General features: G+C 40.7%; 2 long non-coding RNA genes across 2 annotated transcripts; both read right to left on the reverse strand.

Annotated features, from left to right (window-relative positions):
• Nucleotides 1–24611: 24611 nt before the first annotated feature.
• Nucleotides 24612–26282, reverse strand: LOC123845317 (uncharacterized). The gene is made up of 3 exons (XR_006791020.1): nt 26179–26282; nt 25528–25669; nt 24612–24662 (listed from the first exon to the last, which is right to left on the reverse strand). It is a non-coding gene; the product is annotated as an uncharacterized LOC123845317 (long non-coding RNA).
• Nucleotides 26283–80344: 54062 nt separating this feature from the next.
• On the reverse strand, nt 80345–221335 carry LOC123845318 (uncharacterized). Its single transcript, XR_010412075.1, has 6 exons — nt 220952–221335; nt 213307–213444; nt 128425–128528; nt 122759–122817; nt 91225–91322; nt 80345–81814 (listed from the first exon to the last, which is right to left on the reverse strand). It is a non-coding gene; the product is annotated as an uncharacterized LOC123845318 (long non-coding RNA).
• Nucleotides 221336–273247: the final 51912 nt, after the last annotated feature.

Below are 273247 nucleotides of genomic sequence, written 5' to 3' on the forward strand. Positions count from 1 at the left end.
CTCCCTCTCCTTCTGCCCCTCCCGATCGTGCGCTCTCTTGCTCTCTCTCTCAAATAAATAAATAAATCTTAAAAAAAAAAAAAAAGAGGTGCGGCTTCCCAGTTCTGTCCCACATGCTGTGCTCCTCAAAATAAATCAAGTACACTTGCCACATTAATTGGTTCACAGAGAATTTGAGTGATATGCCGTTCTTTTCTATTTTTCTTCCTCCTCCTAACATACTAAAATTAACTTGCTCTATGGTGGGACCCAAACTCTTTTCATTGTGTGTTACCTTGTGACCACCACCCACCATCACTGCAGCCTCTTGCCTGTTACAGTGAACAACTTTGTGTGGCGTGAATACTCCAGCAAACAACCGTTTTCTTCAGATGTTGAGTAGAAGCACATCTTACAGTCTTGCCTCACCTTACTTTCCTGACTTTTGAAACCCTTAAGAATGAATATGGGTTTAGAAGAAGGAGCTTAAAGGGCACCTGGGTGGCTCGTCAGTTAAACATCTGACTCTTGATTTCACCTCAGGTCATCTCAGGATTTGGGGATCCAGCCCGGCACTGAGCCCCATGTGGAGCTCTGCACTGAGCATGGAGCTTTTTTCTATTACAAAGTTTCTATTACATTTTGTCAGGGAACCGATTCCAACTCTCACTAAATGGAGTTGAAATTGAACAGCCATACCCCTGCCTGGCTTCCTGAGGTATCCATTTGTTCTGGGTCTAGAATGGAGACTCTCAGAGGAAAAAATTCTTGCTCTGTTTCAATTCTGTGGAGGAGAAGACCAACGCCTCTTCCCTGTACTACCACCTCTGCCCAGTCCCATTCCAGCTCATTCTTTTAAACAATGAGGAGTGAATAATCAGACTGGACAGAGAGTGGGCCATTCTTCAGCCCAGGTGTTCTGGTAATATCATCATCTCTCTAGTTCAGGCATCTTAATTTTTCTGTGCCATGGACCTCTTTGGCAGCCTGCAAAAAACTATAAACCCCTCCTCAGGATATTGTTTTCAAATACAAAACTAAGATGCATAAATGTCAAAGGAAACTCATTGAAATAAATATCAAATCACGAAAGAAATGTGATATAAGACTATATGTGTCTTTATTAACACGTTAAATAACAAGATCTGGTTGTGGGTCTAATAACTGTTATAATCTCCATATAGTCATGAGCACAAATGTTATTTCTAGACAGCTGCAACCACTGTAATGTGGTAGAAAAGTATTGTGATTTCTACTGATAACAGCCATCAGTCCTGATAATATAATCCTATTGTGATTTCTTTCCTACATTCATAATGGAAGGAAATGCTAAATTCTAGTTAGAAGTTAGTGAAAATGAAGATATAACTCCCCATTTATATTCAGGGGCCTGTGATTTCTACTCAAGACCCCCTTGGTCTCTGCAAACAAGGTTAAGAATCCATTGTCCTTCCTGACACAGACCTAGCCCTTCCATCCTGCACCTCCTCATCCCCTTCTTAAGGCAGAGCTCAGGAGTGGGTTTGCTCCGGTGGACCAGCTGTCTCTCTTCCCTATACCTTGTTTCAAGAACATCTAGGCAGGAAAGTCTCAGATTGCAGATTTAGGTGAAGAGGAAGCAAATGGAATTTTCTACAGGCATACCTCATTTTATCCTGCTGCTCTCTGTTGCGCTTCACAGATACTACAGTGTTTTCTGTTTGATTTTTGTTTTACAAATTGAACAACACCTGCATCAAGCAGGTCTATCGGTGCCGTTTTTCCAACAGTGTTTTTTTTTCACTTCATGTTTCTGTGTCACATTTTGTGAATTCCTATAAAATTTCAAACTATTCCATTATTATTATATTTGTTATGGTGATCTGTGATTGGGGACTTCTGATGTCACTATTGTATAGAAACTCTTTTATACAGCATATCATTGGGCTTTGCTTTTCCATGACTCTGTACAGGAACTTATCTTTAATAAATACAGATGTCGTATTCACATTTACGTGTAAGACAGATATGTTTGGTCTCAATTCTGTCGATGTGTTTTAAGGTTATAAGCCCTGTTCCCATTTCCTCTCAAAGTGGTATGTATTTGCTATGATTTGTAGGTTTGTGATTTTACTCCAGAAAATTTGGAGGTTTGTTATCTCTTTATATTTCTTCTAGTGATGATACTACAATTTGGGATTATGTCCTCAAGCCTCTATTTCTTGAGTTATGATCTTTAACCATAGAGGACAGGAGATTTGTACACTGATGCTACCTTGTCTTCTACTCCTTACCCTCCTCAATCCCTAGTCTTCTAATGGTTACATTACACCTTTGAGAAATACAGTGAGATGGTGATTATTTGATTCTCCACTTTTAGCAGGATATGTAAGAGCCCCTGTTCTGAAAAATGAAGAAATTTACTTTTTTAACTATCTTCATCCCTCTCTTCCCCACGAGTTCGAAATTTGAAATAACTTATATTTTTATTTCTACATTACTATTCCCTCAATAGTTTAACCTTAATCTGTATTAATTTAGAACAATTTTCACCAAGTCCCCTACTTTCGGAAGTTCTCTATTGACCGTTTAGGTGTCTGAAATTTTTCACTTTCATTTTAAAGGACTCATGGCTGCTAGTTTCTAGACTGTTTTTCATGTGTAAAATGTCCATTTCTAGTCTTAATTGGAATAACCTCTGGCTTTTAATAAAATTCTCGATAGAGTTTTCTTTCCCTTCTAACCCTACAGCATTATTCCACTGACTTACAGTGCAGGATTTTGCTGTGGTTTTGATGCTAGTCAGATTTTTAATAAGTGGCTTGTTTTTTTTGAGGAGGGGGGCAGTGCCTTATCAATGGATTCTCTCTTTGTCATTGAAGTATAGTCACTTTACCAGGCAGTGCCTTGGTGTTTATAATTGTCTATCTCGAGACACACTGTGAATCCAGTTTTTCATCTATTTCATGATTTTTTATATCATAGCTTTGAATTTTTTAATGTTTTATTTATGAAGTTATCTTCCTAAGTGGCGCTAAGATAGTGCCTGTTAGATCTTCACATAAATTCCATCTTTGTTCTTTTTCTTTTACTCATTTCTTGTCACTTGTGTTTCTCTTCTCAGTTGCGTCCTCCATGATCTTGACTGTGGTTTCAGGGGTATCCTTTTTGCTGCTATTAACATGACTTTCAGTTATGGAATCTCCCCCTTCTTTTTGGTTCCTGAATTCTGTCAGCTCGATTTTCATCCCCTTCCATTGTCTTATTTCTCCTTCAAGACCTTGTATCCATGTTTTTGAACTGTAGGTCAGCAGGTCATTTTTCTTTCATTTCTTTGGTTTCCTGGGGTTGTGTAGATTCCTAATTGCCATCCACTTCATGATGTAATTTGTATACTTTATATTCTGCATCTTGGTTTTGTTTTTCATTTTTCTTTACTTTTCTTTATTTTTTTTGGCAGTGTCTAGCAAGGACTATATCTAATTTTTTCTCCCTATTACTTTGAATGTTGACTGTTTATTCCAGTGGTCAGCTCTTTGTTGATGTATCATGTAAGTGAAAAGAGGACAGCTGGAGTGAATTCATAGCTTTGGCTTTAGTCTAAAGTCTCTTCCTCACAAGTGTGCCTTTGCTCTAGGCCAGTGAGATGCTCTCGATTTGAAATCAGAGTATATAGATCTGAATTCTGGTGCCCACTCTTCTTAGCTTTCTACAAAGTTTTAGAAACTTTGTCAGGTCACTTCAACTCCCCGAGCCTCATGCTCTACATTTTTGAAATCTGTGTAACAATAACACTTAATCACAGAGTTCCATTGAGGATTAAAAGAGATCATTCATGTAAAGCACTTAGTACAGTACCTGGCACATGGGAAGTGCTTAGTAGTAATTATTATTATTAAAGCAAAGCCTCATTTGGCAGTCTCTGGTGCAAAGATTTAATTTAACATTACATCCCTTTAGCAGACTAAACTTGTCAATGGCAAGACTGATGGCCATCTACTATTTCTGCTTTGCTCTGCCACACCATGTATCAGTTTCCAGTGGCTGCTATACCAAATTACCACCAACTTAGTGGCTTGAAACAACACAGAATTATTATCTTATAGTTCTGGAGGTCAGAAGTCCATATGGGTTTCACTGGGCTAAAACAAAGCTATTTGTGGGGCTGTCTTCCTTTCTGGAGGGAGGATTGACTTCCTGCCTTTCCAGCTGCCAGAAGCTGCCTACACTCCTTTACTTGTGGCCTCCTTCCATCTTCAAAGTCAGCAATGCTTTCTTGCTGGTTCTGACTCTTCTGCCTCCCTCTTCCCCATTTAAGGACTTTCTGACTATTTTCCTGCCTGTGTAATACAGGATAATTTCCCCACATAGACATCAGCTGATTAGCAACCTTAATTCCATTTGTTACCATAATTTCCCCTTGCCTTGTAATCTAACATATTCACAGGTTCCAAGGATTAGGACATGGACACCAAAAGCCTGCTTTCCACAAAAACAGCATATCTGTTTTCTCAATCAGCCCAACCTCTCCCTCTTGCCTACAGTGTCACACTGGGTTGTTCCAGAAACCATCCACAAACCTAGACCTGCATACCAAGTGAAGGGCCACTGATTCTTGTCCTTTTTCTTTTGGGCTCAAGTTCTGCAGAGCATGGATCTACTCTGTTTTCTCCTTTGACTGGCTTGTTTTTCAAGTGTCCAGGGTGCTACCTTTCATAGCCTTGAGGTTGTGATTACTTTCTAGCTTGGTTGATGATGGAGTTGGCTGCTTTTGTTATTCGATTTGTTTTCAGTTTATTTCAGGAAGGGCAGATAGATGAGCCTGTGGTCTGTCACCTTTACCAAATATATCCAACTACATTTTTTAATTAAGATAATCCTCTTGTCCCCACACATGCACAGCCTCCCCCATGATCAACAACCCCCACCAGAGTGGTATGTCTGTTACAATTGATGAACCAACATTAGCACGTCATCATCACCCAAAGTCCAGAGTTTACATTACAGTTCACCACTGGTATTGTGCATTCTATAGGTTCAAGCAAATTTATAACATTTTTCATCATTAGAGATTCATACAGAGTGTTTTTCAAAATGCTCAGTGCTTCACCTCCCTCCTCCATCACCAATTCCTGGCAACCACTGATCTTTTTACTGTCTCCATAGTTTTGCCTTTTTCCAGAATGTCATATAGTTGGAGTCATGCAGTCCCGAAGCCTTTTCAGATTGGCTTCTTTCACTTAGTAATATCCATTTAAAGTTCCTCCATGTCTTATCATGGCTTGATAACTCTTCTTTTAAAATCCTGAATAATATTCCATTGTCTGGATATACCACGGTTTATATATCCATTCACCCACTATAGGACATCTTGGTTGCTTCTGGGTTTGGGCAACTGTGAATAAAGCTGCTCTAAATATCCCTGTGCAGGTTTTTGCATGGACATAAATTTTCAATCTTTTGGGTAAATATCAAGGAGCACAATTGCTAGATTATGCAATAACAATATGTTCAATTTTGTGAAAACTACCACATTACCCTCCAAAGCAGCTGTACTGTTTTGCATTCCCACCAGCAATGAATGAATGTTCCTGTTGCTCCAAAGCCTTGTCCGCCTTTGGCTCTGTCAGTGGATGTGGGTCATTTTAAGAGGTGTGCAGTGGTATCTCATTGTTGCTTTAATCTGCACTTCCTTGATGACACAAGATTGCGGAGCATTTTTTCTTATGTTTGCCAGCCATCTCTGAATCTTCTGTTTTTAATCAGGTTGTTTTCTTATTGATGAATTTTCAGAGTTCTTTGTATATATTTTGGATAACTGTCTTTTATCAGATGTGTTTTTTGCAAATATTTTCTTCAGTCTGTGACTTTTACTCTTAGTCTCTTGATAGTCTCTGATTTTTTTATGTCATTTGTATCAAAAATTTCTTAAAGGGTCTACATGTAGAAGGTACTTTCCTACCTTCTAATTCTAAGACAGACTTTTCTCTAACATGATACTGTCTTTTCATCACCCAAAGTCCAGAGTTTACATTACAGTTCACCACTGGTATTCTGCATTTCAAGAGGTTCAATATCAGATTCAAGAAATTAGATATCAAACCTCAAAGTGCCACATGATCTGAAAGCTCCCCACTCAATTGCATATTTTATAAACTGCAACTACATATTTTTTAACATATTTTTCCTATTTTTTGCTGTTTTTACTTTCTGGAAAGAAGGAGTGGTAGTTTAATTGAATTTTATGTACACATATTATGATCCTATAAATAATTGTAACCACTCCTTTTGGACTGGTATGTTAATTGCTAAGACATTTCATATGTTGGAATTTGGAAGGATTTCAGAAATTGCCCCCAGCTCCTCTAAACACTTACTGCATTTACAGATCTGGTAAAAGTAATTCCCTTAATGTCAAATATCTTGTACTCAAAAACTTACAAGAATCCAAAGCAAACGTGTGTTTGGGAAGTAAATTATCCCCTAAATAGGTGACCCTGAAGCCTTACGAACTAACTGTGCCTTCCTCGCTTATTAATAAGCATCATTTCCAAGCAACCAAGATGTATTGAGTTGGGAGTCCCTAAGTGCAAGAGGGTCCAGAAATAGCTTTGACTTCTCCTTTTTTTAATTTACCTTGGGGGGCTATGGGGAATGAGCAATCCTTTAGTCTGTCAATATCCCCAGCAACAGCACCACAGGAAAAGAGGATGGGGAGGGGAGGAGTGAGGTGATGGGGGAGGCTCGGCCGAGAAGATGGAATATCTATTTGACACAGAAGAAGGTCCTCAGAACTCTGCAGAGCTAAAATGTCAAAAGCAGCCACTGAAAAAGGACTGAGTCATCAGAATTTTGACATTGACAAGGCTACACTACGTACAATATGTGTGACTTCTAATACCCACCAACTGTTATACTATGGACTAAGACATTTTCTGTTTCTGTCCTTAGTCTTTGGTAAATTTAATTGTTTTGTTTTGTTGCTATTTCTCTTCTCTATTTTCCTTTAATCCTTTCATTCAACAAATATACACTGGTATACACTATGTCTTTAAAACTGTGTTATCTTGGGCGCCTGGGTGGCTCAGTTGGTTAAGCGACTGCCTTCGGCTCAGGTCATGATCCTGGAGTCCCTGGATCGAGTCCCGCATCGGGCTCCCTGCTCGGCGGGGAGCCTGCTTCTCCCTCTCCCACTCCCCCCTGCTTGTGTTCCCTCTCTCGCTGTGTCTTTCTCTGTCAAATAAATAAATAAAATCTTTAAAAAAAAAAAAAACTGTGTTATCTTGGGGTGGCTGGGTGGCTCAGTTGGTTAAGCGACTGCCTTCGGCTCAGGTCATGATCCTGGAGTCCCTGGATCTAGTCCTGCATCGGGCTCCCTGCTCCGCAGGGAGTCTGCTTCTCCGTCTGACCCTCCCCCTTCTCATGTGCTCTCTCATTCTCTCTCTCTCAAATAAATAAATAAAACCTTTAAAAAAAAAACTGTGTTATCTTGATTTGCTCATAAAGTAATTTTTTCTTACCTAATTTTGAGGGTTATTCGGGAGATCAAATGAAATAATGCCTTAAAGGTACTGCAAAAAAGTAGAAAATAATACAAATACATGTTATTTCTCTTAGCCAAAATAACAAAATTGATGTAATATAATATATAGTGCAGATCCTAGTATAGTATCACTTAATTATAATTTTATAACAAAGCAAACATATCATATGCACAAAATGCAGAACCATATCTTCTTTGCAGAAGGTTTTCTTTGAATTTCAACAAACATTATCATTTTTAACTGAAAAGACTAGATGCCACTGTTTTCATGCCCTCATCTTATTTAGCAATGTTTTTAGGCAGGATTCAACCTCTGGCAAGGTCATTGCTAAACTGAGCATGAACTTCTGAATGGAAGGAAAGTTCTCATGATTTCAGTATGAAAACACGCTATTAGAAAAATAATACAATGCGGTGCCATGGAAATACTGTTAGGTTCAAGCATGTATCTACCATGAAGGACCTATGTGTTCTTGGTCAACCTATGCATCCCATCTATGTCTATTTACACATTTGTAAAATACAGAGAAAAAATAGCTACCACTAAGGTCAAAAATAATTTATGGGAAAATGTTGTGTATTTGTGTAATTACACATAGAACATGCCTATATATGTATTTTATTGGCTTGAGGAAAAAGGAGGAAAACCAGGGACCTTATAGACAGCATTGTCCAAAATGGCGGCCAGTTGGCCACGTATGGTTATTAGCTCTTGAAACGTGGTGAGTGCAATGAGGAGACAAAATCTTCAATTCTCCTTAATTTTAATTTAAAAACCTGAAGCAGTGTAAAATATGCTTCCATTAAACAGAACTTCATTGGTAAGTTAGGACTACATTTCATGCCAGCCACTGAAAATTTAGCATCTGGATTAAGATGTGCTGTAAGCAGAGGACATGTACTAGAATTTGAAAACTTAGGACATAAATTGTAAAATATCTCATTAGTAATTCTTATAGTGATTGCACTTTGTATTAGTCTGAAATAATGGCCACCCAAATATATCAGGTCCTGAACCCTGGAACTTGTACCTTATTTAGAAAAAGGGTTTTTACAGATGTGCTTAAAGACTTCTAGATAAGGAGACTAGGTGGGACTATCCAGGTGGGCCATAAATGCAATTGCATATTTCCTTATCAGTGAGTATGGGGAGATTTGGTTATACACAGATAGAATTCAATATGACCATGAGGGCAGAGATTGGAGTGATGAGGCCACTGGCCAATGAATGCCAGCAGCCACCAGAAGCTAGATGAACAAGTTATCCCCTAGAGCCCTTGGAAGGAGTGTGGCCTTACTGAAATCTTGATTTGGACTCAATGAAATTAATTTCAGACTCTGGCCTCCAGCTCCGCGAGAGAATAAATTTCTATTGTTTTAATTCACTAACTTTGTGGCAATTTGTTATAACAGCACCAGGGAACTAATATTTGTACTGAAATTATGAGATTTGGGTCATATTCAGTTAATTGTAATACATCAAAATTAATTTCACCCATCTTTTTTTTAAATGTGGCTTCTTGAAAATATAAATTTATTTATGTAGCTTTCGTTAAATTTCTACTGGACAGTGCTGTCCTTGACCATGGTTTTCTATAGGATATAGGAATCATAGTCCTGTTACCTCTTCACTGGTTGAAAATCCCTGAGCATCTAAAGAGAAAAAGAGGTGCCTGGGTGGCTCAGTTGGTTAAGTGTTCAACTCTTAATTTCAGCTAAGGTCATGATCTCAGGGTCATGAGATTGAGGCCCAGGTCAGGCTCTACGCTTAAGATTAAGATTCTCTCCCTTTCCCTCTGCCCCTCCCCCCCACTCATGTGCTCATGTGTCCTCTTTCTCTGCCTCTCTCTGTCTCTCTAAAAAAAGAAAATCATAAATAAAGAGAAAATGTATCCATCCAGGAAAGGACTCCCAACAGCTTCAGTTCTGTGTGCTCAGATCCATTCACTGCCACCCTAACATTTTCTCATCAATGTTTGTGGAAATAAAGATATAAGCCAGCATGTAGTCAAAATTAAGTTTTTCCTGTAGTGTATCTATTTATCCATTATTTTGAATAAAACTTTCCATGTAAATATAAGCATCCTAAAGAAAGAGATTTCTTTCTTTCTTCCTCTTATACCCCAATGCTCAAAATTCTGCTTTTCAGCACAGAGTGCAAAGGGTACAGAGTATGTCGTTCCTTCTCTGGTTTGTCTAACAAGCACTGTTTCACAGGCATCCACATTGCCTTTGAAGATAGGAAACCCAAATATACGCACAAAAATGGGACCCAACATATCCCAAAAGCCCTTACTAATTTATACTCCTACACACACTTCATAGGCAGAGACCACTTCACCAAGCACTTAAAATGTATTATTGGAATTTGCACAGTGCTTTTCTTCTTCAAAATGGCTTACAAATGTAAACTTGAGTTTTTGCTTCCTTTATCAACCACCATATGATGCTGAGATCGGGGACCCAAGTGAGAGGTGGGGAGGGCTAATTCATGGTGCTGGTCTCGTGTTTCTTGGCCTTACCATTATGCAAGCCAGCCGATGGAATAACAGTAATTATGGCACACACTGTAATGAGGGAATTTGGTACAAATAATCTCCAGCGTTACTCTATGAACATGATCCTACAGAAGACCTGCAAATAGGAAAAGTCTGATTTCCTGGGGCCTGAACATGATAAGCCCATCACAGACGGACAGGGCCCTGTCCGCCCCTACTCTGCTGAGCTCCTCCTGGAAGGCAGTGTGTATGCACTTGTCTGATGCCCTCAATCTCTGGAAGAGGAAAAGGGGACCAGAGAAAGGCAGTGTCTTTTCAGCTTCCTGGAAGACCCACTGGATATGGAAAATTATCCTTGCTGCTTTTGAAAGGGATTGCAGGTCTATTCTGCAGCCCCGCCAGATGAGGCTTCTGCCATGTGTCTGCTGATTCTGGTAGTAACAGTGCCATCCTCACTCATGACATGTCATGTCTCCTCCAGATGCGGGTCCCCTTTCTCGTCCCTCCCTTCAAATCTTAACTCCCATCTGCTTTCTGAACCTATGTACTGCCTCTTTTGAAACATGCTCTCCTTGCCCTTTCCTGAGCTGCTCTCCCAGTGGTCCCAATTGCTTTTCACCTTGGTATCACAATGGGTTATTTACAGACCATTCAACCGTGCACCTGTTTCTCCCCCCTCACCCCAACCCCTGCAGCATCCCCTCCTAAACTACTTTTCATGGTGTTGAACTGGATATTCATTTTCTTAAAGTCAACCCCTAATCATGTTCCCCCCTAATTATGTTCATTAGAGGGTCTCTAGTCCATTAGGAATGAAGTTCACACACCAGAATCTGGCAGTCAATGCCCTCCATCCCCTGACCACACTCCACACTCCAGCTCCTCTGACCTCAGCTCCCTTTTGCGTACCAGGCATTCCAGTTAAGCACGGCTTCTCATTCTTTTCCGAGCTTCTCCTTCTCTCTTGTGCCTCCATGGACATGTCTACAGTATTCCTGCTTTTGTCATGTCTTACCCTTCTGACATCTCCACCTTGCCAGCAATTTTTACCCATCTTCAACGTCCAGCATGAACTACCGTTCTCTATGAGGCCATCCATGGTCCCTTCTATTGAAACTAAACCCTCGTACTTCTATGTTTCCTCTACTTTCTATTTTTTTAAGGATTTTTTTTCATTTATTTATTTGACAGAATGAGAGAGCAGGAGAGCATTAACAGTGGAAGAGGGAGAGGGAGAAACAGGCCCTCCGCCAAGCAGGGAGCCCGATGCCAGGCTCAATCCCAGGACCCTGGGACCATGACCTGAGCTAAAGGCAGTCGCTTAACCAACTGAGCCACCCAGGCAACACTCCTCCACTTTCTTAAGAAGCTCACCACATTGTATGCTATGGCATCACCTTATTGGCGCTCACCTCCCCAGCAGAGAAGGAAATCCATACAACTCAGGACTACATTTTCTTTCTTCATCCCTTCATTCTCCATGGTGCCCGGCAGAGGCCAGGTGCCCACCAGGGTGGACAGAGTGACAGACTGAGCCTATGTCATGCTGGGTTTATGAATAAGAGCAAGAACACAGTTACAGTTGGATTGAAACTTCTTGGGGGTGAAAGGTGCATGGCAGAGAGAAGACGGCAAAACGTTGTTTCCTGAGCTGGAGCCAGGCCAGAGCAGTGGGGTTAACAGCAGGGCTCTTAGGCAAAGTGCTTGACCACATAGAATCATTAAGGCTCCTTTGTTCCCTTCCTGCTGGAAACCCCTACAAGAGGGATTTGCTTTGAGAGAAGGAGTTCTGTGCCCAGGATTATTCTTTCCCTCTAAACCCCAGGGGTAGGATGCTGGTAATTACATTTGGATCTATTCAGTGTAATTACACAATAATCCACAGCCACCTATAAATCCTCTGTCATTACATGGCATTGTCCTGGGAAACTCCACTAGGTTTCCTTGTTGTGTAATGATAGCGGTGCCCCAGGGCAAAGATTACCGGCACTAATATCTTCTAGCATCACACTTAGGGCTCAGTGGTGGGACACGTTCCAGGTATAGAAACCTAAACAGAATACTTTAGCTTGGAAAGAGGCCTCGATTTGTGAAGTTTGGGGCAAAAAAGGAGCTTCTCCTCTCTACCTCAAGGAGGTGGGGTGAGGCTATCAGAACCCTTGACCTCCCTGGTTTCACAAATCTAGATGGAAAGAATTAAAGTACGCTATCTACCCCGATTTCTCTATAAAGAATGCAGTGGAGAACACCAGCAAAATACACCACAGCCCTAACTCATCTTGGCATGAAAACAAGAAATAAAGAACCAAGTTAGTGGTTTGCTTGCTTTCCTTTCTCACTATATTATGTAAAGCTCTGAGGAGCATTTTTTTTTTTCTCACCTTTATATCTCCCTCGTCTCCAAGTGCCTAAAACAGGAACTTTTTCATATAACACCCAATAAATAATAGGTAAAGAAAGAAATAGAAGATGGATAAAGGGGAAAGAAGTAGGATATAAGGTAAAATGGGGAAGGGCAGACAGAGGGAGAAGGAAGGAAGGAGGGAAGAAAATATGGAAGGAAGGAAAGAAGGGAGAGAAGGAGGGAGAGAGGCCAGCAGGGAGGGAAGAAGGAGGGAGGAATGAAGAAACAAGGGCTTGAGGGAAAACATCCCATGCTTATTTTGCTTCCATGGTTTTTCCTTATTTTTAAAAAGAGTAATCTGGCCAAGTACATACTGGAGGAGAGAATAAAGTCCAAAGTACAAGTTAAGACCAAATTAAGATACTATGAATCTAAGATAGAGCTGGTTTGGGCCAGATGACAACAGGGTTGAAATAGGGAATATGCCAGAGAAAACACAACTAATTTGGAGAGAGCAGAATTAGATTTCAAGCTTGGCAGACTCCAGGATGCAGGAAATCAAAGGGAAGCTGATTTTTGTTTGAGGTTTTCTAATTGAGGTTAGGTACTTTATTTCAGTGATGACAATGTGAGGTCCAAATAGAAAAGTCTAGAGGGTTTTTGAAGATAAGAGAATTCTTTGGGGGGGAGACATTTGGACTAAAGACACAGACTTAGGGGTCATCTACATGAGATGATGTGTGTTTTCCAAGGATAAACCATGTAAAAGAGGGAAGAAAACACTTCAGTATAAACTGGACATCAGGAATTCCCTATACTAGGGCGAGACTAACTTATTAGTCATTTTACCAGGACTAGAAAAATGTATATAAAAGACAATTAATATATTTAATGAGTAAGTGGATGATGCAATGGAGAATAGCCAATTATGAGAATATAAAAGAAGTTCTAGAAAGACAAAGATTCCATCTTTATTTAAGACTCTCTTGAGAAGTTTACTAAAATCCCAGATTCCTGGTTCACATCCCAAAGTTCTTGATTCAGCAAGGCTGAAGCAAGCTCCAGGTATCTAATCCTGAAACAAGCATCCCAGGTGATTCTGGAACAGAAGATTCACAGACCTCTCTTGGAGAAGTGTTTCATTTCACCACCCCCACCAATTGATTTTTAGGGGTGTCAAGAGTACTGTGCTGAGAAAGATAACATGACAATGAATCTCATGAGTACACAACGGTTACTAGGAGGCAGACAGAATGAATAACAGGCATAGACCTTCTGCACACTTGAGGGTACTTGAGCCTTTTATCCACTCCTCCTGGACTATGGGTAGGCTATGGAGCTCAGAAGATCCCTGAGTCCTGAGGTCTTCACTGAACATCCAAGACCATGAGCTCTTTGTCCAAGGCTGACCGTGGTAGAGTTGGTGTTGTGGACGTTTGGGGAAGTGTTGGGGCTCCATTGATTGGCCAGTTCCATATTTGTTAATCAGCCAGCGAATCTAAGCAGCCAGGGGAATGGCAAGTTAAGGAAGTGGTGTGGAGGTGATAAAAGAGTTGTGAAAAAAAAATTATTTTCTGTAATTTATAAAGGAAAACCTCACCGCTTTTTTTTAAATCTCAAACTGTGGTTTTAACTTTATTTCCTATTAATGCTAAAATTAATTGGTAGAAACATTAGGCTAGAGCCCATGGATCATTTGGCTCAACTCCTTGAGTGTTAAGACAAGGAAAACAAGGCCTGTGAAGGGCAAGTGGCAGATAGTCAGTGGCTGGTTCTAGATTAGAACTCACATCTCCCAACTTCTAAGCCATTATTTTGGTTTGTATTTTTAGCTGAAGGATATTGGCAATGATGAATTAGATTTCAAATGTTAAAAATGTTACTGTCTTGTCAAATAACACATCTGTAAGGACATACTACAGTAGTTATCTCTAGGAAGAGAAAACAGGATGAATTCCATTTTGTTCCTTCATGGATTGCCTACATTTTCAAGAGGAGTACATAATATTTAATAGTCGCACATTGTTTTCCTTTTTATATAAAGCTCTTCTGGAATATTGTTAAGTGGCAAAACAGATGATGGGTACACGGGGGTTATTCCACAATTCTCTGTATTTTATAGAGGATACTGGTGATTCTAGAGTATCGCAGTCTTAGAATTGGGAGAGATTTCAGAATTGCCCCACGTACCTCGTTTTACAGGTGAAATCACTATGGTCCAGACAGATGGAGTGACTTAACCTCACTGAAACCTATAAATAACAAAACAAAAATCTAGGTCTTCTGCATCATAAATTAAATGAGGCTATGCTTGAAAACTTATGTGGCTCTAGCTCTTCCAATTTTGAAGCACTGGCAAGGTGTGTTTACCTCCTTGGTCCCTGACGTCGCTAGAGAATGGGTTTCCAGGGGTTTCCAGGAATTTCACGAGTGCGCCCCTGGTCTCCCCAGCACGTTGCTTCGGTTTTGTTTTAGTCTAAGAAACTGAAGAAGGGCTCCACCCCTGACTGTTGGTTGGACGACAATCACCTGCCTGAGGACTTTGCCGCAGTTAGACCCAACGGGGCCATGACCACGATGCAGGCCCTGAGCACGCGGTCCCTGAGGGAGGCTCCCAGCAACCCTCGGGTTACCTGCACCTATTGGTTCCCCGCCATAAAGCCTTCCCAGTAGGAGAAAACGCTCCCTTTCTCTGCCCACTGACCCTAACTGCTGAGGACTTAGCAGAAGTGTCCGTTGAAGGGATGGTGTGAACCAAGTGCAGTCACGGTAGTGGCAGTCAGAGTCACGAGCAATGCCGGCAACGATTCCTTAGGTAGTTTCTCGCTTCAACAGTCTAGATGTTTTATAATATTAGCAATTGAACTGGAATCAGAACCAAGTCTTGGAATGTCATCAGGTTTCTGTTTTTCTTCCGAGACCTTGGGCAGGGGTACCTCAGATCTTTCAAGTATGTCCTGGTTTTAGGTCTGTGGCATGTCTGTGTTGACAATCGTAGGAATATAAAGGACTAGCATTCTGTGCATTTCCTGGCTGCAGGCATGTCACACGCAAAGTCTGTAATAAGGACATTACCATATGGACTCAGCATGTCACTGTTCATTATGAAAAAAATTGAAAATAAAACTACCATCCTAGGGGCGCCTGGGTGGCTCAGTTTGTTAAGTGTCCAACTTTTAATTTCAGCTCAGGTCGTGATTTTAGGGTCGTGGGATTGAATCTCACATCTGGCTCCAGGCTCAGTGGGGAGTCTGCTTGAGATTCTCCCTCTCCCTCTGTCCCTCCCCAGCATGCTCTCTCCCTCTCTTACTTTCTCTCTCTCTCTCAAAAATAAATCAATAAATCTATAAATCTTAAAAAAAACACACAAAAAACTACCATCCTATGCCTGTGGGTGGGCCAGGTATGAACCCGATACATTTGATCAAGAAAAAAAAACTTAGTGCTATTTGAGTTTGTGTATTTCTCAACTACATAAAACTTTTGGAACTACAAATGTAAAATTGCTAAAAAATAGACCAACTTAGCTTTTGGCTATTTATGTTAAAAAAGAAAAAGAAAATTTGTTTGACTCCCACTTTTTTTTTTTTAATAAACAAAGCAAGGAGCAAACCCTTTCAGGAAAAAAAAAAATCAACATCATTGAACAATCTGTAAATGGCACATGGCAGGTGCAGACACAATCTTAGTCTCCTTTCATCTGCACGGTAATCAATACTTTGCAGTTTACAATTCAGCAAACGGATACTCAAAACCATTTAAAATAGAAGAGAGATCAGAGTGTAAACCAGTGTCTTTCGATTCTTATTTGACAAGTCTTTCCTTCTTTTAACCACACTCCTTCTGAGGTGAGCATTCCCTGCAAGGGAGACAAGTACAGGTCCTTTTTATCCTTTATGACATGAATCAGTGTGCACTGGGGGGCAGGTAATCTGATCATTGCCATGGTCTCTTTCCATTACCTGCATCTGCTAAGCCAACGACAGGCTTTCCCAGTTAGGAGGAAGGGACCTTGATACACATGGGAACTACATGGAGATTTTAAAGAGCTGGGACCAAGTTGTGCCCTGTGGGGATAACCATGTTAGAACAATTTACAATTTATTTACGCTTCTAACTCACTTTACATTATTCAGTGGTTTTCACAGGAAGGGGTAATATTACCATATGACAGGGAAGATGAGCAAACAATAGGGACACCAGTCTTTGGCAGTGGGGAGGGGTTCCCAGGACTTTAGACTCTTGGTGCTAAAACCAGAACAGTCGGGGCAGGTGAGGTGAGCTGATCCGTCTGGGGAACGGTGACACAGGAAGGTCACATTTCTCATCCCAGCTCACACAGCAAATTAGTGACTGATGGGACTAGGACCCAGAGCTCCTAGTAACTGGTTCTGGGCCTTTCCAACTCAACCACAGAGACTGTTAGATTACTAAAGCACACAGTTTGACCCATCCTGTGATCTCGTGTGCTTAGGGAGGGTAGATGGCATCCTGGCAGGCAAAAAGCAGCGATACGCTATTCCGTTCTAATCCATTCTCTGCATCCTGACTCACTTTAAGCAAAGAAACTCTGACCCTCAGCCATGACAAGTGGCAGGTCACTTCATGCCAACCAGAGGCTCACTGGCCCGTCTTCATTGGCCCCTCTTGAGCTGTCACCCAGGTAAACGCCCCAGGCCCACGCAAGTCCACACACAAAAGATTCCGCCATAGCAACATTTATCTTGTACATGTTCCATTTATCTTGGACAAAAAGCTTCAGCCCCAAACTATCTTAAGTGATCTCAAAAAGACAGTGATAAGTACCTTCCCCCGTCATTATCGCTCCATTTTATCACAGTGGCGATGGCAGTAATCGTGGCTGTAACCCCATCAAGCCCACTTAACATGGCTCATTTTCCAAAGCCACTCAATGCCTTGTGACAGTCTGGCCAGGCGGTATGAAAGGCTCACTTAACCCCGGCGATCTGAGGAAGACTCTGAGTGGGGAAAGAAGGCCGGGCAGTCAGAGGCGAGAGGGTGAAAGAAGGGAAGGGATAAAAAAAGACCATTGATTTTATGACAAGGGGCAGAGCCACTGTCAAAACCGAGCAGCACAAACTGAAGGAATGTTTCAGGTAAACGCTGTTTGCAAGCGAAATCCCTCAGAAGTTGGGATGCACCAGCTTCTGCTTATTGTTGCTTATGTTTATCCTTTTGTTTTTAAATATACGTGTTTGTTCTTACTGCGGAAAGAGGAATCTAAAAATAGAACCTCTATGAGGAATCGTTAAAGACAGCCCATAACGGTTTCAGTAAGGCAGTGCTTATGACGCTGCAGTGGCCGGCCTGGAAGGGGGTACGTGGAGCCCATGCAAGCCACCTGTCATTCACACAGGAGGTTGCCTAACACACTGCTGCTTCTGCAGTCCCACAACCTGTCTGCCGTTTACTTAGCAGGTGTTGAAATTGTTACCAAAGTACCAAAGTACACTGGTTTCTACAGCCCTGGGTGTGGACGAGGGCCAGGGATGAATAAATAACAACTGGAAGACAAAAATCAATAACACTCTCTCTTCTACAACTCTTGCTTGCTCAGAGCATGACAAGGAGCTGCTGTGGCCAGAGCGCACTCAGACTAAAAACACAGGCATAGTCACAGTGATAACAGTTCTTAAGACAGCAGACTCAAAAGCCTGAGTACCTGGTTCAAAACCCACTCCTGCCATTTCCTGACCATGTGACCTTAGGTGAAGATTTTATCTCTCTATGCTTCGATTTCTTTGTCAGCAAAATGGGAATAATAGACCTTATTTTGTAATGCTGTATGAAATTTAAATAATTTATGTAGAGTGTTCAGCACGGTACCTAGTCTCTAGTAAATTCTATATAAAGGTGCTTGTGATTACAATTAGTCCACATAACATACATTTTTAGCTTGATTTTCTGAACATAGTTAATTAATTTTCTTCTTATCCACTTCAAAATGTAAGCCTTGCCATAAAATGATGGATGGGCACCAAGTCAAAAAAAGAAAAAAGAATATTTGATCCTGTATTTGTGTTCAGGCACCATTACCTATGGGACTTATGATCTTGATAAATCATGGTCACCATATTTAATACCAAAGACAATACTACATGATGCTTAGAAGTTCAAGGTTTGGAGACATATTAACCTGGTTTCGAATATTCTTTCCACCACCTTCTAATGATGTGATATTTTATATACTCATAGCACCAGAATGGGACTACCTATCTTTCAGATTTCAAGTTAGATATCATTTCTTCCAGAAGTCTTCCCTGAACCCCTATTACACATTCTCATTGCCCCATGTACTTACCCCTTGTAATAGTTATTAGAATTACTATGAAATAACTATGTAATTAATCTCCATCTTTTCTAATAAACCACAAGGTCCAAGAAGGCGAGAGATTTGCTTATTTTTTTTATGCCAGAATCCCCCTAGTTGGCACATGCTAGGTGACAATTATTCAATGAATAAAGGACTTTGCATAGAAGAGTGATGTGACCTGAATCACCTTTCCAGAGGATCACACTGGCTGCTGTTTGAAAAGGAATTATACGAGGACAAGGGTGGAAGCAGAGAAACTGGTTAGGAAATTATGGCAATAATTTCAGTTAGAGATCTTGACAGCTTGGGCAGAAATGGTAGCAATGCACATGGTGAGAAGTGGTTGACTCTGGATACATTTGCTAGTGAATTTGATGTTGGGTGTAAAAGAAAGGAAAGAGCCAAGGATGATTCCAGGGTTTGGGGTCTGGGCAGCTGGAAGGCTGGAGTGCCACTATTTTTGACAAGGAAATCTACAGAGGAGCAGATTTATTGCAGAAGTTCATTTTTGGAACATGCTAAGTGGTAGTGCCTAATAAACACCCTAATGGGCATGTCCAGCAAACCATCACAAGCTTAAGTCTGTAGATTAAAGAGGAGAGGTCTGGAGATAGAGGATTCATATGCAAAGTCACAAAAATGGGTGAGATCACCAACAAAAGAGAAGAGGGACAAGGAACAAGGATGAGGACTCATCCAATGTTAGAAGTCAGGAGATAATGAGGAACAAAGGATAATGTGAAGGCGTGGTTAATGAGGGAAGGTGAGTGCATGCTAGAAACCATCAAAGAAGCTGGAGCGATGAACCATGTCAAATAATAAGAGAACTAAGGGTTTCCATGCATTTTGCCAACAGGAAAATCATTGGAAACCTTAGCAAGGGCTATTTTAGAGGGGCCTGGTCAGGGCAAATGCCTGCTATAAGTGGATTTAAAAGAGAATGAGAAGTCCTCAGAGGAAATGTAATCCAAAACTACCAGGAGAGACCATTTTACACTCAGTGGAATAGCTAAAAATCAAAGAGACTGCTCATAATAAACATTGGTGAGGATGTGGAGCAAATGGAACTCTCAAACATTCCTGGTTGGAATGTGAAATGTTAGAAGTATGCTGAAGAAGTGTTTGGCAGTTTCTTCAAAGTAAAATATGTGCTAACCATAACACCCAACACATCCACTCCAAGATATGTGTCCAAATTAATGGAAACATATATCTACTCAAAGACCTGTACACAAATCCTCTTCATAAGAGCCAAAACCTGGGGAAAAAACTAAAATATCCATCAACAGGAGAATGGATATTCAAATTATGGTGCTGTCCTATAATGTTAGCTCCTCAGCAATAGCAAAGAATGAGCACTTAACAGACGAATGAATCTTAAAGACATAATGTTGAGCAAAAGAAATCATACTGAAAACAAATAATTCCTACATGATTTCATGAAGACATGAAGTCCAAAAACAAACTACATAGAGATAGAAGTTCACGTGGGGAGGAAGCTCATTGATGAGAAAAGTGCAGGAGGAGATTTTCTGGGGTGGTGCTTATGCTCTGTATCTTGTTGTGGGTACCAGTTACATGTGGGTAAGCCCTTGTCACAACTCACTGAACTGTACTCTTGAGAGCTGTGCATTTCGTTGAATGTTCATTAAATCTCAATTTTATTTTTTTAAAGATTATTTATATGAGAGAGAGAGCGCGCAGAGGTGGGGGGGCGCAGAGGTCAAGAGAGAATCTCAAGCAGACTCCCTGCTGAGCACAAAGCCTGACTCACGGCTCGATTTCATGACCCTGAGATCATGACCTGAGCCAAAACCAAGAGTGGGACACTTAACTGACTGAGCCACCCAGGTGCTCCTAAATCTCAATTAAAAAAAAAAAAGACAATCAGAGGAGAAGACTAGGAATCACTGAATTATCCCCAAGTCTTCAAATGGGAAGAGGATTGAGAAAGAGGGTCAAATGAACTGGATAATATTTGGAGGGTCAATTGAAGTTAAAGTTGTTTTTTTTCCTAGTTTTTAAAATGAGAAGAATAGCATCATATTTGTATAAATGATCCAACAGAGAGAAAAAAATAAATGATGATGCGCAAGATTATGACACTAACCTTTCTGAGTTGTCATTAGGATAAAATTAGATAATGAGACGGAAGCACCTAACACAGTACTTGGAATGTAGTCAGGACTCAATATACCATAGCTAAAATGATTATTATTGCCATACAGTGGTTGTGGACTCTGCTTCCACTCTCATTGTGGCACACATGATGATCTTTTGTACTTGGGCCTTTGGGGCTCTATGCTTTCTCCAGCAGCACCTCACCACTAGGTGGATACCCCCACTATCTGGTCAACCCTGCTCATGTGAGGGCCACTCTGTCGGCAGGTCTGAAATTTGCATTGCCCTCTTCTCCTTCTTATTCTAACTATAATTTGCAATGTGCTCTGATCACCAAGCCGTTATAATTGAATCTATCATAGGAGGGTGAGTAGGCTAAGAGAGGACTCATTTGCGCCATTTTGACTGATCCTTCCTCCTGACTCACTTGGCCACATCAATTTCTACCTGTTCTTCAAGTATCCAGGCAGATTTTACTTTCCCAGAGAAGCCTTCCCTGACCACTGAAGACTAGATTACCTAACTCTACAGCTCAGGAATTGTTCAGCTACAAGCAATAGAAAGCCAGCTAGAACTAGCTTTCAAAAAGGGTGTTGGGTAGATACTGATCCACTAATCATGACATTCCAGAGGAGAATCTGGACACATGTGGCTACATCCAAGAGTTCAACAGATGTCTCAGGAATCTATCTCCCCACCTTTCCCCAGCTGCTCCCCCAATCTCTGGACTCTGATCTCCACTGTGTTGCTTCATTCTCAGGCAGTCTCTTTCAAAATGTTGATGAAGATGACCAGGTCGTCATTAGGAGCTACAAATCTATTGACAAGAACCTTCTTTTTCCTTTATTGACAAGAACCTTAATTCTAGTATGGGTCCCAAGGGAAACTATTTGGTTGGTGTGTTCATCCAGTGTCCCTTAGGAAGTAGAGTGTGCTCTGAATGACCGTATGCCTAGACATAAGATCAGGGGGTGGTGTAAGCAGCAGCTACGTGTCATTGACTAGGAACAGGAGATTCATTCTGGGCAGGTTAAGACATAGGTTCTCCATGGTGTCCCTCCAATATACTCCCAAAGCACCTTAAATGAGCTTTGTCTTAACACTTCAGAGTGACTGCTATTATTACTTTGTGCTAAGTACTACACTGAGAATGTTACAAACAGCGTTTGAAATAATCTTCACAGAAGTTCTATGAAGTAGGTATTAGGTCAATTTTATAGACAAGGAAATTAAAGCTCAAAAAAGCTGTGAGACACCAAAGGTCAAACAACTTGAAAGAAGTGGACCTATAGACAAAAGGCCAATCCTGGAGCTTTTAGTGGTTCTGGAGCCCTTCTCACCATGCATTCCTGATCACTTTGATAGGTATCTGTCCCCTAGGGTTCCCCATGGAAATATAATCATTTGGTATTTCTTCCAGCTGTTTATAGTATCTATGCCCCAGAATACTAACTTTCCCCAATTTTTTACTCCCTTCCCCACAGTCTGTGCTAACTGTGGCATTTCAAGTTGGTTCACTGTGGGTCATGCCTTTTCCAATGTCTCTAGGAGCCATATCGATAGCAAGTGTACACTATTTCCTTAGGTCCTTGGCAGGATGCTAAATCCTGTGTGTCAGGAAAGAGCTCCCAGGTCAATAAGTTCTTCTTTCTAGCATTATCTGTCCTGGCATTCTGGATCTATCACCCTGAGCATCTAGTCCCAGGCATACCATGAGTGTCTGTTGGCTCAGTGACATAGTTGATTGGAAGCGTAGTTCATTGTTACTGGGTGGCAAGGCCTTCCTTTGAAAGGGGTGTCTTGAGTCTTGAGGTCCATCATACTTCACAGATCTCTCAGTCTGCTAGAGCAGTTTTTATAAACTCGGGTACATTGTATGTGACCATTAATTAGTTAATACATTCTTCCCTTTCCTAAACAGAAAAAGGGGTTTAAACGTTTGTATTCACATGGAATATACAACATTATGCATTTAGAATTTTCCTCCAGCTATATTAACTCTTCCTCCTTCTGTGCTAATATAGCTTAAAACACCTGAAATGTGGATATTTCATGGACAAACACATTGATCCACATTGACAATTATGTCGATAGTGCTGGACAAGCAAATGCTGGCCAGAACAGTAGAGACCTCGGGAAGGCATGCAAACACATTCTTTCACAGGAAGATTCAGGGACCAAATATGTCTGTAAAATCTGTGGTGGTCCAGTGGGCAGAGCTGTGCCAGGACATCATCTTCAAAGACAGATTATTGCATTTTGCACTTCCTACCACAAGGAATGAAGTAGAATTCTTTCAGGTCCTAGGGAAGCATGTTCCACACTTAGGATCATGGCTTTGACCCACATACAGAGAGATGAAAAAAGCTGTCAGTTCTGAGTGAGGCCTGGAGTAGGAGAAGGCTCTTCAGAAAGTCCAGGGTGGTATTAACTGTCTTGCCACTTGGACCATGCTTCTGTGGTTCCAGAAGTATCAGTGATGGGAAAAGATGTCAAGTGCGGTTTGTGGGAGAATTGCATTGCAGCATCCTCGAATGCTGGATGTCACCATCTGTTGAAAAGAATCATATATATATATATATATATATATATATATATATATATATATATATATATATATATATATAATTCTTATCATGCTTCTCAGCCCTGGTTGAGCTGAGGTCTGACCATGAGACACCAGGTGACTCTGCGGCTGGATCTTCCCATCATGAGTTGTATCCTGTCAGACTCAGCAGACCATGATGTCAGTGGATGAAACAGCAGTCCACTGTGGGATGGAAGGGGCACCTCTGAAATTGGGAGTGGGTAGGACCAGGGGGCAAGAGCAAGCTGCATAAGCAGACAGCCTGGACTTCCACTGGTAATCACCATAGTTGTACCAGCCCACCTTCCTCAGCTTCCATCTCCAGTTCTGTGGGGATTCCTGAAGGAGGAAGAAAAAGTCCAAGCTTGGTTTATAAAAGGACCCATCTGGTGACTGGATCAAACCTGAAAATGGACTACAAGCACCGTGCAGCCTCACTCGGGTTGGCAAGAGAAAATCCTCTTAGCAAGGGAATATTGAACAGTGCACCTGTTCACACATTTGGGCTGAAAGAGAGTGACCCCATGTTCAAATCTGAAGGATTCACGGGCAGTGGTGAATGACTGACCAGATGGAAAGAGGCCAGGGAGGAAACAGACTGGCATTTTGAGGACAGAGAAACCTTGGGTAGACATACATAAGAAAATAATGGAGTAGGTATAAAATGTTATCTTTCAAACATTTGTCAACATCTACCAGAGAGCATCCACCACAGAAGCAGCACATAACCGAGTTCACCAAATGACTGCATGTGAAGAGCACGTGAGCAATATGAACACAGGGACAGAGATGGGGGTGATACATGGGCTCAACAGCACAAATTCCTACTCAGAAAGGCTGATCTAGCTCCTGCTGCTGCTGAAGGCTCAAACTCACAGCGACAGAGACCCACACTCAACCCCCAGGATGGCACTATTTCTCCAAGGTACCATTTGGCCACGTGATGACAAGTAGACTTCACTGGGTCCCGGATATACTAAAAGGCCAACAGTTCCTCCTCACAGGGACCCTTCTTTCCTGTATCGGTTTGCCCTTTTTGTTCACAGAGCCTCAGCCTGCACCCCTCTCTTACAGAGTGTCCAAGCGCGGGACCCATTCCACAGTGTACTTGGTGAGGGCGCAAGAATGTGGGATGCAATGGTCATATTACATACCGTACCACCGGAAGCAGCTGGTCTCGTAGAATGCTGGAATGGCCTACTGAGGCACGGTTGTAGCTCCAGCTCCAGCAGAGAGGCTATAATTTTGAGCAAGGGTTGGCAAATCCAGCCTGCCACCTGTTTTTGTAAATAAAAGTTGTATTGGAACACTGCCATCCTTATTCGCTCACATATTGTCTATGGCTGCTTTCGCACGACAAGGGCAGACTTGAGTTGTTCTCACTGAAACCATATGGTCCACAAATTCTAAAATAATTACTATCTGCTCTTTACAGAAAAAGTTCGCCAACCCCTGTTCTCAAGGATATACTGCCATCAGCCAGGACACAGTATATTCTGTGTCCCCAGTGGGAAGAATATGTAGTTCCAGGAACCAAGGAGTTGAAGCATGAGTGGTCTCCCTGTCACATCTAATGATTTACTGGACTTTGTGTTTCATATCCCTGAAACTCTGGGTTTTGGTCCTGGTCCTCAAAATGGCACATTTTTTAGGGGACACAACCTGAACCCCACTAAATTATAAACCAAAGTGCTACCCTATAGAAAAGTGTATCTGAGTGGCATAGGGAATGGAATGTCACAGACAGAGAGATGAATAATCCAAATTACTCACTAAAAAGTGGACCCGATACCCCCATCACCCTGGAAGGAATGTGGTCAAAAGCCCCTCCTGGTTCTGCCTCAATTGTGGACATGGGCTTCAAAGTCATGACTTTCACAGAGAAATCTACATCCAGTAACGGAGCAAAGCAATGGTATAAGTAATAGCCATTTGGGTCTGATGTAGCTAATGGTGTGCTGGAGACGGGCGCATTTCTTCCCCCCTCCCTACTTAGTGACATCAAGTTGAGAGCTTGAACTCAGGCCTGATAGGGGAATTTACATAATGTAAATTGGCCAACACTACAAATCAGGACTTTTTTTTCCTCCAGACAGCCATTATTAAATATTTATCAGCACAACCCTGTTGAGTAATACTCACCCCACAAGTCACTGCCAGAGTGGTTGAGGCTTGGTTGGGCCAGAGTCCTGCCCAACTCTGCTTCATCCCCCTTCCTTTCAAAGTATTGATCCCTAATAAACAAGCTAAATTCCATCTTGTGTTTGCTTCCAGAGGACCCAGCCTGCAACATAAGATTTTATAGTATAAATAGTACTATTATTAATCTTGGCATACACACAGTACTTGCCATTGTTAAAAGACTCTGTATTTATTTTAAGTGATATTATATATAACAGAGCTCTGAGCCAGGCTTCTGAACACCTCAATGATAGAATTTTAATTCTTGACACCCTGAGAAAACCAAATGGTAAACAAAGAATAGCTAAGTTTAAGACAAGAAATCTTGTGTTATTTCTGAAGGGCACATTCATATGAAAATAGGGGTATTAGAACCAAATATCACAGGGAGACTGTTACGGCACAATTAAAGACTCATGATTAGCATTTTCATTTGAAATAGTCTGATGGAAATTCTCCCAGTATTGTGACTCAATCACCTCCACATATAAAAAGAGCTGCAACAAGGCCTTCTTAACCATATTTTGAGATCTTAAAATATTAATGTAATTATTTGCTCACATGACCCACAAAACATTCAATAAAATATTGGATAAAAATTTCCCAACTAACCTTAAGCCTGAAAGTATCCTCTTTCGTGGGTACAGTCAGTAATTCTTGATGATTTGGTGGGGGACCAGGAATGTAGATGTATGCATGCCAAAAGGAGCCAGTCCCAATCTAGATATGGCCTAGCAAATTAAGGGGGGAAAAATGCAGGTGCAAGACCTTAGGCCCAAAACATGACAAAGGTGTGTCCCTAAGTCCTAGATTAATGCTGTAGCACTAACACACACACACACACACACACACGCACAAGCATTGTCTCAAGGATCCTTCTAGATGTTTCCCCCAGAACATGTGTTATTACTTTATGTGTTTTCTGTGGCTTTCCCATTTTAGGGAATGTACCATAACTCCTCACCCATACTCTTGAACATGGTATTTTGACTCATCTCTGGCTTTCTAAAATGCCCTTGCCCTCCTAAAATGGATACCACTTTCCCCTTGATGCCCATCCCAGAAATATGGGTCCATCCCTACCCCTGCCCAGGATTTAGATGTTAGCTTTGGGCAGCAGATAGAGGCCAGCTTCATCCACTTCCAGAGCCAGATCCTGAAACCATGGTCTGACAGGCTCTTCTAGCCCTCCCACAGCCCTCTTTACTATCCTAGCTCTCCAGAGGGAAGTAACCAGAAAGTCACTAACTCTTGATGTCTTTGGGGAACAGGAATGATGGCAGCACTCCTGGAACAAGAGAGAAAGTTATATTTGTAACAAGTTGTGGAATTGTACCCATCAGAATTACAGTATGGCTGATTCTTAGGATGAAACTGTCATAGTGACGATCAGACCCTATTCCCCAAAGGGCTGTTCCCAGTAGGGGAAGCCATGTGTCAATGCAGTGCCTTTGAAGGTGTGGCTTGGAGTTGGAAAAGTGGACAGGAAGGCACAGTTTCGACGAGACGGTGGGGGTGGAGGAATGGGAGAGAGAATAGGGAGAGAAAGAAAGCTTTTGGAGGAAGACGATATGTTTAAGGAGAAATATAAAGGAATATTTCTGTTTTCTGCACTGTGGAGTGACCTGCATGACACTTTTACAGAGATCTAGAGTAAAAATTTATATTATTCTTCAAGGTTTCTGGAGGCAGATTATCGTTTCCTTAAATGTTGCTAGGAGGCAGTTAGGCATATATAGGATATATAGAGAAAAATAGGGCACCTGGGTGGCTCAGTTGGTTAAGCGACTGCCTTCGCTCAGGTCATGATCCTGGAGTCCCAGGATCGAGTCCTGCATCCATCAGGCTCCCTGCTCAGCAGGGGGTTCTGCTTCTCCCTCTGACCCTCCTCCCTCTCATGCTCTCTGTCTCTCATTCTCTCTCTCGCAAATAAATAAAATCTTAAAATATATATATATATATATATATATATATATATATATATATATATATATATATATATATATATAGCCTACATCTACTTCTTCCCCCTTGACAATATATATTTCAACGACATCAGCTGGAGTCGAAAGCCAAGTAGACGAAGATCCAGCCCACACACGGAGGGCGCTCAGTGACTTCAAAATGCTTTACATTTTAATGAGATGGTACATTGCATATACAAAGCTGGCCCTTGTGTCTGACTCATAATCAGGGCCCAATAAGGGTTTATCCCCTTTTCCCTACCCTTCTCTTTTTCAAATGGCAAATATTAGAATGTGACTTTTTTCAACCAACAGTTCATCAAAATTTCTTAGCTGGGAAACTAGAAATCACACAGAAAAAGAAACAAAAAGGCTACGATGTCAGTCCTGAAGCATTAACCACCCACTGGCTTCCAGCCCATCAGGCACAGTGAGGGATCAGTGTGTCCTAAAACCCGAAAACCCTTTGCTTATGCTGATCCTAGGAGACATCCCAAGGATACCGCCTTCAATTTCTCATTAGCGATCTCGATCTTTTACTCCGTATCTTTTACTTTTCTTACGTTCTCATTTCTCTCTTCCACCTTCCTTAGGCACCCGGCGCCACTACCCCTACTTCTTGGGGAATTATAGGAACTACTCTTATTTATTTACATCTTAGAGTAGGGATGACAATGGGTCATCATCCCACTTGTCAACTATGATCAATTCATGTGGCTGCCTAAAGACTGCCTCAGAATCCCTCTCGACACAGAACTGCGCAGGGTGTGGGGGTGTATGCTGTGATCAGTCGGTGCATTAGTGATGGCTATGATGGGTTAGGAGCTCAAGCGGTACCATTGTGCAGCTTATGTGTCAAATCTGCCTTTGTGTAATTTTAAGTCAATATTTAGCCATTATCCCAACTTCACCAGAATACTTGCATTTAAAAAAATTTTATTATCACATATTTTAAATATCTACCAAAACAAAAGAATAATGAACTTTATTAATCCATGACCCACATCCATCACATATCAATACGTGGCCAGCCATCTTTAAGTTATACATCCAACTACCACCTCCCCCTACCTCAGGATTATTTTGAAATAAATACCAGAAATTAGAGTATTTCATCTGACAATATTTCAGTATATATCTCTAAAGAGACAAGAACTCTTTTAATACTTGCATTGTTCATTTCCTCTTAATGAAGAAATGAAAGATTTCTCCAAGGGCGCCTGGGTGGCTCAGTTGGTTAAGCGACTGCCTTCGGCTCAGGTCATGATCCTGGAGTCCCGGGATCGAGTCCCGCATCGGGCTCCCTGCTCGGCGGGGAGTCTGCTTCTCCCTCTGACCCTCCTCCCTCTCATGCTCTCTGTCTCTCATTCTCTCTCTCGCAAATAAATAAATAAAATCTTTAAAAAAAAAAAAAAAGAAAGAAAGATTTCTCCGAAGTAGAAACTGTTAGGAAATATGTGCCCTCCTCGGGATTACCAAAATCACATAGTATAAGACTTGCCTGCCATTTTCAAGAATGGCTATTTGAGAAGTGCCCTTACTGTGTTCAGTTGGAAAGGAGATTTTTGCTTGATGTTTCTGAATGGGCAGAATCTGTCAGCACAAGCAAAGGCAGAAGCACAGGTAAATGATCGTCGAGCAAGAGGAAATGAGAGACACGATGTGAACGAAGCTCCTCCAAGCACAGCTAAGAAAGAGCAACCAACATGGCTCCAATTTCATTAAGATAAAAACCAAATTGGCCACTGGCCAACAAAAATGATGAAGCTGGATGGGAGGTTGTTTCGATGAAGGAATGGTTCAATATTAGACAAACTATCCGATAGAGAGCCTTATAGATTCTGCTTTTTAATTCTGTACAGTACCAAGAAAATTTGAGGACAGTCAGGAAAACTAACCGTGGACTCCATTTCCTCAGAGGAGCTAAGCCCAAGAGGGTGAATTTTAGTCACCAGAAACTGGAGTCAGGTTTATGTGTAACTAACTAATCTTCCCATTCTTGGTGAAGCCGTGATAAGCGAGCAAATGCCCCACAGTAGACCATGTGACCGTGATGATTTGAAAGGGCCATTTAAACAAGCCCAAACCGCAAGATCAACGGTTTCTCTCAACCCACTGCTCTTTTTTCTTCTATAACCACAGTCTACATTATAATCTCAGCCCCCAGTAAAATAAAATGTCTTTTATGGGCAAACGTCTGTGCTTGCTCTCTGCAACCCCTCCTTATTTCTACCTGAGTACAAGAACCAGAACAGCATGAGCCCCTCTGTTGTTCACCTTTGAGCCTCTGAGACTCCACTGCCCTATCCAGGGCCTCCTCATTTCCAGTGTATTTCAATTTACTCAAGCTGCTCATTTGAGCTGTTTTATTCCCTCTCCCCAGATGTATGCCCATCCATGAAATGTCTATGAATAATACTTTGGTTTCATAAAGCACATTAAATAAGCCCCTGCATGAGTTTGCATCACTTATTCCCCACTCCCTTAGAAAGTGGCTTATGCAAAGCAAGCTGGCTGGCTGTTAATAAACGAACGGCAGGCAGCGAAGCAACATCAAGTCCATTGTTCAGCGTGAGCCCCTTCACTTTACACTGGGCAAAGCTGGCTCATCTCGGTGAAGGAACTCTCTGCTTGCTGATCTCTCTTACATGCACATTCTTAATCTGTTTGGGCTGCTACAACAAAATGCCATATTCTGAGTGACTTAGGAGTGACAAAAATTTATTTCTCACAGTCTGGAGACTAGGAAGTCCAAAATGCAGCTGCGGGCAGATGTGGTGTCGGGTGAGAGCCCACTTCCGGGTTCAGAGATGGCTCTTTCTTCACAGAGTCTTCCCGAGACACAAAAGGCAAGGGAGCTTTCTGGGGTCTCTCTTATAAAGTCACTCATACCATTCATAAGGGATCTACCCTCATGACTAAATCACCTCCCAAAAGCTTCCACCTCCTAATACCATCACACTGGGGATGAGGATTCCAACATGTATTTGAGGGGGTACACATATAACACACGTCTTGACTATGCATTACCATATGCTTTAGGCTTAACACATAGTTTTCTACAAGTGTGTTATGATGAAGCCATGACATAAACATAAGTTCTCATTACTGCTTGCATTATAGCTCTGCTACAATCTACTTTACTAGAACAATCATAAAATTACTTATTCTCCCAATCATCAGGTAAAATGGAGAATATTTTTCCTGTGCACAAAACAAACACACATCAGATTTTATAATAACTTTGAAAAATATTTTATTGGTATTTTTATGTGATGCTTCTGTACTTTCCTTTATGCATCACCTCTTCTATAATACAGAAGTAGTCCCTCAATGATTGGAGTTTCATTGTTGCAAATAAAAGAGAAACCTCTTCAATCACCTCTTCCCTCTTACAGAGGAAGTAATTGCCTACAAGGACTCACAGACGGGGTCAAAGGAGACTGTCATGGTGAAAATGTCAAAGTCGCCTCACCTGAACCACACTGGGAGGAGGCCAAGTGTAGGGGTGGTCTCACCTGCTGCCCTGTGGCTTCACGCGGTTCTGGAGAGCTGTGTGTGCAGTCTTTGAGGCACCTGCAGAAAAACTAAAACTAAGTAACAGTTTACAGAAATAAATAACTAAACATAAAAAAGACCACTGAGTTTATATTAATTATGTATTTAAATTTCAAGACCTCATACAGAGGACAATATGACCAGCAGAGCTGCCTTACCATGGGCTGGAAAGATTGCCTCCCAAGTGGTGAGAACCCAAGTGCTGAACACATTTAATCAAAGCCAGATGCTTTACTGTCTTCTTGATTGCATTGTTTCTGACACACACACACACACACACACACAAATCTGCTCCATTTATCATTGATTCTTTGTATGTAATGGGACTTTGCCTCCAGAAGCTTTTATCATTTTTTTTTAATCATTGGTTTATTATTGTGTTTCATGTCTTTTGTGCTTAGGGTTCATTAAACTTCTTTGATCTGTGGGATTATGTGTTTCAACAAGTTTGAAAAATTGGGGGCCATTATTTCTTCAAAGATTTTTCTCCCATACCCCCTTCTCCAAGAACTCTATATAGGTATATATGAGGTCTCTATGACTTTTCCAAAACTCACTAATGTTCCTTTAATTGTATATTTGGGTCTTTTTCTGTGCTTAATTTTGGAAAGTTTTCACTGCAATATTGCTACATTCATTGATATTTTCTTCTACAGTGTTTGATCTATTGTTAGTCCTTTCCAGTATGTATAAATAATCTTAGACATTATGGTTTCAGTTCTAAGGATTGACTTGGGTTTTTAAAAATATCTACTGTTTTTACTTAATATTATGAATATAAAGAATGAAGTTATAATAATTGTTTTAGTATAAGTCTCTGCTAATTTTAACATTTGTGTCAGTTCTGCATTGGTTTTGATTAATTCTTCTCCCTACTATAGATTGTATTTTCCTTCCTTTTCAACATGCCTAGTAATTTTTGATTGGATGCCATACATCATGAGCTTTATCTTCTTAGATGCTGGATATTTTTGTTTTCCTATGAACATTCTTAACTTTTGCTCTGAAATTTAATTAAGTTACTTGGATGCAATTAAATCTTTTGGGGTCTTGTTTCTACGATTTCTTAAACAGTTCTATATTGCGATTAATCTAGGAATAATTATTTTGTACTATCAAGGCAATATTTCTCTGTGTATTTTAACAATGCTTCATGAATCATGTGGTTTTCTAGTCTTATTAATGAGATCAGGAACACTTCTTGAACCCATGTCACTCCAGGCATGTTACCCCTAGTTCTTTCAGGTGATGCTTTTCCCAACCTGCCATAGTTTCCTCACACACATATGTTGATTAGTACTCAGGTGAATATTCAAGGTGACCCTGTGTGGATCTCTAAAGTTCTCTATCTGTATAGCTCTCTCTTCTCTAGTATTCTTTTTTTTTTTCTAGTATTCTTTCCTATGAATTCTAGCTACTTCATCTTCCTAGTCCTTCAACAATGTTTCCTCAACTCAGAGAGTCCATCTATCTCCAACTTTGGTTCTCCTCCCTTGTGCCATGATGCAGGAACTCTTTCCATACAATAACATGAGGCAATCACAGGTAACTCCATTTGTTTGCCTGATGTCCAGTGTTTGAATACAATTGTTTCATATGTTCCATCCATTTCAGTTGTTTTATATAGGAGGGTAAATATAGTCCCTATTATTCTATCTTGTTTTGAAGTGTAAGTATGATTGCCATTTTAATGTTTATCTCTAAAAACAAAACAAAACAAAACAAAAAAAATGCAGTTTGGAGACTAAATAGTTTAAGTCTAGAGAGCTTAAAGAATGAGGGTGAAACAAAGTCAACAATGGGAGGCAGTGAGGAGTTTAGGTAAAGGCAGAGAGTAGGGGATCGGAGCAGGCAAGAAGATCTTAGATACTAGTAGTGACTCATGAAGGAAGGGAATAGGAAGGGAATATAAGAACTATAAACATAGATTTCCCTAGGTTTGATTCACATGGAAATTTTCAGGATATGCAATTAAATTTGAATTATTTAAAAATTATTTTTTGTCAAACTATGTCTTCTGTTTTGATTTATTTTAAACTGATTTGATTAGATTTGTTTAAATACTATGCCATGAACAAACTAGGCAACTAGCTTTTATGCAGATTATACTGTCACGGACTTCAAAAGTCTATATTTTTCCATGTGCTTTTCCTTCTCTTTGGAATGTGATTCTACCTTGACCTTACTAAACTCTTTACATACTTGTACATTCAGCAGAAGCGTCATGTCCCCTGTGAAGTCTGCCCCCTCTGCCACCCAAGCTAAGCCTGCTTCTCTCCCTTCTCTGCTCCTTTAGGTCTTTTCTCAAGTATACACAAATTCTAACACATTCATTATCAAATGGCACTTAAGTGTTTACCTACTATTTTCCTCAGCAGACTGAAGCATATGAAAGGCGGGAACCACATCTCAATCACTTTTGATAGAGTTTCTCAGTGCTTGCATAAAATTATATATACTCCTTTCCTATTTCTCCTTCTACTGTATATTGAAATATTCCTCATCTGATGGATATGTGATTTATACTTTACTTTTTATCCCAGACTTAATCCTGCAAAAAGCTGCAATTGTCATCTGGTATAGTCTTATAAGCCTATTAAAATAATGAATTGCTTTTACCAATTTGGCTTTACCTGAACCATGTGCCTTATTACATGGTTCCAAACCTGGCTGTGCATCATCTCCCATTCCAGATACAGAAAATCAAAATTTCAGAAGAGTGATTCCCAGGAATATCTATTTTTAAATGCTCACCAGAGTGAGTCTGGTCATTGACAGATATCTGTCTTTATTCCTAATTTAATGTGCTAAGATCTGGGATTACCTTTCTGGACTGAAGCATTGTGGGAGAGTTGGTTGCCCAGGGACTAGTTAAATTTGAAGATTTACAATAGAACCAAGATGGTAAAGGACAAAACATCTGGATGGAGATGTAAAAATTAATATAGACACATACACACCTCTATTTCCTATCTAGGCTGGTGAGTATAGTTAGTAAATATGTATGTATTTATTGAAAGAGATAAACAACTGGATGGTAGGTGCCCTTGCCATTTAAATAAGTGAGCCTATTAAGAATAAATTATGCATGGTCACTTTCCTTTTTTTTTTTTTTCCTGTCCCTCTTTTGCCATTTTCTAGGAATCACAGCCCATGATTTGGTTGTAATAAAATGTGACTGCTTGGGAAATGTTCACAGAGTTGCCATTCATTTGCATGCTACTGCCATTTCAGCCCAGGGCATTCTCTCCTTCTTCCTGGTTCTCCCTCATCTCCCCGCCAACCCCCCTTGCAGAGCACTGATGAGATGTGACAACAGAAAACACAAGTGCATTTCCTTGAGATTTACCAACATCCAGAAGGAAAGCTCAGAGGAAAAGGAACAATAGAAAAGGGGACTTGTGGAGGGAAGACAGTTCCTAAGCCTATCATTTGCAAATGTCAGCTCCATTCTCAGGGAGCTCTGGAGACTGTTAAGCAAACCTGTTTCTAATGAATACAACAAGAGCCATTTGAATCCTCTAGACTTGAACCAGTCACATTTAACACATCACCCAGTCTATCTTCCATTATCCTCAGAGGCAGCCTGGGCCTCACAGCATCTTTTCAATTTCAGCTTCAAATGGCCCACGCTATGGACTTCAACAGGATTCAGTAGGTAAATGATGTGAGAGGGTTAATACACTTTTCCCACAATATTATATAATTGCTATGTACTTTATAGTATTATGTACTGTAATATTATATAATTACTTTACTCATCCCATTCTCTTAACACATTGAATTTCAGTGATCAATTAATCTTCATTATTTATTAATACAGTCAGAGGAGCAGCATAGAAATGCGTAGAGCCAGTAGATTTTCTTCTCCACTCTCGCATTCATTACCTGAGTAAAACATATCCTCTCCAGGCCTGTTTCTACATCTATAAAAATGAAATGAAATTTCATCTTACCTTAAATGTTTGCTGAAAGAAAACAAGGCAAGGATGTATTTGAAAAGTATAAAGTAATATAAAAATGAGTTCATATAATTATTGATATAATTATTTCTAAATATCTAAAGCTGACTTTTTACTTCATTGAGTTCTTTGTTGAGTTACATTCCATAAAACGGAGAATATTCTATTCTCCAACGTTACTTGGTTGAGCATGTTCATCATTCCTTTAGTTGGCTGCTTCAATTCACAAATCATTCTTGTCATTCTGAATTCCCTTCCCTTTACCACCATATATCTGATCCTGAGGGGTCCATTGAGCAAGAATATTAAATAGGGCACAGTGCTGATAAGATTCTCCATCACCTTCTTCCAAGGACATTAATTCCACTGGATCCAGTTCTTATACACTTCTTCCTATGCAACTATTGGTCCCACTATGATCTTCCCCAAATATAGAAATTATAAGGGCGCCTGGGTGGCTCAGTTGGTTAAGCGACCGCCTTCGGCTCAGGTCATGATCCTGGAGTCCCTGGATCGAGTCCCGCATCGGGCTCCCTGCTCGGCAGGGAGTCTGCTTCTCCCTCTGACCCTCCCCCCCTCATGTGCTCTCTCTCATTCTCTCTCTCTCAAATAAATAAATAAAATCTTTATTAAAAAAAAAGAAATTATAACAAAAATTACAGACCAAAAAGTTAGTAACGAAGGGCTGATTTTCTTTAAATAAGGAAGGTACTGGCCCTGAGGAAGGATCTGTACTGTTTTGCATTTATGAAATTATTTACGTGTATTGATGATAATGCATTGTTTTATACTAGTCATTTAGCATAAATAAATAGGACATTATGCTACTCTATGTACTTCTTCAGACAAACGAATGTGCTAGATGTACTTCCCCACTGGTTGAGATTTCTTGAAGAACCACATGCCTCTCAATAGTCCTGATGCCCAAGGGTCACTTCATAGAATCTGATGTGATGATGTTCTTGTTTTAGCTACTTTCACACAAAACAAACAAACAAAAAAAACAGAAATCAAGGAAAGGGAGGGGGAGAGAGATGAGAAACAGGAGAATGAGAAGTATAAAAAGGAAGAGAAGAGAGAGGGAAAAAAGAAAAGGGGAAAGGATAAGGGAAGTAAGAAGAGGGTTGTAGGTAGCATATTGGTATATTTTGAGGTGAATATTCATTATAATATATGTTGAATGCAATAAGATTTTCTTTTTCTTCTTCCTTTGTCAATTCCCATTGGCAATACCTGGAATAGTGAATAATGAACATGTATCATAGATTGCAAATTCAACAGCAAATGGTAAGGGATGCAGAAAGGGAAGCACTTCATAAGATGAATACAAATGCCTTGTTAAAAATGAACTATAATAATGCTTTATGTTGAAAAATCACTTTTCAGCATTAAGGCATCTCCACATTTCATTTTATATAATGAAGAACATCAGCAGAATCATATTTACTATTTTTCTTGAGAAGTGGTTGGTACACCATTCATAATCTTGCACCAACTAAACTGGTCAAAACTTATTTCCACATAAGCCATATTCAACCCCATTTAGATCAATTTTGCACTTTCGTGAGATGATCAGAATTGGAAGGTTATCTGTGGTAGGAAGGTGTAGACAGAAAAGGGCCTGGATTCAGAGATACTCACTGAGGTACAGCAGATATGTGGGTGGGAGGAAGCCATTCATGAGGGAAAAACTGTGTACTCTGATACGCAGCAGAAAGTAGAATTCAGAAGGATGCCTTTGGTGATGGTTTGGACAAGTAGCTGTCATCAGGCAATTGAAACAGAAATAGTAGGGTGCCCAATCCAGCCAATGAGCAGGTAACAACAGGCAATACCGCAGACTGTGTTAGTAGGTTATACCTCTCTGGGCCCTACCAAAGTCTGATTTTCAGATATCACCAGAACAATTGGGGGGGCATGGTGAAGAAGAGACTGGCGGTGGGAGGAGGGATACAAAACTGGGAAAGCAAGGGAAGACTATTCCCAATAAGAAGGCAGAGACCAGGTTCCCAGGATTATGGTACAAATCCTAAATCATCAGAGCTGCAGAGCTGGCTTGATGCTAAATCACCTGAACATTGAACAAGAACTTCGTAAATTCCTACCATGGAAAGGGAGGGTTAGCCCACATACTGGGACAAGAAGAGTTTATGGGAAAAGATCAATGGGGTTAGGGAGGGTTATGGGCTCAAAGTATTGCTATCTTACCTCAATGTGTGCCTAGGGCCCCCAAATCATCTGGTTCTTTCTGTTGAGTTGTAATATCTAACTTTAATGTAAAATTCCCATGTTAAAACTTTGTAAAACACAGTATGGGCCAAGCAAAACATTTCCAAGGCCTGTCGGTTTTAAATCTCTGTGATCTAATACAGAATTTAGCACTTATTTATATTCAGTCCTAGAAAGTTATCTACTTTTTAGTGTATATTATTCTTTTTTGTCAATTAAATTTTAGGCCATAACTGTCATCTCATTACTGGTGATAGTTTTCATGGTACCCAATACTGTGCCAAATACTGACGGATCAGCTGATTGCATATGATTGCATATGATAGTATATAGCATGAAGATTAAAATACAAAAAGACATATTGGCATATTATGGAAGGGAGTAGAAAAATAATGACTTTGTCCTAACATCCCTTAGGAATTGAGAAAACATACTAGCAAGAAAGTCTCTATCAAAAAAAACAAAACAAAACAGAAACTAAAACTGAAGCATAAAAACAAACAAACAGGGGTACCTGGGTGGCTCAGTTGGTTAAGTGTCTGCCTTTGGCTCAGGTCATGATCGAGAGGTCCTGAGATCAAGCTCCATCGGGCTCCCTGCTCAGCGAGGAGTCTGCTTCTCTCTCCTCCGCCGCCCCTCCCCCCCATGGTCTCTCTCTCTCTCTCTCTTTCTCTCTCTCTCAAATAAATAAAATGTTTAAAAACAAACAAAAAACAGAAGTAAGCCAATTCATTGTTTTAGGAAAAGAAAGTGTGTTGAAACAAAATCTCCCAAAATAAACAACTTGACAAATAACCCTGCTGATCCTAGAGAAACATCTGTAGATGAGTCTCCAGCTACCTGGAAATAGGAGAGAAAAAAAGGAGAGAGAGAAGAAATGGAGAGGAGAGGAGAAGAAAGCAAAGAGAAAAAGAAAAAGGCACAGGAAACCAGCAAGAATGTTGGGGCAGAGGTTAAAAAGAGCAAATAGAAGTTTGAGAGAAGATGCCAATACACTCGACATGGTCCCAAGCAAGAAACAGTGGTGCTTTCCAATTCCACAAAATGATGTTGCAGAGCTGGCTCATACTGGCTGCTAAGAGCTGACTTCTGTCCCTTCCAGCTCCCCATTGAAAGACTTCACACTGGTAACTTGAAATAAGTGATGGTAGAAATGTTGACACCAGGGAAATCGGCAGGTGCTACGAATGAGAGCTTCTTTCACTCGTTAGACATTCCCCATTAGATCACTGTATCGATACATATAGAAATTCATGACTTCCTATCGTTCAGAAACAACAGCTGGAAACTTAGGCGTGTGGACAGTCAGCAGGTAGTGAAGAAGGGGCATAAGCAGCCACCACTCTGCTCTGGGAGAATCTCGCCCCCCCCCCCCACGCCTTCTTCCCCCTCCCCCCACTGCCGCTGTAGGGCTGACTCCCTGGCTGAGCTCACAGATGCCCAACTTTGTTCCCTTTGAAAACAGTGTTTCTTACCAGCATCTGGCAGCAATATTTGGGGCAGCATGGGCTGCCTAGACCCATGGTAAACTGTGGGTCAATTACTGGACCTCTCCCAACCACCCAGCCCAGACTATCACTACTCAGGTGCTGGGGATGGCCTGGGGGAAGGGATAAAATGAGAGACTGACAAGCCTACAGGGAAGAAAGTAGCTCTCTGGAAACTTCTGCTGGTCTATGAAATAATGGCTTTTCACTCAGCTGGGATCAATGTGGATCTGGCTCATTAAACAAAACCCCATATAAGAAAAGGTAAATTTGGTAACAAGTATTTATTTTAATAAAGAATTCACCATAGGATAACATTAAATAACTGGCTTCCCGAGTGCACTTACATAAAATCTTTTTAAGAGCACTGCCATTATAGAAAGTGAGCTAATATTTAAGCTGAATATACAATGACTCTTTAGGGGAAAGAGTGCTTTAACCACTGGGAATAATTGTGGGTCTGCTTTAAAATTTAGGAAGTCACTGGTTTCTATGGCTCTGCTATAATAATTTCTCTATTCTGCACTATGGTTGGCTCATCACAAAGAGTGCAGCTGAAGGAGATGGTAGCTGGAAGGGTAGGGATGGAAGGGGCTGAAAACAGACATGCTCCAGATTCTATTACCTTGTCAACACAAATGAAATATTATTTATAGATCAATTGAAATAGTCACTGAACACATTTACAACAACTCAGTAGCTTTCCAATTCCACAAAATATTAAAATTGGAATTCTATCAATGTATGGTCCTTAAAAATATTAAAGTTAGATCATCAGGGGGATATAAATCCTGTCAAGTTTTTAATGGATCAATTTTGTTCTGCTACCCATGAAACTCAGTTAAGCACATTGGCTTTTGTATTGTTGTTTGAAACTTAACCAGGTACTGCTAAACAACTGTAGTTTTGTCTCCAACGTGGAAAAACTGATGTAGTGGGAGGAGGCAGAGGGCCAGAGAAAAGAGAAGAAGGAAGAATTTATGGAGGACTCACTCTAGAGTGGGTCATAGTAGACAATTTTATGCAGGTTTTCTGTTGCATTCCCCCCCAGAAAACAACACAGACAAACCTCAAGACACTATATTATAACTGTTTTACAAATGTGCAAATTCAGAGAGGTGAATTTGGCTTGCCCAAATTCACAGAGATGGCTGTCCAGTGTCAGAGTTGGGATTTTGAGTCTATATGACTCAAAACCTATTATTTGGGGAGACATTATTGATGTGCCCCAAACAGTACACATTCATTTTACAAAATTAGGAAACAACAGAAATATTTAAAAGTAAATTAAAACATGGATTAATTATCTCATCTAGAGATGCTCCTGGTTTATTTATAGTTATTGCCTTTCAGGATTTTTCAATACATATTTTTTCTGTTTTATGATATTCTATTTTCCTTCTTATAGAAAGAATACATCTTTATTGTAGAAAATACAGAAAGTATAGAGAAGGTAAAAGTCATCTATTATTTGCTACAGTTCCTGGGCCAGGCACACAATAAGCTGATTAAGAAATGGTATATTTTCCTATTTATTGTTCTATATTTGAAATTATACTATATATGTATAGAATTCCATATCAATTTAATAGAGCGTGAGTATGCTTTGTAAAAGACTGCATAATTTTCCATTGTATGAATTTACCCTAATTTATAAAACCATTTCCTTTTTATTATAAAGTTGGGTCATTTTCAGTTGTTCAATAGTACAGCGATTATGTTGGCTTATAGCTCTGTAGCCCATCTTGAATCACTTTCTTAGGATAAATTTCTACAAGTGAATCATTAGGTTAAAGCACCTGAGACTTTTTTTTTTTTTTAAGTTCTTGATACATATTGGCCCAAATTGCTTTCCAAAGTGATTGTACCAATTTACAAACCCACCTGCAGAGCCCAAGACTGATTTTAGCTCTAACGGGGTTTTTATGTTGATCAAAATTTGTTCCCTCTTGCTTATTATTTCTAAGGACTCTGCTCTTTCCTTCTTAGCACTTAGCAAAATTTGTAGGTCCTTTTGCTTATTTGTTTAATGTAAGCCTATTTTATTAACTGTAACCCTGATGAAAACAGAAACTCTTTCTTTTTTTTTTTTTTTCCACATTTAAATAGCCAGTACTTAACCACTTAGGGCCTAACACAGAGGAAACAATGTCTGTGTTTGTTGGACAAATGGAGAAATTTGTTCAGTAGAGGATGATTTTTCTGAGTATTTAAACACCAGAATCATCCAGGCAAGATAACTCTGAAAGGATTATCTTTAATGATCATCCATTTTTTTAAAAATCATAACTGAAGGATTTGCTCTGGCATTCAGCGTGTGGTCAGGTCCCAGGCTCTGGAAAAGGAGACCATGATGTCACAGCAGCCCAACCCATGTGTGATAATGTACCTGGAGCTCTGCAGATAGCAGTGAGGTCCCACTGTGCTCTCATGGTGGGAAGTGAGGGCCACTGGTGGGGGTGCGGGGTGTAGCCTCGCCATTTACGCACAGGTTATGATGTTTCCATTAGGTAACCATTCCAGGTGAAGCCCGCTTGCTCTCTCTGAAGCCAGGCTCTTGCAGCTTGAAAAGAAACAACACTGTAAAATCATGAAAAAGTAACAATGACTTTTGCAACCAGAGCAAAAAATTAAACACAATTGTGGAAGCGAACTGTGTGTAACCATGTCACTTTCTCCCACAGACCTTTTCCTATCTATTCACTGGGGCAAGTTTCTCTCACCCCTGGGTGAAACTCTCGGCTGCTCAGTGAATTTCCTCGCGCTTTGTGATATTACTGATGGTCACATGAAGTGAACGTCAGCCAGGCAGACACTTTCAGTTCTGTGGTGACTTTCAGTTGCCAAATACAGTCTTGATTTAAAAATTTGAATGCCCACCCCACAGAAAACACAACACCCACTGAGTAGTCCTGGCCTCAGCTAGGACTTAAAGGAAGCCAGTATTCAAGCCCACTTCTCTCTCTCCTCCCAAAAACCTCTTCCCCACCTTTTTAGGTCTTGTTATCCATGTCCAGGGGGTGAGGCATGAGCACGGAGGAGAAAGCAGGGCAGACAATTTTACTCAGCTGTAACTGTGGTCATATGGCTCCAGGTTTTCTAGGTCCTGGCAGATGTGTGGAGCGGTCTTATTTCTCCTGCAGCAGCTTGGACGTTTGCTCAGAGCCTGCTCTGATGGGTCTGCCAATGGGTCCGATGGGTCTGCCTCCGATGAGGCAGAGTCCTGTGTTGCCCCCCACAGCCTGCTACTCCCCACAAGGACTCTCCCCAGCTTCCACTAACCTTCCAGGCAGTTTCCCAGGGCCAGACTTAAATGGCTCTAGCCAGTTGTTCCTGCTCTACCCCACCCATGACAGATTTCTGATTTATGAAAAACACTTACAAATCCTTTGTTCCTACAAGCGGGCCACAGTGCAGAAGCACGCCTCCTTTGCTTCCCCGAGTGTCGCAGATGCACCTGCTTCCCTCCTCAGACCCTGCGGGAGGTGGCAACAGTCCGTGTCCTTGGTAATCCCATGGAAGCTTCAGGCTCCTATGGCAGGCAGGAGACAGGCAGACCTTGCTTCTCCACCTGCTTCATTCCCCCAGGGAATGCATATTTCCTTCACTTCACTTTGGAGGGTAAATAGTGAGATAGAGCTCTTCATTAGTGAAGAACCCCAAGTTGCCAGGCACCTTAAGGCCACCCAAGAGATCCTGAAAGGGGTGGGAAGGGAGAGGATACTAAGCAGGGGAGGCGAGGTGCCGGCTTGGTGGCTGGAACTGAGGAAGTGTGCATGTCCAGTAGCAAATGTTCTACACAAGCTTAGTAGTCTGAGGACTGAGAGCCAGCTCTTTGGAGGAAAAATTAGGAAACCGTGTTGCCCTTTGAGAGAACTGTTTTCATGAAGGGGAGGGGCCAACATGAAGATGCATTTATGTATTTCTTTATCATTCTCTCCAAGTTCACACCTGATACAAAGTTTAGGCACAATGATAAGCAAGCAGGATGTCTGAAATGACTTGATTCAGTATGTTCAAGCCTGGTCTTGACTTCTTTTCTTTTTCCAAAAGCACATCCGTCGGATATAAGTGGCTTTCCTTTTCCATATGCAGCCAGCCACCACACTGCACGTTAGTGCATCCACACACTAATGGATGGGGGTCTCCAGAACCATCCGCTCGCCTACCTTTACACACCTGGCCAAAATGAGGCTGTGAACACACACAGTGGGACAGCCCCTTCATATCCCCTGTGCCTCTCTAATATCTACTGCGATCACCTCAGGATAAAATTATCCCTTCACCATCTGAGCTCTTTTTCTGTGCTCTGGTACGCTCATTTGCTTTTCATATGCATGTGTCTTATCTCCTGAAATAGAGTTAAGACCTATACACCTGAGGGACGGGTTTATCTTATGCTGTGTCTCCACACCAAGCTGTTCGGCCTTAATTGTTAACATTCCATTTCTCCCCATTTCCTACAGGGCAAAGGCAAAACCTCCGAGCATACCATTCAACTCCATTATGTTATAACTAGTTGTAACATAATTGGAGTTTTATGCATCAAAGCTTTGCACAGGCACAGATGGAAAGCAGACTCGTGGAATTCCCTCAGTAACCATGGTTTAGGCTTAGTTGCTCAATACAGAAATATTAAATATTAATTGTGTGCCAGACACCAGACGCGAAGGGGCTACCTTTAAGGAGCTGGCGTTGTGCGGCGTGCATTCATTCTCTGTTGCTGCTCTAACAAATTACCATGAACTCGGTGGCTTAAAACAATACAAAGTTATTATAGGGTTCTGGAGACCAGAAGTCTGAAATGGTTCTCACCAGGTTAAAACCAAGGTGAGAGTGGGGCTGTGTTCCTTCTGGAGATTCTAGGAGAGGATCTGTTTCCTTGCCTTTCCGGATTCTGGAGGCTGACTGCATTTCTTGGCGCATGGCGCCTTCCATCACCAAAGCCATCAAGGCCTTACCTGACCTTACCTTATGCCACTTCAACCTTCCCTCTATCATCACATTCCTTCTCTAAGCTTTCTTCCCCCATCCTCTACTGTTTCCCTCCCATCCTTGTGATTGCATTGGGTCCACTTGGATAATCCAGGATAGTCCCATTATTTTAAGATCAGTGGATTAATAACCTTAATCCCATCCGAATCCTTAATTCCCCAGGGACACGTCATGTAGCACATGCATAAGCTCTAGGGCTTGGTATGGGGACATCTTTAGGGAGCTATCATTCTACCTACTGTATTGATAGAGATAGTTTGCCATAAATGAGTAAAGTAATATATTTTTTTATAGAAGAGAAGCCCGTATAGAGGAAGTAGAGGACAGCAGGGAGACAAGGATTCTGTGACCACTTCTGCCTGGTAGAGGGCCAGATATTGCTCTAAAATGAGATGTCGTTGGAATTAGAGCCATAAAAATGGTATAGTTTTTCACCAGGCTAAAGAGATGAAATAATGCTAGAAGAAAGTAATTCTGAGCAAAGAGGACAGTGGGAGGGAAAAAAAATGCTTATTTATGAAACAGCACGACAAGTTAATGCAAATTGAGAGAATTTTAAATACATTGCAAGAGTACTGCATACAAAGATATAAAATTACAGAAGAGAGTAGGGCCATTTCATGGAAAGCCTTGCATGGTATACTAAGGATTTGGGACTTTATCTTGAAAATACTAACACTGGAGGGTTTTTAAGGAACAAATCAGGAGGATACGGTTTGTGTTTTTAGGACAATTACTCTAACCCCAGAGTAGGGCAGGACTACAGGTAAGGAATTGAGCTGTGTTTCCGTCAGGAAACAATGAGAGCCTGAACTGAGAGAGTTGCAGTGAGGGTGGAGAAAATAATTTGATGAAAAAATGATGAGTAGAATTTGCTAGACTTGGTGACTGATTGGGTTTATAGAGAGAAAGAGAGGAGAGTTTCCAGGATGACTCACAGGATTTGTTTTGAGTGACAGATATGATCCAGTGAAAAAGGATCATATGAAGAAGAGCATGTTTTGGGATAAAGATGGAGTTGTGTTCTATTTGGAATGTATTTATTTTAAGATACAGCTGACCCTCGAACAACAGGGGTTTTAACTGCACTGGTCCACTTAAATGTGGCTTTTTCTTGTCCAATAAATACAGTGCAGTACTGTAAATGTATTTTCTTTATGATTTTCTGAATACCATTTTCTTTTCTCTAGCTTACTTTATTGTAAGAATTCAGCACATAATACATGTAACATACAAAATACGTGTTAATCAACAGTTCATGTTATCAGTAAGGCTTCTGGTCAACAGTAGGCTATTAGTAGCTAAGCTTTGGGGGGAATCAAAGGTTATATGCAAATTTTTGACTGTGTGGAGGGTCAGCGCCCCTAACACCAGCATTGTTCAAGGGCCAACTGTACTTGCAAGAAATGGAATGATTTCCAGGGGGCAGTTAGTTTCTTGGTCAAGAAATAAAACAATGTGGGCTAGAAATTTAGATATAAGAGACATCATTGTATGGATGTTAGCTGAGGCTACGATAATGGTTGAGTATAAAGTGAGGAAAAAATCGACCAAGGACAGAACCCTGGGTACCGCTAATATTTATAGGATGAGAAGAATAAGAGAACCCAGCTCAGGAAACTAAGAGATACTGAGGAATTTGAGGAGAAAACTGAGAGAGAGAAAAAAACTGTCATGGAAGTCAAAGGAAGAGAGACTTTCAAGAAGAGAATGATCAATAGTGTCAAGTATCAGAGGAAGGTCAAGTAAGGAGATGATGATTAAAAGCCCATTGGACTTGGTGATTAGGAGGACAGGGCTGACCTTTGCTAGTATCATTGAAGAGATGGAACAGAAACCTAATTGCAGTGAGTTAAAGAATAAACTAGTGGTAAGCAAGTTAAGACTATACTTTCAATGTTATTAGCTTTGAAGGAAGAGTCGGCAATAATTAGAATCAAAAGGGGTTTATTTGTTTGGTTTTTCAGATAAAGACATAAGGATTTCAAATCGTCATTCCTTCATGAAATTCTTTACAACTGCTTCAGAAAGAATTGAGTGCTTCTATCTCTGAACTCCCATAAAATGGCACATGCCATTGAGAACTTCTCAATAACACAGACAATATCCTACTCTTTGTAATCTCATACCTGGTACATGGAAAGAGGTCAACAAACATTTTTAAATGAATGAGTGGAAGAAAGAAAGAAGGAGGGAAGGAAGGAAGGAAGGAAGGAAGGAAGGAAGGAAGGAAGGAAGGAAGGAAGGAAGGAAGAAAGGGAGGAAGGAAAGAAAGAAAGAAGGAAGGAGAAAACGAATGAATGAAAATGTTTCTAATGGCTGACCAATTTTTGGAACACAAAATTGCTCACATATGCTGGTTGAAAAATAGATTTCACTGATGTTGTTTTGTCACTGGACACCAAGAAATACGATGCTTAGGCAGTATTCAATATATTTCTTTATAACCAACAAACAATAACTGGCAGAACATTTCCCACCTTAGGGATTTAATTTTCATTACAACGCTCTCTTTATTGCTCACACTACCCTTTCTAATAAGTAACCTGAAGTAAAAGCATCCTGGAGAGATGATTCTTTAGAGAGAGTTTCACTTTGCTATACAATTCCTGCTGCCTGACCCCTACCAGCCTCAGGAGATGAATGGGGCTACTTTCTTTCCACATTAAGCCTAGCAAGAGAAGGGACTTGATGGGCACCCCTTGGAGAGCTCGGCATGCTTCCCCCAAAGATTGGGGTGGCTGATTTTTACCTCAGGAAGACTACAGATGAAAGAGATTCCTGCTTAGAGACAGAGGAAAGAGAAGTGGATGCACTGGAAACCAGGTGAGAGGGTGTGCTTTCTGGGTACAAGATGTGAACCCTTCAGAAGAGAGCTGGCCTAAACCAACTTTAAAAGGGGTCCCTACTCTGCAAATTAGTCCACCAGAGAGGCTCAGGGGCTAGGAACAGTGGAATTGGGGTGAATGGCCCCTGGGAAGCCACAGGAGAGGTACCTCCCATGCCAACGTAGCAGCAGGAACACTCTGGCTCCAGAGCACAGATGGGCAAGTATGAGTCTATGAAATAAGACAGTAGCAGTGGATGGTAGAGAAGTGATGGATTCAAGAGACCATGTTAGAGTAGTACAAGCAGAACTTGATGACCTATCAACTGGGGGACATACATGAGGAGAGCAAAGGATGACTATCGTCAGGTAACTTGTGATGTCATCCAGGAAGACAGGACACCCAGGAAGAGAAGGATTGGGAGGAGAGGAAATGAAAAATAAGCTCATTTGTAGATATGTTTTCATCTTTGATGTAGATTTAGTCATTAGTCATGAGTAGTTGGTATTCCAACTTGCAGCTAGACTTACTTATTTTTTTTTAATCATTGTGGTAAGAATACTTACCATGAGATCTATGCTCTTAACAAATTTTTAAGTGTACAACACAGTATTGTCAACTACAGGGACAGTGTTATGTTAGAGTAGATCTCCAGAGGTAGTAGATCTCTCATTATCTTGTATAACTGAAACTTTATACCAATGGAAAAACAATTCCCCATTAAGGCCCTAAAATTTCCATCCAGGAAAATCCTCTTCCTGACTTATAGACAGCTGCCTCTTTGCAGTATCCTCACATGGTAGAGAAAGGAAGCTCTGGTGTCTCTTCCTCTTCTTATAAGGGCACTAATCCCATTCTTAAGTGATCCACCCCTGTGATCTCATCACTTCCCAAAGGCTTTACCTCCTCATACCTTCACATCAGGGGTTAGAACTTCAACATATGCATTTAGGCAGAGACATCCAGCCCATTATAGTCTTCTCTTTCTTCCTTTCTTCCCAGGTTTCACCTATGGAAGTTGGGGAGGACTTTAGAAATCATCCTGGAAATGGCCATGGAGCTTGGGGAAGGACAACTGGCTACTGATCATCATTACCTCACCTCCATGACTTCCAATAAGATGTAATTCATGTCACCACTCCCTGTCATGTGTGCTCAGGTCCCCAGGACCACCCAACATAAACTCTCTTTTCCTGAATGTCAAGGTCGCTTTGAGGTCTACAGGCCCACTCTCAGATTTCCCAAACTCTTCCTGTGGGCTCGAGAACTCTATGAACATGTTCTGGGGAGGTAATATATAGCATGGTGACTACAGTTAACAATACTGTATTGTATATATTGCATACGTATTTATAATACTGTATTGTATATATTGTGATACACATACATAGTACTGTATTGTATATATATATATATATTTCAAATATATATTGTATATATTTGAAAGTTGCTAAGAGAGCAGATTTTTGAAGTTCTCACCACACATACACAGAATGTAACTTTGGGAAGTGATGGATGTGTCAACTAACCTCATTGTGATAATCATTTTGCAACATACACATATAGCAAATCACGCTAAATTTACACAATGTTAAATGCAAATTATATCTCATTAAAACTGGGGGAACAAAGAACTATGTTCCTTTTACTGTTTTCCTCACATGATACTACAGTAGATGAACTTTTCTAGGGGAAGAAAAAGTTTTCCTCAACCTTAGACCTTGACTGGGTCTGAAGATTAGACTGACTAAGACAGGTTAACAAAAGAAAATCATATGCATTTTTTTAAGATTTTGTTCATTTATTGGGGCACCTGGGTGGCTCAGTCAGTTAAGCATCTGCCGTTGGCTCAGGTAGTGATTCAAGGGTCCTGGGATCAAGTCCCGCATTGGGCTCCCTGCTCAGCAGGGAGCCTGCTTCCTCCTCTCCCCGCCCCACAGTTTGCACTCTCTCTTGCTAGCTCTCTAAATAAATAAATAAATAAATAAATAAATAAATCTTTAAAAAATATATTTTGTTCATTTATTTAGAAAGAGAGAGCAGGAGCAGAGGGAGGGGCAGAGGGAGAGGGAGAAAGAATCTCAAGCAGGCTCCACACTGAGCACAGAGTCCGACGTGAGGCTCGATCCCACAATCCCAAGATCATGACCTGAGCCAAAATCAAGAGTCAGACGCTTAACCAACTGAGCCACCCAGGCACCCCACACATTTATTTAAGTTTTCCATGACATGAGAACCTTCATAAGGAAACAAATACCCAAAGAAATGGTTAAGCCTGAGTGTTTTGAAGCTAGGTTTCATGACGAGTAGAAAGCCATGGAGAAATGTGATAGGGGCAAAAGTGAGTTAACTGTAGTCAACTGGGGGGCACTTAGCAAGACCTGTTCTTTCAGATCCCTGTGTCCCTTCCTCTTCAGGGAGAATGCTCCTTTCCTCTGAGTATAGGGTGGGCACCTCTCACATGAGGGTTTTAGGACCTGCGTCAGGGGAAGGTCAGACAAGTCTTTCTGCACATGCCATTTCTCAAATTCTTCAGCTGGAATTCTTCAATATGTGAAGGTGCCAGCTTTTACAGCAGCATGTCCCAAAGCCTGTCACCTTGTAAGGCCATCTTCATGCACAACTCCTAGATGCCTCTCCTCCTTTGTTGCTCTTTTGTTCTGGCAAAAAGCTGGCCTCCTACTTCTAGATCAGATATGCAGCCTCTCCCGCTACACCCTAGGAAATAAAGCACAGTTTTCTTCCAGTCTGAGATTCCCTTCACACTCTCCTGGATTTATATTTTCTGCCTACCCAAGCCCAGGGATTCTAAGCTGATAGGGGACACTGTGCAGGACCCATGTTCCCATCAACTTCCCTCTGTTCCACTGTCCTGTCTCCAGGTGAGACAAAACTTGTTTGGCCCATTCTTGGAAGAGTTTATATCTCCCTTCTAGGAGGAGGGGGGGCAAGGAGAGTAACCAGGTCTATACCCACGATTATGCCAAAACCTTGGCTCTTAATATTGAAAAATCTCTTTTCACTGAGGAATTGTGTCCACTGCTAAATCCACACGAGACTACTTGGACAAATCCAGAGGCCAACATTTGAGTTCTTGTTTTCTCCCTATTGTCCCTACCTGGAGAAAGATAATAGGGTGGGGATACCGTGGCCTACGATGGGGAAAGGAAAAGCTAGGGAAGAGCCCTTAGCTAAAAGTCCCAGAATTGGGTCTGCGATGCCACGGGAACATGGAGCATCATCCCTTTCGGTGCTACGGCAGCAAGTGGGCTTCAGGCTCTGATCTTGTTCTTGCAGGTTTTCATAGAAAGATCACATTCCCTAATGCCTAACCTGGTTAAATAAGGATCCTCTCTGCCTTATTAGAGTTTTCAGAATATCGATAGTTAAGTAACGAGGGATCACTGTGCCTCTGGGCCAGGACTGAAGACTAAATCACCCAGGTCTTTGGGTCTTAGGGATGTCTGGGTGAGCAACTCTCCCTACTGCCTCCTTCCCTGCTGTCCCATCCTTGAGAGTCACTTCAGAATATTTCAAATTATTTTTTAAATTGAATTAAGAAAACGGTTATACCATTTTCTTTTTTAAAACAACTCTCTGCCTCTCATGGTGTGGTACTGATGTTGTCAAGTCTCTCCTGGAAGGAGACCACAGAAAGACTGAGCCCCTCTCCTGCAACCTCTCCCTCCCACCCTCTCTCCCACTGAATTGTCAGGAAAATTCTCGGTGCCTCTCTCCAAAGGCACCTTAACAGCTGTGAACTCCTGACCTAATTGTTCTAATGGCATTCCCAAGCTCCCCTGCTCAAGGCCAGAGAAATCACAGCCCTTTGGACCTCCAGCCAGTAATTCATGGTATTTAGTCAAACTCCTTCCCCCCCCCACCTTCCCCCCCTTGTCCTCCCGCTCTCACTCTCTGCTCTCTCCTCACACCAGTCTGAAGCAGCTTGATCACCTGCCAACCAGTATTGATTTTTGCTTCCCAATCTCCAGGCTGGATAGAAGGAAAAGATTAAAAACAGTTTGTCAGTTTGAAGTTGAATAAGAATTCGGCACAAGGGACGTCTTAGAAATGTGAGCAAGTTGGGGGGAGCCTGGGAGGGTGGGCAGTCAAGGCCAAAGCAAGTCTTACGGGAGTTTAACCCTTTATCCCAACCAGTCCCAGAATTTTTTGGAGGGGATCAGGCTATAATCCTGCACACTCCCCTTTTCCTGCAGCTCCTGTGCTCAGATCCCTTCCTGATTTTCTCTTAGCTCTCAATATCAGCACGGATTTTATGAGGATTGTCCCAGGCCCTAGGACAGCACTCCCTTCAGCTCACCGATCCCGTGTACCTCCTGTGGGATCACTTGGCCCTTACCGGGAGTTAGCGTCTGCATGTCTGTGGCTCCTGGGTTGTGGGAGTCCCTGGCCCTGCCTCTGCACTCTGCCGGGGACTCTGTTAGTATTCATGGAGCAGGGTCTGTCGCTGTCCTTGTCAAGATAGAGTGGGGAGACCAGAGAAATTTGCCCTTCAAAAAAATGAGTATCGTTGACTCATGAAGGATCCTTTTGGTTTCTTTGTCAGCTATAGAGGTGACAAATGATTTACAAGCATCTGTGGAAAACCTGAAGGGCCAGAGCACAGAGAATCAGCATGTGGCGGAGTCACATCCAGGCCACTAAAATTACACTCACTCAAGAGCCAGGTTACCAGTCTGCCGAGAGCTCCAGGGCTACGCCAAAGCAGAGGGCCCCCTTCCCCTTCCTGTGAGGAGGACACTTGGAACCAGGTCAGACCTGATCTCGTGGCGACAGAAGCAGGAAGTAAGAGATTCCTGCACAATAGTGAGGATGAGGCCAGTCACACAAAACGTAGTTCATGGGCGGGTCCCAATTCCCTCTTTTCCTCCCCTTTTCATTTCTTCAGGATTTGGTATTCATGATTTGCTCAGTGTAGCATAACCAGACAGAAATTGGCCTTGTTAATGTTAAAGTCTGGTTGGTGGGCTGTTCGGTGGTTTTACCCACTTCGCACACTCCTATTTGGTCATCAATTATCCAATATATTCTACTTCGTCCAAGCTGTCTACGGATGTAGAGCATAGCGCGCCACATTCTGTAGGGCAGAATCCCACGAAGATAACATGAAGATAAGTGAAGAATGGTGAAGACCATGCTGAATATTTGGAATTCTACTAGAAATATTTAAGCAAATGAGTGATTCGGAGGAACCCCTGGTTCTTTCTCACCCCTCTTGCTACGGGAGGGTCCAGACACCCTCTGCTTGTCTAACACATTGCTTATCTCATGCCGTGGGTTTGACCATCTCGTTTTCTTTTTCAAGCTCATTATTACTCAAGTTTATCCTTTGCACATGTTCTAACTGTAATCTCGGAGTCCTGACTTTTTCACTCAGAAGCTGTTTTTTTCCCCAATATGTTTTTTTTTTTTTTTTTTTTAATTTTTTTATTCTTATGTTAATCCCCTTACATTACAACATTAGTTTTAGATGAAGTGTTCCATGATTCATTGTTTGTGCACAACACCCAGTGCTCCATGCAGAATGTGCCCTCCTAAATACCCACCACCAGGCTAACCCATCCTCCCACCCCCCTCCCCTCTAGAACCCTGTTTGTTTTTCAGAGTCCATCGTCTCTCATGGTTCGTCTACCCCTCCGATTTCCCCCGCTTCATTCTTCCCCTCCCGCTACCTTCTTCTTCTTCTTCTTTTTTTTTTTTTCTTAACATATATTGCATTATTTGTTTCAGAGGTACAGATCTGAGATTCAACAGTCTTGCACAATTCACAGCGCTTACCAGAGCACATACCCTCCCCAGTGTCTATCACCCAGTCCCCCCATCCCTCCCACCCCACCCCCCACTCCAACAACACTCAGTTTGTTTCCTGCGATTAAGAATTCCTCATATCAGTGAGATCATATGATACATGTCTTTCTCTGTTTGACTTATTTCACTCAACATAATACCCTCCAGTTCCATCCACGTCGTTGCAAATGGCAAGATCTCATTCCTTTTGATGGCTGCATAATATTCCATTGTATATATATACCACCTCTTCTTTATCCATTCATCTGTCGATGGACATCTTGGCTCTTTCCACAGTTTGGCTATTGTGGACATTGCTGCTATAAACATCGGGGTGCACGTAGCCCTTCGGATCCCTACTTTTGTATCTTTGGGGTAAATACCCAGTAGTGCAATTGCTGGATCATATGGTAGCTCTATTTTCAACTTTTTGAGGAACCTCCATACAGTTTTCCAGAGTGGCTGCACCAGCTTGCATTCCCACCAACAGTGTAGGAGGGTTCCCCTTTCTCCGCATCCCTGCCAACATCTGTCGTTTCCTGACTTGTTAATTTTAGCCATTCTGACTGGTGTGAGGTGATATCTCATTGAGGTTTTGATTTGGATTTCCCTGATGCCGAGCGATATTGAGCACTTTTTCATGTGTCTGTTGGCCATTTGGATGTCTTCTTTGGAAAAATGTCTGTTCATGTCTTCTGCCCATTTCTTAATTGGATTCTTTGTTCTTTGGGTGTTGAGTTTGATGAGTTCTTTATAGATTTTGGATACTAGCCCTTTATCTGATATGTCATTTGCAAATATCTTCTCCCATTCTGTCGGTTGTCTTTTGGTTTTGTTAACTGTTTCCTTTGCTTTGCAAAAGCTTCTTATCTTGATGAAGTCCCAATAGTTCATTTTTGCCCTTGCTTCCCTTGCCTTTGGCGATGTTTCTAGGAAGAAGTTGCTTCGGCTGAGGTCAAAGAGGTTGTTGCCTGTGTTCTCCTTTAGGATTTTGATGGACTCCTGTCTCACATTGAGGTCTTTCAACCATTTGGAGTCTATTTTTGTGTGTGGTGTAAGGAAGTGGTCCAGTTTCATTCTTCTGCATGTGTCTATCCAATTTTCCCAACACCATTTGTTGAAGAGACTGTCTTTGTTCCATTGGACATTCTTTCCCGCTTTGTCGAAGATTAGTTGACCATAGAGTTGAGGGTCCATTTCTGGGCTCTCTATTCTGTTCCATTGATCGATGTGTCTGTTTTTGTGCCAGTACCATGCTGTCTTGATGATGACAGCTTTGTAATAGAGCTTGAAGTCCGGAATTGTGATGCCACCGGCTTTGCTTTTCTTTTTCAATATTCCTCTGGCTATGCGGGGTCTTTTCTGGTTCCATACAAATTTTAGGATTATTTGTTCCATTTCTTTGAAAAAAGTGGATGGTATTTTGATGGGGATTGCATTGAATGTGTAGATTGCTCTAGGTAGCATTGACATCTTCACAATATTTGTTCTTCCAATCCATGAGCGTGGAACGTTTTTCCATTTCTTTGTGTCTTCCTCAATTTCTTTCATGAGTATTTTATAGTTTTCTGAGTACAGATCCTTTGTCTCTTTGGTTAGATTTATTCCTAGGTATCTTATGGTTTTGGGTGCAATTGTAAATGGGATCGACTCCTTAATTTCTCTTTCTTGTGTCTTGTTGTTGGTGTATAGGAATGCCACTGACTTCTGTGCATTGATTTTATATCCTGCCACTTTACTGAATTCCTGTATGAGTTCTAGCAGTTTTGGGGTGGAGTCTTTTGGGTTTTCCACATAAAGTATCATATCATCTGCAAAGAGTGAGAGTTTGACTTCTTCTTTGCCAATTTGGATGCCTTTGATTTCTTTTTGTTGTCTGATTGCTGTGGCTAGGACTTCCAATACTATGTTGAATAGCAGTGGTGATAGTGGACATCCCTGCCGCGTTCCTGACCTTAGGGGGAAAGCTCTCAGTTTTTCCCCATTGAGAATAATATTTGCTGTAGGTTTTTCATAGATGGCTTTTATGATATTGAGGTATGTACCCTCTATCCCTATACTCTGAAGAGTTTTGATCAAGAAAGGATGCTGTACTTTGTCAAAAGCTTTTTCGGCATCTATCGAGAGGATCATATGATTCTTGTTCTTTCCTTTGTTAATGTACTGTATCACATTGATTGATTTGCGGATGTTGAACCAACCTTGCAGCCCAGGGATAAATCCCACTTGGTCATGGTGAATAATCCTTTTAATGTACTGTTGGATCCTATTGGCTAGTATTTTGGTGAGAATTTTTGCATCCATGTTCATCAGGGATATTGGTCTGTAATTCTCCTTTTTGATGGGGTCTTTGTCTGGTTTGGGGATCAAGGTAATGCTGGCCTCATAAAATGAGTTTGGAAGTTTTCCTTCCGTTTCAATTTTCTGGAACAGTTTCAGAAGAATAGGTATTAATTCTTCTTGAAATGTTTGGTAGAATTCCCCTGGGAAGCCATCTGGCCCTGGGCTTTTGTTTTTTGGGAGATTTTTGATGACTGCTTCAATTTCCTTAGTGGTTATAGGTCTGTTCAGGTTTTCTATTTCATCCTGGTTCAGTTTTGGTAGTTGATACATCTCTAGGAATGCATCCATCTCTTCCAGGTTATCTAATTTGCTGGCATAGAGTTGCTCATAATATGTTCTTATAATTGTTTGTATTTCTTTGGTGTTGGTTGTGATCTCTCCTCTTTCATTCATGATTTTGTTGATTTGGGTCATTTCTCTTCTCTTTTTGATAAGTCTGGCCAGGGGTTTATCAATCTTGTTAATTCTTTCAAAGAACCAGCTCCTAGTTTCGTTGATCTGTTCTACTGTTCTTTTAGTTTCTATTTCATTGATTTCTGCTCTGATCTTTATGATTTCTCTTCTCCTGCTGGGTTTAGGCTTTATTTGCTGTTCTTTCTCCAGCTCCTTTAGGTGTAGGGTTAGGTTGTGTACTTGAGACCTTTCTTGTTTCTTGAGAAAGGCTTGTATTGCTATATACTTTCCTCTTAGGACTGCCTTTGCTGCATCCCAAAGATTTTGAACAGTTGTGTTTTCATTTTCATTAGTTTCCATGTATTTTTTTAATTCTTCTTTAATTTCCTGGTTGACCCATTCATTCTTCAGTAGGATGCTCTTTAGCCTCCATGTATTTGAGTTCTTTCCGACTTTCCTCTTGGGATTGAGTTCTAGTTTCAAAGCATTGTGGTCTGAAAATAGGCAGGGAATGATCCCAATCTTTTGGTACCGGTTGAGACCTGATTTATGACCTAGGATGTGGTCGATTCTGGAGAATGTTCCATGGGCAGTAGAGAAGAATGTGTATTCCGTTGCTTTGGGGTGGAATGTTCTGAATATGTCTGTGAAGTCCATTTGGTCCAGTGTGTCATTTAAAGTCTTTATTTCCTTGTTGATCTTTTGCTTAGATGATCTGTCCATTTCAGTGAGGGGGATGTTAAAGTCCCCCACTATTATTGTATTGTTGTTGATGTGTTTCTTTGCTTTTCTTATTAATTGCCTTATATAATTGGCTGCTCCCATGTTAGGGGCATAGATATTTACAATTGTTAGATCTTCTTGTTGGATAGATCCTTGAAGTAGGATATAGTGTCCTTCCTCATCTCTTATTACAGTCTTTGGTTTAAAATCTAATTTGTCTGATAGAAGGATTGCCACCCCAGCTTTCTTTTGGTGTCCATTAGCATGGTAAATGGTTTTCCACCCCCTCACTTTCAATCTGGGGGTGTCTTTGGGTCTAAAATGAGTCTCTTGCAGACAGCATATCGATGGATCTTGTTTTTTAATCCAGTCTGTTAGCCTGTGTCTTTTGATTGGGGCATTTAGCCCATTTACATTCAAGGTAACTATTGAAAGATAGGAATTTAGTGCCATTGTATTGCCTGTAAGGTGACTGTTACCATATATTGTCTGTGTTCCTTTCTGGTCTATGTTGCTTTTAGGGTCTCTCTTTGCTTAGAGGACCCCTTTCAAGATTTCCTGTAGGGCTGGTTTTGTGTTTGCAAATTCCTTTAGTTTTTTTTTGTCCTGGAAACTTTTTATCTCTCCTTCAATTTTCAATGACAGCCTAGCTGGATAGAGTATTCTTGGCTGCATATTTTTCTCATTTAGTGCTCTGAATATATCCTGCCAGTCCTTTCTGGCCTGCCAGGTCTCTGTGGATAGGTCTGTTGCCAATCTAATGTTTCTACCATTGTAGGTTACATATCTCTTCTCCCGAGCTGCTTTCAGGATTTTCTCTTTGTCTGTGAGACTTGTAAGTTTTACTATTAGATGTCGGGGAGTTGACCTATTTTTATTGATTTTGAGAGGGGTTCTCTGTGCTTCCTGGATTTTCATGCCTGTTTCTTTCCCCAAATTAGGGACGTTCTCTGCTATAATTTGCTCCATTATACCTTCTGCCCCCCTCTCTCTTTCTTCTTCTTCTGGGATCCCAATTATTCTAATGTTGTTTCGTCTTATGGTATCACTTATCTCTCGAATTCTGCCCTCATGATCCAGTAGTTGTTTATCTCTCTTTTTCTCAGCTTCTTTATTTTCCAGCATTTCATCTTCTATATTACTGATTCTCTCTTCTGCCTCATTTATTCTAGCAGTTAGTGCCCCCATTTTTGATTGCACCTCATTAATAGCCTTTTTGATTTCTACTTGGTTGGATTTTAGCTCTTTTACTTCTCCAGAAAGAGTTTCTCTAATAACTTCCATATTTTTTTCAAGCCCAGCTAGTATCTTTAAAGTGATGATTCTGAACTCTAGATCTGACATCGTACTAATGTCCGTATTGAGTAGGTCCCTGGCAGTCGGTACTGCCTCTTGTTCTTTTTGTTGAGGTGATTTTTTCCGTCTCGTCATTTTGTGCAGAGGAGAATAGATTAATGAGAGAACAAAATGCTAGCAGAGTAACCACGTCCCCAGAAAATATACTCTAAACAAATCAGAAAAGACCTGAAGCAGTGGGATAAGAAGGGGAAAGAGAGAAAAAAAAAAAAGAAAAAAAAAGAAAAAGATAAAGATAAAAACAACAACAAACAAAACAAAAGAACAACAACAAAAGAAAAACCAGAATGTGATCAAATATGATCTATATGGTATATAGATCAGTGCCACACACTAGATTTGGGGTGTGTTTTGGTCTTTTAGAAGAAAGTGTCTCCCAAAATTTTAAAGAAAGAAAAACTTATATATGTACAAAAATAAGGGTTGATATGATGAAGGGATGGAAAATGACTGTAAAAATGGAAATTATAAAAAATTTTATAAAAGGAATTGATAAGAAGTTGTTTGAAAAAAGAAAGAGGATTTAAAAAAAGAAAAAAGAAAAAGAAAAAAAAAGGGAGAGGATGTGATCAGGCAGGGGAATAGAGAACACCATATACTAGAGATTTAGGGTATATTTTAATCTGTTAGAAGAAACTATCTCAAAATTTTAAAGAGAGAACAACTTATATATATAAGCCAAAAATATGGGTAACTACTATGAAGGGATAGAATATGACTCTAAAAATGAAAAATAAAAATGTTTTTTTTAAAAAAAGGGATTGATAAGATGTTGTTTGAAAAAGGGAAAAAGAAAAATTCAAAAAGAAATAAAAAGACAAAAAGACAGTTAAAAAAAAAATTAACTTTAAAAGACTAAGGAATCATGGTAAAAAAGCCGTGAATTCTATGTGCAGTAGTCCCTTAGCGCTGGAGTTCTGCTGTTCTCATTGATCGGTAAACTTGGTCTTGGCTGGCTGTTCTCGCTGATCTTCTGGGGAGGGGCCTGTTGCCGTGGTTTCCAGATGTCTCTGCCGGAGGCGGAATTGCCCCGCCCTTGCCCCCTCCCGGCTAAGTCATCTGCTCGGGTTTGCTCTCCGGGGCTTTTGTTCCCTGCGAGCTTTCCGTACAGCTTTGGAGGCGGAGAGTGAAAATGGCGGCCTCCCAATCTCCGCCCCGGAGGAGCCGAGAACTCGGGCCCGCTCCTCAGTGAGCCCCCAGAGAAAAGCCGTCAGTCACTCCCGTCTCCCCGGTCTGCAGCTGCACTCCGTGCTCAACCGGCCTGTGACCACGCGTTTCTATCTCTGGCACCGGACCCGGTCTGGAGTCTCCAAACCCAGCAGATCCCTGCGGTGCACTCCCGCGCGGCTCCTCCCGGGGGAGGAAGGGGAGTCTCCCCGGATCTGCCGCTTGTGGGGTCCCTGCTGGAGGAGCAGGGGCCCGACTGGGCCGCGGATCACGGTTTATGGCCACCCCGAGCTGAGAGCCCGCGCCTGGGCTCCGCCTCTGCAGCCGGCTTCCCTGCTCCGTTACCTGGGAGCTCTGCCGCCCTCAGGCACCCCCGGTCCTTCTGTGACCCCGAGGGTCCTGAGACCACACTGTCCCGGAGGGTTCCACCCCCCGCTGAGCCACCAGAGTGACGTCCCTCGGCGGAGCTGACTTTTAAAAGTTCCGATTTTGTGCTCCGTGGTTCTATCACTTGCCAGAAGCGGCTGACGGAGGCCCCTCCCCCGCCGTCTATCCTCCCGAATATCGCCTCGGATTCACTTCTCCGCACGTCCTACCTTCCAGAAAGTGGTCGCTTTTCTGCTGAGACAGTTGTTGCTCTTCTTTTCTTCGATCTCCTGTTGAGTTTGTAGGTGTTGAGAATGGTTTGATCCCTATCCAGCTGAATTCCTGAGAGGAGACGAAATCCAGGTCTCCTACTCCTCCGCCATCTTGCTCCGCCCCCCCTGTTTTTTTCCCCAATATGTTCTTAAAACCACGGCATGTGGCTCTGTGATAATATAACTCCGTACCTCTTAGAGCCTGCTACTCTGTCTGTTTCTGTTTTGAAAGTGAGTTATTATTTGTATAATGAGCAACATATTCCCTGGCAAAGGGAATATGATTAAAAATCTCATTTGAAAAAAAAATGCCACTTGGCCCTGGAATAACTGCCTACATAAAAGTGATCTGAAAACATTCATCCTATCAGACAGGTTAAGTGGACATTGTGAAACCACTAACATTGCACCCTGAAATGCTCACCCACCCTTCTCCCCCAAAACAAATTATCACAAATTTCACAGCCTAACAGCAACACAAATTTGTTCTTTTTTTTCCCTAGATTTTATTTATTTATTTTGAGAGAGAGAGTGTGAGCAAGGGGGAAGGCGCAGAGTCAGAGGGAGAAGCAGACTCCCCGCTAAGTGGAGAACCGGACATGGGACTCGATCCCAGGACCCCGGAACCATGACCTGAGCCAAAGGCAGATACTTAACCGACTGAGCCACCCAGGCGCCCCACAAATTTATTCTTTTACAGTTCTGGAGGCCAGAGTCCAAAATCAGTTTCACTGAGCTGAAGTCAGCATGTGAGTAGGACTGGCTCCTTCTTCTGGCTCCATGGTGTAATCTGTCTCCTTGCCTCTCTAGCTTCTGGGGCCCTGGTCCCTTGGCTTCTGATCTCGTGTCACTCCAACCTCTTGCTTCCATCATCCCACCTCCTGACACTTAGTGGACCTTCCTGCCTCCCTCTGTAAGAACCTGTGTGATTACACGGTCCTACCCAGATAACCCTGGACAATTTCCCCACCTCCAGATCCTCAATTTAATCGCATCTACTAAAGCCCTGCTGTTATGCCAAGTAGCATTCACAGGTTTCAGGGATTAGGACACGACATTTGGGGGGTGTTGTCATTCAGCCCACACGTAGAGTAAATTTACTCAATAAAAGATAAACACGATAAAATAATTTAATTAATTAACAACTAAATGCAGTATGCATCCGGAACAAGGACAGTGAAAATTAAAAATAAAGAAAGCCTCCATGGCCACTACTTTTGTCGAAGGTGGACTTGAATTAGGAAAAGTCAACTAACTGATCTCTCTTACTCCATTTCATCCTCATATAATCTGTGTTCCAAAATGTAACTTCTGGAATGCAAAAACAGTCACATCTACCACCATGTGCCCTCCTTCCCCAAAGCTACTTGAAAAGTTCAACTGCCTCCAAACTCATTAGTAGTCCTTACAAGATCATTTATTACCCACGCTGAACCTCTTGTTCCTAGAAATTAGGGTGTAGTCTCTTATAAAATTCTCTCTTTGGAATATTCTTCTTCTACCTCATTACTTCTGAAGCCTCTTCTTCTCCATCAGATTGCAGCTTACATAACACATGCGCCCTCTTTCTTGCTCCATCCTATTCATTTTACCAAAAGGCAGGTCAAGTGCTCTGCCAAGTTAGCCTTTAGAACTCTCTGCTCCTCAAATACCTCTTATCACATCGTGTTGATTTTTGTGCTTACTGGGGTATTTTTCCTATTAGACCAGAAGTTATAGAACAGGTCCTGTATCTATCGTATTTTTTGTTGTATCACCAGAGCACGGCACCTAGCAGACATTTTAAACATATTTTTGAGTAGCAAAAACACAATAATGATTTGATCCCCAAAACAGCAATCTAATAATTTTCTTTTAAGGAATGTCTCTTTCTTGGAATCTGAACAATGGAAAAGAACACTCCCTAATAAAAACATGCTTCTATAATTATTAGCCACAGGTTGCAGACTGAATCAGCATGTAATTTTCCCATTATGTTTTCTTGATTACCCATGATGCTCACTCATTTCAGATATACACATATAATTTATATACGTAATTGTATATATATATGCGTGTGTGTGAATGTGTGTGTGTGTGTGTGTGTGTGTGTGTGTGTGTGTGGTCATCACGTCCTTCCTGGATGCCGGGGCCTGCCTTTCCACCTCTCCAAATCTGGAGGGACTTGAACTCTAAATACGTGTTCAATCCCATTCTAGTCTGTAGGTCCAGTTACACACTTAGAAAAGGAGATATTTAACAAATACCGCTCAGTCTGAAAAATTCTGTGTCAAATTTTCCATGCAGACAATCTGTCTCTGAATATGTTCTTGTGCCCCTGACAGTAGAGGTCTCAAATGTGTCAAACATCTTCTAGAACTGGGTTCCTGTCTTAATCATTATTTTGACCAGTTCCGTTTCCAGGTATTTGAACCACATTATTAAACCCCAATCTGTGGGCCTTCTACTAACGGTTGCCCTCTTTCCTTCTGGTGTCCTCTACTTTGGGCTCTTGGCATAATCAACTACTGTTCCAAAATTCCCCACCACCATCTCCATCTTGATAAAATGCCACTTGTACTTGGCACTGGACCTTCAGTCCAACTGTTTTCAAAGAGATGTCACATCTGCATTTGTGACTATTTCCTCCAACACCTAACCCACTCTAATGGCCCTTAAAGTTCTAGGTCCCAGGACTTCCAGGTCTGTCCAACTTACCTTATCTTCAATGAAGTGAACATTCCTACCTTGCGACATCAGTATTCAAAAATAGAAAAATAGTATGACTTTCAGCAAGGAGAAAAAAATATTATTTTCAAAAGATAGAAGTTATTTGCATTTTTTAAAATCTGAGGAAATCAAATAAAAAATTAAGACATTTATATGAGTTTAGTAAAATAGCTAGTTGCAAAACAATTATATAAAAATACAAAAATAAAAATCAATTAATAAATTTAATTTGAAATTGACCAAAGTAACAATAAAATAAAATACCTACAAGTACATTTAAAAGTTATATAAAAATGAAAAGAACTAATACTTCCCTGGAGAATATATGAAAAAAATTTGAATAACTGGAGCAACATTGCTATTCTTAGATGGCAAATCCCAATAAAGTTAAAATATCAATTATCCCCAAATTTATTTATAGACGTAATGTGATTACATTCAAAATCAAAGACATTTATTTAAAACTTGAAAAAAATATTTTAATTCCAGTTTTAAGTATACATAGGCTGGAACAGCTAGGAAATTTCAGAAGAAAATAAAGGTAAATTTTCATTGCTTGGAATTGCAACATATTATAAAGCCACAGTAACATAACCATTATAATACCAGTGTAAGATATAACATCTATGGGATAGAATTTCTTAAAAAGCAGTTGGCGTTCTAAAATAAGAGAAAAATATTGATTATTTAATTAATTAATTCTGGGAAAATTAGTTAATTATTTGGGAGACATAAATTTTACTTACTTCAACACCAAAGCAAAATTTGGCTAAACTATCTAGTACAATATATGAAAAAATGGAATTATGTATACTTAGTTTTCCAAAACATAAAGAAAAAGAGAAGAGGGGTGCCTGGGTGGCTCAGTTGGTTGAGTCTGACTCTTGATTCAGCTCAGGTCATGATCAGGGTTGTGAGATGGAGCCCCACACTATGCACTGGGCATGGAGTCTGCTTAAGATTCTCTCTCTCTCCCGGGCTGCCTGGGTGGCTCAGTCAGTTGAGAATCCAACTCTTGGTTTCTGCTCAGGTTGTGATCTCATTGGCTGTGGGACAGAGCCATGGCTCCCCGCTAAGCAGGGCATCTACTTGAAGATTCTCTCCCTCTGCCCCTCCCCTTACTCCTGTGTGCTCTCGTGCTCTCTCTTTCTAAAATAAATAAATAAATCTTTTTTAAAAAAGATTCTCTCTCCCTCTCCATCTGCCCCTTTGCCTGCTCGCTCCTCTCAAAAAAAAAAAAAAAGAGAAGAAACAAAAACCTAAATATATTTAAACTTCTGTACACCAAATTTAAAAATTTAAACTTCCGTAACAAAAAAGTACCAAAACAAAAACAAAAAAGCAAGTGTGAAAGTGGAGAAATAGTTTAACCTATATGAGAGAGAGTTAAGAACCTCATGACATAAAGACTAGCATCCCTAATATAAACACAGTTCCTAAATAATGAGAAAAGCAAGTACATAAAAAAGAATATGAATAAAGGCCTTGAAGAATGAATACACACATGAATGTGTATACATACACACTACAAAAAGCCAAAACCACGAATATGTAGTTAACTTCACAATACATTAAATATATACTATTTTTTAAGGAAAAAATAATAATATTTTACTTAGCAAATTGGTAAAGCTTGTTGTTTAGGGATGATCCCCATATGTGAATAGATTTGGGAAGAAAGTTACTCTAGTATGTTAGTTGAATTATAAATTAATACAAATTTTTTAAGAATTTTAAAATTATTTAAAAAAATCCTCAAAATTCTAAATAATCTTTGGCACAACAACTTCATATTTAATAATGTATCCTAATAAAATATATACATACACGGAAAAACTTAAATATTATACATTTCCATAGATAAAAATAACAAAATTTTACAAGCAACTACAGTGTTTGATAATTGGAAATTGGTTAATTCTATTATGTTGCATGCCGTATGTTACCACTAAAAATCCTGTTTCACAAGAATGTTTGATAAAATGAAGACAGTGAAAAAATATATTGATAGTATATTGTTGAATTACGTTGGGTTATAAAATAATCCTATAATTTATCCCAGTTTTCAAAATGTGTGTGTCTGTCTGTGTGTCTGTGTGTTTGTGACACTATAAACAAAAATGCTAACAAGGACTACTGCTTGGTAACATTATCAAGGAAGATTTTAAACTTTTCTCTATGATCTATATTTTCTGGATAAAAAGGTACAATTTTATAAGAAGAGAAAAAACAGTATTTTTAAATCCTAATTATTCAATACAAAGGACTTGTGGGGATAACTATTTAGAGTTCCCAGATTTGAAAGAAGAAAAACTGTGTTTCCAAGAAATATAGTTTTATTATTTTTTTTAATTCTCAAATCTCTTGTATTTATTTAAAGACACAAACCTTTTCCCAACTCGAACTGGGATGGTGATGCATATTGTGAAGAAAAATACAGTTCAGTGTTAATGGACCAAGAAATGCAGAAGAATCTTACCTAAGAGAAAAGCAGCTGGATTAAGATGCCATTTAGAACTGCTTGGCGAACTTTGAGAACCAATAAAGTAGTAAGGAATTATCACATCAGGAGGAGAGCAGAGACCCAAGAAGTTGTTATCACTTCTTTTCTGAGAGCTTTAGCCAATTCCAGAGGGAGTGCTAAGAGACTGAGTTGTGCTTTGGAAATCACTCAAGGCTACGGGGACATGAATTAGAGTCTGGGTCCCACCAAGGAAGAGGAATGTATCATAGTAACTACATCCTCCTCTTTGGATTGGGATCTGGAATGCCACCCCCAAGCATGAGAACAAACTGGCAAAAGGCCACTCCTCAGGGGACTGCAGCCCAGCTTCTAGCGGATTCAGTCTCTGAATTTGGATTAAGATTGGATTAAGAAAATTAATACTTCCAAACCCTAGCTGAAGTAAATTGAAATCTTCTCTGGAAGAATGTAAAAATATCTGATCTCAAGTTATTGCTACCAAGAATTGTATAAATATAATGCAAAGCATAAAATCAAAAGTAACCCACACACAAGAGGAAATCAGATATTCTAAATAAAAGCCAGCAGAAACTACAGATAAGAGAAGGCAGCCAACAGGATATGCCAATACTGAAGTTATCAGATACTGACTTTAAAATAAATATGCCTATCATTCTCATGGAAATAAAAAAGAAGATTGGGAATTTCAGTAGAGATCCAAAAATATTTTTAAAATGGAAATTCTAGAATTCAAAAAAAAACATATAATAGCCAATATTAAGAATGACTGCGTGGCTCAGTTGGTTGAGCATCTGACTCTTGATTTCGGCTCAAGTCATGATGGCAGGGTCATGAGATCAAGCCCCACATTGGGCCTTCCAGCTCAGCAGGGAGTCTGCTTAAGATTCTCTTTCTCGGGGCGCCTGGGTGGCTCAGTTGGTTAAGCGACTGCCTTTGGCTCAGGTCATGATCCTGGAGTCCCGGGATCGAGTCCCGCATCGGGCTCCCTGCTCAGCGGGGAGTCTGCTTCTCCCTCTGACCCTCCCTCCTCTCATGTGCTCTCTCTCATTCTCTCTCTCTCAAATAAATAAATAAATAAAAATCTTTAAAAAAAAAATTCTCTTTCTCTCTCTCCCTCTGCCCCTCCCTCCACTCTCTATCAAATAAAAAAATAAATCTTTTTTAAAAAGGTAGTGTGAACAGATGTATGCAAATAAATTTAAAATCTAGATCAAATGGAAACACTTATTTTTAAAAAGTGCAACTTACCAAAATTGACATGAGGGGAAAAAAAAAAAAAGAAAATCTAAAGAATCCTGAAAGTACTAATGAAATTAAATCTATTATGTAAAAAACTTTGCCAAAGAACTGTGTAGTCCCAGATGATTTATTTTACTGGTGAATTCTTACAAACATTTCAGCAAGAAATAACACCAATCTTACTCAAATTCTTTCAGACAATGAAAGAAAGAATATTCCTAAATCCATTTTATAAAATCAGAATAACTTTAATATCTAAATCTAAAAAGAACTTTATAAGAAAAGAAAACTACAGACCAATATTATTCAAGTGGATTAAAAATCATAATAACAATATTAGCAAAAATAACTCAGTGTGATATAAAAAGGAAAGTATATTACACAAATTTAGTTTATTTCAAAAATGTACGTTAGGTGAAACATTCAAAAATCATGCACTGTAATTCACATTAGCAGAATAAGAAAATTAACAAGATTATTTCAATAAAGGAAAAATCATTTGATAAAATTCAACATCTATTCATGGTTTTTAAAAATCTAGAAATAAAAAAGAAATTCCATAGTCTAATAAAGTATATCTGCAGAATAACATAAAGCAAGTATCACATTTAATTATGAAATGTGAAGCTTTCCCTTTTGATAAAGATATAGTCAATAATGCCTTCTAGGTCCACTTCTATTTGTCATTGTGTTGGAGAGTTTAACCAATTTAGTAAGACAAGAAAAATAAATAAAAGATATAAGGATTAAAAGGAAAGAAACAAAACTCATTTGCAGATTGTATAATTCCCTATAGAAAAAATCCAAATGAGAAATGACAGTGTAGTTAGCAAGGTTAGTGGATGCAGGGTCAATAAATAAAAATTAAGTGCATTTCTATATATAAAACATACCAGCAAAAAGAAAAAAAGAAAACTGATGTCATTTGTAGCTGTATCAAAAAGTATCAAGTCCCTATGAATAACTGTATGAAACTATGTAAGATATATGCACAGAAAACTATAAAATGTTACTGAGAGAAACAAAGATCTAAGTGAATGGACAATAAGGCATGCTCATAAATTCAAAGACTCAGTACACTGTTGTCTGAGGGTATCTTAGGGAACTAAGACTCTGCATATAGAGGGGTAAGGTACCTGGGTGGCTCAGTCAGCTAAGCGTCTGACTTTTAGATTTCAGCTCAGGTAATGATCTCAGGGTGGTAAGAATAAGCCTGCTTAAGATTCTCTCTCTCCCTCTCCCTCTGCCCCTCCCACCCCTGCTCATGCACACTCTCTCTCTCAACAAACAAAAACAAAAACAAACCAACAAAACTCCCCAAATTGACCTTTAATTTTTAAACAATTACAGTCAAAATCCCCAAAAGGGGTGTGTGTGTGTGTGTGTGTGTGTGTGTGTTTGTATCTAGTGAAACTTGCCCAAATAACTCTCAACCTAATATGGAAGTGCAAATGGCAAAGAATTCCTAAAACCCTGTGAAGGAAGAGTTACAACTTGAGAGAACTTGGTCTACCAGATATCAAGATGTTATGGATTTACAACAATTAAGATCATCTGAGAATGGACATTTAATTTATGACAAAGGTAACACTATAGATCAGTGGAGAACAGTAAATGTTTTTGGGTTTATTGAAATATCCATTTTTTAAAAAACGAAGTTGACTTCTACTGCAAAAACCAAATAAATAAAAATCAATTTCAGTTAGACTGTATGTCTAAGTGTATAAGGTAAATCAATAAAGCTTATAGAAGATACTCATGACCTTGCAGTGGAGAAAGGGGTCTTGAACAGAACATAAAAAACAGACACTAAAGGAAGAGATTGATAATTGGTGTATTTTAAAATTACAAACTTCTTTTCATCTACAAGCATCATAAGAGAATGCAAAGGTAAGACATGGGGTAGGGGGGAAAAATTCAACACATATAATGAGAAAGGGATAATATGTAGAATATATAAAGAGCTTCCATAAATTAATTAGCAGATAACAACTAAAAACCAAATACAAACATGAGCAATGTTTGATGGGTCCTTTAAAAAAGAGAATATTTAAATCGCTGAGTGTAATTAGTAACCAGATAAATTAAAATTAAAATCAAAATCAAATGCAACTACACACCTACCAAATTAGCTAAATCTTGTTTTAATGACAATATTGATTATTGGCTGAATTGTGGATTGAAAAACAGTCTCATGCCCTGCTGGTGAAAGTGTAAATTGGCACAGCCATTTAAAAAACAGTTTGGAATTATTAACTACAATTTAACATCCCCATACCCTCTGACGCAGAAATTCTACTCCCAGGTGTATAGCTAACAGAAATCCACGCACATATGCCTGAAGAGTCACATACAAAAATGCTCATAGCTACACAGCAACTCAAATGTGCATCAACAGTAAGAGGGGAAATAAATAAACTATTAAATAATCATACAATAGAATAAAATGTTGCAATGAAAATGAAGGAATTAGAGCTACACACAACAGAATGAATAAATCTCAAAACAGAATATTGTGCAAAAGGAGTCAGGTGAGGGATAAAAATGTATAGTGTGATTCTATTTTATATGAAATTCAAATAGCAGGCAAATTTAACTATATACTTATATTGCACACTCAGATGGCAGAACTTTAAGAAAAACAAGGGAATGATTACCATAAAAGTCAAAAGATTGGTTACCTTTCTGAGAAGAGAGGAGGTGGTTATTGAGAGCAGATTATAGCAGATCTTCAATACCGAGGTGCTGTGTTCTATTTCTTATCCTGGGTGATAGATACACAGTTCTTTGCTTTATGACAAATGAGGGAATTGTACATCTTTCAGTATACTTTTCTATATTATGTTATAAATTATAATTTTTAAGAATAGGATGAGGAAATGAAGAATTACTAGAACTTATTTTACATTTTCAAATATATTTATAAAATATTTACATGTTATTATCAGGGAAGATCTCTCTGCTAAGGCAGAATTTGAGCAAGGACGAGAAGAATGTAAGAGAGTGATGTTACATAGGTAGCTGGGGGAAAGGCTTTGCAGGCATAGGAAACAGGGTATGCAAAGGCCGTGAGGTGGGAACATATTTGGTTTGTTGGCAGAACAGTGGGGCTGGACTATGATGAGTGAGGAAGATAAAGGTAGGAGACAGGAGCATAGAGTTTTTCATGCATCGGAAGTGGATCACGTAGAGTCTTGTAGGACACCATAAAGAATTTTAATTTTATTCCGAGTCAGATGGAAAACCACTGGAGGGCTTTGAGCAGGGAAGTGAAGGGAACAAAATGGCATTTTAAGATCATTGTGGCCTCTGTGTGACAAATAGAGATGTAAGAAGGGAGACTAGCTGGGAGGCTATTGCAGTAGTCGGGTGAGAAATGGTGGTGGCTTTGGCCAGGAAGGAGTGGCAGCGGACACAGGGAGAAGTGGTCAAACTCTGGATACAATTCAAAGGTAGAGATGAAGGATCATCGGAACAAGGAATTCAAAGGGACAAAACGCCAGGATTTCTGGTCTGAGAAACTGGATGGAGTGTTGCCATTTACTGAGACAGGGAAATACATGAAATATTATCCTTCTCTGCTAGGGTGTAATGTACTATAAAGTCATTAAATGGAAGTATTTCCAATGAATAAATTAGAGCCTCTTGCAAGTTACTTTATTAAAAATAGTAGAGCCAGTGAGGAGTTGAATGGGCCCCATTTACTGGGGTTTCTAAAGCTGTAAACGCTCTGCAGTGTTTTGAAGTGATTAGTATGCTGTTTAATTTCTTAGAAACTCTAATGTGCAATCCTTTATTTCGGGGAGATGAATAATAAAACTTAGTTTTTGAAATAAAAAACAAAATGAGTTAAAAATTAATCGAAGTTTAGGCTACCTCTCAAAATACATATTTCCCCATCCACAGAGATCATGTGTTCTTGAATTTTCCTTATACTTTTCTGAAACACAGATGACTATCCAGGAAACTTGGATCTGGGGCTGAATAATTCACATTATCATACTTGAGTACAAATATTTATAGCCTGGGGTCTTTAGGAACATACTAAGTTCAAGGTATGAGGTTTCAGACATACGTGAATGGGGAAATTTAATGCATCAAAAGGATTAAGCTCATAATCTAGTGTAGTAAAGAGTTTGAGTTTGGACACCTGGGTGGCTCAGTTGGTTAAGCATCTGCCTTCAGCTCAGGTCATGATCCCAGGGTCCTTGGATCAAGTCCCATATCGGGCTCCTTGCTCAGCGGGGAGTCTGCTTCTTGCTCTGCCTGCCACTCCCCCTGCTTGTGAGCTCTCTCTCTCTCTGACAAATAAATAAATAAATAATCTCTTCTAAAAAAAAGAGTTTGAGCTTTGGAGGAAGGTAGTCATGAGTTCAAATCCTAGTTCTGCCACTTAAAGATGGTCTGACCTTGATCTGTCACCTTGCACCACAGCCTCCCCTTCTGAAGACTTGGGTCAGTCCCAGGGCCCTTCTTGGAGAGTGCTGTGAGCAGTAGGTAATATGATCTACATAAAGAACTTGGCAGAGTACCTGGCACATAATTTGAAATGCTCAATAAGTGTTAGGCGATACATTTGCCAGAAAACAGAGTAAAGATCCAACCCGCTCCAGGCAGAGCACCGGCCCATAGTGGGTAGGCAAGCCCAGTCTAGACTTCCTTCCAGTTGAATTTAACTGCTGGAAATAAAGACCTATAGACAATGTTTTGCTCTCACTTTTTCCTTAAAGGTAGATCAGCACATGTGTTTGAAGTCACATCATTTTGGAGGATTAGAAGAAAGAAATAGGTTGGTCTGGAATGATGATGACGCTCTGTGGCTTTGAAAATCACAGCTGTTACTCTTGCTGCAGCTAACACCAGAACCTTCTTCCCTGAATTAAATTAGTTTCATTTAACCCACATTTGGTTCCCCACCCATACAACAGGGAGTTCCAGTGGTTGACTGAAGCCCTGTATAAAGAGATGTATCTTATACCTTTGCCTAAAAATTATTATGTCAGCACCGTGCCTGAATGCCAGTTGAATTGAAATGTATGATTTCCTTAAGAACATGTGTTGACAGTTACTTTCCTCTTTGGTCTTCCCTCTTGGTTCCAAGAGCCCATAAAATCTTACAACCACACAAACCAAAATTATACAGGAGACACGTAGTTATGTTTGGCACAAACTATATTGTGTGTGAGTGGAACCTCACTTCTCCCTTCCAGGGACTCCCCACACTCTGCCCCTGGACATTGGTTCGGCCTCTCCTCTGGTTCAGCTATTGCTTCCCTCTTCGTTCCTCCTCTTACACACCTTCCTGGTCCAGGAGAGGCTGTTGGCCTCTCTCACTTGTTAAGGGGAACAGACAGGTTGCATCTATTCACTTAACAATTCCTATGACATATCACTGAAGTAAACTTAAGCTCTGGATTATAAAGCTTTCTGGCCCTTCAGTGATTTCCAAGGCCACTCAAGGAGCTTTGCTAATACAAGGAGGTATTTAACAGACAGCTCTCACTCAATTCAGCTTCTCCAGCTACACACGCCCAGCTGTTCCTGGAAAGAAAGACTCAGCTGTCTAATGCTACAGAGCCACTTCCTCCTTCTTTTTACACAGTGACATCCATCAATATTGACCCCTCCAAAGCATTGTCCCCAAACATTATTTAATGTGCATTAGGTGAGGTGGAAACGCCAAATATTTAGGGAAGCCATGTAAATGGCCGAAAGTCATTCACAGGACCCGCTAGGCTATCTTGACAGAAACAAGGACGCATCTTGGAACTTCTTGTATTAAAACCTCTTAATGGCTCCAGGACAAAAAAGAAGTGCCATAATTTGGAAGACAAAACCCTTTCTTTCTACTTCAATCGCCTTACTGCCTCATGTCCCTCACCCCCTCACCATGCACCTGCACCCACCCACACTGAATTGCTTGTGCCTTCTTCTCCTGGGTCTCCTTCTGGAAAGGTCTCTCTTTCTCTGCCTCATGAACACTCACTTGTCCTTTACGATTCAGCCTAATCATCCCTTCCTCTAAGAAACCTTCCCTGGCATAATACTGTCCTCCAAGGTTGGTATATTCGCCTGTACTCTGCTTCTCTACATCTGGCTAGAGTTGAAATTCCAAGCAGCTCGGTTCTAAACAATCTACTTTTCACAGACTCTTCAATGCCCAAATGTGCTCCTGAGAAGTTCCACGGAACCAGAGTTCTAGAAACCAGCTATTATTTTGGTTGGATACGCATAAGCAGTATCAATGTGAAGAAGCCAAGTTATGAATCTGATTTTTAAGAGAAACTTTAAAATAGATTTATGTCAATTATCATACATGTATATATTATATTGTATATATATAATTCTATATAAAGATATAACATATATACTATTTATTAATATCATAGTATTTTACATATTTTATACTTTAAAATTTTAGATTAAAGCACACCAAAAATATCTGATATGCTCTAATAGGAGCTCTCCACTTGGTTGGTTGGTTTTGCCACTGATGAGCAGATCCACATCTAAAGCTAATGGATAGGAGGCCATGTCAGCCATGTCACCCTTAAGAATTTTTAACCCCAGCTACCACAGCTCTCAAAATCTTGCAATCCCCAATGTAGGCCCTAGCAAAGCTGCTAATATTAAGCACATTGTTCTTTTTTTTTTAAGATTTTTTATTTTTTTATCTGAGACAGAGAGAGCGTGCGCACAGATGGGAAAGAGGAGCAGAGGGAGAAGGAGAAGCAGACCCCCGCAGTAAGCAGGGAGCCCAACGTGGGGTTTGATCCCAGGATCCTGGGATCATGACCTGAGCCAAAGGCAGACGCTTAACCGACTGAGCACCCAGGCACCCCTAGCACACTGCTCTTTTTATAATATTCTTCTAACAGTTACTAATGCTTGAGAAGAGTGTCTTGGGGGGAAGGGGTGCTGCACTTACATCATAGAGGGGATCTTGGATCTGGAGAGAAAAGAATTTTGAAATTCGGAATGGAGGGTGGACAGATGGCTTCATTTAAAGTCTGCCAAGATCCATTGGAGATCCGAGGAAAGTCACTTTTCCTCTAGGTACCCCAAGTTCTTCTCTATAAAACAGACTCTGTCTCCCATGTAAAAAGAAATTAAAGTACCCAGAGAAGGGAGATTTAGATTGAAAGTCGAACAGCTAATTTAGGAAGAAAAAAAAACAACAACAAGTTGAACCTATGGGAACAGTGGGTTGTGGAGAGATAACGCTAATTAGAAATTTCAGAACTCCCAAGGCCTCCCCACCTTCACAGCCATCAAAGTCTGTGCTCGCCCTGACCACACATGCCCACACGCCCCTCCACTGGGCCTGACTGTATGAGAAGATCTTCCCCATTTCAGTCTGTTGTGTGTTTGTGTGGTTAAGAGCTTTCACTGACTCTACCAGAGAAAAATACTTCTCTAAATACACACATGTGTCTGTTCAAATCCAGACCATCAGCAATGACAGCAGCAAGGAGAAACACAGACCCTCAGCGGCCCTGCTTGGAACACGGTTTAATTGTCATGCTGGTGTTCTGTAAACTGGTGGAGCTTTCAGACAGCTTTTCCCAATGCAAGCATGCTTACGGAGGTATTAATTTTTGGTAGACAACAGACTTAGTCCCCTCTTCCACTTTTTAAAAAATCAACAGCTGTAAATTTCTCTTTTTTAAAAAAGATTTTGGGGCTCCTGGGAGGCTCAGTCAGTTAAGCGTCTGCCTTCTGCTCAAGTCATGATCTCATGGCTGTGGGATCAAGCCCCACATCATTCCCTGCTCAGTGGGGAGGCTGCCCCTCTCCCAGCTTGTGTGCCCATGCTGTCTCTCTCTCTCTCTCTCTCTCTCTCTGAAATCTTTGATTTCATTTATTTGTTTTGGAGAGAGAGACAGAAAGAGCAGGGGAGGAGCAGAGGGGGAGAGAGGGAGGGGGACAGAACCCCAAGCAGATTCCATGTTAAGCACCAAGATGATTTGGGGCTTGATCCCACAACCCTGAGATCAAGACCTGAGCCCAAACCAAGAATCAGATACAGGCAGAGATGGAGGCTGTGCTCTTGTCAAGGGCTCCAGCAGGGCTGAGCAAACACCTCTGACAGGTTACAGTAAAACAGCCAGAACCCTTGAGGTAGGCATGCCCCAGGATGAACCCACCACATGTGACAATAACACCTCCCATCCAGTGAATGCATCTGACATGTGTACAGTTCAAACTATATTTCCCATAATTTATCTCACTTTGGGGAAACAATAACCTTGTAAATTAAACAAGAAATACACAATCTCCATTTTATCATCGAGGTTATGGAGGCTTAGAGATGTTAACTGCTCATGCTCCAAAGTTAGAAAGTGGCAGAACCAAGACTAAAATCCACATCTGCCTCTTGGATCATTCCAGATCCTAATTGGGTCCAGTCTTGAGGGACCCAAAAACAAAATCAAGACCCAGTTGAACAGATGATTTCCAGTGACTTGCCTTACCCTCCTACACTGACTGCTCCATATCAATGGAGTTGAGAGATTCTCTGTTGTTTGTCTGGTTTGTTTGTTTGGTGGGAGCCATCTCCTCAACCCTCTGTTGCATCTGACAGAGGGAACACAGGGCAGGTGCATGTTTGCTCAGGGCACTCTCGCCCTCTGCCTCCACCCATAAATCACAGAGCCTTTGAGAAGGCAGCCACGTCTGGGCTGAACACAGCAAGTGTTGAGCTGTAAGTAATAATTTATACCACAGAGTAATTTCAGACTGAAAGTGAAAAAGATTTCTCGACCCTCCCAACGTTGAAAGGGGACGTAAGTCATATAATTTTATGCCAGCAACACATGTATCATAGGAAGGGGGAAATATTCTTTCGACGACCCGAATGTTATGTGTTGTCATTAAAATATGTTTAGCCAAGGCTGTGGCTCAATTTGAAACCCATTTGAGGGTATGTGTCATACTTGGTCTCAGGCCGGACCTGAAGCCAATTTAGAGAGTGTGTGGTATGAGAAGTCTTCATGGTAGAGGTGTGAAATTTACAGTCAATAGAAAGTAATTTTCTGATTGGAACTTGGCCCAAACATTGCAATGGATACAGTGAGAATGCCATGGGGCCTGTAATATCCATCAGTGACAGATTCTGGGGTTTAAATTCTCTCTCCAGGCAAAGCCAGGGCAGACAAGATGCAAAAATGGATGAAAAACATAAAGAAGTTGTGTAAATTAATTAAGTTCTTCCCAACACCATCTCCTATATAAAACTTCTCCAAAAGTTGCCAGTAAGCCTTTGTTAATTATAATCTCGACAAGTAGATCTCCAAGTATGGTTTATATCCTTTATCATGCCCTCCTGCTTCCAAGCCCAGCAATTTGGGGACCTTTTATGTCTCATTTATGTCCACGTGTCCAAGTAGTCTACTTTTAGCCATGCAAGCTTGCTTAGGACCCAGCTATCAACAAAAGTCATCATGACCATTTCCAGAACTTCCACAGTTGTACCTTGGAGAGTTGGAAGAATTTCTCAGAATCCTGGAACTCCATCTCACCACACCCATATTTTTTATACCTTGAGATCCAGCTCAGGAGATCTGAAACTCATGAACAACTTAACAATCTAACACGTGCATATAGCCATACCAGACCATGGGCTGGTGCCTCAATATTTCACACATCCTCATGCTTGGGCTCTATCCAGGCCAGTATAGTGAGAAACTACATATAGTGACCCTGGGCATTAATTTTTTTTAAAACTCCCCAGACGATTCTAATGTGCAGACAAAATGAGAACCATCATCCTAATCATAAGCGTAACCCAAACTTCAAGGTATGTAAAAATCACCTGAGGATCTTATTTAAATGCAGATTTTGCTTCAGTTGTCTGGTCGAGATCAGAGATTCTGCATTTCTAACAAGCTCCTAGCTGAGGCTGATGCACCTGGTCCATGGATCATATTTTATGCATCAAAGTTCTAACCTATTCCTTCAAAACTTAGCTCAAATGAGCTTCTGTACTATAAAGATTTTCTGTAAAGATTTTCATGATATAAAGATTTTCTGTAAAGATTTTCTTCTGTATCTTCTGTAAAGATTATCATGATGTTCTCAGGAAGAATTAAGCACTGTGCTCCTTCCTCTGTGTTCTCATACATCAGTGACGGTCTTATATATGTCCTTTAATTGCTCATTTTCTTGCCTCCCTGCACAGACACATACCCCCAATACACCGTGAGCATCTTAGGGGCAAAAGCAATGACTTATTTATTCCTATTGTTACTTCCTATCACAGGTGTTTCAGAAAAGTTATAAAGGAAGAAAGAATGAGAGGGAGAGAATTTAATGACTTCCCTGTCTCTCTCAATCACTTCTAAGTATCTACCACAAAACAGAGCTGTGTTCATAATAGCTTAATTTCATATTGTAATTCTGCTGAATCTATTACTGAGTCTGTGTTTGCCAATTCAAGGAGCCTCTGATGCACAATTTGTCAGCAATGGAGAAGTGTTTCAGTTAGCTACTGCTGTGTAACGAACTATGGCAAAGTTCAGCTGCTAAAAACAAATAAAGAAGCATTTACTGCTCACACGTTATGGCCAGCTGGTTGGCAACAGGATTTAATAAAGAGGTTAACAAGTAGTCTTTTCTCTCGTAAGAGTATAGTACTTCAGTTACAATACTTAATCACTGGATTGATAATAAACTTCATTTTCTGTGGTGATGAGTCTACTGCCCTACTCTGCATCACATACCAGGCAATCAGAACTCTTTAGACAATTATTTCCTTCCTCAAGTTTGGTTTTTGAAGTACTTCTGCATTTTTTAATGTTATTTAATGAGGTTTATTATCTTATCCGTGTAAAAGAAATAGATACTTTTTAATCAAACTGATTGCAAATAATAACATAAATATATATATTCAGTTACGTTATGTTTTTATATGACAAGTCTCTGGAAAAGACCTCTGTGCTTAAAAATATTTCTTTCTAATCCTGCCAAAATGTCTAAAATTCTAAAAAGAATATCTAAAATTCCTTTAGTATTAAAATGCAAATATTACTTGGGAAGACTGATGTGTGATTTAATAACTGTCCATGAGTGGCTTAATTTGAGTTCATTAATACGATACATGTGGATGGAACCTTGAAGGAAAGAACCTCAAACAGGTACCTCTGGATTAGAATGGGAGGTCCCACACCCACCCCCTGAGAACAAGGCAAGACATGGAAAAGCTCCTTTGAGATGCAATCCAAAATCTCGAGGAAGCTGAGGGTCAGGGTGAGGCTCCCAGGCTGCTGAGGAGCAGATGGTCAGCTGAATGAGCCCAAGGAGAACAGAAGGGGTCTGTGATACGTTCCCAGCCTTTAACTACCACTTGCCTAGACCTCCTGCGTTATAGGAAGAATCCCTTTCCACTGGAAGTCTATTAGTTTTGCAATTATCCCAAAGCAAGAAGGCGCTTTGTGATATCTTGCACCTGGAGACCTAGAACGCATATTTATTTTATGGGCTTATTTCTCTCCTTTACCTCCTTCACCCTCCCTTTTTATCTTCTGATGCTTTTCTATCACTTCTTCTCTTACTCTTCCCCTGTGGGTTCTCCCTACCCCTTTCTTGCTCCCTCTTTTAGTCTCTCGTTGTTATAAAAGCAAGGCGATCTCCAGGGAAAAAAGAGAAAAACGGTGAAACAAGTGAGGCACAAACAGCTCCCTTAGAAGGGTCATAAGGAGTTTGAAGTGGAAATGTCATTGTTATTGTTTCACAAAAATAATAGGCCTACACTGCTTGCACCAGACATGGATTTTACTTCGCTGGAACGGGAAATGGTGAAACGCTCCTTTCGAGGTTTGACTTTTCTTCCAGAGTTGTGTTTGAAAAATGTCTTAATCCATCTGTTATTCTCCCCACACACTGCTTCACAAATGTGGTGAGTCATTTGGCTTTGCTTCCATACAGTTAGACAGGAGGAGACAAATGCAGGAGGTATCTGGAGTGCTTTGCATGTGTCCTTCTCTAGGCTATTAGAATCTCTGATTGACTTGGGCCAACAGTTCTGATGGGCGTTGGAGCCCAAAGGCCAAAGGCGCATTAAACATGTATGCTGGCTTCCCCTCTCTGCCAGACTTGACATTTACCAGGCTCGTAATCCATTAGCATCCCTCTTTCTTTCCTTCTCTCTCATAGCTCACCAGGGACCAAAAAAAGAGCTGATCAGTAGAAGACAGGAACCTAATAAGATGAAGCAGTAAAAGAGAACAGGTCTTTTTAATCTTCAAATAGAGTATGCACATTAGTGCCTCAGTCTGTTTCTTCCTGTAATCTTGGTTGGGAATGAATGGTGGGCAGAAGGAATGATAGTTCTTGGGTCTTCTCTCCCACGAATAGCAAAAGATCATCCCTGACTTGTTGGCTGGAAGAGAATGAACAACACTAACCCAAACATCTCGAGGTAAAACTTGTGGTGACGGGCTGATCAGGTCCCAAGTTAAAGTGCACTGGTCAAGCTGTGGTCCATTTGATGATGAATATCTCATTTGAGGACAGAGACATCCAAGTTTGAATACCAGAGCTGCCATTTACAAATTGTGTGTGTTTGGACCAGTCATTCATTTGTTCTTGCCTTAGTTTCCACATCCATAAAATGGTATAACACTTCATTGGGATATTATGATTTTATTAAACAGATAATGGCTACAAGTGTCTGCCACGCGGTAAGCACCCATTAAATGATACTTATTGCTATTATTATTACTCTTTTTGTATTCATTGTGGTGTAGGCAATACATCCAAAAACATGTGGCTATGATAGAAATTGATAAACCTCTCACTAAGCGATGCAGAGTGGGGTGGTCTGGGTATGTGATAAAGCTCTGCTCCTAGAGGTCACCCAGGGGCCTATGTGTTTGTCATCCTTTAAAACCCGGTTATTCCAAGTGTGGCCCTGGACCAGCAACATCAGTATCACGTGCGACCTTATTAAAAATGTTAACAGGGTGCCTGGGTGGCTCAGTCTGGTAAGCCTCTGACTCTTGGTTTCAGTTCAGGTCGTGATCTCGGAATCCTGGGATCAAGCCCCAAGTTGGGCTCCACGCTCAGCATGGAGTCTGCTTGTCTCTCTCTCTCTCCTTCTCCCTCTGCCTCTCCCCGAGCTCAAGCACACAGTCTCTCTCTCTAAAATAAATAAATCTTCTTAAAAAAATGTTAAAGCTCAGGCCCTACCCATGCCTTCTGAATCAGAATCTCTATTTTAACACCATCACTGAGTAAGCAAATTAATATTTGAGAAGCATTACTTAAGAATATTGCCATCTGCATGGTTAAAATTGGCCCTTTAGCACCACATCCAAGAAAAGAAGAAAAGAAAGAGGAAGGGGATGGAGAGTAATCGATTTCCTCTTAAGGAGATGACATGGAAGTCACACCTATCACTTCCACTCACATTGGCCACACCTAGCTCAAGGGAGGTTGGACAATGTGGTCTCCTGCTGGATGGTTAGATGTAAGAGAAAGAAGGAAAGGAGAAGAGAAGAAAAAAGAAGAAGTCACAATCTTTGTCAAAATTGTTATCTTTGTTTTGTTGTCATTGTTATTATAACACAGGGCGGGCTAATAGGGTTGTGGGGTAGATCTAACTGGTCCATAATTAGGGACTGTCTTTCAAAAAAGTAATATAGTATATTATAATATAACCATGGGCTTTATAGTGCTAAGCTATTCAGACACAGACTTACAAAAAGAGGGGGAAAAAGAGGCTTCCAAGCTCAACTAGCACACTCCCTTTTTTAAGTAGTAAATAGATAACATTTTAGTACCCAAGAAAATGAGTTTAGTAGGGACCAAGATACTCTGTCTTTTAAGGGATACATAATTCACAAGGACCACCTTGATGAAACTCGAAACGGTGGCATTTCTTGGATGGTGCAAAGTTCTTACTGAAAAATCTCCATCTGATTACTAGGAAATTATATACATGTATCAATGAGCCCCTCACCGAGACTCAGAGAATGAAAGGAAAAGAGGCACAGAGCATTCACAACAATAATTGTAAAAATGAAAATTTAATACCAGCTTCCCCTATGACAAGTCCTAAAACCTGAATGGTGTCACATAGCAGAGGTTTATTTCTTGCTCACGTAAAGCTCCATGTGAGTCAAGCAGACTTATGCTATTTTGTAACAATGTCATCTAGAACAGACACTGTCTAGGAACGTTTCAGCAGGAAAGACAAGGGTGGAGAAGACATATCACGTAAGTGCCCTGGGCTGGATTATTTGGCAAGGACTGTCTTTCACAAAGATACCCAAATTTGGCAGCACAAAGAGAAAGTAGGACTAAAGAAAATAATTATCCCTTATATTACACTTAAAATAAGTTCCCTCAAACTACTTTTTTTTTCCTTTTACACCTAGATTCCCCTAAACATAAAATTTCCCATCAAGTTTGGAGACTTCTAGAAGTAAATTAAATCAGCAAGCCTCCCTTTGGCTCGTTGGGACTGCACCCTCCCTCCCAAATCAAAGAATAACTAGCCTAAAATCCCAACAAGTACTCAGAAATTTCTTCTGAAAATACACTGGCTTACGTCCGGGTAAATTTTGGAAAATGGACTTCATTTTCCCACTATTGTTGTGAGGGTGCTTTGTACAGAAGGAGCCCATTTTAGAGGAAAGAGCCCAGGGTAAAGGTCCAGACCCAGACTCTTATCAACTGAAGGTGGTATGAGCCTGTTTGCTTGCCTATTAAATGAAAGAAGAATAGATAATCTGTAAGATTTCTTTCAATACTTAAATTTCAGGAATTTAGGACTGAAAGAAAGCAGGTGGAAAATCACCTTCTGAGTAATCTCAAGTTCAATTTATATATCTTTCTTCTAGAGAAATCTTACTATAGACATAATATGCAAACTGACAAAGTTATTTCTTCTGCTTTATTACAAAACATCCATACAGGCCCAAGGAAGGAGACTCAACTTTATAAGACCAGTAAGCAACCCACAGTTCTGATAGCTATGCATCATAGACTTAAGAACTATTGCCTAATGTTTTTTAAAAGGATTAATTTTAGATTAAACCCAGTCCACAGACTGGAAGTGGACAATGATTACAAACCCAAATCATTGCTAGATCATCAAATAGGCAGCATTCAGCTTATCACAAATAGCTGCACTTCATACTCTGAAGTAGACACATGCCTGAAAAGCAGGTTTAAAGAAACTTAAAATAAACCAAATTTGATTTTTCACATTGATTTCCATTTAAGGGGTGAGAGCCGGAATGGATAAGTGCTTTCTATTCGAGTATTGGAGAACCAACTGCCCTCTTAATATGTGTTCAGATATTATATTCAACAAATATTCAGCGTTCCCAACATGAAATTTTAGGCACTACCCTATTTGAGTTCCCTTTCCACATTTGCTGGAAGACAAAGGAAATGAATCCTGATCTCAGGCACTATTTCTTATTTCTTATCACTACCTATTTTCCTCTTGTTGTTCTTGTTCTTATTTCTTCTTTTTTTTTCCTTTTTTGATTATTATCTTTCTAGTTTTATATCACCGCCTTCTGAGGATTCCTTGTAGCATATAATGTTCATACACATATGTATATTTTCTCTCCCATAAACTCTCCTACCCTTACTCTAAAATATCTTCAAGATAATGTGCTCATCTCAGCCTCACTGACACCCTCCCTGGGTGGACCTATTCAAACCTCAGGACTGAGCCCTAAACAAATAGCCTCAATGTCGGAACACTATGTTCCTAAGAGGATGCTTGGGAAAGCCATCCATAATGACACTTCGTTTCTATGCCATGCCTTTTTTTTCCCCCAGAGCAGTTTCTCATAATTTCACTTTATTTCACCGCCACAGTGACTCCAACAGATTGGGCAGGTGCATGTAACCCCTTTTGGAAAACAAGGAAGGAACCTGAGGTTAAAGGCGGGGAGGCAAAAGGCAGGGAGGTATCACTCAGTTGACGTGAAAAGATCATGGGAGCATCTGGTCCAGCGGTTGGTGTCAGTAGAAGGTCAGTAAGCTTTCGCTGACTCTTCAGGGCTGCTTTAGCGCCTCACTCAAGGTCCCCGTTAGGTCTTCTGTGTCTGCGTGTGCGCGCACACGAGCATGCATGTGTAGGGAAAGACGTGTTTTTACTTACGGAAAAAACGGAGTGATATTTATGATCTTGCAGTGGTCTAGAAAAGATACATTTCCTTCATATGCAGCCCCAGAATTAGAGTAATTCCTTTGATCTTCTACCTTTAATTGCTAAATTTTCCTTTCAGTGGATTGACAGTGGGGGATAGGGCTGAAGTCCTGGTTGCCATCGGAGACGAGCCACTGCGTCTGGAGGATGCCTCTCATAACGTTATTTCTTACTCCATCTCATAAAGCCTGTTCTGTATAAATATATTTAATTAATTAATAAACAGGATGTAATGAATTCTGGCAGGGTGACATTTGAGCACAAAGCAAGGGGTTTAAACAGATCTTGACATGTGTTAGGCAGGAAAACAACCCCCCCCAACACACACACACTCACATTCACAAAAGGTCTTTTTATTCATCGCAGTTATCATGTAAAGTGGAGTTTCATAAGGTTAATTTGACATTTGAGGGGAACTGAGCAAGAGATGCAGAGCACAGGAGAGGCAAATGTTTCAAAATAGTTGACTAGCCATCAATCGCAATGCATCTATATTTCACAACTAAAAACATGAGACCACGTTAGAACTGATTCTTTCTAACAAGCTTGAAATGGCTCATAAATAAATCGGTTTGTTGAGTGAGCAGTTTTATTGTTTCTTACCATAATGTTTTCTAGTAAATCCCATCTCAGTATTCAGTGAAGTGAGTATGGGGGCTTAACCTGGCACACAAGTGTATTCAACAAATATTGAATCATCATTTTCCTCAGCACCTTCCTAAAGCACAGCTACCTTTCTTGTGCAGACCTGGGATGTCCCCCCTGCAGCGATCCCTGTCCTCAGAATACGTATGTATGGAATATTATGGATACATAGTTGGAAATTCAGCTCAATATTGGTAGCCCGTTTTGAAAAAAACCTAGAGAAGAAAGATGACTCTAAGCATCGGAGAACCTCCCTTATGACTTCTCTATGCCCTTTACAAGTTTGCTCTTTCCATAAAAGAAACTCTTTCATATTTTAAATACAATTTGGGTATTCCTTTATCTCTCCTTGTAACAACATGCATGGTAATTGTGCTTCCTTCTTTCCCCAGCTGTACTCTGATCTCCTCAGTGGAAGAGACTGTATATAATATCTTATTCATCCTGTACCCTTACTCTCTGAGTATTGAATGCTCCCAATATATTTATCAAATGAGTGAAAGTTGACCCTCACTTGTATTTATATACTGTTGGGTAAATAACTGCTCCAAGAATCCTAATTAAGAAACTTAATGTGGATTTGCCTATGAAAAATAACTTGACCTATTTCACTCTCCATTATTACCTCCCTCTTGGAAACAAAAATTGGTTCCTTATGGACATCACAATATTAATCATTTTTTAAATTTTGTATCATTTTGTGAATATTGCCCCATGATGTTGCATAATAGCTTGCAAAGATAGCAAGCTATTCACAGTTTTATAATAATTTCTTATTCATAGATTTCTCTATTATTTACTTTTTGTCAATAACTATGGAATAATGGACTATTTAACACCTCTTTTATATAATTTTTTTCTATGTATGAATTGGGTAATTGCAAAATATTCCTACAAATGAAATTATTTTCCAAAACATGTAAACATTAGTGTATATAAATTTATTTCCAAAATAGTTTTACTAATTTTATTGCAAATAACAATGCGCCAGAGTATGTATTTTATCGTAACTTACCGGGACTGAATAATCTTTTGAAAAAACTATTTGCAATTTTGATAAATTAAAATGATAACTTCTTCTTTTGAATTGACTTACAATCCCTACTAGTGGCTGCATTTTCTTACCCCTTATGTGCTCTACTAGGAACACGGTGAACATATTTAGCATCTGTAATTTCTCTTGATCCTTAACTAGACAAAAAATACGTAGATATGAATAAAAGAATATATGGCTGGGCGCCTGAGTGGCTCAGTTGGTTAAGCGACTGCCTTCAGCTCAGGTCATGATCCTGGAGTCCCGGGATCGAGTCCCGCATCGGGCTCCCTGCTCAGCGGGAAGTCTGCTCCTCCCTCTGACGCTCCCCCCTCTCATGTTCTCTCTGTCTCTATCTCATTCTCTCTCTCAAATAAATAAATAAAATCTTTAAAAAAAAAAAAAAGAATGTATGGCTTATGGACAGAAGACTCAATCAGCAAAATGAAATCTACTATAGAGCTATATGTTTAAAAGGTAATATAAAATCTACAGGCAGGAAATATAAGGTCTCGGTTTGGCACCATTGACAAAGGTAAGTGGAAACAGTGAAATTGAAGAGGCCCTCTGTGCAGAGTTAGTGACAGCAACACAAGACTTGACAAGGTCTTTCCAGGATTTACACAAAGGCTGAGCTGGGACTCAACATTTTGGCAGTTGTACGTTGCCATTCTCCAGAATGCTAGCTGATATATCCAATAAACCCACCATCTTTTTAGCTGATTTAAGGGGCCAGGAACAGGAAGCTGAGAGTTCCAGAGAACCACTGTTCCCAACTTGGGACCCTACAAATATGCATAGCTGAGATGGTGGTTCTTGCTTCTGACTTGGCTGGAGAGACGGAAAAGGCCAGAAAGAGCTGGTATTTTCAACTAGTGAATTAGACAGAGATAATAGGAAGGCAGGGGGAAAAAAAGCATAGCAGTACCACTAAGTTTGATTTCATGTGACCTCACTGGTCACATGAAAGCAGAGGAATGAGGAAATCAGACGGTTCAAACCCAAAATATCAAGCATACCTCCTATTTCCTGAATAATTTTAACGAAAGTGTTATTTTGGCCTGATTTATTCCAATAATTGTCATAGAGTCCCACCCCATTTGGCTCCATAGACATGATCACAGATATGAAGTCACTTTTTAACAGTGAGGGTAGGAAAGAGGGAAGTATCACTACATTCCTTATGTCACAGAAATTCTCCTTACTGACAGTTCCCATTACGAGACACTACAATACCAATTTAAATTAAACTTAGGTCAGCTGGTTGCCTAGCAGTAGGAACTAACCTCAACATCAGTCTGAATATAAATCTTAGTTGATATTTATTTCAAGCCTGCACAACTGTGGCTTATTAGTTTATTTCAGGGGTCTTTCAGTGGCCTTTGAGTCTCTGTCGGTAAGGCATAAAGAAATTGTCTGTAGGTCATCAACTACATTTGCTTTTTCCCAAATATTAATGCTAAGTGCTCTAGAAACCCTAAGACGTTTTTGTTTTTGTTTTTATCCGGCATGACTGTCAAATCAAAGAAACCCTGGTGGTTTCATTTTATTAAACTAAGTCACTCAAAGGAGGCTATGCAAGTCTCTAAACCACTGAAATAGAAGATGTTTAGAATTATGGAGAGGGGTATTCATTTCAATTAATCACAAATGATTCAAGAATTTTAACCCAAATTGAATTACTCTAAACTTGATATTTATACTACATATTTGATATATGTAGTATATGTATATCATATACTTGATATTCTACTACATATCATTTTAAATCATTTGCAAAACAAGAAAGGGAGAAAATAATGGGATGACTTGCACTTATTGTGGATTTTCCACATAAATATAAATGCCCAGTCAACTAATCATTGATTTTCCTGCCTTGTCAACTAATCATTGATTTTCCTGCCTTGTCCACGTTGCTCCAAAACAATTAACTAAACATAAAAACAGAGGAACCCACATTGCAGTCATTTTAACTTACTAAATGTCATTAGAACCTCATTTATCAGAAAGAATAAAATATTCCTAAATCACTCCCCTTGGTAGATTTTGTCTTTGAGATTTAAAAATATATAGTTACTGTAATTTTCAAAATGCGTGATATCCGTAAGAGCGGGTGCACTGTCTTTCTCACTGTCTACTGGAATATAGGGCCTCATGTGTTCATTGGCTTGTGGTATGTGTGCAAGAATTTGTTGAATTTTTTAAATGTTGCTGATATGTGGGTACTCATTCTAGTTTCAAATGGAACTATAACACTTCAGAGATCAGAAGCCTGGATTTTAGTTTACACACCAAATTTTACAACAAATTTCAAAACTACATAAGGCTCACCAATCCTCATGAAATGAGCATATTTTCTCGCATGTTAGGTTAGAAAAGTATGCCACATCGCAGAGCTTCAAAGAACTTTTTATAATCAATTTATTCCCTGAGAATGTTTTCATAATTTTTTTTTCTATGTTAATCCCCATACATTACATCATTAGTTTTAGATGAAGTGTTCCATGATTCATTGTTTGTGCACAACAGAGAATGTTTTCATAATTTTTAAAAATTCAAACTCAAATCAAAGATGTAATGTATTGGAATTAAAGGAGAAAAGCCATGTGTGTGAATTCAATCCAAAGATCTAGAGAAAAATCTATGCATCAAAATCAATAAATATTTACCTACTGTAAAAGGTTATAAAGATTTCTTCTATAGTGAGCTTTAGAAATAAGATTAGACTTTCAGACAGATCTATAGTTGAAACCCAGCTCTTCTGCTTATTCCAAGTTACCCATCCTCTTGGAAACTCAATTTCTTCATCTAAAAAATTGGTACACTAATGTCCATTTCACATGGGTGCATGAGAATGAATTTAAATAATGCATATAAAACATTAGCATAGTGTTTGTCAAATAGAAGCATTCCTAGCATTGAACACTGTATCTTGAAATACTCAGGTACAGTTTTGCATGAATGCAGGTAACTATGTGAACTCTAAAGTTTCCTCCAAGCCCTAGACTTCTGATTGCTTATTAAGAACTAAAGTCCAGTGTGGGGGGTGCCTGGGTGGTACAGTCAGTTAAGCATCCAACTCTTGGTTTCCGCTTGGGTCCTGATCTCAGCGTCATGAGATTAAGTCCTACATAGGGCTGCACTGAGTGCAGAGTCTGCCCGAGATTCTCCCTCCCTCTCCCTCTGCCATTTTCCCCTGAGTCTACGCTCTCTCTCTCCCCCTCTAAAAATAAATAAATAAATAAATAAATAAATAAATAAATAAATAAATAAATAAATAAATCTTTTTTCCAAAAAGAATTAAAGCCCAGCTGAGCCACTATATGTAGACTTGATCAGCTATCAGTCACATTGATCCTTATTGGCTTTGCACTGGCCACTGAGGTTTCAGACTGGAAGTTAAAAGTCCAGATCAGGAATGGGGGGGTGGGGTGGGAGGGATGGGGCGGCTGGGTGATAGACAATGGGGAGGGTATGTGCCATGGTGAGCACTGTGAATTGTGCAAGGCAGTTGAATCACAGATCTGTACCTCTGAAAAAAATAATGCAATATATGTTAAGGAGGAAAAAAAAAGAAGAAGAAGAAGATAGCCAGTGGGGAAGAATGAAGGGGGGGAAATCAGAGGGGGAGATGAACCATGAGAGACGATGGACTCTGAAAAACAAACTGAGGGTTCTAGAGGGGAGGGGGGTGGGAGGATGGGTTAGCCTGGTGATGGGTATTAAAGAGGGCATGTTCTGCATGGAGCACTGGGTGTCATACGCAAACAATGAATCATGGAACACTACATCAAAAACTAATGATGTAATGTATGGTGATTAACATAAAAATTTTAAAAATTTAAAAAAATAAATAAAAGTCCAGATCATAAACTGTATTCTTTATGTTAATTGCTCCTTTGAATAAATCTAAATACTATTATAAATACAAAATAAAATGTACCATTATGGCATTAAATAATCATGGAAAATATAACATAAAACAATTTTTTTAAAAAACTTTAATTTCAAGATAATTTCTCACTGGGAAAATTCAAGTTCTGACGATGCTTCTGGCACTCCGCCAAGATCATCAGAAAGCCATGATTTGGCTGGAACAAAAACAGAAAGTATTAGCTATAAGGGATCAACACAGAAGACACTCTGTTTTGAGTTCCACAGATGCGGAATTTGGGGAGTAGTTACTAGCATTCTGCCGGGTGTTGTTGTTTCAATAGTTTACAGAAAGAATGCTGATATGCACAGGTGTGTGTGTGCCAGATACAGAAACGTTGGCAGCTAGACTACTTCACTCTGGAATAAATCTGCGATCACTTTTTGGTCTATAGACAGACCAAGATAAGGCCCTCCTACCCATTTCTTCATGCTTGTGCAACCGTCTAGAAAGATCATGACCATGTAGCGTATCATTAGGCCCCGTTTTCATCCCTGTTAAACTGCAGGGTCCAATTCTCGGCAGCTTCATGAGGATCAGGCTGCTGTAGTTTTTAAGGGATATTAAGTCAAGACAGCTGGGAATGCCAGCTCTGCCAGTCAAGCAGTAGTAAGGGTCAGAGTGTAGCCACCTGCCTATTCCCCCATCCCCTCATCCCTGTCATAGAGTGTGACACTTATCTCTAAGTGAGTCTCAACTCGCTACAAAGGAATGTTTCCTACGTTTCCTTAGCCAATGTGATTGTCACTGGGTAAAATTCAAGCTCCAACTGCGACTAGAACCAGCACAGTTGTTACTAGGCGAGTTTTTCTGACTCTTGAGTTTGTTTTCCTGTTGACTTTCGGAATGGTGCCTATGAGGTGAGAATGTAAGCCAATGCACAAGACGAAGGGGAGGGCCGTGAAACGTAGAGGGTGCAGAGTCTAGCTAATTTCAGTGGTTCTCCTCTCAGAGAGGATTGATATTTCCTGTCTACCTTTTGAGTGATTAATAATACAGTGGCTGATTCTTCTTCACCCAGAGGGTTATTGTCATCCTTGGTAGAGTCTGACATTTTACACTTTAAGTAAGCACACCCTTAGGCGAGGAGACACCAAGAGACAGATTTCCTTATTAAAAGAAGATGTCACCAAAAGAGCAAGTCAACAAATATGCCACTGCCAAGAAACAACCAACATACTAAAGGGAAAGAGAAAATAAAGTAGAAGGAAATAGGAGATTAAAGAGAGAGGGGGGTAGGTGTCACCTGGAGCACAATGCAACCAGAAGACAGGGATGAGCTATTCTCAGCTATTAGGATACAGCTCAGCATACTCAACCAGCTTGCCACTATGAAGTATGAAAACAGGGCTTAATGTTTGTATCATTTATGTGTCGGTGGCCCTCAGTCAACTACGCTGTCATGGCCAGGTAAAAAAACAAAAAAGATAGGTAAAACAATTTCTGGTGCCAGGTTGTGCAGATTTAATTTGCAATTTTTAGGCGGTTAATAGAAACACAATGGCGGGGCGCCTGGGTGGCTCAGTTGGTTAAGCGCCTGCCTTCAGCTCAGGTCATGATCCTGGAGTCCCGGGATCGAGTCCCACATCGGGCTCCCTGCTCAGCAGGGATCCCTCTGACCCTCCGCCCTCTCATGCCCTCTCTCTCTCATTCTCTCTCTCAAATAAATAAATAAATAAAATCTTAAAAAAAAAAAAAAGAAACACAATGGCAATGATCAGCTCAAGTGCAAGTGCACGGCACTGACAGCAGTCCCCCAAGAGAGAAGCTGAGAGATTTGAGGTGAGGCATCTCAGGAGGTGGGGGGCACAGGTAGCAGCGCAGGTTTCACATGGATGAATCATACTGACCTGCTGTGACAGTCCTTTCACTGAAAGGACTCCTCGGGTGATGGTCTTAGATCAGGACCCCAGATCTCAGTCACAGAGGAACTAAAATGTACTACACACATTGTGACAATGTATCTTCTATATCTGTATATGTGATATTCACTGAAGTCCTTTGCCCTCACTGAGCTTACAGTCTTGTAAGAAAGACATAAATTAAACAAGACAAATAAAGAAAATATATTACATAATATCAGACAGTGATTAGCACCTAAGAGATAAATAAAGCAAAGAAAGAAGCTAGGAAATGTTGGGAGTGATGGAAAAGAGACATGAAGGAAACTAGCAAATCATGTGGATTTCTGGCTCAAGAGAAAAGGAGAGACGTGAGGTTGGATACAGTAAGCTATGCAACTCTTCACAGAGTTTTATCCCAAGGAAGGGAAAGGATTAGAGTAGCATTTAGAAAGTGGGGCAAACCAGGGTTACTGGTGTGTTTTTGTTCTGCTCTGATTTTTTTTTAATATGGAAGAAATAGCAAACTCTTGAAGAGGCAAGAGAGGGTGAGATGTGATGGACAGGTGGAGGGGCTGGCCTTATGCAGAACACAGGCAGCTCAGGGAAGTGAGATTTCATAAGCCCAGGTGCTAGCAGGACTGTAGACATGATAGCAATTGGGTATGGAAGGTTTTTCACAGTGAAACAAAAAACAAAGTCATCAGTGGAAAGTGAGGACTGTGAGAAGGTATGATTGCAGGGGGGCAGGAGAAGGCATAAAGAAATGGTCTGGTGTCGGGCGCCTGGGTGGCTCAGTTGGTTGAGCGACTGCCTTCGGCTCAGGTCATGATCCTGGAGTCCCGGGATCGAGTCCTGCATCGGGCTCCCTGCTCGGCGGGGGGTCTGCTTCTCCCTCTGACCCTCCCCCCTCTCATGCTCTCTCTCTCTCTCATTCTCTCTCTCAAATAAATAAATAAAATCTTTAAAAAAAAAAAAGAAATGGTCTGGTGTCTAAAAAGGAATGGAAATGAAAGATACAAAATATGATTTCTGGATAGCAGTAGGGGCTCGTGTGAGGTTAATAATGACAGTGATGTTAAACTGAAACCAGTCAACACAGTTGTGTGTTCTCCTCCAGCCAACCCAGTTGCAAGTGCAATATTGGTTGAGGGTTGCATTGCTCACAATTCTGATTTATCCGAAGAAATATAGTAAGTGCAAGAAAATGGAAGGTTATACAAAGGAGTGATTACAATGCATAACCAGGGAATTTAAGCTGGGTAAGAAGGTAAGTTTACAAGGATGAGGAGGGAACATGAATATATATCAGTATCAATGGATTCTCTATCTTAGCTGGGTTTAATACTTATAAGACTTGAGGAATCCAAAGGGTTGGGGGAGCCTAGGAAGATAAAAAGTGGTGATCGAAAAATAGCATACATCAAATTGAAATTGTAGAAGTGTTGAAAATTATTGATAATGACAAGGTCTAGGACATGCCTATGGAAATGAATGGCTTATGGAACACAAAGGATAAGATCATCAAAAGAGCGAAGGACACAACTGAAAAGCCAGGGTGTTAGAAGAGACATCAACATAGATATGTTAATCACCAAGAAGGATGTACAGTGAGTGATGATAACACAGGAGAAAAATCTTCAAGGAGTATTTATTCAAAAGAACTGGAGCATAGAAAATATTGATAATTGCACCAGGAACTTCAAAATGCAGGACACTTGGGGTCAAAAATCTAAATCCAACTTTTCTCTTTTGGGAAATCCATTTTCATACATGTTACTATCATTTTGTCTGTATTAGGGAATGCAAACTATGCAGGCTTTTATGTCTCTAATAAAAGACTAGAAAAGAACTTTACTCTCCTGTAGGTGTTCTCTGAACCTTTTAGTGTTGGTAAACCAGAGCTTCTCAAAATCCTCTACTGGAAGTGTTCCAAGGCCAGAAGATCACAAACATGTTCCCAGAAGTTCTTAAGACAGAGTTCAAAGCAGCACTAGGTACAAGTGCCACATACAAGTTCAAGTTCACTGTTCTACTTTAAAAATTACTATGCAGTGTTTATCCTTCTATGTACCAGTCAGAGCAAGTAATAGCAATATTAGCTGATAGACAAATAATCCCCAAATCTAAATGTACAGTTTATTACTTACTCATGTCACCATCCAATGCAGGGTGGTTGCTTCTTAGTGGTTCCACCACCTTGGAGGGGTTTGGAATACCCCACAGGATCATTTGCCTCCAGCCAGTGCTTGAGGAAAAAAAAAAAAGTAAACATGAAGAAACTTGTAGAAGTTATAGTTCATGCATGGGAGTGGTAGGATTAATTCCACCCACATTCCATCATCCTGTACCCAGACATATGATGCACATAGAACCTTAATGCAAGAGCAGGTGAAAAGTGTGGTAAGTGCTGTGTAACAAAAGAGACCAAGGGATATTTAATAGTTAGTTTTGTTGACAAGATACTAGTCTATGACATTCAAGATACAGTATAAGAAATGCTTTAAATTAGTCATCCTTGAGCAAAATGGAAGTTCCAGAAAAATAAGGCATGCTATGTTTATCCTGTGGCCCTTCAGACCTCCTTTACAAAGTCTACAGGGGGATCAGAGTGTGAGAAGGCAGTGCTCTAAGCAATGACCCAGGGGAAATTTCTCCCTCCATAAGTTTCTTAGGTGGTTCCGATAAGTCCTATCATGCTTCAGTTTGCCTCTCTGCAAAATAGAAATAATAACTGAACATTTCATCCTCTCTGAGAGGGAATAATCCATTCATGTTATAATATATAGGAAGTCTCTAGAAAGTGATACCAAACTAAACAAATTCCTTACTCATTTCTTTTTTTTTTTTTTTAAGATTTTATTTATTTATTTGACAGAGAGAGACACAGCAAGAGAGGGAACACAGCAGGGGGAGTGGGAGAGGGAGAAGCAGGCTTCCTGTGGAGCACGGAGCCTGATGCGGGGCTTGATCCCAGGACCCTGAGATCATGACCTGAGCCGAAGGCAGACACTTAATGACTGAGCCACCCAGGCACCCCTCTTTACTCATTTCATATATATTACATAGAATCTTTGTGGGGTTTTATGTTGTTGTTCTTTCTTCTCCCGAACTGTCTTATCGGTAACTGTCTCTGAAATTAGTAACCTCCTTTTGTTTGTTAGCCTTTTTCCAGATTATTGAACATTACTAGTAATACTTCATTTCCATGGATCTGTAAGACTTGCTTTCATTCACAAAGTCTGTTCGCTGGGAATTCAATTGAAATCTCAGGGACTTTCTTTTTTATTTTTTAAAGATTGTATTTATTTATTTGACAGAGAGAGCACAAACAGGGGGAGCAGCAGAGGGAGAGGGAGAAGCAGGTTCCCTGCTCAGCAGGGAGCCCAAAACAGGGCTCGATCCCAGGACCCCAGGGTCATTACCTGAGCAGAAGGCAGATGCTTAACTGACTGAGCCACCCAGGTGCCCCTCTCATGGACATTCAACACTCATAAGATATTTCTCTTCAGGGGCGCCTCGGTGGCTCAGTCGTTAAGCGTCTGCCTTCGGCTCAGGTCATGATCCCAGGGTCCTGGGATCGAGCCCCGCATCAGGCTCCCTGCTCGGCGGGAAGCCTGCTTCTCCCTCTCCTACTCCCCCTGCTGTGTTCTCTCTCTCGCTGTGTCTCTCTCTGTCAAATAAATAAGTAAAATCTTAAAAAAAAAAAAAAAGATATTTCTCTTTACTACTGATCTACTATGCATTTGATAGTTGAATCAATAATATTTAATATTAAATAAAGATAATAAATTGACTTCAAAATATTCCAAAAAAGGTTATTTAATGAAACAACTGAATCTTCACAATAACTGGATTGTTGGAGTGAGACCTATGTGAAAATATAGCAAATGTGCTTATCATACATTTAATTTACATAAAAAATATCTTTAAAACTTGGAATTTAAATGAGAATTGGAGATAATTTCCACTTCACCCTGATTTTTAAACCTGTCAACTGCCGCAATGGTAGATATAAATGTAAAGTGCAAAATGATAAAGTTTGGGGCTCCTGACAATCTCCCTCTACTATTTATTCTCTCTTAAACACTTACTGCATGAAAACATCCATTTCTCACTTCCACTTCCACGCCCCTACACTTCCTTTGAAGGCAAAAGTGTGACTGAGGGCCTAGGTAACAGTGAGTCAACAGCAGAATCAGGGACTGAGGAAGCAATGGGGCAAAGGAGATGGCAGTGAGACTAAGGGCCACGGAGGCAGCCTAAGTGATTGAGCAATCAGTGACCTACAGGGGATTGGTAAAATAAGTGAATACATTGAGGATATGGGAGTCAGTTTTCACTGTCCAAAAAGAAACTTACACATACAGAAAGGGGGAAAGCTAGAAATACCTAGGAGGTATTGAATTGGACTATGGAGGTAGTGGGATAAGCTTGATTTTTTAAAAATATATATGGAAAGATACGGGAATACAGGTATGTGTATATGTGTGTATGTCCATGTATATGTGTACATATGCATACATATCTCTCCTAGTGCTATCTTCCATTACACTCCAGTAGCAATAAGCACAGTTAGCACTAAGGTCTTGGTTTCTAAGTACCAGAACCAGGGCTTCCTGGGGGAAATGTCTGATTTAGGGGAGGGGGCAAGGAAAGTATAAGATGATCCTTGAATACCATGTTGCTCTAGAGATGAAGGAAGTACTCAAAGAATGATGGAGATAAAGCTTGAATGGGCCCTTGTCAATTCTGGGACAATTTGAGCATCACACAAATAATGTTAATGATAAAACAAAATGAAAAGATGGGAATCAAGAGTTCATACAGATAAATAAATAGGAAAGAAAGAAGGGTAAGATCTTCTTTATATTAGAATGCCAATTAATAAAGAAAGAAGGATGAAAATAATTTCATAGAAACAGAAAATGCATCAGACAGAAGATATCAATGTTTGCTAATACTGGTGGGTGGATATTTAATGAGGAAAATGATAATCACATACTGTATTTTCTCACAATGTAAAACCAACGACAAAGGCAAAAATGGTGACTTTATGGTGCATAAACATGGCAGCATCACCTTGATTAGAAGATCAAGTTTACTATCTCCAGTGAAGGAGCAGATCCACATCATATGCATCTGAATGCGATACACTGAGAGTAAACCATCATTTCTATGGTGGTCATGCCCGCTATGCATGACCTGAGTCTGGTCATGAAGACTCGGCTGAGGGACATTCTACAGAATGAAATGCCTGTAATTTTTATGATTTTCAAGGTCATGAGATATATAGAAAAATTGAGGAACTAATTCAGATTGCAGGACACTGAAGAAACATGACATCTGAATGCAAACTGTTATCCTGGATTAAACCCTGGACCAGATAGGAAAAGGAGGCTTTACTGGGGCCGTATTATATCAGTGCTGATTTCATTTGGAAGACTGAATTGTGGTCATGTAAGAAGGTGTCCTTGTTTGGGGAGAAATACATATTAGAGTATTAGGCATTAGGTGCATGATGGGGCATTATGTCTGTAAGTGGCTCTCAACTGGTTAAGAAAAAGAATAAAAATATTCAGTTATTGATTCCTCGTCTCTCCGCTTCAAATTCAACTTTTGTTGCCTACTTTGCAAAAGTGTATCTGGGCCTTGTCATTTTTTTTCTTTGCCAGTCGACAACAAGCTTTTTCAGTAAAGGAAGCTGGAGAAATAATGCAGAATAAAAGAGTTTTGTTTCCTGGTTCCATTGTGTTCCCTTGGCAAGGGTCTTGCAAAGCAGGTGGCTTCTCCAGTACCTGGTTCCTGAGCACAAACCATGTCCTTAGCACCCAGCTCCTGCTGGACCGGCGGCTCCCCAGCACTCAGCTCCTACAGGTGACCAGCTTCTCTGGCACCTGCTGTCTGCAGCCAGTGGCAGCCCAAAGCCCCCAGTAGCCAATAGCTTCTACCAGGAATCACCTCTAGGGATACACCTCCCTGTGAGCAGCTTTCCCTGGCATGCTAGAGGGTAGATTTCCAGCAAATTCTACCAGCACAGCACCACAACAACCTCCCTGCCATTCCGTGAACCACAGCCATGCCCTCTTCGGTGAGGTCTGGATCTCAGCCCTAAAGAGACCTTCCTTGGGCACTTTATCCCAGCTGTCAGGCTAGTGGCTCATCCTTATGTCTGCTATTCCTATATTGTTGACAGTTCTCTTTGCTTCTTCCTAGATAATTTCTCATTCCTACAATCCCCAGTTATAGTTAGTAATTCTTTATATTAAACTTTTCCTCTTCAAGTGACTATGTAGTTCTCTATCCTGAGTGGGTCTCGACATACATATTTGGATATAGAGACCGCAGAGATGTTGCTGAGGCAAATGTGCTAAAATGTTAACAATCGAGAGAACTCCATAAAGATAATATGGACATTCTTTGTACTGTTGTTGGAACTTTTTAAAATAATCTCTCAGTTTTAACTGCTGGTGTTCTGAAATTTCACCACGCTGTGCCTTGTTGCTATTTGAATGACTTCTGGTATAAAATGAAACAAAGTTTCTGCCATGTTCATTCAATGGAAAATCATTTATAAAAATGAGCATTTTCCATGATACCTATTTAATATTTATTTTAATTAGATAAGTAACCTCAATACATGAAAATAAAATCTTATTTTATATATCTATGCTGATAAAAACAAGTGTTTACTTTTCTTAAGAAATGGCCAGGACCCCAACTATGCTGCTACCTGAGCTTCCAGTATCCCTCACAGAATCAGAGGCTGAGCTGTTACAGCAGGGCAGGCATTTTACTACAAATGGTTCATGAGGTCAAAAGGAGCCCAGATGGGGCGCCTGGGTGGCTCAGTTGGTTAAGCGACTGCCTTCGGCTCAGGTCATGATCCTGGAGTCCCGGGATCGAGTCCCGCATCGGGCTCCCTGCTCGGCAAGGAGTCTGCTTCTCCCTCTGACCCTCTTCCCTCTTGTGCTGTCTCTCATTCTCTCTCTCAAATAAATAAATAAAATCTTTAAAAAAAAAAAAAAAGGGAGCCCATAGGTCATCTGGCATTTGTCTAGACAAGTGAAATTTGTCTAGAACCCCAAATATGAGCTTCAGAAAGACTCTTCCAGAAAATCCACTTTGATAAAATATCTCTATCCCACTCCACAGTGGTTTTATTATGGACCACTCAGCCAGGTTCCCAAATACCCTCCCTCAGCATTCCGTGCTCTCTCTCCCAGTCTCTTATTATCTTTGCTACTGAGGGAGGATTTCTTGGGGGCAGCTGTGTCTTTCATCTCTGTGTCCCCAGAGCCTACACTGATGTCTCAGAAATACCAGGTACTAGATCAATATTTACTGTTGAGTAAATAACTCCTGCAAGAATCCTTTTTTTTTAAAGATTTTTTTATTTATTTATTTGAGAGAGAGAGCGAGAGAGAGAGCACAAGAGAGGGGGAGCGGGAGAGGGAGAAGCAGACTCCCTGCTGAGCAGGGAGCCCGATGTGGGACTCAATCCCAGGACTCCAGGATCATGACCTGAGCCGAAGGCAGTTGCTTAACCAATGGAGCCACCCAGGCGCCCCTCCTGCAAGAATCCTAACTTAGAAACTTAATGTGGATTTGCCTATCTCCCTCTCCATTATTACCTCCCTCTTGGAAACAAAAATTGGTTCCTTAAAGATATCACAATATTAATCATTTGAGACACTGAAAGTTGAAGCCACTGGTTCAACTGTTTTCTGGTCCTATTTTTTTCTTGCAACTGAAAGGCTTTGATCACTCCCTCCAACCTATTAAAATGACTAGAAAGTTAATCTCATTATAGTATTTAAAAGAGTAGAAACACAGAGCAGACTATCTGTTCCATATGGATACTTCCATCAGGTGGATATGGCCATATTATTAAATGGATAGATTTCTGCGAATAGCAGCTCTGTTTCACATGGGATGAATGCCTCTGGCCATGTCTATTTTCCCTACATTGCTGACAAAGGTATTTTGCTCTACTTTATGGAGTATAAGTATCATATACTTAATAGCAGTTAGTGATGTCAGTGCTCTTTGGTATAGTAAATCTCTAGTGTGAGATAATCTTAGTTAATAATCAGCATAAAGCAGAGAGAGGTCATTTTTTTTAACATTGCCATAAAGCCTGCGTTTACTATGATAGAGTTGGAAGGAGGCAATCCCATTAACCTTTGTATTGTATTGATAAAATTATATACCCTCCTGAATATCAAGGGTGGTGACGCTGCTGCTGGTCTTTACCTTTTAATGTTCTCCAATAACATTCCAGCTGGCCCAGCATCATAGGACTTGGCCTCAGGTGACCTAGCCTTGAGCCCAGCCTTGCCATTCTTTTAGGAATGCGACCTTGGGCAAGTCTTAACCTCTTAAAGCTCAGATTTTTCATCCATATTTTTTTCCTTCTTTCTAAATGAAGTATATATGGGTTTATGTGTGTTCTACACATTTTTTTTTACAATTATCCAGTATGACTTCTATATAAAGGAAAAAAGAAGGATTTTAAAGTTTTCTTTAAAAAAATTCCTTTATATTACTGTATATAAAAATAAAAGCATGTCTATATGTGGGGAAGTGGGTTTTCATAATCCTCCATTTCTTACTCGCCTTGTAGAACTGGTATACGAACTGAATAAGAAAAAGAATATGAAAACATTACAAAAACTCAAGTTAATATTATTATCAATCTGCACACCCAAAACTGAAGGGTTTTCTTTGAACTTTTCAAGGCACTGTGCATGGACGTTATAGGGCAAAATGAGCGGTAAACTGGGAGGGGTAGAATTGCTCTCTTTTGCAAATCGTAGCCTAATTCGAGATGACATGGAGTAATGGCAAAGAAGGTTTCCCAGGGCATAAAAAGAGATGTAAAGGAAGTGGCAGCTTGGATCCCCCTTCAAGGTACACTGGAGTTTGGGCAATGCCATTTGGCTGTCACCTAGGAAACAAGAAAGGGCTGCCCTGTTGACTTCTGCAAGGGTGCTGTGGGTCGGGTAGTTTCAGCCCTGCATTGTAAGACATGGGAGAGCATCTCGGGTTGTCTTCAGGCCCACCTCCAATCCAAATCTATGAGAATGTTCACGTGGTGCAAAGGATGTTAATGCAAGGCTATAGTTCAAAAACTTTAAAGGTTACAATGACTACAGAAAAAAAAAAATAAAGTGTAAAGGAGAAATGAGGTCAATTAGCAGAAACCCTGCTCCTTAAGTGGCATGCCTATAAATTGTCTCAAAGGTGGCCACGCATTTGAAATGCTTTCATGGGATAGGTTAATTCTTCCTCTTTGTAATTAAAGAGAATGGTGACAATAGTGTTGTATCCTAGGTCACATTCTCCACCATCAGAATTAATTAATTCTCTGAATTAATTAATGTTGGGGTCATTTTAACTATATGTAACCCATCTTTCAAGACTCATTTCAAGCCCTTATCATTCTAGCAAAGGCTTCCCTGACTATTCCAGGTCTCAGTGAAAACCTGCTTCTTGTAATTCTTATGATCTGAAACACACAATTTAGCATTTTATCTAAACTGTCTCTTATTATTTCTCTCTCTCCAATTAGAGCATAAATTCTTGGAGGGCATGAGTTCTGTTTTACACTTCTTTTATTATCCTACCATAGCCCTGAGCACAATTCTGAAAATAGTGCTTAATAAATACTTGTTGATTAATGAATACTTCCTGAATTGCCTCTAAGGCACCATTCACACTTTCTTTCACCTTAGGGTAAGGGCAATTTTTCTATTTAGGGAAATATGTCAAGACCTCTCTCTTTACTTTCTTTTTTGTTCACCCCCTTTTTAATATGTAAAGGCAGATCTTGCAGAGAAGGGGGGATCTGTTAATTTGGCAACATTCAAGACTGCCCATTTCTTCCCTCCAAGAAAATTTTCTCTCTGGATTTTTAGGCATGCAGGTAAATTTATAGAACTTCTGTCAAGACACAGCAGTTTCCTCAATGAGCGCGTGGATCCCAGTTTCCATGCCCTGAGGAGAGACATGAGGCATTTAGCCAGAGTCCCCACTCACAGCCACAGGGGGTAGCTTGCTGCGCCCTGTACCACTGCCCTTTCACAACAGGACATTGTTCTTCAGGCCTCCTGCCCTCCCTGACATACGCCGGAGGAAAATTAAAACAAAACAAAACTGTGTGCCTACCAGGGCTGTCTCTGCAGGCTTTCCTCGGCATTGGAAAATTCCCACCGAGTGACCCTCCTGGTTCCACGAATTGATCACTGGTAGCTCAGGTCCTACCCGAGGCCGAGAACTGAGACACTTCACAGTTAAGGTCAGGAAGTGGGGAGCACAGACAACTGGGCAATGGGGAAGCCCAGGAATACGTCCTAAGGAGAGAACAGGAGGAGTAGCCCACGCAGTTTCCCGTTGCTCTAGCAAGGAGACGCTGATATAGTAACATGGCCAACCAAAATAAAGATGGCTACCATGACCAGGGGCCCTTCTCTGGAACCTAAGTTCTTCATTCACTTAACTTAGAAACTGACAAACAGGATATCAGACAAAGATAAGTTCACGAGGCTAGTAGGCTTCGATAAAGAGTGCCGAAGAGAAAAAAGAAAAGGTAATTTCTGGGTTTACTTATAAAGGACTGCTTAAAGGATCAAGGGCACTAAGAAGCAGAGGGTAGTCCCATGGAATAATGTATCTAGGAAAGAGGAAGGGAAGGGTGACCACACTAAAACTTTGATAGACCTTAAGATTCTACACTGGACTTCAGAGCAACTTCCTTTGTCGATTATCTTGTGGAAGATGGGAAAGTAAATAAAAAGAACTTCCTCTCTCTTTAATGACTTTAGAAAGGGGGAGGAAAGAAAAGATGGTGGATCAGAAGCAGCTCATATGTATATTCAAAACTTCCTTTCTCCATCAGAATTTCCCACAGAAGTAACAATGTCAACTGAATTAGCATCTTGGCCATCCTCACAGAGGCTTCCTCTGAATAATTTAGCTATTGGTCCTGGACAGCTCGAAGACTGGAATCAGCCTTGCAGGAATACACAATAAAATGTGTCCTTTGTGCCACCTTTTGGAGACAGAAGTCAGTAATAAGCTCAGAGTTCCCAGGCTTGGATGAAGGCAAGATGTCCACATCCAACTATGCACTTTCTCCTCCTAGCTAACATTGCAGCACTCTCCTCTCCTCTGAAGGAAAGAGACCACTGTTTTACCATGGTTTTCTTTGGGGCTGGAGTCTATTGTGACTCCCGTGATGATCGCTACAGATATTCTGACTCTTTGGCGCGGCTGGAGCTTTAACCAAAGTAACAAGGCTTCCATGCTAGAAGCATGGGAGCTTCCGCGGTGCTCCCCTGAGTTACGCCTAGAACGAAAAGCAAGATATGGCCACAAAGGCAGGAATGTCTTCGAACAATCGGAACATAGCAATGAAGAGCCCTTGTCATTGTGGGGAATATCACTGCCCTGGTAGCCTTGGCGGTGATTCAGGTTTAGGTATGTTCTAGGGGCTCCCTTTTGAGCAGGAGGAACACTCCAGTAACATTTCAGATGAAGGTAAACACGGTGCTGACGAAGTTGGGTGAATTCAGTGTGGCATTGATTGATGACATCGCAGTATACAGCCAGACATGGGAAGACTATGCGGAGCATGTAAAACAAGGATTTGGTAGCTTTTACAAACAAGCCTGACAGTGGGGCCAAGGCATGTCAGCCTGGCATGCTGAGGGGACATATTTAGGACACAAAAGAGAAGAAGCAAACAACCACCACTGTTTGATAGTCCCCTGCTCTCTTTCTCAATGGGCCATCTCATGAGGAGATGCTAGACAAAGATTACTGGACATGACTGACTAATTGCTAGAGATTTATGATGACTCAGTTCAAATGCCACTTTACTAACCCATCAAGACTGCCTAAAAAGGTGACGGGGCAGGAAATTGCAAGTAGCTTTTCCTTAAGCTTCAAAGGTATTTTTCTGGAGTTCATGGAATTGAAAAAGTACTTCAGGATAATACTCTCTTGCTTACAAGAGTGTGGCATCCCAACTCTCCCAGCTACTAATCATATGCCGCACACATTTCAGTCTCCAACAAGGGTAGGTCCAGAGGGATGATGTTACACTCGAGACAAGGGTCCTGTGTCAGAGCAGATGTGCTTTCTACCGTCTTACTGCTTGGCTGTTTCTCATAAAAAGTCTAACTTTAGAGCCAGAATGGGGTCAGCCACCCAGCAGCCCAGAAATCATGTCCAGTTCAATGAAATTAGCCAGTTCCATAAAGATTCTTCTGGCATAGTTGGTACTGCAAGTCTCTGTTCTCCTGGGGGGAAAGGATGACCTTACATCTTCTCATTATTCTTTCCTACCCTTAAGGTATTTCTTGTCAGCTATTATCATATAAGCCCCGTGTTGTTAGTGACCCTCGATGCACACATCTGATTGCCCCAACTGCATTAGACAGTCCTTGAGGACAAAGCCTGTTTCTTCCACTTCTTGGAACCTGCTATAGTGTGCCCCCCAGTGTCATGCATATAGTTTGTATCAATAAGGGTTTGTTCATTGATTGAGCCATGGACAGCTGTGTTCAGTCCTTCTGTGAAGCATTTGTCTTTATATATATTATAATCTACCTTAGTGGGTCAGGTAGGATTCCAAGTTGCTGTGACAGCCAGCATGTGTCAGTCATGTGAAAGGCAGGGTAAGAGCATTCATGGGCTTTAGAGAAGATAGACCTGAATTTATTTTTTAATTAACTTTTTATTTTTATTTTTTTAGAGATTCTTTTATTTTAAAGATTTTATTTATTTGTCAGAGAGAGAGACTGGGCAAGCAGGCAGAGGGAGAAGCAGGCTCCCCGCCGAGCAGGGAGCCCGATGCGGGGCTCGATCCCAGGACCGGGATAATGACCTGAGCGGAAGGCAGACGCTTAACCGACTGAGCCACCCAGGCATCCCAATAGACCTGAATTTAAATGGAACTTCTGCCACTTCCCAGATATGTGATCTCCGCCTCTGTGATCCTCAGCCTCCTTATCTGTAAAATGTAGACAGCACAAGTTGCCTCGTAGGATAATCGTGGGGATGAAGTAAAATACTAATGGTGAGGGTGCTTGGCGCACAGTAGACACTCAACAAAGGGGAGTCAGTATCCCGTGGCTTGTCTCACTCCCTTTGGCCCTAACACGCTTTGTTCAAATTCTGTTCAGTGTACAGGACCCGTTGTTTCATCATTTTCCAAAGCACAGCATGATGACGTCTGCAGTGATGCCACAGCCATTTTACAGGGGCCAGTTCTCCCTTCGTGCAAAAGGCAAATGAGATCCGTTACGCAGGCTCGCGCGGGGCAAAGGTGGTGTGAACAGGATACCAGTGGTGATTTGTGAACAGTTATGGCACCTGCCTCAGGCAAATCCTCCAAGCTGAATTTACAGGCTTTTTGGTCAATGGGAAAAACACACTGCAGGTGACCAGTCAATTAAAACTCAGCCAACCTCCAAGAAAACCGCTTCGTGGCATATACAAGGCAAAGAAATAAAGATGGGAAGCATAAAGCTTCATTGGGACTTCATTCAAAGTGCCTAGCTTACGGTCTAGAAGTCCAACCCATGGCCCGAAGTTACTCTTTATCAACTTCCTAATTCTGAAAAAGGTTTAAGTACATGACAACATACTTCTCTTGAGTGAGGAGGTTAGACTCTGTCGAGGCCTTCATGTTGATGAGCACCAATTTCTAAGATTTAAAAAGTTTTAAAGGCTGAAATCTGGGCAGATTACCAGGAAGCAAAGAAGCAGGTACCTAATTCTCTAATGAACTCCGAGAGCCATGCAGTCCATCCCCAGTCTGTTGGTGAGCCTGCAGGATAACTGCCAGAGAAAGACATCCAAGGAACAAAGTCAGTCCCTAGATAAGAAGGAAAGAACACTGGACCGGGAGGCAGAGAGCTGGTTTCAGTTTCCTGCACTGGCCCTGATTATCAACAATCCTTTGGGACTGCATTGTCTTTCTCTATAAGTGAGGAGGTAGGATGAGACACTCACTGAGATCCATGAACTCCAAAACCATATGGCCCAATAGCAGCCTTCATGTCACATTCCCACAACCGTAAAAAACATCCTTCTGTCTAACTTCATTCACAGGCTTCATCAGCACCTTCTCCCCCAGGCACTGCTGAGTAGCACTGTGAGAAGGAAGTAGGCAGCTGTGTCATAGGAAAAAGACTTTCCTGTTCATATGAAAACACTAAGTTGAAAAGATATGTGCACCCCCATACTCACTGCAGCCTTATTTACAATTGCCAAGATATGTAAACAACCTAAGTGTCCATCGGATGGATAAAGAAGATGTGGTATATATACGTAACGGAATATTATCCAGCCATTAAAAAAAAGAATGAAAGCTTGCCATTTGTGACAACATCAATGGACCTAGACAGTATTATGTTAAGTGAAACAAGTCAGACAAGGAAAGACAAATGCCGTGATTTCACTTATCTGCAGAACCTAAAAAACAAAATGGAAGCTGACTCAGATATGGAGGACAAACAGGTGCCTGCAAGAGGGGGAGACGAGTGGGGGAATGGATGAAATAGGTGAAAGGTGTTACGAGGCACAACTTTCCAGTTATACAGTAAATAAGTCACAGGGACGTAAAGTACATCATACAACATAGTCAGTGATGTCATAATAATTTTGTATGGTGATGGATGGTAACTATTATTGTGGTGATTACTTTGTTACGTATATAAGTGTCGAATACCTATTGTACACCTGAAACTAATATAACATTGTGTCAATTACACCTCAATAAAAGAAAAAAAGGCATTCTTTTTCATATTTCCCATAACCCTTTCCTATAAGCTGACAGCAAGAAGCACTCCGAACTATAAAGCTGTGTTTCGCAGTAACCCTGATCGAGAGGACAGAGAGCAGTGTGTGTTTCAGCGTTGTTGTATCTCCTCGTGAAACCAAAACCATGCACTGGGCTCCTGTGTTTCAAATGGTACCTTCTGGGGATTATGGTAAGGGTTATTTGCATTTCTAAGCAAGACAGATGCATTCAAACTGCTTCCCAAAATGATGGGTTGGGGGTTTTTATGTAAAGATGCAGAGACCTTGGGGTGCCTGGGTGGCTCAGTCGTGTCTGCCTTCAGCTCAAGTCACGATCCCAGGGTCCTGGAATCGAGCCCAGTGTCGGGCTCCCTGCTCAGCCGGAAGCCTGCTTCTCCCTCTCCCACTCCCCCTGCTTCTCCCTCTCCCACTCCCCCTGCTGTGTTCCCTCTCTCGCTGCGTCTCTCTCTGTCAAATAAATAAATAAAATCTTTAAAAAAAAAAAAAGATGCAGAGACCTCATAGAAACCGAGACCTTGCCATCCTACTCACAGGAATCACAACAGGAAGCTGGGATGCTTTTAGGAGGCAAGCGGGCATGTGCTCTGGCACCACCCATGGGCTCCCCATCTTGAGGTGCCTCTTTCTGTCCATCCACCCTGTTCTCTATGCTTACTCATGTTTTCTGCCTTATACTTTGAGTTTAAACCTGTTTCCCATTTTTTTAGACCTATTTCTCTCTCACATCTCTCAATACCTCCATTCATCTTCTGGCCCCACCACTACCTCCCTCTTCCTCCTGGTTTCCTAATTGCAAATGCTTGTGAAGAGAAATTTTATGAGACTGCCACATCTTTTTTTAAAGCCAGGCCACACAGGAAAACACATGGCTGGCCAAACTATAACCAGACAGCCCAGAATCTAGTGCCCTCTCCTGGACCAATGTAATTGGACCAAATTGTAAAACCAGTTTCTGCCCATCAGAATGACTGTGTGGAATAGTCTTCCTAGGGTTGAGATGGAGACGGATAGTCACTATTGCCCAGGACTCTACAGAATAGACTTCTCTAAGAGGTAGCTCTCTGAGTCCAGAACCAAGGCTATGTCCTTATTTTTTAAATCTTTTCCTTTTAAAAAAAATTAAAAAGCTGGCCTGATGAACCATCTAAGAGTCATGTCTTGGGTGCCCTCTGTGTGGGGTCCAGCAGGTACAAGACCTGGTCACTGTTTGCCTCTAAACTCATTTAGTTTATTGTCTCTCTTTTAGTATCTGAAAGTGGGCCTTAATGATCTACCTCTGAAGATTATTTTGAAGGACACCTAACAAAATATTACAAAGCTACTCAGGAAATGCAGCTACATGTTGGTATAGTAGCATTTTCTTATTAATACTACAAATGATGATAATAATAATAATCATAAACCTCTTATGCCTCTTTTTTTTTTTTTATGCCCAAGGAGACTTAGTTGAGAAACTGACACCTACTTTGTGAGAAATGTGATCTTTCTACACCACACCAGGGTTTTCATAAATCCTTGGCTACAACTCTACAATTTGTTTTACACCATCAACTCCCACATCATTCCTATATTATTATAAAATCCAAGCAGCTAAGCTATAAATTTTAAGATACAGACTCTGAAGCCCTCCACTTTCCAGTCATCAGGGCCTCAAACACATTAAGAAACCAATCAGAGGAAAGCAGAAGAGAATTCAGGCCTTTTTTTTTTTTTCCTTTTTCCTTGAAATGGACATCTCTGCAAAAAGTCAGTATGAGAGGAAGAGTGACAAATAAAGACCGTGGGGGAAATCTGTGACTCAATCCAGCAATGCCTCCCAAATATCTTAAGTCCTATTCTAAGTGTTAAAATTTAAAGTCCGTATCGTTTTACCAGGTATTTCCAGGAAATTTTTAAATTTCCCAAGTAGACTCAGGAACATCTTGAGAGTTTGGCGGCCAAAATATTCTGAAGCAGTAAAACCCTTCAGACTCACTTGGATTGAAGACGCCATTTGGGTGGAAGAGTCCTCATCACCTCTGAGAATTCAGGAAGGCTGTCTGGGGATGTCTGATGAAGGTCCTTCAACATGTCTTCAGGGAGAGGCCACCCAGTCTTGGCCCAACCGTCTTGAGGCTGTTCCAGGAAATCCTGATTTACACATTAGAATCACATCAAGGTTTGCCTCAGAGTTTTATTGTGTCTTGTTTTAATCTGAAGCATTTATAGAAAATCCTGATAAATTCAAATGAAATCTAAAATAGCTTCCTACTTCTTTTGAGAAGGAGAAAAAATTAGCAAGATAACATCAGCTATTTTGCCTCTTGAAAATGCCAAACATCCAAAGAAATGTTTGAAGCCTCTACATGATCTACCAAATCTTCTGAACTTTCTCCACTTACCATTTACCAAATTGTCCCATAACTTAACTCATGTTCAGAATTATCTCACTGAGAATTTTCCATGTCCTCAGAAATCCAAGAAAGATGTAATTAGGCTTGCTGTATTCTCTATATTAAAGCAGGAACACCTTTTATTACCATGTTCTGAGTGTGAGTTTATAAGCTCTCCAGAGACTTGAATTCTTTGCGTCTGAATGGCTAGCTTCCTCTGACATAGACGCTTGTCTGATGCAGAAAGTAGTCAGCTTTTCCACTCAATTTCCCTCATGTTTTTTTTTTTTTTTCTCATTAAAAAAAAATTCCAGTTTTGGGGCGCCTGGGTGGCTCAGTCGGTTAAGCGACTGCCTTCGGCTCAGGTCATGATCCTGGAGTCCCAAGATCGAGTCCCACATCGGGCTCCCTGCTCGGCAGGGAGTCTGCTTCTCCCTCTGACCCTCCCCCCTCTCATGTGCTCTCTCTCATTCTCTCTCTCTAATAAAAAAAAAAAATTCCAGTTTTATTGAGAAATAATTGGCTTACATCTCTGTATAAACTTAAGGTGTACAGGATGATGTGATTTACATATATTGTAAAATGATGACTACAATAGGTTCAGCTAACATCCATCTTTTCCTGTAAAAGTACAATATAAAGAAAAAAGAAGGAAAGAAGGAAAAAAATTTTCTCCTTGTGATGAGAACTCTTAGGATTTATTCTCTTAACAACTTCCCATGTACCATAGAGCAGTGTGGGCTGTAATCTTCATGCTGTACATTCCATCCCTAGTACTGATTGATGTTATAATGGAAAGTTTACATCTTTTGATCACCTTCCTTCAATTCTCCCCACCCACCCACCCCCTCTGATAAACACAAGTCTGATCTCTTTTTCTGTGAGTTTGGTTTGTAGGTGTGTCTGTTTGCTTTTAGATTCTACAGATAAGTGAGGCCATACAGTATTTGTCCTTCTCTCATTTATTTCACTTAGCATAAATATGCCTTTGAGGTCCATCCATGTTATCACCAATGGTAGGATTTTCTTATTTTTTATGGCTAAATAATTTTCTTTTGACTATATATATATATACACCACAACTCCTTTATGCACCCATCAAATGGACATATAGGCTATTTCCATGTCTTGGCTACTGTGAATACTGCTGCTATGAACATGGGGGTTCAGATATCTTTCAGAGTTAGGGGGCCTGTTTCCTTTGGATATATTCCCAGAAGTAGAATTGCTGGACTGCATGGTAGTTCAATTTTTAATTTTTTGAAGACCCTGTATACTGTTTTTCATAGAAGCTATACCAATGTACATGGCCCCTCACAATGCACAAGAGCGCCTTTTTCTCCACTTCTATGCCAGCATTTTTTATCTCTTGCCTTTTTGATGATAGCCAGTGCAACAGTGAGGTGATATCTCACTGTGGTTTTGATTTGCATTTCCTTGATGATTAGTGGTATTGAGCATCCTTTCATGGATCTGTTGGCTTTTTGTATATCTTCTTCGGAGAAATGTTTGTTCAGGTCTTTTGCCCATTTTTTTAATTGGGTTATTTGTTTTGTTTTTATTATTGAGTTCTATGAGTACTTAATGTATTTTAGATATTAAGCCCTTATCAGATATAGAGTTTGCAAATATTTTTCCTCCTTCTGTAGGTTGTCTTTTTACTTTGTTGACGGTTTCTTTTGCAGAAGATTTTTAATTTGATTTAGTCCCACTTGTTTATTTCTGATTTTGTCCCTTGTGCTTTGGGTATCATATCCAAAATAACATTGCCAAAAGAAACTGAAGAAGATGTAAATAAATGGACAGATCTCCTGTGCTCATGGATAGGAAGACTCCATATTGCGAAGTTGTTAATACAATCAAAGTGACTTACAGATTCAATGCAATCCCTATCAAAATTCCAACAGCTTTTTACAGAAATGGAAAAAAGCCAATCTTCAAATTCATATGGAAAAGCAAGGGGCTTTGAATAACTAAAATAATATGGAGAAAGAAAAAGAAAGTTGGAGGACTCTCATTTCCTGACTGCAAAAGTAGCCGCAGTGGGGGGGGGGGGGGGGGTTGTGAGTTATTTTTTAATGGTATGGAATTTCTGTTCAACCTGATAAAAAAGTTTTGGAGATGGTCATGATGGTTGCACAACATGAATATAATTAATACCACTGAAATGTCCACTTAAAAATGGTTAAAATGGCAAATCTCATGTTATATTTTACCACAATAAAAAAAAAAAAGTTAAAGGAAAATTTTAATGCTGCCACCAAGCAAATTAACCAAGAAACCCAATGCCTCAGCATCATTAGATTTTTTTTTTTTTGAATTAGTCTTCAAAAGTTATCAATCTCTGTTTACTCTAACCTTGCTTTATACAAAACATTGAAAAGGTCACTTTTTACAAATTTTTATATTATATCAAAAATCCTCCTAATGCTGTTCTTGGATTTCAGTCCAGATTGAGGTTAAATGACCTCCTGGCAGTGTCTACTCAACTTTCAGCTGGTTTTTGTTTCCTCAATTATTTGTGTGCTATTTTGATGTATGTCAGCCACCAACTCGTCCCCACTCATTTAATAAAGCTATATAAAAGCATGACCACCTATCCATTCTTTTTGACATTTCTGCTCCTGTCCATCCTCTTTTTCCAGCCACCAAAAAAGAAGCAGAAAGAGCAAAATCAGTTCAAAGTAAGTTCCCTTGTCACTGGGACCCCATGTGAATAACTGTTCGGCAATCATAATGTTTCCTGTTTTATATCAGGCCTCCACGTCTCCATTTCAGCAAGAATTGCAAGCTGTTAGATTGTGCTTTAATTTGCTAGTAATTTAAATACATAAATACTACCTTCACGCAGAGAAACTCTGCTTCTTGTTACAGCATGTGTAAGCACAAAAAACCTGACTCTACTATAGAAATGTTACGCAATATTTAAATACAACACAGCATAGACACTTACGTACTTCGATTTTTGTTCTTATACATTTGTAAAATAGAAAATAGAAAATATCAGAAAGTATAAGGAAGAAAATTAAAATCATCAAAATCTCACTACCCAGAAGCCATCAAAGCTGATGTTTTTGGTATATGTATTTACAATTCTCTTCTGTACACACATATACACCAATAATTTGGATCATAAAGGGTTTTATCTCATTATAAAAATCAAATATTAATTACACAAAGTTTGGAAAATATAAAATAAAAAGATAAAATTATTTTTATCAGCATTTAGATGTAATAATTGTTACATTTTTGCTACATATGCTTCCAGACTTTTTCTGTCGTTAATAACTATTTCTGATTCTAGAAGACATAAATGCTAATTATCTAAATTTGGAAAATATAGCAACTTATTAAGAAAACCTACCACTAGTATATATCCTTCATTAAATATAAATACAGTTACAGCATCAGATAAAATTATTTTAAAGTGACTCTACACACGTCACTTAGCAATAGAATATGACTATTTGCTCATGACATCAAATTATTCTGCTAAAGCATGTATTTTAATACTTACATAAAATTTCATAGTCTGTACCATCATAATTTAATTATCCTGTTTTATTTTGTTTAATTGTCCTGTCTTCTGTTCAAATTATGAGGGTACCAATTTTTTTGCACCCTTACCAAAAAACAGAAATTATTATTATATTTTTAAATCTTCACTAATTTCACAAATAAAAATGATGTTGTTGTTTTTCATTTTTAATTTCTCTGGTTTGATAATTAGGGATCATAAATTTTTTTAAATACCTATAGTGATTGTTTCAGTTCTTTTGTGGATTGCTGTGTGAGTCTCATTTATTTTTGCTTATTTTTCCTATTGATTTATAGCTTTTTCTCTATGAAGTTATAAAAACTTTCTATTTTACAAAATTATACAAATTTTACAAACTAGTTCCTTTAATATTAAATGTATAGGTGTTTTTATGTAGAAAGTTTTTTTAATAAAATTAAATCTGCCATTTTTCCACTTAGTTCTCTTTTATAGTTATTCTTAAGGAAGCCATCCCTGCTTTTCAGTTATTTAAATTTTCACCTGTATTTTATTTTTTAATAATTTTTATTTTCTTATTCAACTCTTAATAAATCTGTAATTCAATGTGGTATATTATTTGATATAGGCAATTGAGTTTCCTAGTTTTTCCAATTACTTACCACAAATAATCAAGTTATTTAAATGTCTACACTTATTTGAAATGCTAGCTTTCCCATATACTAGAGGTTTCTGGATTTTCTTGTCTATTCCATTGATAGGTTTATCAGCATTACATTGTTGGAATTATTGTAACTTTATAAATTCCTAATGCCTCTCAGTTCGAGTGGCCTCTTTGTTTCATCTTCAAGAATAATTTTGCCAATGTTATGATTATTAAGTTTTAAAAAACTTTAAAGTCATTTTACACTAGTAGGAAAGTAACTATCATAATTTAATTGAAAAAATTCCCCCAAAGAATAGTAGAAAAATTTAACTGGTTTTATGACCTTGAACAAGATAGTCAAACCTCAACTTCCCACATGATGGTCTTTAAGGACCTCCCTTCTGTGATAGTATTTAGATCCAAACAAAGAGAGATTCTTACAATTTTCCAGAAAACAACTCTAACACCAGCCAGGAAAGCAGCCCAGTTAATTATGTGCTTATGATTACACACACGAACAAACAAGGATGCTTCTGACTTTGACCTGTGGATGAGATTGAACAGGTAAAGTAAGTAGTGGTTCTCTTAAGATCCTCAGCTGCAATTTCTAGATTTTGGTAAAAGAATGAAATTTTGTGTCCTTCAAGAGTCACAATATTTATGGTGAGAGCATACAAGTTGGTGGCTATAATGTTCTCTGAAATGTGAAGTTTTGTTTCAGGGTCCACTTATGTTTTCATGTAAGGCTACTCTTTCTTTAGGTTCTTGAGGAATTGCACACCATCTATTCTTTGCAAAGAAGAACCAGGCTCTAGAAAGCATTGTCTTAAGTAAGTTAATCTAATAAGAAAACCTCAGAAATAGAAAAAAACAAGAAAACACTACCATTATCCTGTATAGGAAGTTTTCTTGTCAACTCTGAGTTCTTTACATCATTATTCTTTTAGGTTTCCTTTTCAAAAAGAGCAAATTTTTGCAGTCAGATTCAATAGTGGGAAATCTGTTTAAGCTGCTAAATTTGAGTCTATCCTCTTCTCTCCCCCAACCTAATATATGCAACTAAGGTTTTGTTAGTTGACTTCTTAAAGTTTATTGCTCTATGAATAGTTGATTTCTGAAAAATCAATTGTGTTGCCAAATTTTCCAAAATGAATGATAGGGTTGATAACACTGAAAGGGCATTAGAGAGAAATAACTCCTCATTTTCTTTTAGAATCTATTACCCACTGTGTGTCCACCACCCCAATCTCCCCCTTCTCTCTCCCTTAACTACAGACAAAAACGCATTTCATTATGTAAAGGAAAGGAGCCTCTCCTTCAGGGTCTACTAGAATCTACAATTTTGACCCATCTGTTCATATATCCAATCATCAAATATTTATTAAACATCTACATTACACTAGATATTATGCTACACATTGAATTTTAACTTTTGTGATAATCTTTGATTTGGGATACTTCAATTTGCTAATATGGGGTCTACAATCAGAGTCTAAGGAGAAAGCAGAGAAACAAAAATACATTTTAATATACCCCTTATGATCATTTATCACTGTCAGCCTTTATCACTTGACCTTCTCTTATTTGTCTGACTTTCAAAAAGTGAAAATATATTAACTGTTTGATTCAGCAAGTACATTTTCTACTGCTGGCCTCTGTGGTGTTTACCTGTTGAAGCCTACATTTTCAATGCACTGTTTTATCTCCTGGCCTGTTCACCATGAGCCAGCCTAACAAAACATATCTGACTCAGGATATAAGATGTCATATCAAAAAGACCAGATGATAATTATGTTTCCATGACCTATGCTAATAGATATGTTAAAAGGCATTCTTCATAAAGGAAGAAAAAGATACCAGATGGGACCTTCAATCTCCAAAAGGAAAGAACTGTTGTGGAAATGGCAAATAGGTGTTGCACACAAAAGATTTAAAAATAAATTTTGGTAACTTTAAAATTTCCATTAAAGGTCAGTGACCACATAAGGCAGCATATTCATGGGTCTGTACCATATGTAGAAGTGAAGTGAATGATTAAAATAACACCAAGGATGAGAGGGTGAGAGGGAGAAATGGAAGTATACTGTAGGAAGTGTTACATCATAGTGTAACTAAGAGGAGATGAAACAAATATAAAACAAATAGAAAAATGGTATATTTAAGCACATCAGTATGAAAACTTACAACTGATGACATTAACTGTGAATTATCTGGGCCTGCATCCACATTACCTCCCCATTCCTGCCTCCCTCCTGCCAACTACAGGGTCTCCTAAAAGGACCAGACGTGGAAATGCAAAGGTCCATCTTCTAGTTCCTCCTGCTCACATCTTCTGGTCACCCCACTGCAAATCAACTTTTGACTCATCCTCTTCCTTCTGCTCTTGGAGACTATCCCCAAGGACTGTGTGTCCAACCAGTCTGATGGGATACCTAAGAAGACCATAAGATATGAAGATAAATGGCTGCAAACTCAGGGATGCTGATAATAGAGGAATCACTGGATGTGACATGGCCAGGAGTTTGGGCATATTTTTGGATATTTTCCAAAGGACTTTATCCAAGTAGTTTATGAATACACAAAAGATGACCTAGGCTTCTCATTAAATAATTGACAAATGATTTCAATAGACATCCCTCCATATAATACATACAAATGAACAGAAAGCATATGAAAACATGCTTAACATCATTAGTAATCCAGGAAATGCAAATCAAAATCACAGGGAGATACTACTTCATATCCACAAGTATGGCTATAATAATGATAAAAAGACATCTGTACAAATGTTGGTAAAGATGTGGAGAAGTTGTAAACCTCATACTTTGATGTTGGGAATGTAAATGGTGCAATGATTTGGGGGAAAAATTGGGGACAGTTTCTCAAAAGTTAAATATAGAGTTACCCTATGATAGGCAATTCCACTTCTAGATATATACCCCAAAGAAATGAAAATACATATCTACACAGAAATGTGTACATAAATGTTCAAAGCACTTTTATTCATAGTAGCCAAAAAGTAGAAACAACCTAAATGTCCATTAACTGATGAATGTACATATAAAATGTGCTATATCCATACAATGAAGTATTATTTGGTCATAAAAAACAATAAAATACAGACACATGCTAATACATGGATGAGGCTTGAAAACATTATATTAAATGAAAGAAGCCAGTCACAAAAGGCTATGTATTGTAGGATTCCTTTTATATGAAATGTCTAGAATAGGCAAGTCCATGGAGACAGAAGTTGGATTAGCACTTGCCAGGGGCTTGGTGGGAGAAAGAATGGAGGATACCTTTTAATGGACACAGGGTTCCTCTTGGGGTGATAAAAATGCACTAGATTTAGATAGCAGTCATATTTGCACAAACTTTTTAATTTATTAAAAAGCCATTGAATTGCATACTCTAAAAAGGTGAATTTTATTGTATGTGAATTGTATCTCAATAAAGCTATTATAAAAAAGAAAGAAACATGCAGATGATATAGATTTTATAGGCATAGACTGGAAGACAGTTACTTTCCATAAAGTTAACCAAATAGATGACAAGATGAAGTCTACAAAGAAAGAAAAGATAAAAATTCTGAAGCTAAAAAGTCAAATTTAACTATAACTAATACCTCCTAGATGGGTTAAAAAATATTTGAGCACAGCAAAAGAAAGGATTAGTGAACTGAGACATATATCAACTGAAAATATCCAGATAAACACAAAAAGAAAGAAGGATGTAAAATTCAGAAGTGAAGAACAGAGAAATCTGGGGTATGGTACAAAATTCAAATAAATAGTATTTAATTGGAGAAAAGGGGGAAATAGGAAAGAGGTAATATAAGAAGAGATACTGACCAAAAAATTTTGAACTGACAAAAGGCAGTTCAAGAATTTCTACAAATCCCAAGCAAGATAAAGACAAAGAAAACCACATTTCAGCCAATCAGAGTGAAACTTCTAAAAGAAAAAGCAAAGAAAAAAATTTAAAAGCATCCAGAAAAATAAAGACTATCTTCAAAGGACCAATGAGATCCAAAGTTGACTTTTATAAATGAATTATGGAAGCCAGAAGAAAATAGATTGGTATCTCTAAAGTGCTAGAAAAACAGCAGCCGGATTTCCAGGTAGCCAAGGTAATGGATGTGGCATCAATTTGAATCTCTTACTATATCCTCCAAAAGAAAACTAATTACAATAATAAAAAATAGAACTGCATAATCTCATGAAATTAGTATAATTACAGCACACAGAAAATTCCAACTTCAAGGCTCTTGTAACTAGGAAAACACACACCAAAGCCAATGAGTTATCTCTCAAACTGCTGCTACAAGCCTTCCCTAAGAGCAAATGCAGCTCAAAACAAAACAAAACAACAAAAACACTACAGAGGTGAGAAGAATGGAAATGTCATCAGACCTGAGATGAATGTAAATCAACCTTTATGAAGAGAAAACCCTCACTAGGTGTGAAAACAATAGCAAATATACTCAAAGATAAGCTTACTAACTACAGGGAAAGGACTCAAAAAGTTCGTGTGAGACAACATTGAAATAATAACACTTTGCCTAAGAAGAGGGTAAAAAGAAAGGAGGGAAGCCCTACGAAGGGTTCCTGGTAGAGGGAAAAAGCAAGAGGAGGAAACAAAAGATTTCACAGGACAAAAGAAATCAAGCAAATTAACACTGAAGGACACACCATCCTTCCCAATGAAACAAAGCTCCATAAGACAAAGGCTGTCAGTAAGGAGCTATATTTCACTGCACTAATGGAAGAGGATGGTCTTAAAATACGAATGCTATAAAACACCCCAAACTACCCGCCATCTCCATAGAAACACTAAGAAACAGCTCTCATCTATTGAAAATTACTATAAAAATAAAACATAAAAGGAGAATAATTCAGCTAATGAAAACCTCCACACCTCTAAAGACAAAAACAAAACAACAAGAAAAGGTGACGAAAAAGGAAACACAATCCTTCAAACTGAATTAAAATATCATAAGCAAGTATTTGGGGAGATGAGGGGAAAACACTCTGCATGAGAAATTTTAAACCTTAGAACAGACATGGAAACACACACACAAAAAGGGCAGAGATGAAATGAGAGTCAAGTGAGCGGAGAGAAAAATACAGAAGAAAAAGACAAAATCATTTCAGGAAAAAACACTAAGTGAAAACTTAATTGAGGAAGAAGCAACTAACCTGAAAGCTACTAAGGAGCATTAAAGGCAAGAATGGAAATGAGGAAAATGAAAAAATTTTGAAAGATTTAAGGAGAATGTGACTGAAAGAGAAGAGAGACAAAGAAGACAAAATTGACATAAAATTGGAAACCCAGAAAAAAGGTGGTTTTAGAAAAGAGATTAAAATTAATATTTAAAAGTCTAATCCAAGAGGGGCACCTGGGTGGCTCAGTCAGTTAAGCATCCGACTCTTTTTTTTTTTTAATTTAAATTCAATTAGCCAACATATAGTACATCATTAGTTTCAGATGTAGTGTTTCAGTTGCTTGTAACACCCAGTGCTCTGACTCTTGATTTCAGCTCAGGTCATGATCTCAGGGTCATGGGATTGAGCCCTGTCTTGGGCTCCCCGCTAGGTGTGGAGCCTGCTTAAAATTCTCTCTCTCCCATTTCCTCTGCCTCTGCCCCCTCATTCTCTGTCTCTCAAATAAATAAATGTCTAATCCAAGAAAGCTTTCCATAAATAAAAGAGGATCTGAATCTTTTAAAGAAAGGGCCCATGAGGTACAAGGGAGTCACCACAAAGATCAACTCTGAGACTGATCCCAGGGAAACTGTGAGACTTTAAAGATAAAGAAAATATCCTCGGGATTTCCAGGCCAAAAAAAAAAAAAAAAAAAAAAAATTTAAGTCAATTTATAAGAATAAGAGAATTAGACTGTAATTAAACTTTTGTAAAATAATATACAAAGTAGGTAAATATGGAACAGTATTTTCAAAACACTCAACTAAAGAAAGTCTAAATCAAAGACTGTATACCCAGTCACACTGTCCTCTGAGTATCAAGGCTATAGAAGAATAGTTTTTTTTTTTTTTAAGATTTTATTTATTCATTTGAGACACAGAGATACAGAGAGAGAGAGAGAAAGCATGAGCAGGGAGAGAGGCAGAGGGAGAGGGAGAAGCAGGCTCCTCGCTGAGCCAGGAGCCTGATGCGGGGCTCGATCCCAGGACCCTGGGATCATGACCTGAGCTGAAGGCAGACACTTAACCATCTGAGCCATCCTGGCGCCCCTAGAAGAATAGTTTTAAACATGCAGGAATTCAAGGAATTCTAAGCTCATTATCCCTTCTTGAAGAATCTAGAAAATAAACTATACCCAGTCTAAGAGATGACTAGGGAAATTCAGAAAAAAGATGGCTGGTGAGATTTGAATGTAATTAAGTGCAGATACAAGATTAAAACAAAATTGAGACTGAGGATGGAAAAATAATAAACCATATCTTACATGGTTCATGCTTTATCTTTTGTATTTTATGTTCTGAAAAATTTGAAATTAGGCAACTCATAAATCAAAGGAAGTAAAAACAGTAAATAGATATAAGTACAAAGATACCTAATAGAACAAAAATACAAACTTCCCTATATACCAACAAATTTATACAAATTTATAAAGAATTTTTAAACTATCATATAGAGAAAGGAACATGACAAACATACACAATGATTATAACATAAAATAATACAGCATAAATGAAATAAACTTAACTGACCTATTAAAGGAAGATTTTTAATTTAGCTCATAAAAAAACAAATATTTGCTACATATACAAGATATGCCCCAAACCGACTGATTCTGAAAGGCTCAAATTAAAGAGATGGGCAAAGGTTCACTAAGCTAATAGAAACAACAGAAAAACAAGTATAGCATTACTGATATCAAAGCAAAATTTGAACCAATATCATTGAAACATAACAAGGAATGACACCTTTTTATAAGGGCACGATTCACGATGTAGGTAAAAGGATTATGAATATCTACAGCAAATAACACTAGCCAATTACATGAAGCAAAAATTTAGATGTAAGGAAACAGAAATAAGATAATAGGAAGCTTTAACACACTACTCTCAGCACAAGACAAATTAAATAAACAAGAATTAAGATTATAGAGAATCTAATAATATAGCCAATAATAGACCACGGGGATACAAGTAACTATACATATTCTATAAAATAATAAACATATATATCAGAATGTCTACCCTACTAGTAATGAAGAATTCCCTTTCTTCTAAAGTGAACACCCACAGACACAGTTTATATATGAGATCACAAAGAAAACATTAGTAAGTTTCATAATTTAGAAATATCACGATCAACACTATCTGATCACAGTGCAGCAAAACTAGGAATTAAGAGAACCACAAAAGTTGCTTTCCTAACTGTTAGTTTAAAAACTTCCATTAAACAACTCTTGGATGAAAGTGAAAATGCATGCTGCAGTTAGAATCTGTAGGATCCATGTTAAGCAGTGATGAAAAAAGTTTTTAGCTTTAAATATATTTATCAATATAAATGAAAGAGCAAAAAAATTAATTAAATTCTCAGCTCAAGAAGTTAGAAAAAGAACAGCAAAATGAACCAAACACACACACATACACACACACAGAAATAGAGAGGGAAAAAATAAAATAGAATTGGAATTAATAAGTTAGATAATAGAAAATTTTTAATTTTTAATTAAAAATCAAAATCCTGAGTTTTTAAAACTTAACAAAATAGACAAATCACCTAATTTAATCAAAAAAGAATAAAAGGACAATATATAACATGAGAAATGATGTGAGGGAAATACCATAGAAACAGAGCAAAAATAAGAGGAAATATAAGAAAAAAATTAATAAATCTACAATCATACTTGGAGATTGCAATACACTTCTTTTAGTAACTGAGGTAAAAAGCTGACCAAAAATGACTAAAGGAGTAAAGTATTTGAAAACACAATTAACAAACTTAACCAAATTGACATTAATAGAATCCTGCATCCAACATCTGCCTGAAACACATTGTTTTCTAGTGTAAGCTAAACATTTATCAAAATCGACCATATGCTGAGCTATAAAGTAAGTCTCAAAAATTCCAAAGTATTGAAATCATACATGGTGTATTCTCTGACCACAGCGGAATTAAATAAGAAATAAAAACAAAAAATAACTGAAAAAAACCCCAAACGTTTGTAAATTAGGCAATCTATTCCTATTTAAGCCATGGGCCAAAAGAGAAATCCTAAAGGAAATTTAAAAAATATTTTGAACTGAATGAAAACAAAAACATAAAAAATCAAATTTTATGGAATGAAGTTAGAGTGAAGCTTGGGGGAAATTTAGTAAGTGTTTAAATGCATACAGAAGGGAAAAAATGCCTAATCTAAGTATCAATCTCAAGGAGCTGGGAGAAAAAAGAGAAAATTAAACAAAAATCTATTTAAAGAAGAAAAGAGCACAAGTCACTGAAATAGAAAGAAAAGGGACATATGAGGAAAATCAAGATCAAACTTAATGTAAAAAAAACTAATAAAATTCATAAACCTTTAGCGAGATTGATCAAGGAAAACAAAAGGCATAAATTACCTGTAACGGGAATGAAAATGCAGATGTACGATAGGTTCTACAGGCTTTACAGACATTTAAAAATAATAAAGGAATATTAGCAATAACTCTATGCCAATAAATTTGGAAATTCAGCCAAGATAGGTAAAATGCTGGAAAAATCTGACTTTGTACTCACAAAGAGAATTTCTGGACCATATGGCTTGCTGAATTCTTCCGAGCATTAAAGGGAAATGTAACATTACTTTGATTACACATTAAAAACAATAGGTTCCTAAGAAAGAAAAACAAAACATACTTAGCAACTTATTCTATGGCTTCTTGACACCAAATGTAGATAAGAACCTTACAAGAAAAAAAAATTCAATTATAAGATTGGCCAGTAGCTTTTATAAAAGTAGATGTAAAACACCCTATGAATAATTTAACAGTCAAATCCAAAAATATAAAAAAGGAAAATGCATCTTGACCAAGTTTAATTTGTTTGGGGGCTGTAATACTGACCAAACTTCTGAAAACAAATCAATACAATTCATCACATCATCAGAATAAAGAAGACAAATCATATGATTTTCTCAGTGGTTGGAGAAATGCATTTAATAAAATGCAAAACCTATGCATAATTAAAAAAAAAAAAAACTTCTGGCACCCTAGAAATGGCAGAAAGTAATCTCTATACTCAGTGTGGAGCTTGAACTCACAACTCAACCCCGTGATCAAGAGTCATATGCTCTGGGTGTTATGCAAAAACAATGAATCATGGAACACTTCATCTAAAACTAATGATGTAATGTATGGGGATTAAATAAGAATAAAAAATTAAAAAAAAAAAAAAAAGAGTCATATGCTCCACCAACTGAGCCAGCCAGGCGCCCCAGGACAAAAATTATTAACAATAAAATAACCATAGATAAATTGAACTTCATTAAAATTAAGTACTTCTGTTTTCCAAAAGACACCAATAAAGGTGTGAAAAGGAGGCACATACTGGGAGATTTTTGAATACATGTATGTCATAAAGGACTGGTATCTAGAATATATTTTTAAATGCTGGTAATCAATATGGAAAAGATAATCAGCCCAAAAGAAAACAGGCTACCGACTCAAAGAGATACTTCACAAAAGAAGGATATCAAAGGGCTAATAAGTATGTAAAACAACGCTCACCATCATTAATCACCAGAAAAATGCAAATTAAAGCCACAGTGAGATTCTACTACATACCCACTAGAAGGACTACAATCTTACAAAATGGCAGTCCAAAGTGGTGGCCAGGATGTACAGTATCTAGAAGTCTTAAACACTTCTGATGATAGTATAAATTCACACAAATTCTTCAGAAAATTGTTTAGCAGTGTTTATTAAAGCTGAATATATGCATCCCCTATGACCAAGCAATTGTACTTTTAAGCATATGCCCTACAGAAAGGTCTTCATATATGCTACAAGGGACACATGTAAGAATGTTCACAGCAGTGTTAATAGCCCCAAACTAGAAACAACCCAAATGCTGATTAGCGGTAATAAGCAATATAATACATTATGGTATATTCATAAAATGGAATATTATACAGCAGTAAAAACAAACTGCGGCCACGTGCCACAGCATGCGTGAGTCTCACAAACATAAGGTCGAGTTAAAGAAGGCAGACAAAAAAGAAGACATACTTTATGATTTCATTAGTCTAAATTTCAAAACCATCAAATCTAACCTACAGTGGTAGGACTCAAGATACTGCTATCATTGAGGAAGGCAGGCATAATGACTGAAGGGACATGGGGGTGGGCTTTTTGGGGTATTAGAAATATTCTAATTCTTGATCTGAGTAGCAGTTATACCAGTATGTTCACTTTGTAAAAATTTGTAGAGCTCTATACTTAATGATTTGTGTAAAAATATAAATACATAAATTTATATATTCCCAATATCTATAATTATATAGGTATGTATGTATATTGATGTATATATAAGTATGTGTGCATGTATACATACATATATACAAACTTACCCAAATAAAAAGGATCCCATAAACCAAATAGTAGAGTACCCTTCTAGGAGGTATTCGGGCTTTATATGGTAAAATTAATAACCCACAAGATTGTCAGATACAATCTAGCTTTGACCCAAGACAGACATTGTTAGACAATCTTACTACTCTTTTCCAATGATGTTTTTAGCAGCTGAGCAATCTTAAAGATGCAGTCCCAGCGGCCACTGCCAACAAAGGAAAGTGAAATGAAATCTATTGCCAGCCCTGGATACAGCGTAAGAAGAAATCATTAACACCAGGATTGCAAACTCTGTAGTAATATTAGGCTGACGGGAGAGGGCTCTGAGTTATAAGACTTTTGTAGGTCTCTGATCACTCTGGTCGGCAGGCACCTAGTTCCACCCCAGAATAAGGCCAGCTTTGCCCTGAAGCTATAGCAACCTGCCAGGCCTGACGAGCCTGAACTTCAAACTGAGCTCAGGCCCATCATTTTTGCAAAAGGTCCTATTAGAATGACCTTACAAAAATAGTCACCACCATGACTGGGTGATAGACACTGGGGAGGGTATGTGCTCTGGTAAGCGCTGTGAATTGTGCAAGACTGTTGAGTCCCAGATCTGTACCTCTGAAACAAATAAAGCAATATATGTTAAGAGAAAAAAAAAGGGGTGCCTGGGTGGCTCAGTCCTTAAGCGTCTGCCTTCGGCTCAGGTTATGGTCCCAGGGTCCTGGGATCGAGCCCCGCATCGGGCTTCCTGCTCCGTGGGAAGCCTGCTTCTCTCTCTCCCACTCCCCCTGCTTGTGTTCCCTATCTCGCTGTGTCTCTCTCTGTCAAATGGATAAATAGAATCTTAAAAAAAAAAAAAAGAGAGAGAAAAAAAAAGAAGAAGGTAGCAGGAGGGGAAGAATGAAGCGGGGGAAATCAGAGGGGGAGACGAACCATGAGAGACGATGGACTCTGAAAAACAAACTGAGGGTTCTAGAGGGGAGGGGGGTGGGAGGATGGGTTAGCCTGGTGATGGGTATTGAGGAGGGCACGTTCTGCATGGAGCACTGGGTGTTATGCACAAACAATGAATCATGGAACACTACATCTAAGTCTAATGATGTAATGTATGGGGATTAACATAACAATAAAAAAATTAAACAAAAATCATAAAATCATATAAAAACATATACAGGATTATGCTGTCATTGTTTTGAAAAACTAGAATTATTACATATTCTATTATATATAAATATAATGTGGACGGGCACCTGGGTGGCTCAGTCATTAAGCATCTGCCTTCGGCTCAGGTCATGATCCCAGGGTCCTGGGATCGAGCCCCGCATCGGGCTCCCTGCTCTATGAGGAGCCTGCTTCTCCCTCTCCCACTCCCCCTGCTTGTGTTCCCTCTCTCGCTGTGTCTCTCTCTGTCAAATAAATAAACTCTTAACAAAAAATAAATAAATAAATAAATAAATAAATAAATAAATAAAAAATAGTTACCACCAGAGTTAAGTTTTGATTAAGTGTATTAGGAAATGGAATTTTATCTTACAGGGATTATAAACAACAGAAACTCTCCCTAGAGGAAAAAAACCAGAACTTTTAACATTTAAGAGAGGCCCTCAAAGTAAAAAATATATATATATGTGTGTGTATAAAATCTCCATTTTAGTGGCTGTATTCACAATGCTCTTTTAGAATTTCTGTAGCATATACCTCAGTAGCAAGTAGTTCCAGAAAATTCTTATTTGGCTTACTCAGCAATCTTTACGTTATAACTTACCTTGTGATTCACATTTTCCATACATTGGAGATTCACATTTTCTTTTGGTAAATTGTTTCCTTAAGGGAAAAAAATCATAAGCAAGTGTTTATTTTTGCGTTCAGTAATTATTTGCTTTATATTTATATACAATACATTTCTCAGTGTTTCATAACACAGCTCCTTGAAACAATGTCTACTTTCTCCTACACTTTTAATCCTTATGAACCACTTACACAATTGATTACAACATTCATCATTCTCCCCTTTTTATGATCACATGAGGTTGGAAAAAAGTAATTTACCCAACAGTGGGAGAAATGAGCCACAGCAATTTGCACAAAGTTGTAGGTTTTTGTCACGTTTTTGAAATTGAAGGAAAAAGCATATTTTGTCTTCTGAGATTTTCATGTGTACCATGAGAAGGTGGAAACCTAATTTTTGATAAGATAATCGTGACTATGCTGTCTTCTCCGTATGCTGATGGACTTACCGAGTGAAGGATCATGACCTAGAATATTATGAACACCCAGAACACTAAGGCTCAAAAATATTTGTTTCAATCTTTTAAAATGGAAAAAATATTTTTAAATTGCTCCATTGATGACCTGATGAAAGTATCTTTCCCTAGACACTTAACTCAGTGGCAGCCAAAGAAATTCTTTTCTATATTCTACAGAAAAAGTAGATCACCTGTTCAGGTGTGCTGAAGACAATGCACTTCCCTCCTGAAATCCTAACAAGCTAATTTCTTACAAAAGGTAAGAGCTTGGGTGTTGCTCCAGATGAAACCCATCCTTAAGGTTACACCTGTTATTCGAAGTCCATCTTATTCTACCACCTGAAATTCCTAAACAGGGATTGAAACCTTTTTATATACGACTGTATTTAATTGCTCTAATAGCCATTTAAGTGTTTGCTTAAGAAGGTCAGAGGGACCTTGAGCGTTTGTACCTAGTAAGATAACAAAAGACCTGTAAGATGGTTAGTGAAAAATAGAATGAAATAGAGAAATCTTAGTCTGATAGGCAGAGGTTCCAGCTCAGTGTTCTCTGTGAATTAATTCTTTTATCAGGAATGGTTTTACAAGCATTTTCCTTCTCTGCAAACCAATTCCAGAGAAGTGGTTATACCAGACTGGAAGGCATTACATTCAGCCAACTCAGAGCCATTTATTTATTGAAAAGTTTATCTCTGTATTAAATTCTCACTGAAGAGGATTTCATTAGACCCACAAGACCAGTATAAACAGGGAGGTGAGGAGTTATTTGGAAAACGAATCGGGATCTAACTTCTCGGTTTGTTTTTTGTTCCCATTGTTCATACACCAGGGCTGCCAACTGCACCAAGACAGAAGCATGTATTCAAGTTGGAATTTTTTTTTTTATTTCCTGCATTTGAGCAGGCCACAATTCATATCACTCAGGTATCCTTAAATTAGTCCAAGAGGATTTCATTTTACAGGCCTGCTTGACTGGATCCTTTTGGCACGATGGGTTCAGCTTTGTATACAACTGAGATTCATATTTTATGTGTGTGTAAAAACCCCAGCCATGAATCTAACAGCTCAGAGCTTCACCTTCATTCTTTACAGCTCAGTTCAGAGCCTGGCACATTTCCATAGACTGAGTCTCAAGGCAGCTCCTAGCGGAGCTGAGAGGACAAAAGCTAAAAATAGATTAAGAAACTCAGGGGCGTAAGAAAAAAAAAAAATGGAACTCTCTCAGTTCTTCTTCACAGAGCACAGCCCAAATTAATATGATGTGGACATAATGCTTCCTCTTCACACATTTAAATTGAAATAGCACTTTTGGCCATCGTTTTCTGCTTTTAAGTTAAAGAAAGCCATGGAATTGTCAGGGGTTTCTGAAATCCTATCCCCCTCGCGGAGCTCTTTGGCTAGGCTGCGAGGCTTCAACCTACTCTCTCCACTCCTTTTTCCCAGATACCCTCCAGCTCCTGGTCCTATCTCCTTTTGTGGTCTCGCTTTTCTCCTACTTCATTCCTAAACAGCTTCCACTGAGCTAGGAAATTTTGCTTTGTTACTCTTATAATTTTGTGGGGAGTTTTCAGAAACTCCTACCAGTGTGTATCCACTGATACCCATTAGAATACAATGTTGTTCAGGGCTGAATAGAAACCGTGGAAGTGAATGGCGCTGAGTGAATGCATGTATGTTTCAGGTACCAGAACAGAGAACAATGTCCAGAGGAGTGAAAAGATCCATCAGAGTTTTGTTTAAATTTCTGTTGTCATCTCTAATCATTTGTTTATTTGAACTAAAGCTGACTGCCTTCTGGGCACTTCTTGGCACTGTTAATGTCTCTAATGAGGTGTAAAGCCCACAGGTCTATAGAATTGTCAATATTGTAACAAAATGGAAGTTGTGCTCCCAATACCATATCTCTCTTAAAATAATAGAAATTGTCTCTAAGACCATAATTCATGAATTTTCTAGTGAATACTTTCACTAGTATAAAAACCATTTAATTTCCATCAACATGCAAATATGTTAAAACATCATAAAATTATGATAGATAGGAAGTCTGTCCCCTAGTAATAACTATGGAAACCTATTAGGTCTCCAGCATCCATTATGTGCCTGAAAACCCAATGAATAAAGAACAAGATACCGTCTCAGTCCTCAAGGAGCTTTCCATCTAGACACACAGAAATCTAGATACACAGAAATAAAAATAATATCAAGCAATAGAATATATTGCTAGTTGAAAAATGATTAAGAATAGACAAAATGTGAGACTATGGGGAAAGATCAATATGTATCAAAATCATTTATGAAGACATTATAAAGTGAATAGGATTTGAGTTGACATTAAGGAAAAGAAAAAAAATTATATTAAAAAAAAGATGAAGACATGAACAGACATTTCTCCAAAGAAGACATACAAATGGCCAACAGACACATGAAAAAAATGCTCCACATCACTCGGCATCAGGGAAATACAAATCAAAACCACAATGAGGGCGCCTGGGTGGCTCAGTTGGTTGAGCGACTGCCTTCGGCTCAGGTCATGATCCTGGAGTCCCGGGATCGAGTCCCGCATCGGGCTCCCTGCTCGGCGGGGAGTCTGCTTCTCCCTCTGACCCTCCCCCCTCTCATGTGCTCTCTCTCATTCTCTCTCTCAAATAAATAAATAAAATCTTTAAAAAAAAAAAAAAAAAAAAAACCACAATGAGATACCACCTCACACCAGTCAGAACGGCTAAAATTAACAAGACAGGAAACAACAGATGTTAGTGAAGATAGAGAAAGGGGAACCCTCTTATACTGCTGGTGGAAATGCAAACTTGTGCAGCCACTCTGGAAAACAATATGGAGGTTCCTCAAAAAGTTAAAAATAGAGCTACCCTATGACCCAGCAATTGCACTACTGGGTATTTACCCAAAGGATCCAAACATAGTGATTCAAAGGGGCACATGCACCCCAATGTTTATAGCAGCAATGCCCACAATAGCCAGAATATGGAAAGAGCCCAGATGTCCAATGACAAATGAACGGATAAAGATGTGGTATATATACACACAATGGAATATTACTCAGCCATCAAAGAATGAAATTTTGCCATTTGCAACAATGTGAATGGAACTAGAGGGTATTATGCTAAGTGAAAGACAAATACTATATGATTTCACTCATATGTGGAATTTAATAAACAAAACTGATGAACACAGGGGAAGAGAAGGAAAAATAAAATAAGATGAAAATAGAGAGGGAGGCAAACCATAAGAGATGCTGAACTCTAGGAAGCAAACTGAGGGTTGCTGGAGGGGAGGTGGGTGGGGAGAGGGAGTGTTACGTGCAACTGATGAATCACTAAATTCTACCCCTGAAACTAATAATACACTATATGTTAACTAAGTTGAATTTAAATAAAAATAAAGAAAGAATAAAAAAAGATGGAGAAAATATTTTCTTAGAGGAATAAGGAGAGAGTGATACTTCCCAGGAAGAATAAGGCCTCAAAAGGCAGAGGAGTATATTCTAGGAATGGTGACCTATGGTATATTAAGAAGTGTATTTGGTCTTTTTCCCCAATTCCTGGCACAGAGCTCCTAAAACCCTTGGGATGCCCTGAGTGATAGGAGTGTGTTTTGTTATTTATAAGGAGCCCTTTTTGAGCATGAAATGACTTAACATGGGGTCACTAGATAGCTTTAGGGTGGGACTGGTCACCAAAAACATCCAATCATTAGAAGGTTGGAACTTTCAGTCAACCCAGCCTCTGGAAAGGGAAAGGGGAGATGGGAGCTGCAGATAAGACCCGCAAAAACTCCTGAATGATGAGATTCGATGAACTTCTGTGTTGGTGAACACAGCCACCTGCCCAGAGGGGTGGTGCCCTCCAAAACCCTGGGGACAGAAGCTCCTGCACTCGGGACCTTTCTAAACCTTGCTCTATGTACCTGTTCATCTGGTTGTTCATTACAGCTTCTATCATATCCTTTATAATGAAACTGTAAACCTAAGTAAATATTTCCCTGAGCTTTATAAGCCACTCTAACAAAGGATCAAGCCTGAGGAAGGGATCATGGGAACTTCTAGTTTATAGCCGATCCATCAGTCAGGAGCACAAATGGACTTGCAGTTGGTGTCTGTAGTGGGACTGAGCCTTTAACCCATGGGATCCAACACTATCTCCAGGGAGTATCAGTATTGAGTTAAATTTGTAGCACACTGTTCACTAAGAATTGGATAATTGCTTGGTGGTTGGAAAACATTTCAATGACTACAATAGGACCATATGTCCCTATTGGTGTTTATATGTCACACGGTGAGTATCCCTACCTGTGAGCCACAAGCCAGAGCATGTACAAGATCTGGGATATGTATCCAGAGTTGGGACTGGTATAACTGCAGCAAGTATTTTTTCTTATCAAAATGACATATCTAAACACCAGTCCAACCCCCTCCTCTCCTTCCTTTATTCTGTCTTTTTTCCCTCCCTCCTTTCCTTCTTCTACTTTCCATATCCCCTCTTTCCTCCCGTTTTATTATTTCCATCCTGGTGACATCCAACACCTTTATCAAAATGAAAGGAAGACCTGGTACAATGATATATTCATTTAAATCAATAAAATCAGCTATTGTAACAAAGACCCCCCCACTCTCAGTCATTGAACACAATAAGTTCAATGTTTATTGTTGCAGTGCAATGCAGACTGAGGGAAATGAGGGAGTTCACTTAGAGACCCAGACTTTTTATATCCAATGGCTCTGCCATCCCATAAGACCTCAGAGTCTTCCCTTTAGAAGTAGCATACATCACTTCCATCTTCATTGGGTTGACCAGAACTCATTCTTATGGCAAAGGAGGCTGTCAGAAGTAGTCTGGCCATGGTTCCTGTGGAAAAAGTGAATCAGTTTGATGCACAACTGGCTAGTCTCTCGCACAGCTACTAAGAGCTGGGATTTTACATCTTTACAAGAAAAAATGAGTGCAATTGTTCACCCTGAGAGAAAGCACATAGCCTGACGGAGTGGCATTACTTTTTACTTGTACCTGGAGAACACAACGCCACCAAGAAGATCCAAATAGGTAAGTTTGTCCTCCGCCCATCAAGTGATGAGTGGATGTGTTTAATCCTATGAATGGTAGCTGTTGAATTAGTTACGCTGCAGAGTGCCTCCAGAGAAAGGAGAACACGGACACGGACAACCACCTACCTGAGGTCAGGACGTCAAGAGTGGCCAGTGGCACCATCAGATTCACCAGGCGTGTCTTCCATGTCACATCCCATTCCTCACCCTCCTACCTTCCAAGCAGCACTCTGCTGGAAACAGGAGAACAGATCAGAGCACTTTGGTGAGACAGAGTGGGAAGAAGGTAGGAGGAGATGGTTCACTTCCCTCAAGAAGCAGCTATAGCAGGAATGGCACCTGATGTGGGCAAAGACATTGCAGGTAGGCCTTCTGGGAACTGCTGACCAGCTAGAGTGAAGGAGAGCAAGAGACACGCTTAGCTGCGGTGCCCACCAGAGTCAAAGAGCCCCAGGAGATCGACTGGGGCCCTTCACCATACGCCATGATGAGAGGACAGCAAGACCTTCCAGGGCACTAAGAGCATGGCACAGATGCTCCAAACACCCCTCTTTCAGCCATGAGACCCCTTGGGCTACACAGAAGCCCCCACCCCCAGAGCTCCAGGGCTTGGAGGAAGGCACATCCCAGAGAGGGCGATCTGTAGCCCATGAAAGCAGTAAGAGGGGGATGGTTTCAGAGACAAAGTCAGGCAGCACCAACAGAGAAACAGAGCATCCAAAGCATCAAATAACAAGGCAGCATGACATCATGAAAGATCAGGTCGAAGCTGAGAACTTGCTCTGAGTGTCTTGCTATATGAATGATGGGTATCTACCTTATTAGATGGAAAGCTTGTATTAGATAATGCACAGAAAGGGTTCAATGTGGTGCTTGACACATAGCAAGTGCTCCATTAAGGCCGGCTAATTATAACAGTTGTCATTATGGTAGAAGTAGTAGTCGTGGTGGGGGAGGGGAAGTAATTAATCTGTGAGGTTGACTGTGAAGACTGTTGAGGTCCAGAACTGATTGGATATGGGGAAAAATAGACCCTTGGTTATGAAAAGTGCTTGGCTGGAGCTTTCAGGCTGCAGTAACGGATGTTTATTCATACACTCAACTCCCAAGTTTTCTGAGGACTTAGGTTTGAGGATGGGAATCAAGGAAGGTCATGTTTTGGGGCCCGATGCTTAGCCCCTCCTGCAACAGAGCCAGCAGCAGGAAGAATCAGGAGGACAATTCCACTCCGGGAATATATTAGAAACACAACAAGGAGCCATTTGGAAGTTGCAAGAGGTTATAAAACATTAAGTTGGGAGAGGGGAGGAGAGGCTCAGATCTGATTCCGGTGCTCCCCTCTTCCTGGCCCCCCATCTTCTACAACAGATTCAGGTCACACAGGTCATTCCTGTCCTTTCCCCAGACCTCTTTTCCCTCCTCCACAGAATGCAGGGCAATGGCCCCATTGCCATTCTTTTCAAAGCCCCCTGAATGCCAGCTTTCTCGCCTGATACTTTGAGAATTTCTTTAAACTAAATCAAGGTCATCCCATCTGATCTGCTCAAATCAAGCCAAGGGACCATCTTCACAAAATAGCACTATTTCTAACAAGAAAAAGGAACAAGCAAAGTGATATGTTTCATTTCTGTTTATATAGACATAAATAAAATATGTCCTTCCTCAAGGTAGAGGAATCCCTGCTTAACTAGCCTTTTGCACTGTGTGTGTGAGGTTCAAAGGTGCCTTCAACGTGTGTGAGGTTCAAAGGCACCTTCCATGTGCGCTCCCTCTGAGCCCATTCCCATGCAGCCCCACCCCGACCCTCGGCTTTCAGCTTCCCCGGCCTTGCTGCCACATCCTTCCAGCCCTTTCTTCTGAACAGCTGCTCCCTGATTACGGTTTTACCTTTTGGTGAGATTGTATATATTTCTTCCTCCTTCATCCTACCCAGCAGGTAGACTTTAGTTTCAAAAGCCATATATTCAATTATTCCCACACCCTCCTTTTCTTTCTTTCTTACTGGAAGGTCCAAAGAAGCTGAAAAGGAGTGGAGAAACACTGATAACTTCAGGGGTGCCTGGGTGGCTCAGGCGGTTAAGCATCTGACTCTTGATTTCAGCTCAGGTCATGGTCTCAGGATCATGAGATCAAGTCCTGCATCGGGCTCTGCGCTGAGCATGGAGTTCGCTTGAGATTCTCTCTCCCTCTGCCCCTCCCCTGCTCTTGCATGCACTCTCTCTCTAAAATAAATAAATCTTAAAAAAAATACTGATGCCTTCAGAGGTAATAGAATCTGCAGTGGAGAGAGTAAACCGGTTACAACCTAAATATCTGTGCAAATATTTGTGGTCTTCACTGACCACAGAGGCATTGCTCTTTATCTTGTCAATTAAATAAAACTAAATGTAATGTATAAGCATTTTTTAACTATAAAAGAAACAATCATTCAAATTTCTGCTATCCTGACAAACTGAAGATCTCAAAGCACTTTCAAAACATTATATTAAAGAATGGTTGTCAACAACTGTCTCAGCTGGTAGGCCACAATTTAATGCAGCCTGGCCACATTTAAGAGTATTAAGCTGCAGTCAAGTGAAATGATAATTATGTACACTCCTTAAAAAGTGTATCATTAAATGGGAAATTTGAGTACTAACTGGCTTACATTTTAGCTGAATAATAAACTAACTTAACAAGGAACTGGGCTGAGTGAGACTATAGTAAGAGAAGTTGTTATTTAAAGGCTGCCTGGTGTTCCTCTAAGAAAGGCAGAAAGTCACCTCAAAGTAAATCTTATTGTTCTGTGTCATGTATGAATTTCTCCTCTTCATTATGCAAATGTAAGTTAATTTGGCTATCACGGCTGTGCTGAAGGGTGAATAGAAACCACTTATGCCTTTAAAAGCACTGCCCTTGGATGTACAGAGTCCCTCTCTGGGAGAAAAAAAAAAAAAGATGATTGTGTTTCACACAGGAATTAGGGAGCCAAGGGGAAGGAGAAGGCTAGGGATCCTGGACACACCTGTTTGGAAGTCCAATATTATCAGACCCTTTCTGATGAATTGAGATAGCTTTGATCAAGATGCACTGGAATTAGAGAACATTAGTGGTGCCCAAACTGAATCCATCATGAGGAGAGGAGGATCTGGCAGGTGATCCAGCCTCAACACTATGGTGTAGGCAGTGGTGTAGAGAGGGATGGTTCTAGCACATTGGGGTAGCTGCTCAAAGACCCTTCCAATCCAGCCACCAGGAGAGCTGTGCTTTGAGAACGGTGGCTTAGAATGAGAACATAGACTAAGGACTACTCTTAGCCAAGAGGATGGACTCCTATCTCCCTCCCTTGAAGAAACCATGTTGTCTGCATCAGCATGAGCGTTTGCCACTGCAGAAGACACCTGGATAAGGCTCACGTTTGATGATGAGTGGCTAGTTTCAACAGCTACTCTAGGTCAGCAGCAAAGGAAATGGAAGTTAAAGCTGGGGGATCAGGTGGCAAGATCAGATTGTCACTATTGGTCACTAGAACAAGGGAAGTTGCACGCTGGTGACTGGACCATCCAGAAGGACTCATCCCTGTCCATCACAAGCACTATCTTCACTGACTGCATCTCAACCCCTTCTGGCCACGTCCATTATCAAAAAGGCAATGAAAGTGCCCCTTCTGAACCACTACCAGGAAAGGTTGTTGAATCACCAGTCAGACACCACCCTGCCAATGGAGATGATGCAGATCCTATTCATATTTGAAATCTAGCCAGGAAGTTCCCAAATTCTCATCTGTGGTGGGTCGATACCTCATCAGCAATGAAATTTCCACCCGTCTACAATGAATGAGAGGGAAAAAAAAAAGACCATATATCAATTTTTCAGGCAGATTACGTTATACCAGAGAGTTTATATCTTTCCTGATAATTCTGGTGCCAAAATAACGTTTGTTTCATGAAATGATGAAAGAACCAGATAATTTTGTTTATCATGGCATTATTTCGCAAATAAAAAATTATCAACTACTGTGTTGCTCTTTCTCAGTTTCTCTCTCTCTCTCTCTGCCCCCCTCCTAATTTGTCAAATATACAAGAATGGAAACAATGGTGTAGCACACATGCCTAGATGGTGTTTCAATTTTGGCTTCCCCCCCCAAAAAAAGCATGCATTTTTCCCCCAAATTGATGGTCTTTCCCAGGATATTCTGGGCGGTCCCAAGAAACTGAGTCAGCAAAGCCAATCCAATTAATAGAGCATTACTTAAGGTTTTATTATGGATAATGTGTCCATGGAATGTAAAATTGCCTGCGTGCACATGAACTCATGAAACTACTTAGAGGAAACAGTTTTGTCCTGGAAAACAAGCTCCCAGGGCCAGGTGGTCAGCTGGAGTACAGCAGATGCCTCTATTAGAGCCCCCAACACCAAATTACAACTATCCATTTACATCTCTGTCTCACCTACAAACTGTAAGCTTACTGAACATACAATTTCCCCAGATCCAGTCTTCTATCACTAGCACCTAAAATGCTTTTCACACAGTAGGTCAACAAATATTTGCTAGTTAGGTCAATAGGTAACAAAACCTTTCAAATGACTGACACGTGGAGAGAAAAAGAAAAGAAAAAAGGATGGGAAACTGTTATAGTAATAAAGATGGTGAGTTGCTTGAATAATAATTTGGGTTTTTTTTTAAAGACCCACCTCAACCCCAGAACCTACTTTTTAAATACCCTTGCCTAGTATAAATATGCAAATAGAGAGGTTTCGTTTCTCTAGATGAGGGCTTGGCCAACTCGGGTTGGCTATGGGCCCAACCCAACCTGTCACCTGTTTTGTAAATAAAGTTTTATTGCAATGCAGCCAGGCCCTTGAGTTACGCATTCACTGTGGCTACCTTCATACTACAATGACAGAGTTGAGGAGCTGTTACAGCCATCTATGGCCAGGCCCACAAAGTTATATTTATTCTCTGCTTCTTTGCAGAACATGCTTGTTGATCAAAAGTTGCTATAGATCCTAAGATTAATTAAACGCCAAGTTTGATTTCATATCTTACAACTAAAATGAATTTATTGTTCTTGTGATTGTTTCCTTAATAGATCTTCAAAAAGACCATCCATTGGATCAGTCAGTAAAATGGCCCAAAACATCAACCCTTATTCTCCCAGACTCATGCTCAAGCCAGCGGATCCTAAAGGCAGGTATGTGCCACTTCTTCTGGAAGCCCTCTCTTAAGCACACACAAGGGTCTTCTTACTTCCCATAGAATTTTGGTCTGAACTGAGGAGAACTAACTGCATCTGGGGGAAAGTAGACCTTTCCATGAAGATGTTATAAGATCAGATGGTACCACTTGGGGCAATTGAGATATCAAATCTTATAAGGGTACCAATAATAATAGCTGCCATCTATTGAAAGTGCACTCTATGCTAATCACTATGCAACTTTCCTTTTCTTTGCTTCGTATCATTTTGTCCTCTTAACCAATGCATATGAGGCACATCTTCCTAGTTCCTCTTAACCACTGACTAAACCTTAGTTGGTGATGAATCTGAGGCTTTAATACATTTCCCAAAGTTATACAGTTAATAAAAGGCAGGATTTGGATCTAAAAGTGGGCAGATTGATTACAGATCCTAAGTTCTTCACCACTCTAGCATAACACCTTCATTCTACTACATCATGGTGTGGTAGTTTACTGAGCTAACTCTTAATTTTCTTCCACAAAGTCTTTCAATATATCTCAGGTATTGGGCCAATGATTTTCATTTGTTCTCAGCAGAGTACTGATGAAGCATATCTCCCTGCTGTAAATGAATTTTCAGGGCAGTTTGAGAGCAAATAAACTCTTCCTTGATTCCCAGGGAATGACCTCTCATAATCTGACTTCAGAAAGGGCCTGTGAACTGGAGACCAGTCAGCTTAAATCCATTAGGCTGTGGTAACCCTCATCTGATACCACCATCACTCTATACTTAGGTTGAGCTAGCCCTAAATTTCCCAGATTGGACCTTACCTAAGAAGAAGTTTAACCACAGAATGGCCTGCAGTACCTTTGTCCCTAACTATTTGTCCCCCTAGGGACACCAAAGCACAAATTCTCTTCCTATGCTCTGGTGACCAGAGCTTTGTTGGATGGCTCCAGGACCCCCCACCTGTTGGATCTGTATCTTGTGTGTCAGCCAACCTACATATCCTAAATAACTGGATGGTCTCTGTCTTATCTCAAGTTACTATAACAAATTTACACAGATTGGGTGGTTCAAAGAACAAACATGTATTTCTCACAGGTCTGGAAGTTACGAATTCTGAGATCAAGGTGCTAGGAGACTTGATTCCTGGTGAGACATTCTTCCTAGCTTGTAGACAGCCACCTTGTCTCTGTGTCCTAACATGATGGAGACAGAGCTCTGGTTTGTATTTTCTTATAAGGACACTAATTCCATCATGGAGGCTTCATTCTCCGGACCTCATCTAAACATAATTATCTCTCAAAGGCCCCACCTCCAAATACCATCACATTTGGGGTTAGGGCTTCAACATTATGATTTTTGTGGGTACACAAACATTCAGTCCATAATAATGTCCAGTAACACTTCGCATGTTGCAGCACCACTGGACAATGCCCTGTAGGAATTACAGAAGTGACATCACACTTTCTGAAAACCCCAATGTCAGTCTGCTCATTACATATATTTAACTAAGATAATGCCTGGCTTTCTCTGCCAGAATGCTCCCACAACTAAAGAGACAATTGCACCGTATCTACAGGCCACCCTTCAATCAAATGGTAATGAGACCAAATAGTATCTGACTGGGAGCCACAATCGATTTCCCAGTTTTAGAAAGTACAGTCCTCTCCTAATATAAAGTCTGGCTGACAATACAATGCACTCATACCAATAAGCAGATCAAGATAATAATTAGACCCTAGAGCAACACCCATCAGGTTATATATACTTGCCTCTATCAATTCATCCATGGATTCTGCTATAACAATATAATATAATCTCTCCACCCGTAGTGTGACATTCCCAATAATTTTATTGATTCTACCTCTGGAACTCTGCACTCAGACAATGGTGATGTACCCTAGCCAAGGCTTTTGCCACAAGTTAGCATTCATAAACTGCCTTCTTTACCCCATTAACCTCCTTTTCCATCTGGTTGACTCATGAACTACCACACGAATAATCTTGTGTGGATATTGTCCTAGTGTTACAAGTACAGTATTTGGAGATTATAACTACAATATGAGTTACATAATTAGTCTGGAAATACAATTAACAACCTAAGAAAGTGTTAAAAGACAGCTACTATTAACAAAATTGGTCAAAGCAATGACAATAAATCAATAAATTTTATTGTGATAATAAAATTACTAAGACTGTAGGTGAAAATTATAGGGATTCAAATTTAAATTTCAAGGGAAGGAATACTTTTCTCACAGTGAGAACTATTTTTAAAAATAGAATCAGTTGTCCCATGAGATAGGCCTTCCACTGTACTAAGAATAAGTAGACACTAGATGTCATAAAGCAAGTTCCAGCCTTGGGTGTACACGGCTGACTTTCTAGAGCTGGAGCCCGAGAAGGTGTCAGTCCTAAAGATATGAGGATCTACCTCGCAGGCTATCCATGGAAATGAGTCAGTAAGAAAGAGTCCCAAGTAAACACCAGAGAGTTCAAATGCTTGGAAGACAGAGCCACGCTGAAGAAGGTAGAGAAGAAAAATCAATGAACTGGAGCTCAGAGAAGTGGTTTTATCAATGTTCCTAGGCTTAAAACAAGACTGAAGGCAACAGAACTGCAGGAGGTCAAAGTGGGACCAAACGGAGGCAGAGATGGAGTGGGTTGTGAACAAGGAGTAATAGGCCCAGTGGAGAACAGAATCTTGGAGGAACTAGCATGTGAGTGTCATGGGCCTTTCCATATGAGTTAGTACAGACAATGTCCATTATTCATGGGTCATACGTGTGACTTCACCTGTTCATTAAGGCTTACTTGTAATTCCCCGATCAATACACATAGTGCTTTCACTGTTATTCACAGACACATTCACAAATGGGAAAAATTTGAGTCATCCAGTGTGTGCGTTTCCAGTTGAGGTTGAGCAAGGCGATGCTCTGCCTTCTTGTTTCAGCTCTCACACTGCAAACAAGCGTCATCCAATCATGGAGAAGTGGGTCTGCCAGGGTGAGACCTCAAGACTCTCAAGTAGAGGCAGGGCACAGGAATTCAGAGAAACCCGTCTTAAATGGCTGAGGAAGAGCAGGATCAGGAGACAACGTGGTCAGTGTCCAGATATCCACCTAGGGGAGAGGAAAGGTCATCTCTACAGAGTGAGAGATATCTGAGAGATATCAGATAGAGAAACCAGTTACCCTGTTGACCTAAACCAGAGATGGGCAAATAGATGGGAGTCTTCAAGAAGATGGAATCAAGTACCTGTTCTTCAGTACTACCACTGAAAATTAACGGACTAAGTTCATCATCCTCCGAAAGCGCACAGATTTAACACTGCAGGAAATAATAGTAATAGTTAATACGATGGCGCTAGGAGTTTTTCAAAAAAAAAATTTAGATGACAAAAGATTAAAGAGGTTGTAATTTCCCTGGGGTGTCTCGTATATAGGGGTGTCTAGGGCCCTTTTCAGAATAAAGAAGCTTTTGATAATTATGCTGGCATAACAGACAGAAGCTGAGATTGTCCAGGGCAAGCCAGGCACATGATCACCCCGTGTGTAAAATAAGGACTGGAGCTGGATTTCAGGTCCAAGCAAACTCTCCTTCACCCCTCCGCTTACCGAAGCAAGAGTGCTAATATTATGCTCAGCTAGACCCCCCGGTACTGAGACAATGTGCCCGGCAGCCCATAGGAGGTTGAGTGTAACTCTGGGATAAGACCTGGACCGGGCAGAGAGTGACTGTTTGAAAATGGTGAATTTTAGGGGCGCCTGGGTGGCTCAGTTGGTGAAGTGTCTGCCTTTGGCTTAGGTTATGATCCCGGGGTCCTGAGATCCAGCCCCTCATCAGGGAGCCTGTTTCTCCCTCTCCCTCTGCCCAACCCCCCCCCCCAGCTCACACACATGTACTCTCTCTCGCTCTCTCTCTCAAATGAATGAATAAAAACTTTACAAAAAAAGAAAATGGTGAATTTTAATAAAGAGATTTCTTCAAGTTGCAATATTCCAATAACATATGCCAAGAGGCCTAATAAGATTATATTACTTACAGTTACAGGAGCTGAAACAAAACAGACATTGAAGAGTATCAGACAGAAGTCAGGCAGTGCAACTATTAGACTGGTTCCATACACACTAAGAAGGTGAAGCACTGTCATACCCTGGCATCAAATTAGACTCCTGCACATCCGACATAGTTTTACCTTAAAACAGATCATTAAAATATACCTAGATAATGTCTTTATTGTTATATTGTGTTAAGACCCAATTAATCCAAGCAATAAAAATGATAATGCCTTAGATTTATATGACTTTTTTCTTTTTCTATTTTTTGTCTTCAGAGCTCGTATTGCTTACCTCATAATGATTATCTCATGTATGTATATAGTCACAGAATCATCCATAGAAAGAAACAGTGGGATATAACTCTCCCCAATTCTTTGCCTGCTCCCTCTATTTTATCGATGGGGGAACCTGATTATAGCAAGCATAAAGGGCTTCATCATGATGCAGGAGAGAAGAGAAAGAGAAATCTCATTATGTGCATCCATTGATGGTACAACCTATGTCATCAGTCAGTGATAAAGAAATCCACCTTGCATTGAAATTCCGCAACAGGCAAGATCACGGTTGCAGCAAAGTGTAGTGGGAAGACCCTGCACAGAGAATCAGGAAACTTTGGTTTCCAGCTCCAATCCCACCACTGTTCTAAAATCCCCCAGTGTCTATTTCTGATTCTGTAAAATGGGGGAAATTGTCCCTACCTCTCTTTACGAGAAGGCGGGATCATTACAGGAAAAATGGGAGAATGTACTTGGTATACCTCTAAACGTCACAAAAAAAAAAATAACCAGGCATTTGAAGAGTGTCTGTGTCCCAGGAGGAGAAACAAAGTCAATTCAGGACAATGTACTTAGAGCCAGGAGTTGAAGTGTCATAAACAGAGGAATGAATAAAGCCTTGCAGAACTCATGGCCCCCATCTCAAGCAAGAGTCTCACCCCACTTCTGAAAGACAGACTCCGAGCCAGATTTCAGACCCACTGAGCTCCTCTCCATCATTGACACAACTTTTTACATTTACCCCAATGCTGGTCCTTGAGGGCTATCTGCTTGATTTCCAGTTTTTCCTCCCATTGGAAATGAGTGAAACATTCCATGCAGAAGAGCCCTAGGGGCACAAAACAAGAAAAAAATGTATAGGGCACTGATACACTTCAAGTCCTGAGCCAAATATCTTCAAATGCCCCCAGGATTTTTCTTTTTCCTCATAAAGTAATGGGAATTGTTAAGTGCTTTTAGAATTGCAGTTCAGAAGATGCTGTGCTCCCGCTCACACAAGGGGCCTGGGGTCTCTTCCAGGAAGACAGGAAATGCAGTGAATAGATACTCAGTTTCCCGATCTCATAGAGTTTCTGATCTTAGAAGTGTTGCTCCTTGCGTCCCTGTCGCTGTGGGTGTGCAAAAGTCAACAGACACAGAGTTTTGTGGGTTTGTGTGGAGAAACCTGGAACTCTTATTTCAAGTCTTCACAATGATGGGAATGACTGGACCGCCAGCCTCTCTTGCCACCATATTAGTTTTATGTGTCCCAAAGCTGTGCACTTCTCTGGACCAGGGAGATTGGGTAAATAACCTCTGAGGACACTCCCGTTAGCAACTCTGCTAAATTTCCCTCTCTCTCTCACTTCACTTCATGGGACGGTTTCTGTGGAGCCAAACTTAAGAAGGGTGATCTTCTGCAGTTAAAACCTTCCACTTCCCATCGGAGGGGTAGACGAACCATGAGAGACGATGGACTCTGAAAAACAAACTGAGGGTTCTAGAGGGGAGGGGGGTGGGAGGATGGGTTAGCCTGGTGGTGGGTATTGAGGAGGGCACGTTCTGCATGGAGCACTGGGTGTTATGCACAAACAATGAATCATGGAACACTTCATCTAAAACTAATGATGTAATGTATGGGGATTAACATAGAATAAAAAAAATAGTAAAAAAAATTTAAAAAAAAAAAAACCTTCCACTTCCCTGTTTCGTATTCCCAGACCCTGAACACGTGCCCAAGAGAAGGAAATTTTGCCAAAATCTGAGCAACCCTTCTGAAAAACTGAGAATCTGTAAGTGACCCGCCTATGCCAGACATGATCCAGACACTCTAAGATACTCCGCATTCTCATGAGTTGAATATTTTTTGTTGATAGGGAAAAGTATTCTCTGGAGGCAATCACTGCACGAGACCACCTCGTGAGTGTACACTCAACGTGATGCTAAAACCACAAATACCCTAGAAAAGATGAACAAGATGACAAAACCACACTGTTCCATGGTTTCGCTGAGAATGAAATCAATTCAAGAAATGTGTGCTGAGCGTGTTTGTGTGGCAGCATACCACCACCACGTTAGTATCACCACAGGAGAGAGAAAGAAGATGGCGGAGGGACGTCTTCCTGAGCATGTGTTTTGTGCCCAGCACCGCGCGGGGCACTCTAAGTACTCGAATTCGTATAGTCATCGAATAAGCGTTAATGGTCAATTTTCATTTTCTCTGTTTTAAAGGTGGGAAGACAGAAGATCCAGTGGATTAGGCAAATTTCCAAATGTCTCACCAATGCTACACCAAGACAGGACGGAACCTCAACCCCAGGTCTAATCCAAATGGAATGCCTCATTCCCCTTCTTCTGGAAGACGTTCCTGGAACCTCTGTATTCTGGGGTCGATGTTTTTACTATTTCCACCTCTGGCACTTTGTACGTCTCCTGTCAGTGTAATTATCATGTGGCATCGTAACTGCTTAGCTGTCTGTAACCGCCTACTAAGTTTCTTATGGCGAATGACTTTGGGAGTCCGGTTTGCCCCAGTACCTAGCACAGTGACTGGCACACAGCATGTCCCCAGTAACTAATACTGACTAAAAATATCATCTCATAGTCCCTCAAAATAAAAGTTGTGTGAGCCATAATCTGCCTTTATTTTTTATGTCAGGGGAAACCCCTACAATATCTCCTGCTTCCCGTGAGTCCGAACGACCCTGCTGAACTGAGGTAGACCTGACCCTCTATAGAGCACAGTCACTCAGGCATCAACCTGCTGGCATCTGATCTCGTCCATTCTGGTTGACCACCCCTTTTCTGCTACCTTGAGTCTCGTGCAACCATCTTGAATTTGACCATTTAAGAAGAATTTGTTTACCACATGAATGTGACAGATACTATCCTGGGTTCTGGGAATACAAAACTTAAGAAGACTTACTTCTTGCCCTCCCAATCCCCCCTAGACAAGGGGGAAGCACATGTGTCATTATTGACATTGGTATCTGCTTCAGTTACCAGGGACCACTCTACTGGTTTGCCTCTGTTTCTTACACCCCTGCTCTGTTCCTATAACAAGGCTTCTGCCATATACTCCTGACATCATTGCCATGGCCCATCATCTTCCAGTATTGACTGCTACTGGCAAGATGCTACCATTGAGAATGTGCTAGCCATAATCATTGAGTCCCTAAAGGCCCATTCATTATAGGAACAATTTCTGTTGTTTGTGACGTTGAAGTGTTTCTGGTTCAAGACAGAACTGAGTCCAAGTCTTAGCTCCAATTTTATAGCTGTGTGATCTTAGGCAACTCTTGTAATTTTTTTTTAACATGCACAAAGAGGATAGTAATACCTCTTACACGTGATTATGTAAATAAAATATCATATAAAAAGACCCAGCAAAAAATGCATTAATGTTATTATTACCACTATAGTCACATTTTGTGATGAGATACCAAGACACCACCTTTAAATTCCAAGTGGTACCATAATTGTCCTGTGTTCTCCTCTGGGGCCTACATATATTGTCTTCATATCCTTACCAAGGGTACTTCCCTCAACTCCAGCTGAGCCTGCTGCCTTTGGCTGTTAGAGCATGTTTGGCATGGAGAGGCTTTGCTTTTACAGGCTTCATCTATAGCAGAACTAGATGAACTGGTTTGTGGTAGAGAGCCAAAGGACCAGGATACTATTCCATGTTGCCCTGACCAAGTCAAAAAAGTATAAAAACTAAACACTTAGTACTTGCTATAAATTTTCCTAATCCAAACACTCTGCTCTAGAGCGCTTTCCTGTCATTTTGCTTTTCTCATGATCCTCTCCTCAAGGGGTACTCTGTCTCATTAGTGTGGGTGCTAATTGGGAAACAGCACCTTGAGCCTTTCCAAAGTCCTCCTGTAGTCTAACCCAGGGAGCCAGAGCCTTTTTCTAAAGAGACTCCTGGGAGGGTGACATCCCAGTTTAATCTGGGACTATGCAAATTAGCCCCTGAGAGTTACATTTGTGAGAATTTTCAATCATCAAATATGTTGGATTTACAGATAAATTGGGAGGGGGGAAACAATTACAGCTTCTATACATACAGTTCCCAGTCTTCATGTGTGAAGCTGGTCTAGACAATTGTTCACCTACATTAAATTAGTATTCTAAGCTTTGGTCCAGAGCTGGCTCATCACAAAGGAATAATTTCAGAATCATCTAGCAAATTAAAACAATTGTTCATCTGTAGAATTAAAATGATACCCACACAGAAGCTTCAGTTTAAACAGAGCTAGATTTCCTATTTCTTGTGGTCACACTACCTAAGTCCAAACCTATGAAGTGTATATTTACTGGAGATTGCAATTGAATTCACTGGGAGCACTGTGACCATTCTCATCCAAGTTAGAACAGTCTGAAAAAGCAAATGAGAATTTTGGTTATAATCCTGGCTGATATTTCTCAATAACTGCACCAGAGGAGGTCATAAGAGAAATTTCCTAGGGCAGAAGCATTATGAAATAGTCCCAGCCATTGTGAGGCATGATCAAAGGGACATGACCTCAGCTAGACGAAAGACTCATGAATTGCTTGATACTCAGTTTCTCCCTCTCAGGAATCAGGGCTGCTCTTGAAATGAATTGTAAAATGGAAAGCACCTGTAAATTTGGTGGATTTTATTACACCACCACAGTGGCAGGATTAACTACCTCTTTAAGGTGGAAAAATAGACTTTCAGCTCCTTCTAGCAGAAAAATTACCTCAGATGTTCGCTTAAGAATACTCAGAATGAGTTAGTCACATATTGCTTACTTTTAGGAAGATGTAGAGAACAGTCAGAAAGCGGATGATTCTATACCAATGGCCAACAGACACGTGAAAAAATGCTCAACATCACTCATCATCAGGGAAATGCAAATCAAAACCACAATGAGATACCACTTCACACCGGTCAGAACGGCTAAAATTAACAAGTCAGGAAACGACAGATGTTGGCGAGGATGCAGAGAAAAGGGAACCCTCCTACACTGTTGGTGGGGATGCAAGCTGGTGCAGCCACTCTTGGAAGACAGTATGGTGGTTTCTCAGAAAGTTAAAAATAGAGCCCTATGACCCAGAAATTGTACTCCCAGGTATTTACCCAAAGGATACAAACACAGTGATTTGAAGGGGTGCGAGCACCCCAATGTTTATAGCAGCAATGCCCACAATAGCCAAAATATGGAAAGAGCCCAGATGTCCATCAACAAATGAATGGATAAAGAAGAGGGGGTAAATATATACAATGGAATATTACTCAGCCATCAAAAAGAATGAACATGGATGGAACTAGAGGGTACTATGCTAAGCAATATAAGTCAGCCAGAGAAAGACAAATACCATATGATTTCACTCATATGTGGAATTTAAGAAACAAAACAGATGAACTTAGGGGAAGGGAAGGAAAAATAAAATAAGATAAAAAGAGAGACAAACCTAAGAGACTCTTAACTATAGGGAACAAACTGAGGGTTGCTGGAGGGGAGGTGGGTGGGGGGATGGGGTAACTGGGTGACGGGCATTAAGGAAGGCACTTGAAGTAATGAGCACTGGGTGTTATATGCAACTGATGAATCACTAAATTCTACCTCTGAAACTAATAATACAGTATATGTTAATTAAATTGAATTTAAATAAATAAAAAAATAAGAAAAATTTTTAAAAAGTGGATGATTCTAGAATCCTGTTAACTGACAGCAAATATCTGAATTATTAACATTAAAATGAGTTGTACTGAATGAACAGTGAACAATTTGATGACATTAACTCAATGAATCTGTCTCTGCCTAGACCAAATCAGGTAAAATGTTCACTCCTTTGAACATCTCTGGCCATTTAAGATAAATAATCCAGGTCAACCAAATTTTCAGACATTCAGATGTTCGATCACACTGACCGACCATCTTAGAACTTTAGCAGATCAATAAGCAGTCTTAACTCTTCTTTTCATGTTTTCTGTTGTTTTTGCAGAGCCTGTATGTTGGGATTAAATGCTGAGATGCTTATGTAAATGAAGTAGCAAATCCAATATTGAAAGATACTGAGGGAGGAAGCTAACGGAGACACAAGCACTCATTCTCAAAGCCGGGGAATGGAATCTGCCCCTCTCAGTTCCTTGGTTCATGGAGTGAGACTCCCTTAGAGTTTCAAGCCCCTCCAAGTGTCTTCCTTCCATCATCATCAAAGGGAAGTCAGCCTTGAGAAAGAATGTGGGAGCCTCAGGGAACGTTTCACAATTTTCAAGAGCCACATGAGGTGTTTGTGGGTGTGCTGTCCTCAAGGAGACTGTTCCATGTGGCACAGAGAGTGGCAGGTAGAGTAGTCAGCCAACGCAGCAGGCATTCATGGTACCGTTCAGGGAATGAGACAAATTTCAGAGCTGATGCGTCTCAGAGATCTTCTAAGGTACCTTTGTCATTTTCAAGATGCAAACATTAAAGCCAAGGTTGATTAAAGAAGTGTCCAAGGTCAAACTCAGGAGCAGAATCAAATGAGGGCTCAGATCTTGCTGGTGCCCCATTTGCCAGGCCACCTTCACCCGCCTCCCCCATCTCTCCCTCAACACACACATTTTTTAATGACACAAAGCATATGGCCTATCTACCTCTCCTTTGAAAAGGCAACTTTGTCACCCTCTTGTCAACTCCTTCCTCATCACTTGCCTTCTCTTTCTTTCACCCCAAAGCTATTTATGTAGTTAGAAAAAAAATCTCTGAAAGCCTCAAGGAAACCAATATTTCTTGCGACATTCAAACCTTCTACTGTTCTGATGGCTGGGAATTCCACCGTCAGCATTTTTGTGCTATTTCTATTGAAACCAGAAAGTAAGTGTAGGAGAAAGTTATCTGAGAATTTAAGAGCCACAGGAAAAATAAAAAAGTTCAGTTTAAATCCCATTCCGGAAACCATGGACTATTCTATAACAGGAGGGCTTTTATTACTGTAGAGATAGCCAGCAGCAAGCCAGACTCACCGGGCTAGTTGTTAACTGACAAATATTAATCAACATCACTGGGCAATAAGGTTATCGCCTTGCTGTGCCATGTGGGGGTCAGCCACTTATCCAGTCTCTCGGTCAGATTCCCTTCTGGAAAAGAGCATTACTGCTCCACTTCCTAGAGCTCTGTGAAGCAATAAAAGCCCTCTATGCCCTGGAGAAGTGTGCTATGCAAATATCAAGAGCATCTTGATGATAATACCTTGGATTTATACAGCTGCCTTACTCCCAAGGAGCAGTGCATCCGTTGTTATTACTTATCTTCACAACTGCTCTGCAAGCAGAGACAAAAGGTACAATGAACTCCATTTTACAGATAGGAAAGGTAAGATAGAATCTGCCTCATCTGTGGTCATCCAACCAACGATGACTCATAATGATGCTGTTTTATAAACAAAGTGCTCTTGGCATCTTAGAAAACAAGGAATCATTTTTATTTAACATGGATTTGTCCAGAGGAGTGGGAGTCATTGATTTTAATTTGTCATCATTGACTCCTTGGAGACTCTAATATTTTATTTTTCTGGCACCTTCTGGCACTAACTCTAGGTATAAATATTGTGGACTCAACATAGGTGTTGAAAACTCTTCTCCATTTACTCCCCAGGAATGAAATAAGCCAAGAGCCTGTATTAAAAATATCCAAGAGGAATGTTGAAAAAGAAAAGGAAAGCTGGCGGCATCACAATTCCAGACTTCCAGGTCTATTACAAAGCTGTCATCAAGACAGTATGGTACTGGCACAAAAACAGGCACATAGGTCAATGGAACAGAATAGAGAGCCCAGAAATGGACCCTCAACTCTATGGTCAACTCATCTTTGACAAAGCAGGAAAGAATGTCCAATGGAACAAAGACAGTCTCTTCAACAAATGGTGTTGGGAAAATTGGATAGCCACATGCAGAAGAATGAAACTGGACCATTTCCTTACACCACACACAAAAATAGACTCCAAATGGTTGAAAGACCTCAATGTGAGACAGGAATCCATCAAAATCCTAAAGGAGAACACGGGCAGCAACCTCTTCGACCTCAGCCGCAGCAACTTCTTCCTAGAAACATCGCCAAAGGCAAGGGAAGCAAGGGCAAAAATGAACTATTGGGACTTCATCAAGATAAAAAGTTTGTTTTTTGTTTTTTTGGTTTTTTTTAAAGATTTTGTTTATTTATTTGACAGAGAGAGACACAGTGAGAGCAGGAACACAAGCAGGGGGAGTGGGAGAGGGAGAAGCAGGCCTCCCCCGGAGCAGGGAGCCTGATGCGGGGCTCGATCCTAGGACCCCAGGATCATGACCTGAGCCGAAGGCAGACGTTTAACAACTGAGCCACCCAGACGCCCCAAGATAAAAAGCTTTTGCAAAGCAAAGGAAACAGCCAACAAAACCAAAAGACAACTGACAGAATGGGAGAAGATATTTGCAAATGACATACCAGATAAAAGGCTAGTATCCAAAATCTATAAAGAACTCATCAAACTCAACACCCAAAGAACAAAGAATCCAATCAAGAAATGGGCAGAAGACATGAACAGACATTTTTCCAAAAAAGACATCCAAATGGCCAACAGACACATGCAAAAGTGCTCAATATCGCTCGGCATCAGGGAAATCCAAATCAAAACCTCAATGAGATACCACCTCACACCAGTCAGAATGGCTAAAATTAACAAGTCAGGAAATGACAGATGTTGGCGGGGATGTGGAGAAAGGGGAACCCTCCTACACTGTTGGTGGGAATGCAAGCTGGTGCAGCCACTCTGGAAAACAGTATGGAGATTCCTCAAAAAGTTGAAAATAGAGCTACCATATGATCCAGCATTTGCACTACTGAGTATTTACCCCAAAGATACAAAAGTAGGGATCCAAAAGGGTACGTGCACCCCGATGTTTATAGCAGCAATGTCCACAATAGCCAAACTGTGGAAAGAGCCAAGATGTCCATCAACAGATGAATGGATAAAGAAGAGGTGGTATATATATACAATGGAATATTATGAAGCCATCAAAAGGAATGAGATCTTGCCATTTGCAACGACGTGGATGGAACTGGAGGGTGTTATGCTGAGCGGAATAAGTCAAACAGAGACATGTATCATATGACCTCACTGATATGAGGAATTCTTAATCGCAGGAAACAAACTGAGGGTTGCTGGAGTGGGGGGTGGAGGGGAGGGATGGGGTGACTGGGTGATGGACACTGGGGAGGGCATGTGCTCTGGTAAGCGCTGTGAATTGTGCAAGACTGTTGAATCTCAGATCTGTACCTCTGAAACAAATAATACAATATATGTTTAAAAAGAAGATAGCAGGAGGGGAAGAATGAAGGGGGGGAAATCGGAGGGGGAGAAGAACCATGAGAGACGATGGACTCTGAAAAACAAACTGAGGGTTCTAGAGGGGAGGGGGGTGGGAGGATGGGTTAGCCTGGTGATGGGTATTGAGGAGGGCACGTTCTGCATGGAGCACTGGGTGTTATGCACAAACAATGAATCATGGAACACTACATCTAAAACTAATGATGTAATGTATGGGGATTAACATAACAATAAAAAAATTTTTTTTAAAAATCCAGATTTCTTGCATTAGGCTGTAAGTTATGCCTGATACATTGGACAGATGATAGATTGGAAAGTACATGGAATTCGGAGCCAGAGGGTCCTGGTTCAAGTTCTGGCTATGGCTTCCACAGGTTAGGGATTCCTGGTGTAATAATCTGACCCTTTGTTTCTTTAAGGTACAAATTTTTTTCTTATTTTTAGTGTTATCTCGTAAGGTTTTTTAATACAAGTTTTTATGATAAATGTATACAACAGCACTTGATAAGTGGTAAAATAATGCACACATTTGTCAACGATTAGAATTGAGACTCCATTATTTGAAAACATATACTGTAAAGACAAACGGCTGACCTGTCTTTTTTTATATTTAATTTAATTTTATTATGTTATGTTAGTCACCATACAATACATCATTAGTTTTTGATGTAGTGTTCCACGATTCATTGTTTTCATATAACACCCAGTGCTCCATGCAGTACGTGCCCTCTTTAATACCCATCACCGGGCTCACCCAACCGTCCACCCCCTCCCCTCTAAAACCCTCAGTTTGTTTCTCAGAGTCCATAGTCTCTCATGGTTTGTCTCCCCCTCCAATTCCCCCCCTTCATTTTTCCCTTCCTTCTCCTAATGTCCTCCATTCTATTCCTTATGTTCCACAGATAAGTGAAACCATATGATAATTGACTTTCTCTGCTTGACTTATTTCACTTAGCATAATCTCCTCCAGCCCCATCCATGTTGATGTAAAAGTTGGGTATTCATCCTTTTTGATGGCTGAGTAATATTCCATTGTATATATGGACCACATCTTCTTTATCTATTCATCTGTTGAAGGGCATCTCAGCTCTTTCCACAGTTTGGCTATCGCGGACATTTCTGCTATGAACATTGGGTGCATATGGCCCTTCTTTTCACTGTGTCTGTGTCTTTGGGGTAAATACCCAGTAGTGCAATTCCTGGGTTGTAGGGTAGCTCTATTTTTAATTTTTTGAGGAACCTCCACACTGTTTTCCAAAGTGGCTGTACCAACTTGCATTCCCACCAACAGTGTAAGAGGGTTCCCCTTTCTCCACAACCTCTCCAACATTTGTTGTTTCTTGCCTTTTAAAAAATGTGGTAGAAAATCAGAGCCATACACAAGAAGTTACTGAAGGCCATCATGGAAAGGGCCTATGGAGAATTATTGAGGAAACATTCTGGTTTGTGTGACAGCAAATTCCAAAGTTGAGAAATTTGAGAGTTCAAGTTGAAAATTAGTCCCAAATACCTCACAACTTTTTCAGTGTTATATGGTAAGCCCGGTAGATAGTACTCTTAGACCACATCTTGTCTCACCTCCAGAAAAATCACCTGGTCTGCTACCAGTGACTTACTCCAAATCACACGTTTTAGCTTGGCCCAAATTTAGCACATATCTCTGCCTATGGGCATTTGATAATTTTTCCAGTACTTTTTAGACTTCTACATATGTGAAGGAGGCTCCTAAATTATTCCAAAGATTCGCCACAATTTCCAAAAAGTAGTGGTTGCTACCAACTCCCTTTATTTTCTCTCTGGCCCACTGCCGAAGTTCTTGCCACTCTTCCTGTTAGAAACTGACTTTCCTTTTGAAAATACTTTCTAGTAGATCTAATGACTACATTTAGTGTTACTTTTAATAACCACAAGGCAGGCAATACAATCACGAGCGTCATGTGGACTATTTAATATAATCAAATCATGCTCAACCTAGTAATTCTCTGTCAACACTAGTCTCTTCCCTCCCTGTACCCTAACTGCAGATATCTTCCTAAGAACTTCTCATTGTTTACGTCTGTTCCCCAATCACATGGGAATGAATACATCTTAGTCTTCATGTTGCCCACAGATCATAGATGTTTCAGTAGAAACATTATCGCCATTGACTATTTTATATATGGTATTTACAATTGATATTTTGTGAATTAAAATGGTCCCAGGCCAGGGTACCTGGGTGGCTCAGTCAGTTAAGTGTCTGACTCTTGCTTTCGGCTCAGGTCATGATCTCAGGGTCGTGAGGTGGAGCCCCATGTCAGGCTCCACGCTCAGCACGGAGTCGGCTTGAGATTCTCTCTCTACCTCTGCCCCTCCCTCCACACGTGCTCTCTCTCTGTCTAAAATAAATAAATAAATAAATAAATAAATAAATAAATAAATAAATAAATAGAAAATAAATAAATAAATAAAATCTTTAAAAAAAATAGTCACACGCCTACCAACGAGAATCATGTAATCAGAGTGTACCCCATTTTAAAGCTAGGAACATGCAACTAACATTGCACACGAAATCCAGAGTCTGATCAGCAAATTGGTTTCGTCCCAGGTGTCATTCCCTAGTGACTGGAAGCAGCAAAGTATAAAGAAGTATTCTGTGGTCAGTTGTTATAACAGGATTGGAGAACAATGTATGTCGTGGCATAAAAACGAGATGGAGGGGCACACCTTTGAAGAATACTTACCAAACTGAACTAGAACAAGTGGTAGATGTCACTGTTGGTTCATAAATTAGACACTATGTGAAAGTCATCAAAAAAAAAAAAAAAAAACCCACAAAGTCAACCTAAGGAGGTTATATGGACTGGTTCTTAGGAGCTGCCTCTTTGGGTAAAACTGAAACAATCCAATACTACGGAATTTAAGTAAAGTCCATTTCCCTTGGCCTGATTTTCATCACTTTCCATCATCTGACCCAAACCTGCCTTTCTGGTATTATCTAGTATTATCTAACAACTCACTTTATCAAATATTCTAGAGCAATAAATTATATATTCATTATCCAAACGCAGTTTACATTTTCTTGATTCAGAGTCTTCCCCCCAGGTCCCTAAAGATTTTTCTCTTTGCTTTCCGTATATTCAGACTATACACATTCTTGCAGATGTGGCTAGAATTTCTCTCTTCCTTTCTCACAGTTTTTCCTCCATCTCTATATTCTTACTGCATTTAGCATATCATTCATTTGGCAGTTAATCATGCACTCAGATTTTTAGTGTATACATAATCAACTTGTTTGCTTATCTCTGGCATTATTATTTAACTCTTTGCCTTTTCCTGACATTTAGCCTTAACTAACACGGACACTCCGTGACACAGGGAGAGTGTCATATTTTTCTTTGCATCTCCCTGGAGAGACAGTTTTGTTATGTGCTCTTCTAAGCCCTGTGGTCCTAGGAAGGAGAGGAAAGGAGAGTCGAGGTAGGTGGAGCTCCAGGCCTCCACGCCTAACTCAAACAGATCAACTCCAAGTTCACCTAATCTATGTTTTGGTGTTCACTGTCCCTGGATGTCTTACCCAAAGTTTTATACTTGTTTTTGCCATAGCACTTACTTTGCTTTTTGAGAAGAAAACACAGGTAGCAGAATAATACTGGAAATAGATCTGAAATGAGCACAAGACATGCTCTGACCCAGATTCTCCCACCAAACACCCGGATAACTATATACATATCACTCACCTCTTAGAGCCTCAGATTTCTTATTTGGGAATTAAAGTATTTGGAGTAGATTATTTTAAGGATCTCGACGCTTCTACACTTCTCTCCCTACGCCCATCCCCTGAAACCACCCCAACCCTAGAACATAGAATGTGTTTATTAAATATCAAACGAATAAATAAATCCTGCTAACCCTGGCAGTGACATCCAATTATATATATATATATATATATATATATATATATGTGTATATATATATATATATACACACACATATATATATATATCATATATACATATATATGATTTTCTGCTTTGTCTTGGAGTTCTAGTTTATGGTTAAAATAATCTACTTTAATCATTCAAGTTCCACCAGCCAGACTGGGAAATAAAGAAAACAAAGCATTTAGAGTACTCATCTCCAATTTTTCATAAATAGCTAGTTATTAAGGGAAGGTGCAGGCTAGGGTCCTTTCCTTCTGGGCTGAGCCGGAAGAATGCCAACCAGATCAGTAATAGCAGCCTCCTGAGTGGGGAGAAATGAAGGCTGTTCAATTTTGTATTCTGCTCATTTTTATTTTAGAAGGAAACAGTTGACACTGTCTCATTGAAAAGAAAATGCACTCAGATTTCATCATCAAATAGTATTTATTATTAATCCCCGGAGGGCGCATGGGGCTGCGCTAAGCATGCCAATTTGCTTGCCACCTGCTACTGGCATTTTTTTATGTCAGAATGTGGTCTCCTTGCCGTTGATGCTAGAGGTGAGAAAGGGCAGTGACAAAAAGATTAAAGGAAGGAAGAATAGACTTTGGAGGAGAGGTCACAAGAATCGCAAAGGTTAGTCACAGAGGGTAAGGTAGAAGTGTTGCTTGGTTACTGGTTTGGAGCCTGGGGATGGTTTTCAGATGGTGCATTATCTAGGAGCAGGTAGCCACTAATGACACAGAATATCACACAAGAGGGAATGCATTTAGATTAAGTGGGGGAGGTCTTGATCCGCCAAAAGGAAAGGACTGTTAGGGACTGTAAAAATTCTGTCCCTCGAGATATTTAAGGAAGAACAGAGAGTCGGATCTCCCGAAGGCAGGATGCGATGGATCGGGTCTGTTTGAAGGCAGGATCCTGGGCCCCTGGGTCATGATTTCACAATTATCCTAAAATGATTGCCTTGATTTCCAAGTTCAGGGATCTTCTTGATGTGGAGACATCCCCAAGTGGTGCAAAATCAGGAAAGATTTCACAGAGGGATAGGCGTTTGCACTGAGCACTGCCTGAGATTTTGACAAGTGGAAAGAAAGAGAGAGGCAATTCTGGACAAATGAATCAAAGGCAAGGAGACTCTGTGTCAATGAGGGAAGTGAGGCCCATGCCTCATACGGACTGATTCAGATTTAGCAGGCTTCCAAGTCTCAGTTTCCTCTTCTATGTAATGAAGAACAGATAAAGATGCTTTCACAGAGCTATTGTCAGGATTAAAAAACATATACACAGTGCCTAGCACACACTGGATGCCTAATAGATGGTAGAGTAATAATATTAATAGCATTAATTATTACTAGAAAAAGGAAAGTGATCCAATTTAAGTGGAAAATTGAATGTATGCAAACACAGAGTGGAAAGATAAGACTACTAATATGGACCATGGCACCATTCTATAGGCGACAGCAGGTACTTTTCCATGAAATTCTCCTACGTCTCTGCATGAATCCCCCACACAAAGTCAGTTGCTCCATCTGCAGCTCCCAAGACACTGGGAGCAAGCCTCTGTTAGAGAACTTAGCAGGGATGAGGAGCGTTTGTGTGACTCAGCTCCATGAGGACAGGTGTGTTTCATAGAGCTTTCTAGTCCCATTTCCGAGCACAATGACCAGCACTGAGCAAGAGCTTAGGAAATGTCTAAGTGAATCGCTCGCTCCTCCTTTTTAGCCACCTCTGTGCTCCCTTCTGCGAGGATAGTTTGACTTCCTACAGCTCAGCTCAAGACACCTGGGAGAAGAGAGAGCATCCCTGAGCGGGCCTGGCCTCTGTTTGCCATGAACCGCTATGCTCCAGGATCCTAATGCTCACAGTGGCCTGGGGCCCATGGAGATACAACCAGATACTAAGCCTGTAGCCACATCTCAGCCCATGGAGTTACATCTAATGAATTCCAAACCTCAAAAGTGGCCACGGAATGAGTGACTCATTGTACCATTTTAATACCTGCCTATTACCCAGCATGGGTTAGTACCAAACACAATTTGCCAGTTTCATGCATTATCTAGTGAGCCAAGTTGATCTTCTGCTCTAGTCATATAAGAGACCCAATCCCAGAGAAAGAAGTTTTCCTACTATTTGAGAAATTCAGTCCAAGGAATACAGAAAGTACCTCTCAGCCAGGACAACCTGGCATTGAATTTGGCTCTGCCTCATCTTAGTTCTTTGGTTCTTCTAAGCCATTCCATCTCTCCGTAGCCTCATTCAACAGTAAAAAGGGGATAATCATGCCTGCCTTATAGGGCTGTCATGGAGATAAACAGATCTGTTTATCTGTTCATTCATTCATTCATTCATTTTCTGTCTGAATCAAGAAAGAAAAAAAAGCAATGTTTGTGTGATACTTTGAAAATTGTAAGATGTAAATGTAAGACATTATATTATCCTCAAGTGTCTTCAAAGTATTCCCATAAAAATAATTATTGTCTATTTTTATTAATGCAGCCTCAAGGAAGTGAGATTGTCCAAAAATCCAATATCGAATATGTAACCAGCTCACTGAACCATGTTAATAGGGCATAATTCCCCAACCTCACAGAATTTAAAGTGAGCACATCTTTAAAAAAATAAATATATAAATCATTTTATCTATTATGATCCTCTTATCCTTTTAGTAGTGTATTTTTTAATACTGTGAAGGATCTCAAATTTTTGTAGGTTATTTCCCATACAATAATTAATAATACCACTTGCTTGAAAACAGTGATGGTCTTGGTATGGCTGTTTCTTAACCATCTCAATATTACCCAGGGGGAAAAAAATGGAAGAGAGAATCTGAAAATAAATATTATGAGAGGCAGATACAAATCAATCAGCAAAATGGAATGTGGATTCGTGAGATTGGAGAGCAGAAATTTCCAACCATTAGAGAATTAAAAGTAGTCAAACTCTACAATGGTGTGATTTACCTGAAGATTTCCACTAACACACACACACACACACACACACGAACACACACAGCTGAGTGCAGGATAATTTAGTAAAAAGGTAATGGCGCGTGCAGTAAGGAGAAAAAAATCGATCCCCCCTTTTCTAGTTGTGAGTCAAGTGATCTTATTTAAGTCATTTAATCCTGACACTCAGTTTCCTATAAACTCTGCAAAACAAAGATCGTAATACCCACTTGCCTACCAGGGTTGCATGATTAATATAGGTAAAAGATCTCAGAACATTCACATTTCTTTTCTTATATTCCTATAGTATCACAGTAGTTAACTAGATACGAATGTCTAGATTCTATGGTACTGGATTTCAAAATCACTGGTAGACTGTGTTAGAATGGTATTTTTTATCTGTGTGGAAAAAGTACAATGTGGGAAATGTATAATAAAGCAAGCACAACCACCTAGGTGAGAACTTCTAGAATCCTGACACTGACCACCAAACTTTCTCCCGTCTTCTTACTGACAATTTGCTTTAAACCTTTCAGTAGGTGGCTTTTCTATTTATCCTAGTTATTAAATAGGATCTTAGCAAAATTAAAGCTGGAAGTCACCTCTCTGAGAAATTTTGAGTCTTACACTCTGCTCCCATCTAGTGCGGTTTGCCATACTTAAACACAGTATTTAGAAAGCCTTCAATTATTGCCTTTGTCTAATTTCTACCACTTAAATAATTTATTTCAAGAATCAAATCCAAAATGTCACACACACACACACACACACACACACACACACACTTTCCTAAGCCTGAAGCTCTCAGATAGTTGCTTGAGATTTCCACCTACATTGACCCAAAGGCAAGCTTGCTACCTTTGTGCCCTCCGTTCTCAAAGACTTTCCATGCACATCGGATGCAAACCCTAGGACCTAAGTTTGTCCTATACAGTTCAGAGAAAACAATGCAGGCTCATAACCTTGTGAAGGATGGGGAAGAGCATGAACGACAGATGTGCAGAATATAACAAGTCAGGGTCAGAGGTCGGACCCATGCGCGGAAAGACCTCAGGATCTTCTGGCACCTCCCTCATTTTACTGTGGCAGGTTTGACTGGTCTCTTCCGTCCTTGCAGGTTGAGAAGGGAGGTGTGGGGGAGTCCTGCATTCAAAGCTGGGGACTTAGGAGTCACTGACTGCTGCACTCAGATTAATTTCTCCCCTACTCTGTGGATCTTAGGCTGAAGAACAGGGACACTGAAAGTCGCCTGCTGAACCAGGATTCTATACCAAATGTAGAAACAAAACCCCCTCTGTTATCAAGAAGTCACTTTTCTCAATAGCATTTCTTTAATGATCATATATTGTTTCCCAGAAAGTGCTCCTAAATTATTTAAGAGGAACAGCCTGTCACCCTGTGCATTAAGATTTGCCTCTGCATCTCCAATTCCTGAGGTGCGTGCTTGATCTCATTCTTTTGGCTTTGGGAGGAAAATTGACAACAAAGGTTTTTTTTTTTTGTTTGTCTGTTTGTTTGGACGGGTTGCCTTTATTTTTGTGTGAAGAGGAAATGATGAGGATTGTTTCCTAAGGTGAAATTATAAATCAGAGAAACGCACTATTTCCTCTAGCCTGGGCGTGAGCTGTTATCATAATCGGATCCGTGACAAGCAGCCACAGGAAAAAAGAAAACATTTCATAATAATTAGTTGTGGACTTTCTCTCTCTCTCTCTCTCTCTCTCCCTCTCTCTTTAATGAAACAATACTCTGGCCTTTAATTCAGGGTAATAGCCTGCAGGTGAATAGGAAGAGTTGCAAAAAATAGGAGTGGGTGACATTTCAGAGCTGGAGAATAGCGCAGGAATGAGGGAGGGAAGGATCATGAGACAAGAAGACTGGGGAGAGGGGGAACAAGGAATGGAAGGGAGGGGAAGGGGAAACACGGGAAGTGCGGGAGGGGGAAGGAGAGAGGCAAACAGGGAAGAGATCGCAGGTAAAAATAAAACAGAAAAAGCCCAGGTGGAATTCATGCAAACTGTTCTCATCAACACGGCGACTCCCTCCTGTCACGGGAACTGTCAAACAGGCTCCGCTCGTAATGAAAGGAAAAATATTTTATTCAGATTTATTAATTTGAAAATGAAGCCCGCCTGTCGAGAGGGGGACAGTTCTTCTCAATCTGTCATCGTTGAACCACACGCTCCTGACATCGGGATTCATTTGTCTTGTCGGCTCTGACAGTTGGATTCTCCCAGAGCTCTTCCTAGTGGATCGCCCTGGGATTTTAAACCGGATGAAACACATTCCGACAAGGAACAGCCTCTTTATTAATGCAAATTACATGAGGAGGAGAGAAAAAAAGAGAGAAAGAGAGAGACGCCAGCAGCCGCTCTGCTGTTCTTATCCCTGTATCAGTCATTTGTTATTTACATTTATACACATTTTTCAGTTTTAATAAAAGGAGACCCGGATTTTCAGTGACATTTATGGACAGTTTGTTTCAAAAAAAAAATGATGCCATCACTATAATTGTATGCAAAAAAAAAGAAAAAAAAACCCGCGCGGCGCTGCGCTCGGCGGTGCGCGCCGGCCGGCCTCCTCCTTGGCGCACGGGGATCCCCGGCGCCGCGCCATCCACGGCGGGGACCGGGACCGGGACCGGGACCGGGACCCGGGCCGGGGTCGGGCCGCCCCGCACGCCCGCGCGCCGCCCCTTTGTCTTCGGAGCGGAGCCCCGGGCAGAAGGCGCAGCAGGGTGCTGGCCTTCCGGGGACACCCCGCGCGCACTCGCCCGGTGGGCACGCTCGGCTCGGAGCCCGTAGTCGGACGGGCCCAGGAGGATGCTATAGTTCCAATTTCTTCACAACCACAAGAACTCTTAATGGATATATAAGCACGAAGGCAGCCTGGATGATCTGTGTCCTTGTGTCCACCTAAGGGTAAAAGATCAGGCTTCATATTCTTTAATGGAGGAAGGGACCCAGGAAAGCATAAGGCCCAGCAAAGTCATGGGGCGGCCCTGCGGAGACATGGTGTTACAGGGTGTAGTCGCTAGGAGCTTTTGAAATGTACATCCTGACTATGTTTCTACCTGGACAAAGTCTTCCTTGAAAGTAGGCAAACAATGGTTACCATAGTCTCAGTTGGTCCCAAAATGGTTGCCTCCTTTCAGGACACAGGAAGCAGAGGGAACCAGATCCTGGGATTCTGGGGAGCTCATTCTGATTCCATCTCAGTTGCTGGCAGTGATGGGGCCCCCAGCCAGGTCATATCCATTGGGGACGAAGCTCAGTGAGGTGACTGCCATGCAGGAGGGCAAGAGCATGGGGAGATTGCTTAGCTGTCGCACTGAAGACTCTCGGATTCCTCAGAAGAATGACCACTAGAGAGGGTGACTTCCTAATACAGGAACAGAGTTCTAATCTCCCTATGGTATCTGTTAAAATTCTCCATGCTAGAGTGGGAAAAGCATGATGTAGGCTCTGGAGATATAGATCCCAACGGAAAATCAGCCTTTAACAAAACTTGTAACATTGGGTACATTGTAGTAACTTCTCAGGATCTCAGTTTACTCATCTGTAAAATGTGAGGGTTAGACTACATCAGTGGTTCTCAAAGTGTAGTCCCAGATCAGAAGTATCAGCATCATGGGGCAGCTTGTTAGAAATGCAAATTCTCTGGCTTCCACCCAGACCTACTGAATTAGAAATTCAGGGGGCAGGACCTGGCAATCTGTGTTTGAAGGAGAATGTTCTGATCATCGAAGTTTGAGAATCACTGGCCTAGATGCTCCCTAAGGCCCTCTGCAGCTCTGTGATTATAATTCTAAATATGGTGAAGTTATGCCTTTATATTTACAGGATTTAGAGTATATCCAGACTTTAAGAATAAACCGCATAAGTAAGCTTTGCTAATTCTGTGGGTTAGAATTTTTTCCTCCTTAACATTTAGGATCTTTATTTAAAGAGTCTTGAAGAGAAGTTGGGAAGTAGCATTAAACTGAGTAAAGGTCACCCCGTGCTCTCATTTCTCCAAGTGCCCAGCGTAGAGTGCTGCTTCTTTAAATCCAGATCACCACCTAAACATGATGCGTTTTTATCCATGCCTTGCAGCCTGGAAACAGGTAACTCCTTTCATTCTCCCTAAAATTGTCTCTCCAATTAAATGAAAGGAAAGGACAAGACAAATAGCCAAAAAGGCAATGAGGATTTCGGTGTCGTGTAAGGATACAATTAATGGAAGCAGGGGGAAAATTGCCTTCTGCTTGGGAAGGCAACGCAAAAGAGTATACCTAGCCAACAACCACGTGTAAAACAAATGTGTGGGCCAGTGCGCATTCAGCATCGGGGTATATATGTTTGTTTAATGATGTCTCCACGGTCTATAGAATTAATATTTAATAGCACTTGTCAGCAAGATTCTATACAAGGGTTTGTTCTGCCTTTTTTTAATGCTTGTTAGTGGTTGTGTCTTCCTGGGTTGTTCTTCTTTAATATTAAAATGACTCTTTGCATTTACGGCAATGTTTGTCTGCCTTTCTACTTGCGATTTTGCGTGATTTGGCAGGGGAGGGGAGTTGGGGAGGCAGGCAACAGAATTAAAAAGACTTTCATCAGTGCCTCTTCTCTCCTCGGCCAGAGACACAGGGAGCAAACAAGGCTTGTTTGTTCGTTGTTGTTTTTACTGGGAGGTAGCACAGGACCTATCCTCTAGTATGCACTCAAAACTGTTTGTTGTTTCATTACCGCTATTACCGTAGCAATCAACAGAAGTCAAAGAATTGGAACGTAAAATATGGCCAAGTTACATACATAACAAAAATGCAATTTTGTTTCAACTTTCAAAGTCATTAGACTGGATTTTGAATGGAATAGTATACGGTGATGTTAAAGAGAACACGATTAGCAAATTATAGAGTGTAGATCCCAGGTCGATAACTGGGAATGCTTGCAAGTTTGTCTTTCCTAGAATACAATGAGGTAGAAGGTCAGTAGTTCTGGGTCTATCATAGGTAAATTGGAACACATCTTGTAAACTTTGTCCCCTCTCGCCTTGCTTTTCATCACAGTGTATTTTACTACCAGAAATCATAGCTGTTTGCTTGCTTACTCCTTTGTGTACTATTGTTTGGTGACCTGATTGTTTTTCTTTCCCGCTGGAATGTAAGCTCCTTGAGAGTAAGGACCTTGTTCACGTTGTTCAGTAGACGCTCCGAGTCTTTCCCTCCTCTTGCTGCTAAGTAGTGTCAGGTGTCTGGCAAACCTTTACAGCTCTTAGAGGAGCAGCCCAGTGGATGGATGGATGAATGTTTTCATGTGTGCTAAGGCCAAAGGCAGAGGCAAAACTCTCAAATATGAGAGTTTTGGCCCCAGGCCTACCTGGTATAGAACCTGGGCTCTCCCCATAGCAAGCCATGTGACCTTGGACAAGGGAACACAGACAACAGCATCCACCGTGGAAGGCTGTTCTATGGGCTGGAGACAGAGGCCAGAAAGTGTTGATCCTGTGCCTGGCCTATAGTAGACACTCTATCAATGTAACTATTGTTTAATTACGGTCTCAGATAAGTTGTGCCCTTAAAAGCACCAGTCAGGTCTTATACTTCCTCCTCTCTCTCAGAGTCCCTGGCACACTAGAGGACAAACAGTAGGAGCTTAATAAATATGTGCTTGACTGCTTGACTGATAAACTGCATCTCTAAGCACAAAGGGAAAAGTTGTTACAGAAACACTCCAAATCCACAGATAGTTATCAGGTAGTGACAATGATCAAGAATTGCGCTAGGGATTGTGTTAGCCAGACATCGGTAAAGAATTAGAAACAAAACCCCTGAAAACTCTAAAAAAATGAAAATCCTGCTCATTGAGCCCATCCTCGTACTGAAAGCTTGGCTTCAGGGTACGCAGTTTCTATAATTCAAGTTCAGGCTCATACTCAGGAATTTACCTAAACACTAGTAGTCTTAGCAACTGTCAGAAAACAAATGTGTCTTCTGCTCTGTTTCCGTGCATAATTTGCACTTACTGATGATCTACCTGCTTAAGACCGCCTATGTTGTGTGTCCTCATCAGCTGAGCACCACACTCCCTTATACCTCATCCTGGACCCTTTCCATCCTTTACAGACTTAACTGTGATCTGTTTTAAGGGGGAAAAAAATAAATTCGTTTCCTGGGAAATCTACATGAGCATTTTCTCCAGAGAGAGTACCCCACTGAGAGCAACTCAGGTCTTGACCATTGTTTTGTTAAAAAACAGTAATAATAACTTAAAATGTGATGGCAGCAGCTAATGCCTAACTGCACGGTGAAGACCAGTCTTGTTAGTGTTGCCTGGCAACCTAGCGGTGACATCTTGGAGAATCAGAAGGGACCCAGTGAGACAGGAGAGGTCATGGCAACACAATCAAAGGAACCCAAGGGTCACGGAAGAGCCACAAAAGTCTCCACTGATCTTATCTTAATGGTTTCAAAGGATCTGATCCTCATCTGTGAGATGAAATTGAGGAATCCATGAACAAAAATGGTATAAGCCAGATCAAATCCTCTTAGAATGTAGTTTCCTATTATCTTTAAAAAGAAGCACCAGAAATCATAGTTGCACACATTTGTAAGTGCTTTTCTGACTTTTTGCATATTTATGTTTAACTTTATGGTTTTAAATACTTTGAGGACTACTCAGAATTTCAAGGACTAGTCAAGAGGGAACCAAACCCCGAAGTTAGAGACATGACAAAGCAAAAACAAGCAGTCCCCCAAATAAATGAATCTCCATGAATACTGAGGCTCAAACTTTCAAATATCAATTTGCTCGCCAAAATTCAGTGTGGTCCAGCCTAGTTAACTTATATATGTCCCACATGAATAAGTACTAAGATTTATTCAGTTTTCTATACATTGTATTGACCAGCTACACTAGGCCCTACTATTGCATGTTGGATATAGAAAAATATAAGGATCCTTGTCTCTGCCCTCAAAGAAGAGTTCACAGTTCCAGGGGGAGTAAGAGTTAGATATATACTCATACGTATTTGCAATTCCTATTCCAAATCAAAGTGTACAGTCCACTAAGGCCTCTGGCCATGACATTTTCAGTGAATAGCCGGTTCTCTGGACCTGGAATTTGGAAGTTGAACTTGACCTTCCCTCACTTTCACTCCCTATCTAGACAATCAAGGTCATCAACCCGACTCCTGGGTCAGATCGCAGCCTCTGCCACTTCTGCCTGTCTCTTCCACTAACTCCTTACAAACTGGTCCGCCCATCCCTTGCTTGGGCTTGAGAAATAGCTTCCCAACTGGTTTTCAAAGAATCGCCACCCAGTCTGGGTTCAAGTCTCAGCTCTGACTTTACCAGCTGTGTTGACCTTTCTGTATCTTACTTTTGTCATCAGTAAAATGAGGACAGTAATAGCCCCTATCTTACATCTGTTGTGAAAACTGTACTGCCCTTAGGATAACACCCAGCAATAGTAAGCACTCAGTAAGAATTAACTATTTTCATCGTCACTGCCTCTCTTCCTTAAAATAGGGTCCATTGTACTTAGATAAAATTAAACCAATTAGGGCATAAAAGGACCCTCCTGACCTGATCCCTGACTATATGTGACCTCATCATGAGCCAGTAACAAACCCATCCACTCCTTGAATCTATGCTTCAGCTACACTGGTTTTCTTATAGTGTTTCAAAAAAGCCAAACTGCCTACCACAGGGCCTTTATACCTGCTGTTCTCTTCTACCCTGAAAATCTATATCGTAACTCCCCCATTCTTTAGGTCCTGGATTAACATCTCTTTACAGAGGCCTTCCCTAGCCTCCCTTTCTAAAATAGATCCCTATGCCTATGAGTCTCTCCAACACTTATTTGCTCCCTCCCAGAACTAACTACAGTGGGATTTAACTCTTCCCCTAGGACAGGGATCAGCACTTTTTTTTTCTGTAGAGGGCCAGAGAGTAGGTATTCTGGGGCTTGCGGGCCACACAGTCTTTGTCATCCCTACTCCATTCCACATTTGTAGCCCAAAAGCAGTGGTTAAAAATATGAACATGAATAAGTGTATCTGTGTTGCAATAAAACTGTATTTATAAACTTTAAACTTGAATTCCATATAATTTTTGCACATCAGGCAATATGGTCTTCTGATTGTTCCAACCATTAAAAAATATAAAAACCGGGGTGCTTGGTTGGCTCAGTTGGTCAAGCATCCGGCTCTTGATTTTAGCTCAGGTCATGATCTCAGGGTCCTGAGATCAAATCCCCCATCGGGCTCCATGCGAAGCACAGAGCCTGCTTGAGATTCTCCCTCTCCTCTCCCTCTGCCCCTCCACCTGGTGCACTCTAAATAAAGGAATAAAGAAAATCTTTAAAAAATATGTAAAAACCATACTTAGCTCACAGGTCATACAAAAACAGGTAGATTTGGCCCTGCACCAGAGTAAAAGCTTCATGAAGGGAGAGATACGCTTGTCATGTCATTGTGTTACCCCAACATTTGGTCTGCGGCCTGATATACAATGGCACTTGTTACTTTTTTAATGAACGAGTAAATCTGGCTGTAAATTGTCATAACCACAGCTAGATCTCTTAAACACCAAGCAAAAATGGCAATTTCAGTAGAATTAATTAAAAATTAATTTTCATTCAATGCTTTGTAGTTTACCAAGGACTTCCATATACATGATCACCCTTGATTCCCCCCCAAATCTTTGTAATAATGAGGGCAATAATACAAAATGTGAACTTAAGAACTGTAGGAACTTGAGTTACAACTAATTAGTGATGGGATCAGAACGAGAACTTGGTACCATTTCCTCGAGACAGCGGCTCTCCAAGTGGGAGCCCTTGGACCAGTAACACAAGTATTCTCTGGAGCCTATTAGAAATAAAAATTCACGGGCCCCGCTCCAGACCTACTGAATCAAAACTTCAGGCGCGGGACCCCCGCAATCTCTGGCTTAACAAGCCCCCTGGATGATTTTGATGTATGTTAATGTTTAAGAAACACTTCTGGAAGTCAGCAGCGCGCAGCCCTGGCTTCGTCTTTGAATCACCTGAAGAGTTTGTAAAAAATCATCAGTGTCTGGGCCCCACCCCCAAAAGCCTCTGATTCATTTCATCTAGGGCTGGGTGTGGGCATGCGTGTTTTTAAAAGCTCCCCAGGTGATACTAAAGTACATCCAGAGCCAAGACCCACTGCAGTCAGGGCCATGCTGCTCCCCCTCACAGGAAAGAAATGTTGCCCAAATTAGTTAGGATCACCTGCCATAGAGCCAAGCCAATATTAGGTCCTGAACTTACTCTCTTCATGGGACGTTGAAAGATGGATTTCGTACTGCCTCAGATAACTTAATAGAGTTTCACAGACACCACAGGCCCACAGAACAAGACCTGCCCCAATAATCTCTCATGTTCCAATTTCTCTTCAGGCCTTTATTCCCATTGCCACGGCCCCCTCCCCGCCTGCTTTCATCAGCTGATTGCGCAGATTCCATTAGAACGAAGGGCAGGTGCAGCTTGGAATGAAGCAAGAACTCATCTGTTCCTTCACGTTCTCACTCCTGATGTTTGCTAGTTTGTATGATTAATTTTATCAATTTTCCTGACCTGCTTTGCCACTGAAATAAATCTGACAGCTGCCGCGCTGCCTCCATTCTTCCTCTTGCCAAGTGAGATGCTGAGATGTGTTTTCTTGTTGATTGCAGACTTGGGTAAATATCAAGGAAACAGACCAAACAGGATTCATCCTGGTCATACTGACAAAGCAGGTGTGGAACCAGATACGCAAGCTTTAAGAGGATATAAGAAGTAGAAAGCTCATTTCCCATGTCCCAGCTTTCCTAGCGACTCAAGCAAGAAAACAAGCGCCACATCCCCACATTTCCAGGTCCATTTTACCCACAAGCTCTAATTTTCCTCCTCTCAGAGTAAACTACTTGATCAGTGACAATATCAAAATATTTAGTCTCTGACCGCCTCTTATATTTCTCTGTCCCGTAGGGGTGAGGTGACAGAGTAAAGAATGTCTGAAAGCATTTTGCAGACTCAAACCTGTCTCAGAAATGCTAGCTGTTATTATTAAAAGGAGCACAAGCTTGCCCTAGTCTAAAAGAAGGGAAATCACTTGTACTGAGCACCTGATATTTGCCAGGCCTTGTACATCACGACCCTTTACCATCCATCTTAAGGAAGGCATATCAATCCCATTTTACAGAGAACACTGAGGCTCAGTTGACTGAGTGTCTGTCCTTGGTGGGTTCAAAGACCAACCTGTAGCCTCGTACCTCACGGCACCACACCCCCACTGTCAGTGGTGACCGGCCACGTGCAGAACTGTCTAACTGCTCTTACATGGGAACCCAGCTTCCAGACCAGACTATATTGAGGCAGAATCTAACTTGGCCTTGTGGGAAAATGAAATAAATCTGGCTTCATTTGGTTTCATTAGAGGAAAACCCAAAAGGCACTTCATTCCAAAATCCATTGCTATATGACTTTGAGCAAATTATACTCTCTTTATGATCCTGCTTTCTAATGTAGAAAATGCATAGAATACTAATGACACATTTTGATTTGGGGGGTTACATTCGTCTAAAAAGACAATGTACACAAAAATACGCCAGAAGCCAATTCTTGATACATATTAGGGGCTTGGGAGTGGGTGCGGGGGTGTGGGGGTGTGTGTGTTTCAGGAGGGATAACAAAATAAACCACTGGTTATTGGTGAGTAGCACCTGGTCACTTTGCACCCTTGGTAACTAGCTGATGGCTGCATGCGGACATGCAGAAGAGTGAGCAGCCACCAGCCTGGAGCTTTACTCTGCAAACGATGGGTAGTGAGCCCAATTTTGTTAGGGAAAAAGTTGAAGAGGTACTGCCAAAGCCTATTTTCCTAAATCGTTCAACTGGAAGGAAACTTCAGAGGCCATTTGCCTCCTGCCTTCAGGGAGTCAATACCATTATCTCTTTTGGATGGAAACACAAAGACCAGAACTCTGAAAGCAACGATGCCAGTAAGCAGCTAAGAGTGGACTAGAATCCAAGTCTCCCACCTCTGTGTTATGAAGACCGTGACCAGCTTGTCCAGACTTTCTTCGGTCTGCCAGGCTTTTCTCCACATGTGGTTCTGGAGAAGTCCAACCATCATGGTTGCAAGAACTACGAGTCCCCCTTTCACAGGGGGCCTAGGCTTGCCTCAAATTCCCTTTGCCATCCTTATCCCCATTTCTGCCAGCCCCGGCATTTGGGCTGCTCCTCAAAACAGATAAAGCCATCCGAGAATGCCCTCTAAACACTGGATGGGGGCAAGATAAGGTGTCAGCGGGCTACAGAGAAGACTGTGTCTGAAGGAGGGGTGGAGTCCAAGCAGCTGGGCATCACGTCACTCCCACTGCTCTGGAGGCTGTGTTCTGATCAGTAGCACCAACAATGAGCACAGCAATAAACTGTTAGCAGCATTAGCTTACATTTGACTGGGTGATAGTTTTTGGAGAATAAACAGCCAGCCTGCTCCCGAGTACACCACAGAACCCTTGGCCAATGGATCATTTCCCTCCCCGCAGAAAACCTCCACTGAGAAGCTATCCTGCTGCTTCTCATCACTTGCTCCTTGCTGGGGGAGGGCAAAGGGAGTGGAATGGAGATGTTGTCTTTCTCTGGGGTCCCCTGGGCCTGCTGAGTACAGAGGTATGAGCAGGTGCTCAGCTATTCCCCCCCGCATCCCATTTGTAAAAAGAAAATGAGATCGAGGAAGGGAAGAGAGAGGCTCCCGTTACTTTCCTTCGCATTGATCGCTGCACACACCATCATCAGAGTCATCACGGGGGAGGGATGTGGAGAGCGCAGGCTCGAATCAGGGCCCTGCCTTCTGAGCAGAAAGAATCAAGCATGCGACATGATGTCTAATTTCCAGCCTCCCAACTGCCCAAGCAGACCTCATCCCCTGAATTCCACTCTTCCTAAATGAGGGGAGTGGAGAAGGGGGGGTCTCCTGCCGGCAGAGTGTTGAAAGCACGATCCATGACACAGGCCTGGGAGGAAGATTTTGCTGGGGAAATGCAAGAGCTTTGGTATTTTGCACACCAAGCTTGTCTTCTAATGACAGCCTTGGGAGCCAGACATTTCTAAGTGCTAATTAGAGGTGTTGATTATCGTGGTAACCCTGTGGGGGCTCAACCCAAGCCCGAGAGCAAAAGCCACAGATAAAATAAAGATTGTTACAATAGCTCACGGTGTCACATGGGCATCAATACTGGAATGTCAATGCTCAGGCACAATCCAATCGGGGACTCTGGCTACAGCAATGACGGAGGCCCGGGCTGATACTCAGGCTGTCACACCATTTACAATATGCAGTTCTGATCAACGGACAGATACTCCATCCTAATCAATCAGGGAAAACTCACCAGGACTCAGATATAAAGAAATCGACCTATGACAAGATTTCACTATAACATATGCAAAAGCCACAGAAGCTGGATGCACAGAGAAGTCCACCTTGCAATTCTAAAGTAAATGAGCTTTTTAAGGCACTGTATGCTGCATTTACACGTGTGATCTTAAACAGGCACATATTTTGACATGCGTGCACGTGGTTTTTCTTATAGCAAAGGCATTTGGGTCATTGATTTACTCTCACTTTACATCCCTATCTTTTGACAGCTCATAACTATGCTGGAAAGAGAATGAGGATCAGAAATGGAAGTCTTGAGGATCAGCGTTAATTGGAGAGGCAGCCCGGCATTGAGTTGAGATCAGAGGCTCTAAAATCTGAAGACGGTCGAGTACCAACTCCAACCCTCCCTACTTTAGCTTCCTAAGCCCCAGTTTTCCCTTCTGCTAAATGGGGGTAATAACAGTACCTACCTCCTAAGAAGCCTGAGGATTAAACGAAGCAATGCTGACCAGACTCTTAGCATTGGGTCTGGCATTGATGTTGATCAAGTCACTTAGCCTGTTTCGGCCTCCTATTCCTCACTTGGAATAAACAGAAAATAATAATACCTACTTTGAGAATTGTTTCAAAAATTAAATGGGACGATCAGACTTCTGAGCCAGTATGACTTCACAAAAGACCATAACGATCATTATAAACACGACCTAGGTGGTCATCTGTTTGATGCAGGATGTCTAGGCTAGGCCTAAACCAGCTCCTTTGCCCTTGAGCCTCTGGCTTGCTGTGTGACCTGGGGGTGGTGGTGATCCCTTCTATTTTTTAATCCGAAAGCTGATTCAATAAAAGGTCAGAATTTGAATGAGAAAATGCATGTGTCACTCTTTGTCACCTGTAAAGCACTTACATGTACAACTGTCTTACGGTGCAGTGGGCTTTGAAGTTGAGCAGACCCAGATGCAATTTTATTTCCACAATTTACCAGCTCCATATCCTTGGGCAAGTTACTTAAGTTCCCTTGGTTCTAAAATGAGGACCATAATACCTGCCCCAAAGGTCATGTATGAGACATCTAATACCATATCTGGGATGCAGAATATAATAAATGTCCATTCCGTCCCACACTTGCTCACTGGGCGATCCTCCTTAAGACAATGGGGATACTTTATCCCTCTGTAAAGGCGGGGGAAAGGTGAGCTCAAACAAGTATTAATATGACCTCCACACCTGGATGTGGAGGTATATAGTAAGAGGCTTATAAAAGTGCAAAAGAAGCAAAAGAAATCACTCTAAACCCTGCATGCAGGCAGCCAAGCCCTGGGCATAATGCTCTATCCCTGATCTAAACAGACCCAGGAGGGAACATGGCAGGGATGGAGGAGGGCAGAGCCATGTAGCCATTTTTTTCTGCTGAGATATTCCCTGGCTGCTTAAACCCTCCTTTTATCCCCAGAGCTTACATTTTTCAACACCAGCAATCTGTACATTGAAGTCACTTTAGTCTGTTGGGAGGCATAAATCTGGCCTCCTCAGAGTCCACTGTAACAAATTGCTAGCACCTTCTCAGACACGAAGGAGAAAATCAAGGTTGACTGCAAAATTCTTCTAGAGGCTTTGAGAAAGTCATCCTACTTGAATTCAATGGACAAGCATTCTTCAAGGTATGCTCTTGAAGAATGCTGGTTCCAAGAGATACGTTTTTTTTTTTAAGTACTACTTTATGGTCAAAAGTTGGTGAAACACCATATGCTCTATCTCCCTTTTTGAAATTGACCATCAGTATTAGCTTATCACCAGAAAGGTGTTCTGGTAAAGCAACTTCTACATTTTGATTCGTGTTTCCTTAACGGATTTGCCAGTGGAGCCCATTTTCCAAAGAACACCTAGCCAAGTCTATGAAACTGGTTTCTAGGAAGGCATTTTTGGCAACTCTGCAAAAAGTCTAAGACTGCTGTCTGCCACATATCCAAAATTCTATTTTAGGTTTTAATGAGTCTTTGATAGATAGTGTCCCGTAAGTACTTACTAAGTGAATGGATCCCACAAGTGATAAGCCATTTGGCAAACTATAGGGAATTACTCTTTGTTGGTTAATGTGCCACCACAGTCAACTAACTAACTTCTCAACCCGCAAATGTTTATCCAATGCACGTACCCTTTGCTGTGAGGTGAATGGTTTCGTACAAGTCAATCTGTTCTTATAATGCAAAGAATCCAAAGCAACTGAACCTCAGCCTTGACTTGGTTCAGCTCTAGAGGAATCTGTCAGTTTGCCTGTCTCTAGGTCACTCTTCCGTCCAGCTATACAAGAGGACAGTTACCATCCTTTAGATTTTTTTTTTATGTCCTAATTTTCAATAGTCTCTTCCATCTGTCCCATAAACCACTGAAATGCACACAACACTCTAATACTTCAGTGCCCAAACTCCATTTCTTAGATTTCTCCTTTCACCTATTATTGGCACAACCACTCCTTATCAGATTACATGTCCTGATGTGAAATTCATAAAATATGGCCACAGAATTCATAGGTAACACAGTAGGACTCGCCCATGCCAGATGAGGTGAGAGAGATCTGATCTCTGGTTCCAAGGGTGATGACAAGGAAAGATATAATTTCATGTCATCTTTTATCACTGTTTTTGTTTTATAAAATGTCATTTTGTGGTTACTGTATATAGGTTTCTTGTGCCTGAGTTTATGTTTTCCGAAGAAGATGACCTTAGTCTGAGAGGAAATGCACACCACAGGGTCTTCACTTCGATGCAAATATTACCTTCTTTCCAAGGTCTTAAGAGACCCAGCCACAGTGGTGGCCGTGATGATTTACATTCCCCAGGAAGGGTTAACCTCATCTCACGGCCACTGTTGTCTCAGGACAACTTGTCAGCCCACAAGAACATCCCATAATGGATTTGAAGTGGATTGTGCAGCCCCTTGCAAGGTGGATGCTGTATTTATTGAATAGACATTAAAAAGAACATTTCTCAATTTCTCAGCACTGAACTCAGGGTCAATGGATCTTCTTGGCACTGACATGCTGAGTCAACTCCTAGCTCAAAGCTTTTAAAGGGACTGGGGTTAGATTAAAGGATTAGACTCCGTCTTGAATGTTTCCCTGGCAAAATCGTTGGGTCTTAAATCATTTATGTTGCCTTGCAGTGCTTTACTTGGCCTTTCACTGCTAGCTTTGAAAGAAACACACACACACACACAAACAAACAGGCTCACACAGACAACACACCAAGACCATAACAACACTTCTTTTGCAGATTTGACTAGAGATTTTTAGCCTCAGAGAGGAAACTATTCCAGACTTGTCATACTTTAGCAATCAGCAGAAGGTAGTAGGCCATGCTGCTGGACTCTGAATCCTGGACCCCCAAATGGAAAGCAAGCCTGCAATAGCTGTCCCTTCCTATCCTGCCACACGGCCATCCTTAACATAAACCCAATTGACTAACTGACTTTGCCTGAGACAGTCACAGTTCCTCTCACACCTTCTGCATGCATCATCCCCACTTCAGTATTCACTGGAATACCCACCCATGTAGTCAATCATTGTCACCTGTCACCCTGCTGGAAGTCTGTATATACACAATGCCATTCATTCATTGATGGCTTCTTACAAAAGAAAACAATGTTTCAGTTCTCTTACATACTTTGCTCATGTACAATTAAATGCAGGTCAAACAACACACACACGTTCTTTGTGTAGTTTTATATACTCCAGTGTAAGAAAAATACCTGGCTTATTACTTGGACCAACTAAGAGGTCCATACCTGATGTCTATACGTAGGAGCCCAACCAAGAGATGCTGGAGCAGGAGTGGGATTGGATATTTACAGGGTGACTGTATATGGGGAGAATGCAGGATGTAGGAAAAGCTGCCTGGATTTGAATTTTGAATTCTAAATTGAACTCTTATTAGTTCTACTACCAACAAAAACAAAACAAACATTCCTTTGCGACAATGCAAGTTAAGAAATCTTTAAAATATCCTCAAGGGTCAATGAGTCAAAATGTTAGTCTATTTATTGCCTAGAACTATCTAGCCCTCTTCCCCCTCCAGAGCTGGTTTTCTTAACTTCAGTAGCAGCCCATTTCCTCCCCAGGCCAGGGAATCCATTCTATTCTAGAGGAGGATTTGTACTTGAAATTGTTGCCCTGCTTCCAATACCTAAGCTACTGCCTCACTTCTGTGAACAAGTTCCTACCTTGTATCCCACTCTTGCACTTGCTTAATTTCACTGTGGTTGAAGCTCTCTGACTTTGAATCCTTCCCATTTCCTCACTTTCTCTGAGGAAAAGACCATATGTAACTCCTGGCAATTCTCTCCAAAAATGGGAGCCCTCTGAAGGGCTCCCAAAGCTGAAATACTAATGTCTGTTCACCAACTACTCTTTACTCCCTGCTCTCAAACTCCTTGATCTTTAATCCAGTTTCCATTGTACCAACGAATCCTACTCCTACTGGACACTAAACTTAAGTTTCTTGTGCTCCACTCCATTTTATCTTAACCTGCTCCCCCTGAAACTCTCCCTGACTCTGAACTCCTACCTCCATACCCCCGCTGATTTCTCCCTCTGGACTCCAAGATCTTTCTAACTCCCCCAGCACCCATACAACCATTGTCTGGATCTCTCAGACTCAAGCAACAATACTCCATGTCCCAGGAAGACAATACCAGATTCCCCACTCTCCTATGAGGAGGGGCAGGACTCATAAATCACCCATTACCATACTTTTTGGATACCATCATCTCTTTGCTGGCTCTATTACCTCTACCATCTGCAGTTGAGCCCAGCTTCTAATGCCTGCCCCAAGTTTCTAATCTCTGCATCCAGATTCCCTCTACCCCATTCTGACAACATCCATCAGCCCTGGTGGGACTGATGTCAGCCCTGGTGGGACTGTGGGACTAGGTCAGTGGCGGCCATATTGACTTGATGTTGTTTAGTGAGAATAGTCTGTGGACATCAACTGTGGTGTCATTTTTGTGGTTTGCTACATCTTCTAGTGGTCTCATAAACAAAAGGCGCCAATTAATTGCTCAAATTTCGGTGAGTTGGTGCCACCCAGACAGTGCCTGTGAACTCAACAAACCAGAAACAATTCTCAGAGATTTTACTGCAAAGTGAGAGGGTCAAGAGTTTGTTACAGGGGCTAAAGAAAGGGAAGCAAAAATCACAAGCAAACAGGCAGAATAAACACAAAGTTGTTCCATAGTGGGAACAGTTTTTATTCCACCCCTGGGTCTAGACTAATTCTCATTTCTCAAAGCTCCTTTGAGCCAAAGGGTCTTGCTCCTAAACCCAGACACAGATGGCAATAATATTAACTCTGTATGTTCCAAACCACTGTTGTATCCCAGGCCTCAGGGAAATTAGAAATTCTTATCAGAACCAAGCCACAAGTGAATCAGTAAAAGAAATTCATTGTTAGGAAAGAGGTGAACCCAGAGAGTGTCTTGTTTGGTTGTTTGTTTTTTGTTTTGTTTTGTTTTTTAATTTTATTTATTTACTTGAGAGAGAGAGAATGAGAGAGAGAGAACACATGAGAGGGGATAGGGTCAGAGGACAAAGCAGACTCCCCGCCGAGCAGGGAGCCCGATGCGGGACTCGATCCCGGGACTCCAGGATCATGACCTGAGCCGAAGGCAGTCGCTTAACCAACTGAGCCACCCAGGCGCCCCTGGTTGTTTTCTTATACAGTTAAAGTGATAGCCAGCTAAGATCTATTTTAGTCTTAGGCTTAAAGCATTCAGACTAATGCTTTGGCCTTGATGCCCATTAGACTAAGCTCGTCCACCTTGTCCCCAAAGTTCAAATGTCTCCCTCTCCCATTCTGGGATCCTATCATCCCCAGTGAATTCATGGATCCACCTTAGTGATGGCATCTCCCACTGTCAACCTTGGCCTCGGAGAGCCACCACTACAGAGCCTTCGAGGGATGTGGGTGCTTCCCTGACCAATATGTTTCTCAGTGCCTGATGAAGGGAGGCTCTCTGGATCCTGCCAGGGGACAGATATGGTGGAGAATTATAGATGATACGTAATAAAGCCACTCCAGCATTCCTATTGCCCTAAGACTTTAAGTCCCTTCTTCTACAGTAAATCAAGGAAGTTCCAGCTTCTCATCTTCATTTAAGATTGAGTAGAAGTTTCAACGGGCCAACTGAGAATATTGTTAAAGCCCCTTCCAGATGCTTGAGATGCATTTAATCTTTACTTAGTGCTCCCACATTAATCAGTTCAGCCCAGTCCACCATTAGACATCTCCCTTCATGGTTTAACACACTTAGATCCATTTCTACACACACACGTTTGCCTGATATCTGCTGATTTAAATTGGCAAAATACTACAGAACTTTTGGTACATATGTCTGTCCTCATAAGCCACATTCTGTGGTGCCAAGGCATTGGTCTGCAGGAAGTGAGAGATGGTAGGATAGGGTCTTGAGAGACCCAGCATTCCACAAGAAGACAGGTGCCTTTCCCAAGGTCAATACCAGGTCCCTCCTTGTAAGAGGGCAGAAAGAAATCCTGAGACACTCAAAGTGGGGAAGGAAGGCTTGGTGGTATTTAGAGGCTCAATGAACTCAAATTCACAATAATCTATGCAAATGTCCCATTCTAATCTCGGGGTTCCATTCTTCCTTTATTAAGGCCTAACTTTCATTTTTTTTAGGTCTAACTTTAACATAAGAGACAAGACAAGCCTATGGGTTCAATTTGCACTTAATTCAGCCATCTCCAGAATCATATATTGGTCTTAGTCTTCAAAAATCTCAGCCCTACAGCTCTAAGAAACCAAGATTCCTTTAGGACAGCCATAGACATATTCTCATTCTCTATTTGTGCCTTGAGCTGGGAATTTAAAGATTTCAGCTTTTGATTTTTCTTTCTCTAGACTCTCCAGTACAGAAAGAATCAGCCCTCCCACCTACCCTACTCTTTGTGCCCCAGAAAGTACTATCAGTACAACTTGGGGATCCCAGGCCTCACCTTCTGCAGACATCTGAGTCCAGGAAACTGAAGATGATAACTTAAGCAGCTGTTTTATCATTTCATACGACAGACTCGTTGCAACCCACTTGTCACTGACAATAAAGTCATTACTTCCCCCAGATGTAACCAGATCAGAGAACGAATTTGAGATGCCCACTTTTTCAATTTTCTATCCTCCTGGAAACACTTCCGGTATGCAGAAACTTATTTCAGTTGGACCCCCATCAGAAAACTAGAAAGCATTAAATGCATTAGGATATAAAAAAGCTTAATAGAGGAATGAGGGATTTATATAATCTTTAGAAAATCTAGAGGAGCAAAGATCAAGGAAACAGATACCATGATAGCAGACCAAAGCCCCAAAGTGGATGATTCTCAAAAGCTTTCCAGGACATTGCTGAGAAGCTGGCACCAACTGTCTCAGCCTGCTACAGAAAGGTTCTTAAGAGCTCATTGGAACCCCGCTGTGAATCTCGCCTTTGCCCTTTCACCTGGTGCAATTGTGTTGAGGGAATACTGGCTTCTCCTTTTCCACCTTCCAGAGCATGTGTGAGTTCTTCAGACTGGAAAGAGTATCTAACTTAGAGCTAAAAAGGAAAGGGATTCTGAGAAACGTAACTTCTGGCTTGGCTCCTATAATGCAAAAGGGGCTGATGTTGGTGACAGTTGATCAGAGACAATCCAGGACACTTATCAAAAGAAAATAATCACTAAGGATAGAGTTCCAGGCATTGGTTTACACATTGCAAGGATCATATTTGGAGATAGATTTTCTCCAGGAATGTCTAACTCACAACATGTAGACAAATGATTCCCTTGACTATACCAACACCTATTTTTGGCTCTCTCGTATAAGAGAAAAAAAATCTCCATATAAATTTCTGCAGATTCTGTTTCCAAGATGGCTCTCCAACAAGTCTATACCTTTCCATCTCCACTGCTGCTAGTCTAGACCTGTCACTTCTCATCTAGAAAATCATTTTACCCTCTTTCAGTTCTCTACACCCAAGCCACTCTCCACTCTACAGCCAGAGAGATCTTTCTAATAACAATACTTCCCTTCTGAGAATTCATCCCTCTGTACCTATACCCCACCCTGAATTTCATCCATACTAAACTCGCTTTGATTTTTTCATTGTGCCATATTTCCCCTTCTCAAACACCTTTGCCTCTGCCTAGCACACCCTCTCCTCTTTCTTACTCTGTATCCAACTCTCTTCTGACCTTCCTTTGCACAGTCAAGTCTTAACCTGAACGCCATTTCCTTGAGTAGCCTTTCCTGGTCTTACCCATTACTTCCTTATAGCTTTTTGTCCCTTTAATGTAAGGCTTATTCTAAGCTGCCCCATAGTCCCAGCCTTTTGCTTGGCTCACCCTAGGTCACCCTTAAATCTGTGGGAGCAGAAAATGAGCTAGATCAGAAGGAAAGAGAACGTGGGCCCTTCCCTAGGGACCAGGGCCACTTAGGCTACACCTTTGCTCTCAGGTGGGGTAGGTGGTGCTGCTTTCAGAGCATCTCAGTGAGCACCTGCATTGACAGAAAACCAAGCCCAGAGACAGACTGAGAATGACCGAAAAGAAGGAGCTTGAGGACTACAAGAACTTCAAGAACTTCCTTCCGCTTGATAGCGTATCACACTACACAGTTCAAAGGGTGGAATCAGCATTGTACCTTGAAATCAGCAAGCCCTCAAAAATACTTGTTGAGTGAGTAAATACAGGAGAAAATGGACAGATAGTTGAACGAAGACAGAATTATTCCTTCTTGAATTACTGTTGGAGTTTAGACTGTTGGGCTGACAGTAGCCATCAAGAGTGGACAGTGTCAATCACCAGCCTGATCATATTTGATCATATTCTTTTTTCTTTTTCTTTTTCTTTTTCTTTTTTCTTTCTTTCCCTTTCTTTTCCCCCGGTTTCAGGTCTCTTCTGATTTTTTTTTCTCTCTTTTTTTTTCTCTCATTCATCTATTCTCCTCTGGACAAAATGACAAAACGGAAAAACTCACCAAACAATAGGCAATACTGACTGCCAGGGACCTAATCAATACAGAGATTAGTAAGATGTCAGAACTAGAGTTCAGAATGAAGATTATAAAGATACTAGCTGGGCTTGAAAAAAGCATGTAAGATAAAAGAGAAACCCTTTCTGGAGAAATAAAAGAACTAAAATCTAAAAAAGTTGAAAAAAAAAGGCTATTAATGAGGTGCAATCAAAAATGGAGGCTCTAACTGCTAGGATAAATGAGGCAGAAGAGAGAATTAGTGATATAGAAGACAAAATGATGGAAAATAAAGAAGCTGAGAAAAAGAGAGATAAACAACTACTGGATCACGAGGACAGAATTCAAGAGATAAGTGATACCATAAGACGAAACAATATTAGAATAATTGGGATCCCAGAAGAAGAAGAAAGAGAGAGGGGGGCAGAAGGTATATTGGAGCAAATTATAGCAGAGAACTTCCCTAATTTGGGGATGGAAACAGGCATCAAAATCCAGGAGGCACAGAGAATCCCCCTCAAAATCAATAAAAATAGGTCAACACCCCAACATCTCACAGTAAAACTTACGAGTCTCAGAGACAAAGAGAAAATCCTGAAAGCAGCTCAGGACAAGAGGTCTGTAACCTACAATGGTAGAAACATTAGATTGGCAACAGACCTATCCACAGAGACCTGGCAGGCCAGAAAAGACTGGCATGATATATTCAGAGCACTAAACGAGAACAATATGCAGCCAAGAATACTATATCCAGCCAGGCTGTCATTGAAAATAGGAGAGATAAAAAGCTTCCAGGATGGAAGAATGAAACTGGACCATTTCCTTACACCACACACAAAAAAATAGACTCCAAATGGCTGAAAGACCTCAGTGTGAGACAGGAGTCCATCAAAATCCTAAAGGAGAACACAGGCAGCAACCTCTTCGAACTCAGCCGAAGCAACTTCTTCCTAGAAACATTGCCAAAGGCAAGGGAAGCAAGGGCAAAAATGAACTATTGGGACTTCATCAAGATAAAAAGCTTTTGCACAGCAAAAGAAACAGTCAACAAAACCAAAAGACAACCGACAGAATGGGAGAAGATATTTGCAAATGACATATCAGATAAAGGGCTAGTATCCAAAACCTATAAAGAACTTCTTAAACTCAACACCCAAAGAACAAATGATCCAATCAAGAAATGGGCAGAAGACATGAACAGACATTTTTCCAAAGAAGACATCCAAATGGCCAACAGACACATGCAAAAGTGTTTAATATTGCTCAGCATCAGGGAAATCCAAATCAAAACGTCAATGAGGTATCACCTCAAACCAGTCAGAATGGCTAAAATTAACAATTCCGGAAATGACAGATGTTGGCAGGGATGCGGAGAAAGGGGAACCCTCCTACACTGTTGGTGGGAATGCAAGCTGGTGCAGCCACTCTGGAAGACAGTATGGAGGTTCTTCAAAAAGTTGAAAATAGAGCTACCATATGATCCAGCAATTGCACTACTGGGTATTTACCCCAAAGATACAAATGTAGGGATCTGAAGGGGTACGTGCACCCCGATGTTTATAGCAGCAATGTCCACAATAGCCAAACTGTGGAAAGAGCCAAGACGTCCATCAACAGATGAATGGATAAAGAAGAGGTGGTATATATATACAATGGAATATTATGCAGCCATCAAAAGGAATGAAATCTTGCCATTTGCAACGACGTGGATGGAACTGGAGGGTATTATGCTGAGAGAAATAAGTCAATCAGAGAAAGACATGTATCATATGATCTCACTGATATGAGGAATTCTTAATCTCAGGAAACAAACTGAAGGTTGCTGGAGTTGTGGGGGGTAGGAGGGATGGGGTGGCTGGGTGATAGACTTTGGGGAGGGTATGTACTATGGTGAGCGCTGTGAATTGTGTAAGACTGATGAATCACAGACATGTACCTCTGAAACAAATAATACATTATATGTTAAAAAAAAGAAAAAAGATAGTAGGAAGGGAAAAATGAAGGGTGGGAAATTGGAGGAGGAGACGAACCGTGAGAGACGATGGACTCTGAGAACCAAACTGAGGGTTCTAGAGGGGAGGTGAGTGGGGGGATGGGTTAACTGGTGATGGGTATTAAAGAGGGCACGTATTGAATGGAGCACTGGGTGTTATATGCAAACAATGAATCATGGAACACTATATCAAAAACTAATGATGTAATGTATGGTGATTAACATAACATAATAAAATAAAAATTTTAAAAAAAGAGTGGACAGTGTCTGCTCATACGGCAGGTGATTTATACCACAGGTATCATGTGCGTGTGTGTGTGTGATGTCAGGTGCTTCGTGTACCACCAATCCATATCTCCTTTCATGGGACCTTCTTGTAACCATGTGGACATGCTTGCCAATCACCTTAAGCTTTTTGAGGTCAGTGCTTTGTCTTCAGTGTTCTGAAAAAATACGGAGAGGCAGTAAGAACTCAAAGATGTCTGTTGAACGAAAGACTGTTACTGGAAAGAAATACTATATATTTTTTTAAAGATTTTATTTATTTATTTATTTTAGAGAGAGAGAGAGAGAGAAACAGCATGAGAGGGGAGAGGGTCAGAGGGAGAAGAGCAGGCTCCCCACTGAGCCCCAAGCCTGATGTGGGACTCGATCCCACGACTCCGGGATCATGACCTGAGCCAAAGGCAGTCGCTTAACCAACTGAGCCACCCAGGAGCCCAGAAATACCATATATTTTTTAAATATTCTCTTCTAAATATGTAACTTCGTGGACAAGAATATAACCCTTAGACAGTTTTACCATGGTCCAAAGAATAGAATTATTGGCAAAATATTTGGGGGCTTATCCATTTATAAAGTGGGTCGATTTTTATGGTTGTTCTTCACTATTTCAATGCAATGGGAAGGTCTGTATCACATCACAGCCTGTTTTTAAAAAAATTAAAACAGGGGCGCCTGGGTGGCTCAGTCGTTAAGCGTCTGCCTTCGGCTCAGGTCATGATCCCAGGGTCCTGGGATCAAGCCCCACATCGGGCTCCCTGCTAGGCGGGAAGCCTGCTTCTCCCTCTGCCACTCCCCCTGCTTGTGTTCCCTCTCTCGCTGTGTCTCTCTCTTCAAATAAATAAAGAAAATCTTTAAAAAAAAATTAAAACATAAACTGGTTTCCATGTGTAGATGTCGTATTTCCATAGTTCCCCTGGTTTCAGACAAAAGAGCTGCCAAATGCAAGGTGGAGAGCCAGCCACACGGCTAATGAATCCTTTCTCTGCTACATCAGAGAATGCCTCCCCAGTGATGAGAAAGTTGGCCTCTCCCATGGTCTGTGTTTTGCCCCTTTGGACAGTCCTAGGTAAATGCTAATGAATTCTGGTTCTCTGGGATTCTGTGTCTTCTGCTTGAAGTTAGCTTGCTCTCTTTTAGCTTTTCCAGATTGGGTGCAGTAAAATGGACCAAGCATTCCCTTACCAAATTACAATTCCATTCAGCCCCGTCTCCCTTGGGTGAAACCCAGTACACTTGATGAGAGCTTTTGGGTGCCCTACAAGTTACCATCACATTTTTTTCTCACCATCTTTAGGTTTATTGCCACAGATTGCTAATTTCATCCACAATGTGTGTCCTGGATATTAAAGGGCCGACCCACGTGCCTCATCCACAGATTCTTGGTGGGAGGGGGGCACTGCCAACACCCTGCAAGAGAAGCATGGGGAGAGCTCTCACATAGGTGTCCCTGGCTGCATTTAGAGACTGGTAGAAGGAGGAGAATTCCCTCTTGACTTTAGAACAGCAAAATGAAGCCTGCTTGGGGAATCTAGAATCTATAGTAGCAAAACCAGCGCAAAGGTATTTTGATCCCCACACTTTTTCAAATCAGCAATACAGCACGGGGCAGCCAAATGGACTCTTTGGGGCATTAGGCATTGAGGTCACCCCAGAAAAAGGAGCCACAACAGATGCAGGCTATTTGGCCTCTTAGTGGAAATGGACTCTGAGCAAATTGTTTATTAGGGCCCCCTATGTGCCTCCATTTGTATTCCTTCTCTGAAACGCTCGGTGTCTGTGAGTGAATCCATCAGACATGGTGGATGGTCCCCCAAACAACAAATGTAGACTCTGTCAGAGCAGACCACATTTGGGCAGAAGCTAAACACAATTCTTTCCAAAATTAATCCCAGTTCAAGAAGCAAGGCTTCACAAGCGTAGAGCAGGACCACGTTTTCCAGTCATGCCTTCAGGGTCTAACAGGACTTAACACAGTCTTGGCGTGTGAGCCGCCAACACAGTTCTGGAAAGGTGAGGGAGGGAGTGGCAGCATCCTCAGGAGGGGTCTGAAGGAAGGAATTAGCTGAAATGCGGGAAATGACAGCTTTGTGTTTTGTGACAATACCGTCTCTTTTACAGTAAATGTAGAAATAAACTTTGTAATTGGGAAATTGAACTCTGAAATGATTCTTCTATTAATTATTCTTAACAGCTTAAATGAGTGTGAGTTTTTAAGTAATCAATGGGCACTTAACAAGCACAGAGTCATTATTTTTAATAGAACCATTAGTGTATTTTTTTTTTTTTTGCAAAATGGTGGTTATTGAATCTATACTGCCTAAGAATAAAAATGCCAGATTTCATTATGACTATCCTCTAGTAAAGTTTAATGGGTACATTGTATTCCATGGGGCATGCACCAATGCTGTTTTATAAACCAGGCCATATACCCTTAGCCATTCTCTACCTCCTTCTCTCTCCCCATATATACATATGGTTAACACATCCTTCAAAGATTTCTGATCCAATAATCATTAAACTGATCTCAATTTATTCATACTACTTGGGCTGACAAACCGTCTGTTACTTTTTTACATTTAATGTTGAAAATATCAGCTTCATGATACATTAACTCTGATTTTATCCTTTTAATCTATATCCCAGTCATCTCAATTGATTTTTTAAAAGATGTATCACAAAAAAGTCACTTTTTTTTTGCAAGCAACTCATTACTAGATGCTAGAGGGATGGAGATGGTTTACTTCTGAAAATAGCACAAATAAAGACAAACTACAGACACAGCAAATGTGATACTAATGAATTCTAAGTATGTAAAATTCACCAGGTATGAAAACTGATCATCTGATACAAAGCCAAAGTTTCTAAGAACTCCATAAAGCAGCCTGTGTGACACAAAGAAGCAGCTACAGCTACAAATCCCTGGGGCTACTTTAAAATTTTTCACATTCCTTCGTGAAGAGGTTATATGTATCTTTATCTCATTTGATAAAAGGAAAAACTTGAGGACAAAAGGATTAATTAACTTGTGACCACTTTACAGAGTCATAAAGATGCAGTGAGGAAGGCAGACAGGAGTCTAAACTGTGTTCACTCTGGAATTCGGTCGTATTGAGGCCTGTCTATAGGATCAGATGTTTGTAAGAACATAAACGTTGTGTGCGGGGCACCTGGGAGGCTCAGTCCTTAAGCGTCTGCCTTTGGCTCAGGTCATGATTCCAGGGTCCTGCGATCGAGCCCCGCATTGGGCTCCCTGCTCCGTGGGAAGCCTGCTTCTCCCTCTCCTACTCCCCCTGTTTGTGTTCCCTCTCTCGCTGTGTCTCTCTCTGTCAAATAAATAAAATCTTTAAAAAAAAAAAAGAATAAAACGTTGTGTGCATTAACCCCCCACTTTCCACCAAAATATCAATTGGGAAAGACTTTCCCTGAAGGAGACAGTAAGGCAAACAAGCTTGAGCCAATCATGATGCCCATCTATCCCTAGGGGAGCATGATCTGGGGCTCAACGATGCCTGTCACCTAATTTGTCCTTTGGCTTGGGGCCTTCTGAAATCACATCCGAGTTCTATGGAAAGAGGGCCAAAAGTGCAACTTCCTTCATCAAAACCTCGCTGCGTTATATAGCACCACAAGACAGCACTATTTTGTCACCTTGTCATGTAATTTGTTTTAAAACATGAAGACAGGAAGAATTTTTCTCCTACTTGAATGGACACCTATCAAGGGCACCATCCCCTCATTAATGTCAGAAATATTACTGGGCTTAACCGTGGTGCTTTGGGCATTCTGGAAGTCAACGTGTCACGGATACGGTCCATCTTTGATGGCAGAAGGCACCACAGCTGTGAAGGGTCCTCATCAGATATCACAGGTGATAAAGGAAGCAGAACACAGCAAAAAGTCAAAGCAGGAGGAGGAAACAATAGCAGAAGTCAGGTGAGAGCTGGGGGTGCTATATTCCTGGCATACACAAAATAACCTCCTACTTTCTCTCCTCGAGAATTGCAAGAAAAAGCCTGCTGCCACTTCTCTGTGGATTAAAGTCTCTGCATTTGCAGGAGGAGGCAGCGCCTGGGAGTACTTGCGCAGTTGGTAGCTTTTCTGTGACTTTATGGTTCCTAACCTGTTTGGTAGGAGAAGCACAGATACCGAGAACACGCAAAAGGGTGGATCATGGCCATGTACACAGATCAGATGCAACGAGGCTGGCACTTGCCTCCAAAAGCTGGCTGGGCAAACCTCCATGAAGCCAGGGCCCAAGCCAAGCCTTCCGGTACGAACCACACACCCAAAGAGAAGCCTGATTAGAGCTGAGTGGCTCCACAAGGATGAAACGGTCAATGAGCCAAAATCAAAGAATAAAAGCACTTCGTGGTAGAGTAGGTGCTGACGGAGTCACACTCAGTCACCTACCAGAGAGGGAGCAGGGCGTCTGGCCACGGCTGAACCAAAAAATGGACCGTAATCAGCACCCAGGGTGAGGAATGTGTCCCCAGGTTAGGAAAGCTAAGTTAGGGACATGGCGAAGCAACAAAAAAAGAGCAGAAATCTTCAGTAACTGAAGGCATTGAAGCTAGATAAAAGACAAAACAATGAGTTCAATGAATGAATGAATGTTTGGGTTCCTCAGTATGTCAGCACTCAGCATTGAGCCAGGAGCTATTGATAGGCAGTCGATGCAGGGAGGGAGCTGGGAGACTGCAACCAGGGGGCTTCCTTGCTTCCTGTCAAGACAGAATGTATGTGGGTTTGATTCTCTTTCGTGCTTTCTTCTCCAGCTGTAATTACTGGTCTGCAGTCTCCATGGGGCTCAGAAGTCTCCATGAGGCCTTTGCACCATGCTCTCTCTTTCCCCAAGCTAAAGTTTGGATAATATTTAGTAACAGTCTTCTGGTGGGAAAAAGCTAATGACAGGCATTAAACGTTTGGATCTATTGTGAAATATGTCACAATTTCAGAAATATTTAAATGGGCATCTTCACATTGAAAATACCCCAGTAAGCGCTCAAATTCACTTTTTTTTTAAGATTTTATTTATTTATTTGACAGAGAGAGACACAGCGAGAGAAGGAACACAAGCAAGAGGAGTGGGAGAGGGAGAAACAGGTCTCCTGCTGAGCAGGGAGCCCGATGCGGGGCTCGATCCCAGGACCCTGGGATCATGACCTGAGCCGAAGGCAGACGCTTAACTGACTGAGCCACCCAGGCGCCCGCTCAAAAGCACTTTTTGAACCACTGAATGAACTCACCCTTCCTGAGTCTTAGTTTCTTTCTCTGCACCGTGGCTATAAGAATCCTGCTATTACAATGATAAAACGAGATACATGTATGTAAAGTGCTCAGCACAGAGCCCGGGAACATTAAAAATTGTTTTCTGGCACTCTCGAATGTAGAGAAAACATTCCGGGAACCCCCATCTTCTGTTGAATTCAAGGCCCCAGCTGCTCCAGCTGGGAAAGCAGGAGGGCATGGAGAGCCTTCTGAAATCTAAGAGCAGAACAATCTTCTGGAAATGCTGGTCCTTACATTGAATATGAAGGAGGTGCCACCCCTGATTAGAAGAGAGACCAGAGTTCTGGGAGACATTTCCACATCCCCACTCAGAGGCACAAATGTGCTGAGGGCAGGGCAGGAGAACCGAGGCAAACCCCTTGAGTGACTCAGATCCCTGCAAAAGGAAAGATTCTTCCCAGCTTCAAACCATTTGCTGCCTGCGGTGAGAAAAATCAAGTCAAGGAACCACAGAGCACAGACGCTGGTCAACCACAGACTGGACTGACTCCACTCCCACCCGACCCGCCCATGGTCTGACAAAGGGGCACGGCCTTTTCTAGGTTAAACATTATTTACTCTAGTTTCAATGTTTCTTTTACATGTAATTTCTGGCATTTAATCACACATCAGTAGACATGTGAAGAAACAAGAAGATGTGGCCAGTTGCCAAGAAAGGGAATGGTCAATAGAACCAGACCCAGAAATTGCCCAGATGTTGGAATTATCAACGTGGACTTTAATATATCTGTGCTAAATATGTTCAAGGATCTGGTGGGAAAAGTTATATGAACAGAGGTGGAATTTCAGCTGAGGGCTAGAAACTTTTTGAAAATAGTCAAATGGAAATCCTAAAAGTAAACAAAATCTTGGGGGAGATAAAGAATTCTTTCAATGTGCTTATCAGCAGGATAGACTGAGCAGAGGAGAATCAAAATAGGTCCGAGCAATAGCTAAAATAAGGCAAGCATAGAAGAGAATGCCTGTTTCCACCAGGCAGTTCGCTGAAGCCATATACTGACCCCTTGCCCCAATCTCCCCACTCATTTTACCTGAAATGGTGGCCAGAGTAACATGGCTTAGGGTTCTTTTACCCTAACTCCCAAGCCACAAGAAGAAAATGTTGGGCCAAGACAAAGCTAAAGGACAAGATAAAGCTTCAACAGAAAAGTGGGATTTGGGTTGAGTGCTCAAAATAGCCATAAGATGGTAGGCTTTTCCAGGAATAAGCACAGGATGGGCAAATAAAGGCAAGACAGGTAGGTACAGGGTAAATTCACAAAATGAGAAAGGATTTTGAAAGTCATGCTGGGGAAAACGGTGAGTCTGCCCTTGTACAGAAAAGGATAGGACCGTACCATAAACTTCTGACTTTTTTTTTTCTTAATCTATGCACAATAATTAATGTGGAAAATATGGCACTATGTGGAAAATAGGCACTAAATAAATATTTATTAAAGAAGAAACATGCGAGTGGGTGAATGAACAAAGGAGGAATGAGATTAGTTGCACATTTTGAGGAGCTGGTAACTGGGGCATCCAACACTATCATCAAAAACTGGGGGGTACCTTCGACCAAGAATCCTAGCTGCAGGAAGAGAAGTATGCAGGGAGAAATGAGAAATGAGATCGTGAACGTTGAAGCTAGAGCCCTCATACATCGCAAAGACAGAGTGAACCAAGAGGAAAATGGTGCCCCCACCCTTTCTGAAACCGTCACTCTGTTTCTTGTTAAACACGGGTGACCCTGTCCTGGCATTTCTTCCAAAAAGCACCGCTCCAGATTCCTGAGTCCCTACTTAGGCCAGGCGTGGATCAAGATACCAATGGATACACTTGTGAATGAAGCAGGTTCTGATTCTGCCCTCAGGAAGCTCACAGGCTAGAGGAGGTCTTAAACGCTGTGCGATGCAGACTGGAGTCCACACGGGTTCTGACATCCAGTGATTCGGCTTTCTGGACTCAAGGGCTCCACTAACTGGCCTTTGTCTCCTCTCTCCTCATTAACAAGCTATTGAGCAGCACTACCAAATATAATATAACCTGAGCCACAAATATGAGTCATATGTAATTTAAAATTTTCTGGTGGTCATATTTTTTTAAGATTGTATTTATTTATTTGAGAGAGAGAGAGCGAGCAAGTGAGCACAAGCGGGGGGGAGGGGCAGAGGGAGAGGGAGAAGCAGAAGCAGATTCCCCGCTGAGCAGGGACCCTCCCCCACCAGCCCCCCCCCGACATGGGGTTCAATCCTAGGACCCTGAGATCATGACCTGAGCCAAAGGCAGACGCCTCACCAACTGAGCCACCCAGATGCCCCCATATTTTAAAAAGTAATATGAAACAGGTTAAACTTAACCCAACATCCAAAATATTGTCATTTCTACAGGAAATCAATACAAATGTATTCAGGAGATACTCTACAGTGTTTGTGTTTGTGTTAGCCTTTGAAATCCAGCATGTAGCTTACATTGAGAGCTCATCTCAATTCTTAGCAACAACATGTTTCAACTGCTCAGCAGCCCCATGTGACTCCAACTCTAGAGCCTGCCCCATTCGTGAGTGGAGATGTACGCTTGATGAAAGAGGGGGCACTAAGGGGTAAGCTTTGAAAAGTGGGTATAAGAAGAGAGAAGAAACAAGCCCTAAAAATATAAAAAACAATACCGACAAAGACGAATCAAAACTGTGCAAAATCGGTAGGAAAGAGAAGACGTTGGTAAGAGTGTACTCCCCAGCCAGCAAGCCTGCTCAGGACCAGGTATCAGTGACGAGCGCAGGAGCACCAACTGGAGGATACGGGCCATATTCTGTCTTCCTACCTCCTAGCTGAATGGCCCCAGGCAAGTGATTGCCCCCTGTGTACCTCAATGTTCTCCCTTGAACCTGAGAATAGTAATGTGCCCTGGGCTCATGCAGATCTTCTCTACCTAACACTGGGGTGGGGGGGAATCACATGAACTGGGAACAGTGCAAATGTTTCTAGTTCTTCACTCACCCTCAAACGTGGGACCTGTAACCTTTCCAACCTGGTTTCTTCCATCTCCCACAGGCTAGTTATTAAAAGTCCCCAAGGGATGTCTTTACATAAAAACAACCTGACCCACCAAGCTGGAACTTCCCTGTCTGGCGACTCCTGTGTCCTTTGGGACATCAACCTGCTCCCGCTGAATTTCATGGATTATTAAAATAGGTGCGCTTCTCCCTGGGGACAGATAGGAGCAAGTCAGGTAAAGTATAGTCGATTTGCTCGCAAAGCAGTATGAACCAAACTAATGGCGTGTCTTAAGTTCAGTACAAAACAAACACAAGACTAATGATACAGCAGCAGCCACCCCAAGAACAAGTTTGGGTTTTTTCCATGAGGGCCTAAAATGACTGAACATAGGTGAAATCCTGTTGGGATTAAGTCAGAGGTCAGAGAGCCAAATATAAGTTTGTATTCCTGAAACCTTCCAGGAAAGGCAATCGAGCATTCTAACATTCGTATGGTTTTGACATTTTTACCTCAAGCTGTGGCTTCCTCAAGAAGTTATCAGGATTGGGCGCCTGGGTGGCTCACTTGGTTAAGCGACTGCCTTCGGCTCAGGTCATGATCCTGGAGTCCCGGGATCGAGTCCCGCATCAGGCTCCCTGCTTGGCGGGGAGCCTGCTTCTCCCTCTGACCCTCCCCCCTCTCATGTGCTCTCTCTCTCTCATTCTCTCTGTCTCAAATAAATAAATAAAATCTTTAAAAAATAAAAAATAAAAATAAAAAAAAAAGAAGTTCTCAGGATTCATTATTACCTGAATGCTAAAAGCCTAAGAATAAATGGTTAAAAATGCAGAATAAACTCAATAAATCAATTCAGGATCCGGCCTTGATTAAAAAGTGTAAGGGAGATCCCTCAATGCAGAAGAACTTTATCAAGGGGCCACACATGTCGGAAAAACGTATACGAGGAGTCAGTCCTTTGAACACAGATGTTTTACTCTGCTAAACTATAAATATTCTGAGCAATGCAACATCAAAAGTTGTCAGATACTTATGCCTCCAGCAGAATAAATATTCAATCTTTTTTTTACATAGCTTGTATTTCCTCAAATGCAGAAGCTGAGAAAAAGGCTGACATACAGGTAACTGATTTGGGAAGCAATGCTCTGGAGAGGAAGTTAGTTAAGGGAGGGTGAAACAGAAGGAGGAAAAGCCAACACAGCACCTTAAAATGACCACAGAGATGGACGTCTGATATTTAATCCCACGGGACTTTCTGAAAGGTATTATCAAGGGAGCCTCAAAGCTATACACTATAGATTTGGAAGGATGGCAAAGTTATCCATTGGCTCCTTCTCCTTATCAAGAGTAGCCCCATGGGCCTAAATGTCAAGTATATTTCAACAATTCTTCCATATTATGGCATCAGCACAACCTGGAGAAAGGAAGCAAGAGGTATGCAGTGTTGGTCCAAGTAGAAGTGTCATCAGGTGTCACCCATGCAAAGCTAATCAAAACCTACATGGAAAATGCTCTATATCATTGGCTGGAATAAGAAATGAGGTTGAGTGGACTTGAGTGACAAACAAAAGGTGTCCAATAGAGTCCACCCCCTCTATCACTTAGCTCTCTGTTAGGTCTGACCTTTTAGTCCTATTTAAGGTAGTGAATAGCCTCTACAAAATACAAGAGAGTTAGTGGAATAAACAGTAGGTCCTAAAGTACTAACTGGTATTCATCTTCTCCCTCCAGCACAACCAATCCTAGATTTTCTTCACCACCGGCCAACACTTCAGTTGATCTAGACTGCTTTCCTGATGGGGTAAGCCAGAACTTCATCCTTAAAGGATCTCCATTACTTAGCTGCCTTGCCCTTGCCAGGTAATGATTGTGATTGCTCCTTGTTCACCATTATCACAGGGCATGGAAGCACTGAGAGATGCCACAGTGATTCCTTCAAATTCTAGATATGCTCCCCTCTGACCTCTTTGTCTCAGCAACCCTAACTCCTTCTGATAATTGCGATCCATGATCCCATCAATATCATTGGTCTTCTCTTTGCCTATTGCTACTCTGACATGAGTTGCCCAAAATGAGCACGTTGCAATTGTAGTTTTCCATTTAGTAGAACTACTATGTCTCCTGGTGGGACCTCCACCCAACTACCATCATCCCAAACCCAGAAACCAAGATTTCTAATCTGGCACTACCAAAACTACTGGGACAGGAGGCAAAATATTGAGTCACAGGGAGTGAGTCACAGGGGGTGATGGCGAGAGAGTCAATCCTACTCTCAGCCTTTGGTTCACAGACTCAGCTGTTGAGTCTATTGGGAGACTATATTAGTTTCCTAAGGCTGGTGTAACAAATCATCCTAAGGCAGATGACCTAAAGAAACAGAAATTTATTCTCTAGTAGTTCTGGAGGTTAGAAGTCTGGATTCTCTGAAGACTCTAGGGAGGATTCATTCCTTGCCTCTTCCTAGATTCTGGTGGTTAGCAGCCTTCTTAATGCTCCTTGGCTTACAGCTGTGTCACTCCAATCTTCCTCTCCTTCATACATGGCCTTTTCCCCCATGTCTCTCTGTGTTCTGTGTTCAAATTTCCTTCTTATGAACACACCAGTCATTGGATCAAGGGGTCACCCTAATCCACTATGCTCATCTTAAGTTGATTATATCTGCGAAGACCCTATTTCCAAATGAGGTCGCACTCACAGGTTCCAGGTGTATAGGAATTGGGGGGTGGGGGGTACTATTCCACACATTACAGGGGCATGTATATCAACACAATATGGCATCCCAGAGGATAGTTCTCCTACCCCTCGTGGTTGTCAATAAGCTGGTGCTTTATCTGAGCCTAGAGCAAGCCTTTCCAAAATCCCATAATCTATTCTATGCATACATAAGTAAAAAGGTTAAATCATTTACTCCAGCTCTCACAGCTCGAATGGATCTCAGAGATAGGAGTCATGCCCTGTCTTCCATCCCTAAGTTAAGCACCCTTTCATTTACAAAGTATTCCCTCTAATTATTGCTTCCCCACATGTTTTGTAAGCTTAAAAGTGTACATACCATTATTCCTCACCTCCTCACCTTTCCCAACCTAGTTTGGAAAAGCTACTGAGCACTCTGTCTCGCCATCTTTGGAGTCAGGGAAACCTGGTTTTGAGTCCTAATTCTGCCAGCTCTTGGTGATGGAGCCTATAGCTCTTCCAGCCTCAAATAAATAATGCATAAAACAAGGACACTAATATTTATCTCACATGGTGAGTGAGTGAAATATACCCGAGGGTTTGTAAAGTTTTGGGCACAGCCCTTGGCACATAGGGAATTCTCCCTACAGTCCACGGGTCACTGGGCCAAGTGTCATGGGAAAACCACACAGTCCCTGCGGGGGACTTCTCGAGCAGCCATTTTGTCCATTCCTCTTTTTCCTTCCTTCTGCCAGGAATGTTGGCCCAATGGCTGGAATTGTAGCAACTGTCTTGGACAATAAAGCAACAGGGAAGAGAGAAGTCAGGCATGAAGTGTGGTAGAGCAAAGGGAATCAAGATGTCTGGGTCTCTGATGACAGTGAACTGCCAGGCCATCCCAAAACGACCAGCTCCAGACTTCTTTTACATCAGCAAATAATAAATCTCTATTCTGTTTAAGCAACTTCTTTGGCCTCATCGTTTAATGAAGCAAAACCTAATGGTAACTGGGATAGCATGCAAAACTCATTCTCTAAAATGTGTAACCTCGGGCGCCTGGGTGGCTCAGTCGTTAAGCGTCTGCCTTTGGCTCGGGTCATATCCCAGGGTCCTGGGATCGAGGCCCACGTCAGGCTCCCTGCTCAGCGGGAAGCCTGCTTCTCCCTCTCCCACTCTGCCTGCTTGTGTTCCCTCTCTCGCTGTCTCTCTCTGTCAAATAAATAAAAATAAGTAAATCTTTAAAAAATAAAAATAAAAAAATAAAATGTGTAACTTCACTGAGGAGCCAGGAGATATGTACACTTTCAAAGGGGGGGGGGCGGGGAATGATTACATTCTAAACTCTGTGGGTTGGATTATAGAAACAAGACGATGTCAGAAAAGGCAAAAATCTATTCAGGCTGGAACAGTCCAAGGTTTCCAGCAGATGAAATCTGAACTAGGCCTTAGAAGACGCAGAGGATTTGGATGGGGGTACAAGGAAAGTTGGAACTCACAACATGTCAACTATTTAAAGGGTAAAGAAAAGACTCAGAGGAAAGAAGGAAACAATTAACAAAACCAATTCAGGAGTATAGATGGATGCTATCCCTATAGGGAGAGAAAAAGTATGGGTTTTCATGTGTGACCAAAGAACCAGCTCTCCCATTAATGTGATGCAAAGAATAACAAAGAATGAGAGTAAATTTATGGTTCTTTTAAGAAATGTTTAGTCTGGTCCCAGCAGTAGAAATGGTTAAACTTTCATGTTCTTAAATCCCTGATAATTATTAATAACTTGTCATGATGGGAGAGAAATGCTCTGGGAAAAAAATGTGATGAGATCTCAAAAATATGGGCAAAATAAGCATAAGAGAATAGAATGTAAACAGAAGAGTTTTTATGGACATATGAAAAACATATTTATATGAAAGGAATTAGTTGCGGTCATAAGGGGTTTTCCTTCCCTTTCTTGTTTTTTTTTTTTACCCTTCCAGTATTTTAGCTTCTCCCACAGAAAAAACCAGAGACTAAACCTGGAAAAATGATTCTTAGCCGAGACTGACTCATATAGATGACTTGATTTTAGTTAACTTGCTTCATAGAATGTCAAACTCACAGAAATTATACGTGTATCGATTAACAGCTTTTTCGTTGTAAGTAATAAAATCCAATTCAAGTTAGCTTAGGCAAGAAAGGCGAATTGACTAAATGAATCCGGCTCATTCGTGCGATTTAAAGGAAGGATTAGAGCAGGGACTCATGGAAGGTACTGGAACAAAGAAGCCAAAAGCAATCAGGGTTTTCTTTCTTTGTCTCCCTTGTCTCGGCTTCTTTCTGCACATCTGCTTCTTCTCCTTCTCTTTGCAGACGGACTTTCTCTGCTTCTCATTCCTGGGCCAGGAAGGTTCCCCCGCTGCCCCTACTCCAGCTCCATATTTAATATCCCTCCCTTCCCAGAGACGCTTCCAAACTGAAAGAGATTCTGCTATTCCCTGTTCCAAATTCCCAGAAGAGAAAATGCGAGTGCTCAAACTGGCCCCAAGTCCGAGCAGGCCTACAAGGTCCTGGAATAACATGGCCCTTCCTGTTTCCCCAACTGTGTCTTATGTCCCCCTCCCCTTCATTCACTAAACTGACACAGGGGTCTGTTGCAGTTCTTTTCCTTCTCGGGGACTTTGCTCTCTCTTGCTCTCCCCTTTGACAAAAACATTCTTCCTCCAGATCTGAGCATGGTCCTCATTTCCCTCAGGCGTAGCTCCCATAAGGCCTGCCTCACACATTCTACCTAAGATGGGAATTCCTGGCCCACCCACCCCCTTTAGTCTCTATCACGGGACCTTGTTTCATTTCCATTTTAATACTCATCTCAATCTAATTATTTTCTTTCCTCTTTGTTGGTTTATATATATGTATAATGTCCATCTGCCCTAATTCTGCATAAAGAACATACCATGAATCCCAGTGGTTTCCTGCCCCACATCCATTTTCCCTGACCAGCTTACTAATAATTCTCTCATTTTTTTCGGGTACCTAGCCCTTCTCCAAACTGTTCTGTGCATCAGCAACAGCAGCCCCCCACCCCCCCACCAAGGTCCAGAAGGGCATCAGATTGGCCCAAGAACAATCTCATTCCTCTGGCTCATTTTTGGCTCTGGAATGGGATGGGACGCTGTTCTTCTCAAAGAGACAGGAGTGAGAATCCACTGAGAGGATTCTGGGGAAACATCCTCACTCCAAAAAGAGTGCTAAAAGTAAAAATGAGTTATGTTCTACTTCTGGGTATAATTCTGTCCCATTGTCATGCCTGGAACTTCAGTGACCACCCTCCTTCCAGCCTGAGGATGCAGCCAACCTGAGTGAGGACAGCAGGACAGACAGATGGAAAAAATCTGAGACTCAATGGCACCATTGGGCCACAGAATGAATTGGCCCAGGTTAGCGTGACCTCAGATGTCCAGTTACATGAAATTACAGATATCCTTAGGTCTGAGCTACCTCGGGACAAGATTTTCAGCTAGCTAACTCATCCACTCTGGGGGTAGAGACTAAGACTCTGTTGTTGTCCATTGTGTTTCCAGGGACTAATGCAGTGCCTGGTTCAGAATAGAGGCTTAGGGATTACTGGCAAAATGAATGAATTTGTTCTATTGTCTGAAGTCAGAGATATAAAAATCGTGTATTACAAATATGACTGCTAGAAGCACCAAATAAATCAATGGAGAAAAGAAATCTTTGTAATGAATGGTACTGAAAAAATAAATTTCACCAGGGAAAAAAATAAATCTCAACCCCTACCTCACTGCATAAACATTGGTTCAAGATGAAACACAAATATAAGTGTAAAAGTTAGAATGATAAAGTTCTAGACAAAAAATCTGTAAGAATATGTTCAGAATCATAGGTGAGCAAAGGTTTCTCAGGACATAAAAACACCACCATAAGAGGAAACACTGATAAATTAGATTTCATTGAAATTAAAATTTCTGTTCGCCAAAATAAACCATGAAGAAAATGAATAAGCCACAGCCTGGGAGGAAATATTTGCAGTACGTATACCTGACAAAGAATTTTTTTCCAGAAAAAATATAAAAACAATTGCAGAAATACAAAAACAACTAATACATATAAACAATATGGATGGATCTCTAAAACAAGTCATATAAAGGACAAAAAATCTGGAAATAAAAGAATACATTCTATATCATTCCATTTATAGGAAGGACAAGAACAGATAAAAACAAACCCATTTTGACAGAAATTGGGAAGTAGATGCCCCACTGGGGGTGCGAGAAAGATGGACTAGGAAGAGCCTTGAGGGAACTTTCTGGTGTGATGGCAATATTTTATGCTTTATTTTGGATGTATACAATTCTCAAATCTCACTGAATGGAGCACTTAGTATCTGTGTATTTTATTATATATATGTTATTGCTAACAAATATGTGTGTGTGTGTGTGTGTGTGTGTGTGTGTGTGTGTGTGTAGAACATGAGTGCCACCGAAAGTCAGCCCTTGTGGGTAAGGGAGCCACATAAAATACATTCCTTGTGGAAAGTTACATCAAAGAGAATTTATAATAGCGTGTATTCATATTGTTTTACCTAAGGACTATCATGAATAGTATTCTCAAGACAGACTACCTTATATAATGGATCAGAAAGTACTTTCTCATGATGTTGTACGACGTAGGATGACATCTGAAGGGAAATATGGGTCCCTATGTTAAAGAAGAACAGCAACATTGGGGGATTAAGAAAAGATATTTAAGGAAGTTGTTAATTACAGATAATTTTCCAAATTGCTTTTCGCAAAAAACTAATGTGCCTTAAGGAAATAATCTGTGTCTGGGATGCCTGGGTGGCTCAGTTGGTTAAGTGTCTAACTCTTGGTTTCAGCTCAGGTCATGATCTCAGGGTCGCGGCGTAGAGCCCTGGTTGGGCTTCACACTCAGCAGGGAGTCTGAGATTCTCTCCTTCACCCTCTGCCCCTCCCCCCACTCATGCACAAGATGGCGCATGCTCGTGCTCTCTCTCTCTCATTAAAATAAATAAATCTTTAAAAAAAAAAAAGAAGTTAATCTGTGTTATGTGAAAATTATCTGATCCAATGAATACGGGAAATGCTGCATTTTATATCTCTTTCTTTGTCATTTACAGCATACATGACCACATTAGAGACTCTGAAAAGCACTAACGTAGAAATTGTTACATTTATGCAACTCAGATGTCCCCAAAAGCCTCCCAATACAATTTTCAACATGCAGTAGACTTAACTGTTATTTAAATCCTATTCATCTATGCCTTTTTTTCCTTCCTCTGATTTTTTTGGGGGTGGGGAGGGTGACAAGGGATTTTCAATAGACTTTATTTTACAGATGAGGAAACTAAAACCCCCCAAAAATCAAGCAACTTTCTAAGCTTATAGATTTCAATTCTGAAATCTTTACCTTTATAGATAAGGAAATGGAAACCCAGAGAAGTAAAATGGCTAAGGTCCTGCATCAAAGTGAAAAATAACTTTGGAACAAACAATGAAATCAAGGAATAAAATCTGTTGCCTGAACTAATATCTGTACATTGTGTTTCCCTGTTACTTTGTCATAATAGAGAAGGAATGCAAGCAAGATATGACTGCTTAGAAAGTCCATTAGAGCACATGCATCTAATTGGCTACAAGATCTCAGAGATAAAGTCTAATACTCTGCAGATTATCTGCTTTGTGGATGTCTTTACCCCAAACATATCTACACTATAAATGAAAATTTCTTGTATTTTTCCTAGATTGTTAAAATTACCCCCTAACTGGTCTATTTACTTCCACTCTTGTCTTTTATAACTAAGTGACTCATTACCATACTTTATGCAAGTTACTTTACTTTTCAATGCTTCATTTTCCCCTGGCTCAAAGATGGGCATAGTTGTGTATTTCTCTAAATCGACTGGGTTTTATTATTTTAGCATACTTGTGAAACTGTTGAGCCATTTAGGGGAAATTATATTAGATGGTCTACTTTGTGGCTTGATAATAATTTTTTCTGATATCAATGAATATTAGTTGGGCACCTACTACAGTAGAATCTACTGAATTGATGTGGATATTTCAGAAAATAGGCCCTCTATTTTATACTCTAAAGGGCTCCTTTACAGCAATTCCCAGAAGGATAGAAAGAGATTAAAAATTAGGCCCATATCCATCAATCCATTCATCTTTTCTTCCTTTTCTTTAAACGTGTCACACTCAAAATATATTTCAAATATAGCCTCAACAGTACTTGCTGATGGGTCAGATATACAATAAGAGAAAAAGATGAAACAAGAATCTCTCCTGGTCTTCGGCCTAAGCAACCACGAAGAAAATGGTATCATTTACTAAGATGGGAAAACTTAAGTAGGGCACATAGGTTTAGGGTTGAAAATCAAAAACAACTTTTTGTATATATTGAGTTTAAATTGATTTTAGACACCTAAAAATAGGATAGAAGAGAGACTCAGGATAGAAATAGGATGGGCAAACGTGGAGCCAGGGGCTGGAGCCATAAACTTCACAGGCACTAGCATAGAGATGATATTAAAAGCCGTGGGAACAGGGAATAAAGGAGAGAACAGAAAACATTCCAATACAAGCCCTGGATATACAACATTAGGAAGGTAGGAAAAAAAATGAAGCAATGCAAACTGATCTAAGTAGCCAGTAACGTCAGCAGTAAACCAAGAGAATATGTATTTCAAAAGTCAAATGAAGAAAGCATTTTTTTTAAAGGGAATGATCAATTGAGTCAAATGCTGCTGGCAAATAAAGTGAGGATGAGGACCAAGGACAAATTCCTGAACCTGACAACATGCAAGACATCAGTGATCTCAAACATCTGAGATTCCCATCATGCAGGGCCTTGCAGACCGTTATAAGGACTCTGGATTCTACGGTGAATTGGGTAGAAACTGTGGGATGATACAGAGGAAGTGTGAGATGATCTGCCATCCACTTTAATGAAGTCACTTTGGCCGTTCTGATGAGACAAGGTGGTTGGGGACAGAAGAAGCAGAAAGGTCAGTGAGGAGGTGATTACAATAATTCATAGAAGAGGACATGGTGGCTTGGAGAGGGAGGCAGCAGCCTAGATGTTGAGAGGTCAGATTGTGGATCTATTTGTAGATTTACAGGTGGATTAGATGTGGGAAATTAAAGAAAGAGAAGAATCACAGGTGACTCCAAAAGATTTGGCCTCAGCATCTGGGAAGCTGACATCGCCATATTAATGGCCCTCCTAAGTGAGGAAATAAGGGCAAAAAAGCTAAGAGTCAAAGGAGTAATAGTGAAGCTGGAGAAAAATCCAAGAGACCCAGAAGCAAAGCCGGGAAGAAAGTATTTCTAGGAAGAGGAAATGACCACTGGTACTAAATGCTGCTCCAAGGTCAAGGCAAGAAGCAGCTCGCAAAATAACTCCTAGACGGAGTAACACCAAGATCATCGGTAACCATGACACGAGTTCTGTTAGGGCAGTGGTAGAGTGAAAAGCCTGACCACAGGGAGTTCAAGAAAGAATGGGAGAAAAAAACCTGAGGCGGCAAGGGCAAGACAAATATTTAAATGCATTTTGCAAGCAAGAAGTGGGGTCCCACCTGAGGGAGAAGTAAAGTGAAGGACAGTTTTTGGTTTTGGATAGAGGGGAAAGAAAAGCATGCTTATGTTGAGAAAAATCCAATAGAGGCAAAGATTTGTTGATGCAAAAGAAAGAGGGGAGGCATGCAGAGAATCAGTAAGGCAGGATGGAAGCTTTATGCCCAAGTGGCCAGGGACGCAGTGAAGAGAGTTCATCCACACAAACAAAAAGGCAGGTGGCGGCTGTGAGCGCAGGTACGTCCAGAGGTATATACACAGAGGTGCAGCGGAGGGGGCTTGTCTACACCTCTCAATTGTCCCAGTGGACGGGAAGATGCTCACTCGCTGAGCATGAGACTGGGGAGAAGGGCAGGTAGGCAGTTGTCACAGAGCAGAGGAGTGACAGACTGTCCTGCCAGCAGCCAGCAGGGAGCCCATTTGTGCCTCGAGGTCATGAGTCGAAAGCCAGGCATCGTGACTGTGCCCTTCCCCAGCAGGTGCAGCTGTGTGGGTGCACAGAGTAGGTGGAGGGTTGAATTTAGCCGGGGGGGGGGTGTTTTTGCCCCGATGAATAATTGTTGCAATTATACTTTCAGGCACTTGTCGTGCCAAGGTGCATGACAGCCCTGGACAGGGAAAGGATGATGCAACACAAGGAAAACAGCATTTACTGGAGCCCTTCTCCATGTTTTAGGAGCTTTAAATTTCATGCTATTCTCACAGCAACCCAGGGAAGGAGATATTTTCCTCCTGTTACAAACGGAGAAACAGACCAAGAGAAATGAAACCATTTTTTTTTTCCCAAAGATACTCAGCTGGAAAGCAAAGGAACATGGAGGAGAGCACAGATTTTTCTGAGACCCTCACAGGTTGGACGGGAGGTAAGATCTGGTACAGTCTTCTGGGGACGCTCATTGGCTCGAGGGCCAGGCTGTGGCTGAGTCAGCTGGCCAGACACCAGGACACAGCTTCCTGCCATCAAAACCCCAGGTGGCAGACACAGTCACCAGTTTGGCCAGGAATCCATGGCGCCACCACTCACAAAACCACTCATTTGCTCCTATAAAACAGTCATCACCTAGCAGGATGCCAAGAAAATCAATCACGACTAAACTCCCAATTCGGTTTGATTCACTGACCACGTGTAGACATGATCATAATGTTTGGTCATCATTCTTCATAATTATCATCCTTAGGTCGGCAGCAATGGCGGGCCTGGACAAACCAGTGATGTGTGGGTGAATCTTCCCTGAAACAAATTTCAGTGTTAGGAATGGATTGTTTAGTCCGTGGGTGATCCCTGATTCCAAGAGAGGGTTTGCTAGTCTCTTAGAACTGGAAGAGGTTTTCCAGATAATTGTGCCCAGCCTCCTCATTTTACAGTCTTAAGGATCCTGGTGTTACAGAAGATGTATATAAAATGTGTGTTACCTGATCTTGGATACTAACTCCGTAATGAGGACCCATAGGGGAGAAATCCCTCTCAAGGATAAATACTTTCTGGAAGTAGGTACATCCTATGAAACTACTAGCTCCTCTTTTCTTCCTTATATGGACACTGTTCTTGGCAAATAGCATGCACTCAATAACTGTTTATTAAGTGTTTAACTGGCTGGCCAAAGGGAAGGAAGCCACGGCACAAAGAAAAACTGTCAAGAGAATTTCATGCCCTTGGCGGTCTTTCTCCCAGAAGAGGGTTTCATGTCCCTAAATGGGGACAGTATGGAGGAAAATAGGAACAGGTGGTAGATTTCATGAAAAAGTAAAAAGCCTAGCAAGGTCACGGGAGCTGTGAGCCAGTTTTACTGAATTCCCAACCCCAAATCAGCTGCAGGACCTGTGGCTCTGATTCTGACCATTAAGAGGCTATCGTTGGCTATTAAGTCAGCGACATGCAGCGGGGACTGATTTCTGAGCAGCAGGGGAACGTGGTCAGAAACAACCTTATTCTGACTAAACATTTTAAAACCATCTTCTCAGTACAGAGAGAAAGGGGTATTGAAATAGAGCATCAAGGATGATTTAAGGACACAGAAAACTGTATTTCCTTCCCTTAAAACCTTCACAATTTTTTACCTGTTTGTCACCCATTGTTTTCAAGGTTCGCGAGAGGTATAAATGGGGTGTACTCCTTCTTAGGTTTAGAGATGAGTAGGAGACAGATGAGACACACAAATGATCCTGCTCCGAGGGGTGTATGGTGATGTCACAGTAGTACAAACAAAATGGTGAGAAGGCTCAGAAACACTTACAGTTTCTCCAGGCTAATTTTTACAATGGCTCCTCAAGCCAGGATTATTATCCCTGCCATACAGATAAGGATCCTGGGGGGTCAAAAGGTTTAAGTGAGGTGCCTAATCTCCTACGACTAGAATAGATGCTGGGTCTGGAAGTACAAGGAGTAACTCAGCAGCGACAGGCTCTGTAAAACAGAAGGAAAAATGGATATGGAGCGATGGAATGTTCCATCCGTGAAGACCCAGATGGCGAAAGCATCGCCAGCGATGATAATGTAGGTTTGCATGGTGACCTGCCAGTGAGTGTTTGCAGCGGAGCGGTGCTCACTGCTCTTGGTGATAAGGGCTCTCTGTGAGGCGAGGCCACCAAGTGGGTCTCCACCATGAGTAGTGAAGCTAACTCAGGCATGAGAGGGGACCCTGTGGCATGAAGAGAAGTGGAAATGTACAATGGAGATCAGGTGGTGGTGAAAACAAACAGGCGGTGGAGAGACCTAACTCATCAGGCAACAACCCACATCAGAGTCCGGTCATATCCAAAGCCCAATCAGATCTAGCCAGTGTGACCACTCATGGTTGATTAAAATAATCCCATTAGGGGGCACCTGGGTGGCTCAGTCAGTTGAGCCTCAGACTGTTGACTTGGGCTCAGGTCATGATCTCAGGGTTGTGAGGTCCAACCCCACAGAGCAGAGTCTGCTTGGGATTCTCTCCCACCCTCTCCCTCTGCCCCCCGACTCTTGCTCCAAATAAATAAATAAATAAATAAATAAATAAATAAATAAATAAATAAATAAATAAATAAATAAAATATTTAATAGTAATAATAATCCTGTCAGGCTGGCATTACTGGGTTCCCAGCACTCTGGGAATTAGGAAACTTTATGGCTGCTATATTGAGCCAGATTATTGGGAGGATCTGATTTGGCATGGCTACTATCATCATGATTTATGCTTCTCCGTTCTGATCACGTGGGACCTCAGGCAACAGTGCTAACCTCAGCCTCTCCGTTTTCCTTCCTTTGCCATTTATCACATTGCTATTGGCTTAATTGTCTGTGTTCTCCCCTAAATTATTGCTTTTTGTGGCCAGAAACTATGTCATTCTTACAATTTTTCTCCACAACCCTAGCATATAGTCCCTAGCATAGAGTCCGTGGTAGATAAATGTTGAAGAAGTGAAGTAACATTTGAGCTGGATCATGAAACATGAATAAATATTCATCAAGTGGTCTGGGGGAGTGGAATGCAAGGTGGTGAGCATCATTTCATCCAGAAAGAGTGTTGTGGGAGAAAGCTGGAAGGACTCACATCCAGAGACAGAGTTGTTGGCATTCATTTATGTGGTGTTGGACAGAGACAGGTAGATTTCTAAAATGATCTAACATCATATCACAAGAATCAGCAGTCAATTTCTGGATGAATCCTAATAAAATCTTATAAAATTCATAACATAGAACAAATTTCTACCAAGAGGCACCAAGAAACTCAGATTAAATAATATGCACAGGCATACTTTGTAAACTGCTACCTGCTCTACAAAAATCCTTTGAGAGGCTCAAGAGCATATGTGGAGTTAAATTACCAGCTCTATCAGCCAGGAGCTGTGTGGCCTTTGGCAAGTGACATGCACTCCACAAGCTTCAGTGTTAAGGGCGACAGTAAGACCTACCTCACGGGCTTTTTGTGATCATCAATGGAAATAATGGGCATGAAAGTGCTTTGTTATCGGGATTATGACAATTGTAATAATATTTTGTTAAAGAGGGACTATGGTTTATTTCCCTGACACAAAGAGTTGAGGAAAGGTAATCGCGTCTAGAAAGTGCCAGAAAGGAGATACAGATTTTTGTGGTTGAGAATCAGCAAACTATTGAGACAGCTCTGCCCAGGCATCTAATTCAGCCAGTACAAGATGCTGTGTGATTTGGGGCCAAGGATAGGTTACCATTGAGCTCAGGCCCCTCACCTACAAAATGGCAGTAATAGAAGCCTACATCACAGTGGGTTTGTGAGAAGGACAGAAGATTAGCTTAGAGTATCTGGAACAAAAGAGACACTCAATATTGACTGCTGCTATCATTTTTGGTTTCTTCCTCACCACCATCATCATCATCACTGCATTTTTTCCCCTTCTGCAGATTTCAACCAGGGCAGTGGTAGAAAAAGGTACCTGTTTCCAACAGTTTCTTACAGAGCTCTTGATCTATTGAGAGAAAGTGTCCCCCCACCCCTTTAGAATACAGTAGATTGGCCAGTTTCTTCACTCTGCTATTGAAATCCTCCTAAAGTCTGTAGATTCAGTTTCTTTGTGTTAAACAAGGAAGCCAACAAGAATTAAAGTTTTGTCAATGCAAAAGTGACCTGGCTTCAATAAGATAAGCAGAGTGAAATAAGCAAGGCAGAAATTCATTCAGAGATCTCAAGGTCAACGTTTATTTCTATAAAGTACTCTCAGTTTGATTTACTTATTTGAGGTCACTGTGTAGAAGGTGCTAAATAAATAGGAACTATCATTTTGACAGTCTTAATGACTGCTACTTAAGTGTTTGAACACGGAACAATATTCAGAGTAAGCAATTTAATAAAATAGCAATTGCTCATGCAAGGGCAATTACCCCCATTTTGGTTTAATTATTAATGTGGTTTTTTTTATAATTCCAACTTTAGCAAGCAACCTTGTTGTAATGAAAAAGAAAGTACAAAATATTACATGCTATGATATATAAAATGATCATTTTATTAATATTATGGAGCACCTACAAATAGCCAGCTAATCAAATCTCTTGAGGTCCTGAAATTCTGTCTTCCTCCATAGGGAATGCCAGAGTTGGAACAGTAAGTTCTGACAAGGCAGAGTTATGGAGTCATGTCAGGGACATCAGATGCTAGATTTCTTGCACAGACCTACTGTGGTTTTCAAAGTCCCACTGTTAAAGGGCATTTGGGCAAAGAAGACAATGTTTCTGGGTGACTTAGTGTATATGGGAGGGTAAAGTCTGAAGAAACTGGGTTGTGGGAGACTAGCGGTTGGGGGTGAGGTAGGAGTGTGAGGCCAGAAAGATATCAAAAGACAAAAGGGAAAACCATAAAAACCAGTTCTGTCTTCTCAGTTAAATCATACTGGGCATCCTTTGAAGTAGACCAGGATGTGAAGGAGTATCTGCTCTGGACACGACAATGGCGCCAGGGGAAGCATTCGAGACCACAATCCTGGAACCAGTCTCCCAGCATGACCACTCCATGAAGCCCACACTTCTGATGACCTCAGTCATGACTAGAAGTCCAGACCTCGCAAGTTGCAAATCACATATTCTCTGCCTATGTGCTCTTCTTGCTCCCTTAAATCCTTCTTCACCGCCTTCTGGACCTGTCCATCTGTAACCAGTCAACATCCTCGCAAAGCCCAGTATCATTTCACATTCTTTCTGGTAAATGGCATGTACTAAAAAATAACCATAATCCCAAAGTCCCTACCTTCCTTAAACTCCATTCCAATAGAAGTTTATACATCTTATACTAGCAAACCAGGAGGTAGGATTAGCTCTTCTCATGCTTTATACTAACTCTATTTCTGTTTCTCTTATAAAATCCCTCCTCCTCTAAAAAATCATCCTGCTTTGCTTTTTATTTCTACCACTATCCTGCTAATGTGCCCTCCTCATTCCTCGAAGTCCTGAACTCCCTGTTCACAGTATTCCTTTCCAACCTAACTCTAGTCATTATATTTGGAAATTTCAATATTCATGTGGACGACCCTTGCTTCTCAAAACCTTGGCCTTTCAGGTCCTTTTATGTCCAGAGACCATTCCCTCCACTCCACACCTGCCATCCTATTTCTTTTAGACACTTTTGAGGTAAGTGGCAGTAACAAACAACCCCAACATCTCAGCACCTTATAACAACAAGGCTTATTTTTCTCTCATGTGAAACGTTGGCTGCTGGTAAGCTGCAGGTCTTCTCCATGGGTCTGAAATCTAGACGTAAGGAGCAGCCCCTGTCTGAAACATGGTGGGTTTGTGGCAAAACAACAACAAAACGGGGCGGGGGGAGGAGGAGGGTCATGGCAGAGCCATATGATGAATCTTAACATAGCTGCTCAACAAGAGCTTACATCACTTTTGTTCCTATTCCATTGACCACAGCCAGCCCTATGGCCACACCGGGTGCAATAGGACAAGCGACTACATCCCTGTCACAGGGAAGCCCTGAGAGGAAGCAAGGCACACACAAGGGGAAATAATACCGGCACAGGGAGGACATTACATAATTAAAAACAATAGTATAGTCTACCACATTATCCCTTCTCCAAAACATGTATTTTGGCATCAGACATTGAGAATATCAGATGGATAATGTGGCTCTCTTGCTTTCTCTAGCTCTCTGATACCAATTTCTTATCCCACTGACCTTCTCTGCTACAATAAAGCTGCATCATCGAGACCCACACGGCAGCATTGTCTCGCTGCTTGCTCACTATCCATCACTCCTCTTCATAATTCACCTCCCTTCTTGTCCTATTTAGAAGCCCTGGTCCATGCTAACAACAACAACAGAAATACTAGCAGATGTGCACTGAGCACTTACATACCCTAGGTACCGATCCAAACACTTTATATGTATGAACATGTTCAATCCTTGCAACGGCCACAAAGTGAAGGTGCTCTTATTAGCACCATCTTCTTGAGCAAACCAAGGTGCACGTATGTTAATATCATGTCCAAGTTCACAAATCTAATAAAAGGAAAATAGATAGCACTTTTAGCCACGATATAATACTGTGCATAAACCCTCACATATACCCTTAAGTCCCTTGTTCACAGTAGGGACATCTAAAGGTGGCTTGGGGAGAGCTAAAGAATTTTCATTTACCCACCTCCTAGCTACCCCCAAATAAATATGCTCTTGGGGCACCTGGGTGGCTCAGTCTGTCAAGCAGGGGGCTCTCAGTTTCGGCCCAGGTCATGATCTCAGGGTCCTGGGATCGAGCCCCACATCAGGCTCTGTGCTCAGCGTGGACTCTGCTTCCCTCTCTCTCTCTGCCCCTCCCCCCACTCATGTGCTCTCTCCCTCTCTCTCTCAAATAAGTAAAATCATAAATAAATAAATAAATAAATAAATAAATAAATAAATAAATAAGCTCTCTAAGGGAAAACAGCATGGTTGTAATGAAGATGCAGCATCCGAACACTTGCCATGATCCCAAACCACCCACAAGACTCACTTGCGGCACCCAGTCCTCTGATCTGCAAAGCCACCTCCAAGGCCCGCTGATGTAGACATTTCGGAGCTGCCACACTTGGCCCCACCCCCCATCATATCGCATATAAAAACAAATAAAACAGAAGTCAGTCCTGTGTTAACTCAAATCACCGTCTTCTCCGGGCTCCATATGAGAGACTTAAAAGTGATGGAAAAAAACCACTCAAGTAGGCTAAATCTTTTCACGTTAAATTTTGGTCTCAGATTCCGTTATGCTCTCAACACTCCCGGGCACATGGACTCCATGTTTCCGGGGCCTCCAAGAAGACTACTTCCTGCCTTCTCCACCCGCCTCTCTTCTCCTAGGACACAGCTCTCCTCCCCCTGCCCCTCATACTCAGCTGATGACCCGAGACATAGGACATCTAGAAATTCTAAACTGCCATCCAGGAGCACTTGACGGCTGTCACGCATCTCTGAAACCATGTATATCTGCACCTATTCCTTCTCCCTTCCTTCCAGTTGTGGGGGAAGAATTTGATTTGCTTTTGACAGGCTTGTCCTTCTACATGGGTGCTGAATCTCCTCCTCTCTCAGCTCCCATGAGATTCCACTCCTGCCCACTTGGTTTCCTCTTTTTGCATCATCAAACTTTATTCCTCTTTGCTGGAGTAATTCAGCATACAGAAATTCCCTGTTTACTCTCGTCTTAAAATAACCTCCCCTTGACACAGATCTTACCCACTCCTCTTCAGAGGAAAAGTACTCACAGATACTGCCTATGTTCCTTCTCCACATTCTCCCTCCTACTAAGTCTTCAACCCACTCTGGTCTGCCCCGCACCCCAGAAACTGTGACTGCCAAGGTTACCAAAGACTGGAACTGACAGTCACTTCTCCTTCCTTATCTCATTTCCTTCCCTTATAAATGCTCTCTTGGCTTTGTGTCAATATCTCTATATGGCTTTCCTTCTACCACTACTGTTGTTCCTATTCAGTGTCTTCTGAAGGTGGCTTCTCCTTTACTTAACCTCTGAAAGCCACAGTTGATGAGCACTAGATCCTGGATCCTTTATTCTTCTCATTTCTTTCTGTATAATTTAGCTGAGCTCATCCATTCATATGGTTTTAAATACTATCTCTGTGTTAACAGTTCCTCATTTATATTTTCATCCAACACTGCTGCTCTGTTTTCTGGCTATCTCCACTTTGAGATCTTATGATTACCAGAAAGTCAACATATTCCAATTTGAATGTTTCAGTCCCCTCCTCCTTCACCCACCATATCAACTTCTCTTTCAATATTTCTCATCTCAGAACATAGCAGAATGAACAATGCAGTTGCTCAAGATAGAGTTTCACTCTTGACTTATCTATCCTCTGTCATCCCAAACTCCATCAGGTCCCACAATTTCTCTTTTCAAGTCTCTCTGGCATCTACCCACTTTTGCCAATCTCCACTGCCTTAAATGAAGCTCCTGAAATCCCCTACTTAAGTTACTAAAATAGTTAATGACTCTTGTCCCCCTAAATTCTATGTCCCACACAGTAGATAAGCTAGGGAAAATATAACTCACATTTACATTTTCCAAATAATTTACCAAACTTTCTACTCCTTACAAAACTTGCATGATCAGACTCCTACCCAACTCTCTATCCTCAGTTGACTATTTAATTTTTTTTTTTTTTGAGAGAGAGAGAGCATGTCAGCAGGTTGGGGGGGCGTGAAGGAGAGGGAGAGGGAGAGAATCTTAAGTAGGCTCCACGTTCAGCATGGAGCCTGACTTGGGGCTTGATATCACAACCCTGCGATCATGACCTGAGCCAAAATCAAGAGTCAGACACTTAACTGACTGTGCCACCCAGGCACCCCTCCCAATCCAGTTGAGGTCACTCTCCCCTCATCCCATAGTCTTCAGCCTTTTTGTCCCTTTTCACTTCCTTGAACACATAAGTTCTTTCCCCAAATATTAACATACCCTCTGCCAGAAATATTTTTCTCTACTCTTCACACATGGCTAGCTCATTAGTCTCCTTCTGGTCTCCTTAAGTGCTTTTAATGTCAACCATATTTTCCACCTTGCCCACTTAGGTCCCCACCTTTCCTTCAAGGCCCCCATCAGAATTATTCAATGGCATCTTTGTCTCTTTCACGGCTCTTAGTATAATATCTACATATACACTTCCTGTATGCTTGTTTATTTGTTATAAGGCTTCCCACCAGTCCAAAACCCTTTTACAAGAAGGACCCATGCTTGTTTGGTTCATCAATGCATAATAGTTGCCTTCAGAAGCCTGACACTTAATAGATACTCAGTAAATGTAACACTTATTGAGTAACTGTATGAATTTCCTTTCAAGTTGTCTAAATTATTCAAATCTTAGTTTCTTCATATTTAAAATGGGATGATTATTACTTATGATTATGGCAATAATTAGTGTTTTAAATAACACAGTATATGATAGAGTCATTACACAGTAAATATAAGGTTCCCCTCTCTGTATTCACATATTATCTTGTAATACATATTTTCCAGGTAATGAACAAACAAGAGGGCTTAAAGGTTAAAATAATGATCTTAATGAGTTGAAAAGGCACAAATTAGAATTCAGAGAGCCTGAGAGAGACAGAAATTGTGGATAGAGGGGTGCCTGGGTAGCTCAGTGGGTTAAGTGTCTGACTCTTGATCTCAGCTCAGATTTTGATTTCAGGGTCGTGAGTTCAAGTCCCACACTGGGCTCCACACTGGGTGGGGAGCCTACTTAAAGAAAGAGAGAGGGGCACCTTGGTGGCTCAGTTGTTAAGCGTCTGTCTTCAGCTCAGGTCATGATCCCAGGGTCCTGGGATTGAGCCCCACATCGGGCTCCCTGCTCAGCAGGAAGCCTGCTTCTCCCTCTTCCACTCCCCCTGCTTGTGTTTCTGCTCTCGCTATCTCTCTCTCTGTCAAATAAATAAATAAAATCTTTTAAAAAGAGAGAGAAAGAAAGAAAGGGAAAAAGAGAGAGGGAGGGAGGAAGGGAGGAAAAAGGAAAGAAAGAAAGAAATTGTGGATAGAGCAGTTGAGAAGAGGGAGCTACAGAGAGAGAGAAAGAGAGACACACAAAGAGAGAGAGAGTTCCTGAAAGCTCCTTAAAAGTCACCTTAAGTCTTTAACAGAATACTAAGTTGTTTATGTATAGGATGAAACTCCATAAAACCCAATCACAAAAAACAACTACAGGACAAATGTAAGTTGAAAAATTCCCATAATTCACACAAGTTTAGGAGATGTTTGCATTGCAACCAGATAGAGTAGAGGGACATCACTGACTACCTGAAATATTCAGAAGATATACATGAAAGATCATGCCTCAGTTTTAGGTCTAAATTAGTCCTAAGTAAAGGCTACTACTCTAGATCTACTCAGCAAACGGGGAAAAAAACTTCAAAAAGTTGAGTATGGGGGCACCTGGCTGGCTCAGCCTGGAGGAGTGTGCAAATCTTGATCTCAGGGTCATGAGCTGGAGCCCTACATTAGGAGCAGAGATTATTTAAGTAAATAAATAAAAATAAAAACTTTTTAAAAAGACACATGATAATCAAATGACTGAAAACCAATGATGAAGAGAAAATCTTAAAATGGCCAGAAGGAAAAAACATAATGTATAGGGTAACAAAAGCAAGAATTACTACTAACTTCCAATTAGAAAAAAAATGCAAACCAAAAGACAACAGAATGACGTCTTTAAAGTATGAAAGGCAAAAACAAAAAAACAAAACAATAACAACAAAAACCCTATCAAGCTAAAATTCTATAACTAGTGAAAAAGCATTCAGAAATGACAGGAAAATAAACACCTTTTCAGACAAACAAATCTAAGAGAATTCTTCACTTCAGACTAGCACTACAACAACATTAAACAAAATTTTGAAAGAGATACTAGATAGAAACTCACTCAGAGAGAAATAAGGAGTATGAAAATTGGGAAAAGTGTGGGTAAATATAGAACACTGAGTTTCATTTTTTCCAATTAACAACTGATTTTTTTTAATTTTTTAAATTTTATTATGGTATGTTAGTCACCATACAATACATCATTAGTTTTTGATGTGGTGATCCACGATCCATTGTTTTCGTATAACACCCTGTGCTCCATGCAGTATGTGCCCTCTTTAATACCCATCACCAGGCTAACCAATCCCCCCTCCCCCCTCCCCTCTAAAACCCTGTTTGTTTCTCAGAGTCCATAGTCTCTCATGGTTCATCTCTCCCTCCGATTTCACCCCCCTTCATTTTTCCCTTCCTTCTCCTAATGTCCTCCATGCTATTCCTTATGTTCCACAGATAAGTGAAACCATATGATAATTGACTTTCTGTGCTTGACTTATTTCACTTAGCATAATCTCCTCCAGTCCCATCCATGTTGATGTAGAAGTTGGGTATTCATCCTTTCTGATGGCTGAGTAATATTCCATTGTATATATGGACCACATCTTCTTTATCCATTCATCTGTTGAAGGGCATCTCGGCTCTTTCCACAGTTTGGCTATTGCGGACATTGCGGCTATGAACATTGGGGTGCATATGGCCCTTCTTTTCACTACATCTGTGTCTTTGGGGTAAATACCCAGTAGTGCAATTCCTGGGTCATAGGGTAGCTCTATTTTTAATTTTTTGAGGAACCTCCACACTGTTTTCCAAAGTGGCTGTACCAACTTGCATTCCCACCAACAGTGTAAGAGGGTTCCCCTTTCTCCACAACCTCCCCAACATTTGTTGTTTCTTTCCCTGTCCATTTTTGCCATTCTAACTGGTGTAAGGTAGTATCTCAATGTGAATTTGAATTTCCCTGATGGCTAATGATGATGAACATTTTTTCATGTGTCTGTTAGCCATTTGTATGTCTTCTTCAGAAAAGTGTCTTTTCATGTCCTCTGCCCATTTTTTGACTTGATTATTTGTTTTTGGGGTGTTGAGTTTGAGAAGTTCTTTATAGATCTTGGATACCAGCCCTTTATCTGTAGTGTCATTTGCAAATAACTTCTCCCATTCTGTGGGTTGCCTCTTTGTTTTGTTGACTGTTTCCTTTGCTGTGCAAAAGCTTTTTATCTTGATGAAGTCCCAAAAGTTCATTTTTTGCTTTTGTTTCACTAGCTTTTGGAGATGTATCTGGAAAGAAGTTGCTGTGGGCGATGTCAAAGAGGTTACTGCCTATGTTTTCCTCTAGGATTTTGATGGGATTCCTGTCTCACATTGAGGTCTTTCAACCATTTGGAGTCTATTTTTGTGTGTGGTGTAAGGAAATGGTCAAGTTTGATTCTTCTGCATGTGGCTGTCCCAATTCTCCCAGCACCATTTATTGAAGAGACTGTCTTTTTTCCATTGCATGTTTTTTCCTGCTTTGTCGAAGATTATTTGACCATAGAGTTGAGGGTCCATATCTGGGTTCTCTATTCTGTTCCATTGGTCTATATGTCTGTTTTTGTGCCAGTACCATGATGTCTTGGTGATCACAGCTTTGTAATACAGCTTGAAATCAGGCAATGTGATGCCCCCAGCTTTGTTTTTCTTTTTCAACATTTCCTTGGTGATTCGGGGTCTTTTCTGATTCCATACAAATAACAATTGATTATTTAAAACAAAAATAGTGTATTTGAGTTTTTGACATATGCAGAAGTGAAAACTATGAAAACAACAACACAAAAAAATCAGTGGAAAAATGAGGCAACATTGTGAAGTTTTTGCATTATATGTTACCTGGTATAATAATGTTTAAAATTAGAGTATGATGAGTTAAAGATGATGTTGTAAATAATAGAGCAACAACTAAAAACAAAAACAAGGAAGTATAGATAATAAGGCAATAAAAGAAATAAAAAGAAATCACATAAATATTCAATTAACTCAAAGCAGGAAACGAATACAATAGAAACAAAGAACAGAGAGTAAAGAGAAACAAAATAGCAAATGACACAAAACCCAACTATATCAACAATTACATTAAATTTAAATGTGTGCTTTCAAGGATATTGTTAAAAGAAAAGACAATCCACAGAACAGGAGACAATACTTGCAATACTAATATATTAGGTAAGGTATTTATATTCAGAATATATAAAGAATTTTTACCACAGAATAACATAAAGATAAATAACCTCATTAAAAATTGAGCACAGGATTTGAACAGACATTTCTCCAAAGAAGATAAATAAATGGCCAATAAGCACATGAAATAATGACTAATGTCATTAGTCACTAGGAAATGTAATTCAAACCCACAATGAGATACCACTTCACACCCCCTAAGATGACTAAAGCCAAACCAAACAAAACAAAGAGACAATAACAAGTGTCCTCCAGAATATATCAACATTTTTTGGAGTCCTCAGACATTGCTGGTAGGATGCGGCCATTTTGGAAACAGTTTGGCAGTTCCTCAAAATATTAAACAGAAGAGTTACCAGATGACCTAGCAATCACACTCCTAATATACAGATAATATGTAATACCTACATCTTAGACATCCACCCAAGAGAAGTGAAAACACATACTCACACAAAAACTTATACACAGATGTGTATAGCAGCATTATGCACAATAACCCAAAAATGAAAACAATCCAAATGTCCATCGCCTGATGAATGGGTAAATAAAACGTGGTACATCCATGCAATCGAATATTATTTGGACACAGAAAGGAAGGAAGTGCTGATTCATGGTACGACATGAATGAACCTTGAAAACATGCTAAGTCAAAGAAGCCAGTCACCAAAGCATCAAGGACCACAAATTATATCATTCCATCATGACAGAAAGTGGACTACTGGTTGAGGGGAGGGTTAGGTAGGGATATGGAGAAGAAAAGAATGTGTGACTGCTAATAAATACACGGTTTCTTCTTGGATTGATGAAAATGTAAAGTTAGTAGTAGTAATGGCTTCACCACTGTGTGAATATACTAAAAATCACTGAATACACACTTTAAAAGGTTGAATTTTATGGTATATTAATTATACATCAATAAAACTGTTATTATATAGAGAGAGTATATATATATATTTCCACATACACACACACACACACACACACACAGGTCTTTAGCCCAGTTAGAACTGAGAGCACCTGGTAAAAATGGCTGAAATAAGGAGGGAGGGTTCAAAATGACTTTGGGCTGCCAGAGAGAGAATCTGAATTCTAAGCCATGCTCTAAGCTGGCTTACTACACGTGTCCTCTGCCTACATATCCAGTCATGTATAATAGAGGCTGTTATAAAAAACAAGATGAACCCAGCCTTGGAAAATGGAGAAGTGGAGAGGAGAGCTAGCAGGACCAGAGGAAGAGACTGCTAACAGGGCCCCGTTATTTTCAAAATAGTGTCTCTTTGATCAGCAAGCCTGGTGAGAAGCATAGGTGCCCTATAGGAAATGAATCTGGACACTTCGTTGCAGCCTAAGAATATAAATTATAGAGCAGTGATTAGAAGAAAGAACAGCCTTGTTTTACCTTTCTGGGAAAAGGACATTCCAGCTCTTGGCTCCTGGACTTAAGGATGGCCTCCTTGGGGAAGAGGAGGGCCCGTCGTTCTGCTTTGGCAGGATCGGGTTCAAATCTTGACTCCATCATTTAGTAGCTGTGTAACTCAGAAGTCACCTTCTGAACATCAGCCCTTTCCTTTGTACAATTTGAATAACAGGTTCCCTTTTGTGGAATTGATATGTAAATGAAATAATACGTGGGATTTTCATCCATGGGGTCTACACAGCAAGCCATCTATACGGCCTGGACATCCTGTTTGTCTCTCCAGGATTTAGGTCACAAATAGTCATTGACCATCTATTCTGCAGAAAGCACTGGGATATAGAAACTCTCCAAATGCAGAGAGGGAAGGTGTCTGATTCATCTTTTTCTCCAAATAATAGGCATCTGATAGATATTTGCTAAATAATTGAATGGATTAATTCAAAGAAAATGTGCCAATTTTCCAATCGCTAAAACTTGACCTTTTTTTTCCCCTAGCACAGAGCTAACTTGGAAAAAGTAACTCAGAAGCTAGGCCAATTTTTAATGGGAAATAATATACGAAATCATGAAGTCCTGAGATTCAAGTCACTCCTACACAAGCTTTCAAAACCAAGATGGTTGCTGTCCTGCCACTAGAATCTTGGAGTGTCAAACCTGAATTTCAGCTCCACCACGTATAGACTGTGTTGCTCTGGACAGACTGCCCAGCACTCAGCCCCACTTCCTTCTTCTAAGCAAGAGGGATCATAATATATAATTCAGGATGTTGACAACAATATCCAAAGAATACATGTGTTTCATGTTCCAAAAAACAAAATCTAGGGAAATATGAGATTTAATCATTATCATTATTATATTTTTATTTATTATATTTTTATCATTATTATTTTTATTACTTTACCAATTAAAGTTGTCCAGAACAATTTTTACATTAAGAAAGACTTAAGTTTAGCTTTTAGAATAATGACTGTATATGCACATTTTAAAAATACTAAACTTCACTAATAAAACATTTTTAAAACATTAAAATCTTATAAACCACTTGCCCACTATCATTTAACAGGTTTCCAAAAAAGTTAACTACATACAAAAATTTTGTCTAAATAAAGCATCTTTCATTCTACTAATTTTAACATGGTAAGAAAACTTCCTCTGTTCTGGAGTAAGTCTAAGTTTCTGTAACAAAGAGATACAACAAAAATGCAGAAAGAAATTACTGTATATCTTACAGAACCACAGAGGTGAGCATTCCAGTTTGATGGGCAGCTACATCCCATGTACCCACTCATGGATCAGAGGTTCCTTCTATTCTATTACTCCTGAGTATTGTTCTCTTCTGTGTCAATGAAGTAGGTTCAAAACTCAGGTTAGAAAGAGGGAACATAGGGGCACCTGTGTGGCTCAGTCAGGCATCCGGCTCTTGGTTTCAGTTTAGGTCATGATCTAAGGGTCCTGGGATCAAGCCCCACATCTGGCTCCACGCTCAGTGAGGAGTCTGCTTCAGGATTCGCTCCCTCTTCCTCTGTCCCTCCCCCTGCATTCTCTCTCTCTCTCTCTCTCAAATAAATAAATAAATATTTTTTTTTAAAAAAGGAAAAGAAAGAGGGAACATAGAAGAAGCATTCCATGGTCTTAAGGCCTAGGCCCAGAAGTAGCATGTTATACAGAATTTCTCTTGTAAGGAATCTGTTGTGATCTACTATACTATATATATATATTTGCACAATTATACCAAAGGAAAACCAGGGTCCAAAATACATACGTAACAGGATGATAGCTAGAGCTACCTTTTATTCAGTGCCATTTATATGCATTTACTCCTCACAACAGTCCCAAGACAGCATCTTGACATTCTAGGTGCATAGACTAGGGACCGGAGTGACCCTAACATCGACAAAGCCCCACAATAGGAAGTGACGGAGCCAGAGTCTCACTGGTCCATCTGACCCATAGCTCAGGCTCTTTCCCCTCCACCTTCTTGCTTCTCATCAGCCACAAAATCTTTAGGAAACGCTCTCTAACCTAGACTCTCAAAAAGCATCTTTACACTCAGATATGCAAGGACTTCATTATAGTAGAAAGAAATTTTTCATTTTTATAGCTCCTTAGAATTTACAAAGCGGTTCATGTTTGACTACACTTGTTTTTCGTCACTAGACAAGGCCGACAGCATATGCATGATTATCTCCATTTCTTAGAGGAGGAAGAGGAGAGTAAAAGAGCTTAAATAATTTGCTAAAAGATGGGTACCTGGGTGGCTCAGTCGGTTAAGTGTCTGCCTTTGGCTCAGGTCATGATCCCGGGGTCCTGGGATCGAGCCCCGCATCAGGTTCCCTGCACAGCAGGGAGTCTGCTTCTCCCTCTCCCTCTGCTGTTCTCTCTCTTTCTCTGTCAGATAAATAAATAAAATCTTTTTTAAAAATTTAAAAATAATAATAATTTGCTCAAAGAAGAAACAAACCCCCTGTCCACTATCTTGACCCCAAGACAATGGACAGTTTTTAAATGCGTAAATTGTATGTTATTGCTGATATTGGTCACAATGGGGTTTTACTTGTATGATCATTATAAGATCTATTTGAGGATGAAGCATGTAGAGAATTTGGAGCAAAAGCAAGGTATAGGAGCTACATTAACTCAAGAATTAGGAGTAATGTTTGAAATAGAATCAACTATCTTTTAGGAAGCAAAACAGAGTGTGACCAAAACTGCCTTGTGTATCAAGGCAGAATGAGAGAAACTGATTTTAAATTGCAGCAGAAAACAAACAAACAAATAGCTGTTAGATATGAGAACGGACATTTGCACCAAAGACAAAAACAACAACACTTAACATTGTGTTGAATCCCCATCCCCAAAAGGCTCTAATGTAGGATCAATGAATCAATTAGACAACATCTAGGTAGAGTTGGGTAGAGTCTCGCCCAGAGCCTGGAAGCTGGAGCCGAGACTCTTAGCCCGCACTCTCCTTTAAGTCAGAGAACTTTGGAGTGGGGAACCAAAGTCTGTTCTGGTCATAATTACACTCCATGTAAGTCATGTGACCTTAAGCAAGGCACTGAGTGCCACTAAACCTCTATTCTCAACTAGAAAGATCTGATAGCAAGCCCTGCCCTGTGTCTCTCTCAGGATCATCATTAACCACAAGTGAGATCACCTACATGAGCAAACTTTGTGAAGTTTGCTTCTGTAAGTGCCTTCATTGCATTCATATGTCATGTGTTGACTTTTTATAATAACCAATCACCAGTACAGTTTGCTTTTTGCATACATAATTGCCTTTAATACCATATATCGCTTTATTCCTCTTTTCATTTAAAGTAAATGCTTTGATGATATTATTTCACATAGGTGTGCTTAGGAAATCAAGAGGTTTTCTTCAGAAATCAAGATTTTATTGAACTTAGGGCATAGAGCACATTGGAGCATTTTTGCCAGTGCTCCAATAATCAGTGGTAGTTAAAACTCACTCATGGGTCTATCCATTTCTTAGGGTTATGGATGACTCTAGTTCTCCATGAACAGCTATCCCATCATTAATATTGGTTGCTAACTACCGGGTATTTACCCCAAAGATACAAAAGTAGGGATCCGAAAGGGTACGTGCACCCCGATGTTTATAGCAGCAATGTCCACAATAGCCAAAGTGTGGAAAGAGCCAAGATGTCCATCGACAGATGAATGGATAAAGAAGATGTGGTGTATATATATACAATGGAATATTATGCAGCCATCAAAAGGAATGAGATCTTGCCATTTGCAACGACGTGGATGGAACTGGAGGGTGTTATGCTGAGCGAAATAAGTCAAACAGAGAAAGACATGCATCATATGACCTCACTGATATGAGGAATTCTTAATCGCAGGAAACAAACTGAGGGTTGCTGGAGTGGAGGGTGGGGTGGGAGGGATAGGGTGACTGGGTGATAGACACTGGGGAGGGTATGTGCTCTGGTAAGCGCTGTGAATTGTGCAAGACTTGAATCTCAGATCTGTACCTCTGAAACAAATAATGCAATATATGTTAAGAAAAAAAAAAGAAGAAGAAGAAGAAGGTAGCAGGAGGGGAAGAATGAAGGGGGGGAAATCAGAGGGGTAGCCGAACCATGAGAGACGATGGACTCTGAAAAACAAACTGAGGGTTCTAGAGGGAAGGGGGGTGGGAGGATGGGTTAGCCTGGTGGTGGGTATTGAGGAGGGCACGTTCTGCATGGAGCACTGGGTGTTATGCACAAACAATGAATCATGGAACACTACATCTAAAACTAATGATGTAATGTATGGGGATTAACATAAGAATAAAAAAAAAAAGACAACACTCAAAAAAAAAAAAATATTGGTTGCTAAATTGGTTTTGGCTCTGCTCTCTAGCATTACCTCTTTCCCTATTGATTTGTCTTTCTGAATTGAGGTGATACAGGTCCCCCTTCTTCATGCTAAATGGCCTTATAAAAATTGAATTGTCCATGAAACTATTCCAGGGAGTGTGAATATCAAGGCAGAATTAAGACTAAGGCATTGCTATAGGATTTGGCACTAGGAGGAAGCTTATAAAAGGCCAGACAACAGGTAAGAAGACCATAGGGCCCTTCTACAGCTCTAACACAGCGTTTGGAGGTGTGGGTGGGAAATGGGTCCAGTCCTGAGATCCCACTCCTGATGGCGACTCAAGCAGAATACCTACGCTTCATGCATCTTTACCTTGCATTTCTCAACGCATTGGTAAACATTTGAGAATCATAATTCAGATCATTTTTTATATCTAGTAACTAAAATTAAAAAAGTAGAAGGTTAATCCAACCTATTTAGTGATTCTAAAAACAAGCAAAAGGCAGATAAAATTTTACTGAAGGTAGAGGATGCAGTATTGGTGGATTAAAAAAAGAGGGAAAAGGAAACAGATCTTCTTTCCTCAAAAGAGATTTTTCTCTCAGCGACAGCTCCAATTACACATTGCCAGCTCTTTATCTCGAGATATCCTTGATTGCTACATTTTTCTGCACTAAAAAAAAAAAAAAAAAAAAAAAAAGAACGAAACAAACCACGACTCTTGGAGTTTGAGACAGATCCACCCTATCAGCCATTGTCCACAGGAAACCAGAGCCCAGTCCTCCTTTCTTCCCAGTGCCCGTCCATCAAGGCTGGGCGCATGCGCCGTGCAACTCTTTCCAGGAACACGACATTCTCAATTCACCTTTTCTAGGCTGTAGAGATCCACCAAAACAGTGTGGTGATACGGATCTCCTATAATTTCTCTTTCTTTTCCCATTTACCTACAAATTAATTCCCCCTGTTTCTTTGAAAATTTAGCTTTCACTTCACACTAAAAATCTCCTTTACCGTTCTGCATTTCTCAACTGTTTTGATTTTGACATTTCTGGGGGTAAGGGGGGAGAGGGGGAATGTTCCCATCTTTTTCTCCACCTCGTTTTTGTTCCCATTCTTACTTTTGATCTCTCTTCCTTGTCTTCTCTCTTTGCCTCCCCTCAGGGTCCCATAAAGAGGATGGGGCATCTCTTCCTCCACCCTCTGTGAGGGAGAAATACTTGAGTGAATATTTTCATCTTTCTCACTCCCTACTTGCTCATCAGCATGATTATCAGAGTATTGAGATTAGGGAGTGCCTGAGGCCAAGAGCAAAAAAAATGAATAAATAAAAATTAAAAATAAAATTAAAATAGAAAGCCAGCTCTACCCTATCTTGCTCTTTCTCCCTCAAAACCTGGCCTTCAGTGAAGCGAGCTTTTCTGTGCTTCTGAACCCTGAGTGGTTAGCTCTCGATGGCTGGAACTCTCACCCTTTACTTCTAATTTCTCTGCTGTGAGATCTATCTACACTGGTTTTGGAGCAAAACACAGAAGGTTCTGTCGCGTTCAGAGATCCGGTCTAACCAATTTAAAAGCTAATATTGCAATCTCTATTTGGCTTCTTGTCTGCTCTTAATTGCTTAGAAGCCAAAACAGAGACTGGTGAGTGATTAACATTCCCTAAACACCAACATTTCCTCTTCTTTTTCTATCTCTTGGCCTCTTGATTTTAATTAATTCTGTGTAGTATGTCCTGAGCTTCTTTGTCTGGAAGAAGCTGCTTAAAGCTAAATCATGGACATAATGAAGAATTCAAAATAGCCCCCTAATAAGAATGTTCTGACCACTTTCTGTTAATAAGTGAAGTAAATAGAGAGCATATTGTGGGTCTAGCATGACACCTGGCACATAGTAAGTACAAAATAATTATTTGTTGAAAGGATACCAACTATAGCAGTAATTTTTTTTAACAATATGGCCAAGGATCTACACAGAGTGGCATATGAGATTATTAATAGATTTTCCATTTAAGAGTACCATATTTCCTGATTTTTAAAAATTAATTTTTAGATATTTTTAAGTATTGACCATATGAAGCTTACAGTTGAATTGGAAAAAAAAATCTATATTTTAACTGTTTGACCAGAGATGTTATTGCTAATCAGCCTGTCATCAAAATGGAGCATGTTCAATCAGACTGAAGCAGTATCACACGTTAGAAAAAAATTTTCCTAAGTCATCGATTCATTCACTAACTGAACCTTTATTGAATTTCTACTATAAGCCAGACACTGTACTTAGAAATAACAAGAAGAATGAGACACTTTCTGCCCTAAGAAGCTTATAATCTCATAACTTAATAGCGGAAATAATTCACACGTATAAATGGTTTTAATATAAAGAACCATTTGCTGATATATGAGATGTACTTTAAGAGAGTAGGAAGGTGGAAGCTTTTGGGAGTTGAGGAAGCTCATTTACAGCCAGAGTAATTAGGTAAATCCGAATTAGGAATTAAGGAGTTTTAGGATAGAGCTGAGAAGATGGAAATTCAAGGGAAAGGGGGCACCATAAACAATAACACAGACAAGAATCTACATAGAAGCACAATTCATAACAGCCAATAAGTCCAAACAACCCAAATGTCTATCATCCGAAGAATGGATACACTGTGGTATATTCGTAGAATATAATAGCATATAGCAATGAAATTAATGAACCACTCATAACTGCAGCAACATGGATGAATCTCACACGTATAATCTCCAGCAAAAGAAACTAGACACGAAAGAGAATACACTGCACACAGTTCCACTTATATGACCTTTCCAAGGCAAAACGTATAGCGTTAGAAGCAAGATATTGGCTATGATTGCTTTTGGAGAGAAAAAGAGGTAGCGACCAGGAGTGGGTACTAGAAGAAGAAGTTCCAATAGAATGGAAGTCCAGTGGTGTTCTATTTCTGGATCTTTGTTGGGGTTCACATGGATGTGTTCACACTGTGGAAATTCATTAAGCTTTATACACTCCTGAGCTGTGCATTTCTATACACAGATGCTATACCGCAATACAAATAAAATGGAAAGCAAACAGAAAAATGAAAAACTCAAGATATAGAGAGAGACTGCTAAGTCCAGCTGGACTGGAGGTTTAAGGTAAACGTTCAGGAAGTAATTTGTGGAGACCACGCATCTCGGTAGTAAAATAACAAGTGGGAGAAAGCACCAGGCAGTTACGATGCATTCCTCACCTCCTCCCACACACCGACAGCACACCCAGCTCCTCTTTTTGTCATGATTCTTTCTGAGTTTGTGAGTTTAGGAAAAGGTGTGTGGGACACGATGTTTGGGAGAATTCCACAGGGTGGTGTTTAAATTTGCTTTATATCCCATGACAGAGTAAGCACTTGAAATGCAGCTTGGCGATAGTACAATTTATCTTTGTTTGCGATTCTCTCCCACTCCCAGCCTACAGAGCAAACGGGCACCTGATTATTTTGTAGAGCGGGGTCAGAAGAGTCACTGGCGACAAGTGGGAGGGTTCTGCCCAATATTCCTGAGTTTTGTCAACTATAAAACAGGGTGAGAAAAATGGAAGGAAAAGCAGCTCCCTCGTCATGTCTGACGTTCGCTAAGCACCTCTGTCAAGACTGTCTTCCTCCAACGCTCACTTCTTGAGCACCTACTATGTGCCACGCCCTCTGTTCCGGCAATACAAAGCTAAGTAAGACATGCTGTACACTAAAGAGACATCCCCTGAGTGTGTTAAGCTCAGCCAGTGTCACCTAGAACAGCATGGTCATTAGAAAGGTAGAAAATACTCCAGGGATGGGGGGTGGGGGATTCCTGGAGCCCAGAAGGATCTGGGAGGGTCCTCCTAGTCAGAGCCACAAACATTGCTGCTTTGGGCAAGTCAGCTTGGCAACAGAGTATTTCATAGGACATTAAGAATAGGATTTTGCCTGTAATAGTACAGAAAGGATTTGCCAAGCAAATTACTGGTGGAAACAAGAGAAGTGTTAGCCTACTTAAGAATGAGGAGATTTAGAAAGAACATTTGCATTCAGACAAAGAATATGCTAATTATAACTGAATCTTATCCACTTGTTAAAGCAGTTACAAGAATCTGCACCACAGATAGTTCTGCCCCCCCTTTCCCCATTAACAGCGAGCGTTCCTATAAGGACCTCAGATTAATAAGATCACATACATATTTCAAATCTTCAACTCGACTCTTGGCCTCTCTCCCAAAATTCTGGACATTATAAACTTAAAAGACATTCTGCAGACACTTCACAGCTTCCTTCTAGAATTTTCTCTTGTCCCAGCCCTGCCAGGCATGACTGGCCACTCGGTCGGTCCTTCAAATCAGAAGCCTGAGAATCTTCCTCAACTCTTCCTCCTCCCTTACCCCAAGCAATCCACCAATCCAGTCTGCTTTGCTCTGCCTTTCAATTATCTCAGAAATCTGTTCCTTTCTTTCTGTTTTAAGTGCACTAGTTTCTAGCCCTTAGCATGTCTCATTGAAATTTTAACATGAATTATATACTCTTTATTAGTGTTCTTATCTCCTGTCTCTCCTGCTTCAGCACACTCTCTCAAGCCCTCTGCTAAAGATAACTTTCTAAAATGCAAATCTGATCACATCAGCATTCCTTCAAAGACTACTGCCAGGAGAAAGAGAATAAAGTTCAAATCAAAATGCTTAACAATAAAAAAAAAAGTGGGCAAAGGACATGAACAGATGTTTCTCACGAAAGGAACAGCAAAAGTTCATAACAAGAGAAATAGCACAGGGAAACTACATGGATTCACTTGTCAGACGGACACACACACACACCCACACACCAAGTTTCACAGCAATCTCTACTGGAGAACCTGTGCAGAACTCGTACTTGCAAGCATAGGCATTAAGAGCATAAATTGGAAGAATCTGTAGAGAGCAATGTGGCACTATCCCCCAAAACTGTAAACCCACAGACCTGCAATTCCATTTCTAAAAACTCATCCTATAAGATACACACTCACACTTGAAAATTACTCACATACAAAGTTGGTTGCAACATTTTTTGTAGTAGCAAAAAATTAGAAACATAAATATCCTTTAATAGGAGACTGATTATATAATCTCCTACACCCACAGAATGGAAATCCATGCAGCTGTTTTTTTAAAAGAAGAAAGAAAAGGGTAAAAGGAAAATATTAGAATAATTTCATATGTATCTATATGGAAAGATCTCCATTGTACCTGATGAAAGGCAAGATGTATAGAACCCACATGTATTGATAACACACATACACATTTTTGTTTATATGGGATAAAATAAACTTAGGAAGGATACCTAAGAAACAAATTATAGGTTACCTATAATGTGTACTTTTCACTGTGTTTATCTTTATACTTTTTGATTGTTGGACCACATGAATATATTACATATTCAGTTTATTAAAATTTTTTTTCAAATCATGCATTAGTACAGCATAAATTATCCTTATTCATTTATGCCCTGCCTATCTCTTTAGCCTGGGGTCCTGTCATTCCACGCCAAGCACCACTGTTACAAAGTCTATTGGTTATGAGAAACAGACCTCTAACAAGTCTCCTTTCTTCTTTTGTCTGTTTTGTCTTGTCCGAGCAGACTTCTCTTCTTAGAATTCTTTCCAGCCCTCCTCTACTATTCCACCATCCTGTCAGCGTCTACTTGGCCTCTTCAAGGATTCTGTCCCAGAAAAGAGTAATGGTCAGCATGCCTGCATACACTCAGTATTCCTAGAATTTGCCTGAGCACCAACCTTCTCATCCGTATGTGTCTTGATGAGCCCACAGTCAACCTAGCACTCGGTTCAGTGGCCGCTCCTAGTGATGCTCACCTGGCTTTCTTTAAAAGTCTTTCTCCCTCTTCCCATGAGATAGGTGTGGTACTTAATCACACCATTTTCTAGCTTTTTCATTGTCTCATTTCTCCAATAAAAAGTGAAATCTTTAAGGGAAGTGTTTTACTCTTAATAGTAATAACAGTTAATATTTATTTAGCACTTAATCAGCACTTACTGAGCTATGACAGCACTATCCAAATAGAATTTTCTTTGATGATGGGAATATTCTGTATCTAACCCATGTGGCTGTGGAGCATCTGAAATGTGGTTAATGTGACTGAGTAATTGAATTTGTAATTTTATCTGATTTGAATCCATTTAAATTTTTAAAACCATGCATAGCTAATCGCTACAGTATTGGACAGTGTGGCTCTAAGCTCTGTGATAAGCTCTTTATACACATTATCTCAGTTAATCCTTAGAAGAACACTGCAAGGGGTATAATATCACTCTCTATTTTACAGGTGAGAATACCGAGCCTCAAAGAGTGCAAATGATGTCCCTAGAATCACTCAACTAAAAAATGATGAATCTGGGCTTTAAGCTTATGTATTCTGATGCTAGAGTCTGTGATTTTAAAATTCAGAGTATCAGTAGAATGTAGGAAATAGTAGCTGGGTCAGAGATGCATTCATATTATATAGGTGTGCAAACAAAGCATAGATTGCTTTATTGTTTTAAATTTTTCTCTCAAAACATAATATACATGTGCTAAAATGTACAGTCCATAAATGCCATAGTTCAATGAGTTTGATAAATGCACAAACTCGAGCTTCTGCACCCTATCCAAATAAGCACCCCGGAGAGTTTCCTCTTATTCCTTCCTGGTCAATCCCCACCAAACCCCAGCCCCCCTCAGGCAACCACTCTTGAGATTTCTCTTCCTACACATTACTTTTATCTGCTCTGGATTTTCATATAAATGGAATCATTCAGTATACGCTCTTTTATATCTGGCTTTTTCCATTCTCCGTAACATTTTTGAACTTCATCCATGTTGTTGTATCAGTAATCTGTTCCTTTTTATTACTAAGTAGTATTCCATTGAAAGAATATATCATGGTTTGTGTATCCATTCTCCTACTGATGGACATTATGACTGCGTCCAATTTGGGACTACTATGAGCAAAGCTACTATGATCATTCTCATGCAAGTCATACAAGTGCATGTTTTCATTTTTTTTGCTAAGCGTCTAGATGTATAATTTCTAGTTCACAGGATAGGCACATGTTTAACTTCATACCAAGCTTTTAACCTCATGGCCAAAGTAACTGTACTATTTTCCATTCCAGCAACAATGCATTAGAACTTCAGTTGTTCCAAATATTCACCATCGTCTGATTTTCTTTTTTTTTTTTTTTTAAAGATTTTATTTATTTGACAGAGAGAGACACAGCGAGAGAGGGAACACAAGCAGGGGGAGTGGGAGAGGGATAAGCAGGCTTCCCGCAGAGCAGGGAGCCCGATGTGGGACTTGATCCCAGGACCCTGGGATCATGACCTGAGCTGAAGGCAGTCGCTTAACCAACTGAGCCACCCAGGCACCCTCGTCTGATTTTCTTAGTCTTTGTAAATTTAGCTATTTTAATGAGTATATAATGGCATCTCCAGGTGGTTTTATTTTTTAAGATTTTTTTTTAAATTTATTTGAGAGAGAGAACATGAACGGGGCGGGAGGGGCAGAGAGAGAGGTACAAACAGACTCCCCGCTGATCAGGGAGCCCGATGCGGGGCTCAATCCCAGGATCCCAGGATCATGACTGACCCAAGGGCAGAAGCTCAACCCACTGAGGCACCCAGGTACCCCTCCTTGTGGTTTTAATTTTCATTTCCCTAATGGCCAAAAATGTTGAGCACTTTTTAATGCACCTATTGGTCACTTGTATGTCTTCCTTCATGGCTTGCCCATTTATGTGTTTTATCCATTTTTCATTGAGTTGTCTTTTTTTGTTGTTGTTTTACAGGAGTTCTTTGTATATTCTGGATAAAGTCCTTTGTCACAGATGCATGTTTGAGAATACTCCCTCCTAGTCTGTTGCTTCCCTATTGATGTTTTCACATTACATTGTATTGTGTTTATGCACTCGTTCATACAGGATTTTCTGTTGAGAAGTTAAAATTTTGACAATTTCTAATTTTTCAATTTTCCCTTTACGGTTAGTGCTTTCTGGGTCTTTAAGAAATATTTGCCTACCCTAATGTCACAAAGATCTCCTCTTATGTTTTTTTTCTAGAAGTTTTAAGCTTTCAGGAGTTGACTCTGTATAGAAGGAATATCTTTCACTTGTACAAAATTGTGTTCTCAATAAAGTATAGAGGCATATGCTGGATTGTTCTGTTGCCCGTTTCTTTATGCTGGGCACCACATATCTCAGTATCTCCTTTTCTGTACAGTACTGGATTGGAGTTGGCAAAAGTGAAGTTGCATGAGTTTGGGGAGGAAGCGAAGTGGGGCAGCCACCATACTTCACTGAGGTTTTCATTGGGTGGAGGTAATAAGAGGCAGATGCGGAAGTGCCAACGGGATCCAACCTTCCTGTCCTCCCGTTTCCATATCCAGTGCTTCTTTCCATCGGGGGACAGTATGTGCTTGTGACCAGCAGCCACCCCAACCCCACCAGACACTTTGCTATGAACTTGCAGGGCCAGGTGGATGAAGAACCAACATCCTTTGGGAGACTTCTATGCCAGCCCCTTCGGTGGTCCTGCTGTGGCACCTTGATGTGTCCAGCTTCAGACTTCCCTCCAGGCTTGTGCCTGCTCAGCGGCCCTAGGGCTGCTTGGGGACCTCTCTCTGATCTTCCATTCCCTCTATTGGACCTTGACTTCTCCACCTGTTCCCACATTTGTGTGTTATCCTCAGAGTGCTCAGCTCCCCCAGTGGAAGCCTTACGGAGACAGTGAAGAAGTGACGGAGAGAGAATGAGAAGTAGGGAGAAAGGATTAGCCACCTTAGTGTTGCAGAGCCTAATAGGAGAATTACTTGGAAGCCACTAGCTGTTTTCCTGTAACTGAAAGACTGTCCTGTCATGGTTATATTGTATAGAGGCAAGAGCCCTGAGTTTGTTCCCATTTCTGCCACTTACTGTGTCGACTTGGATAAGTCCTTTCAGCATTCACATCCAGTTTTGTCACTTTGTCATATGCTTGCTCTCTTACCACACAGGATTGCTTTAAGGATGCCATAGGCGATACTCTGTAAACTCAAACACACACTCCAACTTGTCAGTACTCTTACCCTCATCATTACCATCATCATTCTCATAATGATCTGTTTGCATCTCTATCTGGTGAGATAAGACCATTGTTTTGGCTACCTCTTAGAAGACCCAGATGAAAGTTTAGAAGAGAAAAGAGGAGTTAGAGATGCCAAGCTGCTCTCAAGTTTTTGGATTCTCTATGGATTTGTTCTTTCTCTTACACCAACGCCCCTCGACCACATAGAACAGACTGGTTGAACCACTTTGGCCCATGGGAGAGTTAATGCATGTTCAGGTTAAGAAATCCTGTGTGGGCCTTGCAAAGCATCCTGTCCAATAAGCTCTCAGTCACACCGCAGGGTATCCCACTAAGGGTGACTGTCTGCTAGAAGAGAAACCAGGAGAGTACTTCAGACGGCAGCAGCTAAGTCACATGGGTCTGCCCCTTTTAAACTAATTGATGTAACAGTCTGCCTTCTTTCCTTTGTCTTGTTGAAGGGGAGCAGGAGTGTGGGGGATCTGAAACAACCACAGAAATAATGATGAGGTAAAAACACAATATAGGTGAAAAAGTGGTGTTCATTCAGGAGACCTGAGTTCAACTCTTCAATTGAAGAATAACCTTGAGGGACTGCCATAAATGCCGGCTTCGTAGAAAACTCCTTAAGTCCACACCAGCAACATTGTTCCCATGCTGCTCTCCACAGAGACGTGAGGTGTCATGTTGGGGACAGAGCTCTGGTCCGGCCAGTGGAGTAGCCAAGGGGATGGGATGCTGGCCTATGCATCTCTTCTTCACCTAGGTCAGTTTTAAACTTCCTGTCTCATACTTTATAAAGTTCAAAGTAATTCTTTACTAAAATCATAATTCTTTCACTTAAAGAAAAAAAAGCTTAAAAACATATTGTACTGGGTATTCTCTAAGACTACTTACAACTTTAAATGCTGTGAAATGTTATTTATAACCAATTCTCCATATCCTAACAGAAGCCATATATTGGCTTCCATCATGCAAAACCCTTATTTATTCATTCGTTTGTACTTTTATTCATTAATTAATTCAACAAAAATGTTATTGACTAGCAGACATAGAATTGGGGGCTAGGAGAAGAAAAATGAATTTAAAAGCTCCCTTTACAACTGGCTCCCATAGGCCTAGCAGATCAGCCAGACAAATGAAAAAAACATAATAAAATGTGATAAATGTTATAATAGAAGTTGGTAAAAATGGCTATAGGGATATAAAGGAATCCATTCATTCTGCTAGAGGGCTTTGAAAACATACCACATTATAGTTTCTTATTTCTGCATGGCACTGGCTTGCAGACTTGCATTTTAGTTTGGGTTCATATTCAAATGATTTCTTCATTTCCTGAGCAGGGACAAATAGTTCTAAGATTTGCTGGGCAATGGGGTTAGTTAGGCCATCCGAGTCGGAAAATGTGTCACAGATAATTCACAAATGGGAAGATCCACATATAGGCAAGTCAGAGATGACCATGGATTGCTTTCCTGTCAAGTTGAAGAAAATCTCACAAAGACAGTCCAAGCGTACCCTTTCAAGCACACCATCAGTACATTACTTTAATATAAAAAATAAGTACAGTGGGGAAAGAGGTATGTTTTCCACATGCCTAAATCATTGCATCCCGTTCTTCTCTAACTATGAAAAAGGTTTGCATCCACTCTGAAGACACATATTTCATTTGGCCTGTTGACAGTTGGTGAAGGGCAAGAAGAATTTCTCCCTCTCGCGTCTGATCAAATGCACAAAGAGAGGTGCCAGCAATTAACTTAAAACTTTGGCAACGACAGCGTCCCATGCCTCATTTAACAATAAGTCTACAATTTCTGACCCCATAATGATGTCGTTCCTCATAACTTATTCCCTCGGTTATCCACTGCTCACTTATCATAGGTTTGCAGCTTTGAACCCTTCTTTGCTTGCCTCTATAAATTTCCCAAATCACAGCCTTTTGTGCAATTTATGAAAATCTATGGAACTTTTTAACACAAAGCATATAAATGTATAGAAAGTTTTGCTTTCTTGTCTACATTTAGCATTGTGAAAAAAGTCATAAAACATGGGGATCTGGGGGCCTTTTTCCAAATTAGTCTTACATAAATTCAAAATCTATATGTCTGTAGACACCATTAATTTTCTTATTAATATTGACAGTCATTCTAATAGGACCCATTGAATATAAAATGTTATGCAAAGTGCTTCATTCACAGCCATTGTATATCCATAGCAATACCTCCTAATTTTCCAGCATGGGATACAATTTTAGTGAAATTAAAACTGGACAACTCAAATTTATGTAACTCATTCCATTCAGTGCCAATTATCAGATTTCTATTATTCTATTTAACTCTGATGCATCCTTTAAGACTCATCCTGAATGCCATCTCCTCTATGAAGCCAGTCACCATCTCAACTCACATATAATCTCTCTTCTATGAAACAAGAGCCCTTGGCTTATTTACATGTAATTTTACCATCAAAATGCACCATGTCTTGGAGTAAAATATTGCTAAGATTCTTATGTGTGGTTTTCTTCTTTTCATGAGAAAAGAAGACCTCATTTCCCCAAGTAGGGAGTAAATACCTCATACTTTACTTCTCTTTGTGTTGCTCATCACAGCAAGTACTCATTCATTCATTCAATCATGCATCCATTCTACAGATATTTGATGAGCAACTACCAAATGTCAGAAACTGTGTGGGACACCAGAGTTACAAGCCAGTGTCCCCACCCTCAAGCAACATGGTTTAGTGGGAAACAAACTGGTATATATGTACTTACCATCCAGAGTGAATTGTATATTAATGAGTAAGCTCTGGGAGATGTGGAAGTTCATCAGAAAGACCCCCAAAACTGGAACTGAGTCCATGTGGGACTCCTGGATTAGGGAAGGCAGAGAATGCATTCAAGTAAAAGGAAGGTCATAAGCAAAAGCCTGGAGAAGACATACAAGGCACAGTGCTATAGAGATAGAAGGCATCTGAAAATTATTTGTTGGTTGAAGTGGAATGAGCAAAGAAGGAAAGGGGGAATAAAAAGGAGGAAGGATAATATCAAAAGAAGTTTCAGGGTTCTTTTTAAATTTTAACCCAAAATATTAAAAAGTACATGCAATTTTAGTTCTTTCTTGGAAGTCTTCTCTGGAAAACTACTCTCTAAACAACACAAACAAAATAATTACTAAATATTGGATTCACTTTTAAGGAAAGTGAATAAACCCCTCATTAGAAAAAAAAAAAGATGTTTAGCTACCTGAGGCAGCTGGCCTTGTACAGGGAGGTAAATGTTGTTATTTCCAAGAATGAGTGTGCTTTACTCACTAAGATAAGACTTGATTACACCTTTCCGTTTTAGGATCCCTGAGGGCTGGGTAATTCTATGATGGTGGTATTCTTCTTGAACTAAATAAAAATAACTCTCCATGTGTTGAGGGGACAGAGTAGGAAGAAAGAGTCAAGTAAGATATTAAGAATATACTTAATTGAATCATTCCATTTATTGTATAGGAGTCAAAGATTCTCAGCAATAGGATTTTCTAAAATAAATCAACCAATATATAGGAAGTGACATTCCCTTGCCTTAATTCAAATCTCTCAAGAGACGATAATGATAATATCTACCGGTTATCAAGACTTTGTACTGAAAATGTGCTGAGAATTCCATATATTCTTCTATCACAAAGATCACTTTGAAAGTTAGGCATTACTGGCAAGATGGCAGAGGACTAGGAGACCTGGATTTCGTCTGGTCCTGGGAATTCAGCTGGATAGGGATCAAACCATTCTGAACATCTACAAACCCAACAGGAAATCGAAGAAAAGAATAGCAACAACTCTCTGAACAGAAAAGCAACCACTTTCTGGAAGGTAGGACGTGCGGAGAAGTGAATCCAAGGCGATATTCAGGAGGATAGACGGCAGGGAAGGGGGCGTCCGTCGGCCGCTTCTGGCAAGTGATAGGGCCATGGAGCACAAAATCGGAACTTTTAGAAGTCTGCTCCGCTGAGGGACGTCACTCCAATGGCTAAGCAGGGGGTGGAACCCTCGTTGGGACAGTGTGGTCTAAGGACCCTTGGGGTCACAGAAAGACCAGGGGTGCCTGAGTGCGTCAGAGGTCCCGGGTATCGGAGTAGGGAAGCCAGCTGCAGAGACGGAGCCCAGGCGCAGGCTCTCAGCTCGGGGTTGCCATAAACCGTGATCCGCGGCACAGTCGGGCCACTGCTCCTCCAGCAGGGACCCAACAAGCGGCAAATCCCGGGAGACTCCCCTTCCTTCCCCGGGAGGAGCGGCGCGGGAGCACACCGCAGGGATCTGCTGGGTTTGGAGACTCCACCCGGGGTCGGGTGCCAGAGACAGAAATGCTCCGTCACAGGCCAGGTGAGCACGGAGTGCGGCCGGACACCGGGGAGACGGGAGCAACTGACTGCTTGTCTCTGGGGGCACACTGAGGAGCGGGGCCCCGAGTTCTCGGCTCCTCCGGGGCGGAGATTGGGAGGCTGCCATTTTCACTCTCCTCCTCCAAAGCTCTACGGAAAGCTTGCAGGGAACAAAAGCTCCCGAGAGCAAACCCAAGCAGATGACTTAGCCCGGACCGGCCAAGGGCAGGGCAATTCCGCCTCTGGCAAAGACATTTGGGAACCATGGCAACAGGCCCCTCCCCCAGAAGATCAGCAAGAACAGCCAGCCAAGACCAAGTTTACCGATCAATGAGAATGGCCGAACTCCAGCACTAGGGGAATACTGCACGTAGAATCCATGGATTTTTTACCATGATTCTTTAGTCTTTCAAAGTTAATTTCTTCTTTAACTTTTTTTTCCCTTTTTCAACCAACATCTTATCAATCCCTTTTTTATAAAATCTTTTTTATTTTTCATTTTTAGAGTCATATTCTATCCCTTCATAGTAGTTACCCTTATTTTTGGTGTATATATATATATATATATAAGTTGTTCTCTCATTAAAATTTTGGGATACAGGTTCTTCTAACAGATCAAAATATACCCTAAATCTCTAGTGTATGGCTTTGTTCTAGTCTCCTGCCTGATCACATTCTCTCCCTTTTTTTTTAAATCCTCTTCTTTCTTTTTTCAACCAACTTCTTATCAATTCCTTTTATAAAATCTTTTATAATTTTCATCTTTACAGTCATATTCCATCCCTTCATCGTATTAACCCTTATTTTTGTATATATATAAGTTTTTTTTCTTTAAAATTTTGGGAGGCACTTTCTTCTAACAGGCCAAAATACACCCAAAATCTAGTGTGTGGTACTGATCTATGCACCAGCCTGATCATATTTGATCATATTCTATTTTTGTGTTTTCTTTTGTTTTTGTTTGTTTTTATCTTTTTCTTTTTTTCTTTTTTCTTTTTTCTTTCTTTCCCTTTCTTTTCTCCTGGTTTCAGGTCTTTTCTGATTTGTTTAGTGCATATATTCTGGGGATGTTGTTACCCTCTTAGCATTTTGTTCTCTCATTCATCTATTCTCCTCTGGACAAAATGACAAGATGGAAAAAAACTCAACAAAAAGAACAAGAGGCAGCACCGACTGTCAGGGACCTAATCAATATGGACATTAATAAGATGTTGGAACTAGCGTTCAGAATGATGATTTTAAAGATACTAACTGGGCTTGAGAAAAGCATGGAAGTTACTAGAGAAACCCTTTCTGTAGAAGTAAAAGAACTAAAATCTAATCAAAAAGGCTATTAATGAGGTGCAATCAAAAATGGAGGCTCTAACAGCTAGGATAAATGAGGCAGAAGAGAGAATCAGTGATATAGAAGACAAAATGATGGAAAATAAAGAAGCTGAGAAAATGAGAGATAAACAACTACGGGATCACGAGGGCAAAATTCAAGAGATAAGCGATACCATAAGATGAAACAACATTAGAATAATTGGGATCCCAGAAGAAGAAGAAAGAGAGAGGGGGGCAGAAGGTATATTGGAGCAAATTATAGCAGAGAACTTCCCTGATCTGGGGAAGGAAACAGGCATCAAAATCCAGGAAACAGAGAACCCCTCTCAAAATCAATAAAAATAGGTCAACTCCCCAACATCTCATAGTAAAACTTATGAGTCTCAGAGACAAAGAGAAAATGCTGAAAGCAGCTCGGGAGAAGAGATCTGTAACCTACAATGGTAGAAACATTAGACTGGCAACAGGCCTATCCACAGAGACCTGGCAGGCCAGAAAGGACTGGCATCATACATTCAGAGCACTAAATGAGAAAAATATGCAGCCAAGAATACTATATCCAGCTAGGCTGTCATTGAAAACAGAAGGAGAGATAAAAAGATTCCAGGACAAACAAAAACTAAAGGAACCAGCAAACACAAAACCAGCCCTGCAAGAAATCTTGAAAGGGGTCCTCTAAGCAAAGAGAGAGCCTAAAAGCAACATAGACCAGAAAGGAACACAGACAATATACAGTAACAGTCACCTTACAGGCAACACAATGGCACTAAATTCCTATCTTTCAATAGTTACCCTGAATGTAAATGGGCTAAATGCCCCAATCAAAAGACACAGGCTATCAGATTGGATTAAAAAACAAGACCCATCGATATGCTGTCTGCAAGAGACTCATTTTAGACCCAAAGACACCCCCAGATTGAAAGTGAGGGAGTGGAAAACCATTTACCATGCTAATGGACACCAAAAGAAAGCTGGGGTGGCAATCCTTCTATCAGACAAATTAGATTTTAAACCAAAGACTGTAATAAGAGATGAGGAAGGATACTATATCCTACCTCAAGGGTCTATCCAACAAGAAGATCTAACAATTATAAATATCTATGCCCCTAACATGGGAGCAGCCAATTATATAAACCAATTAATAACAAAAGCAAAGAAACATATCGACAACAAGACAATAATAGTGGGGGACTTTAACAACCCCCTCACTGAAATGGACAGATCATCTAAGCAAAAGATTGACAAGGAAATAAAGACTTTAAATGACACACTGGACCAAATGGACTTCACAGATATATTTAGAACATTCCATCCCAAAGCAACAGAATCCCCATCTTCTCTAGTGCCCATGGAACATTCTCCAGAATAGATCATATCCTAGGTTACAAATCAGGTCTCAACTGGTACCAAAAGACTGGGATCATTCCTTGCATATGTTCAGACCACAATGCTTTGAAACTAGAACTCAATCACAAGAGGAAAGTCGGAAAGAACTCAAATACATGGAGGCTAAAGAGCATCCTACTGAAGAATGAATGGCTCAACCAGGAAATTAAAGAAGAATTTAAAAAATTCATGGAAACCAATGAAAATGAAAACACAACTGTTCAAAATCTTTGGGATACAACAAAGGCAGTCCTAAGAGGAATGTATATAGCAATACGAGCCTTTCTCAAGAAACAAGAAAGGTCTCAAATACACAACCTAACCCTACATGTAAAGGAGCTGCAGAAAGAATACCAAATAAAGCCTAAACCCAGCAGGAGAAGAGAAACAATAAAGATCAGAGCAGAAATCAATGAAACAGAAACCAAAGAACAGTAGAACAGATCAACGAAACTAGGAGCTGGGTCTTTGAAAGAATTAACAAGATTGATAAACCCCTGGCCAGACTTATCAAAAAGAAAAGAGAAATGACCCAAATCAACAAAATCATGAATGAAAGAGGAGAGATCACAACCAACACCAAAGAAATACAAACAATTATAAGAACATATTATGAGCAACTCTATGCCAGCAAATTAGATAATCTGGAAGAAATGGGTGCATTCCTAGAGATGTATCAACTACCAAAACTGAACCAGGAAGATATAGAAAACCTGAACAGACCTATAACCACTAAGGAAATTGAAGCAGTCATCAAAAATCTCCCAAAAAACAAAAGCCCAGGGCCAGATGGCTTCCTAGGGGAATTCTACCAAACATTTCAAGAAGAATTAATACCTATTCTGCTGAAACTGTTCCAAAAAATAGAAATGGAAGGAAAACTTCCAAACTCGTTTTATGAAGCCACCATTACCTTGATCCCAAAACCAGACAAAGACCCCATCAAAAAGGAGAATTACAGACCAATATCCCTGATGAACATGGATGCAAAAAATTCTTACCAAAATACTAGCCAATAGGATCCAACAGTACATTAAAAGGATTATTCACCACGACCAAGTGGGATTTATCCCTGGGCTGCAAGGTTGGTTCAACATCCGCAAATCAATCAATGTGATACAATACATTAATAAAAGAACAAGAACCATATGATCCTCTCAATAGATGCAGAAAAAGCATTTGACAAAGTACAGCATCCTTTCTTGATCAAAACTCTTCAGAGTATAGGCATAGAGGGTTTATACCTCAATATCATAAAAGCCATCTATGAAAAACCCACAGCCAATATCATTCTCAATGGGGAAAAACTGAGAGCTTTCCCCCTAAGGTCAGGAACGCGGCAGGGATGTCCACTATCACCACTGCTATTCAACATAGTATTAGAAGTCCTAGCCACAGCAATCAGACAACAAAAAGAAATAAAAGGCATCCAAATTGGCAAAGAAGAAGTCAAACTCTCACTCTTTGCAGATGATATGATACTTTATGTGGAAAACCCAAAAGACTCCACCCCAAAACTGCTAGAACTCATACAGGAATTCAGTCAAGTGGCAGGATATAAAATCAATGCACAGAAATCAGTGGCATTCCTATACACCAACAACAAGACAGAAGAAAGAGAAATTAAGGAGGCGATCCCATTTACAGTTGCACCCAAAACCATAAGATACCTAGGAATAAATCTAACCGAGGAGGCAAAGGATCTGTACTCAGAAAACTATAAAATATTCATGAAAGAAATTGAGGAAGACACAAAGAAATGGAAAAACGTTCCATGCTCATGGATTGGAAGAACAAATATTGTGAAGATGTCAGTGCTACCTAGAGCAATCTACACATTCAATGCAATCCCCAAAACACCATCAACTTTTTTCAAAGAAATGGAACAAATAATCCTAAAATTTGTATGGAACCAGAAGAGACCCCAAATAGCCAGAGGAATGTTGAAAAGGAAAAGCAAAGCTGGCAGCATCACAATTCTGGACCTCCAGCTCTATTACAAAGCTGTCATCATCAAGACAGTATGGTACTGGCACAAAAACAGACACAGAATAGACAGCCCAGAAATGAACCCTCAACTCTATGGTCAACTAATCTTTGACAAAGCAGGAAAGAATGTCCAATGGAAAAAAGACAGTCTCTTCAACAAATGGTGTTGGGAAAATTGGATAGCCACATGCAGAAGAATGAAACTGGACCATTTCCTTACACCACACACAAAAATAGACTCAAAATGGTTGAAAGACCTAAAGTCCATCAAAATCCTAAAGGAGAACACAGGCAGCAACCTCTTCGACCTCAGCTGCAGCAAATTCTTCCTAGAAACATTGCCAAAGGCAAGGGAAGCAAGGGCAAAAATGAACTATTGGGACTTCATCAAGATAAAAAGCTTTTGCACAGCAAAAGAAACAGTCAACAAAACCAAAAGACAACCGACAGAATGGGAGAAGATATTTGCAAATGACGTATCAGATAACAGGCTAGGATCCAAAATCTATAAAGAACTTCTTAAACTCAACACCCAAAGAACAAATGATCCAATCAAGAAATGGGCAGAAGACATGAACAGACATTTTTCCAAAGAAGACATCCAAATGTCCAACCGACACATGAAAAAGTGTTCAACACTGCTCGGCATCAGGAAAATTCAAATCAAAACCTCAATGAGATATCACCTCACACCAGTCAGAATGGCTAAAATTAACAAGTCAGGAAATGACAGATGTTGGCGGAGATGCGGAGAAAGGGGAACTCTCCTACACTCTTGGTAGTAATGCAAGCTGGTGCAGCCACTCTGGAAAACAGTATGGAGGTTCCTCAAAAAGTTGAAAATAGAGCTACCATACGACCCAGCAATTGCACTACTGGGTATTTACCCCAAAAATACAAATGTAGGAATCCGAAGGGGTAGGTGTACCCAGATGTTTATAGCAGCAATGTCCACAATAGCCAAACTGTGGAAAGAGCCAAGATGTCCATCAACAGATGAATGGATAAAGAAGATGTGGTATATATATACAATGGAATTATTATGCAGCCATCAAAAGGAATGAGATCTTGCCATTTGCAACGACGTGGATGGAACTGGAGGGTATTATGCTAAGCGAAATAAGTCAATCAGAGAAAGACATGTATCATATGACCTCACTGATATGAGGAATTCTTAATCTCAGGAAACAAACTGAGGGTTGCTGGAGTGGGGGGGGGAGGGATGGGGTGGCTGGGTGATAGACATTGGGGAGGGTATGTGCTATGGTGAGCGCTGTGAATTGTGCAAGACTGTTGAATCACAGATCTGTACCTCTGAAACAAGTAACACATTATATGTTAAAAAAAAAAAAAAAGAACAAGAAGATAGCAGGAGGGGAAGAATGAAGGGGGCGGATATCGGAGGGGGAGATGAACCATGAGAGACGATGGACTCTGAAAAACAAACTGAGGGTTCTAGAGGGGAGGGGGTTGGGAGGATGGGTTAGCCTGGTGATGGGTATTAAAGAGGGCACGTTCTGCATGGAGCACTGAGTGCTATACGCAAACAATGAATCATGGAACACTATATCAAAAAAAAAAAAGACGCATTATTAATTGCCTTAGGAAATACTCAGTAAATGTTTGTTAAATGAGTGAATAAAAGCTCCACCTAGCAAATTACTCCAGAAGCAATTCAATCCACTCATCCAACAATAAAAATTGAGGAAATGCCATGTATCATGTACCTAGCAAATCTTGCAGCTTCCCGGGAATCTGAATCCTGTTGGTCCTTAAAGAAAAAAACAAATAGCCATGTAAATATATAACCTATCCAAGGCACTTGGTACATTTATCAAATGATTGTATAGATGAATGAGTGAATGAATGTATACAAGAACAGCAAAGGTGCTCCCAAGCCAATATAAGTTGAGGAACCCTTTAAAAGACGAAAGAAAGAACCCACATTGCTTCATTCTGAAACAAACAACCAAAAGAAGGCTTTTTCCTGCGATGTGTGGGGGCAGGAACTTCAATCCTCACTTCTACCCTTTTCACACTTCTGCACACTACCCTAAAGCCAAATGGAAGGAAGAATATAGCAAAGAGAGAAACCGAACATCGTCAGTCCTTGCCTTAACAATAAAAGAGTTGGGACAAATTCGATGGATTTGATCAATGGATCTAACAAAATAATTTGAGACTTTATGGCTTATTGATCAAGGAACTATGCCTGAGAGGTGCCCATCCATCACCTCTGAGGCCAGAGAACTCCCAGAGAAAACACTGCTCCTGCTGCAAATCAGTCACCCCTCTGAATTCAAAAGTTCAATGGCTCTGTCTACCAGAAAAACCTTAGCAGGGACTAACAAGGCAATATTCTTTCTGCAGGAGCAGAGAATGAACAGTTAGGCAGCACAATGAACCAGAAACTGAGTATACATTTTGGATATAATCCTCACCATGACCCTGTCAAATAAGTGATGGAATCTGTATTCCACAGACAGGGAAAATGAGGTTCAAAGCAGTTAAGTGCCCCCATCAGACACACATACACACAGCCAGGAAGTGCATTTGTACTGGAACTTGCTAGTTTCTATCCCACTCTTCCTCTCCAGCCAGCTCACCAGACTCTATAGGGATAAGTTTTCTATGGGAGTTGGAGTCAGGACATCTCTAGAGTAAGGAATATCCAGATAAAAATAGTTATTATAATCCTCTAGAATTCATTTTTCAAGGAAAAATATTATTGAGCAGCTCCAAGGTGCCAACAGTCTTCTAAATCCTGGGATACAACAGTGAACAGAGGTAGACAAAGGCCTTGCCCTCATGGAGTTCACCTTCTGCTCTAAGAGACAGAAAATGCTGAATAAATGTGTGTGTGTAACAAGTTTACTTAACCACCTGGATTCAGTGGAGTGTAGGCAAAAATCTTTTTTTTTTTAATCATCATGATCACATTTAAATATGCTATGCTGAACCTTTCTTTCTGACCCTGGGTGAAATCTAGGGCACCTAGCATTGCGTTTCTCATCATTTCCAGGTATTATTGAACGGTCTCATTCTCAGAAATTTTAAAGATTAATCCAAATTAACATCAAATATTGCTCTCATTTATTTTGGGGTTTGAGCATATCCTGCATCTTGGGCTGAGAAATGGGCAACAGGAAAGGGGTGAGGGCATGGTGCATTCCTCTCTGTCTCTTTAGTCCTCTTCATTCCTGATTCCATTGTCTCTGATTCCTTCAGGCTGGTGGAGAGGGAGGAGGGAGAGGAGCAGGGACACTTAAGGGGCAAGACAGGTGAGTTCAACAGAACTGCAGTCTGGCCCTTTCTCTTGGGGGCACTTTGGAGGCCCTTCGGCGATCTCGTCACACTAAGGACTTCTCTCAGGAGCACTTGCTGGCAGGAGTCTTGCCTCCCAATCAAGTGCCCTCCTAACTCATGACCACTTCTGACCCCACTCACCCTTCCTAATGCACATCCCTCCAGTGATAGTCAACACTGCCCCTCCGGCCTTTCTGTGGGTGCCTTCAGCTAGCAGGAAACCCTCTTGGGTAAGATCTTGCTCAAGAAGATTAAAAGCTAGTTACATTATTCAGGCTAACCTGATCTGCTGAAAGGCTTTAGTACTACCATCAGTGAATGAAGCTTGGTCTCCCCAAGCCCCTCTGAATCCCACCTTCAGGTCTAGACAAGAAGGAATCAGGCACCAGTCCTTGTATCCACCAACCTCCCACTCCCACCAAAATCCAGGGACAGGAATCACATTGGCTGAGCAATTTTACTGTAGACCATGTAGTTGGCTATGTTAAAGAGGAAATTCTCCTTCCCCTAAAAAGGGGGGAGTCAATGCACAGCATGGCCATTGGTGATCTCCTTTACGGGGGTTCTTCTCTCATCAGTCATCCCACCTCTGTTTACCTGCCCTTGAGATGGGTGAAGGGGTGAGGGCTGCTGGACAATTTTAAAGTCCCCTCTCGCAGATATACACAGAAGGTCTGAAACTTTTTTTTTTTTAAGCGTATAAGCAATTAACACCTTTTGCTTTCCCCTTTGCAACCTCAGATAAATCCAAGACGACAGAACAACTTTCTTCGTACAACCTGTTATATATAAAATATAATTTCACTTCATAATGAGTGTTATGGAAAACAATAAAGCAGCGGAAGTTCAGAGAGCATCAGAGAGAGTATCAAGGTGGTAGCGGCCACTCCAGATAAGATGGGAAGAGAAGGCCACTCAGAGGAAGAGACACTGAAGCAGAAACCTGAATGGAGTACGGAGTAAGTCATGCCAACAGCAGGAGCAAGAGCATGAGACAGAGGACACCGCAATTCTCAAGCCCAGATGTGGGACACTAAGTTTGTGCAGGAATTAGGAAAATGGCTAATGAAGATAAAGTTAAGTGAAGGGAAGATGTGGCAGAAGTTAGTGTAAGAGAGAGAAGTGGGAGCCAAACAGTGTGAGACCTCCAGATCGTAGAAAGGCAGTAGGATTTGCCCCTGAGAGGGATGGAAGTCACTGGAGAGTTTCAAGCCGGGTGGTATTATGAGTCTGGTTTCAAACATCACCAGCTGTTATGTGGAGAATAATGGTGGAGTTATAATTATCCATAGATGCAAACTAGGTTGAGGATCTAGTGAGAGTGTCACGCGGGATGTGTACATTCTGCTTAGTTGGAAACTTACACACACAGAGCAATGAAGGAGCAATGGCAGATGCCACGGGAAACTATTCCCGTTTTCCTTTGGACCTTATCTAGTCTGATGTGTGAAACCTGAGGCTAGAGGTTAAAAAGAACGTATTCAACAGGGCGCCTGGGTGGCTCAGTCGGTTAAGTGTCTGCCTTCAACTCAGATCATGATCTCAGGGTCCTGGGATCGAGCCCCGCATCGGGCTCCCTGCTCGGTGGGGAGCCTACTTCTCCCTCTCACTGCTGCTCCCCCTGCTTGTGCTCTCTCTCTCCGACAAAAAAAATAAATAAAATCTTTTTAAAAAAATTTAAAAAGAACATATTCAAGATCACAGAAATAGGTTAACTCAGTATAGTAAAATTAATAATTATTAAATGTATTCAAGAACAAGTCTTTAGAGAAGCATATTTGGACTCTGTTGCTGCATAACACATCATGCCAAACTTGGTAGCTTAAAACAGAAAAACAACATTTTATAACATCTGATGGTTTCTTTCAGTCACGAAGTGCGGAAGGGCGTGGCGAGGTGGTTCAGGCTTGGGGTCTCTCCTGTGGCTGCAGTCAGAGTTGCCGACACTGGCACAGCAATGATGGGTAGGTATGCTCCATTTTCATATCATCTCAGGGCTTCTCCAGGTGGCTTCTCAACCTGGTTAGTTGAGGGTTAGTTGAGGTTAGGATAGCATGGTGGCCACAGGACAGTTAGATTGCTTCCATGAAGGCTTTTGGCTTCAGCACAAGAATTCCAGCTAACCGGGTAGAAGCCCTATTGCTTCTGGCACATTCTTTTGGTTACAAGTGAGTCACAGTCCCTCTGAGATTCCGGAGGAAGGGATACAGACTGCCCCCACCACCTCCCAGGGCGGAAAGTATCCAGGTCACATTGCAAGATGAGCCTGTGGAATTAGAACTATTATTGAGGCCAGCTATAGAAAATACAATCTGCCGCATGATACCTAACTTGGAAGAGAATATCACAGAAAGGATGAAGAGTGTAAGTAAAAATGAAGAGATGAGACTGAGAAAACTACTTTTGACCATCAGCACTATTTTGTGGTAAATAAAAAAAAATTGGGGATAGGATCAAGACACGTATGCATAATACTGGGCAAAAGGGGGGGTGGGGTGGGAGGGATGGGGTGACTGGGTGATAGATACTGGGGAGGGTATGTGCTCTGGTAAGCGCTGTGAATTGTGCAAGACTGTTGAATCTCAGATCTGTACCTCTGAAACAAATAATGCAATATATGTTAAGAAAAAAAAAAGAAGAAGGTAGCGGGAGGGGAAGAATGAAGCGGGGGAAATCGGAGGGGTAGACGAACCATGAGAGACGATGGACTCTGAAAAACAAACTGAGGGTTCTAGAGGGGAGGGAGGTGGGAGGATGGGTTAGCCTGGTGGTGGGTATTGAGGAGGGCACATTCTGCATGGAGCACTGGGTGTTATGCACAAACAATGAATCATGGAACACTTCATCTAGAACTAATGATGTAATGTATGGGGATTAACATAAGAATAAAAAAAAAAGGGGCTATGTGCCTCTCTTAGATGCCCACACTCCCAGACACTCATGCGTGCACACACATCCATGAACACACATGTGCACATGCACACAGACACAGCAATGCAAAAGCACACACAACCCAGGCCCCAGAACCCTCTAACCACCAAATGTGATTACTTCCACCCTGACCCATACTTTTTACCCACACTATTGGGGCAACTGGCAACTGTGCCCCACCATTTCTGTATACATAGATGTAGCCTTGGAGAGCTTCCTCTGACCTCCTGGAGAAGATTTGTTGATGGTTGTCCTCTCAGCTCAGGGCAAAGTAATTTCTTTGGAATTCTGCTGTCATCCATCGTCCTCACATGAACAGCCTGGAGACATGAAGTTGCAGAGTGCATGGCTTTGATGCCATGGATTGGCCGGGCTCCAGCTTCTTACTCTTAGCAACCTTGTTCTGCCATTCGATGTTAAATATAGAACATAAGGGGCAGGGTGAGAACTCCAGAGTCCCAGACAAGTTCTAATTCTTCCTGTCTTTCCATCTATCACCGTTTGCTTATCCCTCTATTTTATGGTGCTTATCATCCCAGTGCTTTGTTATTTCCAGTTCCGTTATCCTGCTACAAGCTATGTATATTCAGAATGGGACATGAAGCTTACTGGTATCATAACTACTAATGATACCATTAACACATCAACAAACCAGAATGCAGCTTGCCAGAATCTTCGGTGAATGAGAAATGAGTAAAAATCATCAAATGGCAGAAAACAATTTTATATAAAAGAGTTGCCCAAAAGAGGAAACTTCTAGAATTTTTGCAGCATGTGGACACTCTGCCCAATCTGTGCCTTTTGTATCTGTAGCTACTCCAAAACACTATAGATGTCAAAAGATCGGGCAAATAAGTACAGTACTGTGGTATATTGAGAAGAGCTGCATTAAATTTTAGAGACCCTAGATCAAAATGTACCTCTTCCATCACCATTAGTACAAGGCTACCAAAAGCTGGTTCTGTAATCTTCGGTGACACTCTGGGCCTGGTTCGTGATCTGTTAACGGAGAGAATGGAGTGGGTAATTTCTCTGTTTCCTCTTAGGTTTCCGCTTTGAAGATTCAGAATGTTGTGCATGGCATATTCCAGTTAAACAGAAGATCCAACTAGAACATTCATTCCCCTACATTCTATCTACCTAAGTTCCACTATAAAAGCAACAACAGCTACATCTTCTGTCTGCTAGTCAATAAACCTCATATGCTTCCGCATCCATCTATGCCCCATGTTAACTTTAAAATGTTGTACAAAACTAATGGATGGGCTCATATTTCTATGCCCTACCAAGTACATGATATCGAAGGGATAGATGCAATTATATAACAGGCAAAGAGATTCTGGTTAGTACAGTTTCTATAGTTCTTTTTTCTGGAGTTAGAATACTTTAGAATCATTCAAAATGAAAAACAGAACTACAGAAACCTAAGTCATACAAAATGTTCCTGTATCGGAGCATTATCATACTCTTTCAAGGACACATGGAAGAAATACCTAAGCTCAACTGTAAGCCCAAGTCAAGGCTAAGTTTGAATCAACTATCTAAAAATAATGCCTTGTATCTTTAGAGCACTTTCAAATTTAGGAAACATGTTCACACAGATTATTTCATCTGAATCTCACAAGGACCCTGAGTCCTTGTGAACCGAAATGGAATTGTTCATCTCATTTCACAGGCCAAACAACGGAGCTCAAAGAGGAAAAGCGACCTGCGCCAAAACACAAATGGAACTAGAGATGGCATCGGAACCGAACAGAACCATAGAATTCAAAGTTCTGAGGGACCTTAAGGGTTATCCAGTGAGCTTCTCATCTGAGGCTTCAGTTCTAATGCAGTGATAGCCAGCTGCCTGTCGAAACTGGGGCTCTCCTTTCCATGGTGTAGATTTGAAACTGGGATGTGGCCTCCCAACCAGGGGCCACATTCCCCAGTCTCTCTTGTATCCAGGAGGAATCATATCACCACTCACCACCAATATAATGTGAGGAAAAGTGATATCGATCACTTCTGAGCCCAGACGGGTAAGGAGAAGTTCTCCTTACTTAACCCTCTTCACCGTCTCTTCCCTGACTCAGAGGACACTGAAGACTAAGGGGATGGTGGGGCCAAAGACAGAGGTGCCCTGAATCACCACAAGGAAAAAAGTTACCTGCCAGGTACTCTACATGAATAAGAAAGAATCTTAAATTGTGTTAAGAAACTGACATTAAAGATTTACTTTTTGGGCGCCTGGGTGGCTCAGTTGGTTAAGCGACTGCCTTCAGCTCAGGTCATGATCCTGGAGTCCTAGGATCGAGTCCCGCATCGGGCTCCCTGCTCAGTAGGGAGTCTGCTTCTCCCTCTGACCCTCACCCCTCTCATGCTCTCTCTCTCATTCTCTCTCTCAAATAAATAAATAAAATCTTTAAAAAAATAATAATAATTTAAAAAAAGATTTACTTTTTTCCATAGTTAGCATTATACTAACACCCTCCCCACACACACACACACACACATAAGCTCCCTGCCTTCAATTAAACACAATGGCGAGGGAGGGGCTCACTCCTACCACAGGCTGATCATCACATGTCTGAATGGCTTCTGACCATTAAACAGCCTTCCTTACATTAAGCAGATTTTTTTCTTCCTGTAATCTCAGTTGGATCATGTTATGCCTTTTGAACACACACAGAATTGATGTAACACCTCTTTCACGTGACTCATGTCTGTCTCCAACCCTTTATTAGGACCTCTCTTTATTATAGACCAATGATTCTTTATAGAAGTCACATTTCTACAACAAGATCGTAAGTTCCTCCTCTCTGGCAATGCTTGGTGCACTTCTGGGCAAAGGATAGGGTTTGATGAATGTTGAGTGTCTAATGGAAGCTTGTCCTCATTTTGGAGTTGAGCTACCACCACTTTTGGAAACATTCACAAATTCATTCAGACCAACTTAGGTTCTTTCCCTGCTGTGTTCCTACAGCACTTTCCATGTCTTTCTATTATAACCTTTCTCACATGATAGTAAAATTGTAACCTACCGTTCTATCTGATAAAGGCATCTGAGCGGAGTCTACCAGCAGCAAGAAGCCCACTTACCATTAGTCCATCACACACAGAACCGTAGCTTGTACAACTCCAGGGGGCGTCATTCCCTCATAGACCTCAAGGTTGTGCCATAAGGTGGCCCTGAGCACAGAACTTCTGGGGGCCCAGAAGGTGATGCAAGTGTGCCACTCTTTACTCTTTTTCTCAGGCTACCCCTCGGCCCGCTTTGTGGATACCTGGAGAGCTCATATTCCTTTTCCCCTTCTCACTCCTTTTCTGTCACTCCCACTGCACATACACAAACCCCACTTTCATCCTATTCCGGACATCCTTCATGCCCTGCATTCAAGCAGAGGAGACATAACGTGTTTAGAAAAGGAGTACTAGGATGCCTGGGTGGCTCAGGCAGTTGGGCGTCTACCTTCGGCTGAGGTCATGATCCCAGGATCTTGGGATCGAGCCCCATGTAGGGCTCCCTGCTCAGCTGGGAGCCTGCTGCTCCCCGTTTGTTCTCTCTCTCTCTCTGACAAATAAATAAATAAAACCTTAAAAAAAAAAAAAGAAATGGTGTACTAAAGAGACAACAAATTTCAAGGCTGCTCACATTGATACCTCTCCTAGCACTGCTTGAGAAATCCTCACATTAAGACATCTCCCCCATGGGGAGGAAGACTGACATGAGGGAGGAGACTGAGCAGCTAGATGGGGACACAGAAAGAATGAAAGAAGTTGAAAGCCCCATCACTTCCTTATTTGCTTATATTTGCTTCCTTATTTCCTTATTTTCTTCTCTTCTGACTTAGTATATCTTTATTAGCTCACTTATTTATTTTTTTAAAGATTTTTATTTATTTGACAGAGAGAGAGATAGCAAGAGCAGGAACACAAGCAGGGGGAGTGGGAGAGGGAGAAGCAAGCTTCCCGCTGAGCAGGGAGCCTGATGCGGGTCTCCCATCCCAGGACCCTGGGATCCTGACCTGAGCCAAAGGCAGATGCTTAATGACTGAGCCACCCAGGTGCCTCGCTCACTTATTTAAAACTTCTCTCACATTTACTAGGTACTAGGCATTGTTCTGGGCATTTTGCAAATGTGAACTCATTTTACCCTCATAGTCCCTCCATAAGCAGCATCTCTTGTCATCCCCATTTTACAGATGAGGAAACTGGAGACAGAGGTCTTGTGACTTGCCCAATGTCACCAACCAGTCAGAGTTGCAGTAGTATTTGAACCCAGACCCCATGCCATGAACTGCTAACTCTCTGCTGCCACTTAGAGGGCCTCCTTAAGAGCTTGTTTGGAGGTTTGAGCAGGAGAGCACAGCTACTCATATACCCTTGACCGAAGAATGGCCCTCCTGTATCAGGGAAGGTCGTCCTCTTCAACCAAGTGTGCAGCTTTGGGAGGGATGCAGATGGAGCAGCGAGGGAAGGAGGAAGGGGACAGCCACCTAGCCAGCCAGATTCACCCAATCAACCCTGGCGATCAAAGGAGTGATGGATGTCACAGCCAGATTGCCCTCACATCCTAGAGGAGCTCTTTGAAAATAGAGACTGGATCACCCTGTTGTATCCCCACAATCTGGCACTAGTTTCTGCAAGACAGGAGACATTAAAAATTGCTTGAATCAAATGAGTGAGTGAATGAATGAACGAACGAATGAATGAATGCAGGAATGATCTCACCTGATTTACTCACAAAGGGTACCCTGAATGGGAACTGACTGCACCATGAGTTTGCAGCCATTTCCAGGCACACATTATCTCCGGGGTTATTGCTTCCCACGACAGAGCAGAGAGAGACACCCAATGCTTCTCCCAGATGCCTAATGACAAGCTGAAATCCATCTCCCCACTTGCAGACAGAATCATCAAGGGGGACATGGCAATCCTCTCCCCTTCAAAATATATTCTCTGCACACCCAGCCCCAGAGAAGATGCCTCCAGAGAAAAGCATGAGGTCCTCTATTGCAGGGGCCCCTCCCCATAGAAAGCAGGATGCTATGTCCCCCAGCAATATGGAGTTACTCCAACCACATCCCTTCTGAGGCAGGGTGTGGAGAGGAGAGAGCGGCCACTGGAGATGCTGGTATTCCTGCCTAGGAAGTAGCCTTATGGGAATCTGCTTGCTCACCTAGAGGAGGTCACCTGTATGGCCTCTTTTGCCTTGTTCTCATCAACAGGTTGGAAAGGATTTCTGGTTTGCCATTTTAGAAATAAGGGAAGTAAAGCAAGGCTCGCTGTGTTTCATTGACATGCCCAGGTTCCCAGGGCTGATAAACTGAGCTTTGGATCAGGACTTTGGATAGGAATCCATTGCTTTTCATTTTTGCAAATGCCATTTTTGGAAACTTAGATGGAATACACCTTGAGCAGATGTAGAGTAGCCCTAAGACAATGGGCCTGTGTGTGGGTTTCATCTATCACTTGCCCTTCCCTTCTTCGAACCATCCTTGACAGAGTTCCTATGGCCTCCTTGGACAAACCCACCCTGGACCCGAGGCCAACAATTTCCTTTGCTAAGCAAATCCCTGAAAGTGTGATGTCAGGAACCCTCCGTGGACTGAGAAAAAGGAGAAGGGCACCAGCCCCAACTCTTCCACCAAGCAGCTGTGATTTTGAATGAATCATTTAACCTCTCTGGACTTACTTTTTATATTTTTGCACATAAAACAAAGGGATTGGATTAAATATGTGCTGGGTCCTGGGTAGGTTGACATTGAAACCGTAGGTGAGCTTCACGGCAGGCAAACATAATGAAAAGCAACACAATTAGGTAGAAATTATCCAAACCTTAACCAGAGACAAGGGGCTGCAGACTCTCAGTTGCAGTCTAAGAAATGGATTCGAGAATTTATTGTAGACTGCTGAGGACATCAGCCCAATGTGCTGTGGCCGCAAAGGTCAACAAAATGATGAGTGTTATCCAAAAGGGTACTGTAAAACAGAAAGCAGAACACATTTAGCATTTACCCAGAAAACAGAGCCAGTCGATGGCCTGGGAAATGCAAGGCTCTTCAAGCTGCTACATGTCTGGAAGCAGACTGAGGAATCAGAACAAATTTGGAATGAGAAAATTTTAATGGCTGAAAGCATAGAAAGTGGTAATCATTGAAAGACAGCCTGAAAAGATTTAAATTACCCTATGATTATGAAAAAGCAATTCTCTGCCATTAGTATCCCATATAATATTTAATAACATTCCTTAATTTAGTTATGCATACATATTTAAAGTCTCAGATTAAATAAAGTAAAATGTTATTTTAGAAATAATGCTCCTTCTCACTCACATTTCATGAAACAATTAAACTCTTAGTGTGAACCTCTAGTAGGAATAACTTTTTCATTATTAAAGTCAAATTTTGAATCACCTAGCATAGTTTCACAAAGCACATCCTCTCGCTGCCAATGAAGTCATTTGAGATGCAGAACTTTTGAATCCATGTATGATGCTTCAACCGGAAATCATGTTCCAACTCACAAGTTCCCACTCACACAGCGCTTGGACTATCCATCATTTCATTCATCCTATAATTATAATTACGATCATTAGAACCCTATAATTTATGATATATTCTCTCTAAAACTTTAACCACTCATCAGTACTGCTTTTTAAAGTCGTCCGCAATGACATCAAACACTTGCGTTGTGAGATTATACCTTCAAAAATAATGACTAAATTACCAATATCTTTGCCTTCTTTTATTTTAACAATTTCATCAGATGATTTCTCTAAGCATCACAAGCTAGCATAGATTGAAATGATTTAAGGATCATTTGTCTTCTTTTAAAAAAACTACTTTGCTGTTTAGAAAAAAAATTACTTGAAAAACCATGTCGTAATAGGAGCAATTATAGGATCAAAGATAAAGATAAAGCGACTCCTTCTTTTCCAAGAGATAACTAGAAGATAGTTCACCTGGTATTCACACATACAGGAGATCCTAATTATGAATTTTAAAATTACAATAAATCCTACACTTTGGGGCGCCTGGGTGGCTCAGTCGTTAAGTGTCTGCCTTCGGCTCAGGTCATGATCCCAGGGTCCTGGGATTGAGCCCTGCATTGCAGGGAGCCTGCTTCTCCCTCTCCCACTCCCCCTGCTTGTGTTCCCTCTCTCGCTGTGTCTCTCTCTGTCAAATAAATACAATCTTAAAAACAAACAAACAAACAAGAAACGCTACAATTTGGTTATTTCTTTTGTATATTATTACCCAGGGCTTCGATTGTTAAAGGGTTGGACGAGATGCCTAAAATGTACTGAACATGTCTTGTCTGTCAGGGGCTTACATATATGACTTCCCAGAAGAATTAAGAACTAAGATTTCACAGAAGAATTAAGAACTCAGATACAGGTTTAATTATGTCTAGCTCACAGGTGAATAAACTGGGACTCAAAGTTTTTAAATAGCCTATTTCCCCTAATCACCACATACCCATACTAGAATTAGAAGTGAGTGGGATGTCTCCAAATCTAAAACCCATACTTTTTTTTTTTATAAGATTTATTTATTTGTTTTGAGAGAGAGAGAGCATGAGCAAGAGGTGCAGGGGGGGAGGGAGAGAGAATCTCAAGCAGACTCCACACTGAGCATGGAGCCCCAACACAGGGCTCGATATCATGACCCTGAGATCACAACCTGAGCTGAAACCAAGAGTCGTAGACTTAACCGACTGAGCCACCCAGATGCCCCCCTAAACTCTTTCTATCACGTGTGAAAGTTCAAAATACTAGAACAAGAAGCTGTAGCTCAAAGCCTTAGAGAGAGAAATATAAAATAGAGTATCTATTACTTCATATAATTACAGGAATTTATGTTTTCATCCTTTGCTATTTTGATTGGCTTTGCATTTATTATCTCATTTGATATCTAAAAATTAAATATCTCCCAAATCGATACCTACCAATATCGCCGGTACAGCATAAAAATATAAAGTGATTCAAAGCAGATTTAGGTCTATTCATACATGGTTGATAAAAGTCCCTACAAGTCTGTGACAACAAGCACATTACTGTATTGGCACTAATAGGTCCCTGACTTCTGCATTTGACACACAGTGGCCGGTCACGTTCTTCTGTGTCAGAGACAAAACAAATGGATAGATGGACCTCAGGCCCACCTCTGTTATTTGCACTGGAAATGCTTCTAAAAGATAAGGGGTTTTTTAAAACATAAGCACAGTTTTATTTTCACACCTAAAAGAACTAACAAGAATGTCTTTACATATTCCAAATATGCCACCACTGTTTAAATTTCCCCAATGTTGGGGCGCCTCAGTCGTTCAGTTGGTTAAGCCTCTGCCTTTGGCTCAGGTCATGATCCCAGGGTCCTGGCATCAAGACTCTGCTTCTCCCTCTGCCCCTCACCCCACTCATGTTCTCTTTCTCTCTCATAAATAAATAAATAAATAAATTTCCATAGATGCCATAGGTGGTCATTACCCATTTTATTAGGGGTTGCAAAAAGGTGATTTCTACAGGACTCAATTCTAATATATTAGCTTGAAATCTAAAAGGAATTTCCTCTTATCAGCTATTTGATTATGTTAAAGCACATATTTGTAAAGTTCAGAAAAATGTTTGATTCTTTCCCTTCATTTATCGCTTTATAGAATTACGAATTTTTTCGCTAACATCTTCCAAAGGTGGCAAATGATATTTTTATTTTTTAATATCATAATGAATTCATGGATTTTAACATATTTGATATATTTTAATCCTCTGGGGATTTTTTTTTTCAATGTTTAAGTTATCCTGACTTTGGTTGGTTTAACAGAGATTTTTGTCACTGATCTTATGGTGGCCTTAGAAAACTTGCTACTTTCTAATTCTAGAAGATGGTTCAGGCTCATTGGACCTTTCCTGCCCCGGTCTCAGAATCAGCCATTTTTCCAATGAGCTCTTCTTGTTCCTTTTAGTCCTAAATGGTAGTTAAAGGCCACAGTATGGGGCCAGAGGTGCTCACTGCCCCAGGAGTTCACTGTTTCTAGACCTCACCAGTGGATGTAGCTAGAAAACAAGCTGAGGGTTGTTTTTTAATTCTTTGATTTTATGTTTGTACTCTTTTACTGTGAAAATCTTATCTGTTTGCTCTAATGCTTTTTTCAGAATAACAACAACAACATTATCACTAATAATGTGATTATTTACAATTTAAGATTTGTTTATAGTTTTTTTTTTGTCCTGAAAACGTGTCACACTAGAAAGATATATTCAAATCACTATGACTTGAAAAAATTTTTTCTTGTGTGGTAAATTCACCAACTTGATATGCATAGTTTAATTTATTTCACTTTGCTTTTAAATTTTAGGTATTGCTTTTTTTCTCATTTTGACTTGATTTGTTTCATAATTTTCTAAAGTATTCATGGGGTTCCAAAAGGCATACAATGCATATTTAGCTTAACTGCATTCCGAATGTCTCCTTCATCCCCATGTCCCCCTTCCTACTCGTAGATAAACATTTAAAACTTTGGTATATCTCAAAAGATTGGGATCATTCCTTGCCTATTTTCAGACCACAATGCTTTGAAACTAGAACTCAATCACAAGAGGAAAGTCAGAAAGAACTCAAATACATGGAGGCTAAAGAGCATCCTACTGAAGAATGAATGGGTCAACCAAGAAATTAAAGAAGAATTTAAAAAATTCATGGAAACCAATGAAAATGAAAACACAACTGTTCAAAATCTTTGGGATGCAGCAAAGGCAGTCCTAAGAGGAAAGTATATAGCAATACAAGCCTTTCTCAAGAAACAAGAAAGGTCTGGGGTGGGGGGGTAGCAAGATGGCAGAGGAGTAAGAGACCTGGATTTCATCTCCTCTCAGGAATTCAGCTGGATAGGGATCAAACCATTCTGAACATCTACAAACGCAACAGGAGATCGAAGAAAAGAAGAGCAACAACTCTCTGAACAGAAAAGCGACCACTTTCTGGAAGGTAGGACGTGCGGAGAAGTGAATCCGAGGCGATATTCGGGAGGATAGATGGCGGGGGAGGGAGCCTCCATCAGCTGCTACCCGCAAGTGATAGAGCCGCAGAGCACAAAATCGGAACTTTTAGAAGTCGGCTCTGCTGAGGGACATCGCTCCAGTGGCTATGCAGGGGGTGGAACCCTCTGGGACAGTGTGGTCTCAGCACCCTCGGGGTCACAGAAAGACAGGGGGCGCCTGAGTGTGGCAGAGCTCCCAGGTAACAGAGCAGGGAAGCCGGCTGCAGAGGCGGAGCCCAGGCGCGGGCCCTCAGCTCGGGGTTGCCATAAAATGTGATCCACGGCACAGTCGGGACACTGCTCCTCCAGCAGGGACCCAACAAGCGGCAGATCCGGGGAGACTCCCCTTCCTCCCCGGGGAGGAGCGGCGCGGGAGCGCACCGCAGAGATCTGCTGGGTTTGGAGACTCCACCCGGGGTCGGATGCTGGAGAAAGAAACGCAGGGTCACAGGCCGGGTGAGCACGGAGTGCGGCTGCAGACCAGGGAGCCGGGAGTGACTGACTGCTTTTCTGTGGGGGCTCACTGAGGACCGGGGCCCCGAGTTCTCGGCTCCTCCGGGGCGGAGATTGGGAGGCCGCCATTTTCACTCTCCGCCTCCAACGCTGTACGGAAAGCTCCCAGGGAACAAAAGCTCCGGAGAGCAACCCGAGCAGATTACTTAGCCCGGACCAGGCAAGGATGGGGCAATTCCGCCTCCAGCAGAGACATTTGGAAACCACGGCAACAGGCCCCTCCCCAGAAGATCAGCAAGAACACCCAGCCAAGACCAAGTTTACCGATCAATGAGAATGGCAGAACTCCAGCACTAGGGGAATACTACACATAGAATTCATGGCTTTTTTACCATGATTCTTTAGTCTTTCAAAGTTAATTTTTTTTAACTGTCTTTTTTTCTTTTTTTTTTTTGAATTTTTCTTTTTCCCTTTTCAACCAACATCTTATCAATCCCTTTTTAAAAAAACGTTTTTATTTTTCATTTTTAGAGTCATATTCTATCCCTTCATAGTAGTTACCCATATTTTTGGCATATATATATAAGTTGTTCTCTCTTTAAAATTTTGAGATAATTTCTTCTAACAGATCAAAATATACCCTAAATCTCTAGTATATGGTTTTTTTCTAGTCCCCTGCCTGATCACATTCTCTCCCTTTTTTTTCTTTTTTCTCTTTTTTTAAATCCTCTTCTTTCTTTTTTCAAACAACTTCTTATCAATTCCTTTTATAAAATTTTTTATAATTTCCATCTTTACAGTCACATTCCATCCCTTCATCATATCAACCCTTATTTTTGTACATATATAAGTTTTTCTTTCTTTAAAATTTTGGGAGGCACTTTCTTCTAACAGACCAAAATACACCCAAAACCTAGTGTGTGGCACTGATCTATATACCAGCTTGATCATATTTGATCACATTCTGGTTTTTTGTTGTTGTTGTTTGTTTTGTTCTTTTTTTGTTTGTTTTATGTTTATCTTTTTCTTTTTTTTCTTTTTCTTTTTTCTCTCTTTCCCTTTCTTTTCCCACTGCTTCAGGTCTTCTCTGATTTGTTTAGAATATATTTTCTGGGAACGTTGTTACTCTGCTAGCATTTTTTTTTAAGATTTTATTTATTTATTTGAGACAGAGAGAATGAGATACAGAGAGCATGAGAGGGAGGAGGGTCAGAGAGAGAAGCAGACCCCCTGCCGAGCAGGGAGCCCGATGCGGGACTCGATCCCGGGACTCCAGGATCATGACCTGAGCCGAAGGCAGTCGCTTAAACAACTGAGCCACCCAGGCGCCCTCTCTGCTAGCATTTTGTTCTCTCATTAATCTATTCTCCTCTGCACAAAATGACAAGACAGAAAAAATCACCTCAACAAAAAGAACAAGAGGTAGTACCGACTGCCAGGGACCTACTCAATACGGATATTAGTATGATGTCAGATCTAGAGTTCAGAATCATCACTTTAAAGGTACTAGCTGGGCTTGAGAAAAGCATGGAAGTTACTAGAGAAACCCTTTCTGTAGAAGTAAAAGAACAAAAATCTAACCAAGTTGAAATCAAAAAGGCTATTAATGAGGTGCAAATACGGGGGCACTAACTGCTAGGATAGAGGCAGAAGAAAGAATCAGTGATATAGAAGACAAAATGATGGAAAATAAAGAAGCTGAGAAAATGAGAGATAAACAACTACTGGACCACGAGGGCAGAATTCGAGAAATAAGCGACACCATAAGATGAAAAAACATTAGAATAATTGGGATCCCAGAAGAAGAAGAAAGAGAGAGAGGGGCAGAAGGTATAATGGAGCAAATTACAGCAGAGAACTTCCCTAATTTGGGGAAGGAAACAGGCATCAAAATCCAGGAAGCACAGAGAACCCCTCTCAAAATCAATAAAAATAGGTCAACACCCCGACATCTAATAGTAAAACTTACGAGTCTCATAGACAAAGAGAAAGTCCTGAAAGCAGCTCAGGAGAAGAGATATGTAACCTACAAGAGTAGAAACATTAGACTGGCAACAGACCTATCCACAGAGACCTGGCAGGCCAGAAAGGACTGCCATCATACATTCAGAGCACTAAATGAGAAAAATATGCAGCCAAGAACACTATATCCAGCTAGGCTGTCATTGAAAATAGAAGGAGAGATAAAAAGATTCCAGGACAAACAAAAACTAAAGGAATTTGCGAACACAAAACCAGCCCTACAAGAAATCTTGAAAGGGGTCCTCTAAGCAAAGAGAGAGCCTAAAAGCAACATAGACCAGAAAGGAACACAGACAATATATAGTAACAGTCACCTTACAGGCAATACAATGGCACTAAATTCCTATCTTTCAATAGTTACCCTGAATGTAAATGGGCTAAATGCCCCAATCAAAAGACACAGGCTATCAGATTGGATTAAAAAACAAGACCCATCGATATGCTGTCTGCAAGAGACTCATTTGAGACCCAAAGACACGCCCAGATTGAAAGTGAGGGGGTAGAAAACCATTTACCATGCTAATGGACACCAAAAGAAAGCTGGGGTGGCAATCCTTCTATCAGACAAATTAGATTTTAAACCAGAGACTGTAATAAGAGATGAGGAAGGACACTATATCCTACGTAAAGGGTCTATCCAACAAGAAGACCTAACAATTGTAAATATCTATGCCTCTAACATGGGAGCAGCCAATTATATAAGGCAATTAATAACAAAAGCAAAGAAACACATCAACAACAATACAATAATAGTGGGGGACTTTAACAACCCCCTCACTGAAATGGACAGATCGTCTAAGCAAAAGATTGACAAGGAAATAAAGACTTTAAATGACAAACTGGACCAAATGGACGTCACAGACATATTCAGAACGTTCTATCCCAAAGCAACAGAATACACATTCTTCTCTACTGCCCATGGAACATTCTCCAGAATAGATCACATCCTAGGTCATAAATCGGGTCTCAACTGGTACCAAAAGACTGGGATCATTCCCTGCCTATTTTCAGACCACAATGCTTTGAAACTAGAACTCAATCACAAGAGGAAAGTCGGAAAGAACTCAAATACATGGAGGCTAAAGAGCATCCTACTGAAGAATGATGGGTCAACCAGGAAATTAAAGAAGAATTTAAAAAATTTATGGAAACCAATGAAAATGAAAACACAACTTTTCAAAATCTTTGGGATGCAGCAAAGGCAGTCCTAAGAGGAAAGTATATAGCAATACAAGCCTTTCTCAAGAAACAAGAAAGGTCTCAAATACACAACCTAACCCTACACCTAAAGGAGCTGGAGAAAGAACAGCAAATAAAGCCTAAACCCAGCAGGAGAAGAGAAATAATAAAGATCAGAGCAGAAATCAATGAAACAGAAACCAAAAGAACAGTAGAACAGATCAATGAAACTAGGAGCTGGGTCTTTGAAAGAATTGACAAGATTGATAAACCCCTGGCCAGACTTATCAAAAAGAAAAGAGAAATGACCCAAATCAACAAAATCATGAATGAAAGATGAGAGATCACAACCAACACCAAAGAAATACAAACAATTGTAAGAACATATTATGAGCAACTCTATGCCAGCAAATTAGATAACCTGGAAGAAATGGATGCATTCCTAGAGATGTATCAACTACCAAAACTGAACCAGGAAGAAATAGAAAACCTGAACAGACCCATAACCAGTAAGGAAATTGAAGCAGTCATCAAAAATCTCCCAACAAACAAGAGCCCAGGGCCAGATGGCTTCCCAGGGGAATTCTACCAAACATTTCAAGAAGAATTAATACCTATTCTTCTGAAACTGTTCCAAAAAATAGAAATGGAAGGAAAATTTCCAAACTCATTTTATGAGGCCACCATTACCTAGATCCCAAAACCAAAGACCCCATTAAAGGAGAACTACAGACCAATATCCTTGATGAACATGGATGCAAAAATTCTCACCAAAATACTAGCCAATAGGATCCAACAGTACATTAAAAGGATTATTCACCACGACCAAGTGGGATTTATCCCTGGGCCGCAAGGTTGGTTCAACATCCACAAATCAATCAACGTGATACAATACATTAACAAAAGAAAGAACAAGAATCATATGATCCTCTCAATAGATGCAGAAAAAGCATTTGACAAAGTACAGCATCCTTTCTTGATCAAAACTCTTCAGAGTATAGGCATAGAGGGTACATACCTCAATATCATAAAAGCCATCTATGAAAAACCCACAGCCAATATCATTCTCAATGGGGAAAAACTGAGAGCTTTCCCCCTAAGGTCAGGAACACGGCAGGGATGTCCACTATCACCACTGCTATTCAACATAGTATTAGAAGTCCTAGCCACAGCAATCAGATAACAAAAAGAAATAAAAGGCATCCAAATCAGCAAAGAAGAAGTCAAACTCTCACTCTTTGCAGATGATATGATACTTTATGTGGAAAACCCTAAAGACTCCACCCCAAAACTGCTAGAACTCATACAGGAATTCAGTAAAGTGGCAGGATATAAAATCAATGCACAGAAGTCAGTGGCATTCCTATACACCAACAACAAGACAGAAGAAAGAGAAATTAAGGAGTCGATCCCATTTACAACTGCACCCAAAACCATAAGATACCTAGGCATAAATCTAACCAGAGGCAAAGGATCTGTACTCAGAAAACTATAAAATACTCATGAAAGAAATTGAGGAAGACACAAAGAAATGGAAAAACGTTCCATGCTCACGGATTGGAAGAACAAATATTGTGAAGGTGTCAATGCTACCTAGAGCAATCTATACATTCAATGCAATCCCCATCAAAATACCATCCACTTTTTTCAAAGAAATGGAACAAATAATCCTAAAACTTGTATGGAACCAGAAGAGACCCCGCATAGCCAGAGGAATGTTGAAAAAGAAAAGCAAAGCTGGTGGCATCACAATTCTGGACTTCCAGCTCTATTACAAAGCTGTCATCATCAAGACAGTATGGTACTAGCACAAAAACAGACACATAGATCAATGGAACAGAATAGAGAGCCCAGAAATGGACCCTCAACTCTATGGTCCACTCATCTTTGACAAAGCAGGAAAGAATGTCCAATGGAAAAAAGACAGTCTCTTCAACAAATGGTGTTGGGAAAATTGGATAGCCACATGCAGAAGAATGAAACTGGACCATTTCTTTACACCACACACAAAAATAGACTCCAAATGGTTGAAAGACCTCAATGTGAGACAGGAGTCCATCAAAATCCTAAAGGAGAACACGGGCAGCAACCTCTTTGACCTCAGCCGAAGCAACTTCTTCCTAGAAACATCGCCAAAGGCAAGGGAAGCAAGGGCAAAAATGAACTATTGGGACTTCATCAAGATAAAAAGCTTTTGCAAAGCAAAGGAAACAGTCAACAAAGCCAAAAGACAACTGACAGAATGGGAGAAGATATTTGCAAATGACATATCAGATAAAGGGCTAGTATCCAAAACCTATAAAAAACTTATCAAACTCTACACCCAAAGAACAAAGAATCCAATCAAGAAATGGGCAGAAGACATGAACAGACATTTTTCCAAAGAAGACATCCAAATGGCCAACCGACACATGAAAAAGAGCTCAATATTGTTCGGCATCAGCGAAATCCAAATCAAAACCTCAGTGAGATACCACCTCACACCAGTCAGAATGGCTAAAATTAACAAGTCAGGAAATGACAGATGTTGGCAGGGATGCGGAGAAAGGGGAACCTTCCTACACTGTTGGTGGGAATGCAAGCTGGTGCAGCCACTCTGGAAAACATTATGGAGGTTCCTCAAAAAGTTGAAAATAGAGCTACCATATGATCCAGCAATTGCACTACTATTTACCGCAAAGATACAAAAGTAGGGATCCGAAGGGGTATGTGCGCCCCGATGTTTATAGCAGCAATGTCCACAATAGCCAAACTGTGGAAAGAGCCAAGATGTCCATCGACAGATGAATGGATAAAGAAGATGTGGTATATATATACAATGGAATTATTATGCAGCCATCAAAAGGAATGAGATCTTGCCATTTGCAACAACGTGGATGGAACTGGAGGGTGTTATGCTGAGCGAAATAAGTCAAACAGAGAAAGACATGTATCATATGACCTCACTGATATGAGGAATTCTTAATCTCAGGAAACAAACTGAGGGTTGCTGGAGTGGGGGGTGGGGTGGGAGGGATGTGATGACTGGGTAATAGACACTGGGGAGGGTATGTGCTCTGGTAAGTGCTGTGAATTGTGCAAGACTGTTGAATCTCAGATCTGTACCTCTGAAACAAATAATGCAATATATGTTAAGGGAAAAAAAAAGAAGAAGAAGAAGATAGCAGGAGGGGAAGAATGAAGGGGGGGAAATCAGAGGGGTAGACGAACCATGAGAGATGATGGACTCTGAAAAACAAACTGAGGGTTCTAGAGGGGAGGCGGGTGGGAGGATGGGTTAGCCTGGTGATGGGTATTGAGGAGGGCACGTTCTGCATGGAGCACTGGGTGTTATGCACAAACAATGAAGCATGGAACACTACATCTAAAACTAATGATGTAATGTATGGGGATTAACATAACAATAAAAAAATTTAAAAAAAAAAACCTTTGGTATATCTTCACTTCCTTTTTTAAGGAAAATGTCTATACACATTATACATTCCTACTGCTCCCATTTTTTTTTTTTTTTTTGCTAAAAGCAGAGGGGTTTTTTTTCTAGATTTTATTTATTTGAGAGAGAGAGAAAGTGAGAGAGCACAAGAGGGGGGAGGGTCAGAGGGAGAAGCAGACTCTCCGCTGAGCAGGGAGCCCAATGTAGGACTTGATCCTAGGACTCCAGCATCATGACCTGAGCCAAAGGCAGAAGGAAAGTAGAGTTTTATACACACTCCAGGGAACCTCCCTTTCTTCAATTAACAATGTATCACTTCACAGTAGCATATACATTTCCTTGTTCCTTTTTTGAGAAGCCTAATAGCTTAGTATCTGTATGTATTATAGTTTATTCAACCAGTCCTATATCGACAGATATTTGACATTTTTCTCCTGATAGGTAGAAAAGACAGGCATTTGTACTCATCTGCTACCAAGGATTGCAATGAATACTTGTGTTTAATGTCTCAATACTTTTGCCAGCGTATCTTTGGGTTCCTTGAAGTGGCCTTATTCGGTCAAAGTGAAAATGCATGTGTCATTTTGTTAGATTTTGCCCACTCCCCCTTCGTAAGACTTGTACCAATTTGTATTCCCATCCAACATCTGCAAATACCTATTTGCAAATACCTATTTCCCTGCAGGTTATCAAAACCTTGGAATTTATCCACCTAAAAGGTGAGAGGTGCTATCTTGAGGTTTTTTGTTATTGTTGTTTTGTTTTGTTTGCATCTCTCTTATTATAGGAAGTGAGACTGAACATATTTTAATATATTTAAGGCCTTTTTCCTCCTGTGAACCTTTTATTCATACCTTTTGTCCAATTTTTCTATACTGTATTTTCACCTTTCTGTTTCTCTTTTTTAAGCTTTTTATGTAGCAGGGGTACTTTGTGTTGTAATTTGTGAATATTTTTCCAGTTTTTCCTTTATGTTTTTCTTTAGCTTATAGCCTTTACTGTCATGAAATGGTGGTGGGGTTTTTTTTTTATTTTTGTTTATTTATATAGTCAAATTTGACAAATTTTTCCCTCATTGCTTCTATAAAATGAAGCATAGTGAAAAAAAATAGTTTCTAGATTATGAAGAAATTTTTTGTTTTCATTTAGATGTCTATAGTTTTATTTTTCACATTTATTATTCATTTGGAATTCATGCTAGTATATACTGTGGGGAATGAATCAAATTTTATTTGGAATTCCAGTTCATGTTTTTTTTTTTAATTTTTACTTTTCTTTTTTTTAAGTTGGCTCCACTCCATACCTAGCATGGAGCCCAACATGGGGCTTGTATTCACAACCCTGAGATGGAGACCTGAGCTGAGATCAAGAGTCAGATGCTTAACTGACAGAGCCACCCAGGTGCCCCTTGAATTTTTATATTTCTTTTTTTTTTTTAAGATTTTATTTATTTATTTGACAGAGAGAGCTAGTGAGAGCAGGAAAATAAGCAGGGGGAGTGGGAGAGGGAGACGCAGGCTTCCCACTGAGCAGGGAGCCTGATGTGGGACTCGATCCCAGGACCCTGGGATTATGACCTGAGCCGAAGGCAGATGCTTAACAACTGAGCCACCCAGGTGCCCCTGAATTTTTATATTTCTGAACATGTTTTTGTACATCCTCAATCATTAATAGTTTAAAGAGGTATAAAATTCTGATCGGGAAATAATCTCCTCAGAATTTTTAGCACTCAGTGTCCTCTAACACCCAAGGTTGCTCTTGAAACATTCTGTCATTCAGATTCTTGGTTTTTGGTATGTAACCTGGATTCCCCCCCACCCACTTCCCTTTCCTCCTCTTTCATCTCTCTTTCCTCTCTCAGCATTTAGAATCTTTTTATCTCTGTTGTTTTGAAATGTCATGTTGAGATGTCTTTCTGAATGTGTTATTTTTACATTGTGCTGAACACTTTGAGAGTCTTTTCTATTTAGAAGCATGTGTCCTTCAGCATTTGAAAATTTTCTTGTATTATTTCTTTAGCAATACTACCCTCTATTTTCTCTACTTTTTTCCTAGAAATACCATTAGTCAGTGTTGGATTATTTTTTTAAGATTTTATTTATTTACTTGACAGAGATTGAGAGAGAAAGAGAGAGGCAGAGGGAGAGGGAGAAGCAGACTCCCTGCTGAGCAGGGAGCCCAATGCAGGGCTCAATCCCAGGACCCCAGGATCATGACCCGAGCCGAAGGCAGATGCTTAACTGACTGAGCCACCCAGGCACCCCTCAGTGTTGAATTATTCATCTAATTTTCCTTTTTTTTTTTTTAATTTTATGTTCAAGTAATCTCTACACCCAACGTGGGGCTCAAACTCACAGATCCACTGACTGAGCACCCCACACATCTAATTCTTTTATCTTTTTCTCTCCAGTTTTCCATCACTTTGACTTATTCTACTTTCTGGCAATTCTCCAATTATAATATTGCAACCCTTTATTTCTATTTTTTTTTCCAAAAATTTTTCTTGAATAGTCCATTACAGTAGCATTCTTGACTTTGTTTCTTGGAAGCAGTATTTTCTCTTATTTCTTTGGGGCCATCAATTATAGTTCTTGAAGGTTTTTTTGTTTTCCCATCCAAAGTGTCTCGGTTTCCTCTAGGTTCCCTTTTTTCTTTTCATTTCAGTCATTCTCCCATTTTGAAGGCTTTCCCCAACTGTCTGCCAGTTTGAGTTTTCATATTTAAGAGTGAGCACAGTCCTGGGTGCAAAGGCTGGGCTTTCTCTCAGAAGTTTTTTTGGAAGATGATAGGACCTCGAGGTTGTCATTCATTGAGAGCCACCAAATCTCAGTGTCTGAATGTCCTTTCTGCAGAGACAAATCTTCCATGCTACTGTGAGGATGAGGCAGATAGAGAGAAAGAACAGGGGAGAGATTTCTGGCTCCTGACATTCCAGGATCTGAGCATGAAAAGGGAATTGAAGTGGCTTACAGCTTGCTGTTTCAATGCTCATTTAATCCCTCTGGTTTTAGCCTGCATCCCAGCTCTGCACTCCACTATATCCACTGCTGTCCCAGAGACTGGTATATACAATTTCTCCACAGTCTAAACCCTGTCCTACCAGGAGAAGGAAGAAGAACACCACTGAAGCCCCTAGCTCATGGAAGGGGAGGGCGCTTGGAGATCCAGCTACTCTGTATACAGACTTTGAATCAACCTTACTTCCAGTCTCATGTCTCATCCCTGTGTTCCGTGAAAGCCTCAAATGCTGAACTCCTCGGAGATTTGCAGAGTGAATTGGCTCATTTCACATCAATGTTCACAACTATATGCACTCATTATAACTTCATCCATTCCACAAAGATAAGTAACCTCTTCTCTACTTTCTTCAAAAAATGTGTTGAATTCTCCCATCTACTATTATCTCCTTTTTCCTTTTCCCATCCTTGAGGGTTAATAATTATTTTTTTACTCCTTTACTACTTTTTTGTAGTTGTGTGTGTGTGTGTGTGTTTACTTGATTTATTTGTTGTTGTTTGTCTAATTGATGATTGATTCTAGACTACTTCCAATTCTTTCTGCCAGGAAGTTCTGATCTAAAGCAAATGTCCAAGTGCTATAATAATCTTATTTTTTTTAAGATTTTATTTATTTGACAAAGAGAGAGAGAGACAGCCAGAAAGGGAACACAAGAAGGGAGAGCGGGAGAAGCAGGCTTCCTACAGAGTAGGGAGCCCAATGTGGGGCTCAATCCCAGAACCCTGGGATCATGACCTGAGCCGAAGGCAGATGCTTAACCATCTGAGCCATCCAGGCACCCCAATAATAATCTTATTTTTATTACTCACAGGTAGATGGGAAGATATACAAAGAAAGAAAGGAAGGAAGGAGGAAGAAAGGGATGGGAAGATATATAAAGAAAGAAGAAAGGTAGATGGGAAGATATATAAAGAAAAAAAGGAAGGAAGGAGGAAGAAAGGAAGGAAGATGGGATGGTAGATGGGAAGACATATAAAGAAAGAAGAAAGGAAGGAAGGAGGAAGAAAGGGAGGAAGGAAGGAAGGAGTGGGAGAGAGGGAGGAAGGAAAGAAGGGAGGGAGAGAGGGAGGAAGGAAGGAAGGAGGGAGGGGAGGAAGGGAGAGGGGATGGAAGGCAGGAAGGAAGGAAGGAAGGAAGGAAGGAAGGAAGGAAGGAAGGGGTAGGGAGGGGAGGGAAGGAGAAAGGAAGGAAGGGAGGGAGGGAGGGACAGGCTTAGTATAGATTGAGAAAGGGCATGGTTTGGAGAGACTATATGACCCAGACATTTAACGTAAGAAATCTTACCAAGTTGTTATAATCTCAGACATTTCCACTGGAAAAAAAAATCATTATGCCTAGCCTCAAATGCACACCTCCTGGCAGCCAGTATGAGAGCACAGGCTGCCTCTAGCTATCGTATATTCTCCTCTCTCCCAGGCATTTTCCTGGATGAAAAGAAGCCTTTTGAGAGTAAAGAGGGATAGAAGGGACAGTGTAGAAGTATCCAACTCCCCTCTGTGCCCAGCGGGGCATTAACTATGCTTTCCAGCCAACATAGGGAAACCAGCACCCACAGAGTCCCCCTGACAGTGTTGCATTGAACACAGAGTTGGACACAGTCCCTCACTTGGTGACCTTTTGAAAGAGATGTGGTCCCAAACTGCCAGCAGGCACCGCCAGGCTGTCTGAAAGGAGCCTTTGCTGGGTTTCCTAGGTTTCTGCAGACACACTTAAAGAAGGTTATATGTGGTTTGTGCTGAGATGGTAATAAATTAAATTATAGCTCTGGACCAGTTATCTACCATATAATGGTAGATTGTTCCACTCTCTGAAAAACCAGAGACTCAGTACTTGCTCAGCTGCCTTTGATTTTCTGAGCAGTTGTCCTAGAAATTTTTAAAGAACATTGTTCTGTTTTCATCTGAAAATCTGCCATCTTGTAAACATAGCATTTCTAATAGTCGAAAAATGTTTCTTGCTTTTGGTATGCCATTCACTTTTAAATTAAAGTGTCAGGTGATGGCAGATAAAACTTCCTGCTTCTCAAGTGTCCTTGTCACTATTCTAGTTCAGGTTCTCATTACTGCCAGTTGACTGCAACAGCTTTCAAGCTGACCTCAACTTTAACCTCCTTCTTGATTCAAATCTTGGTCTGACTTCAAGCTTAGGCTCTTTTCATGACACAACACTGCCTTCTGACCAGCCTTTCTAGTCTGCTCGTCTGATGGAATACAGGAAGGACTGCCTCTCAGAATTCAACCATTTGCCATCAACGTATTCTCTCTGTCTCTCCTCCTCACTGCAATCCAGCTGTTACAGACTCTAGGCACCCATTTTGTTTACATTTCTGTGCTTAGAATCTAGTACAGTGTCTGGTACCTACTAAGCATTCAAGTACTATGTATTCAAGAAAGGAACCATTAATTTATAGAAGCCATCGTTTAATTAAGGTGTGTAATTTTCTTGAATCATCACAGTCACTGAAGGAGAAAAAGCAAATGGTTGGCTTGATCTAGAGTCTGTGCTGCGTGAGTGTGTCAGAAAGATAAAGGAGCAAGGTGGCTAACGGTAGGGTCTACAGACAGTGGATGCAATCCTGTGTGAGCCAGTGCAGGTTGGAAAAGGAGTCAAGACTTGAAGTGACTCAGATCTGGAGAAAACGGGAGCTGCTCAGGCGTAGAAGGCCTTGACATCTAAAAGTGTGAGGGAGTTGAGGGGCACCTGGGTGGCTCAGTTGGTTAAGCGACTGCCTTCGGCTCAGGTCATGATCCTGGAGTTCCAGGATCAAGTCCTGCATCGGGCTCCCTGCTCAGCAGGGAGTCTGCTTCTCCCTCTGACCCTCCCCCCTCTCATGTGTCCTCTCTCTCTCTCTCATTCTCGCTCTCTCAAATAAATAAATAAAATCTTTTAAAAATAAATAAATAAAAGTGTGAGTGAGTTGAGAAACCGGATGGAAAAGAGGCTATGCTCAGAGATATATTGGAGGGTAAGGGGTAGAGAAGTAATGAGATAGAGCAGGAGCAAGGCATGGCCATGGGCGGGGACTAAGGATTACAGAAAAGGTCAAGCAACTGTAAGGCATCAAAATTACAAGACAGTATTGCTAGAGTTTCGGAGAACATCCATGCTCGACGTCACATGCCGATGCTTTGGGGAAGCAGCCGGTGGTGTTGCCAGATGGCACGTACCCAGAGCACAGTGAGGGGTTTACGCGAACGTAAAGGAGGAATGGTTTATCCCCACCTACGCTGGCTGGGGATACACAGGCAAGATTTACCCACATGCTAGAACTAAAAACACAAAGTGCTGTAATGCAGTATATATGGTTTTGAAATATTTGGAAGAGCACAAGGAAAGGAGTATTGAGTACATCCTGGGAGCTGTTGGGGACCCATTAAGACAGGAAATACTAAGGGCATGAATAAGCAACAATATTTCCTGTCCACTCCTTGTTACCAGACTGTTCATATATACTGGGTGGGTAACAGCCTTCATTGTCAGCAGAGGGAAGCACGTGCCTCGATAGGGCTAATCGTAGGTGTGTAGGAAGGCTCACTGTCTATCTCTGGCCAGTCTGCAATGCCTCTAAGGAGCCCAGCTCTGGATTAAGAAAGTCATATTAATGTAACTTCTATAAAGAGTAAGTAACATTTTGGGGGCGCCTGGGTGGCTCAGTCGGTTGGGCGTCTGCCTTTGGTTCAGGTCATGATCCCAGGGCCCTGGATCGAGCCCACAGTCGGGCTCCCTGCTCAGCATGGAGTCTGCTTCTCCCTTTCTGGCCCTCCCCCTGCTCCACTCATGCTCTCTCTCTCTCTCTCTCTGTCTCTCTCTCTCAAATGAATAAATAATATCTTTTTTAAAAAAATCCAGCACAGGACCCTTTAGGAAAGAAGAAGCAATCAGCTGAGGAATGGGCAAAGAGCACCAAACAGGGTAGGCAGAAAATTTCAAAGGCAACCCTCACTTTCCACTCACTGTCACTAAAGACCCATGCTGCTTATTCTTGCTCTTGGCTCCTTAATGCACCAGGCACACCAGCTCATCTTCCCACTGCAAATGGGAAACTGTGTTTTTACTGGATGACTACATACAACTGAAGCCACAGCAGTGTTAAGCACAAGACAAAATAGAAAGGCCAAAGAAGGTAAGTAAGTATTTATGCTCTGCACAGCTTGGAATCGAACACAACTTCAGAATCCTTCATGGTGGAGTCAACTGTTCATTTTGAGTTTGTTCACCTTATCTCTTTTGGGAAATACAATGAATGAAACATTCTCTCTTCCCACCCATCCCTTGTTTACTGTCTGTCTCTCTTATGTGTCTATCTCTGTCTGTCATCTGCTTCTTCTCCTCCTCTCCTCCTTCTCCTTCTCTCTCTCACTTGAGCTTTTAAGTCAACTTTAAGATATAATTTACATACAAAGAGATACCCATTTAAGTATACATTTTGATGAGTCTTGACAAATTTATACACCTGTGTAATCCCCATCACAATTGAGATACACAATATTATGATCTCCCCACACAGTCCCCTCATGCCCTTTTCCAGGCAACTCTCCTGTCTCTGACTCAAGGTAACCATCGATATGCGTTCTGTCACTATACAGTAGATTTGTCTTTTCTAGATTTCCCAATACATAAAATCATATAGTATGTACCCACATGTGCCTGCCATCATATACAGCGCATAATGGATTTTAGATTCGTGTATGTTTTCTGTATCGGGTTCAATCCTTTTTTGCTAATAGTATTCCACTGTACTAATACCTGGGTCATAGGGTAAGTGCATGTTTAACTTTATAAGAAACACGTGTCCACCTGTTTCAAAATGATTACCCTACTTCTATCCCCAATGGCACTACATGAGAGCTCCATCTGCTTCAAATCTTTGCCAACTTTCCACACTGTTAGTTCATTTCATTTTAGCCATTCTAATGTGTGCATGCTGGTAGGTCACTGTCACCTTAATTTTTATTTCCCTGTTAAGTAATTATGTTGAGTATATATTCATGAGTTCATTGACTATTCATTTCTCTTCTTTTGTGAAGTATCTAGCCACATCACTGGCCCAATTTTTTAGATGATCTATATTGTTATTATTGAGTTACAACCGTTCTTTCTATATCGTGGATAGAACTCCTTTGTCAAATACAAGTATCAGTAGTCAAACATTTGGTTTTGTTTAAATTAGTGAACTTTAAAAATAGCATCATTGGCCATAGAATTCTAAAAATATAAAATATCTCAGTAAACACTGGCTTTTAGGAACTTTGAACTTCCAGCTTCATGTCAAAAAATCCCCATTTTTTAGCAACAATATATTTTTTAGCACCAATATATTTCCCTCATACTCCCTCTAATTTTTTTCTACAAAAATATGCGTTTGGTTTAACATCTTTACCCTAATGAATTTGACCTTGAAATACTAGGCTAGAGGAACTTGATTCCAAAATTTAGTTTATTCTATAGGAAAACCACCTGCAAGAAAGTTTTTTGTTTAAATTTTCTCTAGTTTAGGGGTTGATAAACTTTGTAAAGAGCCTAATAATAAATATTTTAGGCATAGAGGGTCATAAGTTCCTTCTGTAGCTACTCAACTCTGCCTTTATGAGCATATATTTATACATTAGAAAGTATTGTCTTAGACAGTACAAAAATGAATGGCTATGCCTGTGTTCCAAGAAAGTCATATTTACAAAAATGAGTGGTAAGCTGGATTTGGCTTCCCCATCCATGCTGTAATAATCATTCACACATACACACACATACACACACACACATATATTCAAACATGCCTCAAAAAATGAAAATAAAGAAAAAGTTTAGGTTTTTTGCAAATTATGTCCCCAACAGTGATCTCCATACCAATGCAGCTGGTCAGACTCTAGCACTACACTGAAGCAAATCTTCAGGTTCAACCTCAGTGTCATCTTGTTACATTTATAGGACCAAAAATATATATATATATATTCTGTTGTAAGGTCACACAGTGCAGTCTTAACTTTGATCAGCTATCACATAAATCTATGCCAGTCATCACAAGCGAAACTGGGTGGATCAATTCAAACCTACCACTCCCATCAGAAATCATTCTAAATGCACGCGAAGCCAAAAGAGCAGAAGCAACATGTATGTATCTGAAGGGCAATTTGGAATCCATGAATCTACTACACTGAAATAATAAGTGTCAATGATTCAGAATGAGCCTGTTTACAAGAAAATAACTCTAAAATGCTAATTTTTTAGAACGCAATAATCTCCCTTCCATCCATCTTTATATGCCATAACACCTGGAGGCATTTAATGGCACTCGGTAATCACTGTTTGAATGTCTATGTTCTCTAATGTCACTTGTGTGCAGAACTCACTGACCATGTTGCTCAAATAGCATAACACTAATTCCATTTAACTACCCCAAACTGGTTCCTCATGCCAAGTCTCTTAATTCTACTAATGCTACCATGATTCTTTCGATCTCCCAGTTGAAATCCTAGGGTTGTCCTGGAGGGCAGAAGAATGAATTGAGGCTACAGCATATCTGGGGACAGCCTTGGTAATTCCCTAGTCTGGAGAACCCAAGATAATTCCACTCCTTGGGAGTTTTTAACCTCCCATCTCAGACCCAGTGTCTAACCTTCCTTCTTACAATGCAAATTTATGATATGCCAAGCATATCATAGTAGATGTTTCATAAGATTTATCTCCTTGGATACTTACTAGATAAAATGATTCACTATTTTTATTCCAATTCAAATGAGGAAACAAAGGCACAAAAAGGTTATGCCAGTTGCCCACGTGTACATGGGTCATCAGAGCCAAGGTCATTAATTCAGTAAGATAGGGTCCCAGGATTTGAGGAACTTGTAGCCCAGTAGGAAGACTATTGGCACACACCAAAGCTAAGCAATAAAGTAAAATATGTGCTATGAAGAAGATATCTACAGAGAACAAAAGAGGCAAAACAGAATAGTGGAGCCTACAGAGCTAGATCAGAGTGAACATTTACATTTATCTATTCATTCATTCATTCATTCTTTAAATTAGCCTGACTTCCAGGGCAACATTCAGATTAGCTCTTACCCTGAGGTGCTGTGTATTGAGCACTTGGACACATGAATGGGTGTCAGGAAGAAAAGTTTCAATGAAAACGAGATAGAACTTGGAAGACACATGTCACTAGGGATGGGACAATTAAGGTCGGCACAGGAAGGCAGGTGGTCTTGAAACTGGGTCTCTGATATCATAGCTCATGTTCTTTCTTTCTCTCTTTCTCTCTCTCTCTCGTTCCCACTTCCCCCTCCCCCCATCTCGTGAGGTCATATAGATGCCCATTCTACAGACAGAATAAAAGTTAAAATCATGTAGTGGGAAGGCCTACCTATCCAATGTGTCTCCATCTTATGTTTCCACCAATATTGGTCAAGCCTGTCTGAGGCACACAACAAGGGTCAGGCTATCAGAAACAGGGAGTCTCGTGGTTCTTCAAGACCAGGGCCTTAGGTAGAAATTTCATGCTGACACTCAGTCTCAGGTTAGCCTCTTTCCTCCAGATTCTCCGAGAATCTCCTCAAGAAGCCTCTTCAACTACAGTAGCACCTTCTGTCAAATACTTCACACGTTTGTCACCAAAATGTTTTGGCAGAAGCATCATCTTTAGGTTTTGACATAATCCCGAAGAAAGAGTTTTTCAATTATTACTAATGGAACATTACGCTCCTCTTTGGGAACTTCTGCATGAATAAAAAGGGTCATTAATACATCTACTCTCAGCCCGGAAATCATTAGTCAGTGCTTGGTGCAGGTTTTTTTCCCCCAAGCACCTGGTAATTCCCCACTCCCCCACCACCTCTCCAACTCAAAAAGCAAGTTACTGAATTGAATACAATAATGTCAGCGGTACTAATCCCCTGCAGGTGAATGCTACTTATTCTCCATTGTTTTGTTTCCCATAATAATATCTCACATTCCTACAAAGCTTTTCATTCTGAAGTGTTTTACCCGTTCAGTGATACTTTCTCACACACTGCTTTTGTGGTACTTCTGATGCTCACTTTCACATATCAAGACTGACCCAGGCTATTGAAAACAGTGTACTTGGAAGGCCTACCTACCCAAGGCATATTGTGGGGCAATTGTTAAATAATATTTATGCCTATTGAATGGCCAATTCAACATCCGAATCCAATCAAGAGAAAGGGCAATGGTTTTAAAGGTTTGGTTAAATTATCCATAAGATGATACCCACCATTGGGCCAAGCCCAACATAGGCTTCTAAAATTCTAAAAATGTTAAATTGACCATCATACCCCTTGATTCAGTCAACAAACCTGTAAGGTAAACAAATATGGTTGATTGGTTAGACCAATGATTCTTAATCTCTTTTCTCTAATGTATTCAAATATGCAAGACAGATAAAACAGGATATGTTTAAGCAAGTTTCCTAGTAATTATAAGTCTACCCATTCTTCCCCAACACGTGAAAACTTATGGGAACACAGATGAGCAGGGTGATTACAATAGTAGAACCCTGAATCTATAGAAAAGGAAGTTGATCATGAGCCTTGATTCTTTATTAGTAGTAACAGCTGGCATTTGATAGACCTCCCGGCACACTGATAACATGATGGGTCAAAACTCCTGCTTATATTGAAAATGGTAGACATATTAGTTCGGTACCAGTGAAATCCACTGGTTCCTTCTCTCACCCATCATCTCTAACTCAGGGAAACAAAAAGATAAGTTGAATTGTCTGCATGTGTAACTATAATTTAGGCATATAAAAATATTCTTTAAAGTGCTTTCTTAGTAAGTATTATAAAGAAATGAGGGATGTCTGTATGGCAAGAAGAGCTTTCAAGATTAAAAGCAGAATCATGTCCAGATATGGCACAGTGCAGTTTATAAGAGCACAAATTCTGGAGCAGATTGCCAAAGTTTGGATCCTAATTCATCATTTATTAATGGTGTGACCTCGGGCAACTTGTTTAACTTTCTCTGTATCGTGAGGATAATAACAGTACATACCATACAAATCTGTTGTATGGATTACATGTAGAGCATGTGGAACATGGACTCACACACAGTAAGTACTCAATAAAGGCGAGTGGACTAATTGTATTATCCTCCTCCCATGACTGAAATCAGCTATAAAAGAATGTGTGATGCTGATAGGGTTTCAGGTCATCTTTAATTTTACTTAAAGATCTCAAAGACATGTGAGCAGTAACTTCTTCAATGAAATGAAACCATAAAAAAAAATGAAAAGCTGGAGATCTCATTTTTCTTCCTTGAATTCATTCTCCACTTAGATCAAAGAACCACTCTAAGGATATATACAGTTGTTTGAGGTTGCAGAGTCAGAGAGCAATAAAGTGTTTATATACACACACACACACACATATGTATATATATATTTATATTTATATATATAAATAGTTTATATATACATAGTTTACACACACACATATATATATATATGGTGTGTTTATTTACTAATTCAGTGCCATTTCTAGATGCCCTTTTATGTACTATGTGGAGAAGAGTGTCCTGAAAGTTGCAATTTCCTGACCAAATCAGAAAAATACAACATGACATTCACAACATATACACATTATATATGTGTGTGTGTGTGTGTGTGTGTGTGTGTGTATAAATATATATATATGGCATGTAAATAGAACTTAGTATCTCAAAATGTGGAATAGATGACATCTCAGTTAGGAATGATTTTCACCAGCTATTAATAGAAATTAGAAATAAGTGTGATTTGAGCAAGGTAAAAATTTGTCATCTATCAAGACCAATGTATAGGCTCCAAACTCCAATGTCATCATAGGGACCCAGGCTCCTTTTGTCTTTCTACTTTGCCATCCTTGGTATGTAGCTTCAGTTTTCAAGGACACCTCCAGGACCAAAGTGATTGCAGAACTACAGCCATTTTGGCCACATTCAAGGCAAGGAACACAGAAAAGATGGAATGAGAAAAAAATGCAATCCACTTGTTTATCCCCCTTGTAAGGAGCTTTCTCAGAAGACCAACTCAACGTCTTTCACTTATACCTCACTAGTCAGAACAGAGTGTGAAATTATAAAAAGGAACACAAAGAAATCCAGAGTTGGATGTATAATAAGTAAAATTTAAAATATATTAAAATGGCTCAACAGAATATTTGAACTGGCAAAAGAAAGAATTAGTGAACTGGATAATGGATTGATAGAGATTATGCAATCTGAAAAACAGAGAAAAGAAGAATGAAGAAAAATGAACACTCCATTTCTACTTCACATTAAGAGCACCAATAAATGCATAAGAGGATTACCAGAAGGAGAGGAGAAGACAGAGAGAAAGGAGACAAAAAAATGTTGAAGAGAGTAATGGCTGGAATGTCTCCAAATTTATCAAAAAACATTAAGATGTACATCCAGGTAACTCAATAAAATTCAGGTAAGATGAATTCAAAGAGAAGCCACAAACAGACACATTATATTAAAAATATTAAAATCCAAAGACAAGGAGGAAATCTTGAAAGCAGCAAAAGAAAAATAACTCATCACTTACATGGAAATCCATAAGATTAACAACTGAATTTCCATCAGAAACAATGCAGGGCAGAAGGCAGATAACATATTCAAAGTACTCAAAGAACAGAACCAAGAATCCTATATCCAGCAATTTATCTTTCAAATCCAAAGGTTAAATAAAGACATTTCCAGATAAACAAAAGCTAAGAGAATTTATTGCTAGACCCACATTACAGAAAATACTAAAGGAAGTCCTTGAGGCTGAAAGCATGTGACCCCAGTAATTTGAATCTCCACGACAAAGCAAAAAATGCTGGTAAAAGCAATTACGTAATTATAAAAGACAATATTAGTGTGCCTAGCTAGCTTATTCAGTAGAGCATGCGACTCTTGATCTGGGGGTTGTGAGTTCAAGCCTCATGTTGGACTCAGACATTACTTAAAAAAAAAAAAAGCAAAGATGATATAAATACATATTTTTTTACCTTTATTCTCTTAAGTGATCTCAAAAGCAAATGTAAAAGCCATACATATAAAATATTCCATTGGGCCTGTACCATACAGAAATGTCATGTATACAATCAGTAATTGTACAAAGGAGGTGGGCGAGAGCAGAGCTGCCCTGGACTAAGGAAATGACCACAGGTGGCATACAGAGGAGCAAATTAAGAGAACCATAAATGAAGAATAAGAAGGATAACATAACTAAACCATAAATGAATACTTAATTTCCTTTCTTTGCTCACTTTCTCTAAAAGTCATAAAATTATATCAAGTAATAATTATAATGTATTGAGTTTGTAACATTGTAACATTGAATGATGTAAATTATAAAATTATAAAACACTAACAACAGTGTTTGTATCTTTGCATCTCAAGGGTGCCTCCTACAGACAGCCTATAATTGTTTCTTTTTGTTGTTGTTTTCTGTTGCTCTTATTCCAGTCTGACAATCTCTGTCTTTTGGTTGAGTTGTTTGATCCATTTCATGTTATTATTGTATAGCGGGATTGACATCTGCCATTTATTTTTGGTTTTTTTATGTGTCTCATTCCCTTTCTTTTTAAAAGATTTTATTTATTTATTTGAGAGTGATCGTGAGAGACAGCAGAGCAGGAGGGAGGGAGGGCCAGAGAGAGAAGCCGACTCCCCAGGTGAGCAGGGAGCCCAATGCTGGGCTCCATCCCAGGACCCCAAGATCATGACCTGAGCCGAAGGCAGATGCTTAACCGACTGAGCCACCCAGGCACCCCTCATGTCCTTTTTTTGTTCCTCTTTTCCTTTATTTTTTCTTTTACATGAATAGTCTCTAATGCAGCATTTTCATTTTTAATGATCTTTCACGATATTTTCTTAAATTATTTCTTCAGTGATTGCCTAGAATTTACCATGTTCATCTTAACATGTCACAGTCTGCTTCAGGCTTCTACTAACTTATACATATGTAGAAATGTTACCGCTATGTAGCTCTATGCCCTTTTCTACACATCTGTGAAGGGTACAAGGAGAATGAGAACGGACATGATAGATGATTTCTGTCTGTGAAAGGGAAAAGACAAGGGAGAATCGGGTAAGAACTTCAGAAGACAAGAGAAGTTCTCAGAAAACCCTGGCCACGCCAGTGGAGAGTTCCTGACCAAAACTGTCCATTAGAGAAATCCTGTGCCAGGAAGGGTCTGGTTCTAGAACACCATGTTGCTCAAGCCATTAGCTAAAAGTGGGCCATGGGAAGTGTGATGTCAGAGTAAATGCCATAGGGGTTCCAGAGGAGCCACAACGGGAAGAGGTTCAACTACGTTTCCACAGCAGGTCCCTTTGAAGGGAGACATGAGCAGGGCATTTCCAAGGCTACCACAAGACCGGACTTTGCTTCCTTGTAAATCCGTCGCAGCCCCAATAAAATGTCCATAGAGCTGCTACCAATTGTTCTTACTTGAAAGATCATTTTATAAAACATTACAACATTGTCAGTTATACACCAAAGGCATGCTCACACGGCATTTGCAGAGTCAGTGCTGGATTTATATAAAAGAATAAAATGACAGAGTTCATCCAAGTGCCTCTGAGCATTTTGTCAGAGCTCTGGGCTGTTTAGCCAAGCTGGGTGGCGCACGGTGCCGAGTCCAGCTGCCAGGATTATACAGACAGTGAGCAGTGCCCGCTAACTCCAGACAGTTATCTCACCAGTGCACGCCTTGGTCACAAGGGGGAACTGGCAAGGGGTTATTCAACACAAAGTTATCCCTTTAATCACAAAGCTTGTTAGCGCCATACCAGGGGCAGAAGCCGGGCCTACTAATGACCAACATCAGCAGTTCTCTTCTGCCTCGTTCTGCTTCCAAAACGTAAATGCAGACATGGCAGTTCCGCACCCCTGCTCTCTTTCGCTCAGTGAAAAGCCTTCACTGGTTTCATTAATAGAGACCAATAGGCAATCACGCCCAGAAGCTTTATTTTACATTCACCCTGCCTTGACTGAAAATTAATGTCTATTACAACACCATCCTACATCCCAAGTTCACAAGGTGTTGGCCTGTGTGCAGCAGGTGCTCCCTATTCTCAGAGAAGAAGGGAAAATGATCCCTTCTTCAGTGATGATATCAGGCAGCCCTGATATGTCACCATGTGTTAATTAGACTAAAACCTGTTCCAGGAAGCCTAATTGAAAGTGGCTTGTGATTGTCTTCCAAGTCCTTATTATGAGAAATTCTCAGAGGGAACAGCCAGTGTTTCCCCGATGGAAGAGTGAGCACATACCGATAACCACCCCCTCCAACCAAACTCCTATGAAGCAACAGATACTATAGACATTCCATGTAAAAGCAGCTACTAAAGTCAATATG

This window comes from Mirounga angustirostris, unplaced genomic scaffold, assembly GCF_029215605.1.
Source record: "Mirounga angustirostris isolate CCGP_5_RB_7025 unplaced genomic scaffold, mMirAng1.0.hap1 SCAF_6, whole genome shotgun sequence".
Taxonomy (NCBI): domain Eukaryota; kingdom Metazoa; phylum Chordata; class Mammalia; order Carnivora; family Phocidae; genus Mirounga; species Mirounga angustirostris.